This window comes from Cinclus cinclus, chromosome 11, assembly GCF_963662255.1.
Source record: "Cinclus cinclus chromosome 11, bCinCin1.1, whole genome shotgun sequence".
Taxonomy (NCBI): Eukaryota; Metazoa; Chordata; class Aves; order Passeriformes; family Cinclidae; genus Cinclus; species Cinclus cinclus.
The window spans coordinates 7,035,004-7,250,720 of NC_085056.1; the positions used below are offsets into that span (position 1 = coordinate 7,035,004).

A 215,717-nucleotide genomic window follows, 5' to 3' on the forward strand; every position below is an offset into this window, starting at 1 on the left:
CCAAATTCTGTAACTCCTGAAAGAGAGGGCACTGTGTAAGCAGGGAGAGGCTGGAGGGTCTGTGCAGAGGCTCAGCCTTTCCCAGGTAAAGCCTACATTGCTCTGGCTCCATCCCTGCACTACTGTGGACCCCACACTGTGCTCCAGCTGCCCTGAATCCAATGGAAGGGGAGGACTATGACCAAGTACCACAGCTTCCTCCACACATCCCATGCACCGCTGCTCCTGTGTAGTCTCAGCCCAGTGCCCTGTGCCCCAGGTGCCTGACTGAATCTCCAGACACTTGCCAGAGCCCTCCCTGTTCCAATCTCCCTCTGGCACTGAGTCCTCCCATGCCACAGCACAACCACTGCCTCCAAGCCCAGGCTCACCTGTGCCCTCGGTCCTGTCGGGTCCCGGCAGCCTGCAAAGATCCACTGTGGTGGTTTCGGCATCCTCAGGAAATGCTGGACAAGTCCCAGGCCGATGCCTCTGTTGGCCCCAGTCACCAGAACGGAGCGGACACAGAGCTCTGCCATGCTGCTTTGTCCTCCTCTGCTCCAGCTCTCACTGTTTGCTCTGCTCTCCAATATTTCCTTATAGCTTTTCCCATAAACACCCCACCCACTCAGGGTTTACACCAACCCATAGATCCAGGAGGAGCAACTGCTCCAGCCCTTCAAACTCCAGGACAAAGATCCTGGCTGGGAGTAAGTCCTTGTTTCCAAAGTGCAAAAACCCTTGGTGGTTCCAGGCAAATTCTGCTGTCCTTGGGAAACGTGTTGCCATAAGCCAGGAGAGGATGATGTGGGTGAGGAGCAGCATGTGGAAGGGATGTGGGAAGCTCCGTGGCTCACATGGGCTTGACACCTTCACAAAGAAGGGCTTTCTGCATCAGACTCACACACACTGGGAACAGGCTGATCTCATGTCCCTGCCCCAGTCCCCTGAGCCAGGACATTCCTCACATGGCCACAAGCAGACACTTTCTGTCTTGATCTTGCATCCTCCAAGCCATTGCCCATTCCCTGATTGTCAGGTGAAACAAAACTCACGTAGGGGGAAGTGAACCCAGTGGATTCAGTCTCCTGGCAGAAGGATGGGCACCTGCATGGCCAGCACATCACCAGCTGCTGGCCTTGCACTCCAGCAAGACACAAACTGCAGGCTTGCCACATCTTCATGCAGCATCTGTGTCCTTGCAGCAGGAATTTCTGCCACTCATGGAGCAGGCAGCCAAGGGAAGGAGGGTCTGACCTGCAGCAAGGCTGCTGTCATCAGCATCTCCACCAAACTGGGCTTCACTGGGCTGTGCCTCAGGGTGCCAGAGGCTCCCATGTACCCGTACCAGGCCAGCAAGGTGAGGTGTCAGGGGAGGTGCTGGAGATGCAGTCCCAGGCACGGTGCCTGTGGAAGGGAGGGAGCCCATGGATCACCCTCTGCCCCAGCCACCCACCCATGCCTGGTTCTCCCAGACAGAAGCACCACCAATCCCCAGTGGAGGAGTGGGATATCAGGAAAGGGACACCCCATGAACTGGCAATGCACAACAGAGCTGGGGGTCTCAGTAGGAGTTTATTGTGGATGTGGGAAATGTGGGAGCAGTGCCAAAGATGCTTCTTGGCTGCTAGGATCATTAAGTGGTGTCTCACCAGGGCATGACCTTCCCTTCCCAGTCCAGGAAGGTGCCGATCTCCTTCTCGGAGAGGGAGGAGAGGACCTTCAGCATCCCTTGAACGCTGTCATCCACTGTCACAGGGGGCTGTGGGACAGAGGGGGAGATGCAGCCCATGCCTGAGGCCCTGGTCCAGCCAAGGCTGGGGCAGGAGGCACTCCAGGGCAAAGGGGAAAGTTGAAAACCCTGAACACTCAGGACAGAAGGGCCAAGCAGGGAACTGAGGGGATGGAGACACCCAGCACCCAGCACCAGGACAGGGGGAACTGATCCAGCAGTGAGTGGGCAGGCAGGGAAGCCATGGGCTGGGGCTCAGAACAGCAACTCCCACCCATAGAAAATCAGCACAGGAGCTCTGATGGACCTGTCCCAGGGGAATTCCTACCGTGTATCCAGCAGCAGCACTGCCCATGTCAGTTTGCACCCAGCCAGGATGGAGAGCGACGCAGAGGATGCCGTGCTCCTTGTATGCCAAGGACTGGCACTTGCTCAGCATGTTCAGAGCAGCCTGTGGGGAGACAGGGAGGGGATGGTGGTGGGAGGGGAATGGGGGACTGCAAAGGGACCCATGGCTGGGCAGGGCAGGGGAAGCAAAGGTGTGACAGTACCTTGCTGCAGCGATATGAGGTGACTTGCATCATGTCCCAGCCAAAGACGGAAGCGATGGAGCCACCAATGCTGGATATGTTGATTATGGCAGCCTTGCTGCAGCTCAGCCCTGAGCCTGGGCTCCCCTGGGCAGCCTTCTTCAGCAAGGGCAGGAATGCCTATGAAGAGATAGAAGGACAGGAGCACACACAGACACAGCACAGGGCAGGGGAGAAGCTCCTTCCACAGTGACCAACACTGGCACCAACACCGGGGCACCTTCACTCCTCTTCCCAGTGCCCCATCCTGCCAGGCTCCAGCTCCTGAGCTCCAGCCCTTGGCTCTACGAGCTTCTCATCAACTGAGAGCCCATCAGGGCACCAGAGCAGTGATAGGAGCCCCTCCCACTGGCCCTTCTTCACATCCTCTACAATGTCCAGCTTGAGGACATGGGAAGGGATCCTTCTGGAGCTACGCTGTAGTCCTGGGGACTCACCTGGCCCATCAGCAAGGGTCCAGCTGTGTTGGTGGTGTAAGTCTCAGTCATGTCCTCCAATGTTTCATCATCCAGCGTCTTAGACTTGACCATTCCAGCATTGTTGATGAGGAGGTTCAACCCAAAGTCCCCCAGGTGCTTCCCAACCTTGGCTGCAGCCGCCTTGATGCTGGTGGGGTTGGCAACTTCTGCAAGGCCAACACACTGGAGCTCAGTGATCCTCTGGTGGTTTGGAGTCCCCTGTCACTCCCTAAGGACGTGCTCCTCACAGCTGCCTCCAGTGTGGAGCTGCCAGGGCTGTGATGAGCGCCCAAGTATTCTCCAGAGGAACTGGGGCGAGAGGGAACCTACCAAGAGCAGTGATGATCACATTGGGATGTTTGGAGGCCAGCTTCTGTAGCTCCTGCAAGAGAGGTCACGACATTGGTACCGACAGGTGGGAACAGCTGTGCCAAGGCTCACTCAGCAAAGCCAGCTAAAGCCCATATTCCTCCAGCTCCATACCTGCACCACCAAGTGGCCAGCACCCTGCTCCAGCTGCCCTGATTCTGATTCAGGGGGAGCACTCCACAGCTCCTGCACACATCACATATCCCTGTCCCCTCCACACATCCCATGCACAGCTGCTCCCACAGTGTATCAGCCCAGCTGACCTAGGCCACGGGTGCCTAGCTGAAGCTCCAGCCCCTTGCAAACACCACCCCTATTCCAATCTCCCTCTGGCACTGAGTCCTCCCATGCCACAGCACAACCACTGCCTCCCAGCCCAGGCTCACCTGTGCCCTCGGTCCTGTCGGGTCCCGGCAGCCTGCAAAGATCCACTGTGGTGGTTTCGGCATCCTCAGGAAATGCTGGACAAACCCCAGGCCAAGACCCCGGTTGGCCCCAGTCACCAGAACGGAGCAGACACAGAGCTCTTCCATGTTGCTTCTTCTCTCTCAACTTCAGCTTGCACTATTTACCCAGCTCTCTAATATTTCCTTAGAGTGAGTCCCACCTCACTCGCTCACAGCTTGCACCAGTGCTGGCTTCTCTCCAGGAGGAGCAACTGCTCCACCTCTTTGAGCTCCAGGACATAGATTCTGGCTGGGGACCAATCCTTGTTACCTATAGGCAAAAATCACTTGGCTTTTCCAGGAAAATTTTGCATTCCTTGGGTAACATGATGCCATAAGCCAGGTGGGGCTGTTGTGGGTGAAGAGGGAGGGAACAGCATATGGGTTGATGTGGGAAGCTCCATGGCTCAGGTGGGCTTGATACCTTTACAAGCTCCTGTGGGCTTGATGGCTTTTGCACATTGTACCAGGCTGTGCCTCAGGTGGCTCTGAGCAAATGTTCTCTGTCTTGCTCCTGCCTTTTCTCCCTCATTGTGCAGCAAAAGACCTGTGGAGTGGGAGAGCAAACCCATCGTGGTCTCCTGGCAGAAAGGTGGGGACCTGCATGGCTGGCACAGCACCACGCTGCAGGTCATCCCTTGGGATGCAGTCCTAAGTTGAGCTGTCCCTTTGTCCAGAGCCACAGGGGACTCAGGCACCTGGGACATTTACCTGCAAAGGAAATGCCCTGCTCAAAGCCTATTCTCCACCTCGCCTGTTGCCATGAGACACTGACTGTTCTGTGCTACTGCCAGTGGAGCCCAGTGCTGGTCAGTACCTCAGGTGATACATTACAGGTTTGCAAGGCTGGATCAGGTGCGTGTGTACATCATGTGTTACTGCCCCATTGTAAGTGAAGACACATCCCCAGAAACCTCTTGCCAGCCCCTTGTTTTCCTACATTGAATCCCAGAGCCATTGCACAGACTGCTGGGCAGCAATGAAGACAATATTGCTCTCACATCACCTTCTGCCCCAGGATATTTTGGCAGCAGCATTAACCAGAACAGCTTCCTCCCAGCAGCAATGCCAAGTGTGTCTCCATGCTCCGGCAGCAGCAGCTCATTCCCTCCTGCCCACTCCAGCCTGTTTTCTGGGGCTCAGCTGGCAGACACTGTGAGATAAGCAGGTCCTTCCCTGCTCTGACCTGGGACCACCTGCACCAGGTACCATCCTCAAACCCATTTGGGAAGATGCACACTGACAGCTTCTATGGTGACCCAATCCCATATCTTCTCTCTGTAAAGTCTGAGCCTCTCCTTAAATTCCATGCAATTAATTTTTTTCCCACTTTGTTTCCTGTGTTAACTGGACCTCTGTGTACTTTATGAATTTTCCACACTGAGTTGAGACACTTCTTTCCCCTTTCCCTACCACTTACCAGCAGCACAAAGCTTTGGGCCTTTCAGCTTCTGTCTCAGATTGATCTCTCACTGAAGATCTCCCAGATGGCTGGATTGGCATTCAGGCTCCATAGATCATTTCAGTATTTCCTTTTCAATGACCACAGACCTAAACTATACTTGCCAACAGATGCACCAGAGCTCAGATCCTCCAAATAGACATGGTTTTCTCCATGGTTTTCTTCCTCTAGGTGGAGGATGATGCAATCACCTGCAGCCTGTTTGAAACCTCCACAGTGCCTCTGAAGCAGAGAGCATCAGAAAACTAATAATTAACATTTTAAGTCTCCTATTTTTGCTGTGTCACCGTATTTGTGTAGCCTTCCACTGTTTTGGAGTTGTAACTTCAAAATGTTGACTTTGCTCTGGGGCCCCACATTGCTTTATTGATTATTAGAGTTTAAACAAGCACTGCTTCACCAGGAGTTTAAGTCCAGCCTGGCACGAAGAGGCAGAGGGGAAAGAAACCAGCCTCGCTGCCTTGCAGCCCATCCTTGTCACAAAGGCAGCTGCTGTCCCCAGTCTGCTGTTCCCAAGACTCTGGAAAGGATCTTGGAAAGATTCCCTCCTTACAGGGGATTCAGATGCTTCCTTTGCTCTGAAATGCTCTTGCACTGTCTAAATCTTAAGCTGAGCATTAAAGTCCATATCATTTAGGTTGGAAAAGGCCTCTAAGATCATCGATTTCAACAATTAAGCTAACAATGCCAATTCCACCACTAAACTGTGTCTCCAAGTGCCACAACCATGCATTTTTTGAACACTTCTGGAATGGTAACACCACCACTTTCCTGGCTAGCCTGTGTACAAGTGCTTGACAGTCTATTCTGTGAAGAATTTTTCCCTAATATCCAATTGAAACGTCCCTTGGCAGAACCTGAGGCTGCTTCCTCTTATGCTATAACTTGTTACTTGGGAGTAGAGCACTACTTCACCTGGCTACACCCTCCTTGTCAGGGAGTTTTAGAAGGTGATAATGGTCCCCTGATTCTCCTTTTCTTCAGGTTGAGCTCTCCCAGCTCCCTCATCAGCTCTTTATCAGCCTTGTGCTTCAGACCTTCCCCAGCTCCCTTGCTCTTCCCTGGACACACTCCAGCACCTCAGTGTATTTCGTGCTGTGAGTAGCCCAAAACTGAACACGGGATTCAAGGTGCAGCTTCATAAACACCAAGCTCAGGGGCACTGTAGCTCCTCTCCCACGACCCCCCAGGGCTGCTGCACATTTTACCCATGGACTGATTTCACATCATCACACTGGGAAGACTTGGAGCCACTCTTCCAAGAGACAGTCACACCTTTTCCACCCTCAGTTGCTAGAGGCTCAAGCGTGCTCTCAGACACCGAGGTGATTGAACACTGACAGTGCTGCCGACAGAAATATGGAGGAACATGCCCTTCTTTGCCTGCCAGGGGAACAGGGGTGTGGCACAATTAGTTTTAGTACATTTAATCTACTGTAAATAAGAAATAAACTCGCTGCTATTTATCAGGCCAAACTGCTGCACAATGCATTCAGGTCTGTCATCACCTATTAGTCATTTACTAAAGAGTCAATAGATAGTGGTAAGTGAGCCACTCACCCAGAGGTGGGTTGAGACCAACCCAGCATTGTAACTGAAGCTGGGCAGTACCTACCCTCCCTGATTAATTTTCTTTTGGGCTGAAGAGGATTAATGATCTAGTGGGGGTTGGAAACCCATGGCAGGAGGGTTGGAACTACATCATGTGTAAGGTCTCTTCCAACAGAAACCATTCTGTGATTCCATTATATGATTCTGTGAGTAGTGACACCCCACTGTGAAAGGGTGCAGGGACTAGGGGTGAGAGCCTGAGCTTCCTGCAGCTCCCAAGTGAAGTTTCCATGGTTCCTTTGTCATAGCTTTCCTGCTTCCCAAGCAGACTCATCCAAGTTACACCTTCATTGCATCAGAACTGGAGAGGGATTTTGGACAAGGGCATAGAGCAATAGAACAAGGGGGAATGGCTTCACACTGACAAGAGGACAGAGTGAGATTGGGTATTAGGAAAAATTTCTTCCCTGTGAGGGTGGGAAGGCTCTGGCAGAGATTACACAGAGAAACTGCAGCTGCCTCATTCCTGGAAGTGTTCAAGGCCAGGTTGGTTGGGGTCTGAGCAATCTGGTCTAGTGGAAGGTATCCCTGCCCATGGTCTTTAATATGGTCTTTAAGGTTCCATGTCACCCAAGCCATTCAGTGATTCTATGACTCTGAGGATTTAAAATGCTCATGCTGTCCATATAATCCTCCTTGGGCTACAGCGTTTGGACTTTGTGCCAGCCTGGGGCCTCACACTGGGTTCAGAAACACTTTTTGGGGATATTTCCCTCATGACAACAGCCAAGATGCCTCAGCTGCCTGGGTGCAGCAGGGCTGGCAGCACAGGGACAGAAGTGCTTTGCCAGGACCCATGGGGACAGCACAGATCATCACTGATCTGTTCTCCCATCCTCCTAGGGTAAGTGGTTGGGTTATCCTTCATACTTCAGCCATGAAGAGGGACCTCAGAACCACCAAGCAAGATGAACTTGCTTTCCCACTATTTGCTCACAGGGATGGCTGAGAATGGGCTGTCACATGTAGCAGATATGCTCCACCTCAGGAACACTAAGGCACAGACTAAATGATCAGCTTGTGACTGCCTTGGTTTGATACCCACGTGTTGAAGAGAGAAAAGGAGGCACATTTAAGTTTAGGAATAAATACATGATAATGCAGATGTTAATTCAGGAATCCAGTTGAAAAGAATCATTAAAAACTTAAAAAGGAAAAACATTCAAGCAGGAACCCGTGAGTATAACCTTTAAATTAAAAAGCATATAAGGAATTATTGAAAATTTACTCCTTGTAAAGAAGTTAAAAGCTGAACACCATGCTACTCCAAAAATGCCCTGCCAGCCTAGACGATGTGACCCATCAGCAGAAAAAATGCAGCCTGCGAACAGCAAAAACTCGTATTGTTCTGTAAGTAGCTGTGGACACTGCTTGAATAAAATGGGCTGCATTGGTATTTTATCAGCAGAAATTAAAACTTACAATAGTTGTTCATACTGATTTCAAACTGTATTTGTAAAAAGAAAGGGGGAAAAAACCCCATTTACCTTTTTTTTTAAATTGTTTCCCCCTCTTCCTCTAATTGAATTTTTTTCCTAAATCCAGTGACTTAAAGAAGCACTTATGATAGATTAATCAGCTCTGTGCAAAGGACATGTGCTCACATGTATTTTGTTCTTTACAGTGCAGAAACTTTAACCAAATTACAGCATCAATGACCTGATAACAGGAATTACTAGTTTTGATTTTTAGTTAAGTGAACGCAAATACTTCTTTGGATTCTTAGGGAGGTCTAGTGGAAAATGTCCCTGCTTATGGCAGAGGGGATGGAACTAGGTGATCTTTAACGTTCCATTCAACCCAAAACATTCTAGGACTCTGTGATTTATACCCTCAAATGCTCCAGAATTCACTAATATCAAACTCGTGCTTTACCAGACAGAATGAGTTTCCCAATGCTTGTTGTAGTGAAATTAGAGCACCTGGGTAAGCCTTGGGGATCTTTTGTTTTATTATTATTTGTGTTCTTTTTCTTTTTGGTTGCATTTCTCATATTTACCTGCTGGAAGCCTCACAACACTTAACTAACAATGTTTTCAAAGAATGGATAATCCTCTATTTCATTCATGGGGAACAGAGGCAAAAAAGCAGGTCAAGCCATGCCCATGCCTGCCAGAAAGTGCTCAGTCACTGATACTTGGAGCTGCCTTTCTTTCAGGGTTCACATTTGCATTCAGAACAGCTTTCAGCTGTGTCTGCACTTTAACTGTTTCTGCACAGCAGATCGCCAGGGATTCCTGTCTCCAAGGCTTTTTCAAACAAGCACTTTTTGGGAAGAGTTCATCAATGTAATTTGCCTGCAGGATGCAGGATCTGTGTGGCATAGGTGGCCAAACCCTGTGGTTCACCCTGAGTGTTTGTACCCCTCGGTCATTATTTGCTAAACTTTTCCAGACAGAGCAGCATTTCTGGTGAGAAGTCACCAAATTAATGGCCTGAGCACAGGAGGAAGCAAGAAAAGAATGGGATCCTTAATCCAAATACCTGCTAAAAGAAAGTTGTTTTTTTTCCTTAATATTTAGTAGTATAATCATATTCATTAAATTCTAACTTCTGTAAAAGAAAAGAAAGGTCTAAAAGCATTTTAATATCCTGAAGTGAACTGGGGCTCCCATGTACTTGAACCACCGTGGAGCAGGACAGCATCAGGTGATTTGTGCTAGATGTATCTCCAGACTGACATATTTAGTTTCTGATGTATTTATGAGTATCAGAGATGGTTTGTGCAGTGTTTGTCAGACAAGGATGAGAAGAAGCAACATAAATAACCCTTATATATATGCTGAGATCCCAGCTGTGTACTCACCATAATGGGATTTTAATGGGTCTCTGGCTGTCCATATAACAGCTAAAAATAAAACAGTATCACCCACCTCCAGGCTGGAAGCACGGCTGGTGCATGCAGAACCCCTCCAGACACTGTCTTCCAGCTGATGCTGACTACATCTTTTCTGTCTTCCAATCCCTAGATGCCAACAACCCCTTTCCTTGCTTTACTCTACACTACCCCTTTGGGGCAGCTGTTTAACCAGGAACCAGATACTCAACCACAAAAAGAAGAAAACATCCCTCAAAACACCTGCAAGACCAAACTGCTGTCTAAATCACAGAATCATTTGGGTTGTAAGGAACCATAAAGACCATCTCAAACCCTCTGCCAACAGCAGGGACACCTTCAGGCTGCTCCAAGCCCTATCCAACCTGGTCTTGAACACTTCCAGGGATGCAGCAGCTACAGCTTCTCCGGGCAACCTGTGCCAGGGCCTCACCATCCTCACAGGGAAGAATTTATTCCAAATACCCAATCTAACCGTGCCCTCTGTTAGTTTGAAGCCATTCCCCCATGTCCTGTCTCTTTAGACCCTTGTGCAGTCTCTCCCAGCTCCGAGTCCCTTGAGGCTCTGGAAAGGCTCCGAAGGATCCATAGAACCTTCTAATCTCCAGGCTGAAACAACCCCAACTCTCTCAGCCCATCTCCATAAGAGGGGTGCTACAGACTCTGAATCTTCGTGGATCTGTTTAACAGATTTACTGTTTGATGGTCAGGGAAAGAGCCAAATCACGTGCATTTCTGCGCCGGCAATAAAAAGAGTTTGTAAAGAGGTCAGTACTTCCTCATGCAAACTGGTTTAGTTTGGGGTGGGGTTTTCCTTGGTTTGTTTTTTATTTTACTTTTATCAATGATAAAGATTAGTGTGCTAAAGGTGCTGAAGACACCACACCAGATCTGGTGCAAGCTTTGAACCTCACGCAGCACCCTCGGCAAGAGCTCCCTCGGCCCCCCCCGGTTCGCTCCCGCACCCCTCGCTCCTCCCCTCAGGCACGGCGGGGCTGGGACGCGGTTGTTGTGTTTGCACTGGACATGAGGTGTGCGGGCAGACAAACACACAGACACAGACACACACACTTTTTCTCTCTCTCATTCCCCCGCGGGGTTGGGGCAGCCCGGTGCGGCCCGCGGGGTCGGGGTCGGGGTCGGGAGGCGGCGCCAGGCGGGCCGGGCCGCGGGCGGCTATGGCGGCGGCGCGCACGGTGCTGCTGACCGGCTCCAACCGCGGCATCGGCCTGGAGCTGGTGAAGCAGCTGCTGGGCTCGCCGAGACCCCCCGCCTGGATCTTCGCTACCTGCCGGGATCCCGAGGGGCCGCGGGCACAGGTCAGTGCGGGCTGGAGGGGGGGGAGGCGGTCACACGCTCGGCCCCTGTCACCGGCCTGAAACTCCGCTGCTGGCGCGGGGCTCTGGTGTCCGCACCGTGCCCTTCCCCTGGGAAAGTCACCTGAAGTGCAGCCGGCGAAGAATCGGCCGTGCCACCCTTCGGGCCGCACCGCTGGCTGTGCCAGAACCCGCCCTCTCGTGCCGAGGCTTGGCCCTTGGCGCGGCGGGCACGGCCCGAGCTGGGCTGGCCTCGGGGCTGGGGCGGTGCGAGCGGCTGCGGTGCTGCTCGGGCTGGGCCTGCTGAGTCCCGCTGCTCTCCGCAAAATCCAGAGGTTCAGAACGTGAGGTTTCCAAAAGTGTTGGCCAGTGGAGCTGTGGGATCCCCCTGTCCCTGCTTTGTGCTGTTCTAGAATGGGAGAGACTCACACGTGTTGCTTCTGCAGGGAATCACAAAGCTTCCCTGTTCTTCCAGCTTTCTTTACATCCAGCTTGTCTTCCTTTGCTTGCTGTGTCCCGCTGAAATACTAACAGGGAGAAGCTTGCACTCTGATAGATCCTGGCTCCAGTTGATTTGTTTGTGGCATCTTCTTGGAAGTGTGTATTATTCCATGTCAGGAGTGGTCCTGGCACAGTGAGAACCCACCCTACTGCCAACCCAGGGGTGCCCAGCTCATGCTGTGACAAGTGCCCAAGTTGGCTGAATCAAAGATAGGCCAGGTCTTTTATTTTTGCTCCATTCTTCCTCCCCACAACTTGAAGGACTCAAACAGCAATGAGTTCAGGGATGTTTTTCAGGGCTGGACTGGAGCCAGTTTTCCTACAAGGTGGTCCTCATGCAACTCTCCTAAGCCTTGTCCAGCTGTGGTAGGGTGAGGGCAGTGTCGTCAGGGTACCACTGAAATCATGACCACAGGACACAGAGAGCAGAGTATTGCTCCACCAGGCTTGTGCCACATCACTTCTCCTGACCTTTCGTGCCTGGGCCAGGTGTTGGGGAAGTTGCTGCTGGGATGGTATTGAGGCAGGCAGTTGGGTAAAAGAGGAGAGGAGAAATATCTGTTGGCCACCACAAACCAATTAATGGATTTTACATAATTTCCTGTGGCCAGGGTTAATGTGGGATGATGGGGTCTGGTGGGGAGGCCCAGGGATAACTGACAGTGAACCACAGCCAGTGCCAGCAGTTCTCCTGCTCCATGTTCCTCTCACAAGAAACCACCAATTTGTTTTCTCCTGTGGGCATGTTTGGGAGAGGTTCGTAGTTCTAAGCAATCCTTCTGGGCACATTGAATAGGGTAGTTCAGTTTCTGGTGTCTGAAACTTGCCGTAGTTGGAGACTCAGAGCAAAGAGCTGCTAGGAAGTGTGAAGTAGAAAGTTTCCTTTTTGAAAAGAGCTTCTAAATCCTCCACTGTGTGAGTTGGCACAGGCAGGCAGGACAATCGATGGCTAAAACACAAAGAATAAATGTATTTCTATTACCTTGATAACCAGGGGATTCCTGAAGCAACACCAGAGGTGCAGGGAGGTACAGAGATACAGGAGACACAGATACTGTTAAGATCCATGCTAGTGGATTGCTGGCTGCTGTTTACATGGTTTATCAAGTGTTATTCCCAGCTGTAAGGTCACTTGAATGATTTACAGTCCTTCTCCCCAGTCTTCAGTCTTCAGCTTTTAACCCACTCCTCTCAATACCCACATGAGATGAAAACAACCAATAAAAATGTGCAAAGTGGTTAAATTCACTAATCATTAATAAAGTCCAGAGAGAATGGAAATGGGATTGGCCTGCCCTGATGTGATTTCCTCAAAGGTCAAATCTGACTTTGGCACTCATGAGTGTTCCTCTTTCACCTCATTTCCAGCAGCCTCTGGGTATCTGTGTCCCCAGCCAGTTCACATAACTTCCCTGGTAAACTGGTCCTGCACAGTTTGCTCCCAATCTTTGCTGTGGCTCTGGCTGGGCTGTGGATTACCCTTTGGGAAAGTGACCACAGCATCTTGCAGTCATGGCTGTGCCATGCCCTGAGCATGTGCACATTGCTTTGTGGAGCCTGGGAGAAGCCTGAGAACCAAGGCAGGTCCCCAGCCCAGCTGTTCACAAGCACTGAGTAACACCTGGAAGATGTTTCCCTCAGGGTGGGCCATTCCTGGCACCCCAGCACGATGCTTGGCATCACCTTTGCCTCGTGCTGATTGTTTCTGTGTCTCTTTTTGTAGGAGCTGAGAGATCTGGCATCCAAACACCCAAACCTGGTTCTTGTAAAGCTGGGTACGTGTGCTCTGCCTCTGAGCTGGTAAATTTGTGACTGCCAGCCATGCTTGCCCCATATCTCCTTCCCTTCCTCCCTCCCTTCAGGCTGTACATGGGGTTCCATTTCTTCAGAGCTGCTTCAAGTCCTGCTGCCAAAACCTTAGCTTCTCCAGACCTGCCTCAGCCTCAGTACCCCATTCCCTGTAGCCTCCTTGCTCCATGGCCACAGGACCAGAATGTTCTTGTGACCCATCCTGGGCAGCCCCTGGCTCCCCCAGCTGAGTGACCACATCCTTGCTCTGCCTTGATCCCAAGTCCTGTGCAAGACCAAGAGGGTTCTTGGGGAAGGCAGTTCCTGTGGAAATGCTATAAGATCAGCCCAGAGCTTGAGCAGGAGCAGAAGGATTTTGCAGAGCCATCCCACAGCAGGTCCCATCACATTTCCCTTGGGGACTTGTCCCCTCGGAGACTGCCCTGGGGTCTCCAGAAGTTGCTCAGATGTAGACTTTGGAGGCTGTGGCTGCTGGAAACTGACACAGCATGGGAGTCACAGCAGTGGTTTGCCCCCACGGGGGGCTTTTCCTGGTGGGAGCCTTCAGCGGCCGGCGGAGGGGCAGAGGAGGGCGGTGTTGGGATGTGTAGGGATGAGCTGGGATGAGTTGGAGCTGGTTTCACAGCACCATCTGCTGCCCATGGATGGAAGGGCCGCGCGGGTTAGAGTGCGCAGATTTCCTCGGCGTCCTCCCCTCGCTCTTCTGCCCAGCAGACCAGTGACTCTCAGTCTGTTCTCTCCCACTGCAGATGTTGAAAACCCCTCGGCTATCACCGATGCAGCAAAGGTGGTGGAGGGGAAGCTGGACGGAATGGGGCTGAACCTGCTGATAAACAACGCTGGCATCTATAACCCTACAGCCTCGCTGGACACAGTTGATGCTGAGGACATGGTCAGGACGTACAAGACCAATGCAGTGGGGCCAATGCTGATGGCCCAGGTACGGGTGAAACTGGGAATGAAATTTGGCCCAACTTGAAGGTATTCCAGGCTGTCCATGGTCACAACGGAAATCGTGGAGGGCTTTGCCAAATTTCTTGGAGCTGTTCAGGGGAGGGCTAGGGCTGCTCTTCAAGCCTAAGCTGTTTACAGTCTCTCTGAATTGTGCAAGTCTGATTGGGAGCAGTCAGGGCCACTGCAGCAACACCTGGGTTCTTCTGACTTCCTGTGGTTCTTCCTCACCTTCCCTGGGTGGCAGTTGCCATAAGTGGGACTGGCCTGAAGCACAGGTGTCCCACTAGGTTGCTTCTCCCCAGGCCTTCCTGCCTCTGCTGAAGAAGGCTGCCCAGGACAGCAAAGAAAAGGGCCTGAGTTGCAGCAAGGCAGCCATCATCAACATCTCCACCATCTTGGGGTCCATCAAGAAAACACCTGATTCCTTCTTCCACCCTGTCATCTCCTACCGCTGCAGCAAGGTATGGACACTGGTGAACTGACTGGGCTCCTGAGCTCTTTGGGGGGCAGAGCTGCCCTTGCCAGGCCTGATCTCAGGGAAACACCTGGCATCCAGAGATGGAGGGAGTTCCCAAACTCCCAGGGCATCTCCATGCCAACCCAGGGGAAACACACACTGTCTCTTGAAGACCTGGCATTGCTTTTTCTCCCTCACCAAGAGGCAGTGATGGGAAGGGAACCTGATTTGTGGAGCTTTTTGTTGCCCATGGATGATGCTTCCTTCCTCACCCAGGCTGCCCTCAACATGCTGACCATGTGCCAGGCTCTGACCTACAAGGAAGCTGGGATCCTGTGCGTGGCACTGCATCCTGGATGGGTGAAAACAGACATGGGCAGCCAGGAGGTGAGTTCTGGCCAAGCAGGTCAACAGGGAACCCATGGGTGGCACCCAAGGCTACAAACTTGCACAGGAGGTGGCCCCCGTGGCCAAGAAGGCTCTCTGGAGGGAGGATCCATATGAAAATGGGCTGCCTCTCAGGCTCCAGATTACCCATGTCTGTGTTGGGCGCCCGCAGAAGATGTGGATACTGTCTGGGAAGTAACATCAGCACATGTCAGGCTGCTTGTTCAGGGGGGATAAAAGGAGCTTTGGGCAGCCTGGAAGATATGTAGAGAACCTGAATCTAACAGAGCAAGGAGGAGAGGAGCAATACCATCCCATCCTGTGCCCCATTCCTTGAAGAACTGCAGCTCCATGAGGTTTCCACTCATCCTGCAGGATCCATGTTTTGCAGTGGGGTCGTCCCTGCAGCAGTGGAGTTTTGAGAAGGCTGCGCAAAGCATCTCATTTGCAGCAGGGATCTCTTCCTGTTTGGTTAAACCTGTGGCTGGCCTCCCAGCCCAAGCCCACCTCCATCCAGGCCAGCAGTGCAGATACCCAACCATATTGTCACATAGTGGACTTTTCCCAGCTCCCATGGCTCTCTGCTCACTCTGGGTGGAGGGAGCCTTGCTGCTACTGCTGTCTGATTTTGCCCTTTGCAGGCTGACCTGACAGTGGACACAAGTGTGCGGGGGCTGTTGTCTGTGCTGCCAATCCTTTCTGAGAAACACAGTGGGACTCTGCTCAACTGGGAAGGTAAAGCTATCCCCTGGTGACTGCTCTCGGTCCCTGCAAGGGACTCCATGGTACCACAGGACTTCCTGGTGGCATGGGTGCACCAGGGTACTCAGCCCTCTGTGGTCTGCAAGGGACCTACCTGGGACTCCAGTGGGTGGGCAGGATGTGATCCCTGCCTTCACCTTGCTAATAAATAAAGTCAATTAGTACCTGTGCCTTCTCCCAGCTGCAATGTCTTCACTCAGACTGTCTTGCCCCTGGCAAAAATAGCCTGGCATTAATGGTTAAACTTGATGATCTTGGAGGTGTTTTCCCAACCTAAATGACCCTCTGATCCAAGCAGTTTGCCTGCCTTATCTTCATCTGCTCTGAGTTGAAGGGATGTCACAGGGTACACGTAACTCACCCAAAGCTCTGCTGTTCTCCTGCTGTCCTGCCTAGCTGCAGGGTGTACCCAGGTCTGCCTGGTCTCTGCCATGTGTCCACCAAATCATAGTGTATTTGCCATAGATTTCTTGGGATAACTTTGTGCTGGACACGATGTCTTGGTAGTGGAATGGGAAGACTGGGCACTACAGTCCAGTTCTGCAATCCAGGCAGACAGCTCTTTCCACAGTAGTGCCCCAACTGGGCATGATACCCCTGGGTGGGGGGAATCTGGTCCCATGGGCGATCACAGCATGAGAATGGTGCTTCTGTGGGATGGAGAAGCTGAGAACCTTAATAAGGTGGGCTGGGCAGCCCTGGACTGTGTGAATTTGACCAGGAAGTGGTAACAGCCCAAAAGAAGTGGATTTTGGGGGGGTACTGGGATTTCTCAGAAGGTTTTTGCACCTTCTGGAAAGAGCTTCTCTTAAAGTAGCATGGTCAAAAGGAGACAGGACTCCTACAAAACCAAGCCTGGTCTCAGGTGGGCAGAGCAACCGGGCTTGCTGGACAGGTAACCCTCTACTCTTTCCCTCAGAGGCCACCACCTTTTCTTTCCCATCTGGAGGACCAGCTGAAGCATCTGGGTCCCTCTGGGTCTGGGCTTTGCTGGTCTGGGGTTGTACCTTTTCCTGGAGTGGGAGCTTGCCTGCCACTACGAGCTTTCCTGGCAATCTTGGGACCATGCCCTGTCTGCCTGTGTCAGAGGAGCTGTGTTCCCCATGCCCAGGCTGACATGTTCTTTCCCAAGCCTGTGCTGTGATTTCCAAGGCACTCAGGAGCCAGCACCGTCAGCAGAGCTTCAGGGAGCCATACCCACATGAGGCACCCACTGCTGCACAGGTGCCCCCTGGCAGGGACACACTGACCTCAGCCTCATCCTCAGGCGAGCTCTGAACCATCTGGGCTCTTCCACCTGATCCAGCCACCTGGTTTTCCGTGTAAATGCTTGCTCTTTTCTTTCCCAGCTCATATCTGTGGCCGGAGCAGTCAGTGCCCACTTGGGCACCTCCCTATCAGTGCTGCAATGGCAGCAGGAGGAGGGGAATCCCTGGGGAGGAAGGGGTGAGGGGCCTGATCCTGCCAGTGCATTGCCGTGCTCAGCCCAGTGCTGGCTCAGAGACGTGGCCAAGCCTCCCCCGAGTGCCCTCCCTGCCCCTTGGCAGAGGTTCTCCTGCCCCAGTTACTCCACACAAGCCAGCTGGAGCCCGGCCAGTCACCACAGGCTGGTTCCATGCCCATCTCTTGCCATGTTTCTCCCTTCTGTCCCACGCCACGTGCTGGATCCTGGGTGATGAGCAATGCCAGAAATCCCACTATGGATTGCTGACAGTTTACAGTCGTCATCCCCCTTGTGGTCATTGCTGATCCCATGAGATGTGTGTCACTGCTCCCTTGGGAACACGGCAGGAGACAGGACTACTGACAGCTGGGACAAGCTCCATCAGCCTGGGACATCACCTGGAAAGTGGTCAGGTCACCCAGGACGTGGGCAGCCCTGTGTTCTGAAGGTGGTAGGAGGAGGAGCAGGAAGCTCTGCAGCTGGAGTCCAGTCTGGCAGTACTGGACACAGCTCCTGGGGAGAACTAACCCCAGGGCACTGCTGGACATTGAAGCATCTGGAGCACCAGCCTGTAGGAATCCCAGTGCAGTGGTCTTCCCTTTGAGTGCTGGGATAGCAGACTAATTGCTGTGCGGAGCCAAGCGAGAACAGGTCATCTCATTTTTAAAACCAACAGGAGACTGCGGCAGGATGACCCAGCTTGGATCTCTCTGCAACTGGGATTCATCCCTACTGAGTCCTTTGCCTTTACAAATGCAGCCAGGTGCTCTCCAGGAGCCCATCCTTCCACCCTCTGAGACAAGGCTCATCCCAGGGACCACATGCTGGAGCTAAGCCATCAGGAACTCTGCCACCCATGGTAACTCGGAGACGAGGGACCCCTGAGAACCTTAAGGTGCTCCAGGGCACGTGTTCTTCAGGAAACCTCAATAAAAGACCAGATGGGCAGGTCTCCCTGCTCAAATGCTTGCCAAGTGGTGTTGGCTTTTCCTTTGCACAAGTTCCGGGTGTTTGTGCTCATGGAGCTGATTATCTCCCCATTTCCTCCCCTGCCTGATGTTTCCTGCCTCCCTCCCTCCCTTTTGCTGGTTTTGCCCTTTGTGTCAGGCTTATTTCCTGGCTCTGGGAAGTGTCAGACCTCAATGTCCCCCCTGCCTGCTGGGATGGCAGCACATAGCCCTGTGTCCCAGGAGACACTTGAAATCCCAGCTCCACCTGACCAGCTAGCTGCTCCCTGAGAGCACAGGCAGGTTTGGACTGACTAAGTGTGATTTAGGATCCATCTGCTTTTAGCAGCTGATCAGTCTCTATTCTGAAGCTGGGGTACAAGTACCAGTGTTGGTTCCAACAGTGGGGAAAGCTAGACAACCCCCTGAGGACTCTACTCTTCCTTAGGCTGCACAGTGCCATGAAAACCTGTCTGGGGACTTCCAGAGACCATGGGTGGGGAAGTTGTCACCCAGAGTAGCTCAGCCAGCCTCCCCCAGCCTCTTCGGAGCTGTATTAACATCTGGGGGCAAACATCTCTCTGCTCCAGGGAGCCCAGGAGCTCTCCAGGCTCCAGGAATTGACCTCAGTGGTGGGAAAGGTCTGCATTTCTCAGGGTTTTCCAGCAGCTGCCTTATTCCAGACCCATAGCCACTGGAATAAAAGATTTGTTGCACCAGGAGCTGGAGTCAGGCAGGTCTGTCAGTTGGGGTAGGAACAGTGAGGACATCAGGAGTCCTGACCTGACTTGCCAGGATCAGGGCAAGACCCATTTTGAGTGACACCTTCCCACACCCAAGTGGGGCAAACAGCAGCAGGCAGAGCCTCCGTGAAAAGCAAAGGCTGCTACAGGAGGAGAGTGTCAAAAAAAGGAAACGGAACGGAAAAGGGCTGCTCCTGTGACAGCGATGCAGCTGTGGAGGTGGAGCAGCAGGCAGGTCACAAACAGCCATGCACAAGGAAGTGCTGGGACACCAGCCAGCGTGGCCAGGCTGCAGCAGCTCCAGGTGCAGCAGATCTTTGCTGAGAAGGACCACGAGCAGAGGCAACCAGAACTGCAGGGACCTCAGCCAGGACCTGGAGATCCCCTTTGCAGGAGTCGCCAAAACTTCCTTCTGCCAAGGTGTGGGCACTGTCTGTGATGTGGGGGGATGGGGCAGCAGGATGGTCGCTGTGGGGACCACCTGCTGGGTGGCACCATGGTCTTGGGGCTGTGAGGCCTGGGTGACCATTCCCAGGGTCCCCAGCAGTGGGAAACACTGGACCGTCTGGGAGTGCAGGGTTTGGGGGGTGCTGGGGTCCAGGGCTGCCATCAGAGCACAGGGACCCTACTTGGGTCTGTGAGAAATGAAGCTCTGGAGGAGGAACAACCCAGTCCCTGCAGCACCAGGGCTGCTGAGGAAGCCGAATGGGACCAGCAGATAATGTGCTGAGGCTTCCTCTGGCACAACTGCAGCTGCAGGGCTGGGGTTGCTCCATTACTATCAGCCCCTGCAGAGCCCCGTGCATCCCTACTCCCTCCTGTATTATTGTTTGCCCTTCTCCCTCCTGTGTTATTGTTTGCTGGGAGGAAGCAGCTCACCAAGTCCCACCTCAAGTTCTTAACCCACTGGTGCCTGACCTGATGCTCTCTGCTCCCATCAGCCAGAGCCAGGCAGGCTCCACATCTGCCCTGGGAGGATGGTTTGGTACTGAGAGCCTGCTCCAGGCTTTACCTCCCTAGCAATCAGCAGCACCCATTGACTCATCTCCCCCAGCCATGTTGTCTCCCATGGGTATCCCACAACCCCTTTTGCAGAGGACAGATACTGGCATTGTCACCTCTAAGGCCCTGAAAGCTTTAGATGGCAATGATTCCCTCCTTCCTCTCTCTTCCCCTTTTCAGCTGGTTGGATTCTCTCTTGTGCCTCCTCTGGAAGCTCTGTGGTCTGCTAGGGGGGCACCATGGAGGCAGCAGCTTTACCAGCTTCACACAGACTTAACCCAAACCCCTAATAAGGGGTTTGGAGGAAATCCATCTTGGGGAAGAAAACTGCAGCACTTCACCAGCTTCGTTTGACAGGATTTAATCAAACCCTGGGATCTGCAGACGTGCTCCTTGGGGAAGTGGAAATCAGACAGAACATCTCAGCAGGCTTCTCCAGATTGTCACCTTCTCACACAACTGAGCTCTGCCAAATTGTCCCCACTTCTCGACTGGCAGAGAGGGGACATTACTCTCCCATCAGAACAGGCTGGGCTGTGACCTCCCTGGTGATGACCACCGAGGGACACGTTTCCTGAGCGTCAGTGTCCCTGCAGGAGCAGAGGTAGGTCAGCCACTGCCGAGCCTGATGGGATGGAGAGATGCTCCATGGCCCTCTTAATACACCAGATGTTGATCACATGCCCTGGTGCCCCCTGTGCACCCCAAGGATAAATCAGAAGTTTTCCTGCTCTGTGACCTGGGGCACTGACACTGCCACACCCATGGATTTTAAAAAAACCCAAACCTGTTTGGGAGCACAGGAGGGTGCACCCATGGGTCACAGACAGGTGCTCACTCTTCCTCCTACAGCTGGGCTCTGCCCATGCCTTTTCCCCCAGGGATGCCCACAAAAGGGATGATCCCTTGGCCGTAGTATCCAGTCCTGCTCTGCAGGGTCCTGCCAGGGGTTTCGAGCAGGTCAGCCTCTCCCTGCCCATCCCACAGCACCAGCTGGGCCTGAATTTCCAGCTTTTGCAAAACAAGTTCCCAGGTGGCTGCAGGTGGAGCTGGCACTGTGCCGAGATGCCAGTGTGCCTGTCCAGTGCTGTGAGCACGTGGGGGGAGCGGTAGGGATGGGGTTCAGCTGGGCATGCCATGGGCTGTGGCAGGCTTCCTGCTGCTGTCTGTAGGACAGGAGTTGCTAGAGGGGTCATCTCCTCTGTCCCCAGAATGTCAGCACACAAATGTGTCTGTTCCGACTCTCGACTCAGACCTGCTGCCCTGGAGCATCTTCCCCCCCTTTGTCTCAAGGGAGTGGAGTTATGACCCTGTGATGGCAAGAACAAGGATCCAAGCTCATTCTAATGAGTTCTCTCCCCCATGTCCCTCTCCTCGGAGCCAGGGAAGTGACGCTGGGGAGGAACTTGGCTCCTCTTGTTTGTTATTACAGGATAAAGTTACCCTTTAAAGCAGAGCCAGTGCTGTCAGGGCTGCATACCATCCGGGAACATCGCTCCTTCCAGCAGCTCCACACACTTCTGGTTATTGTGCTTGCACGGAGCCAGCCCAGCCCCAGTCACAGCAAGGGGGACGCAGGTGGGGGGGAGGGGGGTCCAAAAAGGAGCCTCCAGGCTCTTTTCCCACCCTGGGAAATTTGAGAGCATAGGGAAAAGGCTTCTCTCTGGAGATGAGAGCTTTTCTGACTCTAGGATATGTGGAAAAGGAGCAGAAAGCAAGGGCTGGGAGCAGTGAAAGGGAAGGGGGAGGTGGATGTGGCTAGGATGTTTTGGGGTTTCTCTTATCTCCTGGGATGTTCACTCTGGCTCAGCTGGGGACCCTCTGGATAGGGCAGCCTGCAGGTTGCCACTGTGCACAGACTGAGCAGTGGTGTGCAGCTGGCACCCATCACCATCCCACAAGTCCAGCGGCAGCTCAGCATCTCCAGGCAATGTGCAGATGGGAAGAGGGCTGGCTTCTCCTTTGAGCTCCAGCCTCTGTCTCTGGGGGTCCCAAATCCAGGGGACCCCTGTCTCCTGTGAGCTGGCAGGAGACACCCCAGCACCCCAAGGCTTTTCAAGACATGGGGTTTTCTTAGCAGCAGCCTGGCCATCCTGCCCACACTATATCCTCTGGGGGTGGCTGGGGGCTTGCTCAGGGTTTGACTGCCCCACGCTGAGCCATGACGTGCCTGCGGGGTGGAGGGGAAGGAAGCTGACCCGGTGGAGCTGAGCCAGGGAGAGCTTCCTGGCAGTGAGCTCCAGCCTCCAGTGCCTTCCGTGTTGTTGCAGATGGCTCCGAGTAGGATGGAAAGTAGGCAGAGGGCTGTGTGAGCCCTTCCCAGCCATTCCCCAGCCTGGCATCCACTGCCTCTGTGCCGTTCAGGAGGCAAATGCCAGCTGGGGCCCTGACACCGCCACCTCAGCAGGGTGTCGAGGGAAGCCTGACTCATCCCCAGCAGGCGAATCTGAGACTTGCACATGTAAACAGAGCTGGCCCTCGAATGCCAGGACATGTGACAGATACAGGAGAGACCAGCTGGACACACAGCCTGGGGCTGGTAGCATTCACACATGTGCTGGAGGCATGAACAAGAGCTGGAATGGGCACTGCTCATAAGCATCTCTTGGGGATGGATGGGGAGGATGTGGCAGGATCCCTGCTATCAGCATGTCCCCACCCTCTGCTATCCCTACCTCACCAGAAGCTTTTAGCAGCTGGTTTTAGTCCTGGTGTTTCTGTTTGACTGCCACTGCTTTCCTCCAGGGACACCCTTCCCAGCACAAACCCATTTGGGCCAACAGCTCAGGAGAGGTAGAATAGCTGCAGGATGACCAGGGCAGTGATGGCCTCACCACCTATGGAAGTATTAAAAAAAATGTATGGATGTGGCATCTGGGGGACATGGTTTAATGGTGGGCTTGACAGTGAGGGGTTAATGGACTCGATGATCTTAGAGGTTTTTTCCAACCTTAATTATTCTATAAGAGCAAAACTCCTGAGATGCCAGCACAGTGCCAGTTCAGGAGCAGACTGCAGCTTGTGGTGTCAGGAGGTCTCCCTGCATGTTAGGCTGGGATGGAGAGAGCATGGAAGTGCCATTCTGGGACCATAGAGGCTCCCCAAGTTCCTGTTCCATCTCAGGAGCAGAGATCACTCAGAAACCTCCCAGTTATTCAACGCGCTCTCCAGCACATGATTTCCTTTGGGTTTAGATGTGCCATGCTGTGGGCTCTGGGCTGGGAGAGCTGCAGGCCATTGGGGAGAGGAGATATCACAGCCACTTCCTATCCTTGCTTACCCTGCACAGCCAGTTTCATTTCCTTAATCCCCATCCCAGCATTTTCTTTGTTGTTTTCTTTGGAGGGGACAGAGTTTTGCTGGAGGCTGGTGCTCACTGCAGTGAAGGAAGCACTTTCACACCCTGGGAGGCACATTCCCAGGTGGATGTAGCAGGTGCTGTTCATGGGGGCACAGGGACCCCACCTCCACAGTGGAGTGGATCAGGGTGTGTGTGGGATACCCTGCTCTGCTTGGAAGGACTATCTTTACATGCATTTGCATGCAGTTCTGCCAAATTTGTAGACTCAGCCCTGCCAAAACATCTCATGCTCTGAATGGCCTTTTGCTCTCACATCCTTGCAGCACCAGCTTTGGGGCAATGCATTTCTACCTCAGCCAACTTGATTGGCCAAGCTTTGCTTCACCTGGTGCAGTGTTGAATCCTCAAGGCTGCTGGCACCTCAGCTGTGGTGCAGCTGTGCCAGTTGCCCTACTATTGGCTACATCTGCTGGGCTGGGTTCTGGGCTTGCCCACAGCCTCAGCCTTCCTGCCCAGTGTTGGACAACAGCAAGGGACTGTAGGAATCTTGTGAATCATGGATACTTTTGGAGTGATCCTGCGGGTGTGTGCGTGAGCTGGTTCCTGCTGTGCTGAGGTGGGGATGACTGCCTGGTTGCAGGAGGTGGAGTGGTCCCAGGGGGTGTTCAGCCCCCCAGACTGAGCTGGGATAGTGGCTGGAGATGCTGCCAGCAACTTTCTGTGGGTGGAGAAGGGAATTAGGAGGGGCAGCAGGTGGCTGGAGAGTCTGAACCAGTGCTGTTCTGCAGCTCCTTACCCCCCTGCCCATGCTGGGGCTGGACCTGATGAAGTCACAGTCTGGATGTCCTGTCTTTGCTGTAAAGCTCTGACTTGGATTCTGGATTGCTGGCCAGAGTCTGGGAGAGCTGAGCAGCACCCAGTGCTGGCCAACACCGAGTAGGTTTGTGGCCACTCCAGGGCTATCCTGCTTTCCCTTTTCCTGGCCCAGTGAGCGTGTGGGATGTGCAATTCTGCCCCAAGGAAAAGGACAGGTTGGGTCAGGGCTGTGCCCCAGCCTGCTGCCACTGTGAGCTGGCCCTAAGAGTGTCGGGAAAGGTTTTCCAGCAGAGCTCAGGGGACCTGCTGGCACAGCCTTTCTATGCTGCTGGCCAGTTCCCAAGCATGGCCAGAGCTCCGGTGAGTCAGCTGGAGCAGCAGCTCACATTGCCCATGCTGCATCAGCACCACCCTGGCACCCTTAGCTTTTTACCAGGTTGTGTTCCCAAAAATGCGCAGCTGGAGGGATGCAGAGCTCAGTGCTAGCATGCTGGATGCTCATCTCTGAGGCTGTGGCAAGGATAGTGGCAGGGATGGTGGCAGGCTCTGTGGAGGCACCTCAGCTGCTCGCAGGGGTGGTGGCCAAGTGGCTGAGTGTGCTCAGCATGCGTGGCTGTTCTGGTGCAAGGCTTGGCGCCCTGATCTGTGTGTATTGCCTTGCTCCAACACAGAGCAGGAATGCTGAGCACGCAGCAGCTCCAGCCTGGAGCCAAGGGCTGGCCTCCAGCCCTCCAGAGAGAGGGGAGAGGAAGACGTGGCTCCAGGCCCAGATTGCAGTGAGAAGAGCAATTTGGGCAGAGATCCGTGGTGCAGGGCTCCACCGACGGCTCAGACCTTTCTCTGCACCGCGGCAGGCGGCTGCAGGCAGCTGGCACAGCGGTTGCTGAAGCTGCCAGGAGGAGGGGAATGTGCTTAGAATGGTCTTGGGTCACCAGACTCTGGAAAGGGGCAATCCTGTGCTGGGAGGGGCTCACTAATGCCAGCAGGTTTTCAGACAAAGTGTCCTTGAGCTCAGGGACTCCTTCCTACACCAATGCCCAGCTTCCCAACCAGACTGCTGGGAAGGCTCCTTCAGTGACAGGAGTCCAGGAGTATCCATATCCATGCTGGGAAGGTTAGCCCAGGAGTATCTGTATCCATAACGAAAGGATTAAACCATGAGTATCCATCCATATCCATGCTGGCAAGATTAGCCCAGGAGTATCCATATCCATAATGAAAGGGTTAAACTAAGATTATGTGCATCCATGCTGGGAAGGTTAACCTAGGAGTATCCAAGTTAATGCTGGGAGGTTTAACTCCTTCCTGCCAGCAGGCACCATACCTCCATAAATCCAGGAGGGAGTTTTGGAGGGCAAGCAGGCCAGGGGTACTGCCAGAACTCGGGCAGGAGCCTGTCCTTGTTTTTGTTTGCCAAGCTGGTCTGTGCTGAGCAAGCTCCCAGAGCAGTCAGTGCAGTGTGCCAGCCCTGGCCTTGGCACAGGGTGTGCTTGGCTCCACAACCCAGCCTGGCAGGGCAGGCAGGCGTGTGTCCGACGGGAGGATGCACTCCCCTCTCCTGCTTGCTGCAGAGATACAGCTGCTACCCAGCAGCAACGAGGAATAGGGTTTTACCTTGGGATGGTGGTGCACAGGTAAGTGGAACGTGGTGGTGTGGGTCAGTCTACCTCCAGGCAATTCATGTTTTTACTGAGAAGGTGGTCAAACCGTGGAACAGACTTCCTGGAGAGATGGTAATTGTCCCAAGCATGTCAGTGCATAAGAGGCATTTCAACAGTGCCCTTAACAACATGCTTTAACTTTGTGCCAGACCTAAAGTGCTCAGGCAGTTGGCCCCACTAATCCTTGGATGTCACTTTCAATTGAAAATTGTCATTGGTGACACCATGTACAGGGTGTGGATGGGATCCAGCCCCCATTTGATCCAGGTGGGAGGCTGGATCCAGTGATGACAGAGTGGCACAGTGGTGCTGACCACGTCAAGCACATGGTGGGTCACCCTGGTGGTACAGGGACAGTGTGGTGTTGGGACCTGCGTTCAGAATGGGTTGAGAGTAGCCCTGAGGAGAAGGACTTGGGGGTGTTGGTTGTACAAGAAGCTCAACGTGACCTAGCCATGTGTGCTGGCAGCCCAGAAAGCCAAACATATTCTGTGGTCCATCCTCAGCAGAGTGGGCAACTGGCTGAGAGAGGGGATTCTTCCTCTCTGCTCTGCTCTGGTGAGGTCCTATCTGCAGCACTGCATCCAGTCTGGGGACCCCAAAATAAGAAGGATGTGGACCTGTTTGAGCAAGTCCAGAGGAGGCCAGGAAGATGCTCAGAGGTCTGGAGCATCTCTGCTGTGGAGACAGGCTGAGAGAGTAGGAGCTGTTCAGCCTGGAGATGAGATCTTGGAGTCCCTTTCAATACCTAAAGGGGCTCCTAAAGACCTTAAGAGGGACTTCAGACAAGAGCACAGAGTATGAGGACAAGGGGGGGGGAGGGGGGGAGTGGCTTCCAAGTAACAGAGGGCAGGATTAGATTGGATATTAGAAAGAAATTCTTCCCTGTGAAGAGGGTGGGGAGGACCGGGCACAGGTTGCCCAGAGAATCTCTGGCTGCCCCATCCCCGGAAGTGTTCAAGGCCAGGTTGGATGAGGCTTAGAGTAATCTGCTGTAGAGAAAGGAGACTCTGCTCATGGCAGGGGGTTGAAACCAGGTGGTCTTTAAGGTCCCTTCCAACACAAACCATTCTGGGATTCATCAACCACGTGGCTTGGTGGATCCATCCTGGCAGCCTCTCCTTGTCAGCCTTTTGGCTTGGCTTTTTCCTGATGGCCTCAGGACCTGCTGTCCCCTCTCCCATCTTTGCATCACTTCTTTTTCCGTGTAACCAGGCCAGCCTGGAGAACTGGGCTGGGAGCTGGGACGCCCTGGTTCTCACAGAGCAACCTTGGCAGCAAATGCTCTGCTCCTTGCTGTGGCCCCTGGAGAGTGAGAGTGGTGCAATGATTTTCTTGTCACTGATACTGCCCTGCTCCACTGGGCTCCAGGACCTGATGATGTTCTAATTACTGTTTCTGCCTCACAGGGCTGGTGGGAGCAATGTGCAGTCTTGTCCTTGCATGAAGGATGTCTCACCAGGGCTGCAAAGGTTTCAGTTCCATTTAAAACTGGGTTGACTCAGTAGGATCTAGGACAGGTAGAAGACGGTCTTGGGAGAAAGGAGGAGCAGGGTGCATCCCCCCAACAGGCTGGCTTCCTCACTCCTCCACCTTCAGGGATGCTCAGAGATGCCAGGGTTTTGGAAGTGGACTGGCAGTTGTGGAAGCAGCACCGTGTGACTGTGGCACCCCTCAGGTGTTTACACTGGGGTTGCCTGTCCCTTAGCTGGGGAAGCTGGGAGCGCTCTTCTGCTTCTTCCCTAGGAAGCTGGTGGGATGGGGAATGTGGGTCAGTGTCAATGCTCTGCTCCCCCAGAGTGGACTTTCTGACTGGCAAAGGTCCGAGCATGGCTCAGTTCGATGCAGGAGCTGAGGGGGGAAAGGCAGGGTGGGGTGCTGGGTGTTACAGAGCTGGGAGTAAGGATGTTTAGGTGTTCCCTCTGCCACCGATGTTTAGGTGTTCCCTCTGCCACCGACTGACTGCACAGCCTTGGTCATGTCACTTCACTGCTGGAACGTGAAACGCGCCCGGGGTCTGTCAGAGATCACTGAACCCTGTGAGGCTGTGGGGGGAGAGAGGAGCGGTAAGGGAGAAGGTGTTGGTCCAGCCATTGCTTTGCTGGCAAGGGGAGGCTGTGGGTGCTATGTGCGGCAGCCCGGGACCATGCAAGCCGGGCTGTCCCCACTCCCCTCGCCTCGGGGGAGGTGGGATCCTGCTTCGGCTCATGGTGGGGCTTGTGGACCCCCAGGGAATGTTGAAGGGCCGGAGGGTCTGGAACCCCCGCAGGGCGGAGGTGGCGGCGGTGGCGGCGGTGGTGGCGGTGGTGGCGGCGGCGGTGGCAGGGGCGGCGGTGGCGATGGCGGTGTCGGCCGCGGTGTCGGTCGCCTCGGGGAGGGAGGTGCTCCCGTCCATGCAGCTGCCATTGGCGCTGGCTGGGCCGTGGTTTCCTGCCGAAATCACATGGCTCCCGCGTTTCCATGGAGAGAGCCGGGGTGGGCGCTGCCAAGAGCCTGCACGAACTCCCCGCTTGCTCCCGTCCATGGGAGTGGAACAAAGGGGATGCACCGAGCCAGGCCCGATTTCGCCCCGCGCCTCGTCCCCCGCCTCTCCTGGGACATGTGAGTGCCACCCGCATCTCCGCACCCCGCGGTCACAGGGGGATCGGGGGGAAGCGGGGTTGGTGGCTTTAGCAGGGCTACACCCTTGGGGGGGCCACGTCGCCGCAAGCCACCGCCCGTCCGCGTCCCCTCTGCCGCCGCCCCGCTGGGTGCCCCACGCCGCTCTGGGGTGTCCGGTCACGGCGGGAGGGCGGCCACGGGGACACGGACACGGGGACACGGGCTCGGGGACACGGGCTCGGGGCTGCGCTCGTCCGCCCCACTGCCGTTCGGAGGGATCCTCCGCACCCCGCGGCCCGGCCGGGACCGTGTCCGGAGACGCCCGGAGAAGGAGCCGACTGACAGTGGGATATCAGGGCGAGCACCCCCAATGTCACCCAATGCCCCCCAGACCCTGTCTGGGATATATCAGCTTCTCCAGTCACTCTTTCGCTCCCGGGTTTGGAATGACGCTGGTGGCATGAACCGTGTCTTGTCCCGGATCCCTTGGGACTCCAGGCAGGGGTACGGGCAGGGGTACGGCGGGCGAAGGACAAGCTGCCCGTGCCCATATAGGGCCGTGCCCGAGCGCCTGCGGGACGGCAGAGCCCTGGATCCCGCGGGAGAAGCTGCAGCCATCTCCCCATCCCTTCCCTGCGGCCAGGCGGGACCCGGCGGGCTCCCGAGGGACCTGGGTGCACCGTGTCAGCTGCGTGCTGCCTCCTCCTCCCCTCCAGGGTGACGGAGGGAGGAATGCTCGGAGGAATTAATGAGACAGATCTCGCTTTGTTGCTGGCCCGATCCTCCTGTCTCCCAGCCCTTCCCAGGCTGCCAAGAAGTGCTCGGGAAGGCCTCGTACCATTAACCCTTCCCCTGCCGCGTCTCCGGCCATCCCAGGGCGTGCAAACAGCCTCAGCGGGTTTTAACCTTGCCACATTCCCAGGGGAGACTCCCGAGGACACTGGGAAGTCCTGGCTGTCCTGTAAACCCCATGTCTCCCATCTCCTGGCTGGTGGCCTCACTGCGTCCCTCTGGCAGGGCTGGGACGTGAGGCTGTGACGCCGTGCAAAATCCGGCAGTGCAGGGCTTGTCACCAGCTTGTCACCAGCGGCGTTGCCTCCTCTCGGCTTGTGGGGGTATCCAGTGCATTGCCACAGTCCCCTGGGTGGAGAGGAGCTGTAGTGGTGTGGTGGTATCCCTGACATGGTGGTGGCTGAGTCCCCAGGGAGGACATGGCATGATGGGGTTGAGCATGGAAATGGGGGCAGCAATGGACATGGCAATGATGGGGGATGTCAGGGGGAACAGCTGAGAGGTGTTGGAGTGCAACGAGGGGATAGCTTGATCTGCAGTGAGGACAGTGCTGAGGACAGGGATATCTCTTCCCAAGCCTTGCTGAAGCTCCTGGTCAGAGCTGCTGCTTTGCCCAGGAATCTACTGGCTGGGTTGCAGCAGGGTGCCTGCGATGGGCATTGTCCAGTGCTGCCTGGATGGGAGGGGTTGGATGGGCATAGGGTGTCCCCCAGGAATGCCATCAGGCTGGGCTCCAGATCGTGCCCGTGGCTGAGGCTCAAGCAGATGCATTGGAGATCCTGCCATGACACTGACCTAAAGGACAGGACCCTGGGAAACCCATGGCGGGCAGGAGCAGCTGGCATTTGAGATCCCCAGGGCACAGTGAAGGCAGACCAAGCCCTGGCTTTGCGTGGGCTGAGGCCAGTGCTGGGCTGGGACGAGCTCCTCGCCGCGTGCTTTGGGTTTATTTATAGGGCTGCCATTTATAATGCTTCTATTTCTGCTGCCGTGTGGGGACGATGTGAGGAAGCGAGGGGGGAGGGCTCGAGTCTGCCACCACCCCATGCCCAGCCCCTCCGGGAAGGGATGCTGCCAACAGCATCAGGGCCAGTCTGGATGGGGGTAGAGCCTGGCTTGGCACAAGGGCTGGTCCTTCTCCAGCCCTCAGGGCATCCACTTGTAGAAAAAAACTCTTCCTTGGACTCCCAGGATTTTTTTGGAGTTGGCTTTTCCTGTTTTAGCAGAAAGTAAAGTCCGGGAAGTCAGCTGTAGCACTCTGGGGGAGACCTCCTGCAGCTCTAGGACCAGCTGTCCCAGCTCAGGACAAGTCACTTGGTCACTTATTGTGCTTCTTCTTCAAGCCATGACTGTGTGCCTTCTTGCCAAAATTGTCATTGCCTGCCTTCTCCCAGATCTCTCCCATGGCAAGGAGCTTTTTGGCCCCTCACCAGGCTGGTGTTGATTCCATCTCCACAAACTTTTTTGGCCAGCCAAGGCTTTTGACACCAACTGAGGCTGGCCTATGCCCTTTCCTCTCAGATTTACAGCTGTGGTGACATTCCCTGCCACTCAAGGATATCTGAGGCTGGGGAGTACTTGTCCAAAACAACCTGAAATAGCTTCTTCATCACCTTGCCTTTGGTGCTGGTGCCACTAAGGCAGCATTGGTTTGGGGCCGGTGGCTTCTCCAGGGGCTGGGTGGGCTCATCCTCAGTGCTGGTGGTCCCTGGCCCAGCAGGGAGAAGCTGGAGAATTTCCCTAGGACTCTGCTGGCAGGATGTGGGATCTGTGGGAAGCTGGTCTTCTATCCCATGTGGGGCAGAGAAGTGGGAATAACCTGCTGGATTTTTCTGCCTGTGTACAAACTGGTTGTGGCTGTACATGTGTGTCCAAGAATGGCTGCCCATGGAGTGTTTTGTTTGCATGTTCAGCTGTTGTGGTTGGGGGGGGGGATGCCCAGGGGCTCCCCAGGCCTGGTAAGAGGAAGGCATAAAGGGACACCACCAAAAAGGGAGCACCTGGGGCACATCTCTTCTGCAGAGGGATTGAGGAAGCCATCCTGGCAGATGGAGCAGAGCCAGAGTGATGAATATGCAGGGATGTCCCCTGAGTTGAAGAGTCACATGGAGATGTCCCCTTCCTTGCACCCATTCCCTATCCCTGGCCAAGCCAGGAACAGGGACTCATTTAACTCAGTTACCACGCTGGCACTGCTGGTGTGACTTGTGCCCTTCCTCTGCTGTCCCTTGACAAGGTGTCCTGAGCTGTCAAGCCCCGCCAAGTGCCGTGCAGGGTGCTGTGAGGTGCTCAGAGGGCATATGGCTGATGTGATGTGTCCTTCTCTGATGCCCTCTGCCACTTTTGCCTGACCCTGTCTCCTCCTGCTCCTGGTGGTCTCCCCAAGGGTGATGCCTGGAATGGTGCCATGCAAGGCACCTCACCCATGTGTCAGCTGCCACACAAATCCCCCTGTGCCTGCAGGCTGCAGGAGAGGTAGAGTGTCTGCAAATGGCACAGCCTGGCTGTCACACCTCTGCAAGGGAAGCCTGGAAGTCCCCTCACTCTTCATGGCACTGGGCACTGGGGAATGCCCCTCCCGCAGCTGGGGAAGCTTTAGCGTGGCTTTCTCATTAACCTTTAATGAGAACAAACAAGCTGGCATGGGCTGGCGCTGCAGGCGCGCTGCCTGGCCGTGTGCCGGGCGCTGGCTCCGCACGGCTTCCAGCGCGGCGCAGGCTTTGCACAAGGATGGTCAGAGCCGGGGCGGTGCCGGCAGTGATGCCATTCCCTGGGGAGAAGCAGCAAGGGGTGAAAAGCCGGGTGGTGGCCGCTGCCCACGGCAGCTGCCAAGATGGGACTCTGCCCATCGGTTGGGAGAGCCGGGGGGATGCATCGTGTCCAGGCGAGGTAGGAGGCATGGTGCTCATGCAGGTTCTGGAAAGCTGGGGTGGAGATGGACTTTGCAGTGTGCTGGGCTGCTAGCTCCCCATGCCCTGTGGCACTGGCATGGAGGCTGCAGGCTGGTGGGCACCTGGGATGGTTTTTCTTTGGATGCTTCTCAGAGCCAGCCCAGCCTCACCAACTCCAGTTGCTCTCCCAGTATGGCTGATGCTGTGCACCCACCTGGGCACTGGAACCTGAGGGTGCCCTGGGTCACAGCACTCTGGTGATGCCGCTGCAACCCCAGCTCTGCAAGCCTGACTGTGGCTGGCTCTAGAGCCACATGTGGGTGCCCACAGCCATGCCACCATACATGGGAGCCCCTGATGCTTCTTGTCCCTTATGTGACCTGCAGGGAGGGGACCTGGTCTGGGATGTGGAAGCAATCCCACAGCAGGCTCACTCTTTGGGGGAGGGGTAAACTTGTCGGGAGGATCTCATATCTGTAAGGACCCCCAAGATTCTGTCCCAGTGCTTTTCCTACTGAACCTGTACTGACCTTGCTCTAAAATCAGCAGCAAACAGGAAAGGAGCCTGAGAGGGAGGTGTTTCTTCCTGCTCCAGTGACGTGGTGAGGGCAGCTGATCCCAGCCAGGACAGAGCTGGCTGCTCCAGCCTTTGTCCAACCTGGAGGGGGGTGCCAGTCTTGGTTATTCCCAGGACCAGCACTGAAGCATGGTGACGTGTGCCTCAGAGTCTCCTGGTTGTTTAGGGCACTAAACAGGGACTTGGAGGTGCTGCTGGCTGCTGGGATTGGCATGAGGGGCAGGTGGGTTTAGCACATTGCACTGTGGGAGCTGGACCCCCATGGAAATCAGGACAGACATTCTCACACGGGAATTGCACCCCAGCATCTTTGGAGAGCCCCGTGGCTGAAGCGAGGTCCTCCAAGGCTTTGGATACTCAGGATATGAAGTAGGGACTTTTGAGCAAGGCAGCCCTTTTCCCAGTGGCTCCTGAGTCCTGGAGGGTGCCCACAGGCATACCACGGGATTGCATGCTGTGGGAAGCCTACAGCAAAGCCACGGTGGTTTTATATAGGCATAAAGATAACAATATATATTTATTATATTTGTATATACTTACATTTAAACCCAAGCAATGCAGAAGCAAGTGACAGTGGTGTGAGTGTCAGCTGCCCACGGCTTTGTGCCTGCCCGCAGTGGAGCCGGCAGGGATGGGGGCCAGGGGCTGTGCATCCCCCCCCAGCCTCGGGTGCAGCTCCGGGACAGCGGTGCGTTCGGCAGGGCGGTGTGTGCTCCCTGCCGTGTGCTCGGCCCTGGCTGCCGCCGGGACTGGGGGTCTCCAAGGGGAGCGATGCAGACAGGCGCTGGAGGGGGGATTTGCAGCGTGTTCCCCTCTCTTCCACCCGTGCCACAGTTTCCCTAAGGGAGGCGGTGGGGAGGGAAGAATAGGGACCGAAGTGTGCTGTGCTCCGAGGGGGTCAGGCATCCTCCCGTGTCCTCCCATCCTCCGTCCCCCTTGAGTCACGCCGGGGCTGCGGCGCTGGGCAGTGATGTCAGCCCGCGGGCAGGGGAAGCGGGGGAGGAGACTGCTGCCCGGGGGGAGCCCTCCGGCCACGGCCCCCGCACCCGGGCGGACAGACGGACGGACGGCATGAGAGAGCAACAACCACCTGGGACGCTGAGCCCAGCCCGAGGGGGATGTGCTGCCGCAGCACGCCATGAACGGCAAACCGAAAGGTACTGAGCGCCGGCAGCACCAGGGCTCCCCAGCAAACCGCGGTAATTTAGGGACCCCCAGCTGATTGAAGTTCCGGGGTGACGTGGCTGGGCTCAGGTGGAGTTTTTTGGGGCGAGGAGTTTGCTTGGGAGGAAAGCTCTCTCTGACAGGGATACCAAGGACGTATGTGACACGGTTGTCACTGCGGGTTGCAGTGACAGGGTGTCAGGACAGGGTGTCCGTGCAGGATGGGACCCCCTGGCTGCCTGGTCTTGTTGTTGCCTACACTGAGATCTGGGCTCTGTGTCTCCAGGAAGGAGAGGGGTCACAGCTGCCAGCTGCTCCAGGGTGATGCACCCCTGATGCCACGACAGCCCCCAGTGCCATGGTAGCACAATTTTCCTCGGCAAACTGTATTTTCCCTGCTCATGCCCATCTCCATGTCGAGCATTCCTGGAATGGTGTCCCCAGGAGACCTGGGCAGAATGGAGGGCTTTAGGATTGCTTTTGTGCACTTGGACCAAGTTGCCTGGGCAGGATTTGTGGGGGCAGCTACTGGTACCCAACAGTGCACCCTGGAGATGAGGAGGTCAGGGGGAAGGTGGCATGTAGGACCTCTACAAGGGTGTGCAAATCCCAGGAGGATCTTTCTGGAGGATCCCAGCACTTGTGAGAGGGATCACAGCCCACTTGAGAGTGTAGTCTGGTGCCCATGACCAGGATGCAGCCCAGTCTCAGGGTATGGAGACGAGCAGTGTCCATGGGGATCCTGACTGGGTGCTCAGTTTGTGCCTTTGGTGGTGGGGGACTCACTTTACCAGGACCACAGTAGTCCTGGGCTGGTTCTCAGGAGCCATCCTAGAGAACACATTGAGCTTGAGCTTTGCTAGCCCCTGGGAAACCCTTTGCCCCAGTGGTGGCCATTTCCCTGCATTACAGTTTAGGTTTGCATCTCCTTCTGGCTGGAGACAAGGGAGCCCATGGCATGAATGGCAGGGTCGGGGGCTGTGAGCCCCCCCCGCCCCCGAGGAACTGGCTGTGAGTGTCTGCCTGTGCCGTGCCCTGCCCTTCCGCAGGGATACTCCTCGGGGTAAATAAGCACTTCCTCCAATTCTTCCCATTTGCAGCTCCTTCCCTTTCCTGCCGCCCTCCCACTTGGCCCAAGGAGCCAGCAGCCTCCCCTGGCCACTGGGGCGGGTATCAGCGCCATGTCCCTACTGCCATGGGGTTAAGAGCACCCAGCAGCCACCCAACCCAAACTGCTGACAGCAGCCAGCACCCAAACAACCCAAACTGCCGAGAGCACCCAAACAACCGAACTGCCATTCCCTGTTCTGGTGGGGGCTGTGGGGCTGTGACCTTATGGCTGGGACTTTCTCTCTGGCTGAGTCACGGGAGCCAGGATGCCATTCACTGACTCATCTGACTCCCAAAAGCCCCCAATCCCTCTCCTTGCCCAGCACGAGGAAGAGCTGGGGGTGTCCTGCCTTCCTGGAGCAGACGCAGAGCGTGGAGAGGTCAGGGAAGAGGCGGCTCTCAGGCTCCTTGTGACCAAGGCAGCATGGCTTTGGTCCCCGGATACTCCCATCCTCTGTGCTGGGGGGGGATGAGGAGTTACGGGAGGGAAGAACTGCTCCAGCCCACGCTGGGAGCCGGCCAAGGGCTGTCCTGGGGCCGGAAGGGGCCAGGGTACGTGCCTGGGTTGGGGCAGCGGGGCCACAGCTGTGCAAACACGGCTGCAGCGGCTGCTCCGGGGGGAGCCGAGCCAGCGGGCTGAGTTCACAGGCTCCCGAGGTCATCCCTGCCCTGCGCCAAAGTTTCACCCAAAGGTGCTGGGACGGGGCGTGGCAAGACCCCCCCGCTTGCCCTGAACACCACGGGCAGGATGGATGGTCCTGTGGCCATCGTGGCCTCCCCTGCTGAGGGACACTGCTGTGTGCCCTGCTGTGCCCCGGCCATGGCCGCAGTTCCATCAGTGCGGGGACCACAGCCCAGCCCCCTCGGGTGCCCTAGGTGCTGCTGGCTGGTCCTGGGTGTCTTCCCCGAGGTGAGGGGTGCTGGAGTCTGCTGGATTTGCCATCCTGGTCATTGGTAGCCTTCAGTGAGTGACGTCCCTAGAAGCGCTGGTCAGAGCACCCCCAGCTTCCAGGGCTGCAGGGCTGGGGACTCAGGGGGAGCCAGTTTGGGGCGTCTCCAGCCCGGGCAGTGTTGATAAACCCGCCGGAGCGACCTGCGGCTGGTGTCTGAGTGTCGGAAACAGAAACCAGCTGGGACCAACCCAGCCGGTCGGACTGCCCCCTCCACTGCTCAGACCAGCATTCTTGGGATCCCAATCATCTCCAGAGCACCGGGCGTCGAGAGAGGAGCCGGCGGCCGGGCTGGAGAGCCCCGGGGTGGGCTCCAGCACCCCGCGCTGTGCTGCCTGTTCAGCTGCTCGCTGTTCTTTTGGCCGCTGCCCACGGGCAGTGCTGGCCGAGGACGGACAGAGGGACACGCTCCCGGGATTGCATTTCCTGCGCTGGGAGATCTGGAGGCAGTCTGTGGCGTGGAAAAGGTGAAAAGCTTGGTCGGGAGGCAGGTTTGTTAGCACTGAGCCCTAAGGGCAGGGGGCGGTGGGGCTTGCTGGGGCTGAACATTTGGGGCAGGAACAGTTCTGCTCAGGAGAGAGAAAGGATGTGCTTGGGGCTGTAACCCATGGCAGGGACATGAGTGTGCTGGTGCTCTGCTGGTGCCAGCTTCATGGTAAGCCTGGTACAGGGCTCACCAGCCTGGGTGAGATATGGTGCCCAGTGGTTCCTTCCAAGTGTGCCCCAGGCTCTGCTCCCTGTGGGGGCTGCTGTGCTGCTGGTACCAGGTACCTCTTATCTCGGTAATGTCAGGAATGCACTATGCTGGGGATTTTTCCTTCTCTATGAGCCAAGCCCAAGAGTGCCAGGAACAGAGACCCCACATCCTGCCTGCCCTGCCTCATGCAGGCAGTGCTGTGGGGCTGGTGCCCTCCAGTGCTGGGCTGGAGCATCCTTGGGGCTCCTGGAGCATCACTCCTTCAGACCAGGGGTATTGTGTCCCCCTCCTCCAAGGAGGCTTGGGGTCCTGGCACAGGATCTTGGTTGCAAGGTGCCACGGTGTGTTGTGGTGGATGTTTGGGGGAGAGCTGGGTCCGGGGCTGGAGCGCAGGGATGTGGTTCTGTCACCAGCCATTGCTCCCTGTGCCAGTAAGGGAGCCTCCAGTGCTTTGGAGCAGGATCCAGCATGGCACAAATGTGTGCTGGGGACTCTGAGGTACCTGGGCAAGTGGCTGCAGATTGCTCTGACTGCTGTAGAGTTGTGCTGGGGCATCAGTCCCCTCCAGCACACCCAGCATCCTTCTCTCCCTCCAGCATCCTCCTCCCATTGATGCTCTCAGCATCCTTCTCTCCTCTGACAGCCTCAGCGTACTTCCCCAGTACGGGCTTCTGCCTGGGAAACCCTCTTTAGAGGTCCTTCTGTGCTCCAAAAGGGAAACATGGGCTGGAGAAGAATGGGTTGGCAGCACTGTCCTCACCCTGAACTGTGACCTGCCCCACACATGAGAGCCTTGTCCTATGGGTGGTGGCTGCTCTTCCTACCACTTTAGCACCCAGTGGGGAGCAGATTAAAGAGCCCTGCAGAGGGTAATCTGCCCAGGCCTGCAGGTCAGCTGGGCTGCCAGGGATTACAGCTCTTCCTAATGAGCTTAATTGGGACAGTGTTGTCCTGGAAAATGGAGGGACCAGCACCCAAATAGCACTGAGTCTGTGGGACCCACTGAGTGGCTCTGTGGTGTAGGTTGGGACACGAGTCCCAAGGGGGAACCAGATGGACCTGCTGCCTCCAGGCTCCACTGGGATAGAGGTGAGTGGTGATGGTGGTTAGCTTTGACTGCCAGATGGCTCCGGCATATCCTGGGTGCTGCAAATCCCTGGCCCCAGCCTGGCGTGCAGGGTGGTGAGGGGCACAGTGCTGGGGGGGATGCCCACCAGTGATTGAGTGGGTATGAGCCATGTGGGACCAGGCTGAGCTGGGGTTCTGGGCATGGGGAAGGAGTGGGGCTGGTGGCAGAAGCTCCAGCAGTGCCTGTATGCCTGTGCTGTTCACTGTAGGCCATGCTGGAGACAGGAGGAAAGGCAAAGCAAGCTCCTTGGGATGGAGGGAGGTGGCTCTGGCTCAGTCTGTCAGACAGGGAAGCTGTGCATCTCTAGGGTCCTGCCTAGCTGTCCCTGGTGGAGTGTGTGACAGCCAGGCACTGTGTGGGCTCATTCCCAGCAGCTGCTCCAGCTGTGCTCGGGGCTGGCTGGGACAGAAGGATTAACCTGCCATCAGTGGTGGCCGGCCAGAATGAAATGGAGCATCCTGCATCCTGCTTCTCCATGGCTGCCCTGTGGGCTGGGCTCCTCCCTGTGCACAGCTGGCACTGCTGGGGGTGGCAGGGCCAGGAGCCCTGTTCTCCCCTGCTCTTGCCTTGTCCTTTGGGCTGCCCTCCCCAAGCCCTGGTCCTGGCCAGGGCTACAGGGATGGTTCCTGTGACACAGAGTGGCAGCCAGGTCCAGGCCCTGAGTTTCAGAAATCTGTTCTGTCCCCGGCTGGCATCAACTGCACTGGCTGTAGTGGGGGCAGGCAAGTCATGGCAGTGGTTTCAAGGCTCCTGACACTGCCACTGCCAGGAGCAGAGGACAGGGTGCAGCAGCCTTGGAGCTGGACACGTGTGGCCTGCACGACTTTCCAGGGTCTGGCAGGGAATGGCTCATCCTTTTCTTCCCCACGCAGAAATCCTTGCAAAGCTGGGAACTTTCCAACGTGCTTTGTTGTCCTTGGGTTTCCCTCCTGGTTGCTGGAGTGAACGGAAGCAAGTGAGGAGACAGCAAAGGGCTGGGCAGTTGGGTCCAGCCCTGTGCCTTTCCTGCCCCTGCAGCAGGGTGGCATGGGTGACAACAGATATGGGATAAGGTGGGGTCAGGGAGAAGGTGTCTAGGCTTGGGCATGGTGTAGAGTTTGCCAGGGACATGTCTGAGAAAGGCCATGGTAGGCACTGGGGACCAGCCCCTTTCTGTGATTCCTGTAGGGCCAACCTGGGACACATCCGTCTGGGTGTGCCCACTGAGAGCATACAGTGCCCAGAGCCCCACTTCACCAGGGCAGTATCTCTGGGAGCAGCATGGGATCCGTTTCCCAGTGCCACCAGGAGTGTTCTTGGACTGAGAGAGTGGGAAGTCTCCCAACCCATGGTCCGTGGGTGCCATTCTAAGCCCTGATGGCAGTCCTGCTTGCATGTATGTCCTCACCGTGCTGCTGGTGACCCTGATGTGTCATTGTCCCCAGGGCGGCCCTCCAGGTCACACTCAACGATGTCACTGTCTGTGCGCCCGCAGCGCAGAGTCCTCGTCACCAAGATCAATAGGAGCCAGTCCTTCGCCGGAGTGAACTCGTCGGCCGACCGGCCCTTCAGGTAAGAGATGGGTGCTCATGCTGCCTGCCACGAGGAATGGGGACAGGCTTGGGCTTTGTGGTGGGACCCGCTGTGCCTCCTGAGGCTGCTTCCCATCCAGCTGTCCCAGCATCTCCCTCAGGGATCTTTTTGGTAGCCAGGGGCTGTTGTGCAGGGGGCTGCAGGGAACACTGAGGCCATGTAGGAGACAGAGCCTGTCATCCCAAACTTCTGCCATGCCATGCCTCAGGTGGGGTGAGGACCCTGCAGCCCTGTGGCTGCTGCCACAAGAGGACAGAGGGGGCAGGTGTAGCTCACCTCATTCTTCAACCAGCTGTTAAGACCTTCCCTGTGACCATCTTACAATGTCTAATGGGTGCAGTAGAGCTGGGGTGGCTTTGAAGTGTCTTGCTGGCCTTGACATCCTGCGGCAGCCAGTTTCAGAGTTGAGTGCTGGTGTGAGTCAGGGTTTCCTCAGGGTCACCTCAAACCTATCGTTTGAAAGGTTCTACCAGCTGCCCGCCAGCTGCAGTGTGACGAGCAGCTGTTCCCTGCTCCATCCTCTCCATCCACTGGTGATGTTATGGTCCCTTCATAGCCTTCCTCCTTCTCTCTGCTGAGCATCCCCACATGCTGCACTTCCCCACCAACCCTCTCTGCACCACCCCTAGTTCCTAGCTACCATCTTGCAGGTAGTTCTTGGGTAGCAGGCAGAGCCTCCCTGTGCTCTGACCTCCCACCCTGTTCCACTTTGTCCCCAAGTCCTGTCCAGCCTCTGGGCCAAGTGACACTTTCCAGGTCACCAGCACATCATTGGATTTGTGGGTACAAAGGGGGCTCTTTAGAGACAGAGAAGGGGGAGGACTTTTAGATTCCTGCAGCCAAGTGGTTGCTGGGGAGATGTTTGTGGGAGATGCCTCCAGGGACCTTCAAGGATGAGAAGGAGAAGGAATGGTGGAAATTAGATGCTTTCCCATTGCTTGGGAGGAGGCCAAGACATTCATTTCCCCACTGATGATTTGGGGAAGTCTTTTGGTCACTTCTGTGACAAGCAGCACAGGATGGGAGGTACAGCCTGAGGCTGGGAAATGAGAAGCCCGTGGTGTCTCCTGGGCACTGGTGGCACGATGTTGCCTTGGAAGGAGGAAGGGAAGAGCCGGTCTGAGCGAGGCGTTGCTTGCTGAGCTGGGGAGCGACTCCATTGCTCAAGGCAGGAAGGGTGGTGTTCGGGTCCCAGCGCTGGGTCGGCATCCCACGGGTTGGCTGGGGGAGGCAGCTCCATCCAGCAGGTTTGGTGGCATCTGGAGAGGCACTGCATCACTGAGCATGTCCCTGCCCCATCTCACAGTGCTGGGTGATGAGGTGACACGGCTGCTGGTCCCCCGGATGCTGCTGTGCTGTATTGGGATCCTTGCCTGACTCTGGAAGAACAAGGTGGCATATTTCACCCTGCCACAGTGCTCAGGGAGCACCTCTATGCCCATGGCAACCTGAGTGCTGTGATGGAGCTGAGCATGGCCCCTTAAGAGGGTGACCAGGTCTGGAGATGTCCCCATGGACCCTCCAGGAATTCAGTTTGATTCCAGGTGGTGCCATCTTCCTTTGTCTTGTCTCCCCCTAGCTGGCACCAGGGACCCCCCACCTCCGCAGAGTCTACACCAAGACCAAACTCTTACACCCTGCTGGAATGGTGTTGCCTTCCTACTCTTCTCCATCTTCACTTTTGTGGGTTTCTCCTTGTCTTTCCCATGGCTTTGGGCCACCTAAATGCATTTCCAGGGGACTGCAGGCATGTGGTGCAGGCAACACTGCCCAGTTTCATGGCTCTGTGTATTCCAACCCTGGTGGACACTTAGAATGGCTGCCAGGGAGTCCTGGGAGGAGCAGGCAGGTGGACCTGGCCCAGGGGACCAGGCCTCCATGCTAGAGAGTGCCATTTTCTAGAGAAGGGTGCCTGGCTCAATGGGGCACCCAGAAGGACCCCAGTCCTGTGTGCTGATCCCAGCCTCTCTCCCCAGGAATCTCTCACCTTTCACCCCCACTGTCTCCCGCAAGACTGGCTCCAGGGTCAGTAGGATGTTCTCAATGTCCCACAAATCTCCACCACCCAAGGTGCCTCAGCCCAACCGCCTGGACGAGGTGTATGAAGCTCTCAAGAAGGGCCTGACGTAAGTTCTGCGTGGCTGGAGGCAGAGAGCTTCTGAGGGGCATGGGGACAGCTTGTGACATGGTTTGAGGTTTGCAGCTCATTGCTCCCACCAGGCAGGAACATGCCAGGTCTCTTGGGCACATTGCCTTGGTGTCCCAGATTGTGTAGGGTCCCACATCCCACACATCCCATGTAGAGGCATATGTGGGTTCACACACCTGTGTGCTGGAACAGGGAGTGGGGATGAGTTACTACGTGTGCTGGGTTGGTGTGGGCTGTAGGGAGCAGGAGCTCTGGGCACAGCATCCCAACCTGACCCCCATGGTGTGGTTGCCCCCAGAGCCTACCTGGAGGTGCACCAGCTGGAGCTGGAGAAGCTCAGCACACAGATCCGTGAGTCCAAGAGGAATTCACGCCTGGTGAGTGCCACTTGGGAAGAGCCTTATGGGGAGGGGTGCTTTGGGTAGACAGCCGGGGTTGTGGGCACAGCTGGGGTGACTTATGGTCCATCTGTGCCTGGGGCAGAGCCTGTTTCTGTGGCATTGTAGGGGCCAGCCCAGGCTCGGGTGTTGGAGCTCCCATCCCTCTGTCATGCACTCTCCAGCCCTGGCTGGGTGCTGCATGTCCCACTGCCGTGCTATGGGTGGTGGGTGCTGTGTGCTGGGTCTTCTTTGGGTGGGCAGAGCTGGCTTTGTGCTACGTCTTATCCCTTTCATCTTTCCTCCAGGGCTTTCTCTACGATCTGGATAAGGTAAGCGGGATCAGTGTCTTGTCCCCCTTGTATTCCCCTTCCTTGTGCCTGGGATGAGCTACTGCCAGCCCCGCTCTGCTAGCACTGCCCTGCTGCCTTGTCCCCTGGGGAGGAGAGGGTCTGGGGCTCTGTAGGCAGAGTGGCCCAGGTGGGCAGGGGATGAAGCAGAGATGATCTTGTAACCCCTTTCAGGCAAACAGAAGCTGTTGATAGTGAGTGCAGGGCATGGGTTAGCTCACAGGCTGGGAAAAAAAAAAAAGCACCCTGGAGCCTGGCTTGGCTCCTGATGTACAGGAGTCTGGAGGAGGCTGCAGCACATGGGCACTTCCCACTGGCTGCCACCCCGCAGCTCCCAGGCAGGACCCACCCCAGCCTCAGCTCAGGGGATGCAGATGCCATGTCCTGACCTGTGGCTCCTCCACGGAGGGGCTGCAATGTTTCTCACACCATCTCCTCTGCTTTTGCAGCAAGTGAAGTCAATCGAGCGCTTCCTGCGTCGCCTGGAGTTCCATGCCAGCAAGGTGAGAGCTGGGGCAGTGCTGGGGTGGCCGTGCTGTCCCCAGCCCTGCTCCTCACCACAGCTTGGGCCTGTCCTTGCAGATAGATGAGCTGTATGAGGCTTACTGCATCCAGAGGCGGCTCCGTGATGGAGCCCACAACATGGTCAAGGCTTACAGCACGGGCTCGCCAGGCAGCCGGGAGGCACGTGAGAGCCTGGCCGAGGCCAGCAAGGGCTACAAGGAGTACACAGAGGTGAGTGTCTTGGTTTGAAAAGACAGATGTCTGCTAAGAAAGGCAGGAGCTGCTCTTGAAATGGAAAAGGTAAACCTCCTCCCTTCAAATTATAATTTTGAAATTAAGGAGCTCTCAGGCAAAGATATGGGAATAGGTATAACAGTTCTTTACTAGGATAATTAAAATAAAAATACAGTAATACAAAAAAAACCCCAAACACTGACAGAATTAGAACATAGCCTGACACCCTGTCAGTCAGGGTGTTGGTGGCAGTCTGATTAAATGGTGGCTGCAGTCCTCCTGGAGTGACAGATGTGGTTCTGCTGAAGCAGTGGTCCTGTAGAAGATCCAGTGATGATGTAGAAGGGTCTGGTTATCCTCCCTGTGGGAATCCAGTGGAAAAAAAACTGTTCTGATGTTCCAAATCTCAGATTTTATCTAGGTTGGAAATGCATCTCACAATGGGATGATGTAATTTTATCAGTTGTGCTGTGGGACTCAATGGCCCAGTAACAGGAAGATACCTTCCCAGAGGAAGGATGGGTTGTGGAAAAGATAAAGAACACTGCCCCACCTGGTTTTAACAGATGGTGATAGAATACATACTTTTGGTTATATCCTGCATTGCAACCCAACACAGTGAGGCAGCTGGCTGGGTGGGCTGGCAGGGTGCTGAGTCCATGGGTGCTCATGGGTCCTGTTCATCCATCTGTCTGTTCCCAGAACATGTGTCTGTTGGAGAATGAGCTGGAGAGCCAGCTGGGCGAGTTCCACATCCGGATGAAAGGTACCGTGTCCTGCTCCATCCCTGTCCCGCTGCCTGCCTGCCTGCCTGCTGCCTGCTGATGCCCCTCTGCCTTCTCTTGCAGGACTGGCAGGCTTTGCCCGGCTTTGTGCTGGTGACCAGTATGAGGTTGGTGGGACCATATGGGTTGGGTTCTGCTCTTCCTCTGCCCTGTTGTCTTTGGGGTGTCTCAGGGGTGTAGGTGGGTGCTGGCGTGGAGGGCGTGTTGCAGGGTGGTGGTGGGTGGCATGGGTCCATGCCATGCCTGGGGCCATACAGAGAGCACCCATCACCCTGGGGTTGTGTCTCCCCCATACCCATACATTTCCATCCCCAGATCTTCATGAAGTATGGACGGCAGCGGTGGAAGCTGCGAGGGCGCATTGAGGTGAACAGCAAGCAGGTGTGGGACAGCGAGGAAATGGTTTTCTTGCCCCTCATCACCGAGTTCCTCTCCATCAAGGTACAGTGCATGAAAGGACAGGGATGGGGTGGGCCAGCTGTCCCCCTGCATCATAATGTCATTTAGGTTGGAAAAGACCTCTGTCATCATCACCACTGTTAACCCAGAACCGCCAATCCCACCATTAAACTGTGTCCCCAAGTGCCACATCCACATGTTTTTTGAACATTTTCAGGGATGGTGATTCCACCACTTCCCAGGGCTTCTTTCCAGCACCTCACCTAAATATCACCTTCACTGGTCCATGGTTTAATTTCCTCCTCTTTCCTCCTTCTTCAGGTGACCGAGTTAAAGAGCCTGGCCAACCACGTTGTGGTGGGCAATGTGTCCTGCGAGACCAAGGACCTCTTTGCGGCTCTGCCCCAGGTAGTGGCTGTGGATATCAATGACCTGGGCACCCTCAAACTCAGCCTGGAGGTGACCTGGAAGTGAGTACCTCAGCAAGCATTGCTGGTGGTGGGAGATGGCAGTGCAGGGGTGGGAGAAGCAGCCTCAGGCTTCTCCCATCCCTAAATTGTGCCGTAATTATAGAAAACCAGAGCTGGAGGTCTGGAGGGGGTCCTGGTGTCTTGAGACCCCCCAGGCTGGTGCATACCCCTCACCTCCCTGTTGTCCTCCCCAGCCCCTTCGACAAGGACGACCAGCCTTCAGCAGCCAGCACCGTCAACAAGGCTTCCACAGTGAACAAGAGGTTTTCCACCTACAACCAGAGCCCACCTGACACGCCATCCCTGCGGGAACAGGCATTCTATGTAAGTGTGCACCAAGCAGGGCTGCTCAGGAGACATGGCCAGTGGAGGGGCCCACACAGGGATGTGCCTAGGCAACGTCTCAGAGGGTGGCACAGCTCAGGGATGGGTAGGCAGCTCCTTCCTCTCCAGCCATCCTACCAGGACTCCCCAGTACCGGCACCTGCTCCTCCTGCCTATGTTCACAGCTCCTCTTCTCTCTGCCCAAGAGCCCAGAGCGGGCGGCTGACAAGCGTGGTTGGTCCTTGCTGGACATCTTTCGGGAGACACTCTTCGAGAAGCTGTCTCAGAGCTGCTCCTGCGGCGATGTCTCCTCGGCCGAGCTCGGGAGATGGCCGCAGCAGGGCCGTGTAAGTGCAGGGCTGGAGCAGGCCAGTAGCTTAGCCCAGCACTGTGGCCATCCCGCAGTAGCTGTAGCCGCTCCTTGTCTCCTATTTGCTCTCCCTCGCTGATGCCCAAAGGCCTGATTCTGCCAAGCTGGGTCTGGCTGGTGCTGAAGAGCTAGTCCCCAAGCTAGGGAAGCCTGGGTTCACCCCCGTGTAAGAGCTGGGCACTAGTGAGTAGACAGCTTCTCCGTGTCCTCGTGCTGGTGGCAGTGGTGTGGTACTGGTGATGGCGCTGGTGAGATGGTGCTGGTGTGACAGTGCTAGTGTGGCACATGGTGCTGGTGTGACTAACATGGAATTGTCTTGGCATCTGTTCAGTGATGGTGAGCCACAAAGTTTGTATGGTGGCCAGTGCTGTCTCACCAGCTGGTGCTGGAGCTGTCGCTGTCCTTGCAGCCATGGTGGTTGGTGTCCTTGGTTCCATGTGTTGCATCCCACTGTGCTGGGGACTGCTGGCACCCCAAGGCTCCAGGACATAGGGGCTGTTCATGGGGAGCTGGATTGCCTGCTGACATTGGGTGGGATCCAGAGCTGGAATCTGCCAGGTGTTTGGTGACCATCCTGCTGCGTCAGCAGAGCCATGGCAGCCTCAGTGCTCTCCAGCTCATATCGATCCTGCCCCTGCTTGACACGCAGACAGCTGGAGGAGATGGGGCAGCAGGAGCAGGGTCTCAGCTGACACCATTCTCCCCCTCTCCAGAACATGCTGCGGCGCCAAGAGGAGCTGGAGAACGGCACAGCCTGGTCCATCTCCTCTGAGTCCTCGGACGACTCCTCCAGCCCCCAGCTGTCCAGCAGCGCCCGCCATGCCACACACAAGCCCATCGTGCAGCCTGAAGTGCAGGCCTCCGCCCCTGCCATCGAGATCTCCTTCTCCCAGCAACCAGAGGAGGCTGACGCCGTGCCTGGGGCCAGTGGCAGCAGTGTCCCCCCTGCCGGGAGCCAGTCGGAGGAGCCAAGCAGCCGTAAGAAGGAGACAGTGGCCAATGGACACGTGCCCTACTCCCGGACTCTGAGCCACATCAGCGAGGCCAGTGTGGATGCCACGATGGAAGTCAAGACTGCAGAGAGCCCTTGGGATCCTGCACCCAGCACGGAGGACATGGGGATGAGCGAGCAAGACGCGCACCCTCTCTCTGGTGCTGCTGTGGCAGCTGCTATGGCAGGGCAGGACAGGGCCACTGAGGCCAAGCCTCGTGCCTCCGTGGCATGGGCTACCTCCTGTGAGGAGGCGGCTGGCAGGGCTGAGCCAGTGCAGAGCCAGGCACCAGCACAGAGTGACTGTGGCACCGAGATCCCCACAGCACTGGCACAAGCCTGTGCAGAAGAGAGGCCCATCCCAACCCCACCACTGCCCACCAGTACCCCTGAGGTGCCACGGGGGAAGATGGTGGATTCAGGTCTGGAGGAGGCAATTGGCCTCCTGGGCTCAGCTCTGGATGACTATCGGGGACAGTTCCCAGAGCTGCAGCCCCTCGAACGGGAGCTCAAACGTCTGGAGGAGATGCTGCTGGTGAGGGGCTCCCAGCGGTGTCATGGGGTGAGGGTGACCCCTGGCTGGAAGTGCCTAGGGGTGATGGGGCCATTCCTGCTGGCAGTGCCCAGGGATGATGGGGATGGGGCCATCCGTGATGTCATAGCCTGGTAATGGGGGTGGCAGGGCTGTCTTGGCTGGTGAGCCAGGATTCAACTCCACCATGCCTTCCTCCACAGCAGAAGCAAGGTGTCTTCCTCAGCCGGGCCTCCAGCATCAGCCTGACAGTGGAGCATGCACTGGAGAGCTTCAGCTTCCTCAACACCTCCGACGTGGAGGACTCAGAGGGCTCTGAGGAGGAGCCTCTCCAAGATGACAGGTGCACAGTGGGGCTCATTGCATGGGGCACAGGGCAGGATATGGCCTTGGGCAGTTGGAATGGGGGATGTTCAAGGGTGCCCAAGCATATTTAGACCTGTTCTTCAAAGCTTAGGGAAGGTCCAGGTCAAGAACAAGCAGTACCTGGTCCACCTGGTGGCACAATGTCACCTGGCAGCTCTCCATGAAGACTGGGCTGGATGCAGCCCCTGTGCCCCTGGGACTTGTCCTCTGCCCTGTGGGGAGAGGGAAGGGCCAGGTCCAGGTATCCTGTGCTGATTCACTGCCTTGATCTCTCCCTGGCTTGCAGGAGGGCTGGCAGACCTCTGCGCAGCACCAGGGCCCCCAGTGCTGGCGAGATAGGGGCAGATGACATCGGAATGTGCAGTGGTTCTGAGGCCAGCACTGACCCCATGAGCACCGGCAGTGAGTTCCTGGATAAGGCTCTGGTACTTCACCTCAACAACTGCAACCGCCTGCTGCTGGTGAGGACCAGGGTGGGAAATAGCAGGGGACACCCTAGGGTGGTCTGAATGTATCCTCTTGAAGGGGGTCTTGCTGGAACCTGGAGGCTGTGATGTGGTCAGTGAGCTCTGCCCCTAAAGTCCCTGGTTTGGCTGTGCCTTGCAGAAGTTGGGCACCTTCGGTCCCCTGCGGTGTCAGGAGATGTATGCCCTGGACAGGCTGCTGCGGGAGTCACAGGTGCTGGAGATCGTGTGCCAGCTGACGGAGGAGCGTGCAGGAGCAGCCAGCTCGGCTGCTGATGGTAAAGAAACACAGCTGAGGGGACCCTCTGTGGGTCTCTCTGTGAAGCCTGTGTCCCCTTGTGGGCATTGCTGGGCAGTGAGGGACCATGCCAGACAGAGGGCAGGAGTCACCTGCCTGCTGCCATGGCCTTGGGGAGGTCTGACAGTGCCTGTCCCCACAGTGGTGCAGTTCTCCACACGGAAGGAGGGTGTGCTGCCCCTTTGGGACCTCTGTGTGGAAGGGCCCAACGTCTACACCTGCCCTGTGGAGCGGTTCCTGCAGGTGCTCAGTGCCCAGTACGCAGCTCCCATCAGCGAGCAGCACCCTGGTTTGGCTGATGCTGGTGAGTGGGTGCCCAGGAGTGTTTGGGGAGTTGCCAGCCTCACCCAGTGACCATAAGTGGGAAGATATGGGTTGCCAGGAGCTCCACAGAGGGGTGACCATGGCTGCTGCAGACTGTGATCCTGATTCTTTCCCACAGTGTGTGTGAAACTGGTGGAGGATGTGCTGAATCGGCGGCTGCCCCGGCGGCCTGGCAGTGCCCAAAGTGAGCAGGTCACCATCTTCCAGTACTGGAGCCACTTTGAGTCACTCGGTGCCCTGGTGCTTGACACCTACATGATGGAGCTGGCAGAGGAAGGTGGGTGTCCTCCCACCCTCCTTAAGTCCTGGGATGGGGTGCCAGAGTATCACCATAGTGATTGATCACCCTGCAGCAGTGCCATGACCATTCTGGGGTACCACCCAGAGGCTTAGCCATCCTTGAGGTGGGCAAGTCAGTCTGATCCAGAGTGCAGCCCAGTCCCATGCTGCCTTCCAATATCCTTCCTGTAGGTCCCCAGTGTCTTGGGGAGCAATCCCATGTAATGCCACCTTGCATGGAGCCCCCTCTGCCCAGCATGGATCCAGGGTGCTCAGGGATGGTGGCAGGGATGTGGGGGCAGTGCCATGTGACTCCCCATACCTTGGCTGAGCTCATGGCTTCCCGCAGCACTGCTGGCACAGAACCTCAACTCAGATGACCAGGACGTGGTGCTGCGTGCCCTGAAGCGCATGCCTGAGGGCCGCCTGAAGAAGGAGGGGCTGAAGGCACTGAGCCTGCTCCTCGTGGAGGGCAACAGCAAGGTGGTGAGTGCTGTGTCAGCCCAGCTCCGCAGCCTGGCAGAAAACCCCCGCTTCCGCCAACGGGTATGTGCTGGGCAAGCCAGGGATGACGTGGGCTGGTGCCCCTGCTCGTAGCAGAGCAGGTGACACTGACAGAGATGGTGACACTGACTCTCCCATCTCCCCCAGGCCCTCGTGTGCTTCCTGGAGCAGCTGGAAGATGAAGAGGTGCAGACACGTGTGGCAGGGTGCGCGGCGCTGGGCTGCTTGAAGGTGAGGGATGTGGGGAGCAGGCAGTAGGGCTGCATGTTCCAGAGGAAGAGGAAACACGTGTGGCCAGTGACTCTGGACACACCTGCACAGCCTCGTGCTCCTGGGAGAGAAGAGTTGGGGATGCCCCAAATGTGCTGTAGCAGCAGGCAGGGGCAGAGAAAGAAGGAAAATGAGGAAAAGAAAGAGAATGAGGGGCTTTTCTGTACCATGGGGCTGCAGCACCCTGTGCTACCTTCCCCATCTGACTGTCTTCATGCTCCAGCCCTGACAGCCAAAACTCATCTCCTTATCCCTTCTCCTGCAGGCCAAAGAGAGCATTGAGCAGCTGGTTTACCTGTGCCAAACCGACAAAGAGCCTGTGCGGGAGGCAGCCAAGCAGAGCCTGATGCTGTGTGGTGAGTGTCCTGCTGCTTCTTTGCTTGCTCCCTACCCACAGCATCCCAAGTGGCATCTCCTGGTGCCAGCAGTGCCCACAGGAGATGGGGCTCCAAGGTTACCCCACGCACTCTGGTTCATCATGCCCTGAGCTCTGCCAGGCAAGAGCAAGCTGGCAGTGAGGGCCAGGCATCCTGTAGCCATAGCACTAAGCCTGGTTGTTATTTATTATTTGCTAGATGGCCCTGAGAGAACCATCTGAGTGTGTTTCTAGGCCTCCAGATCGCGGCAGCTGCTGCCCAGGTTGGGACACGTGAGCTGTCCTCGTACCCCTTGTCCCTGCTCCGGCTGCTTTGCTCACAAATGTCTCTGTCTTAGAGCCTGTCAGCTGTGTCACGTTTTGGAGTCTGTGTCTTGGTTGTTGATAGTGCACATCCCACTGGCACCCTGACACATGTAGTTGCCTTGTGTCCTATGTCCCAGCAGATTGTCCATGTCACCATCTCTTGCTGGGGATGACTGCTGCGGGCAGATTTGTGGGCAAAGAGGTCAGAGTGAGCCTGTAGCATGGATGTGTGCATCCCTGTGTGTGCCTGGGGGAGCCCTTGCAACCCCCATGCCAGTGCATGCAGATGTGCACAGCTGTTGGAGCCACCGGAGCTGGCACAGACCTGAGCGCTGGTACCTCGGCCCCAAGTGAGGCTCTCCACAAACCAACACTCCTGCAGCCCAAACACAGGTTATCCCTGCCCTGCGTGGGCAGCTGAGAACAGGATTTGCAACCTCTGAATCAGGAGCTCTGGGGACTTTCTGATCCAGATCTCAGCTGGGACCTGCCCAGGGGCGTGCTAATAGAGAACAAGAGAGGTTTCCATGCTGTGGCCGTAGCACGCAGGCTCAACTTTACCAGGTGTTAGGCATATTTCCCTGGAAAGGCCAGGGCGGATGGCTAGAGATGGGCTGGGAACAGAACTTCTGCAGTTTGTATCACTGACGTGGCGTGTACTTGCAGGAGAAGATGGTAAATCAGCTCACCGGCGACTGGAGGAGACCCTGGATAGCCTCCCGCGGATCTTTGCACCAGCCAGCATGGCCAGTACAGCTTTCTGAGACCCACGCACACCCACCTGCCATCCTGAGGGCAAAGGCACTGCTGGGCCGCCTGGGCTTGCACGGACTGGGGACCCGGCAGCCCCAGCAGCTCCCGCTCTCGGCAGCACACCACAGTATTACCCCGCCCGCCGGCAGCTCGCCACGGCCGCACACTGCCTTATGGAGCACCGCTTCCCGGTCCCCGCCAGCGGCCCCACGGGTGCCACCTCCGCACCGCTGGGCAGGGGGCTCGCTGCACACCCCACCCTCTGATCGCTATTTAAAGTACCCAGGGAGCCCACCCTTCCTTCCCCCCTCGTCGGCTACAGCTGGCAGGACTGGGGTGGCGGGGAGAGGTACTGGATTTCTCTGCCTCCTCTTGCCTTCCTCTTGCTCGAGGGCATGCACCCTGTCCCGGAAGGACCTGCACTTTGGAAACCTCGCTGTTTCTTTCCAGGAGCTGCCAGGGCCATGGGGACTGCTGCCCTCTGCTACCTGGAGTCCCCAGGACTTAAATAAAATGAAATATGAGATATTAATATATTCTGCTGGCGTTTCTTCTTTCCAGCTCCACGTGCTCCTGTCCCTCCCTGGCTTGTGGCTGTAGGGAGTGTAGTGAGATGTGGCCTCAGCCCAGAGCCTTTCCTGGCCGGTTGGGAAGTGCTGTGGAGGGCAGGGGCAGGAGGAGCGATAGAGGGACGGACAGATGGATGGACAGAAGCTGCCACCTTTTTTTTTTTTTGTTTGTTTGATTTGTTTTATTTTTATTTACAGATTTTTTGCAGAAAAACAAAAGCAAAAAATTCTTTTCTATAATGTCTCTATAAATCTATATATAATGTAATTACAGAGAATGACTAATTTTGATTTTCAAGCAGAAATAAAAGCCTTTAAAGAGTGTTGGTGTTGCTGTAAGGGTGTTTCTTTGGCCCCAGTGCCCTGGGACAGAGCAAGTTGGGTGTCAGCATAGCATCCATGTCACTTGGAGGGTGACAGAGTATGTCATGGGAAATAATTGTGATTTTTGGCCCTGCAACTCAGCCAAATGGTGCCAAAATTTGGCTGCTTCATATGGGATGCATCACCCATGGCAGTAGGAGGTGTCCATACAGGATGGGGGCCACCAAAACCAGGGCTGCCCTGCGAATGGAAACAGCCCTGTGTGTGTGCGTGTGTAAATCCACACATTCCCCATCTCCAGCTGGTGTTGGTTATCGAGGTCCTGACTTCCAGTTTGGACCAGTAAGGACCCACATCCAGCACTGGAAGCAGATTGCAGCAGCTGTGGTGGCCAAGCCATGTTCCCAAATGTCCCCACACCGGATGGGTGTGACAGGTAATGCTAAACCACCCTGTGAGCTGCTCTGCCTCACTGGCTGTGCCTTGTCCCAGGATATCCGCTGTCCCCACCTTACTGTGTGAGGGACACACCACTGGGCTGGGAGGGAGGCTGCTCTCTGTGACCCCTTTTGCAGCTCCCCACTCATCACCTTCGCTGAGGCTGGAGGCTTTTTGGAGGTTTTTGTGCCCCTCTTGTGCAGCTCCTCAGCACTAACGAGGTGTTGGATTGCTGGAAGCTTGCTGGGAAGGAAGCACTGTTTCCTCTGGCTCTCCCAGGAACTTTGCCCTCTTGGTGGCTGTGACAGCATAGTGCAACAGCAGGGTGGGGGCCACCTCCCTGACACTCACAACACAATTGGTTTTCACTGCTTTGATTAAATTTCCGGAGTTCAGCAGCATGTGGCTGGTGACACGGAGCCTTCTGCCCCACCGAGGAGGAGGTGGCACCAGACTACAAAGTTCACGACAGAGTGTTGGGTCTTGTGCCACCTCCCGATTGGGCCAGGTTGAAAGGAGGGATACTGGATATTTCTGCCTGCATCATGGAGTAGGGCTGCTGAGGCCCTTGCTGAGGCCCATGGTGTCACTGTGGGGCTGGGGGCCCCCAGAACTGCTCTCTCTCTCCCTGTGATGTGTCTCTGTGCTTTCACTGGTGACTTTTTTTAAAGCTTCTATCATTTGCCTTCCTCTTCTCAAATCCCGCCCATCACCTGATGGTTTAAATCCATGAACATCCAGCATGATGGTGCACCTGGGGAAGAACTAACACCATGCACCAGTACCTGATGGAGGCCAATCTGCTGGGAAGCAGCTGTGCAGAGAAGGACCAGGGAGTCTTGGTGAACAAGAAGCTTAGCCAGCAGTGTGCCCTGGGGACCAAGAAGCCCACTGGTATCCTGGGATGCAATAGGAAGTGCATTGGCAGTGGGGCAAGGGAGCTGATCCTGCCCCTTCAGCCCTAGTGAGGCTACATCTGGAGTGCTGTGTCCAGTTCTGGGCTCCTCAATACAAGGGAAACATGGAGTTCTTGGAGCAGATCCAACAGAGGGATACACAGATGATTAAAGAATTGGAGCATCTCTCTTACAAGGAAAGACTGTGGGAGCTGGAGCTGTTCAGCCTCAAAAAGTTATGACTGAGAGAGGATCTCATCAATTTTTGTCAGTATCTGCAGGGAGGGTGCCAGAGGATGGCTCAGGCTCTACTCAGTGGTGCCCAGCAACAAGACAAGAGGCAATGGGCAGAAACTAATACACAGGAAGTTTCACATGAAAATGAGGAAGAACTTTGTGTGGGTGGCCACACAAAAGAACAGGTTGCCCAGAGAGGCTGTGGATTCTCCCTCACTGGAGGTATTAAAAAACCATCTGGACACAATCCTGTCCAATGCCCTCTAGAATAACCTCTTGAGCAGAGAGGTTGGACCAGATGACCCATAGTGGTTCCTTCCAACCTTACTATTCTGTGATTCTTTACGCCCCCAACAGGCATGGACAAGAACTCCGCTCCCAAGCCTTCATTTTTCCAGCTCTCATGACAGCTGCTCCAATCCCTTAATCATCTTAGCGGCCTGTATGGTCCTGGGAGTGGTTTAGAGCAGCAAAGATGCCCCCAAAGGCAGCAGAGGCAGGGACATTCCTCCAGTCCTGCCAGCCACCTGTGCCAGAGCAGGGGCACTGCCATACCCAGCAGAGCTGGGGATTTATAGCTCCCAGGCCAAGCAAGGCCCATCCATTGGTGCTTCCCAGGATTTTTAAGCACGTCCCAGGAGGTTATAGCCTTCACTTCCTTCTTCATCACTGTAGCAGAGCTTTTTGGGGCTGGCTCAGGCAGAATGCAGCATGTCATGGTGCATATGGTCCCATCTGGGACACCCCCTCAGTATAACCACTTCTGGATGCAGTTTTATCTGCAGATGGGATTGTGGGGAGGGGTAACCAGGGGACACTGCTGCATCACTCATCCCTTAGCCTTCTTCCACCTGCTTTGGGGGCTGGATGAGCTCCAGCAGGAAAGCACAGTGCCTTTCCCAAAGCACTGCATCACACTGTCAGCTTTAGGCAGCAAGAGACGAGAGATGTAGGTCCCAGCTGGCACATGCAACTGCAGACAAGAGCACCCGAGAGGTGGAAAGTGGCCCAGTCCTCACATATTTGGTTTGGTTTCTTTTCCCCTTTCAATAACTGCTGGAAAACAAACCAGCCCAATGTCCCAGTGGCCAAAGCCATTAATTTAATTCACTCACCTACCTGGGTGTTATCCTTGCCCTGCCAAAACCTCGTCCCCTCCCTGCAGCACAATTCCACTTTCCAAGATAAGCTACACCTTGACTGTAGAGATCAGAGCAGACTTCTGTCAGGGTAGGTAGGGAGCTGCAGGCCAGGACAAAATGACTCTGTTCCTGGAATTGCAAGGAATAATCCCATTATTTATGTGGCTGTTAGAACATGTGGGAAAAAAACCTCAGTCAGATTAATTTAGGAATCTGTTACCCAGCCCCTTGCTGCAAATAGGTCTATGTTGGCATTGCCAACCTGTGCCCTATGGACACCACCAGGTCACCTGGAATTGCAGGAACGCCATTTTCACAGAACCCAACTTCAAACAAAAGGTCTTGATTTTTGGACCTCTCAGCTTCATGGGTGAACTCCCTGGGAGCCACTTTCACAGCACACAGGGACAGACACAGCAGTGCAGAGCACATTTTGCAGCAGCATTTGTTATTTCAAAGGAGACAGTGTGCCAGCACCGTGTTTGTCAGCCAAATCTGTGTCAGCACTTAAAACATCCCCCTCCCGTATGGACGTGCTTGTGCTCAGCAGCTACTTGCTTTTCCTGTAGGAGCTGCAGCCCGTGGGAGGGTGTCTGTGTCACAGTTACATTATCCATGTGCTCTGGCTTGGGGAAGATGTTCCCTTCCCCTGCTTACTGCTGGTTTTGCTTTTTTTTTTTTTTTTAATTGGAAGGATGCATACGGATTCTGAAGCACTCTGCAGTATTGCTTTTTACTTGCCAGTCTCAGAAAATTGTCCTGAGAAACCCCTGAAGACCATCAACACAACGTTCCCTCCTCTTGCACAGCATCCTGGCTGGTGCAGCTGCCTGGGTTTGACACCAAGAGCAGCCACCAGTCAGAATGACCCCAAGGAGACACTACCACTTTGTGGTACCAAAAGCTCCAATTAGCCCTTGTGTTAGAAAACACTTAAATCTTGATGCAAAGTAATTTTTGGGGGTTGTAGTTTGTAACTCTCCGATCTGAATAATCTTAAAGTTGGACCGCCTACCTTTTCCCAGGCTTATGGGAAATCATGTTTCCAAGGCACTCACTGGGGCATTTAGAGATGATTGGAACAACTAAGCAGCCCGAGCTGAACCACAGCAAAGCAACAGCCTCCTCGTGAGCACTGACGTGTTCCTTGCAGAGCTGTCAGGCACATCTGTATGGTCTTGTTCTCCAAGGACCACTCCTGGGACACCAGCTGGGGCCTTGGTTCATTAGAGACACCAAATGGTGCTCCAAACAGCCTTCAAAAATTTAATTCGATGCTCTCAAGCTCGACTACTGTCTTCCTTAGAGCTGACCTTAGAGTGGTGACTCCTGAGGGATTGTGAAGGTGATGGAAGTGCTGAGGAGGGTGAGCCTACCTGGGGCCTCAGCAAGGTGGTTGGGAGCTCCCTGGCTTCAGTTCTTTCCGTTCTGGCTCATGGGCAAGGTGTCTCTGGGAAAGGCCTCGCTCAGGCAACTTTTCTAGAAGGAGCATCTGCCTCTGGGTGTCTAATTTGGACAGGCTCAGAGATTGATATTCAGGAGCACTCACAGGACTGAAGCTGGAGATTTGAATTCCCTGCAAATCAGCTCAAAAGCGCCTCCAAGTGAGGAAACTCAGGATCAGTAGGGCAGACCCCCAGCACTCACTCGTGGATGGATGGTCAGGGACACTTCTGGCAGGAGAAGTCCACCAATACGTGCTTGTCAGGAAAAAAAAATTCTGCTTCTAAGCAGTGACATTCCTACTAGAAAGATGCGACCGTTTGCCATAGCATGGCTCAAACAAAAGGCAGAGGGATCATTAGCAACCATTTACACTCTGCCCTGGGTGAGTATTCAAAGCAGGTAAGAGGCAGTTTTACACACAGCCACTGCTTCTCTCCATTTTGATTCGTGCCTGAGCTAAATTTTGAGCTTAAAGCAGGATTCATGACTACAGATGAAGGATATGCCATTCTCCCAAAAATTACAGCATGAGAATTGATGGCTTGACAGCTTAGAATGTACGTGATTTTTTTAAACACTCACACTACAGAAATGTTCTGAGCAGATTCTTTGTGCTGTGCTGACTTAATTTCCTTCTACACCAACTCATCTAATGGCTAAATGGAAGGCCATGGATGGGGGTTTTTTTTGTTTTTTGTTTTTTTTTTTTTGGTTGGTTGTTTTTTTGTTTTTAATTTTCAAAAAGCTTTTGATTGCCCAACATTGGGCTCAGGGATCCTAGTGAGGTTCCTTCAAATTCAGGATATTCTGTTTCAATAATTCAAATTTCTCATACAGTGAAGACCCTGGAGCTCACGGCTGTGGGCTACACCGTCACCTCTCATAATTAATGGCCACCTTTTAGCATTGCTTTGTAGATAATTTATTTCTTCTTCAGCCAAGGCTACATCCACAAAGCTCATCCCCTCTACCCCCTCGGTAAGCTGCCAATGCCCCACTGAAATGGGCTAATGGACTTGCTGTCATGATCCTGAGAAGGAAACTTGTTCTGGGTTGTCAACAGCCCCCAAAGGAGTATCGGTACTCAGAACACAGCCCATGGCGCTCTGCTGCTTTGCAAGGAGCTGAGAGAGCTTAGGCTTAGGCAGGAGAAACCCGTAAAGCCGGGTCAGGGCCTGATCTTACTCAGCCCAACTCCCCTGGCAGAAGGACCCTTCTCTCCATTCTCTCCACAGCACAGCTCAGCAAGTCATCACTATTATTCATACCAGGATTTAAGGGCATAGCTTACACATGCCAATGTATGCTAATGTTTTCCTGGTGGGTTTGTCACTTGTTAAGCAGGTTGTGGTAAAGCCTAGGCTGTTGAACAGCTTTTACCCCAACCTGCAGTGATATCTCAAGAGGTGCAAATTGGAGGAAAGATTTTCAATGCAGATTTCAACTCTAACAGCCTTAAAACTCTTTAATTCTACCACCATAGATTTTTGAGGTTTCTTTATATTCAGATTTCTCTTTGAATTCCTGGACTTATTGTCCTCCAGCGACTAACACGGGAGTAAAAGGAACAAAAATATGCAGCTTCCTTCCAATGTTTCTGATTTTTGAACTATTAATATTTTAACCCATTACTCTTGCTCCATTTCACATGGATTTATGGCAAGAAAATACCAAGAGGATGCAGCATGAGCTCATAGAATTCTCCTCTCCTCAGCTTGCCTGTCAATCAGCTCTGGGTCTGCTACAACACTGCTGGAGACGAGAAAATATGTTAAACCCAGAAGATTCAGCAACTCAGGGAACTGCAGAAAATGAAAGACAGGCAGGCCCCTGTGTATTTTCACATAAATTCATGCATCTCACCAAGTGTGCCATAGCCCTTTTCATATCTTGAGGATAAGTTGTGGACAGAAAACACCATGTGTCCAACTTCTGATGGAAATCAACCTTGCTGACTTTCCCAGAAGCTCCCTACTAAATACCTGGCAGTGCATCCACCACTCCTGCTGTGCTAGAGCTGACTGGAGCTGGTTTGTCCTACCTGATTATGAGCTTGGCAAGCCCAAGGTCCTTAAAAACACCAGGCAAACACCATCTTAAATCACAGGATTTTAAGAATCCTAGGATCTCCTGAGTTGGAAGGGATCCACAAGGACCATCAAATCCAAATCTTGGTCCTGCACAGGACATCCCCAAGAATCACACCACATGCCTGTTGTTGTCCAAATGCTTCTTGAACTCTGTCAGGCCTGGTGCTGTGACCACATTCCCAGGGAGCTTGTTCCAGTACCTAGCCACCCTGTGGGGGAAGAACCTTTTCCTAATACCCAGCCTAACTCCCCCAGACACAGTTCCATGCTGTTCCCTCAGGTTCTGTCACTGATCATATAGGGCATCCATCAGTGCTGCCCCTCTTGAGGAAGCTGCAGCCCACGATGAGCTCTGCCCTCAGTATCCTCTTTTCCACACTGAAAAGGCAAAGTACCCTCAGCCACCCCTGGCATAGCTTCCCCTCTGGGCCCTAATTCCAGTCACTCGTTGCTGTTAACAAAACTGTCCTATGACTTTCCTGCTGACTAATTCATTATTGTGCTGAGCGCTTTTCCACCTTAAGGAAAGTTTGGGTCTTTCAGCAAGGCCAAATCCCTCCCCAGCACAGAGCATGGACTTTCTCTATGGCCTTATTCTCCTGAGCAACTCCCTCCCACGGAGCTGAGGTACAGCCTCCTGCTTTAAAAATTTTGCAGAGATGAAAGAGTCAGTTTCTGATAAGGTACAGGGAGTTTGGTACAGTTTTGACTCAGATGAAGAGGAAATTTCCACCTGAGCAGCGACGTGAAGAGCTGGACTGACTGCCAGCCGTTGTCCGGATCTCGGGGTAACACCAGCACAGCGCTCCCCTCACACCGCCCCACCGGGCGCGTGCTGCCCTGAGGGAATGGACGGGCTGCCTCCGCCTCCCCCCCGCCCCGCCGCCCAGCCCCTCGGCGGCACGTGACATGCTGACACACGCTGACGCACGCACGCACGCACGCACGCACGCACAGGCGCGCGCAGAGTGACGCCGCGGGCCCCGCGCGTTTGAAGTTGGCGCGCGACTCGCGCCCTCGCTCCCCCCCTCGCCCTCGCCCCGCCCCGCCCCGCCCGCCGCTCCCAGCGTGCCCCGCGCGGCCGCTTCCCCGCGCGCGCCGGCGCCCCCCCCCCGCCCCCCTTTCCCCCCGCTCGGGCCGGCGGCCGCGGCAGAGCCGCGCTGGGTGGCGCGTGCGCACTGTGCCCCGCCCGCCGCCATTTTGTGTCCGAAAGCGACTGTGGAGCGATTAAACCGCGGGGCTGGTGCCGGGGCGCTTAAAGCGGCGGCGGCCGCGGCGGGGCGTGCGGGGCGCGGCGGCTCCTCCGCGGGGCCCGCGGGCGGCGCGGGGCGGCGGCGGGGCCCGGCGGCCGGAGGGAGCTCGGCGGGGCGCGGGGCGCAGGTAAGCGGCGGTGGCGGGGGGTTTGCAGTCGCGTTCTCCGGCCTCTAGGTGTCACGATGGGGCTCCGGCGCGGCTGGGGCCCCGCAGCGGCCGCCGCCGGGGCAGCAAGGGGGGCTTTGTCTCCCTCTACCGTCCCCGCGCCGCCGCCGCCGCCATCGCCGCCATTCCCCACAGCGCGGCGCTGGGCTGCGGCACCGCCCGGGCCGCCCGCCCTCCTTCCCTCCCTGGCCGCCGCCACCCGCCTGCCCCGACTCCATTTTCTTTTCTTTGTCTCCTCCACCGCGCCACCGACGCTGATTAACCGCCCCATTACCGCCCCCTCCCCTCCCCGCCGCGCCTGCCACCCCCCCCTTCCCTTCCCGTCCCGCAATTCCCTTCCTTCCCCCCCCCCCTCCCGCCCCGCCGGGCCCGCTCCCCTCCTGCCCCGCCAGCGCTCCCTCCCCCTTTCTCGCACCTCCGCGGGGCTCGCCCGGCGCCCTCTGCCCGCCGCCCGTGTCCTGCCGCGGTGTCCGGCCGGGCGTTGCCCGCGGGGACGGCTGCGTGTCCCGCTCCCGCCGGCCGCCGCCTCGCTGCGCTGGCGTGTGCGGCGGAGTGAGAGGCGCTGCGAGGCGCAGAGCGGGACTCGAGCTCCCTCTGCAAGGCAGGCTGAGCAGCGCCATGCAGCAGCACCGGGGCGGGCACGGCTGGGGGGCGCCCGCTCTCGCCGCGGTGACCGGCCGGCGGCCCCCCCGCACCCCCCGCGCCGCTCCCGGAGAGCGGCGGCCCCGCCGTTCTGTGTCCTCCCCCTCTCCTCCGTCCCGTCCCCGCCACCCCACTTCGGGCCCGGGGTCTCCACGGGGTTTCAGGCTCCGATCGGGAGCACCTGGGCTGCCACCGAGCCACCGACCAGCCGTGTCACTCGCTGGGACCTGGCCCGGCTGCCCGACTCGAGGGGCGCCTTCCCGGGAGCCTCCCGGGCCTCCGCAGCCGGGCGCTTGGATGGAGCCCGAAATCTCATGGCGAAGGACGGCGTTATTCCCTCCCTTCCATGGGTCTGTGCTGCTTGGGGGGAGAAGCACAAAACCCGATTCTTTTTGTGATGCAGAGGAGGAAACCGCACATGCTTTGTGTCCAAGCGCTTTGCTGTTTGTCCTTACGTTAGCTTTAGATTTCATTACAATATGTATTCATATGGTATCGGATTTGGCCTTGTGTTAACCTTGTGAAATGACTTAGAAGGGTTTTGTCGTGTGGTATGGTTCCTTCTTCGGTCAGTGTAATCCTTAGGACTTGCCTGTTGGTGAGAATGAGCTCGCTTTCCTGTTTGTGACTTCCTATTTTTTTGCCGAGCCTTTCTCTCCTTAAATACGTGCATGGCTGTTCCTCGTCTCTGGCCAGTTACTGAATTCTGGTAATAAACTCCGGAGATGTCATCAGAAGCATCTAAAACACTGTTTACCACTTCCACTGTACATGTTTCTGTTTCAGTGCAGGAAGTGTGTAAATATAATCTCGAATTCTCCAGTTTTTATTCATCTTCTGCAGAGCCTGTTGAATCTGTAGGAGCCCGTTGAGTATTAGAAATAATTCTGTGCTGTATCCAGGCTGTTCTTACTTAAACAATCCCCCTAACATTTTCTTTCAGTGTAGAAGACATCAGCAGAACTGAAGGAAGAAGCAATTTTAGTATAAGGGCAAAGCAATGCTTGCTGCTTTTTTTTTTTTCCCTAGGTTGATGGATTTATACTTCCATTTTGTTTTTCTTCTGGATATGTAGGGCTAGCTCAGTTGTAATGTCATCCACTGTGCATGAATGGTTATTAGGATGCACAGAAAGGCTCAAGAAACTTTGTGGGGTATTTTTGATGAGTAATATCTGAGCAAAAGGTACAAAACTCGAGTTCCTCTAGCTTCCAGTGGCCCTGCAACTGAAATAATAGAGCAAGACTCGTCCATTTCGGACAGAGCTTGGAGAACTGTCACTACAGCGTTAAGTTTGCTGGTGACTCGTGCCTGCAGCATTACTGAGGGAAGGAGCTATTTCAAGAGCTGTTTTCATGTGAGCAGGCTGTATCTTGACTGTGATCCACAGCTAATTTGTGTGCATCCTCACCAGCTCTTGGGGCTGCAGGTTGATACCCGCCTGCTGCACTCCCAGTGCTGTGTCTTGTAATGCCAGAAGCTGACCCGTGTTATTCTTGACTCTTTTTTTCAGCGTTTGCCTGAAAAAATCTTAATTATATGGCATTACTGACTTGTTAAAGAATTTCTGTGCACAGCCTACTCCAAAATTTAATTTCTTCTCCTCCCCTTAGGACTTCATGTCCAAGAACTTCTGCTTTTCTAGATTTTTTTGGAAGATGGATGTTGAGTATTATTAGGCTTGTCTGTTCTTGGAACAAAGCCAGCCTATTCCTTGCACTTATTCTACATACTTAAACAGGTTCCACTGACCTCTGGATAGCTTTCCCTGCTCTGTCCCAATGGTTTTTTATGCATTAGCTTTTTCAGCTATATTATTGATTATATTTACATTAAAATTCCCTAATTCCCCATCCTGGCAACTTTAGTTTCTCTTACCTCTTCACCAGAGAGGGAATGCTCGAGGGAGTAATAAGCATTAAAATCCCAAATGTACTTGTACGTGCTCTAGAAATATGTGTAATAAAGAGCAGCCACTGCTTTACCTGAACACGTGAGGTCACACACTGACAAGAGCTGAAAGAAACCAAAGCTTTGACTGCTTGTTTTGTTTGTGTTAACTTACTGAACTGTACTAATTTATTTGCTTAACTGTAAACCCCTCTTCATCCATTTGGCTTTAGTTCAGATGCCCAGTTCACTCTGTTGTACTAAACCTTGAAATGTCAATACAGTGTCAAGCTCTGCTACTCTATAACCTACATAGTCTTAGAGACACACACAGATCTAGGAAATTCCATTTTTATTGGTTATATTTAGCGTTGATAACAATGGTTCAGATCATACGTGGCCCTTGTTCTTTCAGGTTTTTTATTGAAACTTAGAAAGAACCTGTCCTGACTGTAGCTGAAAATACTGGGTTTGTTTGTTTATTTTTTCTGCTGAAGGACATTTAAATTTTATTTACAACACCCTGTTCTGCTGCTCCTCCCACTTCTCTCCAATAATTCATCAGTCTTTAGGAATTAAGTGAGGTATGTTTATCCCAGACATATTTAATATGAAAACTAAAGAGTTGCTGCTCAGCTGAGTGATCTGTTTATCTCTGACAAACAAAAATTACCTCAAAAAGAAGATCAGAAAAACAGAAGGTGAGTAGGGAGTTTTATGTTTCAGGTCATGTTAACATTCAAGTAACTACCCAGAACAATTTGGTTTGGCTATCTAATGTAAATTGAAGTGAAGTTTTCCTCAGTATTATAAAAACTTGGAAGCTATAAAATCTTAATTTTCTTCCAATGTGGTTCTTAACAGGTGGAAAGAGAAGTAGTGCAGAGACAGCTCTCAAGAATGGCGCAGTTAACGTGCATTGACTTAGGGGGCATCTCTGATAGAATGGACTCCCGAAGCATTATTCTCTAACTATCCCTACAGGTGAAGTTTTGAGTCATAGATAGTTACATTTCTTATGTAAAGGTTTGTTTTTTAGAGCCCCCTCCCAGAGTTTGCTGTCTGCTACCTGAAGATTTCAGTATGCTGTGTGGGGCTTATATTAAGAGGTGAGGCCAGGAAGGTTTGAAAGTATTTAAGAGCACAAGGGCAGTGGTCAGTCAGGCTATGCTGACCAGTTACACCAGCAAGGGCTTCTGTAATGGTAGCAGTACAGCAAGCTGAACTACAGGGCATTTCTTTTTTCTACCTGCAGTGCAAGTAGTCTGCCCAAATATGTATTGTTATGTCAGCCAGTTAGCAGCAGCATCTTATTTTAATGCTATAACTGAAAACTCATGAAATTTCTGAAGCTTCAAGAGCTTCACTGGAAATCTTTGCTCAAATGTAAAGGTAGGGTTAAGTTCATCTTATACTGAAAATCTTGTTTTGCATTTTTTTTCCTATACTGTAAAAAAATTTCTTTTGACATCATTAAATTTGTCACAAATTCTGGCAAAACAGAAGGCAAATCACGGATTGTTTGGTATGTGAATTGCATCCCTGTATTAATAATGCATCATCATTAGAAACCTGTGTATGTCTCAAACATCTGCAGGTAAAGTACATAGCCAAACATGAAAACTACTTAAAACTGCCCCTCACCAGAGTACATTGGGAGGTGAGAGAGACATTTACCTTGGCATATTGGTTTATTTTTCAGCACCAGAATATTTTTAACTGCAGTATTTAGGTCTGTTTTATAGTCAATGCACTTTGGAACAGTAGTGAAATTCCAGGTCAGAGAAGTGCTGATGTATCAGTACTAAAAGGAGATGGAGTGGATGAACAGGGCTGTGCAGGGAGGGTGGCAGGTACCCAGAGCACCTTGGGTGTTCGACTAGCTCTGCATGGTGTTAACACACACGTAGTTCACATTAGTACCTGCTCTCCCATTTATTCTTAGTACAGAATTTAGTTAGAGAAAAGTGTTAATCCCAGTAACTAAGGCTTTAAGATAGCAAGAGGTTGTTAAATTTATTACTTGACTTTGTTAAAGGACTTGGTCTTGATGACCTTACCATATATTAATATTAGTACTGAGTATCAGTAAATACCATTTAGCTCAGGATTAGTCTGGGAGTGTACCAGAATGAATAGTTCCCATGGATATTCAGTAAAAACTAGTAATTGCTTGTCAGTTTGTTTTCTTTAATGATTTTGTCGGTGAAAAATGTCTTTTAAAACTTGTTCATGATAAACTTCTTGTTCATGGAAAATCACTGGGCACTAAGGCAGCCGTTGTGATTGTCAGGTGAAGTAGATCCAGTGTGTGCTAAGGCTGCTACATATAAAGCTGTGCACTGGGAACAAGGTATTCCAGCTGAATTTAAATAAAGGCACATGGTATCCTGGAAAGCAGTGATTGAAGTGTTTTTTTTTTGTTGTTTTTTTTTGTTTTTTTTTTTTTTGTTTGTTTTTTTTTTGTTTTTTTTTTTTTTTTTGTTTTTTTTTTTTTTTTGTTTTTTTTTTTTTTGCAGTCATAGTGAATAAACAGCATAAACACAAGTTTCCAAGGTGATGCTGTGACAAAGAACCTAATGTAGTTCTTAAATGCATTAGTGGAATAAGCAGGGGTATGTTCTTGCCTGCCTTGTGGGATGGGATTAAGTAATTCCCAAAATCATATGTATGGTTTTGGCCTCAGCACTCAAAACCCTCCAAAAATTACTGTGTGAAAAGGAATTCATCTCCAATTTGCTGGAAAACTAAGCTGTATTGCCATGCAGTAAAATGTTAAACATGTACTCTGCCACTTCTCATCAAAACTGAGGTGAATTGATGAGAGTCCTCAGATATGTCCCTGACAAAATGATACTAGATATTAATAAGCTTGCTCTAATCTTGCAGACTAACAATACAAATTTGTAGCCCGGTAAGTTCAAATTAAAAGGCTTAAGTTTTTCTCAGAGAGGGTGATTAACTACTGGATTGATATGAAGAGCAGTCATGTATTTCTTAATTTCTTAAAATCTTTGAATTCAAATTGTGGGGGAAAAAAATCTGAAAATTGCTTCAGCCAGCTGCAAGGTGCTGACTTTTTTTTCATATATATTTAGAGAGCTGTCATTCATAAGAGGTCAGGCTCAGTGATAAACTAGGGGTGCTAAAGGAAAAGGATGGATAGCACCTTCTCTTGAGCCACCTCCCCTCTTTTTGAACAGAGAGAGGTTTAGGATTTTTCCTTTTTAATCAAGAATATGATCAAACCAGTGAAATCTTCTGACTGGGGAAAAACAAGCAGATATTGATACATGCTGGAGATGTGTCAGATAGTGTCCTGTATGCTTGTCCATACTTGTGACTAATACATCCTGGTCTGAGGCTGTGGCATTGGGGAGCTGTTGGAAAGATAAATGTTACTTTTCTGCTGCCAGGACAAGCTGCTGGTTTGTGTCCAGCTCGCTGCCTACCAAGCAGCCCAAAGACCTTGGCACAAGCACTGCTGCCCAGACAGTCCTTGTATTGGCAGAGGAATTCTTCCTTCCTGGTTCTGAGCATGGAAAATGCTCGGAGGGTGAAGCAAGGTGATTTTTATTGAATCCAGTAAAGAAAACGTAGCTCCATAAAATTTTGTGTTACATAAAATTATTTATTGACTCATTTTATATATTGCATTTGTGTATGTTGTGTGGAATTATATTATCTGCAATGATCCTAGCTTTAAACTGGATGCTGAGTAAAATACTGACTTAATCAGGAATTAAACTATGAAGCATTAAGCTGTGGAAGAAGGAGTAAACAACACAATCATTTTAAGCTATATTAATGCCTCATGTGTGGAGACTTGACACAAGTGTTTGACACTTTCTGAGCTCTCCAGGATGTTACAGTGAATAGCTTGATGGTGGCTTGAGCATCTCTAGGTGGAGATTGCTGGAAGCTAAGGGTTTTTTTTCACATTCTGTGCTACAAAGGTGGGAAGGGGATACGTAATCTTGAGAACTCAGAGCTACAGAGCAAACTTGCAAATAATCCACGCGCTTCTCTACGTAGTAATTTCAACAGAAGCACATGATGCTTGAGTTTGGCAATTCTGGTTTCTCCTGGCTGTTTGTGAGACGGTGAATGGTGTCACACTGCTGCTGCCCCTGGAGTTCTTCACAGAACTCAGTCTGTGCCCAGTCTTGTTGTGCTTCCCCGTGCCACAAGGCCAGCTTCTTGGGTAAATGCAGTAAGTTTTGTGGTGACTCTGTAGCTTGTAGGAGTAAAAAAAAAAATTAGGTAAATGCACCACAATTGATGGGAAACCTGTTACGGTCAGCGTGTCTGGAGATACTGTAGGTTCAGAAGAGGATTTTCAGGTCCAGAGGCAAAGATCCCTAATTCCTGACTGGATGTTGGGATAAGTGTGGCAACCCACAGACAGGACTGATTGCTCTCCCTAAACAGTGTTTCCTGCTAGAGTTTTTGGAGACAGACTGCTTGACTAAACAGACAGTGATCTGTCCTTGTAGGGCTTGCTTTATGCTCATGTTGGATAAAGGAAATTTTTTCCTTCTTTCCCAGCCTATCAGCTATACTAGGAAATTTACAATTCTTGCTATTTTGGGAATAAACACCAAAGCATTTAGGGAGGTAGAAAGTCAAGGCTTCCTTTGAAAATCAGGTTGGCTTGCATTGGGATTGTTGTGACCTCGTCTCCTTTCACCTGGGTGCAGGCAATTGCATCCCCAGGTGATGAGCTAGTCAGCAGAATTTGCTTCATGAGGGCAATAGCATGTAGGTGGATGTGGAAAAATGCAGCCTCAAGTTTGATTTCAGCCTTCATGGAACCATGCCCCAGAATATTTTGGGGTAAGTAGAGGCTTTCCTCAAGGGAAGCCAAGAGCCTAAGTATTACTAGCAGCATTTGGCTGTTTGTAAACATTTTTACGCTTTTGAAATGGAGTTGTAAACTTCCCTGTATATTTAAAATTGTTGTCCAGGCAATTGAATTCTCCCATTGTTTAATGTTGAAAGAGACATGGTTTCTCTGGACTGGCTCCTGGAAGAGCCTTTCACTGCAGTAGAGCCAGTAATGATTTTTGGCCAACTAGTTCAGCTACTTGTATAGTTTTTCTGTCTCCTTGTATTTGATTTGCAAAGCTCTTCCCTTGAAACCACTTCTAACATCCAGAAATTTAAAATTAAAGCAGGAAATGCTACTGAATTAAAAATACCCCCTAGTTTTGGTTGTATAATTCTATGACATAAGTTAATAGTATTACATTTTAACCAGTAGCTTTCTCCTGTGTGCTAAACTATTTGCAGTGGAAGTGCAATCTAAACTTTAGTTTTGCTTCCCCAGTATGTACTGCAAGAATACCCCGAAGAGGCACTTCAGGAGTTTCCAGATTAGAGGTTAGGGGGAAAAAAAATGAAATTTTTAAAGGCTAGTAGTTTCAGTCAAAGATTATCAGATGATTAAAACTTTTCTTTCTTTTCTTTTTGGAGGATGGAAGAAGTTAGTGTAATCCAGCATTCCTGCTGAGTATCTAACTTACTGCCACTTCTGATCTTTGAAGAGAGATTTATCGCTTCCTGTGGCAATACTGAATACTCAAAAGGTACTCATTGATTACTTGATCCTTGCCTACCTTCCATATTTATTAATAGTCTTCTCTCCTTCCTGCTGAATAGTGACTGCTGTTGACTCCTGCCTGCTCTGAGCTACCTGGAGCATTATATGATCCCAGACTACTTTATGCTTTGCTCCTGTAGTGTGTGTGGAAATAGTTTTGTCCTGTTAAAGCAGCTGCATCCTCTCCTTGTCCTACCAGTATTTTGACCTACATGAAGAATTTGAGCTTCCATGACAGTATGATGGAGCTGAGTATCAAATATTTAGATGTCTCACTTGCCTGACATCTGTAATATTTTTGGAGACATCTGTTTTGAGTGGCTTGTGCAGACAAATCCTTAGGGATGATTTCTCCATCTCCACCAGACTTAAAGGAGGGAGATAGCATTGAATGTTTGTCCTGCTGTGTTACCAGTCTGGCTCCTCCTGGTTAGAAGTGCTTGATCCAGTGCAGTTGTTGGTCAGTACGATGTGCTGCCTCTTGAAACAGGCTGTCCAGTGCTGGCAGCCAAGGGAGAGTTTTCATCTGCCTTTTGGCACCTTTCCTATTGCCTATCGGACAAGATACAATTTCATGTTAACATCCTGGAGAAGAGAGCATACAGTAGCCCTTACTACTTCAAAGACAGGTTTTTCCTTTTTTATTAGTTTAGATTTACTCACTGTGGTCCTGGGTTTTCTCCTGCAAATTAAAAAAAAACTGTAGCCAGGTCTCTTGTCAGTACTGCTTTCTCCTTTTCTTCCTGTAGAAACTGTGTCTGATGTGGATCTTTGTACTTCATAGCACATGTGATTCTCTGTCTCCTAAACAGTGAAACACAGTATTTGTGCTTTTCTAATGCTGTTCTCTTCAAAACTGGGTGGATTTGGATATCCACCACTTTGAAAATGCAGGTCCCCAGTAGATTGCTGAGAGTTACTGTACATCTGTTCATTTGCTGAAGAACTGATCAGTATGTGAGAGTTTGCAAAAATGTTCCAGGGCCTCTAGATCTTGTGTGGAAGTGAGTGTTGAGACCAGTAAATCTCAGTCCTAAGGGCATCATAGTTATAACTATATAGATGGAAAAAAGTCTCAATGTTTTGTGTTTGAAGTTTAAGTATATCCTTCATTTTATATAGTGCCATAGAATGATAAAATTTTGGTTGGAAGGGACTTCTTGTAGTACCCTGGTTCAACCCCTGACTCAGTGCATTGATGCTAGATGAAATCAGTTGGGGTTGTATTCAGGAAATATTTTTGTTTCCACAGAATCTCTGAGCAACCAGTCCAATGTTTGACCATTCATTCTTGAATCTGGTTTGTTGCACTTGTCCTTTGACTCTGCTTCCAAGAGTGTGTCTCGATGTTCTTTTTGCTTCCCTTTGAAGGTGGCAGTAGGATCTCATGGCCTTTTCACAGGATCTCTCCTGGGTCTTTTCACAGCTAGCTCTATCATTCTGCTGTGTAGGTCTTGTTTTCATTGCAACTTCATTGTTCTGGCATCCTTCTGATGTGTATTTTCCCATGTGTTCTAGACTCAGCAATGGACATGTGAAGCACTTTAAATTTTCAGTTTATGCCTGTTTTCCTTCAAGCTCCTCAAACATTGCCCATATGTCAAAGATCTTATGAAATCTAAATTAATGCAAGGTATTTTATGCCAGAAAGTACACCAGGTATTTAACAGAAGTTCAGTATCATCTTTGCAGTAAAGGAGGGTAGAAGAGACTTGCAGTCCCTTTGGGACATTTTCTTGGAGTGGATCAGAACAAGAATGCCTTGCGTTTTTGTAGCTCCCTGGGTTGTACATTCATAGGTTGATACTCCTTGAGCAGTGTCCAAGCAGCTTCAAAACATCTCTTGAAAACTCCAGTAACTTATTTCCTTAATCAGGGCCAATACTTTGTAAACAGAGAGGGGCAATAGTGTGCCTTGCATTAACTTACCATCAGTGCTAATCTGCAGAGATCCCTGTGAAATGTTCTCTATTTGTGCTGTCTTCAGTGTAGAGAAGAGCTGCAATTACTGTTTTGGTTTCTCTTCCCCCTTGTAAAAGTTTGGGTGCAATCTTTATTTCAAACAGCTTTCTTTACTGTTAAATCATTTGCCAAACAGAAGATTAGGTTTGAAAATTGGAAGAAAATTATTCCTTGATTCAAAATTTCAGGAAACCCAAAATGGATAAAAAGATGCTTCAGTTCAATTCAGTGTGTTCTGTTGTCCTCTTATGTGTGTGACAGAACTTCTGAGATGATAATATTCCACGTGGGAGGTGTTCATTTTGTATCAAGTGTCTTCTGAAGGGAGAAGTCCTTCCCTCTTGAGGCTTTTCTGTGTTAATTGACAAGTTTGTAAAGTTCAGGAGATCATTTCCAGGGTTGCACAGCCAGAACCTGGCAAGGATGCAGCTTGCATCTTCAGTCTTAATATGCCCTGAGCAGTGGAACACACCCCATGTGTCCTCTGAGCATCCTCTTTCCTGGTCAGGGCTTGAATGTAGCATTTGTGATTTTTGCAGAGTGAGTGTTAAATAAAAAGAGGTGAGATAATTTCAAATGTTTTTTTAAAAGCTCACTATCACTGAGCATCCACTGCTCCAACAAACCTCTTATCAGTGATGCTTTTTGAAGATGATAAACAATTGAAAATAGACTTGCCAAGTAAAAAATGAACTCGGGAGCCACACTTGACTGCTTTCTACTAAATAAATGACAGAAGAACCTGGAGGGGAAGCACTTAAATTCAAAGGGTGTGAAATCCAGCTAGTGTGAAATCCAACACTGCTTGACCCTCATTGCTGAGTGCAGCAAGAATACGTGCCTCTCTTGAGAATTACTCCTCTGGACTTCCTTACCATTCCCAGGGTTTTAGCATGTGTGCACACTGCAGACTGACAGTGATTACAGAAAGAAATAATGTGCTGTCTTGTAAATATTGTATTTCTGTAAACATGAGTATTTTAAGCCTTTCATTGGTAATGGTAATGAAGCTTACTTCAGTGAGCAGAGGCTGCTCTTCCTCAGGGTGGCAAGGTTAGAGCTGTGTTTGTTGTGTAGAGCTGATATTGTTATTTGATATAAGCAGTATATCCAGTGCTACATTTGTGTAAGGAGTGATATTTGCTCTCGTTTACATCTCTTCAGTGGTAAAAACTCTTTCAGTGTGCAATGTGCTATTCCACAGTACAGGAGATAAAGGCCATCTGAAGTAGGCAGAGCTGGCTCTAAAATGTGATATTGTAGTTGTAATCTGACATGAGGCATCTGGAGCTTCAGGTTGTCAGAACTGTAAATGCTAAGGAGTTTGAGAACAGGTAGGTAGAGAAGCTTGTAAAATGAGTTCAGTCATCCTAGTGAAGGTATTAAAACTGATTCAGATATTCCTTTGGTTTTGCTTGTGGCTCTTCTGGTAAGGGAAGGGGTCCTCAAGCAGTTACTAGTGGTGGTCTGTTAGGGGTATGGGACTACACCTTTTGTTAAAGAAGTATTAAATATTGAACACTGCTTTTATTTCCCTCTTCCCTCCCCACCCCTTACCTTTTTCTTTTATGTAGTTTCACTAGTTCATCTGTTCTGTTCCAGAGTGGGTTCTGACCTCAGGAGCTGCATGAAGAATAGCCAGCATGAAGAGAACAAATCAGTCCAGGCAGAAGTGCAGAAGCGTCAAGAACATAAATGTAAATTGAGGGGGTTTAAAGTGTGGTATGTGTTCCATGCTGAGGCAGTAGTTTCCTGAACATAAAGCTTAACATTGTTCTAGTAGAAACCCTTTTGCCCTGCTTCTCTCTTGGCTGCCCTTAGTGTTGGGGCTCACCAGAGACCTAGTCTGGATGGAAATAAGTATCCTTGGCTGGGTGAGTTCTGGCTTGGATTGGTTTCCTGACCAGTAGTTGCAGTCTTGAAAGTGCTTGTGCTCACATGAAGAATAGTTGGGCTGATGGAGGGAATGAGTGGGAAGTTTCAAGGCGGGGATGGTTTCTTTGCAGAGTGGGTATGTTTGGAAGTGAGACTTTATTACTTCCTGGGAGAAAGGGTTTTTTTCTTCCAAGGTCGAGTGCCTTTGTGGGATTTTGGGGATTTTTTGCTTTATCTGCTTTGAAGGTTGACTATAGCATTTTTAGGGCATGGTGTATGAGAATATTTGGAATACAAGTCCAGATGAATTAGGGGTGTATGTAAAACAATGAAGCTTCCTAAAATCTCAGCATGAAGGTCACTTTAAAGGACTCACCTGGGTTGGTTTCTATTTGTGTCTGGTCCAACACTTACTTGTTCACACTAACTTTACTGTGATTCAAAAGCAAGGATGTCTTAGTTTAGGCTCTGAGAGTTTGTCTTGCCCACCACCCTTCTGCCGTAGGTGCTTTCAATACTCCTGGAAATTCCTGTCCTTGCTGCCACAGCAGTAAACTGCACCTCTGTGTTTGACAGCCTGACATTAAATTAACTAGCACTGACTGTAGTTTCCTTATGTGCATCAGGGTGTGATTTGTGAGGTGACTAATAGTGCATGGGCAGCTCTTGTTCATGTGGTAGGACCGAAGTTCCCAAAACAGGCCTAAGTACTTTCTGCTCCTCCAATGTGAAGCCTGAGTTCCTGTGTCCTGGTAGAGTATTACTACTTAATGAGTACTTGTGCAAAGATAAAAGAAATAGATGTTCCCCAAAAGTTTATTCTTGGACACTTGTTCATCTAGATGAAGCCTGAGAGGAAAACAAAATCCAGATACTTATTATGAAGTCTCTAGAATGCCATGAAACTTGTTGCACAGGTCTTTTTCAGGTGTGGGAGTGGCTGGTGCCATTTTGGTATCATGCAACACTACATCAGATGGCCAAAGAATCCTGTTCTGCTCAGACTTATTTTGAAGAAATATCTTATTTTACTGTTAGCAGTTTGTCAATAGCCTAAATGAAAGCTTAAATTAATGTGTGATGGCAGAAATGACCACAAATACTTGTTGATAAAACTAAGAATCTTTTCCAGTATCCACCTGCAGTATAAGGCTTCACTTTTTTGTGGCAAAGGATTTTACAAGGTGTTTAACCTGAAATCATTTTTGATTCTCAGTTTAATACCTTCAAATGTTCTGATGGTCTTTCATGAACTCCTTCATCACTTCTACATTGTGAAGACTTGTAAAAGGGAGGGACTGATTAGCTTTGTGATCTAACGAGCTAAAAATAAATTATTTTGTGATTGATTCTTTTAAAATGCAAGTTTTCCTGTATTCTACACTTGATTAGATAGTGTGTTTGTCCTTCTGAAATGGACTGTCAGGTTAGCAAAATATGACTTCCTTATGAAGTTAAAAAGGGAAACTTTAAAAACAAATATTGATAAGGGTATATTTCACTTGTATCTCCCAGCTTTCAGGGCAGAATTCTCTGAATTAATAAAAACCTAGTGTCATCTAGTGAGATACACTAGCAGTTATTGAAAGAAATAGTGAAAAATCAGAACTAAGATTTGAACGAATGTTAGATAGGAACAAAAGGAGAAATTAAGGAAGAATGGAACAAATTTTAAGAACATGAACCAATTTTGTCCCTTTTACCTTCTCAATAGACCTTTAATTCTCCAAATTAAAGGAAAAGCGAGGAAAAAACTATTCTTCCAGAAATAAAGCTGAAATGCTTCATCAGTCTTCTTTCTTCATCAAGGCTTTCCTTGTCAGGTTACAGGATATCCCAAGTGACTTGAAAACTTGTGGGATTTGTTGTCAGTAGCTACAGTGGTTTTTTTTTGGGGGGGGGGGGGGTTATTGTTTTTGTTTTTTATCTTCCATTCCACAGTGTAAGTTTCAAGCAGTTGACATTATTGTATCTGCTTTTCTGTCCATTGTAGGCTGCAGCTTATTACAGCAGAATAAGCAGTATTAGTTCTGGAAGAGCCATGATCTGGGGCTTTGTGCCACTGTCAGGTGCAAGGATTAAGAGGGAGCTTGTTCAGCAAACAGCTGAGGAAAGATGTGGAATTGAGTTTCCTTCTGCCTGGCTGGGGGCCCTGGATGTATACTCTGTTTCCATGTCTTGCATGAGCTCCCTGAGTTTCTGATCCACAGTGAAAGGTCAGCTCTATTCTGAGTAATTGCAGGAGATCACAGGTGTGTGCTACTTGCTGACTGAGAAATCGGGGTCCGTTCTAAATGAAGCTTCCCATTGCTTTGCATCATTTCATGAGACACAATAAAATTGGGAAGAGCTCTGCTGAGATCCCTGGGCAGGAGTAAGCAACCAGGAAGATTGCTTCTGGTTACAGGAGCAGCAGGGAAGAAAGAAAAGGGGAGAAGTAGAGAAGTGGCACAAGATCATTTTGATTCTAACACTGCACTAAGCTCGCTGTGGGTGGGGAATGTCCTGAAGGCAGGGACAGGCTTGGCTGTGCCCTTGGGAGTTGGTAGGGGTCAAAGGTGAAGATCACCCTTGATAACATCTGGGCCAAAGTGTGCTGCCTTTACAGGAGCCTGAGTAAAAGGTAACTTTGGTTCACAGGTAACAACTCAGTGAGTAAAATATGGAGGACAGCCTGATCACAGTAAATGTGATGGAATTCAGACTGTTTACTTGCCCACAGACTTGCTGTAACCCCAAGGATTGCAGTATGCTTGAGAAAAAGCAGTTTCACTTTAGTGTGCCCTGGGTGGATGGCACAGAGTGAGGGGACACAGCTCAGTGTGGCCACCTAGCTCACTGAATACAAGGTTCCTGGTGCTGTGATTTGCTGACAGCTTTATGCTAGTACTGCAGCTTAAGGTGGTCCTGGTGATCCCTTTCCTCTACCCAAGCGTTTGTGTGATGAATTGTGTCAGGAACTGAACATGTTCTAACAGAATTGTTCCTCTCTGCATTAGTTTTCAGCTGGACTTAGTTCTCGATCAAGTTCATTCTGGTGAATTATTCTGTCAGTGTGAAGGAAGAAGCTGGAAGCAGCTCTTTGGACAGTGAGTGCTGTGTTTACCTGTCTTACAGGGACCATTCAACTATTGCACAGGTTAAAAATCTGGTGGTCTGTCTTGTTAGTGACCAAAAAGTGGATTCCTCTAGATGTCAGTTTAGTGTAGGGATCCACTTAAAAGCTTTGAATCACTCCCTAGAACAATGTGCTCTTCTTGCCCTATTTAGACCAACCTCCCAGCACAGACACCTTGGTTAGGTAATCACCACCAACAGTGACTCTTCTCTGATTCCTTCACAGGGTCAGCACTCAAGAAAGCAATCCTTCTGCAACTCTGCACTTTCCAATTGCAGCTCTCATTCCCATAACTGGTTTATGTATTTCTTGGGGCTTAATCTTAATTTTTCATGCAGAGAAAAATCAAAAACATTTATTAATGTTTGGTGAAGTTTTTTTCTTCTTTCTTGCTTCTCCTTGTGCCCTCCAAGACACTTAGATATTTCTCAGAATAATTGCTTAAAAAAAAATAATGAGACTGCCCTTTTTTTCATTTAAAGCTGCAATAAATGTTTGTCCATTTTACTCTTCTTGTTTGCTTCCGGTACCAGTGTTGTAAGTGGCAAGGAGGAAATGAGAAAACAGCTGGAGATGGGTGTAGCAGCCAGAACCAGTGGATATGGAATTGATTACAGCAGCCAAATGAAAGCCTTAAGTTTTTACTCTGAGAAAATTACTTAGTGAAAGAAACTTATCTAATGTTTTAATTTCTTGTAGTAGTAGCAACTGTTTGGTGTTTTACATGTGAAAGGCACAGCTGGCCTGTTTGGATGTATGTCTGTCTGGTTTAGAGTAGGTTATGCTCATGGCATGTTTGTCTCTTTATCAGGGTCGCTCTGCAGGAGGAAATGGAAAGGCTGCCTTGCCTACCTGTTAAACTGCCTTATCTTCGGCTGTGCTTAGCTGGGAGACTTTTCAGGGAAAAGATCCAGCTGTTTCATGGTGGGAAGGAGAATGCCCAAGCATTCCTGCAGTTAATCTGCATCTGCTCATGCCCTTAAATACTTAACCAGACATGTGTGGTCTGCACGCAGGAGAGAAAAAAAGCCTATTGTCTATAAACCCTGTTGAATTTTTTTTCAATGTTTCCCTTGCTTTACGTGGAATATATAGTACATAACTGCAGACTCTTAGTTGAAGTTTTTGTTTATTCCTCTGTTCAGCTTTCAGAGGTTCTCAGGGAATGCAGGAGAAACATAACTCTCCCATGTTTAAACATTAGGTTTTATTTCCACTCCCATATACTTTTTAATAAATGGCTAATTTATAAGTATCAAAGCCATGTCAGTTTTTGAGTGGGATCTGTATGTGGATTGACTTGAATTCAGGGCCCAAATATGGTGCAAGGTGATAGGGTTGTTTGCACTAATGAGCTGCTGATACTTTTCATTATTTTATGAATGTCAAAAATCCACTGGCAGCATTTGGCTTCATTGTTTCTACTGGAGTTTTAATTTTTTTTCCACAAGGTAAGTGCATATTACAGCACTAAATGTACTTTTCAATTGCATTAGTGTCCCAGCAGTTTTTGAGACTGTGCCTTGTTTGGTAAAAATAAATATTTTTGTATAATTTGGTACATGAAACTTGATGCAGTTCAGAGTTCCTTAATTTTAACGTTGCTGACAGGCAGACAAATGCTTCTTTGATAGTAGCTTTATTATAAATAACACCACTAAAAAATATAGGCACTGTCACTAACCATCCCTTCCTCTGGGTTTGTACTTTGTGCATTGACCACTACAGCAAGTTGTTTTTAATGCTCCTGCTTTTTCCTTCAAGTACCTAAAGGGGCTTCAAGAGAGCTGGAGAGAGACTTTGGACAAAGGCATGGAGTGACCAGAGAAGGGGGAATGGCTGCCCACTAACACAGGGCATGGTTAGATTGGGAACAAAGTGAGTGTATCTGGGCTGAGGCTCTCCTGTGCTGTCATCAGTAGGACAGTTGGCACTAAATTACTTTCTCTCAGGCAACCTTTTGATTTGTTTTATTGGAATGAGGTGTCAGTTGTATGAATTGCACAGCACTTATTTCTGCTTGTTGCAGCTTTTTAGATGGGCTGTCCATCAGTTGTCTGAGCAAGCTTAGGTCTGTTGTTTGGATGTCACAGCTCCTTACCTGGCTAATTGGATTGTGACAGTGCACTGAGCTGTTCAGTGTCACAGTATCTCTCGGTAGAGCCTGCTGAGTGAGCCCATGTGGAAGGGCTGGCTTGAGCTATTAGTGGGAATTGTGTTTTCAGATCTTCTTTGGTCTTTTTTTTGGTCATTCTCCTTATTGTGGAATATTTTCTCTTTTGCTTTTTTTTTTTTTTTTTTTTTTTGGTCTTGATTTTCTGCATCTTTTAACCTGCTGCTTTGTTTTCCTTTTTAGATTCAGTCATTGTGGAACCCAGCTGTTGGTTTAAGGTAGCAGTAACTGGTAGGAAGAGAGCTGGAGACAAAAGCCAGAAATAAAAAGTTGAGAGAAACTCCACAGTTTTTATTCCTGGTGTTCTGCTATAATGGTCTTAGTTGTAGCAAATGACATATGTCCTCCAATAAATACAGAACTTGTATTTATGTGAGACTTACTTTATGAAAAAGGAGAATTCAGGTAAAGAAAAAAAATTAGTAAAAAAAGTAGCAAATTGTTCACGACAGAGTGATTGAGAAGTGGCATGGACAGCCAGTGCAAAGCTCTGCTTTGCAGAGATGGAGCTGAGCAGAGATGGAGTCTTTATAGAGAGCTTATTTAATAGGAAAGCACCCATACATTTTCCTCTCAAATTTAGGGTATATCTTGTACCTACAACACTGCAGTTGAAGGTTTTTTAAATTTGTAAATCCACAGTTCTTCAGAGGAAATCTCGGCAGTTTAATGAGATTTTTGAGCTGTCCAAAGCATCAAGTGAGATGACTCCTGTATACTTCTGGAATTTTATATGTTGTTAATATGACATGTAGTACATTGTGACGTTTCCCCTGTGGCAAGAGTTTAGTTTAAAAACGGATATTTTCAGATTAACTAACCTTGATGGAAAGGAACAGACTATATTGGATACTTTGGAATAGGCAGCAGTAAAATTCTGATCCTTTTGACGAGTGTTGGAGGCCAGGGAATCTGGGTCAGGATGCAGCAGCGGGCAGGGGACATTTGGAAGTGGCAGTGTCAGGATGTAATGTGTACTGGGACAGTGGAAGGGGCAGGCAGGGGTAGAGAGGTGACGTGGAGGTGGCAGGATCAGGATGCAGTGTTTGGCAGGGATGGAGGTGACACGGAGCCGGCAGGGATGTGGAGGTGGAGGTGGCCGGCTCGGGGGCGGCGGTCCCAGCCCCGGTGCAGTGCAGCCTCTCGCCGCTCGGGGGCAGCCGTACCCCGCAGTGTGAGCCCCGGTAGCCGCGACAGGAAACGGGGTGAGAGGTGACAGAGGGACAGGGAGCAATAGCGGGGTCTGAGTTCCTTTACCGGACGGCTCTAAGAACCCATCCATTCCTTTCACACAGGTACACCCTTTACTGTGAGTGTCTTTAGTCTGAGTCCTGCTGTAGGCATTTCCTTGGTCTCCCTGTACACCTGCATTCCGAGGCTGGCAAACTTGCTGACAGTGTGAGCTGTATGCCAAAGTCTTCATGGATGCCAGTGACCTGTTCCTTGGTGGACATGGGATTTTCTGCTTTACAAGTTAGAAGTGGTGCCTTCCTACTACTCCAGTTTTGGCCTGTTGGCTTGCTTTCAGGTGACTTAGCAGCGTTGTCACCAGCTGATACTGACAGTGAACGTGAAGGTCTTTGTGAGTGTCCCACCTCTGCTCGGCACCAAAGTTGCATTAGCTTTGCAGATGGACTTTTGCCGTTTTTTCCCTCCATCTTACATATTTTATTGTTCCCTCCTTGCCCATTCACCACATTTTGATATTTTGTTTATCTGTGTCCTTCCTTTTTGTTCAAATGCTTTTGCTCACCTGGGAAGTCTTCCCTCTGCAGATATTTCAGATAATTGTTAAACACTTTTGCAGTTGCTGTAGGCCAAAGACCTTCTCTGTTCTGATTGCCTGCTGTCTGGTGTTAAGTACTTACATCATCTCGTGTACTTCAGCTGTTTGTCCATATGGATTTGCTCCTACTGGAAGAGCTGACGGGTGGTAAAGGAAAGGAGAGGCGGGATCCCTGCAGGGAGTGTGCAGGAAGCCATATGTCGGTATTCCTGGGTATCTGGTGCCCTCTGGAGACTGTGGATGCCCACGACATCATGAGTGTCAAGACACCACGCTAATTTATGTCCCTAGTCTGGGCAGGCTGAAGAACAAGATGGGCTTTATTGTTTTTACAGCAGAAGTGGAGGATACTAGAAAAGACAGTAGATTAAAAGCAAGAACTCTCTAAAAATAATAGCAATTACGTGTCTTGTAATTTTTAAAGCTGATGGAGACTTGATAGCTGTGCTTCATGTTTATGTCTTGTGTAAAATCAAAATTGAGTATGCAAGATTAAGCGTAGATATTTGCAAATAATATGGGCATTTTAAAGTGTTGAGTTAGCAGCAGAGATTAAATATTTATATTAATTCACTTAGCTGGTCTGAGAGGTCAGTCAGTCTAATGGGAAAATACAGAAGTCTCATAGCAAATCTGGAACTGGAATCAGGAATTTTTCACAAGCTTAGTAAGGAAGCTGTCTTTTTTGTTAATTTCTTTGTACCCAAAATTTACCTTGGTACCTTTTTAATGCTTAATGAGGGGTATAAGAAATGGTATCCTGATGCAGAGAAAGTGTTTGGCATGGTTAGGGACCTCCTTTTATTTTTATGAAGCGAACCACCTGGAACAGAGATGGACTTACAAAACGCTCCTTGGCTATGATCTTACTCCTTTCATTTGGGAAAAAGACAGCTGCAAAATGATAATTTCTTTTAGCTCTTATTACTCTTGAAACAACCTTTCTGCATAATGAGAATACACGAGTTTGGTATTTTTCCTCTGCTAAAGAACACCATGTAATCTGAGGAGGCACAAATTCTTATGGTTATGTTTGCAAGCAGCTATTGTCAGAGTTCCAGTTAAGACCCACAAAAATGCTGAGCTTCTGTATTGTTGTTTGTTTGTCACTGTATGGATGGATTGAATACAGGTGTCATGAGATCCTTAGAGTCCACATCACTTACATTGAATTAAGATTTTACCTGAGCTGTGCCTCCTGCTATGGCTCATTCAGATGAGGAACATCTTCAGATCCACTCAGGGTCCAGCAGTTCCAGAGGTGGGAGCGGGAGTTGAGCTCCAGGCTGCTTACAAGAGACATACTTGCCTCACTGCTTTATGTCCCTTTGTTCAGAGGAATTTAGACTTGAATTAATAGTAGTTTGCTATGAAATAAGTGCAATTTATGTTCTTGTGCTTAATTCTTAGTGCCCTTTCTTACTGGAAAAGCTCTGCAGTTCTTAAATGTAATATTTTCTTTAAGGTTGACTTCATTTTAACAGTGTGATAATTTTGTACCTTTAAAATTTATAGCCACAGACTGCCTCTGGTACTGCTAAGCTATGTGAGATGATTAAACAAGCTCAGTAAGGAATAATATTACTGTGCATCTTGCTGGTGGGATTTGAGGTCTCTGAGAAACAGGAATATGTGTATCACTTAATCTCTCTTCCTTGCTTTCCTTCCTTTCCAAGAAGCTGATACAGTTGTCTCACTGCAGGCAGCATTCTGTGATTGCTTTGGTTTGCAGTGGTGATGGGCTTGTGGACACCTACAGCTCTCAGTTCCTGCTTTCTGAATATGATCAGGATGAGTTGGGTGTTTCCAGTTAGGCAACTTGTTCTTCTGTGGGCTTTTTGCAGTTGTTGAATACATTGAATAGTGTGCAGCATTCATTTTCTTGTTTTTACAGCAGGAAGGTGAAATGGAAGGTGAGGCAGTCGACGCTATTGTGGAGGAATCAGAAACTTTCATTAAGGGAAAAGAGAGGAAAACCTATCAAAGACGCCGTGAGGGTGGGCAAGAGGATGATGCTTGTCATATACCAGCAAACCAAGCAGATGGAAGTGAAGTGGTGCAGGATGTCAGCAGTGGGGTGCAGATGGTGATGATGGATCAGCTGGATCCAACTCTTCTTCAAATGAAGACCGAAGTAATGGAAGGGGCAGTGCCTCAGGAAACTGAGGCTACTGTGGATGACACACAGATCATAACACTTCAGGTTGTTAATATGGAAGAGCAGCCTATAAACCTTGGTGAGCTTCAGCTGGTCCAAGTACCTGTACCAGTGACTGTACCTGTTGCCACCACGTCTGTGGAAGAACTGCAGGGAGCTTATGAAAATGAGGTTTCCAAAGGAGGCCTGCAGGAGGGGGAGCCCATGATCTGTCACACCCTCCCTTTACCAGAAGGCTTCCAAGTTGTGAAAGTGGGTGCAAATGGTGAGGTGGAGACACTGGAACAAGGTGAACTTCAGCCACAGGAAGATCCCAATTGGCAAAAAGATCCAGACTATCAGCCACCAGCCAAAAAAACAAAGAAAAACAAAAAGAGTAAGCTTCGCTACACTGAGGAAGGCAAAGATGTGGATGTCTCTGTATATGATTTTGAAGAGGAGCAGCAGGAGGGTTTGTTGTCTGAGGTTAATGCAGAAAAGGTGGTGGGCAATATGAAGCCACCAAAACCAACAAAAATTAAAAAGAAAGGTAAGTTGCCCATCTACAAATGGATGTTGAAAATGCTTTTGCTGTGGTGACTGTAGTGTGATTGAGGTGACCAAATACGTGTAAGTGGGAGGAGAGCAGACATGCCCAGTGCTGCTTGCTCACAATGTGGTAGTTCTTGACTGCAGTGTTTCTTGCTCACACCTCCCTTCTCTGCTCCATAGGTTGACAGGGAGATCATTTTCTGTAATTATGATACTGTGGCATTAATATTCTCATACAGCTATGATTGAAAAGATTGTTCTGTTTGCTATACTACACATGTAACAGTTTGTGTGCGTGGTTTACATCAGGAGCCAATGGTATAATGAATTTTGTGGGCTTTTTCCTAAACAATTGCTGGATAAGGTAGATGGTGCAAAATACAGTAATAAGTATGTTTGTTTTTTGTTAAAACTGTAAGTTAAGGAACCCTTTTTAAGAGTGCAGAAGGAACATTAAGTGCTGGCATACCAGTGAAAATTGAATCCAAACCAGCCACAGGCAATGCAGTTGGATTTAGTGGTGCATGCCTTGCAGTAGTTACACCCCCAAGAATCTTTCCTCTTACATTACACAGTAGACCACAGTACTGTCAAAGACTAAAAACAATTTCTTTCATGACCAGGTGTAAAGAAGACATTCCAGTGTGAGCTGTGCAGTTACACTTGTCCACGTCGTTCCAACTTGGACCGCCACATGAAAAGCCACACCGATGAAAGACCACACAAGTGCCATCTCTGTGGCAGGGCTTTCCGGACAGTCACATTGCTGAGGAACCACCTCAACACTCACACAGGTACTCCCGGTTTTGCATACATTGTTTTTGTAGAATCTGCTCTGCCATCAGAACAGATAAATTGAAGATGGACTCTACTTGTGTTCCTACTTCCTCTTATGGAACAAGCTAAAAAAGAGGAAATGGTGTATTTGTTTTCTACCTGGCCAGGTCAGGTGCAGAGCTTATCCTGTTCACAGGTACGAAATTGATCCTGGGCTTGATCTCAAGTTACCTGAAATTAAAGAAGTGTTCTCTTTGCCTTGGGCATAAGCACTTGTGTTTTCAGCTTGTTGTACCTTACTGCTAAAAAAAGAGTGTAATTCATAATCCCTCATTTTTTCTGCTTACTGAAGTTATGTCTAGCTAGCTGTTTTCTAATGTGTAAATAACAAAGTGGTACAAAAATAAAGTCTGCTTCCTCACTGAAAGGATATGAATTTCTAATATCTTAAAACTATAAGTTATTTTATACAAAACCTCTGACTTATGTGCATTGTGTTTCTCTAATTTAATCTTTCAGAACATGAAAGCAGCGTTGCTAATTTACTTTAAAGGCAAAAAATAAAAAAAAAAAAATCCATAACCACCTCTGTCCCATATTTTCTTGTCACTAAATCTGTGTGTCCCTGTCTTCCCGTTGCTGCACACCTTTAGGTACTCGCCCTCACAAGTGCCCAGACTGCGACATGGCCTTTGTGACCAGTGGAGAGTTGGTTCGGCATCGCCGCTACAAACACACCCACGAGAAACCATTCAAATGTTCCATGTGTGACTATGCCAGTGTGGAGGTATGGGACTTGTTACAGTGCTGAGTGCTTCTTTTTGTGCTTCAAAGCGCCTTCGCCATCTGTTACAAACTCTGTTCTTAGGCATTTCCTCTTTGGCCATTTGGTTGAAAGGCTCTGGGCAAAAGAAGTTATAAATCAGGGCTGCTCTTGGAAGCAAATGGTGGGGTTTCCTCAGTGAGGCAGAAAACAGTTTGAGATCGCTTACGGAAATTCTAGGTGATACCCATTTCCTCTTTGGGGACAACAGTTGTCACAGTTTCTTAAATGATTTGTCTTTTAAACGGATTGCAGGAATTGTAGTGTGCTTAATGTTGAAGGAGACAGACATTTCCTGCTGCAGTGGGATGTCCTTTCAGTCCACAGTGCCCTCCCATTTTAGAAATGTGCATTCTGCACATCGTCTGTTTATGCCATGAAGGTGTCTGTAGCTAAAACTAATGAGCCTTTGTCTCAGTATTGGTGAAAAGCAGCTTTGCTAATGTTAGATAATAGCTTAATTTGCCTGAGCAGATTGGGCATTCTTGAAAGCCTTCTCTCCGTGCAATATTGTTAGATATTTTATAGAACAGCTTTTATATAGTGAAAGCAAATTTGAACCAGATGATGAGCAATGTAATTTAAAAAAAAATGGGATGTCTGCAGTGGAAGAAGGCTACAGTGGGAGAGCTTGAGTAGGGGCTTCAGGGTTTCTTTTCCTGCCCACGCTACGCCTGCAGTGCTGTTACTTCAGGTCCTGTGGTTTGAGTTCTGAATAAGTTATGTTGCAGAGGTTTTCATAGTATAAATTAGGAAAGAATAATCAAGTTGGTCCTTATGAGGTCATGCTGCGTTTTGTAGGCATAAGTTGGTGATTAAGCAGCGTGATCGGCCTGGAATAGAAAATGCCATACCATTGGTGTTCTTGCTTTTAGAAGGTACAAACCCAGCTCAATAAAAGCTGGAGAAGAAAAGAATTAAGCTTCCCCATGCTGCTTCCCTGTACCACTTCCCTGTGTCTCTCCAGGATATTTTAAAATTTTAGGGTGTCTTCAGATGCTGAGATGGTCAGTAACAGTAAGGTGAGCACAGAGTCTAAATCAGGCCTCACCGAGTGTGGGAACAAGCATCAGGCAAGACTGGGAGTGAAGCTGGGAGGTGAGGTAGAGTGGGCAAGAGCAAGTGGCTGTGTGCAATGGGAAAATGGCACTGAAATGTGCTTGTTTGGTTTTGTGCCTAAGTAAATATAAACTACCTTAAACTCTTAAGAGTTTTGGCAGTCTGGCCTGTTCATCTGTGCTAACTTCAGTCTTGCTCTTGGCTTTCAGGTTAGCAAATTGAAACGCCACATCCGTTCGCACACCGGAGAGCGCCCGTTCCAGTGCAGCCTGTGCAGCTATGCCAGCAGAGACACCTACAAACTGAAGAGGCACATGAGGACCCACTCTGGTACTGATGCCATATTCTCTTAATGTCAGAGTGCTGAGGCTGATGTGTCTGCTGTACAGCAAACAAATACTCTTGTGTAGTTTAATATAAAACCTTTATGAAGTGTGTAGCTGAAGAGAGTGCAGCACATTTTGTAAGCACCTGTAAATTTATAACCTGATTAAATTACTGCACTGAGAAATGAGCTTGGAGGATTCTGGTTTCTAGTTTACCTGTGAGGTGATAAAATGCAGGCACCTCTAGTATGAATAGAAGAAACTTCTTCTGTTTACAGTGTCCCAGTTGAAGAGTAGAGCCATTTGCAGTTTCATGCTTCAGTGCATTTTTAAAAGCATCTCATGCATGTTAGTTCATAAAGATGCTAATTTTTTCTTCAATATAAATAGGGATGATTTTAGCACAAAATGTTACTGCAGTGCCAAATTATTCATATTGCTAAAATTGAAGGGTGGGAAAGATACCCTTTTATGTATACATGAACATTCAGAACCTCCACCCCAAAAAAATCTGATGTCACTTGCTCTCTTCTGGCAGCCTGCTTGTAGGTCTTGCTTGCATTTCTCAGAGTAAGAATAGTTTAACTTCCTTAAGGATTGAACTTTAGTTTCTTTGTAGAAAAACACTTATTGGAGCTATAATATGCAGAGAAAGATGTTATTGAATACTTTGTAGGCTTACAATATCTGTTGTCTAGCTGTGCGTTGCAAGTTTCTGGGAGGTTGTTTGAGGCTTCTTGGTGAGATTTCTTTTAATAAAAGTATTTGTTCTATTTTTTCCTTTTGCTTCTGAAGGAGAGAAGCCATATGAATGTTACATCTGCCACGCTCGCTTCACTCAGAGCGGTACCATGAAGATGCACATTTTGCAGAAGCACACCGAGAATGTGGCCAAATTCCACTGCCCTCACTGTGATACTGTTATAGCGAGAAAGAGTGACCTGGGTATGTGTCTCCCAAACGTGGCCATTTGCTGAAGATGGTACAAAACTCCCCAGAATCAGAGTTCACATAACCCAACTGCTGCCTCTTAACCCAACACCCAGTCTGGTAACTGCACAACATGAAGCACAGCTTCACATCTGGGGCTGGTAACACACACCTTTAGCTTACTTTAGCTGCTGCAAGTTTAGAACAATTTTCAGGTTTTTTTCCTCATTATTTAATTTCTTTTTTTTCCAAGCATACAAGGTAAGTTACTGTTTGCCCATAGATGCCAGGCATTTATTGAACTTGGACTGAGATTTCAACAGCATAAGTGTTGGGATCTGAAAAACAAGATCACTTGGCTTAACCTCCTGCACATTGGAGGCCATTAAGTTTCATGCAGAGATATTTTCATCAAGTTAAAAGGTTTGAATTAAACCAAGTATTTAACTTCCCAGGATTTGGAGCTGTGTGCTCAAAAAAATCCCTGAGTCCTTCCAGTAGGACATTCCTGATCTAGTGAGCAGTACCAGTGTAATTCCACCAGGCAAGCTCTTATGTTTCTAGAGAAGGTTACAAACAATATTGTGCCCAGAGCATCTGAGGGGAAGGAAGGAGCCACGATTTGGCAGAACTTTCTGTCTTTAAACAGAATTATCACCAAAGAAATGCGAAGGCAGGCTCCCTTCCAGTAAAGATAAGTGCTACAGTGAGAGGCAGTTTGAGAGGAAGACAGTCAGTTGATGTCAGGAGCAAACAAGCTGATTTGCAACAGAGGAAAACTGATGTTGGCTATGAAGAATTTTTCTTCTAATAATGCTTTAATCTACCCTAAGCTGCCCTGTGCAGCTGTGGTGTGCTCTTAGTTGGAGGATTTTAAAGAAGTGACTAAAACCTCTGTTGGGGATTATCTGCTGGTATCCCTGTTACCTTCTAGTCCTGTCGTTCTGACTTCTAATCCTGCAGAAAATCCTGTTTCCTCCCACTGAATTACCTGGCTTCTGGCTGTATCCAGGCAATTCAAGTTAGTTTTAAATGTAACAGTCCACAAGACGCTTCAGTTTAACAGTCATGTGTCATGAAATTCAAGTATCCTGAATCAGCACAGATTGCAACTAATAACCAAATATAGAATCCTGTGGAAAATCTTAATGGAGTTCTTCTGCAAGCTCTTTCTGTCTAGAAATGGTTCTAGTTAGTTTTACTTGCGAGTCCTTCAGGTTTTTATTTGAATTCTAAATTAACCATTCCACTGTTTTGGCTGAGCTTGGGAGGGAGGATCACTGAAGGACCATAGGCTCATCTTTCATACTTGGAAAGCCATGGTGGTGAAAGCTTTTGATTCTTTTTCCTGTAGGTGTCCACTTGAGGAAGCAGCATTCCTACATTGAGCAGGGCAAGAAGTGTCGCTACTGTGACGCTGTGTTCCATGAGAGGTATGCCCTCATCCAGCATCAAAAGTCCCACAAGAATGAGAAGCGCTTCAAGTGTGACCAGTGTGATTATGCCTGCAGACAGGTAAGCTGGGGGCACTGGCACCCTGAGGAGTGTCCCTGCGGGACAGGAGCTGAAAGTACAGGATGGAAATGTCAAGATCAAATTGGCTGTCGAAGTTTTTTAAGGATGTAAAGGAGAGTACAAGTGGCTTTTTCTTGGTGTGATTCTATCCTGTAGAGAATAACCTTCTAATTGACAACCTTGTTGCTACCCATTGACCAAGAGGTTAGAGTCCATATAGGATGGAAGTAGCTAGGACTAAATAATGCCATCAATCAAGATGTCCTTGCATTGCTGCAGAATCATTCTTTTCCTGATATTAACCATACAATTTTGGCCTCGTTTTAGCTGAAAATTCACTTTTCTGTATCCATTTTTGTGAGTTTCCATTTTTCCTGTCCATGCCAGGAGCGGCACATGGTCATGCACAAACGGACCCATACTGGAGAAAAGCCTTATGCCTGTAGCCATTGTGATAAAACCTTCCGCCAGAAGCAGCTCCTTGACATGCACTTCAAGAGATACCACGATCCCAACTTTGTCCCTGCTGCCTTTGTCTGCTCCAAGTGTGGCAAAACATTCACTCGCAGGGTAAGGGAGTATGCTTTCTAACTGGGGAGGGTTGGGGTGGAATGAGGCTTTTTAACCAAGGGGAGAGGGAAGTGTTTATCCAGAAGGAAAGATGGATGAGACACTAGGTAAGATATGAATCCTTTAATAGAGCCCTTCTCTCTAAGAGGAAAACAGAGCAGCGAGAATTCAGAATCGGTACCAACACATATTCATGTTATCATGAGCAATGTGGAAATGCAACTTTATGCATAAAGTTAATAAATGAAAAAAGAATCTATTTAAAAAAAAAACCAGAAAAATACATAGTTACCAGAAATGTGTTTGAAAATACTGAACCACAATGTCTGATCTTGAATTCAATGCATGTTTTAACTTTTCTTGTGTTTTTAATCTTTCACTGAGTAGAACACAATGGCCAGACATGCTGATAACTGCTCTGGCCTAGATGGTGGGGAAGGAGAGAATGGAGGAGAGACAAAGAAAGGCAAACGTGGCCGAAAGAGAAAGATGCGTTCTAAGAAAGAAGATTCTTCTGATAGTGGTAAGAACAGCTCAGTACCTTCTGAGAATAACAGGTCTGTGATTCACTGTGTGTGTTAGCTGCTGGTTTGCCAGTTCTGCAGGTTTCTTCTGGCACTTGGAAGAGTCTTGTGTGGTTGGCAAACACAAAATATGGTGATACACGGCCAAGTACAGAGGGATGTACTGCCTGTGAGGGATAATATAGATCCTGCTGTCCCAGGCCTGTTCCAAAACTGTCTGACATCCTTTGTGTCAGCTGTGCCATTCCTGTCCTGCCTATGTGGGAAACTCTGGTAATTTTTTTCTAAATCCCAAATGAGGCTGTGTGCTTCTGCAGCATATTGCTATGGAATGTTACTTGATCCTCTTTCACCATTACTGGGTGGCACGTCCAGACAACTCCACCATTGAATAGTTTGGCTGCTTCTGTGGAGGAAGGCTGGCAACATCCAAGGGAATGGTGGAGATTAATATTATATATGAAGGAAAAACTCAGTCCTAGTCCTGTTCCTGGTAGAGGAAAAACTTCATCATGTCTTCAATAGGAAGAGCCAAGTAGAGTCTCAAGACCAACTAGTTCAAAGATGATTTTGCAAAAGGAGTGTTGCTGATTAGCCTTTTATCTGGAGTGCTTTATGTAATTAATCACGGGGTGTAGGTTGGGAGAAACAGGGGTATTTCTGGCTAGACAACATGTATCTGAAAATCTTGCATGGCAAACAAGTTTTAGAATTAGTATGATAAACTGATTTGCAAACCTTGATCCAAAAACTATAGAAATTGATGCTCAAAACTCATGTTTGTATAGCTGTGTGGAAAAATGTATTAGGTGAATTAAGCACATGTAATTAATTGTGTGTTTAAAACATGAAAATATCATGAAGGCAGGGTAAAATAATTGATGGAAGGTAATTGAAAATGTGGCATTCTGGAGTATTGCATTCTTAGTATTTGATATGAAATCTTCCTGGGAGTTCAGCCTGTTCTGAAAAATCACATTTTATTTAGTTGGTTTGGTCTGGGTTTAAAACAGTTTTTTAGGGGGAAGCATGTCAAAAGTCACAGTTGTTAATGAGCTGATGATATGCAGTGAATGATGCTTAGGCTCTGTGCTGATGCAATCCCTTCAGCCTCAGTGGAAATGACAAGTGTGGGTTGACCTCAGGAGTCATTTGATATATACTAAGAATTGACCAGTGAGAGCTCAGTAGCTGTAAGAAGGATGTGCTCATCACCTGGTTAAGGAATTGCATTATTCACTGTGTGTCTTTTTGGAGATCTGCAGTTTCATGAGGTTTGACAGCTTCTAAATACCTAAAAATTTCTAGCAAAGCTGAAATGAAATAGTCTTATTTGTATTAATGGGCGGGGGGAAGACCAAATAGTGAATGATAGTTTTGTCTCCAGGCTGCCCAACATTAGACAGAATGTCAATTGATAAACATTGAGTTAAGGGGAGAATGTAAAGAACCTCTAAGAAGGTGGGACCTGAGAAATTCAGTAAATAAATTCCTCATGGGGGAATATCCCTTGAGTGACTGTAAAACCATGCAACATCTTCATGGCTCAGTGTGGGTTGGGGTTTTTCCCTTTAGTCAGATAAAAGAAGTATCCTTGTGGCCCATGTATTCTTGAGTGAAGCTACTCCTCTAGTGAACAGCCTTACAAATTTAAGGGCAATCATTTTGCTTTCCAAACAATATGACATCTCTTTGACATCTCTCACTGCTTTTTGTCTGCTCTGGTTTTGCCCAGAGCATTCTGAATGTGCTGATGGTCCTCACCTATTAACTTTAAGGAGTGCTCTGAAGAATAAAGTGTAAAGTTTGAGGGGTAGGAGACTGGCTCTTGGATGCCAGTTTGGTTCTTGTGTTTCACAGAGATCCTAGAATGGCTGCTACAGCAATTTACATGGCATGTACCTCTTTTATCCTCTTGCCTCTCTATTTTTCCTATACTTTTCTCACCCTCCACCTCATCCCCTCCCCTAAACGTTCTGTAAATAGTCCTGTGTGATCCAAAATGGCCTTCTTCTTGCATTCCATTGTATCCCAGCCAGGAATTCCCTAACACCCCATAGTATCAAAGGTTATCTCAAGAGCTGCTTCCCGTGACTCATTGGGATGGGTTTCACACTTGGTAGCTCTCCTGGGAGTTGTCCTGAACAAGAAGTTTGTTTCTCAGAAGTTGTGAATCTGGATTCTTACCTTCCACTGTGCAATGCTGTTCTACTCTGTGGTGTGCAGGTGGGACTTGGATGGGCTGTTGGACTCTCTGATGGGCTTGGGGAGTAGGCCAGCCATGTCTTATTTGGTCTCTCTTGTGCTGTTGTCTCTGAGCTCCTTTGTGCATGTGCAGAGTAGCTTTTACAACGTAATCAACATAATTAAATTGCCTTTTGCTTTCTGAAGGACAGCTTGTTCTCTCTAAGTGAGGGTAACAGATTAACAATCTGTGGCAGCAGTTTCTGAACAAAGGCCTTAACTTGCCTTCTTTCTCAGCAGAGTTGACTGCTTCAAATCCATCCCTTTTGGATGGGATTTGATGATGCTTCTCTGTAGATTGATTTGTTTTATTCTTGTTTAAACTGAAGATTTATCTGACATCCTGTCTTACAGAGGAAAATGCTGAACCAGATTTGGATGATAATGAAGATGAGGAGGAGACAGCAGTAGAAATTGAGGCTGAGCCAGAAGTTGAGCAAGAGGCTCCTGCACCACCTCCCAGTAAGAAAAGAAGAGGAAGACCACCAGGCAAAGCTGCCACTCAACCAAAACAATCCCAGCGTAAGTCACTAATTGAAGCTTACCTTAACCTGCTTGCTTGAGCACCTTTTTGCTTGGGTTTGGCTGTTCTTGTAGATGTGATACCTTCAAATGAGAGTATTTTAAAAGTAAGTAACTATATTTGTCTCATTATTGCTAAGAACACACCTTGAAATTTGTTGCAAGGGTTTCCTTGTCGTGAGGGAACATGACCACTTCAGGCCATGCTAAAAAAGAAAAGCTGTGGTTTTTTTGTTTTTTTTGGTTTTTTTTTTTTTTTTGTTTAGTATTGTTTCATTTCATAGTTATGCAAACTGCTCACTTCTTTTTTACCAGTTACGATATCTCTGCTGACATACAGTCCTTGGGAAAACAGCTGTCAGTAAAAACATCATGGTGTTCTTAACAGGCTAGCTTTTGCAGGTGTTGCCACAAACGAACTTGCTTCAGGCCCTTAGTTCTGATCAAGGACCCACTTAGGTGTTGTTTCAACTCCACAGGGATGTGGCTAAGAATAGACATTGTAACTGTACAATGTTGAAGTAAATAAATTTTAGGCTCAAAGTAGGACGGGAAATTAGTTCCTTTAAGGAGGTGGTGGCTTCCTCAGTGGTTTGGCTGTCTGCTTGGTGCTACAAAGTGTGGCCTGTTCTCTCTTTGGAATAATTCTGTGGAAACATTTAATGGTGAATTTGTCATCACTAAATTCTCCTGAAGTTTAAGTTTTGCCTTAGGCCCATGTATTGATATGGGGTTTGGTTTTGTTCACTATTCTACAAAATCCATTGTTTGAAAAATGTTTTAGTATGAAAATGCACACTGGAACTGTTGTACTGGGAGCCCATCTTCATAAAGGGGCAAGAAAGCAGATGCTTGGGGGAGTGAGGTGGGTTGAATTACTCTCCACTGATGTAGCAGTGTTTGCTTTGGGCCTCACCTTCCCTTGCCATGGAATTGTCTTAAGGATCTACCAAAAAGCTGCATGAAGGCATGCAGGGTGGCTATGGACACAGTAGAATAATCTGTTCTCCCCCCCTTCTCCTTTGTTTTTGCCCTTCCAGCTGCAGCAATCATTCAGGTTGAAGACCAGAACACTGGTGAAATTGAAAATATTATAGTTGAAGTGAAGAAAGAACCTGATGCAGAAACAGCAGAGGAAGAGGAGGAAGCTCAGCCTGCTGTAGTGGAAGCTCCCAATGGAGACCTCACCCCTGAGATGATTCTCAGCATGATGGACCGGTGATGGAGGAAGACCACATTGGCTGACTGAACTGGCCTGGGCTGTGTTTAAACGGCTCAAATCTATTTTTTCTTTTAATCTTTTTTCTTGGCTTTGGGAAATGCATCATTTTAGACCATTTTACCAAACATACTGGGAAAGAAAACGATGTTAGAATGTGATTTAACTAGAACTTGCTGTTTTATGTTAGCATTACAGGATCATGGAACATTAGGAAATATTTTGGAGTCCTTGAGGGTTTCCTCTGAAATGCTTGATTTAGTTTTGCTCTTAACAGCATTGTAAAGCTGGTCCAAGGGCCATGTTTACATGCACCAAGTTTTAATATACAGAAGTGGAAGCCTTGACTAGAGTATGTGGAAAACCACTCCGGACTTGCCCTTCCAGTTCCCAGAGTCCTTGAGCCTCTTCTCTCAGTAGTGTTTTTAACTGTAAATGCAGACTTGGGAGGGTTCTAGACTTTTGAAATGTTTTTTTTTGTTTGTTTGTTTGTTTTTTGTTTTTTATTTTTGTTTTTGCTTTTTCCCACTGAGTAGCTCCGGTTCTCCAAGTCGGCTGCACATGGTAGTTTTGGCATGCTCCAACTGGTTTCTGTCCTTAATATGCTTTGCTTTCTGCAAAGCATTTCTGTAATGGTCAAGCTTGTAAATAACTTTTTTTTTACATTTTAATCTTTTTCCATTAATTAAGAGGTATGCAAAAATGCAGTTTAAAGATACCCCAGTATTCTAATTCCTTTCAAACTAAGTGACAAGAGAATTGATAGAGTGTAAATGTTGGAAAAGCTGTTGATAAGGTAGAGAAAAGATGTACCCAGACAATTGCTTGCAGAACAAGAGAAACCCACTTGTGAAATCTGGTTTGAAGCACAAAAAATGGTATTTGATAGAATCTTAGACTGGTTTGGGTTAGAAGGCACTTACAGGCCATTAGTTCTAACCTTCCACTAGACCAGCTTCCTCCAAGCTCTGTTCAACCTGGCCTTGAACACTTCAAGGGATGGAGCAGCAACAGTTTCTCTGGACAACCTGTGCCAGGGCCTCACCACCCTTACAAGGAAGAATTTCTTCCTAATAGCCCATCTAACCCTGCCCTCTGTCAGTTTAAAGCCAGTCCCTGTTGTCCTGTCTCTCCATTCCCTTGCCAAAAGTCCCTCTCCAGCTCTCTTGTAGGCTCCCTGCAAGTTCTGTAAGGCCACAATTAGGTCATCCCAAAACCTCTTCTCCAAGCTGAATAACTCCAGCTCTCTTCAGTCTTTCCTCATAGGAATGGTGCTCCATCCCTCTAGTCGTGTTTGTGGCCTCCTCTGGACTTGCTCCGACGGTTCGATGTCCTTGTCCTAGGGATCTCAGGGCTGGTTGCAGCACTGCAGGTGAGGTCTCACCTGAGTGGAGCAGAGGGGCAGAATTCCCCCTTGCTGCTGCCCCAGGGCTGTGTATGCAGCCCAGCACACACAGCTGGCTGGGGCATGTCCAGTCTCACCCACCAGCTCCCCCAAGTCCTTCTCCACTGGGTTGCTCTGGATCTGTTCATTCCCAGCCTGGATTGATCCCAAGGGTTGCCCCAACCCAGGTGCACCACCTTGCACTGGGTCTTGTTAAACCTCATGAGATTCTCACAGGCCACTTCCTGAGCTTGTCCAGATCCCTCTGGATGGCCCTGTCTTTCAGGTGTGTCACTGCACCCTAAGTTTGGTGTTACCAAACTTGCTGAGGGTGCACTCCATCCTTTCATCTATGCCATGAATGGTGATACTAAATAATACTGGTCCCAGTATGGACCCCTGAGGGGCACCAGTCAATGCTGTCCATCTGGAGTCTGAGCCATTGACCACTGCCCTGTGGATGTGACCATCCAATCAATTTGAAACATACAATTAACCTTTTTGAGTTATAATTTCACAAATACATTTTCTTTGCTCTATCTTGTAGTTGTATTTTGTGTTTATGAATCCTATGTTAAGACAAAAGTGGTGATTTATAAGTGGGTCACTGCAGCCCTCAACCTGGGCCAGGAAATTTTATTAATAGGTCAGTAATTCTACAATTTTTAAATCTCTGATAAAGACAAAAAAAGGAATAATGTGAAATACAAATGATGCCTGTATATGAAAATGTCACATGTTAAAATATGTAAGCTTTTTATAGAGCCTCAGTCTTGCTGATTTCAAACAAATTTTTCTTCTATGTATCGCTTTTAAGAGAGCTATCAGTTTAGCTATCAGACTCTAGGTTGATGCATTTTTGTACTTAGCTGTACTGTGTGATATTTTTCATTATTTTAGGAAGCCAACATGGGGAAAAAAATACTGTTATAAAATATGTAATGGGGTTTGAAAGCTGGGAAGGAGAATATACTGCTGTACAGCTAATAAATAATAACAGATTAACACGTGTGCTCACTGGCTGCTTTCTTTGTGTACATCAACAGTGCGACCTGGCAGCCATCTCCAGATGGAAAAGCTGCTCTTCCCAGAAGGATGGTGTCAACAGGGACCAGCCCCTTTCTTGCTGCAGGTGTTCCCTCTGCCCCATGCCAAATGCAAAGTACCTGTCCATGACCTTAAATCAGGATGTGCTTCCCTGTGTGTAGAGGAGGGAGGATGTAAAATGCAAATGTTGGTGTTCACAGCTTGAGCTTGGTGTAACATGGGAGTAGTTGTTACTTCTGTTTGTTTTGACTGTGATTCTAAGTGGTTATAGCTGATGGTTAACAGGAATGTTGTTTCCATTTAGTTCTGAAAAATGGGACTGGTACTTGGGTGGAGTTTGTGGTGTGGTTTTTTTTTTCAGTTGCCTATGACAGCAGCTTAGGGTGCCAGCTGTGGGCAGTCACTGCAGGTTGAGGATGGAACCTCCTACTGCTGGTACAGGAGTCACTGCCAACGACACTACTTAGGAGACTGTAACCAAGCACAAGAGTTGCTAGTTCTGGTTTTCTCTAGGTGTTTGGTGACTCCTTATCCCTGGTGTTGAGAGATGGGCCTTCTATGACTTGCCAAGGAAAGCCTGTCTGGAGGTGGAAGCTTGGAGTCCTGAGCAGGCTGGAGGCTTGTTGCAGCAGGTGGGAGAGGTTGTGTAAGGGCTGCTTCCATGAGAAGTCAGGTCTGGCTGAGAAATGGGTAAATCCTCAAGTGCTTACCCAGCTCTGGGCAAGGAGTTTTTGTACTCAGAAGCCAAAGATGTCTCAGTCTGAGGCAGTGCTGAGGTCGTTTAACATTATTTTGCACTTTGTGGTGAGTGGAAAAACCAAAGGTGTCCTTGGGATCTGTAAGGAGAACCACCATCATCTCTTAAACCCTGTGGCTCAACCTGGTGCTGATGAGTGGGGTGTGAAGGATGGTGCAGTGGTGTTTGAGGTGGTGGCCCAAGGAGGTACCACACATGCTCCAGCAGACAGACCTCCCTTGGTCTGTGAGAGTGTTCCATGTGCAGCAGCTCATGCTGTTGTACCCAGATCTGAGTGACACCAAACCAGGTGCTGCAGCTCTCTTGGAATTCAGAAGAGCTGGGGGCAGTGGCTGTGTGTGAAAAGCTTAATGGGAGTCTGAAAGGAAGAGAACCTGAGAGGTGTATTTGTCTAAAGACCACAGGTGTGGGTGGCCTCTGTAGTGTTCATCTGAGGAAATACCACTCCATGAAGGGTTAGGGGCTGTGACCGTGTGCTGACCTCATGCTCTGTCCTTCAAACCTTTCATGTGCTTGCCCCTGAGGTGGCTTAGCCATGACAGCTCAGCCAGGGGTGGGTGGCCCTGGGGGTGGAGCAGGGCTCGGCCTCACCTTCAGCTACACCTGGCCGGTCCCTCCCACCAGACAGAGGCACAGGCAATCCAAGAGGTTGTGAGACATGCGACATCCATGTAGCTGACAGGTACCTGCCACAGGTACCATCACTCTGCTGTGCTGTCCCTGCAATTGCCTCTTCCAGTGCCAATGTCCTGGGAGCTGTAGGCTCGACAGCTCTCTGCAACCTTAGCCTAAGGCACGCGGGAGCTTGTCTCTGGGGCTGAGGTGCCTGTTCCTATTGGGGGATTCAGGTCAGAAAGGTGTAGGAGCAGCAATATTGGGGCCTTGCCACAATCACTTTGGCAGGGCTTTTCCAGCACCAGTGTTCCTGGAGCTCTGGGCTCTTTGGCTCTCTCAACCCAAAGCATAACCCTAGCCCTAAACCCAGGTTTGAGGGGTGATTTCTGAGCAACTTTTTTCTTGTGATGTGATTCTAGACTTTCTTCACGGACCCCAGAAGAGGTTTAGTGAGGATGGAAGCTGTCATCCTGTGGCCATCCTCCTTTTTTTCCCCAGCCTGGTGTATTACCTTGCGATCTGCTCAGTTGACCTGGTTTCTCTGTGCTTGCTCAGTCAATGGTCCTGTTACACAGACTGGGTTTTATTTGATTTGAGCTCAGGCTCCTGCCTTGGGCAGGGAGCTGTGCTTGTGCCTCTTGCAGACTTCTGGTTTGCTGTTCTGGAGAGATGCAGAACAGTATCCCAGCCTGTGGCCAAGGACACGCATCTAGGGCAGCATCCAAAGCCTGAATGTGGACAGAACAATTCTGCTCAATCCAAGAGCTGTTATCAGTGCTGGAAAACCTGGGCCTTGGGCTATGAGTGGAAAGCCATGGCCAGGATGGATCCAAGAAGCATCACTGCCCCTGCCAGTGGCTTGGCCTGGCTGCCATCCCTGGTGCTTGGGCTGCTGTTCTCTGCTGAACACAGAGGAGGTGGGCTGCTCCAGACATCCTAATGTGCCTGGGCTTGCACAGAGGCAGGGAGCACTTGTGCACATGGATGTTTTGCCCACTCCTGGAGTACATGCCCTGCTGCACTGGTGCTCAGAGTTCTCCAGCATGTGATAACCAGTATTTTAGGGAATGGGCTTTGAATGCAGCTTGCCTGGAGCTCCTCTGCTTCTAGTTTTCCACAGAAGCCATTCTGATTCATGAAAGGGAACAGCTGTTCCCTCTGTGTCCTGAATATCCTTGCATGACTAAACTGGGAGATGGCGTCTTTTTGAGTTCACATACCAATAGCCTGGGCTTCTCTCATCCTGGAAAAAAGCATGGATCCAGTCAGGACTGCTGCTGGTGGTTGCTGACTCCAGTGGGTGGTGAACACAACCCTGTGCCCTTCATCCTCCTGGTGCCCATCCATCAGGCTTGAGGAGGTGCCTTGACAGAGGTTGGTCCTTGCCCTGAGCCATGTTCTCCCCAGTCACCTCCTCAAAAAGAACTTTGTGCTGTGGTTGAGCTCTGTGAAGACACCATCCCTGCAGGGAGATACTTCCTGCCTTCGCCATCACACAGAAGGTGGTTTCAGAAGCACTGTGGCTCTGAGTGCATATGGAAGGAGGGCAAAGTCACCCATCCCTTCCAGGGACCACCTTCTCCTGAGCCATTCAACCTCTGGGAAAGCTCGATGGGCTCCTGGTTGGCAGATTGCAGCCTGGAGCTTGGAAATTTGTCAGAAAGGGGCAATTTAGGGGAAGAAGGCAGCTGTCACCCTCCACCCCAGTGGATGCTGGTCACAGGGACCCAGACTGCCAGCTGAGAGCAGCTCTTCCCATTCCTCAGCACCTTTCCTGAGTCTCTAGTGGGGTCAAGCTGAGCCAACAGTGGGAAATCCTGAGTCCAGGGAAGTTCTGCAGCATGTCACAGGACACAAGAGCGCTTCCTAGTCCAAAACCTTCCTGGATGAGTGGAGTGGTTGATGTGCTGAGTCCTGTTGCTCCAAGGAGGTCACCTGGCTTCCATCTCTTGCCCTTGCTTTGAGACAGCAGTTTTGTCACTTTGGCAGAATGCCTGGAGCCTTTCCGTTCTGGAAAAGTCCTTTCTTCAGCTTCTTGCCATGGGCACCAGCATCCATTCTCCAGAGAGCAGCCTGCAGCGGGCACTAGCACCCATCTCCATTAGCTCCCCTTGCAGATTCCCAGTGCAAGGTGATGGAGCTGGGCTCACTGCCCAGTGCTGGGAAGGGAAGACTTGCCCTTACCCCACTCACCGGCCCTCTTCAGACAGAGATATAAGTCCATGAAGCACCTTGGGAGATAGGGAGAGGTCATGGATCCTCAACCCTGGAAGGCTGGAGCTGTGGGGGGATGCTGCTGCTTCATGCCCGAGGGGTGTCCCGCTCATCCAGGGAAGCCACGCGGCAGAAGAAGGGTGCTGGGTAGCGACGCCCTCTCCTCCCGGCGGGGCCCGTCGGCCGTGGGCACCGTCGCTTTCATTTCGCTTCTCTTGCTCAGGCGGTAAATCTCGCCTGACGGGGCAGGAAGAGGCACCGGGAGGGGGAGGAGGCAGCGAGGCGGCGGCGCTGCCGGTTTGTAACCTCAGAGCTTCCTCCCGGCAGGGTGCCTTTCCCGCGGAGCCCAAGGATGCTGCTCTGACACCCGCATCCCCAGGCAGGTGACCCCGTGGTCCCAGCCATGGCTGCGTCCCCTGGAGGGATCCCCACGGAGCTGCAAGGTAAGCATCGCCCGCCGCCGCGCTGCCGGAGCATTGCTGCCACATGGAAGCTGCCCGTACGGGGCCTGCCTGGGGTTGGCAAAGTCACTTTTGGGTCTCTCAGCTGTGACAGCTGAGGTTCAGGGGTGCCCTTGCAGTGTCTGGGGGTTTCTCTTGTCTGCAAAACTCATTTGCCTGAAGGTGGACCTTGGATCAAGAGCATCCCCAGATAAGCTGGCTCCTCAAGGATGGGATTCTGCACAGCTCAAGCTGCCAGATTTATGGATGCAGTTTGGTGCTGCTCAGTGCCACGGGCTTGGGTTCTTCTGGCCCGTTGGGGATGCCCGGCAACTCCCCAGGAAGGCACAGCCTGTAGCTCTGCAAGGGGGGTGTGAAGTACCACTGCTCACAGCCTTCTCTTGGCTGCTTGAAAAAGCAAAAGGCCGCAGAGATCTCAGGGTCTGTCAGCCTCATCGGCCCTACCAAGGCTTGCAGTGGGGTGGGAAGGAGCTGGGTCACCGTGTCCCCACAGCCTCAGGTCCCGGCTCTACCAGGGTGGGTCACTGGGGACGTGTGGCTCAAGCCAGTGGACCCATGGGATGTGATGTCATTGTGAAAGCCTGGTTTGCTCTGCACAGTGATGGACAGCCGTGGTTTTTGTCCTGTTTCTCCCAGTGAGTGGCATGAATCAGGAAGGCACAGAGGTGGTATTCAAGGCAGGAGTGATGCCCACAGTGGTTCACTGACTGTGGGAGTGGCTGGGCTATGAACTTGGGGAGGTTGGCACACATGGCCACCCTGGCTGCTCTGTGGAGGAGGGATTCGGATGACTCTTGTGGTAAATTTGGAAAAGAAAGAAGAGAAATCAAGACCCTTGTATCAGTCAGTGCCAGCTCCCAGTGGCTGAGGCAGCAGGGGCAGTGTGAACCAGCAACCCCAAGCACTATGCTTGGTTGAGGCTGCAGAAGAAGATGGGGAGGTGGGTGCATCACCTGCGCAGCAAAGGAGACCCACATGTGGTGAGAGGCTTGTCTGAGAGCTACCAGGGTCTGACTGTCAAGTGTGGAGGGAGAGAAGATGGTTCAGGTGGAGACAGTATCCCCAAGAGCAGCAGGGCACATGGGAGAGGAGCAAGGTGACCTCAGCCACCTAATTTCATGTGGACATTGTTTTTTTCAGAGGGCATCACTGCTTTCCTGGGGACAAAGAAGGTGCTCCTGGTGCTGAGCATCCAGCTGCAGGTGAAATCCAAGTATGATGACTTTATCTTGGTATGTGCAGAGTCCAGCCTGGTTCCTGCTTTCCTGGTTTCCCCAGAAAGGTGTTTTATGGCTGCAGGGAGGGATGGGGTGGCTCCCACGTCACCACAGTCCCTTGTCACACTTTGCCTAGGTCCTGACACCCTGGAGAGCCTATGTGCTGCCTGTGATGCTGCCAGTGAGGGTAAGTGTGGGGACCTGTGCCGTGGTACAGCCCTGGGGCTCCTGGAGGGGGAGCTTGGGGCACTGGGGGGAGTGACCCATGAGCCACCTGGACCACTGGGATGGTCCTAAGAGCAGGATGAGGAGAGAGATGGGGGCAAGGGAAGGGGGTCTTGTTTGAGGGCTGGTGAAGGGTGGGGCCAGGGCCAAACACTGCTTGAGGCGTGGGGAAGTCTGGGATTTGGAGGGAAACCCTTGGGTTTCCTCTCTCCATCAGCATTGGGGTTGATCCTGCTGCTCTCACCCACAGGTTCATAGCAGTTTCAGCTTCCTGGAGGTGAGGGAGATGATGGTCCAAGAGCCCAGTGTGGTAAGTGGCACCAGCAACTGGGACAAACCCAACCTGGGCATTATCCCCCATTCTGGCCACTGCCCCATGGCAAACCCTGTTCCAGAGCCCACCACAGGATCTGGGGGTGTCCTGGTCCCCCCTTGCACACTGGGGGTCACCAGTGTTGTCCTCATCAGGGATGTTGCCCTGAAGCTGGAGGTGCAGGGAAGCACCCAGGGGCACTGGGTGGGCGCCTGCACTTCTTCCCCTCTGGCATCCACAGACAGTGCCTGGCCTGCACCTCCTGCTCAGCAGGGACAAGGTGACAAACGGCTGCAGGCTTACCAAGGTGAAGACAAATTTAGCAGGAGGGTGTTTTAAACCCCGTTAATCCTCTTAGAGAGGGGCGGGCACATAAGGCAGATGTGGCAGTGGGAACCATAGAGGAGAGGAATTGGATATTAAAGCTTGGATATGTTGGCCGAAATAGGGCTGTGGTTCTGGTTTACCTCCTGTCTGGTCCCTTCTAACATCCTGTCTGGCTTTTTCTTGCTCAAACATCATCAGTAACCATGGCCTCAGCCTCCACACGAGGTTTCTGCGGCTCAGCAGGCTGTGTGGTTGAGCTCCAGGAGAGAACTGAAGAAGCTGGGCAAAGACAGAGGGGTGCAGGGGGGCAAGACGTCTGACTGGGCAATGGAAAGCCCAGGGATTGTTAATGTGCAGGCAGTCCCACGCTCTCCTGCCTCCACAGCCCCGGGCACTGGTGGAAGCGCTGTCCCTGTCCCCATGCGATGCCAGCAGATAATTGTCATCCTGCTCCCACGCCTCAATCAGCGTGTAATTAAATCAGGGAGCATGTTGCCATGGGATTTTTTTTTTTTTCTGGTAGGAGCCATAAGCTAAAAATGCCCTAAACATCAATTGAATAAATTCAGGGAGGAAACCTCCATCCTCCAGCTGCAGCAGGCAGAGACAAGGCTGTTCTCACCTCACTGCATCAGGCTGCCTCTGCATCAGCTTAAGCTGAATTTTTCAGGAGGTTTATGCCTTATTCTAATGTATTTTATCCTAAATTCCTGGTGCTCACAGCATTCCCTGTGCTTATGGTGCTCTGGCAGGGTTGGCAGTGAGGAGCTGATGGCTGTCACTGCTGTGTCTGGGGGCTTGGGGACGCTGTGTGCTGCCAGCTTGCTCAGGCATCTCTCATCCTTTGGACCCTGCAGGTTGTCATAGAAACAGATGCAGCGTCTTACGCCTTCCGGTTCATGTCCTTGGATGATTTGGAGCAAGTTGTTGTCCATGTCACCATGTCACTTAAGAAGGTCTTTCCAGACTCATCCCTTGGGTAAGGGTCTTCTGCTCCTGAGGAGTGGTTGTGTAGGAAACAGAACAACCCCTTTGCCCAGAAAAGCCCCAGACTGTAGAATCCTGGAATGGTTTGGGTGGGAAGGAACCTTAAAGATCATCTAGTTCCAGCCCACCTGCCATGAACTGTGACACCTGCAGTAAGAAAACCCCAAATATAGGATGGGTCTACAACAGTGCTTTTAGCTGGAGAAAAACACATGAATGGAGGCAAGACCCTGTTCCCTGACTGAATATTTCTGGCCCCCCTATACACAAGGGTTATAGCTAAGCAAAAGGTGGGGGGGATTCTCTTGTCCTGGCCCACCCTGACACACCCCCCTGCTCCCTCCCCAGGACGCTGCTCAAGAACTCCCCCCCCACCCTGTATGAGAGGATCCAGCAGATCACAGACTCACTGGAGGAAATGCTGCAGAGCAACCCTGGGCCCTGTGGTAAGTCCTGCCATGACCTCCCTCAGGTAGGACCAGGAGGGTTGGAGCACCCTGGGGATCATCCCAGCCCTGCATCCATCAAAAGCAGCTCTGCTGACAGCCCCCACCTCTGCTGGCAGGGCACCTGTGATGGCTTTGGTCAGATGGAGCCCATGTACTGGGGTTTGCTGTCCACCAGCCCACCCCATCCCATGGGGCAGGAGCAGGTTTGAGGGGATGTAGCTCCCCAGGAAGAAGCAGGACAGCAGGCAACATTGCTCAGGATCTACTTGCAAGGACCTGTAGCTGTGCATGCTCTTATGCACCTTATATGGCACCACTGCAGAGCCAGGAGCTTTTCCTGTGGCCTGTCCTGGAGCAGGATACCTCCATTATCACTATAGCAATGTGCCTTGCCTGGTGTCCACATGGATCAAGCAAAACAAGACACAACCCCCATTTGGGGGCTGACAGTGGACATCTCTCCCCTTTGAGGAGGGAATGGAGAGCCCTCAGCATCACTTCTGAGTCCCTGTCATCCCTCTCCTGTTTTTCACTCTCCCCAAAGTTCTCCTGTATGTTCCCATGGGAAGGTGTGTTCCCAGAATTGCCTTCTGTTTGCAGGGGGGTTTTCAGAGACCTATGCTGCTCTGTGTGATTACAACAGCTTTGCCTTCCGTGAGGAGATCCAGTGGGTAAGCTGGTCCATCCCGTGGATGGAGCAGTGGCAGTGGGTCACTTGGTGGGCAGGATGCTTATGGGTGCCTCATGGAGCTGCTGGGGTTGGGACAGCCCAGATTTGGGAACTACAGCTTTGTCTGGCTTGAGTGTCCCCTGGAATCAAAGTGCAGGTGGGAGCAGCGTGCCTTGGACCAGGTTGTTTCCTACTCTGTGACCTAAGGGGAGCCCCTGGAAATCTGGGACCTTACTGGGTGTCCTAGTAGAGGAGAATCCTGCTGGAACCCAGCCATAACAGGACTCACTGTCCCCCCTTCCTCTGGACACTGATCCCAGTTCACCTCTCCCTACACCCTCACCCCCACCAGCATGGGGTGTGTTGCCTTCTGACCATTTCCTGCAAGAGTTGTCCAAGACTTACCAAGCTGGGACATGTACCCTGCCAGCCAGAGCATTAGGGAAGGTTTTAGGTTTTGGGTTTAGACAAGGGACTCCCTAGAAGGGGCTCCCCAAGGGCTCAGCTCCCTCCAGCAGCACCAGGCACCTGAGCCCTTCCCAGGACCTAGTGCTGAGCCTGATCCGTGTGCTCATCCTTCTGGGAAGGATGTGGACAATATTTACCACAGCCAGGACTGCCGGGAATTCAACCTGCTGGACTTCAGCCACCTGGAGAGCAGGTGAGTCCTCTAGCCATGTTGCCTGCAGTGTCCCAAGCACTCATCCTCATTCTCCCTGTCCCTGTTGGGGGGCTCAGCATGCTCTTCTGCCCATGTTAGAAGTTTTTATAGCTTACATGCCCCAGGGATGCCACATCTGCAGCCTGACACTCCCCAGCACCAAACGCTCTGAGCCCAGTCCCATGGGGCAGCAGCTGAGAGTCTGGCCAGCCTCTCTGTTCATTTTTAACTCTTAGATCAGCCTGGGAGCTGTTTATGGGACTGAAAACCTAATGTCAGAGCAGTTTCTTGCAGCTCGTGGCTGTCAGGTGTTTCCCTATGCAAAGCAGCTGTTTCTGCTTGCCACCCTGAAACTTGCCCTGCTCCATACCAGCCCCCTCCAGATATCTGTTATAACCTTGTTATCACCTGATTATAACCTGATAGTGGGGCTGTGAGCTCCAGCTGTGCCTGGAGTTCTCCCTGTGGGGCTCAGCCACAGTCTCCATCCCAAGAAATATGGAACAAGGGCTCAGTCCTCAGGGGAGGCAACTGCCAGGCTGGGCTGCAGCAAGTCAGAGTTCTGGCTTGGGTGTTTTGGGGAACAGAGGATCTGTGTTCAGCTGGTGAAAAAGGAGACCATTTTAGAGATTTCTTTGGATGAGGAAGTGAAAAAGAAACTTATTTGAACTCAACCAAAACCTGTGGTGTTGCTCACATGAGAGCTCAGAGTTAAAAAGAATTTAAAACCCCGAGGTTAAGATAGAAGCATGCAAATATTTCGATTAATTTTATTTTCCCCAAGGGAATAATCTGGGGAAGATGATCTGTACCCATGGGTTGCTTTAAACCCACAGTCCCCAGCCCTGTTCTGTTGAACTTTGTGTTGGGGCACATTGAGGCTGGGGGTCTTGGAGCATCCCAGGGTTGGGGCAGTTGGAGCACCTGAGGTTTGGATGTTGGGGCACCATGGGATGGGTGTGTTCTGGCATCCTGGGTGTCTTGGGGCACCCTGGGGTTGGATGTCTTGGGACACGCCCCAATTGGGTGTTCTGGGTCACCCATTTGGGATTAGCCTTGGCTCATTCTGGCCTTTGACTCTCTTATCCCTGTTGCCCTGCAGGGATGTGGCGCTGAGTGTTGCTGCCTTGTCCTTCAACCTGTGGTTCACCAAGCTCTCCTGCAAGGATTTCAGGCTGGTGAGTGCTGGTGCTCTGGCTCTGGGAGCACCACAGGTGGCCAGGTTCCCAGAAAGGCTTTCTTCTCCCTTGCCAGAATCAGGAGATTTCAGAGCAGCTGCTCTACATGCTCAGCAAATCAGTGACATTGGAAGAGCTGGTCCTGGAGAACAGTGGGTTGAAAGTGTAAGTGAAGTTGTTGCAAGGCACTGATGAGCTGGTTCTTGGCAGCCTGGTGGTTCTTCCCTCAGTGCATGGAGCAGGGAGGGCCATGCATGGACCCTTGTGCCAGGGGTTGCTGACTCCACCCCCTCCACACTGGGAAGCTCACTGGGAGCTAAGACTCCCATAGCCTGGAAGGCCAGTGAATACCACCCACTCCTGGAGATGCTCTGCTTCCTTCTGGCTGCAGATGGAGCCAGGTCTGCCACACAAGCAGCAGCTGGTGGCATGTCCTTGTAAGACTACGGGGCTGATGGCTGCGTTTCCTGGAGGTGTCCAAGCATTGCTCAGATGGATAACCCTTCTCCCCACAGTGACTTTGTGCAGAGGATGGCCCATGCACTCAGCAGCCATCCCAGCTCTGTCCTGCACACCATCAACCTTGCTGGCAACCAGCTGGAAGACAGAGGTACTCAAATTCTGGGCTGGGATGAGTTTACATCCCAAAAAACTGATGTTCAACTCCAGATCCCACCAGCAGGTGCCTCCTGTCCTGGAGGCTGCAGCTCAGGGTGGGATGGACACCCAGCTGTGCTGGCACAGCCATTCAGAGCCCTCTGCTCTCATCAGGGGTCATGGCCTTCAGCCGGCACATGGAGAAGAGTTCCAAGGGTCTGCAGAGCCTCAGCTTGGCCAGGACAATGCTCACAGCCAAAGGTAGAGCACAGATACCTTTGCCCCACTCCACAAAAGGAGTGACAGGAGGGGCTGCAGGGATGCCCTGGAAAGGGCATCTTCATGGATGTGATGTCCTGCTGCCCCAGCTGGAGGGAAGTTCCCTTGCTCTGCTCCAAGGCTCTCCCCAGTGCAGGGAGCCTGTAGCCATCCACCTCTCCCACTCTCTTTGAGCAGGGATGAGCACATTATGCAAGGCCCTCACAGATAACAAAGCCATTGGATTCTCCCTGCGGCACTTGGACCTCTCTGGAAACCCCGGCACCCTGGCTGGGGATGACATCAGTGTGAGTACCAGTGCTGTGATGGGTGGGACCACATGTCCCCAGTGTGGTTTGGATGGCTTTGGTCTCCTCTGGTCTGTGCCCTGCCCTGCAGCACCCATGGATGGGGAGCTCATGGCCACAACACCCTGTGCCTGCCTGGGAGCAGCTGGGGACACCCTGGGGACATCCCCCTGCATCTCCCTGTGGGAGTGTGGGAGATGCCATCTGGAGCAAGGATGTGTCCCATGAGAGAGTAGGTTCCTGTGTGCAGGATTCACCCCTGTGCTCAGCGGGAGGGAGGAGACAGCCTGAAACTGGGATTCCAGGGCTGCAGGGTGGGGGGTGGGATTCAGGAGCGAAACTGCTGAGCCCCCTCTGCTCACAGAACCTGCAGAGCCTCCTCCGCCACTGCCACTCCCTCTCCCACCTCAGCCTGGCTGGCACAGACTGTCCTTTGGATGCTGTGAGTACCATGCAGGGGGTCCTGGCAATGAGCCCTGCCCTCAGTCCCCCTCCATCCCTGGGCTGTGCGAGGGGCTGCAGCACCTCTGGGTCCTCCTCCACATGGCTCACATTCCCACCCTGGCAGCTCTTTGGAGCCTTGGTCCACGGATCCCACACCAGCCTCATCCACCTGGATCTCTCCAAAAACGTGTACTCCCACAAGTAAGCCCTGGGATGGTGCGAGAGGAGTGTGGTACCAGGGGTACCCAGGGGGGTGGCTGGTGCTGGGTTGCAGCAGTTGCCATGTTGTGTCTATCCTTCTCAGGAGGGTGAAAACCACTTCCCCTGACATCAAGGAGTTTTTCAGCCAGGCCTGCTCCCTCAGACATGTCTCCCTGGCAGGTACCAAGCTGCCAGCCGATGTCGTAAGGTGCGGTTGGGCTGTGGGTGATGGATTTGGGCTGAGCATAACCTGGGGAGATGGATGGATGGATGGATGGATGGATGGATGGATGGATGGATGGGGCTGTGAGAGGCAGAGCTCTGGGAAGGATGCCTTCTCCAGTATCCCACTGCCTGCACTGTTGGGGATGCCCATGGCAGGTGCTGGTGCCCCCATTTCTTGCACCAGTGGGGGGTTTTGGTGACTTTTCCAGGGCATTGCTGCAAGGACTGGCAGACAACAGTCACATCAGTGACCTGCACCTGGATCTTAGCAGCTGTGAGGTGAGGGCCCAGCATTCATGGGCACCATCCCTCCAGTCAGAGGTCCCATTGTGTGGGAAGGTCCATGCCCTGTCTGACCTCCCCGACAGTAGGATCTCATTTGCATGGCTTATTGCCTCCCCTGTACTGATGTCTTGCTGTTTTTAACAAGCTGAGGTCAGCAGGGGCCCAGGTCATCCAGGATCTCATCCCTGATGCCAGCTCCATCAGTTACCTGGACTTGTCTGACAATGGTAGGTTGCTTTTTCCCAGCCTTGACAAGATCTCCATCTTTTTTGGCCCTTCATGTCCAGTCACACAGCACAGAGAGTGGGGTGATTTCTTTATGCCCTTCTACATCAAGACTTGCCAGAATTTCTCATTTCACATCTTTCTTTTGGTACAGTCCTCTTCAGTTCACTGAATCTGAAGTGGTCTGGTGCCTCTGGTTCAGGGTTTGAAGCACTGAAAAGGTTTCCCTGGGCAGAAACTCTTCCCACCTCTCTGCAGGTGTTTGTAGCCTCTGCTGCCAGCCTTGTCCTGCTGTGGCCTTGGAAGCCATGGGCAAGTGATCCTAATCATCACAAACATCACCTCTGCCAGCTGTTAATTTCACCTAGAAGGCCCTGAACTCTCAAGCAGCCTTACTAAGATCCCACAGCAGATCGTGCAACTCCTCAGTAGCCACAAGGCTCTGGGAAAGCTGATGTGGTTTGGAGTACTTCAGGACACCAATGCTCCAAAAGCTCATGCTCTCACCCACACCCTCTTGGTCAACCTTTGCCAAAATTTGCTTCTATTTCCGGCTTTCCCAGTAGAGCATCTTTGTGCGGGAGGGACAGTGCATAGGGATGGGTGTTGGTGCCTCGTGCCCTTGGCTGGTTGAGCTGCTGGGTGAGAAGATCCCTGCCCATGTCTCTACCCAATTTCACTGGGGATGGTACAGCCAGGAGGATGGGAGTGCAGGCAGCTGCCTGAAAGCTGAACTCCCTCTATGTTGTCCAGGGTGATGGGGGGCACATCCCTGGGGGATGGCAGAAAGCAAGTGCCATGTCCAGCTCCCTTAGTGCCCCCATGGCTCAGCACAGCCTTGGCATCCCAATATCAGGAGTGCCCACAGTGGCTGCTCCATCCCTGATGTCATTTCTCAGGGACCCCAGCCCTGCACAGGTCTTCAGTCTCCCTGGGGAAGCCAGGAAGGGAGGAAGATGCCCAGGAAGTTCCCAAGCATCTCCATCATCCCACTGTGGCAGCTTGGTGGCTCTGCAGGTCTCCTGTGAAAGGACCACCTTGGTGCCACCTCCATGGACTTGTTGGAGCATCTTCTTGGGTGTCTCCCATGTCCTGCAGGCTTTGACCCTGACATGGTGACACTGGTGCTCTCCATTGGCAGAAGCAAATCCATTAGGCACGTCTCCCTGGGGAAGAACTTCAACATCAAATCCAAGTGAGTGCAAAGCAGCAGCACCCAGGCTTGGAGCCGTCCTGGAATGGTGCACACACCTTGACTCTCACTCCCCATCAAAAGCCCATGGGCTGGTAGGAATTCCCTGCCCATCCTGGCTGCTCCAATACAACAGGGAGGGTCACCATTGCCAGCACCTGGTGCAGTGTCAGAGATGGGTCATAGCCCAGGCAAGGGTGGGAGGGAGGACAGAGCTCTGCCAGCTGCCTCTGTGGCCCCAGGGCACGCACAAGTAACCCTAACACACACACACACACCATCTCTCCTGCAGGGAAGGTCTGTTGGATGTCCTGCATCGCATTGTCCAGCTCACCCAGGAGGAGGATTGTGTAAGTCCAGCTTGCCCTCAGCCACCACAACCACCCCATGCATGCTCCTGGTCACCCTCCGCCACTGCTGTGCAGTCTCCATGCTGGGGGTGCCATGCAGATCCCTCCTGCACAGGCTAGGAGCAGTCCTCCCCCTCTCCCACTGCCATTCAAGTCCTTCTGCTTTTATTTTTCCTCAGTCTGAAGCAGAAGCTCAGACAGGGGAGTGGGAGCTGTTCCCATTCATCTGGGAAGATAGGAGCTTGTGTCTGGCTAAAGGCATGGAGGAGACACTTGGTGTAACCTGGATTCAGCACAGCTTTCCCCCAAAACCTCTCTTTTCTCCCCACTGCCTGCCAGGCATCTGAGCTAAATCCAGCCTGTTGCCTAAGCACTCATTGCCCTTCTGTTTCCTGGGGTTCAGCATCACTTGTACTCTCCAAAGCCAGCACCAGCCCAGAGGCTGCTGGACAGGGATGGAGGCTGTGTCTGAAGGGTGACGTGCACCTTGACATGTCCTGGCCACCTGTTCCCCTCCTTGTCCCTCTTCTAGCCTCTCCAGTCACTGTCTGTGGCTGAATCGCGCCTCAAACTGGGAACCAACGTCCTGCTGAGTGCCCTGGGCAGTAACACCAGCCTCGTCTCCCTGGACATCAGTGGCAATGCCATGGGGGACACGGGGGCCAAGATGCTCGCCAAGGCCCTGCAGATCAACACCAAGCTCAGGTAGCAGCAGCTCTATAACACCCTGTGGGTGACCCTGTGCTGGGTGGCCCTGAAGTGATAGTTGTGATGCTGATGCCATCAGAAGAGGCTTGTCATGGCTTTTGATGACCATGGATGCAGTCCTGGACCACCCCTGGTTCATGGCTGGATGCTATGATTCCATTTTGCACCCATGACAGTCATCTGGCAGTGCTGGCAGGGGACAACTGAAGGACAAGAGCACAATCTCTACCCTGGTGTTTGCCACCTCTTTTCCAGGCTCCTGCACAGCCCAACATGCTGCAGACAGACCTTTGTGGTCACTGCTCTCAACTTATGCTCTGCCATCAGTTCCTAAAAACACCATTTTTGACCACATTGTGTATAAAAAGCCAAAGCAGGGGTGCCTGCAGAGGACAGGGATTTGTGTTCAGCCAGGGCCGTTCTTCTGGGAGACATCTGTTCCTGCCCACAGGATGGTGCCTGAATGTATCCTCCCAGTCCTTCACTCCCTCCAGGAACCCACCTAATTTACAACTCCTTGCAAAGTCCATGTTTAGGTTTTGCATACTGAAAATTGTAATTTTTAACCTCATTTTTAGGTTCTCTGATGCCTGGAGTCAGCCTTGACCTTGCTGGCACCCACCTCAGGGTGGTGTGGGCGTGGGCAGGGCTCACCTAGGTCCTTTTTGCAGGACTGTGGTTTGGGACAGGAACAACACAACTGCCCATGGACTCCTAGAGGTGGCTCAAGCTTTGGAGAGGTAAGAAGGAAGCCTCTAGGTCCTCCTGGCTTGTTACCACCATGCAGAAGAGCCTCTGTCACCAGCATGTCACTGTTCCCAGGGCCTCTATCTATTCCTCTTGAATGGAAAGGCCATCACACAGTTTCATACATGTCCCAAGGGAGTTGGTCTACAGCTCTGGCCTTGCAGCCAGAAAAGCAACCTGACACCCATTTGGTGATGACAGGCCCGTTGCCAACCTCAGGGACTCCCCTGTGCTCTGCATCCCAACCAGCACAGCCTCATGTCACCCAAGGACCCCCAAGTGAGCACGAGGAAATGTGGTGGTGGTGGTGATGATGTGATGCTCCTCCCTGCCCATGACAGGTGGTTAGAGTTTGTTCACCTGCTGAGCACACCCACCACCCTGTCTGCTGTTTGGCTGTGCAGACCTCTGGAGGTCTGAAGGAAGAGGGGTACATGGAGAGCCTGGGCAGTTGGTCACTGCCACACCAGCAGGGTCTGCTGAGGGTCAGAGTTTGGCCATCCCTATCTCCAGGGCTGGACCTCAGGAAAACGTCCAGGCTGCTGTTGGGTGGGCTCTGGGCCTGTGCCATATCTGTGGGGACATGACCAGGAGGGGTGAGCCCTGGGTGCAGCAGCAGCACCTGCTCACCCCACTCTGCCTCACAGGAATTACACGCTCAAGTCGATGCCGCTGCCCATGAGCGACGTGGCGCAGGCTTATCGCAGCAACCCCGAGAGGACGGAGGAGGCCGTGCACAAGGTGGGGGGATGTGGGCTGGGGGATGCAGGGCCAGGTGCCACCATCACTGCTCATGGCCTCTTTCCTTTGCAGCTCCAGTCCTGCCTGACGAGAAACCAGCTGCGGCAAACGCTGCCGGCACAGACCTTCCGGCTGCAGCAGGGCATCCTCACCACCTCCTCTGAACAGGTCTGATGGACAAATTACTGCATGGGGCTGCTCCTCCCCTACCCCAAACGACCCTGGCTTGCTCATGTGAGCTCTTGCAAGCAGCAAAACACTCTTTTAATCTTTCCTGAGTGGAAGGCAGAGGAGAATGAAGGGATGGAACAGGTTGCTCAGAGAAATTCTAGGTGCCAAATCTATGGAAGTGTTCAAGCCCAGGATGGGCTCAGAGCAAGCTGGTCTAGTGGAAGGTGTCCCCGACCATGGTATGGGGTTGGAATGAGAGGACCTTTAAGGTCCCTTCCAACCCAAACCATTTCATGGTTCTAGGGTAGGGGTGGATGGAAAGCAGATCTCCTGAAATGCTGCTGGTTGCATCCATGCATTTCGTGCATATGCACTGCTGAGATAACTTGCTGCTATGCTAACTATACAGTGTGTTCCTGCACCCCGTGCACTCTCGACAACAAATCCCTGCCATGTGGTAACCCTGGTTATTAGGCAGGGATGCTCTCAGAGGATGTAACCTGCATGTGCCCCCTCTGAGCACACTCTTCTCTGGGAAAGTCACAGCAAGGAGGGAAACTGGCAGTGCAGCTCCAGCACTGGCAGATGACACAGCCTCTCTGTGTTCCAGATGGTGAATGAGATCTGCCTGAGTGTGCAGAAGCACGTCGACATCCTCAGCACCTGCATGGGCAGGGAAGTGGAGACAGACATCCTCTGTGCTGAGGAGGCCATCAGGAATGCCAACCTCTCTGTCAGTGTGAGTCCAGTGTGGGAAACCCCCTCAGCTCACCCAGCATCCATTTGGGATCGAAGCAGGGCATTGATCAGTTAATGACATCATTAACTAGCAGTCAGGGAATTCGAGAATGTCGATGCAACAGATGCACACCATCGAGCACATGCAAACATTAAAGAACAGCTGAGAATTTCTGAATTCCCTTTTAGAACAAAGATCAAAATGTTCTTAGTCCCCTTGCCCCCGAGACACACAGCTATGTGCACATTCCCCCCCGAGGTTACACCCCCTCTTCCTCTGGCAATCCCATACTCACATGTCCCTCCTTGGGAGAGATAGGTGCTCCAGATTTGAGAACACCCTGCAACCCACAGATGCCCACATTGGTGACAAACCTCCCTTAATCTCTGAGGGGTCCCTCCCTGGGGCACCTTCATCCCACTCTAGCAATGAGAATGCTCCATCAGCCCATGACAAAATCCATCATGTTGGCTTGTAAGCTCCTGGCTCTGTCAGGCCTGGTCTGATCCTCCTGATCTTAGTTCTCTCTCCCCATTGCACCTTTTCCTCCTCTACTTCTATTTAAACCACCTCCTTTCCCCTTTCCCCCAACTCTCTGGCACCCCCTTGGTTACTTAATCTGGCAGAGACAGTATTTAAGAAGACAGTACTGATGCTAGAAAGGTGATGAAAGTGTTGATTAAGGGTCTCCTGATGCAGGTAGAAGTGTAGTGGGATACAAGAGGGGAAGGAGAGTCAGTGGGTGATGGGGAGAAATTGAGGGGATGCAGGGACTGTGAAGGATGAGGATGTCCAAACCTGGCCTAGCAAAGCCAGAAGATCACTGGGTCTCCCCAGCTGATGCTCTTCCATGGGTCAGCCACAGATGCAGGCTGTGCATGGAAATACGGGAAGATGAGGTGACATGGGAAGATCCACATCATCTCTCTTCCCATGTCAGATCCTGCCCCTCCTGTATGAGGCAGGAAACACCCCCTACCAGAATGGCAAGCTACAGCACAAGCTGGAATGTCTCACGGAGGAAGCATCACAGACCTGCAGCCGGGAAATCCAGGTGGGCACCCATGGGCAGCACAGGATGTTCACCAGCCTTGGCCCAAGGATAAGGGGGATGGTGTCTACTGAAAATCATGTGAATTCTGATAGAAAAGAAATTGAAACCTTCCTTTCCTACCCAAACTTCAGGCAATCATGCAGGCCGTGCTGGACACGGCCCATGGCCTGTGCCCAGCTGTGGTGCAGAAGAGCGGGGTCAGGGATCAGCTGGTCAATGCCATGTCGGAGCGGATCTGCCTCCAGGAGCACCTCAGCCTCAGCTCTGTCCTGGACCAGATGGTCACCGATGTCTTCAGCAAGCTGAAGTGGGTGATGTGCTGTTCTTCCTTCTCACTCAGTCACTGTCACTGACCCATGGGGCTGGAGAAGCATTCTGGGGGCTCTCAACCAACTTCTTTCTCCACATTGTGGTAGAGGTGTGCTGGGACCTGCTGCTGTGTTTTTCCAGCTATTGCTTTGCTTCCTGCTTGGATCCACTTTGGATGAGTCCCTAGGGTGCTGGGGAAACCCATGGGGTGATATTCCTGCAGGCACATCCCCTTGGCTGGCCCTGGCCATCAACAATGTGATACATTTGGCATTCTCCATCCCAACCAGTGCCTGTTCCCATTCCTGCTCAGGCAGCACAGACTCAGCAAGCCGCAGCACATGGGCATGTTCTGGGAGCCCCTCTGTGTGCCACAGCCAAACATCCATCTCCTTAGCAAAGCCCTCCCTGGGGAGGTGGCCTCATGGCTTGCAGGCTTGGTGGGTGCTAGCCCTGAGAGCCCTCTTTCTGCTCCCAGTGAAATCAAGCTGTCCGTCACAGCCGCTGTAGCTGACTGCATCGTGGACACTGTGCTGGGAGACCTGACCGTCGCCCAGTGCAAACTGGTGAGTGCTGGGGGCTGCCAGCACCTGTGGGATGGGGATGTGGGGTTGGGATACAGGATGGGAGTCTAGGTACCCCAGCATTGTCCAGATACCCAGGCACCAATGCTGTGACCATGGATTAGCAGGCTGGGAAGCAGGACAATTCCCACCAAGGCTGTTTTTCCTCCCAGGTAATCTCCCAGTGTGGTCACAGCAATATTAACACCCTGAGCAAAGTCCCAGCGCTGCTGCCATGTGGTGGGGATGCTGGAGTGACACCAGGCACCAGCTACTCCTGCAACAGGGCAGCTGTGCTGGGCTGGACACCGGCTAATCAGGCCTAAATCCGCTCACAAATCCCAGCCGTGGGTAGGGAGCAGAGGAGCACGGAGCACACAGGGCAGCTGAGCACACTTCAGCCTCTGGGATAATTTAAGCGCTTCCTAATGGTTTTAGGCAGAGAGCCTCTCCAAGCAGGGGCTCGACCTCCTGGTGCTGCCGCCGGAGTCGGCTGAGGACGATGCCACGGCGCTGGCGAGGGGCAGGAATCCTCCAGACCTCGCTGCAGAGGAGGTAGGGTCCGGACCCGCTGCTGCCGCGTGATGCCCGCAGTATAACCACCCTTTATCCGCCTTACAGGATGATGCTGGGCTTAACACCAGAGCCTCTCTGGGTGCACGCACCCCCCAGCACCCCTCAGGGCAGTGTTAAGGCAATTAGCCCTGGGAAATGGGACCATTAGCCTGCCAGGCCATGCTGCTGGCACCGGGAATGTGTCCTTGTGGCAGCATGGCTGTTTGTACCTTGTCCTGTTGTTGCTGCTTTGGGACATGGGATCCAGCGTAGTGCATTGTTCTGGATGGGGAAGTATTCAATCCAGCACTGTGGGTAGTTTTGGAGCTGGGACAAGATGAGGGGGTGCAGCCCTGGGAGCCTAGGGGTGATGGAGGGATTGCACCCATCACTGGATGAAGCCTGGCTGGCTCTGGCTGCCTCTTGGCACAGCCAGCTTGTTCATGCCGGAGCTGCCACCATCCCTCTCTCCCTGCAGTACAAGATGGCCCTGCGGAGGAGAAACAAGCATTTCAGGAGCATTCGGCCCACACCAACTGTGAGAAGTAAGGTCACTGCTGAACTGTCCCTCTCCTGTGGCTCAGTGGGTGCCATGCTGCCTCCATGGGGCATGGCAGGGGTGGGGACCTCGCAGAAGCAACCTGGGAGCCTAGAGACCCCCATAGTGATGGGCTGAGGGCAGCAGGATCTGGACCCTTCAGAGGGACTCTCCCAGTGCTGGGGTGGGGGTCTGTGGGGGAAGCTCACCTTGACCTTCCTCTTGTGCTGGTTTTGGGCCACAGCTGGCTCAGTGCCCTTGGGCAGTGGAGTAAATGCCCTGAACTCCCTCCCCAGATAGCCAGCTAGGGGTAGGAGGTTTCTCTGTGACTGTGGGTGCCATGGTATCTCCCACTGCCATCCCACGATCCACCCTGAACATAGACGTCACCCACTCACCCAGCAGCTTGGGGAGAAGACATTGCCCATGGGTTTTCCTTGCTGCTGGTGTTGCCCCCAGAACCCTGCATGCCTGGGAGGGGAGTGAATCTCGGGGGAGGCATAGACAGGCTTTAGCTAAAGCAGAGCTCATGCAGACTCCAGCACTCAGCACCCCTGTGTCCCCAGGGGATCCCTGAGCCCTTAGCCCCCTATCGCCCATCCAGAGGGTACGTGGGGAGGTGAGAAGCTGCCCGCAGAGCAAAACGTGTGTGTTTGTGAGCGCTGCTTGCCGGGCAGAGTTCGTGCCGTACCACTGCTGCCTGCTGCAGGTCTCAGGGCTGGCTGCGGGGCTCGGCTCCTGCCTGAGCATCTCCCCAGAATCCCCCCACAGCACCATCCCCTGCACGCAAACCTCCAGCGGCGGTGGCAGGATCCATCCCGCAAAGCCACCACGCACGCTCCCGGCGGGCACGGCCGCGCTCCCCTCCCCGCGGTGGAGCCAGTGCCCCGCTGACCCTCCACGCGTGGGCGAAGGTGACGGCGTCGGTGATGATGGCGATGATGATGATGATGATGATGATGATGGGGAGGCCTGGCGAGGGCGGGTGTCAACAGGGACCCTCTCGCCTCTCGTAGGTGTCTCGGAGCTGGAGCCAGCAGCGGGTCGAGACGCCAGCGGGCTCCGAGCTCACCGGGCGCCGCCGTCACTCAGCCCCGCCGCGCCGCCGGCACGCCCTGCCTCCACAAAGGATGCTGAGCCTGCGAGCGGCTCGCTCCCCGCCACGCAGCCTGCCACCGCCACCGGATTCCTTATGGACCTGCCGACCGCCGGCGAGAAGCTGGAGCATTGCACCAAAGCCAGGCCCCGGCCCAACCGCCGGCACAAGCAGCCGCCCAGCAAGCCGAATGTAAGGGGGGGCACGGCTGGCAAGGGAGGTGGGGTGTATTCGGTGTGTTTTTCCTTTTTTTTTTTTTTTTTTTTTGCCGCTTGGGTGAGTTTTTGCGGTCACTATTTGTTGCAAGGCAGGAAAATGAGATGCGCAAAGACGCGGTGGGTTTATTATTCTGCATTTCAGCTGCTGCCGGAGCCTCCTCCTCCTTGGGGGGCAGCCTGAAAGGATGGGCAAGGGGCCTGGGGGGGGGCGAGGGGAATCATCCATCCTCTTTCCTGCTCCCCACTGGGAGATGATGAGCCGTGGGAGCCAGAAGAGGAATGAAAAAACCTGCAGAGTTTGGGTGCAGAGGGCTAGCGATGTGTTTGGCAATGGCTCCAGCTGCCTCCCTCCTGAGCTGCATTTGCTCCCCCTTATCCAAAATCCATCATCCCTGAAGCACTGGTGGCCACGACGGCTCCCGGTGATGCTGGTGGGGCTCTGCCAGCCGTGATGAGGTGGGTTGTGCTCCCCCATCCAACAGGCGACTGGGTGGGGATCCTGCCTTTGCACCCCCCTTCCCAAAGGAAAAGTAACTTTTGGGTACAGTCAGTGGTGACTCCAGCTCCATCACTGTCCCTGGGGCTGGCATCACCTCATCCCCATGCCACCGTGATGCAGCTGGATCCTTTCACTTGCTGGAAAGCCCTGGCTTGCAGGGCTGTGGTGATGCTTGCCCTTGGATCATGGTGGGATCAGGGCTGGCACAGGGCTGGAGGGGAGGCAGGAGCCGTGTCCCACGGGCGGGTTGCGTGCTGGAGGTTGGCAGGGCCAGGGGACCATCACCCTGCCGTGGGACAGGCATGCCTGGCAGCCAGGGTGGGCCAAGGCTCGAGCAAGGACGGCCTTTGATGGATATGATGTGACAGGGAGAGCAGATCTCAGATGGCTGGAATGGCTCCTGAGCAGCATCAATCCAGCCGTAATGAAAAGTCATTATGGATTGAAATGCCACCGATGGGGAAGCACCTCCCTCTCATCGATAGGAAGCCACTGATGCAGCGCCACATGCCAGGGAAAGGAAGGTGCCATGGAGGAAGGCTTGGCCATGGCATGGACCACTTTGTTATGGGGATGGAGCAGGTGGCTCCCATGCAGGCTGTGGAGGCACTCCAAGGTTGGACTTGAAACATCTGAAGGATGCAGATTTAGGTCCTTGCAGGTCACCTGCTCCATCACCCACCAGCAGCACAGGGGTCCCTTTCTTGGAGCTCAGATGGAGGAAGCATCCCCGCCAAAGGCTTCTCCCACAGTACAAGTGCCATACCTCAGCCATTGTGCTGGGCAAGGGGCTCGAAGGAGCCTGAGGCTGCCTGGAGCTCCCAGTGCTCAAGGGAGGGAGCAGGATTAGAGCTCAGATGCAGCTGGTAACACCATGGTTTGGCTTTAATGCTGGGTAAGAGATGGAGCAGGACCTGTCCTGCAGGAGCACCCACTTGTTCATGGCCAGTGTGGGTGACACACCTTCATGCTGGGGGGCACCTTTGCCCTGTGCTGGGCTGACAGTGACTGTAACTCACAGGTGCAGCCCGTGGCCTGTGAGAACAGCGAGGACAGGAGCATCACCCGCGTGGACGAGGGGCTGGAGGACTTCTTTGCCAAGAGGCTCATCACAGAAAGACTGCCGTAAGCCTGGGGGGTGCTCAGGGTCCCTCACCTGCCCAGCACACACCCATCCCCAGGTTTCAGCACCCTTCCTGCAAATGCTGCTGGCCGCAGTGCAAAAGGGACGCTGGGAAAAGCAGCACACCCAGGGCAGCAGATAGCACCCAGGACAAGGCTGGGGGAAAAGGAATGGGATGGCAGCCATGGTGTACTGGATGTGGCCGTGGAGTCTGTTCCACAGTGGGGAGCCAATGAGGCAGCACCCATGGGAACCATGCTGGGAATGGGTGCCCTTGCCAGGACATTGCCATCTCAGGTGGAGTGTCCAGGGTCTGTATCCATCCCTTTAGGGTAGGCAGGGAGAAAAAAATGATCCCTTACCTCCTGGCAGCCTGGAGCTCACCTTTTCCAATGCTTTATCTCTTCCCAGCCCCACGACTCTGGAGACCTGCCCAGGATCAGCCCCTCTGGCTCCCTCTGGTTCTCGCACCCTCAAGAAGAAAATTGGGAATTTTTTTGCCTTCAAGAAACCCAAATCCAGCCGGGGCTCACGGTGTGAGAAGGAGCCCGAGGGTGGTTCCACTGCCCCTAGGAGCAGGCGCTCAATGCTCAGTGACATTTTACGAGCCCCCAGCAAGGCGGGCGAGTCAGCGAAGCCCCTGAGTAAATCAGAGGAGGGGGTGCTCTCTGGCGAGCCCCATGCAGAGCCTGAGCACTGCCAGACCCCTGACTCTGCCCGGAGGATCCGGCCCAAGTACTCTCGGGAGGGCAAATCCCAGTCACTCATCTTGCTGTCTGGGGAGGACGAGGATGCACTGGGGGTCAGGCATGACAAGGTAAGCACTGTCACAGTCACTAAGCCACCACCATTGTTCAGTTCACCTAGTGGGTGCTGCTCCCACCCATGGATGCCTGTGGGATTACCAGGGGATGTGGGGACACTGGAGTGATGGCTGGGGATATCCCCACTGGATTGTGTTTATGTTAGCATCTCCTGGCAGCATCCCACCCTGGGTTTGGAATGTGGGTGCCCTGCAGGCAGGACTGTGGGTGCCATAGGTGCTGTGGCGGGTCCATGTTCTTGGCAGGGTTGTGTCTCTCCTGCAGAAGAGGCACCTGGAGAAGAGCGAGGGGGAGTTGTCCAGCTCCTTCGAGCAGCGCGTGCAGGTCATGCTCCATCGCATTGGCGTCACCAAGGGCTCAGCTGCTGAGAGCAAGAAGCTGCAGGTGGGGACTGGTTCTATTTTTGAGATGGACCCTGCCCCTCCAGAGTGGAGGGATATGGTGATCCATAGAGTGGGGGACATCTCCCCACTGGGACTGAGAGCATGCAGCTCAGTGCTGCCACTGCCCATAGCCTCTGCCCTATCACCTTACCCTCTGCAAGGGGTGAATTCCTATACACTGCATGTCTGTCAGTCTGTCCTGCCTTTCCTGGCATGCACCCATCCCCTGCAGCCATGTCAGAGCCTGGCAGCAGCACTCTGCCCTCTGCACCCATTGTCTCTGTGGGCACTGCCTCCCTGACACCTTTCTTACCAGTTTTTTTCCCCCCTTGCAGAGCAAAGACAGCGAGATCAAGAAAGCTGGCTCAGACGGTGAGGGGCTGCACCCTCCCCACCCTGACCCCCACGCAGCTGGGCACCCATGGGTGGCCATGGGCAGGCCCCCTTGGACTCCCAGCTGTGGGTCCCACTCCATCTTCTCCTTGTTGGGTGCTGGTGGCACTGGGCAGATCCTAGTTAACTAATGCTGGCTGGTGGCTTGTGCTTGCAGGGGACATCGTAGACAGTTCTGCAGACTCCCCCCCATCCCTGAAGGCCCGCACACACTCTGTGTCCACAGGTGAGTCAGCAGTGCATGCTGGGGGGTCACACCAGCCCCTGGGGCAGAGGGCTTTATGCCCTCTCCTAGCACCAAGCATGGGGAGTGGAGCCAACAGGGACTGGTGGGCAGAATTCCATCCTCGTGAGGGTGCCCATCCCTGGTGATGGTGGATGGACACCCAGCCCATTGCCCAGTCCCGGGGCTGGCTGCAGGCTGGTTCCCAGCACCAAGAACCATCCCTGGGGTTGTCACTTCCGAACGCCCACAGCTCCATCCTGCCTGCCCCACAGACGCACCCTTCCGCAGCCCAGACACCAGGATGGAGCCCAGCGCCGAACCCCGGCCAGCCTGGAAAGCTCTGGGACGGCAGCTGCCCACTGAGCCACCAGCCAGCAGCTCCAACCAGCCCCGGCGCTCCTTCACCCTAGCAGAGCCCAGTGGGCTGCCAGAGCCCGGGGGCCGGGAGGGCTGGAGCAGCAGCCTGCCACGGCTGGGCAGGAACGTGCCGGCAGCGCTGCCACGGAGGGTCAGCCATGGTGGGGAGGTGGGTGCTGGCACCCTGCCCACACCACCCAATACGGAAGGTAGGGATGCACGAGGTGCCCATGGGTGCCTCGTTCCACTGCTTGTCTGTTCTTGGAGCCCTTGGGAATGGAGGGCAGCAGGGAGCCAAGCACATGGTAGGTGCTGGGTGCTGAATGGGCCTGCCAAAGTGGGGTGCTGTGGGCTGCACTCCAAAGGCATCTCCCCATTGCTTACACAGACAACCGGCTGATGGCACGGCTGGCAGCGCCACGGGGGACCAGCCGCCGAGCATTGTCCATCCATGAGGAGCAGCTCAGGGAGCCAGAGTGCCCAGCGGAGCTGGGAAGTAAGTTGAGTCTGAAGTGGGACTCCAAGCCCTCCTTGCGCCTAACATCAGTGAGGGGGGTAGTGGTGGTGTTCCACATGCATGCTGCTGCTGCCTCTCCCAGCTGGTGGGTGATAGATAATGGCACTGCCACACTGGGAAGTTCCCAAGGGGAAGTCGGCATTAGGATCGGTTCCAGCAGGAGCCAGGCCACTCTGTGCCCTACCCTAACGTGGGGCGGGGTTGTCTTTCCCCCAGTGGGCACTGTTCCCCTGCGCTTGCGGCGTTCGCCCGTGCTCAGGCACAGGACCAAGCACGAGTCCCTCTCAGAGATGGAGGGTGAGCCTGGACCAACCTCAGATGAAGGTGAGATGTTCCCCTCCCAGCTAAAGCAGGTGTTGGGGGTACCAAGGGTCCTTTCATGCTTACACCAGCACCTGTGACCTCTGTAGGTGCCACGTTGCAGGACTGGCCCCATGCCGGGCTGGAGGAGCCACAGGCTGGCACAGGCACTGAGGGTGAGCAGCCGCAAGCCCTGGCACAAACTGTTGGGAATGCACAAGACTCAGCTGCCATAGACCAAAGATGCCCAGTGCCAGGCCGGGAAGAGCCAGCCCTGGGACAGTGAAGCCCCTGCATGTCACCACGCTGTTCCCAATAAAACCCTGCAAGTGCACCGTGCTGGGGTGTTTGGCAGCTGGGGTGCAGAGAGGATAGATGGGCTACCAGGTTGCTGTGGATGTGCCAATGATGGCATCGCCCAATTTTCACCACGGGGACGGCTGGGCCACCAGCATCGTGCAGGATGCCCAGATACTGTCAGAGCCTGCAGGACGCAGCCAGTGGTGGTGCAGTCCCGCGTCCTCTGTTGCTGTGGGCTGCAGCGGGGAAGCCGGTGATTTTAGGCAGCCAGCTATTTTTAAGAAGTTGCCAAGGCACTTTCACCACTCCAGCCCCTGACCCCATGGGGTGGGTCCTGCTCCCTCCAGCCCCTGCCAGACGCAAGCTTCCATCAGCAGGACCACAGCTCACCACCCTTCAGCACGCAGCTCCATCCCCGCAGCTCCCTGACGGTACCAGCGTGATCCTGACACCCCAGTGGCTTTCTCCTGTGTTGCTCTCTGCTCCGGACCAAATGCATTCCTTACACCAATGTTTACGACAAAGCAAGATGCTTGTTTTGTTTTTTTTTTTAATACAAGAGCTGTGTATTTAAAAAATATACAATTTTTAATTTCTACAGCATAACCCTGCAGGATATTTTTTGTAATAAACAGTGCAGAACCCTACCTAAACTTATTAAATAAACCCATCCAAGCTTCTGGGGGACCTTTGGAGCAGGATTAGGTTGTGGGAGCTCTGCCATCACTGCATAGTGGCATTGGGTTACCTCTTGTCCCCACTTGCTGGGACAAGGCATTTGGAAAGAATGAAGAGGTGGGAGAGGGATGATGGGTTACATATAGGCATTCCCGAATGAATACTTTTCTCCCCTCTTGGAACTGAGGGTATTGGCTTTCAACAACTCATGTGCCAGTACCACTGGAACCAGGGTCTGTGCAGCCAGGCCAGCCCACTCAGCAGTCCCCTGGGGCACAGAGCTTCTGTCCCCACATTCCTCCCCCAACCACTCTTCCCAGTGTTTTGACAGACCCATTAAAGAAACAAAGGAATGAAAGGGGCTGGGCTCAGAAATCCTCCTCAGTCAGTATCCAGCATGCCCACTTCAGCATTGCTTTCGAAATCCTGCAAAACCAGACAGGAGAAGCCAGGATCAGAAGAAACATAGATGTGGACACACACTGGGTGTGACAAGGGCTAAGGCAGAAGTTGGGGACTCGCTATAGAGATGTGAGTCCCACTGCAGGAACAAGGGAGAGCCATGAATCTATGGCTGACATGGCACTAACCTGATAGATTGTACCTGCTGGCAGAGTTCAGGGCTTGGAGCCTCATATTGGTATTGGGCTGGTCTCTCCACGAACTGTAAAAGCAAAGAGGATGAGGGTGAGATGGGTCTGCTCTAGCCACAGCACCCAGCGTGCTGCCCCATGCAGCCTGAGAGCCCAATAACCCCAGGAAAACACCTAGGATCAAGGTGTCTCTCCCTCTGTTCTCTTGATCTTCTTTTATCCAAATAGCTTGGAAGATGCTCCAGCAATTGTTTGTTCCCACCCAATTGTTTGGCTCAGGCTAAACCACATCTTCACCATCACTGGAGGGATTTAAAGGCCTGTGGATGTGGCAGTTGGGGCTATGGTTCAGTGGCAGGCTTGGCAGTACAGGGGAACGGCTCAACTTCCATCTCATGAGCTTTTTCCAGCCCAAATGATTACATGATCCCTTCCTAATTCCCTCAGTGCTCCCAGATCCTTCACCATCTACACTGACACCCACATTCAACTTCACATCCCCACCAGGCTGGTGAGGAAAGATCCTGGGGATGGACACCAGGGCTGTGGGCAGAGAGCTTCCCCAGGCACCCCCAGCCCTCAGGGGGCCTCACCAGCTGCTTCATATTTACCGGCTCCAGAGCTCTGCACTGCTCTGGCGTGGAGCTGGGCCCAGCTCTTGTGCGGGATGCTTGCTCTTCCTCCTTCTCCTCCTCTTCCTCCACTTTCTCCTCCTCCTCCTCCTCCTCCTCTTCAAGCTCCCTTCTATGCCGCAGCCTTGTCTCCCTTCTGCTTTTTGCATCCCGTGGGCTCATACGTTCCAATCTCTTGCCTGTGCCTCTCCCCCTGCCCTTTGAGGTGCCTGAGGGATGCTGCTGCCCACTGGAGGCCTGCTCATTTTCCTCCATCAGCTTCCTCTTGGCACCCAGAGCCTTTCCTTCCTTTTCCCTGGTGTGAGCCAGTCCAGGCTTCAATGCATCTGGAGAGGAAGCTGTAGCACTGGAGCAGGCCTGCTCCCTGTGAGGAATCCTGCTGGGCAAGGATTGCAAGCTGCTGCTGGGCAACACTGGAAAAACTGGAGAGAGAGCAGCCACGGTGGCCTGAGAGCTTCTGGATCCCTGTGGGCTTTGATCAGTGCACAGGGCATCCCAGGCTGCCTCTGCAGCTGATACTGCCTCAGTGGTGCTGATCTCCACCAGACTAGGATTGCTGTAGGAGCTGAGGAGGGAAGAAGTCTGCACTGGTTCTCCTTGGGGCAAGTCCTCAGGAGAGCCCTGGCTACACACTTCCAACAGGTCACTGGTGTTGCTGTCAGCAGCCACATCTTTCTGGGTCTTCAGGGAAGGCTCAGGTTGAAAGGTCTTCTCTAGTAAGAGGAAAAGGATCATCAGTTTGAGCAGGGGGCTGGTGGTGGGACCTCTCCTGGCACACAGGAAGTGTCAGGGCTGGGAAGATGCAGGTCCAGGGCTATGGGAACACCACAGCAGCACTTTATGGCCAGGGGAAATCAAGCCAGCATCCAGGGTGACCTACACCCATTGAGAAGAGAGGAGCCGTCTCCTCCCAGGAAGGCAGGCTGGATGCCCTGGGACATGGGGACTTACCATCTGAAGAGCTTGGGGTCAAAGACAGTGAGGGCATCCTGTTCCAGGGATTGTCCAGGGATCCCTCCAAGCTATCTGACAAGGTCGGTGATGCAGCACCTGCAATGAAGAAGGTGGAGGGTTGATTTTGGCAAAAAAAGCAGCCGCCCATTCCCTGTGGGTCCCCTGTGCACAGGGTCTCAAAGAGAGACAGCCCTTGAGGAGAGCTCTGCAGCACCTTCCAGCCCAAAATGTGGTGTACTCCAGCGAGACACTTTCCAAGATCTCACACAGTAGGCAGTGGAGAGGCAGACAGTACCCAGAGAGCAGGCAGGCATGAAGAAGGCCTTCTCCTACATCCTGCACTACCCAGGACAGTTCCTCCCTTCAGGTCCTCCTCTACATAGACCTTCTGCAGGTAATTCTGCAGCAAAGCCTGGTGACACCAAGCCTAGTAAGGTGGCACAAACCCATCCTGGTGCTGAGCCAGAGCCAGTGAGGAAGAGGGCAGGGCAGGAGACTCATGCTCTGTGATGGCATCAAAATGACTTCCTGTGCTCCCAATACAATCAATCAAAGCTGCAGCTTCAAGAAGCTGGAGGATTGGGACCACTCCCTGCCTGTTCAAGGCCTCCCAAAGACCTGGCCACACCAGTACCTCCTCCACTCAATCCAAGGAGATGGGCTGAGTCAACTGTAGAGGAAACTAAAGGCTGGATGGAATCTGGAGCGTTCATAGGAGGCCATGAGGACGATCCAAGGGCTGGAGCACCTCTGCTATGGAGACAGGCTGAGAGAGTTGGAGTTATTCAGCTTGGAGAATAGAAAGCTCCAGGGAGACCTAAGAGAACCTCCCTAAAAAGGCTCCAAGAGGGCTGGAGAAGGACTTTAGACAAGGCCATGGAGTGCCAGGACAAAGGGGAATAGCTTCACACTGACAGAGAGCAGGGTTAAATTAGACATTTGTAAGACATTTTCCCCTGTGAGGACGGGGAGGCCCTGGCACAGGTAGCCGAGTGAAGCTGTGGCTGCCCCAGCCCTGGAAGTGTTCAAGGCTAAGCTGGACAGGGCTTGGAGCAACCTGGTCTAATGGAATGTGTCCATGCTCATGGCAGGGATAGGAGCTAGATAGTTTTTAAGGTCTCTTCCAACACAAATCATTCTAGAATCTGGAGATCCTGCTACTCACAGCTGGTATGGGATACAACACTGGAGTTGCCTGGCACTGTCCTGTCATCACTACTCTTTCCAGGAGCTGCTTGGCTTGTATCTGCAATGAAAGGGACACTGTTGGCCATATCCCCAGCATGAGGCACACCCAGAGCAAAGGAACTCTTCTCCCCACCCTAGGGAGCCTCTCATTCCACACGCCTGGTTGCTGCACTGCCTACCTGTGTACCCTGCAGATGCTGCCTCAGAAGAATCACAAACAACTGCCTCCTCCTCAGGAGGGATCACCAGGGTGCTGACTGGGACCATGAAAACGTCCTCACCCTTCTGAAATGAGACGCATGACAGGGTTTTTGCAGGGCAGTCCCTCTCTAGATGCAGGAGCGCACCTGTACCTGCCAACCCAACACCATCTCACCCCCCAGCAAACCTCCAGCTCTGCCCACTGTTCTTCCCCTTCCTTCTCCCACCCACCAGAGCACCGTGAGCTGTCACAGCCCTGTCTCAGATGGTCCCAGCAGACAGACTGACCTCCTTCTTGCGCTCTGCCTCCCACTGGGTGACAGGAACCTCGTCCTCCACTGTCACTGATTTCTCCTTCGATTTCCATAAATCCAAGCATTCTTCAGCATTTTCCTTCAAAATCTCCAGCTGGTTCTGTCCTATGGCATCAATCAGCTGAGAGACAGAGGGCTCTGGAGCAAAAATACACAGACATCAGTGGAAGAGACAGCTGAACTCAGGCCTCACTTGCAAACACTTTTACCCTGCTGCATGGCTTGGTGACTGTCATGACACTGAAACCTGTGGGAACACCCAAAATTCTGCATTTCCTTTGCTCCTATTATCATTCCTTTCTTCACACATCCTGGACCAGCAGCATGACCAGAGGCATTCAGTGTCCCACTCTGCTTTAGTTGTCAGCATTATCTCTTCCTATTTTGGGCTTAGGAACATAAACTTGTGAGACCTGACCAGGTTCGTGCTACCTCTGCCTAACATGGACGAAGCTGAAGAAACTCAGGGGCTCCCACAGGCAGTCAGAGCATTGCAGGCCCCCCAGAATGCTTTACCTGAGCTGGGAGCGTTCCTCACTGCAAGATTCCTCCTGTAATGACCAAGGATAAGACAAAACGAGGTTAGGGCTGGGACATACACTGCTCTTGGTCACAGATCAAGCACCCTGAATTGGAAGCAGCAGCTTGTGAAAGTAGTGGATCCCCCACTGGGTGCTGATCTGGCCACTGGTCACATGCTCAGTATGCCAGGAATAGCCATCAGGGAACCTCACCCCTGGAGATGGACTGATGGAAGGCCCTGAGGATCTCCAGTATTGGATCTCCAAGGATGAAGAATGAGCTGTGCAGGGCTCACCCACGCAGCTGTGCTGCCCACCACTGGCAGGAACAAGCTCCTCACAGGTGTTTCCTCCTAGCTCAGAGGACGAGGCTGGCAATGTGCCACCACAACTTCATTTTTCATGGTCTACTCAACTCTGTCACATTCCAGGGCAAGGAGTCACACAGGTTAACCAGGAGCTGCCAGCCCTTGCCAGCTTGCTCTAACCCCAGTCTGAGGTTGCACACTCTCAGATACATCCCTCAGCCCCATACTTACAGCCAGAGCTCCTTTATCTTCTTCACCACAGAGGGGTCCTGATTCCTGCAGCAAGAGAGAAGCCAGTTACTGATTCTCTCCAAATCCCCATATCCCTTCTCCCTTGCCTTGGAGACAATCTCTCTTTCAAAAGGGATTGCCACAAGCAGGTCACATCATGACTCCCAGGGACAGTGCTGCTGTGGGGAAGATGAAGTCCCCCTGAGCACAGCCCCCACCCACCCACCCATCCCATTAGCCATACCCATCAGATGATTCCATCCTCTGCCTCTGCATGGGCAGCACGATGAACTGCTGTGCCGTGAGGTAAAATTCACAATCCTCCTGTGGGGAAGACAGAGCTGTAAGGCACCTCTGAGCCCCACCTCTGCTCCTGCCTCCCCTGGGATCAGCCAGCACTCCCACACCCACCCCAGCTCTGCCACCAGCCCTCCAGTCTAAGAGAAGGTCCCCTCAAAAAGGAGTTTGTACCTTCCTGTGTCAGCTGATGGCTCTGCAAGAGCCCTATGCCAGGGTGGGCCAGCCCAGGGGAGTCCCTGCAAGGGGACAGTGGGCTGGTCTGCCACCAGCCCATGCAAGCCTTCTGCAGCTGCCCAACAGGCAGAGGTGTCACCCAGGTGACACTGGGAAAGATGTACCCTATCCCCAGCGAGGGCTCATCCCTGCCCAGGTCAGCTGCTACAGACCCCACAGGAGCTACAGATGGAAATGAAAGGCTACCCACCACCTGCCTTCAGCTCCTGGGAGCAGCTGGAAGCAGGCAAGAGTGCAGGAAGTACGGCACAGTAAACGAACAGGCTGCTTCCACTTCTCAGAGCACTTACCAGCCTGGCCTCGTCCTGAAAACACACCGTGTACTTCTGCAGGACGATAATTCTGCAATTAAGGCTGGAAAGCCTGAGCTGCAGGTGGGCGCTGGAAAAGGAGCAGAGCAGGAATGCCTTGAAGAGTAGAGCTGGAACCCCCCTGAAACACAGTGGGGCTCCCACAAGAGCTCTGCCAACCATACTGGGGCATTCTGGAACATGGCTCAGCACGAGCAGCAGGCACCAAGAGCTCCTTATTCTTTAGTAATTCCTGCCTAAGAGCAGCTTCTTCCTGCTGCTTATCCTTGGCTCTACTACCAGCACCCCACAGTTTAAGGGTGTCCAATGGGGAAATGGAGGAAAACACTGAAGGAGCAGCCCAGGCTACCATGGTTAATGCACTGGCTCCTTCCACAAAACCTAAGGGCTCTACAGTCCCTTAACGGCATCACAGCTCCTGCCATGGATCCCTGCCCATCCCAACCAGCAAACACCAGAGCTATGGCATTCCAGGTTTCTTTCTTTAGCAGCTCTTTCACACCAACTTCCCACCCTGAGGCTGCTTTAGCTTAACACAACCTGAAACAAGACCAGGCAGGAGCCGCAGCTCCTTACAGCAGCTGTGGAGAACTGCTGTCCCAGCCATGCCAAGTCATGGTAGAACCCACTTTTCCTCTGCCTGCAGAGCTTCGGGTGTAATGACCACACGGATGTAGCAGGATCCATCAGAGACCTGCACCACAGCATCTTGGAGGACCCCAGGCTGGCCAGGAGCAGTTGAGTCACTCAAGACCTGTCAAGAGATTGGAGAGGGAGAAAAAAGAACACTTATTCATAGGCCTGGAACAAGTTTCACAGGAAGGCAATCATGACACCAAGCTTTTCCTCCACAAAAAAAAAAAAAAAAAAAAAAAAAAAAAAAAAAAAAAAAAAAAAAAGTTGAGGTCGAAGAGTCACACATCCACAGCCACCAAACTGGGAACCACTGCACACTTCCCAGAATTTAGATTTTGAAGACTGCTGGACCACTTTGGGACAGTCCCTCTGGGTACCTACCCGCACCACCTGCCCAGCCAGGAAATTCTCACGCTCATCCAGTTGCTCATAATTCACCAGGAGATTAGCAATCCATGGCTCCAGGACATAGAGTTTGGGAGAAGCTACGTTCTTGTCCACACACACAAGACTACATGAGAAGAGACAAGACACCAAGCCATTAGCAGTGCTCCATCACCCTGGGAAGGGTTTTGCACCCTAAGCACAGCCACAAACCCAGGAGATTGCTCAAATCCACCCAAATGCACCCACTTCTCTGCAAGGACCCATCCTAAGGGCATTGTTCTGAGGAAGCCACGCTGCTGGGGGCACACAGGTCCTGCTGCATCCTGCTCGGACAGTGGAGGGGGACACTCGAAGCTCTGGAGTGTGTTCGGCCTTCTGCAAATCTCCCACACAGGACAGCACATTTATTTCTACCTCTTTCCGTGTTGTTTATTATCACCCAGTAACTATTTTCCTGCGACCAAGTCTTAACTATAACTGCCTGAACTGTGAAAGGGAGAACTGGAGACAAGCAAGGGCTGGGGACATGCGGGGCTGGGACACACGCGGTTGGGGACAGGGAGGGGTTGGGCACAGGCAGGGGCTGGGCACAGGCAGGGGCAGAGGACAAACAGGAGCTGGGGACAGGCAGGAGCTGGGACACACGCGGCTGGGGACAGGCAGGGTTGGGAACATGCAGGGTTGGGGATAGGTAAGGGCCGGGAAAGACGCGGCTGGGGACAGGTAAGGGACGGGGACAGGCAGCGGCTGGGCCGGGCGGGGGCTGAGGGCAGGCAGGGCTAGTCCCCCTCCCGGCCCCCCTCACCGCTCCCCCGCCGCCAGCCCCGGGCTCGCCCCGCCCGGTGCAGCGGCCGCCGCCACCGCCATGGCCGCGGGGCCCGGAACAGGAAGCAGGATCCGCCACCGTCACTTCCGGGGCGGGGCGGGGCGGACAGAGGGCCCGGCCGGACCCGGAAGCGCCGGCGCGCGGGTCAGGCCCAGCTCCCGACCCTCCCCATCCCCACCCCGGGCCTCCATCCCACCCCAATACCAATCCTTATGCCCCGCCCTATCCCTCTGCCCAGCCCCGACGCTTTCACTGGGCATACACATCCCCTTATAGAAGAGAAGGAGCTGGGGCAATCTTGGACCTGTTTCCAGTATACGAAGAGGTTACAGGCGAGCTAGAGATGGACTTTGGACAACGCCATGGAGTGATAGAATAAGGGGGAATGGCTTCAAACTGAACGAAAAGGCATGTTATATTAGATATGAGGAGGAAATTCTTCCCTGATAGTGGGGTGGGTCACTGGCACAGGTTGACCAGAGCAGCTGAGGCTGCCCCATCCCTGGACATGTTCGAGGCCAGGTTAGATGGGGCTCTGAGCCTAAGGAAAGGTGACGCTGTTCATGGCAGGGTGTTGGAACAACAGGTCCAACCCCAGTCATGCCAGGATTCCCCCTCTTTTGGCCATCTCTTTAGTACAGTTTGCCATTCAGTGGTTCACACATGATGCCAAACCATCCCTGGAACTCTGCCTTGTTTTTATGTTCTTTCCTTTAGTTTTAGCTCCAGCTCCAGGTAATTCCAGGGTTTCCCCGGATGGGTGCCCATGGGAAGAAGCATCCTGCTGCAACAGCCTTGCCCATCCTTTGTCTCATCTTAAAATATTAAAGCTACTTGGTCAAATCTGTCGAGCAACCTGGGAAATGTTCTGGCTGAGGGGATGGCAAATTCCTTTCTTTACCCAGTTCAGCTGTGACTTGGGGCAGTCAGTGGTTTTTCATCCCCGTGCCAGAGGCTGTGGTTCCATCAGTGGACTGATGCTGAGGGCAATGAAATGGCACAACAAGATGGATATAATTGTCACTGTATTTGGTTTGCATGGCCAGGTTTTTTTCTGGTGGGGAGGGGGTAGGAGGGGCCTTCAGGGTTGGCTTCTGTGGGAAGCTACCAGGCATCTCCTCCATGTCCAGCAGAGCTAGTACAGACAGCTACAGGACAGACATGCTGCTCGCCAAGGCCAAACCCTTCAGTCACAGTGGTAACACTTCTGTGATAACATATTTAAGAAGAAAACAAAAAAGCCACTGTGCAGATGTAATTGCAGCCAGAGAAGAGTGGAGTGAGAATATGTGAGGGGAATAGCTCCACAAACACCAAGGTCAGTGCAGAAGGAGGGGGAGGAGGTGCTCTTGCAGCCCATAGTGCAGCCCATGGTGAGGCAGCTGTGCCTCTGAAGCCCATGGAGGACATGGGAATGCAGAGATCCCCTGCAGCCCCTGGAGGAGTCCATGCTGCAGCAGGTGGATACCTGAGAAGATGCTGTGAACTCATGGGGAACCTGTGCTGGAGCAGGCATCTGCAGACCCATGGAGAGAGGAGTCCATGCTGAAGCAGTTTTCCCCATAGGACTTGTCACCCTGTGGAGGACCCATGCTGTGCCTGAAGGACTGCACTCCATGGAAGAGTGATCCATGTTGCAGCAGTTTGTGGAGAATTGTTGCCCATGAGAGGGACTCACGTTGGAGAGCTGTCTCCCATGGGAGGGACTCCATGCTGGAGCAGGGGAAGGACTCCAACTCTTCTCCCTGAGCAGCAGCAGGGAACACACGTGGTGAACTGACCGTAACCCCCATTCCCTGCCTTTCTTCACTGCTGAGCAGGAGGAGGTAGAGGTGAGAAGAAGGGAGTGGTGGAGGGAACATATTTTTAAGATATATCTTACTTCTCATTATCCTGCTCTGATTTTGTTACTAATAAATTCAGTTAATATCCCCTGTTTGAGTCTGATTTGCCTGTGATGGTATTTGGTGAGTGATCTCTCCTGGATGCCCAGACCCTCCATGCAGGGTGGGGACACATGGAAACATGCAGGTCATGGTTCTGCAATGACTTTAGATGCAACAGGAGCTCCTGGGGGATTGTCCTGGTTTAGAGCCAGTTTGAGAGGAAACCTCTGAATGGAGTCCTTCTAGGAAACAGATTTAAGCAGTCCCTCCCCCAACTGGTTCAGGGAAAATACTTCCTTGGAGAGCAGTGAAAAAAAAAATCCTTTTTATTTTACAGGCAAAGCACTTCTAAGCACAAAAATGAACAATACTAAACAGCAAAACCTCTCACTGCTCTGAAGAGATGACAAATTCAGCAGAGTCGCTTCTGTGGGTTGCAGCCCAGCTCACTCAGGCTGTTCTCAGTCCCTTCAGTGCTGGGAAATGCCACGGCCCACGCCAGGCCTGGTGGACCACAGGTGTCAGCTTCTGGTGTTCCTCTGGTTTTTCAGTCCAGAGCAGGTTCTAACAATTCTAAGAAAAAAGGGGGAAAAAAAACAAACAAAAAAAACCATAGTCCAGGGAACTTCTTTGCCTCAGCTAGCCAGAAAACTAACCAAAAGTAAAGGAGAGCTCTCTCCTGCTGTCCACTGCCGACAACACAGTCTGTGTGAAGGATATGGGGAACAAGTGCAGTCTCTGATAACAAACTCTGCAACTCTTCTCTCCCCCTTCACTCCTGGAACCAGACTTAAAGCTGCAGAACTCAATATTCAACACCAACAGAACAAACTATTTGGGGATACAAGCATCACCCTAAGGCAGGGATGATTCTATCTATGATCTGGTGATCCTCAGGCCTGTCCCAAAGCTCCTGAATCCACCAGTCAGAACTTCCCTGAGAGTTTAGTCCATCAATTGGTTCAGTCTCTACTGCAGGAAAGAGCTGGGGAGTCCTTGGACAACCCTAGGGCTGGATGTTCACCTGCCTTGCATGTGGCTGGGCGCAGCCCTGGCTCCCAGCCACACCAAAGTCACATTCAGGGGCAAAACTGAATTTTATCATAGGATCACAGAACCATAGTTTGGGCTGGAAGGGACATTAAAGACCATCTAGTTCCAACCCCCCTGCACAAGAAGGGACACTTTACACTAGACCAGGTTGCTCACAAACCCATGCAGCCTGTCCATGAACACTTCCAGGGATAAAGCAGGAATTATCCTTCTGTCACTCTTAAATATTAGAGCAGACTCTGAAGGAAGGGGTCACTCTGGTCGGTCCTGGAGGGTTTTTGCCAGTGGTCATGGAGGGTTTCTATGTTTCTCAACCTGTTCTTGTGGCCAAGGAACACTTGTCTGTCCTGGCTGCTCTATCCCCAAGTCCTCAAGGGTCATTTGCCTGTCCTGACAGCTCCATCCCCAGCCCTGGCTTTGGCATTGCACAAACTAAGGCCAGCAAAGTGCACTGTGCAGAGTCAGTGAGTCCAGCCTCGCCTGCCTGACCTTGGGCGAGGGGAGGGACAGGCCTGGGATCCCAAGAGGGAGGGAGGTGGTGGGAGAGAGTGTCGCGGGGCAAGGACAGGGATAGTGCTGGCCCTGAAAACCAAAAGGCTCAGGTTTGGTAGAGCAGGGAAGGAACATAATGCAACACTCCAGACACCTAGCCCAGGGCATTCTCTGCCTGGGCAGGACACTTGGCTCCCTTTGTGTCATTCCACAGCCAGCAGGAAAAGTGGATCATGGGTATGGACCAGAGCCAAGAGATTGAGGTGCAGGCAGAGAATTTCTGAGAGCCACGAGCTGATGAGCTGATGCAAGTCCTCATGGGAACATGCGAGATAACCAAGTAGCAAAAGGCACTGGCAGAGTCCAGGCGAGAGCAGTGCAGCCACAGCCAGAGCAGCATGGCAGGGCTCCATGTCCGCTCCCTTCTGGTGACTGGGGCCAACCGAGGCATCGGCCTGGGGCTTGTCCAGCATTTCCTAAGGATGCCAAAACCACCACAGTGGATCTTTGCAGGCTGTCGGGACCCTAAGGGACAGAGAGCACAGGTGAGACTGGGAAGGGGGAGACTGGATCCGGAATGGTGTTTGCAAGGGGCTGGAGTGGCAGTCAGGCACCTGCAGCACAGGTCAGCTGGCTTGGGACACCACAGAACCAATTAGGCATGGGATATGTGGAGGGGAGAATGGCACATGGAATGTATAGAAGGCACAGAACCCCATGTGATGTGGCAGCTGGAGCAGGTGCTGGACACAAAGTGGTGCAGAGACAGAGATGGAGTGGCATGGGCTTTGCCTGGGAAAGGCTTAGCCTCTGCACAGACCCTCCAGCCTCTCCCTGCCTACACAGTGCCCTCTCTTTCAGGAGTTACAGAATTTGGCCTCCAAGCACCCCAACATCATCATCATCCCGCTCGGTATGTGCCCTGAGGTGGGGATCCTTTGCCCCAGCTGCTCTGGCGAGTGCCCAAGCTGGGCACACCCTGGGAGCCCCATGCTGGGAGGGAGCTGTGCCAACGGGCTGGTGCCTGCAGGGCCATTGGGCACTGCAACCTCTGGGGGAACAGAGGGGACTCCACCATGGGGACACAGGCTCTGACCTCCCCTGTGTTGGCTCTGCAGAAGTTGCCAACCCCACCAGCATCAAGGCGGCTGCAGCCAAGGTTGGGGAGCACCTGGGGGGCTCTGGGCTGAACCTCCTCATCAACAACGCTGGAATTCTGAAGTTGAACACACTTGATACTGAGACACCAGAGGACATGAGTGAGACTTACACCACCAACACAATTGGGCCCCTTCTGATGGGCCAGGTGAGACCCAAGTTGGGCTGTCCTGGGGAAGCATGAAGGGATGGTGGGAGGGGGTCCTGCCTCCACTCTAGTTACTAATGGGCTCTCAGTTGATGAGAAGCTTGTAGAAGCACGGGCTGGAGCTCAGCAACTGGAGTCTGACAGGATGGGGCACTGGGAAGAGGAGTGAAGATGCCCCAGTGCTGGTGCCAGTGTTGGTCACTGTGAAAGGAGCTTCTCCCCTGCCCTGTGCTGTGTCTGTGTGTGCTCCTGTCCCTCTGTCTCCTCGTAGGCATTCCTGCCCTTGCTGAAGAAGGCTGCACAGGGGAGCCCAGGCTCAGGGCTGAGCTGCAGTAAGGCTGCCATGGTCAACATATCCAGCATTGGTGGCTCCATCACTTCTTTCTTTGCCTGGGACATAGTTCAAGTCACCTCATATCGCTGCAGCAAGGTACTGTCACACCTTTGCTTCCTCTGCCCTGCCCAGCCATGGGTCCCCTTGCAGTCCCCCATTCCCCTCCCACCACCATCCCCTCCCTGTCTCCCCACAGGCTGCTCTGAACATGCTGAGCAAGTGCCAGTCCTTGGCATACAAGGAGCACGGCATCCTCTGCGTCGCTCTCCACCCTGGCTGGGTGCAAACTGACATGGGCAGCGCTGCTGCTGGATACACGGTAGGAATTCCCCTGGGACAGGTCCATCAGAGCTCCTGTGGCTCCAGAGCTCAGCTCCATGGGTGCTGTCCTGAGCCCCTTCCCTGCCTACCCAATCGCTGCTGGGGTAGTTCCCCCTGTCCTGGTCCTGGGTGCTGGGTATCTCCATCCCCTCAAGTTTCAGTCCCTCCCCCTGTGGTTTCCAGCTTTCCCCTTTGCCCTGGAGCAGCTCTTTCCCCTAGCTACAGCTGCTCCAGTGCCTTCAACCAGGCTTTGGGCATGGGCTGCATCTCCCCCTCTGCCCCACAGCCCCCTGTGACAGTGGATGACAGCGTTCAAGGGATGCTGAAGGTCCTCTCCTCCCTCTCCGAGAAGGAGACCGGCACCTTCCTGGACTGGGAAGGGAAGGTCATACCCTGGTGAGACACCACTTCAGGATCCTGGCAGTGGGACCCTGTGCCACTGCTCCCACATTTCCCACATCCTCAATAAACTCCTGCCAAGAGCCTCCAGCTCTGTTGAGGATTGCCAGCTCATGACATGGCCCCTTCCCAGATATCCCACCTCTCATCCCAGGATGCAGTGGTGCTCACAGCTGCCCACGACCCACGGCTGTCACTGGCATCCTCATGAGTGTCCCATGGCACCGTGACTGCCCTCTGGAGACTCCCCTCCAGGAGGCACTGCAGAAGCTGGAGCAGGGCCCCACTCCTGAGAGGAGAGGGATCTTTGAGTCCCTACGGGACTGGCTTTCCCTTGCCCAGGCTGAGCTGCCTGAGGGGCTGGGGTCACAGGGACCTGCTGCCCTCTTCCCTCAGCTGGGGGATGCCTGGTCACAGCTGGTACAGAGGGACACAGAGTGCTTGGGCAGAGCACAGGGCTCCTGCCCCAGGTCCGGGTTGAGACTGGGTGTGGAGACAGAGCAGAGAGGCATCAGCTGCCAGAGTTTACAGAGATGTGGGGTACAGAGGGACCACAGGGGACACATGGCATGGGGAAGGAGAGAGAAGTTGTCTCCCAAGCTGATTGCCTCCCCCTGGCAGTGTGGAGAGGGCTGAGGGTGAGCAGGGGTGACCATGCAGACTGGTGAGCCAGTGTAGCAGAGGCTGCAGCATGGCAAGAGGTGCCATCCATTTGTCCATCACCAGGGCAGGCTGTTCCCTTCCCAGTCAAGGAAGGTTCCAGAGTCGTCCTGTGAGAGGCTGGCCAGCACGGTCAGGATGCCCCTCACGCTGTGCTCCACTGTCAGCAGTGCCTGCAGAAAAGGACAATGGGCTGTAACAGAGAGTAGCTCTTGGGGAGGGAGCATGCCCAGAAGCAGCATCCATCGTGCTCATGGGGATACTTTTCCTTACTGCAACACCTCTGTTCTCCAGGCTGGGGTGGGGATACAGGGCTGGCTATCCCATGTACTCAGTATGTTGCAGCTTGCTGCCTGCTCCCTGCCTGCTCTGCTCCAGAAGATGGTCCTGGCAGCCCACAGCATCACACAAGATCCCCCAAGTGCCCCTGCTCTCCCCAAGACATGGGGATTCTGTGGGGCTCATGCTGACCCTCCCTTGCACAGCCCAGTACCTGCTCTGTGCCCATGTCTGTCTTCACCCAGCCAGGATGGATGGCCACGCACAAGATCCCCTTGTCCTGGAGTTCTGCAGCCAAGCACCTCGTCACCATGTTCTGGGCAGCCTGGAAGAGGCACAGCCCTGCCAGCAAAACCAGGGGAGTGGATGGGCAGGAGAGGAGACATTTCCCATCCACAAAATGTCTGTGGAGGTGGGAAATGGGACTATGGTCCTTGGACAAAGCATCAGCATGACCTGCTGGAAAGGCTCAGTCCTGGCTGCTGCTGTCCTGGTCTCTGTGCTTCTGTCTGGGAGAGCCAGGCATGGGTGGGTGGCTGGGGCAGGGGGTGATCCATGGGCTCCCTCCCCTCCACAGGCACCATGCCTGGGACAGCATCTCCAGCACCTCCCCTGGCACCTCACCTTGCTGGCCCGGTACGGGTACATGGGGGCCTCTGGCACCCTGAGGCACAGCCCAATGGAGCCCAGTTTGGTGGAGATGTTGATGACAGCAGCCCTGCTGCAGCTCAGACTCTCCTTCCTCGTGCCCTTCGCTGCCTGCTCCAGGAGCGGCAGAAATTCCTAATGCAAATACACCAGTTCTCCATTAACACACAACAGAACCCCAATTTGAGGACTATCCTGGAGGGCTCTGTCACAGACTGTGGACAAGCAGCTGGACAGACACTCCTGGCAGAAGTGCAGGGGATGGGAGATGCCCTAGGGAGGGGCCAGGCTCCAGCCTTTCCCCTCCCTAGGAAATGAGTGAGCTACCACAGTGAGCCTGGTGCAGGCAAGTGCTGCAGGTGGGGAAGAGCTAAGCATGGGGGATGCTGGGCTGGGCTAAGATGCTGAGCTCCTCTGGGTAGGCAGAGAGATCTATGGAGGTAACTTTATTCCCATCAAGGAACATCTTCCCAAGAAAGAGAAACCTGGAAGGTCCAGACATACTTTGACAACCTGGAGTGGCCCAACCACGTTGGTGGCAAATACGTTGAGCATCTCCTGCGAGTCCAGGGAGTGCAGGGTGGCGTGGGAGCTGATGCCTGCATTGTTGATGAGCAGGTTCAAGCCCTGGTCCTTCAGATGATACCCCACAGCCTGCATGGCCCCTTGGATGCTGGGCAAATTTACTGTGTCTGCCAGGGAAAAAGCAAAGTGAAGGATAGCTCTGATGAGTCACACAGCACCCACTGAAAATTGTGCTGTGGCTGGAACCAGCGGTTCTTATCCAGAAAGGATGCAGCAGTTTTAGCAGATTAAGCACATTGGAATGAGCAACAGTTTGTCCTCACCTCTTGGTTTTGCAGCCTCAGCTGAATTAAACCTTAATTCAATTCATTTTGGGTCATGTTGGGGCTACTGGTAGGAAAAAACTTGTCTGTATTTGCTTTCTGTATTCAAGGAATTTATGATCTTACAAGGCATGCTTGGTCCTTGCACATTGAGACTCTGAGGTTTATTTCCACAGGGAGTAATTTTTTGCTTCATGCCATCCCTCACAAGGTTTTGGAGCTGACAGATGAGCTGAGGTGACTACAAATAATAAAAGATTTGGAATGTAGCCTGCAGTATTTGGTTGTAGATTCTGAGTCTGAACCTTCCTATCCCTACTGACCAAGTTGTGGGAACAACCCCTCTCAAGAAACAAGGCACAACTGAAATTGGGCTAACAGGGATAAGCATCCCCAGTGCCTTCCTCTTTGCTTAAATATTGGTATAGCTTTTGAAATTCTGCCATGTTTTAATTGCAGGATTTTTCTGACGTAGCCAATAAAAGTAATGATTTTTCAAGTTTGTGTCCAGCTGTCAGGGTTGCTTGTTGGGATTTACATCCTGACCTGGATACTCACCAGCTGAAGTGACTGTAGTTTGTTTGTTTAAAAGGGTCATCTAAATATCTTTAGAATGCAAAACAGGCTGCTTAGGCCAACATTAAACTTTACATATTGCCTTTTAATACCTCAGGTATACCACAGAGCCCTTGAAACCATGAATATTCACGTGTATGGGCAGGTTGAAGTGTGCCCTTGTTACCAGGCTCATTTCTGTGCCTGTTTTTTGCAGATGCCAATGTGATGAGCCTGCTGGGAGTGGGGGACTGCAGGGCTGGATTCCTTGTTTTTGTTTTTTTTGTTTGTTTTTTTATTTTTCCCAACACTTTGGCCCCTGAGCTGTGTTTCAATTTTCATGCTTAGGAAAGAGTGACTTAACAAAGGTTTCCAAGGTTGAAGATTTTTCTTGGAATATTTTGTACACTGATAGACAACAAAAAAAAAAAATCCTTTTCCCTGACGTTTTTAACTAGCCTGATGTCTTTATGATGGTAAGCAAGTATGTGAGTGGCATGGGACCTGTTGCTACCCTGCATTGTGCAGTGCTGACCTTTGTAGAGGTGTCCTGAACACATTTGAGGGGAATACCATGGGATAATTAGCTGTGGGGCTGCTGTGAGGGAAGGATCTTTGGAATTTGAGAGGATATTGCATGTCTGGTTGTAGGATAAATCACAGAGTGTTTTGGAGTTACTTCTTTGGATGATGATGATGGGATGAAGTTCAAGGTTCTGTCACTCCCCACATGTGAGGGATCTTTTGGCCACCTGGTGAATGATTAACTGCTCTGTTTGGATTAGCTGAGTCATTGCTCCAAGGCAGGTGGGACCAATATATTTTTAGTCCTTTACCTCAAAATTTGCTGAAATAACAAACTCCTGTCTCTCTGGAAGAAATAAGGATGGGAAAGAAAGAGAGAGAATGAAAAGAAGTGACAGATCTTACACATTTTTGAGTCATTTTTTTAAACTTTTCTTTCTGAAAATTCCATGCCTGTTACTGAAGACAACCCTTCCTTATAATGGAGAAAGAGAGCTTGAAGCAGCTTCTCTTTTTAAGAAATATCTTGTTGCTGTTGATATATAAGAACTTTTAAGCTTATTTTTACTTAAGCTTATTTTTTATCTGGGGCTTGGTGTGTATGTTTTTAGTAAAGATTGTTCATGTAGTAGCCAGTCCCTTGAGATGTCCCTTTTATGTTGGCCATGCTCTTCCCATCAGGTACTGCCAGTTGGGGCTCAAAGCTCATGAATTTTTTTTCCCAGAGAACGTGTTTTACTTTAATAATCTATTTAATAGTAAAAGAGAGATTTGCTGCCTCTTTGTAGTAAAGCCTGAAATAAAAAAAATCTTATTTTCAAATAAATATTTAAAAAACTGAAGTTGAACTGAAGTTACTCGAACTTTTCAGGTTCTTTTAAACAAATAAATAGGTAGGTAGATAGGTAGGTACTGATACGGCATAGCCTTGATTCAATTTTCCTATTATTGGTTCCAATGTAATTAAATACAAGTATTTAGAAACTCTGTCTGCTTCTCACCTCACTTGTCACAGCAACGGTAACCCTAGTACAGGCACTTTCCCAACACATTTCTTTTGGATTTGGGTGTTCTTTTAATTCTTCATTAACAAAAGCAGCCCCCACTCCCTAAGACACAGGAGAACACAGGAAATCTCTGCTCCTCGAGACATATCCTCATCCTGGTGCTCCTTATCTCCTCACTCTTCACCCAAACATTGTCCTCCCCAGTGAGACCCCATCCCTGTCCAGCACGCTGGAAAATACTTTCCTGTGAATACCCCAACTTTGCCAACTCCAAATGCCAGCCTGGCTGTTCTCCCTATGCTGTCTAGGTCCATTTGCTGCCTTATGCTTCTCCCAAATGCTGATGAAAAATGTCACTGAGTTTGGCCCACATCCATAGAAGGACGGAATGGCCAAGAGGACATTTCCCCAGTGCAGGCTGTGTACATCCCATACCTCTGGGTCAAAGCAACAGCCTGGGATACCAGGCTGGGCAGATTTCCCTAATGTAATTTTTAGCTATTTTCTTCTCCCTTTTTTACCTGAAAGAAATGCTGACCATGACCGCCTCCAAGCAGATCCCAAAACAACCCTCCTGCTTAGGAACCATCCAGGCAGTTACTGTGCCCCGCCTTGCTTCACTTTGTGAACCCATGTGTCCCAGCCCAAAACCTGGGCACTGTATTTAGCATCTCTGGGAAGAGACGTCATGCCTTTCCCATGAAACTTGCTCAGCTGAGGTGTCCAGACCCACCTCTGCCTCCTCTGAAGCCAGTTTGACTGCTCCAGCCAGAGCACAGCTTAATTTGGGGGGAGAAACTTGCCCAGGTGTGCATGGATCCCTCCCCATGGATCCCTCCCCACTTGGCAGGGCTAGAGCTTCCTGCAAAAGCTGCCCCTGGTCCCACCTCTGAAGTCAGCAAAGAGCTGGAAGCAGTGCTGGGTGCAAGGAGAAAGGTTGCTCCATACCTAGCTGGACCAGTTTGATGCTGGAGTGCTGGGCAGCTAATTCTTGCAGGGCCTGGAAATAAAGTGATGGAGCAAGGGAGTTTAGAAGCCACCGGCTGCATGGTCAGGTGTCCCACCCCTGCTCCTAGGTCACTGAGCCAGGGTGGCTTTGCTTTCTTTGGGGAAAGAGCACAGGGCCATTCCCAGTGGATGGGGTAGGGCAGCAACCCCACAGCCAGGAGAATGGTGCTGCTGGGCTTAGGAACTGCCCCCCATCCTGAGTGATCCCAGCACAGAAAAGGGGTTTGCTGGCCATTGGCACAGCCAAGAGCAAGTGCTGAAGACATGGAGCCTTTTCAGCCTCATCCCACCCGGCCACATTGGGCACTGCCTCATCCAGGGAGCTGGGGGGTTATGAGACCCCCCAGAGCACTTCTGCCCCCACTCCTGGGTTACCCAGCCAGAGCAGCAAGCCAACAGGGCTGGAGGGACTGCAGATCCCCACTGAGCACCTGGCTCAGGCCCATCCCATTCCCTGTGCCTGCACTCACCTTCCCTCTTGGACCCTTGGGGTCACGGCAGGTGGCAAAGATGTGCTGGGGGGGGCGGGGGCTGGCAGCGAGCTGCCGCACAAGCTCCAGTCCGATGCCCCGGTTGGACCCTGTCACCAGGACGCTCCGAGCCAGCGCAGCCATGTCCCCAGCCTCTGTGCCGGGCGGTGACACACGGCAGGGTTGCCGCCTGCTTGGCATAAAAAGGAGCCCGGCACAGCCCAGGGTGTGGCTCTGGGCACCTATGGGGACTGGGACAGTGCCAGCACCCAGCCCCTCACCTGCCCCAAATGGACTCAGGGTCCCAGGAGGACCAAGGGCTCCCTGACATTTGGCACATGGGGCTGTGTCACCTGCATTGTTTAGATTCCCACCATTGTGCTCCTCTAAAGCCCCAGCTCACGGAGTCTCTGTAACAGCAGAAGGGTCCACCTGTTCCACAGGCTTGGAAGAGCACTACCAGGAAAAGGAGAAGAGGTTCAAATCTGGCTGTAGCCAGCAATCTCCTAGTTTGGGGGGTGAGTTTGGAATGGTTGAATTCTGAGATGCTAATCCAAAGCCCAGCCTGGGAAGCACAGGGAATGCAGTTTGTATACTGCAAGTTCCACTCCTACCAACACTTCCCCCCAGAGCATCCAGGAGTCAGCAGAGAAGGACCTCCCACCCCCTGTAGCCTCGACCATCCACTGCTGGGGCTTCAAGCTCACATTCATCACCTTTCTCCTTGCTGGAGGACAATGCTGGATGCTTATAAGCCCAAGAAGTACCTGTAAAAGTAAGGCTCCTGCAACCCAAGCCAGCCTGGGGGGATGGATTTTTAGGATGCAGAAGTGTTAAAAGAAGCAAAGAGCTGCCATGTAAAAAGCCTTAGCTAAAACTGAAGAATAACAGCAACATGAATATGAGATGGGGAAGGAAAAAAGAAGAGGAAAGTAGTGGGGATGGGTCCATCCCATCTGGATGTGCCTTGCAGAACATACCTGTTCCTCAGTGTGGCAAGGGGGACAGAAGTCTCTATTCCCTGAGTAACTGAGTGGTTCCACGTTTTGCAATCACCAAAGAAATACTTGGGAGATTGTGAAGACCCCCCATGTTTGCAAGATGAGCTTTCAGGTGACACAGATCATGAAGGGGAAGAAGCAGTGATGTTTCCTTCCATGGTGGTGGATGGATTATGGACCCCATGAGAGATAAGCATGCTGGGCGTGGATTTGGATGGTGTTGGAGTCGGACCTGCTGTAGCAGGCGTTCTTGCAGGTGTAATCACCTGCACAAATAATTGCATTGCACAGACTTGCCTGCTCTGCCAGCAGCATCCAGAGCAGAGCTTCCATGAGGAACAAATAAAGACTAGAGTTTCCTCTTTTCCTTCCAGGGTCCTCAGGAAGGAAACAACAGAAACAAGCAAAGAGGTCTGCAGCATCAGGAACGGCTAGGGGCCATTGCCAAGAAGGGGAGTGACATTTGGAAAGGACTGACCAATAGTAGCCAAAGACAGCCGCACAGGCACACTCATGGCTCCAGAATCACAGCCCATGGCCAGAAAGTATGTACCAGGGAAGAGATGGGACCAGGCTACAAGATCCCAATGCTACAGAGGCACCTGGAAACCATCCAGGTTAGAGAAGAACTGAGAGAACACTACTCCAAGGCCCATCAGGAGGAGCAGGATCAGCAATGACTTCAGAGCGGGTTGCCCAGGGCTTGAACTTGACCTCAAAACCCTCCAAGGACCCCACAGACTTCCCAGACTCCCTTTCCATGCTTGACTGTCCTTAGTGGTTTTTTTTTTGTTTTGTTTTGTTTCTTTTTCTTGTCAGTGTGGGACCTCCCCTGCATACATGCTGTGCCCCTTGCCCTGGGTCCACAGAGCCCAGGACCTGAGCCATGCAGTGACCCCTACTGCATCTCATAGCCTTGACCATGACCCCGCAGACCCCTGCAAAGACCCTGTAGCCATTACATCCCCCAGCAGGGCTTTGTTCACCACTCCAGCACCCCCAGTTTAGCACCCCCAGCCAGCTCCTGCTCTGCCACAGCCCCTTCCCGGCTGAGCCACACAGCTCCCTGTTGCCTCCTCGGGAGCAGCCAGCATCATTGTTGCAAAATGCGGAATGTGTCAGTCAGTATTATCTTAAGTCAGGCTGTTCTTTGATGTAAGACCTTTGTATACTTTCAAGCCTAATCAGCAGGAAAGGAGACCTAATCACTGGAAGAGGCAGCAGCTAGCATCCCTCACTCAAGGACATTCTGGAACTAACAAGATTTAGGGACTGCTAACTTGGCAAAGTAGTCCAGTATTCTGATAATCCAGTGTATCTTAGAGCTAAACAATTGTTATAAATGAGAAACAAAAAGTCTCAATATTTAGCAAAATTTATATTGCTTTATTTGATATAGAGGAAGCAAGCAGTGCTGGGGAACGTGAGGGGTCAGCGCCCACTCCACGCTCCGTCGAACCTTGGTTCGCAGCCTCTTCTTATAGTATGGTCTCTCCCTGTAAATTTTAACTATGCCAGGTAAGCAGTGGTGGTCGAATAAACATCTGTACAGTCTTTGGGCGATAGTCAGTCTTATAGATAACCATCTGGTCTTGGTAGAGAAAAACTGGTAAGAGTTGGGAAGTCTGGTCTTTGTAGGTAGGCAGCATTGATCAAACAAAGGCAGGAAGTCTGATTCTGCAAAATCTATAGGACTGTTGGAAAGTCTGATTTTGCAAACTGGTAGTAGATACAACTTATTCAGAAAACATAATATTCATAACAGGGGGATTTAAAACAGAATGATTTAATAATATATTTTTCTCTATCTAATGTCCATGCTTCACTTCAGACCTTAGTATTGTGGTTTATACAAATGTGAATACTTTTATGATTAACATGAATATTTTATCACTTATCACACTATCTTCATTGAAACACTAAAAATCACACCTACAGATCAAAAAGACCCTCCTCACGCGTAGACCTTTCCCCTGAGCATGAGTAGAAGTTAGCCGGGGTTACATGATTTGTGTGGAAGGTACGAGTATATCCTAACAGAAGGGCTGTGCTTGGGAAGTTACTAACCCTGAATTTCTGTATATAAATTACAGCATGGAAAGTCCGCTGGGGTGTGCTGGATTTGTGGAATACCACTGAGCACCCAGGCTGGGGCAGCTCTGAAATAAACAATGTCTCACTCGAGTGTCATTATCGGCTCGTCGCACACCATGGAACGAAGTTGATTTTTGGGGCAACATCCTTGCGCCTGCAGGGCGGGCGCCCCTAAAATGGCGGCGCTCAGTGAGGCTTCATCCCGCCCGCGTCACGTGACCGCCGTGTCCCGCCATTGCATCAGCCGGGGCGGGGCGCCGCGCGGATGGGTGGGGCTGGCAGAAGAGTGGCAGCCCCCGCAACCAATGGGAGGTGGCCTCCGGCGGAGGGGCGGGGCGGAGCGGGAGCTGCGGCGCGGCCGGAGCAGCGGATAGTGCGGCGGCGGTGGTCGCGCAGGTACGGCCCGAGGGGCCTGCGGAGCTCCGGGCTGATAGGTTTGGCTTTCGTGACCAGCCCGAGACCCGCGGAGAAAGGGGAGAGGGGCACGGAGAAGGCAGGGCGGGAGGGTGGCGGTGGCGGTGCGCCGGTCGCGCCCCATGCGGGCCCGCGGGGGGATGCCGGGCGGCCGGCGGCGCTTCCGGACACCGCTGTGCCCTCACCCCTCCTCGGGCACTGGAGAGCGGGTGTGTCTGCGCAGAGGCTGTCATAGGTCCTGGGGCCGCTGCTATGCTTGGTTCTCCCCACCTCGGGTCCTTCCCTCCTGCAGCATCGAGGTTGGACTCGATGATCTCAGAGGATTTTTCCTACCTAATTGATTCTGTGCTGTGAATACTCCCAGGCCTTTCTCCTATGGGGAATTCCCGTGTCTCCGCGCCGCAGCAGGCTGCGGGATCTGCTTCCCTCCGTGGATCCGCATTGCGCTGAGCTGTCAGGGACAGCCGTGTGTACCCGCAGGACACGGGCGGTGCTGCCCTCCAGGTTGTCACTTGCCTCTGCTGTGCGTGTGGGGATGTGGGTTCCCTTAAGGAAGGCTTCCAGAAATCCCTGGAGCTGGCTCTGCTTTGAGCAGGGAGGGTGGACAAGGTTATATTCAGGGGTCATTTTCAAACTTGTCTGTTCTATGATTTAGTCACTGAATCACAGAATTCTTTGGATTGGAAGGTACCTGAAAGCCCACCTGGTTCTAACACCCCTGTCATAGGCAGGGACACCTTCCACTACACAGTGATGCTCCAAGCCCCATCCAATCTGGCCTTGAACACTTCCAAGGATGGGGAAGCCACATCTTCTCTTGGCAGTCTGTGCCACGTCTTTACCACCCATGCAGGGAAGAATTTCTTCCTAACATCTAACCTAAATCTCTCCTCTTCCAGTTTAAAACTGTTCCCCCTTGTCATATCATTATCTGCCTGTGTAAAAAGTTGGTATTTGTCATTTTTGTAAAATGAAAAATTTCCTTAAGTACTGGAAGGCCGTAATGATGTCTCCTCGCTGCACTTAATCACCTTGAGTACTTTCGTGACTTGGCAGTCCCTCTGTCCCCATCAAGGCAAACACAACCTACTAAGTTTAGTATCCATGTGAATTTGATATTTTATAACTATGTGTTTTCAAACATCTGGTAACTTGAGGTGGAGCCCCAGAAATGAGGGAGTATGGGGGAGAGGGAATTTTGGGTTGAGCCACCACTACCTGGGGCAGATTGATGGTTGAACTGAAGTGTCAGTGAATACTTAACAGTGTGAGGAGACCCCTTCATGAGTTTGAGACAATGATGCTGATGTTCACTGGAATGTTGTTTATTGTTGTTTGTTCAGACGGCACCAAGGTTTTGCCACTTTCCTGCCACTTGCTTTGGACAGTGGCAACTTCCAGCTTCCAGATGGAGACCCCGCTCACTGCCAGCCAGATCCGGCAACGGTTCATTGACTTCTTCAGGGAAAACAACCACACCTATGTGCACTCATCTTCTACAATCCCCCTGGATGACCCCACACTGCTCTTTGCCAATGCTGGTATGAATCAGGTAGGATTCCCACCCTGGCACTGCAGTCCTACAAATATATCTTGTTGGTATCTGTGAAGCTGTCTGCAGAGCTGTTGAGAAAATTACTATTTTCTACACCTTCCTTCTGGTCACAGAGAGATGATTGGTGTGTCCTCTGGAGCCCTCTGTGCTCTCATAAAATTTGCAAGAGCACTGGAAGAGGATCCTGTGGTGAGAGCTCTGCCAGTCTTGGTTCCTTGGTACCACAGCAGATTGTGCACACTGGTACAAATGACTAATGGTGTCTAAAGAGTGGCTGAGACTAGGATGCTGCAAAGGCTCTGCAGATCAGTAACTGCACCCAGTTTATTTTTTGGTAGCTGTGAATCTGACAGCTTTCAGTCCCTTTGGAAGGCATGGGGTTTAGTGGGCCCTAGGAACACCTGTATGTGTGCAAGTGCTGTCCATGAGCCTCCTCATGGACAGGAGCAGCAGGTTTGTTTCTGAAAGGTGCTTTGGGTATGTTCAAATTAGTGGTATCATGACATAAATGACTCTGCCTTGCTGTTGCTTACAACATTTGAAAACAGGCTCTGAGTGCTCTTCTCATTTTCTCAACGTTTCTAGCAGTTCATTTGCCTTTTATTCTCTCCTCTCAGTTCAAACCCATCTTCCTCAATACCATCGACCCCTCACACCCGCTCGCTAAACTAAGCAGAGCCACCAACACTCAGAAGTGCATCAGAGCAGGGGGCAAGCACAACGACCTGGATGACGTGGGGAAAGATGTTTACCACCACACCTTCTTTGAGATGTTGGGGTCCTGGTCCTTTGGGGATTATTTCAAGGTAAAACAGTGGGTGCAGCTCTGAATCTTTTGCGAGATTTATCCATCTCTGTAAACTCAGCAGAGCAGTTGCCAAGAGGAAGGAGAATATGTTGGCACAGAGGTGCATGTGGTTCCTTTGGAATAAATGAGCTTGGAAGCTGCCCCAACCCTGCAGAATGATTTGAGATTAATTACTTAAGTTTTATAAAGGTGATTAAATTAACTCTGCTAGTTTGGAGTCTTGGGGACTAACATGTGCTATGCTGCCATGACTGACCTTCAAACAGGAGTGATGATACAATTATGATTTCCTTTCCCAAGTTTCTTGCTAGTGTAGTTTTCAAGGTCAGAATTAAAAGGCTTTTTGGAGGCAGTGAACATGCTAGGAGTTAACTTGGCTTCATCAAGACAGTCATATGAGATGTTTCTTGTGCCCTCTTCACTGTATGTATTAATTTTTCTCTTATGTCAAAAGTCAGAAAGTTTTCAGCTGCTGTTACCTATAGTAGCCAGTATTTTGGATGTTGAAGAGAAGCTGTCTTTGCATTCACTTGCCGACCTCATGGTTCCTTCTGCAGGAACTTGCTTGTAAACTGGCACTGGAACTTCTCACCAAGGAGTTTGGCATCCCTGCTGAAAGACTCTATGTTACTTACTTTGGTGGAAATGAGGCTGCAGGACTGCAGCCAGACCTGGAGTGCAAGCAGATCTGGTTGGATTTGGGGTAAGGCCTTTCACTGAGGCAGGTGCATGTTTTGATGAGCAATAGTAATTTATTTGGCTTGGATATTAGGAAAGAATTCTTCATAGAACCAGAACAGAACAGGCTGTCAGAGCAATTGTGGAGTCGCCATTTCTGGAGGGATTTTAAAGCTGTGTAGCTGTGGCACTTTGGGGCATGGTTTAGTAGTGAGTTTGGCAGTATTGGAGTAATGGTTGGACTTGATGATCTGAAAGGTCTTTTCCAACTTAAATGTTTCTATGACTCAGTGATAGCCTGTGTTATGTGTCAGAACACATATAACAGGAGGCTTTAACAAAATTGAAGTTTGTAACATTTGTAGGGTGGTGGAGCTTCCAAACCAAAGGGAAGTACTGATATTAGATACAAGATACTGGGAGCTCTGGTTTCAAAATCTCTTGTGTAAGCTTAAGAGTCCTGCTTGGTCAGGTGGATGGGATGTCCTGCCCAGTGTGCTGCCACTGACAGCATTTGAGAAGATCATGGAATCATAGAACTGTGGAATGATTTGGGTTGGAATGGACCTTACAATTCACCTTGTTCCAAGCCGTGTCCAACCTAGTCTTGAATTCTTCCAGGGGTAGGGCAGACACAGCTTCACTGGGCAGCCTATTCCACTGCCTCACCATGCTTACAGGGAAGAATTGGTTTATAATATATAATATGTATCTGCCCTCTGTCAGTTTAAAGCCCTTTTCCTATCACTCCACGCCCTTCTAAAACAGGTCCTCTCCAGATTTCTTGTTGTCCTCTTTAGGTACTGAAAGGCCACAAGGTAATCCCAGAGCCTCCTCTTCTCCATGCTGAACAGTCCAAATTCTCTCAGCCTTTTCTCATAGGAGAGGATCTTCATCCCATCAGTGTCTTCTTGCTGATGGCTTTACTGAGGTTTTGTGTAAGTCTCTGTCTCCACCTGGGATGACTGCCAGGTGCCAGTGTTCACTTGATCCCCTCAGCAGGGCTCCTGAGCATTAAGTTCTTGGATTGATCTGTCTAAAGACACTAGGAATTCATCAGCACCTCTAGGGAATTAGTGAGCTGTGGTTTCTTTGGCATAGCCTTTAGTTTGGGGAATTCTTTTAGTTAGTCTCTCAATAAATTTCTTCTTGCAGGCTGGCTGAGGGCAGGATTCTGCCTGGCAGTATGAAAGATAATTTCTGGGAAATGGGAGACACCGGGCCCTGTGGCCCTTGCAGCGAGATCCACTATGACCGGATTGGGGACAGAGATGCTTCACACCTGGTCAATCAGGATGACCCCAATGTCCTGGAAATCTGGAACCTGGTGTTCATACAGTTCAATAGGTGAGCCAGACCTGCTTGCAGCTTCCAGGTGAGCCAGGTTGCTCCAGCTCAGTTTGGGAGGCTGCTTGGGCTATGTGTTCTTTCAGCTGCCCATGCTTGCTTGCCATTCCCAGTTATCCAGGAGCTGAGCACTTTGTGATGCTCTGTCCCCTTACCTACTGGTACAGAAGGGGTTGGTCATGTTGCTTTTGGGACAAACTGAGAATATTTTCTCTGTTTATCTGCCAGGAGTTCAGTAGGGAATAAGTTGTTGTCTGGTCTGGGTCTAAGTTTCTGCTGAGGGTCTTGTTAACTATATTTTATCAAAGTTGTCCTTTGTGTGGCTTGTGTATGGGCCTGTGTCACAAATCTGACGGAACTAAATCTTACAGAGATGAAGAAAGAAATGGGATTCCCTCTGCAGAGCCTCCATTCATAACATCTCACCTTTCTTTGGTAGGGAAGCTGATGGGACACTGAAACCCCTTCCTAAGAAAAGTATTGATACTGGGATGGGCCTGGAGAGGCTGGTCTCTGTGCTGCAGAACAAGATGTCTAACTATGACACTGACCTTTTCCTTCCTTACTTTGAAGCCATCCAAAAGGTATGAACTGAAGCCTTGGGGAGATGTGCAGGACTGGTTGGACAGGATGGTCTCTGCTTTCCCAGCTGCTGTGAGCCCCACACATTTGCACTTTGCTGAGGGTAGGAACCCAGGCTGGCAGAGTAATTGCTGCTCTGGGACATGTTTCCAGGGGAAAACTGGACAGTGAGTGGTGCAGCTTTCCCAGTTTCTGTGAACTGTCCTGATGGACACTCCTTGGTCGTCTCCCAGTGGGAGATACTCTGCAGTCCAACATGGCCAAGTGCCATCTTTCTGCCATGTGCTAAACAGCACGTGGTACTGCTAACCCAGAATCAATTTGTCCTTCAGTCTCACACCTGGAACATGCTGATCTGTAGAAAATTCCCTTAGCCAGGAGTGCTTTGCCATAAACCACTACAGTCACTTGCAGAACCTGTGTGCTGTTGCTGTGCTGTCCTCGGTGGGAACCACATTACCCATGCTGGAAGTTCTGTATGCAGATCTGAGGCTTTTTTTTTTCCTCCGTGGAGGAGGCAGAGCTTCCTGGCTATAGATCATACTGGATAAAATGCAGGGAGAAGAGCTTAAGCTCCTGCTACCTCTAAGGAGTGAGGTGCCATGCTCCAGAGTCGGAATTGGAAAGCTGCCTTTTTTCAGTGTTAAGTCTGCTGGTGAAACACAGCTCCTTTGTCCTTGTCTGCCTTCCTGCCACGTGCTGGGAGCCTGGCTGGAGGGACTGTGCCCATTACAGGAGGTTTGCACCATGTGCAAGTAGTACATGGTTACAGCAGTATCTTTCTCTAGGCTATGGAGGAAACCATCCTAAAAGAGGGAAGCTGGGACCATCTCCTGTGGGACAGAATTTGAAAGGTTTCTTGGCTGGGCAGGTTATGCCAGATTGGAGTCCTTGAGCCAGTGTGCAAAACAGATGATTTCCCTGTACCCTCTCCCTCTTCCTCTCTCTTGGGCTCTTAATGATGGGATAAACTGGACTTTCTTCCCTCTGGTTTGGAGAGCTTTTGGCCATTGAAACACGGGCCCTGGCACCATGCAGAGGCCACAGCTCTGTGCTTTACCTAGGCTCACTAAATCGCCTCTTTCCAAGAGGAATATTCTCCTCTCTCTGTGGCTGTGGGGTGGGCTTGGCTTATGAGGCCCTTCCCTGTAATTCTGCCATGGTGCCACCGTCAGTAATTGTACCCTCTGCCCACTGCCTTCTCCTCTGCAAAGGGCACAGGTGCCAGGCCGTACCTGGGGCAGGTCGGGGCCGAGGATGCTGATGGAATTGACATGGCGTACCGTGTGCTGGCTGACCACGCACGCACCATCACCCTGGCCCTCTCGGATGGGGGCAGGCCTGACAACACTGGCAGAGGGTAAGAAGGAGCTGCTGTATTGTCACTACTCCCATTCTGGTTTGTGTGGCTTCCCTTAAGGCTCTGGGATCTCCTGTTTCTCTGGAATCTCATTGGATTCATCATTAAAGCAGTGGATAGCTGAGTGTTTCCTCGGCATATTTGATGCTCGAATTGCTGGAGTAAGATTCACCCAAAAGGCCATGATGCACAAGTCTGAAGGTTCTTGTGAGCACCACTGCTGCTGTGCCAGCCCCCACATAAGATGACTGTGGGCAGAAAGGCACAAAGCCCATCTTGGTGCAGTGTTGCTGTTGAAAAAGCAAGAAGTTTTTGGCTGGGGGGCTGTGCTGCAGGTGCCAGTGGACTCCATAAGTGCACAGTGAATGTGGGTCTTGGAGCTGGGGCCTAGCACCTTACCTGTGCCTTGCTGCTGCCATGAACAGTAGCTTGAGAGAAAACGAGAATAGAAAACCCTGTGCTTTTGGTCCTGGGAGGGGGTGCTGATAGGTGGATGCTAGTGGAGCCCCTGAGAGCAACTCAGATGTGTAACATTTGCATGAGGGGCTCTACTGTTCCCTAGGTATGTGCTGAGGCGGATTCTCCGACGGGCTGTGCGCTATTCCCATGAGAAGCTCAATGCCCCCAAGGGTTTCTTTGCTACTTTGGTTGATGTGGTGGTGCAGTCACTGGTAAGTTCTCCTATTCCGTTGTATCTGCTGAAGATTTCCTCTGCTGAGGTGTGCAGATCTCCATGTTGAAGGGCTCCTCCTCTTGGATCTGCAGGGAGATGCCTTTCCTGAGCTGAAAAAGGACCCAGATATGGTAAAGGACATTATCAATGAAGAAGAGGATCAGTTCCTGAAAACACTGAGCAGAGGCCGTCGCATCCTGGACAGGAAGATCCAGAGCCTTGGGGACAGTAAAGTCATTCCTGGTAAGGCTGTGACTTCTGTCTGGATGCAGCAAAAGGCGTTTATTATCCAGGATCACATAAGGGCTTAGGGAAGTTGGGGGAAGGGAAAGAGTGGGACAGTTAAAGGTGGTGGAAGGTGGTTGAGGGACAAATTTGGAGTCAGAAATCATCTCTCAGAGTTGAAGCACCCGTCTCTCCTCTGGCCTGTGCTCACTTGCTCAGGTTCTTAAGCTGCCCAGACACACATCTCTGCTGTCAGGGAGGAGCCTTTTGGATGTTCATGTTCTCCAGACCTGTTCACTGTCCTGCCAGAGGGGGGCCCCAGAAGGGACCAGTGTCTCATGGAATATGAGAGGTGACTGCTTTGCCCTTTCTCTGCAGGTGACACTGCCTGGCTGCTGTATGACACCTACGGATTCCCTGCAGATCTCACTGGGCTGATTGCAGAGGAGAAGGGCCTTGTTGTAGACATGGAGGGCTTTGAAGAAGAGCGGAAAAATGCTCAGGTGGGTAACAGCTCCAAGGGAAGCTAGTTTATGAGTGGGTAGGTAAAATTCCCTTCCTTGCAGTTTGCAGTCATGAGTTGCTCCTTTCTCACTGAGTCTGCTCACACCCTGTATGCCCCATGGTTTGTCCTGTGGGAAAAAAACCAGGACAACTGCAGTTGCTGTGGGACACATCCTTTCTGTACAGCTGGGGTTGGTTTTGCTCACTAGCAAAGCCTGGAACCTTGAGCTCAGCCTTCGGACAGAGATAGTAGAGTGCTGGGAGCACCTCTGCTGTCCTTTTCTGGTTAGGGAAATGTTTTCTTGTCCACAGATTAGTATTCAGGAAGGCCTGCAGCTTGGGTGCATTTCTCAGTATGTTTGCTGCAGCAGCAAGGAGTGGCATTGACCAGCTGGATACTTGCCTTGTCCTTACTGGGCTCAGGCTCACTTGGTCTGCATGCTGGAACTGGCTGCTCTGAAGCCAGAAAAATTGGCACACTCTAGGTGCTGGCGCACAGCTTCCCAGGGCAGAGCTCTAAATTGGGGAGTGGTGGGGGATGTGAGTGAAATGTTCAACTAGGCTGGCATGCATTGGTGTTTCTTAAACCTTGGTATTTGGCAGGTAGTTTCTCAAACCTTGTTCATTGGCAGCTCAAATCCCAAGGCAAGGGTGCTGGAGGGGAGGATCTCCTCATGCTGGACATCTATGCCATTGAAGAGCTAAGAGCCCAAGGGCTGGAGGTGACAGATGACTCACCAAAGTACAACTATGCTTCAGATCCAAGTGGTACCTATGGTATGGAAAAACCTCACAATCATGTTCTGCTACTAAACCTTCCCTGGCATGTACCTCTGGGCTCCCCATTCCTGGGACATGGGGTTTGAAGTGGAGAGCTATGCAGGTGAATAGCCTGCTTGTTACTAATTGAGCAGAAAAAGAGGACAGACTGTTCAGGGGCTACTGTACTGCTGTTGCCAAATTAAGTGAGTTCCTGTTCCTGCAGTTTTATGTCTCCACACTCCTATGTTGGTGTTTCTCAGCTACTCCTTTGCCAGTGCTGCAGGAGACTGCAGTTTCTGCTTGGCCTGTTGGAGGGTCTTTGGCTTGTTTGCTCTGGCTCTTCCTGCTAGTTTTTTGATTTGGTGGAGATTCAGGAGGCAGCAGGCTCATAGCCATGTGTGCTGCTCACTTTTGCTGCATAGGTGTGAAAGGCAGTGACAGTCCCTGCCTTGGAGGGCACTCATTAAAATTTCCATCTAACTGTTGCCTTACTCCTCTCTCCTTATCCCCTGAAAATGTGTTAGCTGCCATGAGCTCCTGCAGTAACTGGGACATGTTACTATGATTCTGCTCCCATGTGGTGTCTACAAGGTTTTCCTCTTTTACTGACACTGCCTGTCATCCCGGTGGCAGATTTCGGGAGCCTTGTGGCCACAGTGAAAGCCATCCGCAGGGAGAAGAAGTTTGTGGAGGAGGTATCCACTGGCCAGGAATGTGGGGTAGTACTGGACCGGACCTGCTTCTACGCTGAGCAGGGTGGGCAGATCTATGACCAGGGCTACATGGTCAAGGATGACGACAGCAAGGAGGATGTGAGTTGGCCTGAGAGCCTTTTGCTAGACTCAGTATAACTTGGGGCCTGGGCAGAGGGGAGAAGGGGCCAAGCAAGCTCCAGCAATTTCCCATCCATGTTAGGTGCCACACATTGCACAGGGTTCCTTTCTGGGGGTGCAGCATGGCATGGATGTGCTGGAGTTTTGTTCCCCTTGTTCCTTGGGGAGCTCAGTTCTGTGCTGCTGTCACCAGAATGTGGGTGCCTGTGGTGGTGGTGCTGGGATTGCCAAGCCCAAGGGCAGTGCTCTCAAGCCAAGATGGGAAGCTGAGGTGGGGAACTCTTTATGTGCCCCATAACTGTGCCACACCTTCATTCACTTCTCCACTTTGCTGTGTGCTGTGCCTGGTGACACTCAGCTTTCTCCAGCACACACACCACTCTGGCTTACAGCTGGGGCCTTTACAGTTGGAGCTCAGACCTCTGGCTGGATGATGTCTCCCCTTGGCCTCTCACCCTGCTCACATGGGGCATTTCCCTCTTTGTACAGAAAACGGAATTCACTGTGAAGAATGTTCAGGTCAGAGGAGGCTATGTGCTCCACATAGGAACTCTGTATGGGAGCTTGAAAGTAGGAGATCAGGTCCACCTGACTATCGATGAGGTGAGTTAAAACATGGTGTAACACATGGGCTTGTCTCTTTTCTCTGGATTTTGTCTTGTTTCTTTTCATCAGTGCCACTCTGGGGCCCTGATGTTTGGGTCCTGCTTTCTCCATAGCACACGATCAAGGAGTGTGTGGCTGACTCCAAGTCTCTCCTGCTTCACACCTGGCTTTCTTCCTGACACAAGGCAGATAATGCCCAGCTAGATCAGAGCCACTCTTGCTGGGTTTGCTGATCACAGGCAGAAACACATTTTGGGTCATGACTCGCAGGGAGAGCATATGTGGTGCTCCACTGCCTGGGGACAGCAGCAGAAAGCCTGGGCTGTCTGCCCCATTCCAGACATTCCCTATAGAGGCAGCACCTTTAGAGGAAGAGGGAAGGTTTCCATTTTGGAGTACTTTTCCCTGCTGAGGAACAGAGATTAGTTATCTGTGTCCTGGTCTGTCCTTGGCCTCTCTCCACACAGGACCAACAAGGGAACTGCCAGGAAAAGTACCATGCACAGATTTGGAGCAGATGCTCCAAGGCAGCAGGTGTGATAAGTTGTTTCTGGTGTCCTGAGCATGTTTAGGATTCTGTTGGAACAGGGCATTAATCTCCCCTTCAGCTGCTGAGGTGGTTGTGGCTCCAGGGTGTGGGACCCCATCTAACAGTGGTTCCTCCCTCAGGCCAGGCGGAGGCCAGTCATGAGCAACCACACAGCCACCCACATCCTCAACTTCGCCCTGCGCTCGGTGCTGGGGGAGGCTGACCAGAGGGGGTCCCTGGTGGCACCAGACAGGCTGCGCTTCGACTTCACGGCCAAGGGAGCCCTGTCCACCCAGGAAATCAAGAAAGTTGAAGGGATTGCCAACCAGATGATTGAGGAGTCAAAGGTGGGTGTGGATGACATGTATTCCTTGAGTCCAGGTTCTGTGATGCTGGGAGCTTGGCATGCACTGGAGGATTCTGAGGTGCTGGTGCAGTACTGTGCACAGACTGCCATCACCTTAGACAGTTTTGAGTGGTAAAACCCCATATGGATTGTTCTGTTCATTGGTTTCAAGCCCTCTCTAGGGTTGGAGTGTCACATCAGCTACAAGAGCCAGGAAGTTTGGCAGAATAGTTTTACAGGCTTGGCTGGGTTTACAGCATACACCCAGACAACCAGTGATGAGTCCCCAATGGCAGGAGCATTGCTCTGTCTGGTGCCAAGTGTCAGAACTGATCCTGGAGGATCCTGGAATCTGCTTGGAACCATTTGCATGTGCAGTATCACACAGGGAGTCTGAGCAGGTGCTATTGGGAGTTTTGAAAATGAGACATCTTTTAATAACATTGTGATTCTTGCAGCTCAACAAACCCCAGCTCAGGTAAGGCACAAGACTTCAGTTTTAGGATCTTTCAGAGGAAGAAATTTCCTGTGAATGTGGGCCCTCAGTCACAGCTGACAGGACTGCCTCTTACCTTCATCCGTTTGCTGTCCTCTGCAGACTGTGTATGCCAAGGACTGCCCTCTTGCAGCAGCCAAAGCTATCCAAGGACTTAGGGCAGTTTTTGATGAGACCTACCCTGATCCTGTCCGTGTGGTTTCCATTGGCATCCCTGTAGAGGAGCTGCTGGCTGACCCCTCTGGCCCTGGGGGCTCCATCACCTCTATTGAGTTCTGCGGAGGGACGTGAGTACCTGGAGAGGCTGGGGAAGGTGGCAGGGTGGCTGAAAAGGAGTTCCTGTGGAGCTTGAGCTCCTGGGAGTGCCACAAGCATACACCAGACAGAGCCAGGGCAGAGATAGAGGTGGTGGTGATGTGCCTTTGCATTCCTAGTCCTGAGTCAATCTGTCTTTAAATTACCTTTTGCAGACAGGAAGCTGCCTGTGTTGCCCCTGCCCTCACGCAGGGTCTCTGGCAGTGCTAGGAGCACAGATCTTTCCTCACTCATTTGCTTTTAGCACAGGTTGTTTTTTTCTGCCTATCCCCACACTTCTGCATTTCCCTGGCAGGAGCTTGTCTTATTTCTGTGCTGATTCTTGCTGAGATGAGAGGTGGACTTCTAATTCTTTCTTGTGGGTCTGTCTGGGTTCTTTCCAAAGGCACTTGCAGAACTCCAGCCATGCTGGCCCCTTTGTGATTGTTTCAGAAGAAGCAATTGCTAAAGGCATTCGGAGGATAGTTGCTGTCACCGGGGCTGAAGCTCGGAAGGTAAGGGTAGGCAGGAGAGATCCTCTGTGAAATTCCATCTATTAACCCTATGCCAAAGTTCCTTTTGTTCATATTTCCACAATATCGTCCAAGGGACTCCTGGAAAAGGGTGCTGCTGTTGGCAGAGACTGTGCTGGAGACCCTGGCTGTACTACAGTCAGAGCAGGGAAGAGAGGGGGAAGTCTCAGCTGTAGGCATGGCAGAGAAACCTGGGTGGCTGTGTGGAATGGCTCCAGGGTTAGCTCAGGTTGCTTTTCAGAGTGACTGCTGATGTAGAGCTCTTACCAGCTGGTAAGGCCAGCAGCAGAGTGGTGAAGTCTGAGAATCTAGTCTTCTGGTGCAGGAGGCAATGACTTTGAATGGGGGTTGGTGCTCCCTAAAGTGGGAGAAAAAGGTTTCATGGGGGAGATGATTTCTCATTTGGGGGAATCTTGGCAATCCTGGCAAGGAAAAGAGACTGGGCACCCATCACACTTTGGTGCCAGCATCACACCCCCTGGTTCTGTTCAGGTGCTGCCTGCCTTGGCCTTGTGGCTTCCCAAGAGTTACTAAGCTCCATCCTAGGGCATTCCAGCATTCCTCATCTCTTTGCACTCTGGGGTGACCAAAAGCCCAGCCTGCTCAATCTTCCAGCTTGATTTAACTCAGACTGTATTCTCCTAGGCTCTCAGGAAAGTCGACAGCCTCAGGAAACTACTGTCAGCCCTAGAGGCCAAGGTGAAGGTCCAGACAGCTCCCAACAAGGATGTGCAGAAGGAGATCACAGATCTCGGTGAGGTGAGGATGCATCCCCAAAGTGAATGAGACCTTGATTGCCAGAACTGGGTGGTATTAATGAGGCCTCAGTTCACCTTCTTGCTCCTGTCCAAGCGCCCTGCCTCCCATGGGTGCTGCAGCCAGCACCTGTTACCTCAGGTCATTGGCACTGGGACAGGAGTGGAGCTTACTGGGCTCTGCCAGTTGAGGCAGAGTTCATGAGATGCTGCATCTCCTGCCACAACTGCTGGCACCTTTAACCTTCTCTACCTGCTCCTCTTCTGCAGACACTGGCCACTGCTGTTATCCCACAGTGGCAGAAAGATGAATTGAGAGAGGCTGTTAAAGCACTGAAGAAAGTAATGGATGACCTGGACCGAGCAAGCAAAGCTGACATCCAGAAAAGAGTGAGCCCTGGGTGGGAATAAAGGACAGTGTGGGAGGGCTGTGGGCTCCTTTGGGAGCTCTGTTAGTGTCCAGGATGGAAGAGAATTGATGTATGGGAGTGCCCCTCACACTGTTCAGCCTTGCAGCTTCTGCTGCCTCCTGAAGCAGAATTACCCCCATGCCTGTTTGCTGGGTTGAAGCATGGCAGCCTATTCCTGCCCTAGCAATGCCCCTGGGTGCAGGCTTCCTCCTGGATCCCACTGGAGTTTTCTGGAGGAATCATGCATGACATGCTGTCTTTCAGGCCGCATACCTGTCAGAATATATTCTTCCTGGCTTCTCAGTGTGAGGCTGCTCCAGGTTGGGCTGTGGGTGTATGTGGGCAGCTTGGGAGCCTTTGTCCCTGCTCTACCCATGTGGTTCTTGTGCCCATACACAGTGTGGATGGTCTAGTGGCTGACCACTGTTGTCCTCAGGTACTGGAGAAGACCAAGCAAGTTATTGAGAGTCACCCTAACCAGCCATGGGTCATCATGGAAATGGAAAATGGAGCCTCAGCAAAGGTATGGGAAAGTCTGATCTCTCCTCAACAGCCTTCCTTCTGCCTGAGGAGCAGCTGGGTGGTCTCTCATCACTTGGGGAGGCAGTTCAGGGCCACAGAGCTGTCCCTTTTGCCACCTGCTGTCCCTGAGAAGGGGGAAGCACAATTGGGATATTCTCTTGTGTCCTGCCTCCTGGACTAGCACATGGGCTTGGAGGGTTGGTGGGATATGAACCACTTCCTGAGTTTCCAGACGTGGTGGTAGATAGGGAGCCCAGGTTAAATTCCACTGTGTCCCAGATAAGACTCATCCTGCAGCAGTCACAACACTGAAATACACTTAATGGATTGAGAACAGCAGCTCTGCTGAGCCATGAAAGTCATGATGCTTGTGGCCCCTGCAGATCAGCTCAGGGAGTGGTGTCCTGGGCTGAGTGTGTGGACAGGGCCAGGCAGAGAGCTGCCCCCAGCGCTGTCTGCTCAGCTGGGTTCAAGTTCTTCCCTGGCCAGGGCTGAATCTCCTCCTTCCCTCCTCCACACACAAGTTTTTTTCCCAAGTGCTTTCTGTTGGAATAAATGCTCTGTTGTGTGCATTGTGTCACAGTGCTGAGCCCAGTAAGTGCCAGGCAGTGAGGGCTGATTGTGCCTGTGTTTATATTGCTCTGGGCTTAACTTCCTATTAAAATTTCTTCTCTGAGAGTCTTGGAGCTGATCCTGCTCGCTCTCTGTGGCCATCAGCATCACCATGATGCCCATGCTTCTGCTCCCAGTGGGTGCTGTTGCAGCATTTTGCCTGGTAGAAGGGTGCATCCCATGGAATGGTAGTGCTGGCAGTCCAGAGAGCTGCATGTTCCCAGTGTGCCCAGAGCAACACACCTCTGCTTTGCTCACCACAGGACTCACTCCTGGCACTCTATGCTGCATCATGCTCTCCATGTGAGTGAGGGATGATGGTCTCCTTGGGAATAATGGAATGTGTGGCAGTCTCCCTGCTTCTTCCCTGCCTTCTGTGTCTGATAACCCTTGCAGGCTCTTCATGCTGCATTTGAGTCCTGACTCCCTTTGGAACAGCTATTCCCATCTCCTGTGAGGAGCTTTTTGCATTCCAGCCAGTACACTCAGGCAAAGCTTTATTCTGGGGCTGATTTTGCCAATTCCTGTATACCTCAAGGTGGGGAAATAAAAGTATCTTCTCTTTTCTGCTTTGAGGTACACAGGCAGGGTTTATGTCCTCTGCCAAGGCTTCTACATGGCCAGGAATGTGAAGATGGCTCGTGTTTGGGAGGAGGAACGTTGCAGAGTGCTGCTGGCTGGTTTAATGCAGTTCGTAATCCCTGAGGTCTCTGTGGATGCTGTTGTGGCTCGTCATGCAATGATTTTGTTCTCTTCCAGGCCCTGAATGAATCTCTGAAGCTCTTCAAGACTAATTCCCCCCAGACTGCTGCTATGCTCTTTGCTGTGGATAACGAAGCTGGCAGGATCACCTGCCTGTGTCAAGTACCCCAGGTAATGCCAAGACTGCATGTCTGACTCTCCCTGAGCCTCTGGGGAGGAGCTGCAGACTCCAGGCAGGAACTATCTAACATTACACAGCCAGAACTGATTGGGGTTTGGCAAGAGCCACAGCCTTTGTGCTTGGGCTTACTGTCAGGCTGCAGAAGTGAGGGAAGATGGTTTGTGCTTTGCAAGCAGGGAAGGGGAATAGTCAGGACTTAATGGGGTGCTAGGCACGGAGAAGCGTGATTGCTGTTCAGTGCTGACTGCTGGGTTTCTTCTCCTGGCCAGGAGACTGCAAATAAAGGCCTGAAGGCCAGCCAGTGGGTGCAGGAAGTGTCTGGCTTAATGGACGGCAAAGGCGGCGGAAAGGACATCTCTGCACAGGCAACAGGCAAGAACGTGGGCTGCCTGCAGGAAGCCCTGAAACTGGCCACGGACTTTGCCAGGCTCCGCCTGGGGGAGCTGAAGAACTGACTGAGGGGGGAACCCGGGCGCCATTGTCTCCCTATCCGTCCCCGGCGCGGCTTTCCTGTCAATAAAGGTTCCCTCCCCCGCTCTCTGCTCCCCAGCTCTGGAGGCGGGGCGGGAAGGCATGGGGTGGGATCACGCTGCCAGTCACTGCTTGTGCCCTCCTCCTGCTTGGGGCCGCCCCGCCGCCGCCCGCTCTCGGCCTGTCGCCGACCATGCCGCTGGATCACCGCCGCCTGCGCGGCCCGGAGGAGTCGCAGCCGCCGACGCTGTGGGCAGCGACCGCGGCCGAGGATGATGAGGAGGAGGGCGCGGGGGCGGCGCCGCGGGACCCCTGCGCCCTGCGGCCGCTGTTCGCGCGGGCCGGGCTGCTGAGCCAGGCGCAGGGTTCGGCCTACGTGGAGCTGGGCAGCGGCACCAAGGTGCTCTGCGCCGCCTGGGGCCCGCGGGAGGCGGCCGAGCCCGGGCCGGGCCGGCTGCTCTGCGAGTTCCGCCGGGCGCCGTTCGCGGGGCGCGGGGCGCGGGGCCGGCCGGGAGCGGCGGCGGAACGGGAGGCGGAGCGGGAGGCGGCGGCGGCGCTGCGGGAGGCGCTGGAGCCGGCGGTGCGGCTGGGCCGCTACCCGCGGGCTCGGCTGGCCGTCAGCGCGCTGCTGCTGCAGGACGGGGGCTCGGCGCTGGCCGCTGCCGTCAGCGCCGCCGCCCTGGCGCTGGCGGACGCGGGAGTGGAGATGTACGATCTGGCCGTGGGCTGCGCGCTGAGCCGGCCGCCCGCTCCCGCCGCCTCATGGATGCTGCAGCCCGCCGAGCCCGAGGAGCGCCGCGCCGCCGCTCGCCTCACGCTGGCCCTGCTGCCCGCCCTCAACCAGGTGTCGGCCGTGCTGGGCGGCGGCCGGGGCGGCCCGCCCGAGGACTGGGCGCAAGCCCTGCGGCTCGGGCTCGATGGCTGCCACCGGCAGTACCCGGTGCTGCGGCAGAGCCTGCTGCGGGCCGCCCAGCGCCGCGATGCTGCCGCCGCTGCCACCACCGCCGCCTCCGCCACCAGTGCCTGAGTGCCCGTGAGAGCTGCGTTCGCCAGGCTGGGGATGGGGCATCTCCCAGAGCCCGCCCAAGCTGCTTTCAATGCTGCCGGAGACCCCTGGAGCCTGCCTGAACCACACGTCACTGTTGTGGATTAAAATAAGTTTACTTTTAGAATCTTAGAAGTTTATTAAGTTGAAGATTAATTGTAACTGTGGTGAAGCCCCAGACCCAGCCCGATCCGTGCCTCTGCTTCTGGAGACTGGATGAGCCAGCCTTTGCACTCCTCGTGCTGCCCGCACAGCTGGAGGCCCAAGAACTGTGCTCAAGAAATCTGCACGCCCCCCACACAATGCCCAAGCACCCCGGAGTGCATCTGAGAAGTCCTTGTGTTGCAGGACACCATTCCTGACTGGCACCGTGGGATCCAAACAGCCTTGCGCGCTGCTGAAGCCCCTGAAGAGCAACTTCCATACTGCCTCTGCAGCCAGATGCTGCCCGAGACCTCCCTCCCAGCAATTGCTGCTACTCTAGTCCCCCACATCTCACCTCAGGGTGTTCACAGCACCAGGCTGAAACCCTCACTTGAAGTCTCCACCATACCCATGTGTGCAGGCAGCATCTAGTCAGCACCAGGCAGGACCTGTGTCATGGCATGGACTGCACATCCCTTGGACTTCTTGCCCAGGCAGTGTTTCAGGGTGACAGATTTGTGTTTTGTTAGGTTTTTTGTAATAAATTTTTTTTTGGTGAGTCCTCTGCCTGCAATGGCCCTCTTGGGGCATCTGCTACAGTTGGGGCCACCTTCCCTGCCCCCACTGTCCTTGAGGAGTTGAGAGGGAGCTGGGTGCTTCCTTGGAATCTGATTATTCCTGAGGATGGAGTGGAGCAAATCATTTTGTGTACCAAGCTGCACCATGGTGGGCTGGTAGGGAATATTCTGGGGGATATATCATTGGGATACAGGGCAGAGCTGCACTCATGCCTCTGGGTTGAGCTGTAGGAAAGTCAGCATCCAAGAAAGCACTCAGAGCTGGTGGCTGTGTCTGGCAGCACATAAAATGGGGTACAAAACTGCACGTCAGATGGTTAAAAACTGCATTGGAGTCTAATAACCAGAGAAAAGAAATACAAATAATTTTTCTTTTGAACAGAATACACTCTTTTACCAGAGAAAATTAGAAATACAGAAAAAGTTCCTACCAGTGAGAGAAGGACGGCCGAGAAACGAGGGACACAGAACTGAAACTCGACACTGGGGAGCACAGAGGGGACCAGGACTCTTTGGGTGCAGGCCAGGGGCTCTCATAAAGCCGTTACTAGAGTCCTGCTGGCTGCAGATAAAATGTCTGGTTGAGAACAGCCTGTGGAAAACCAGTAAGGAAAATACATTTGGGAGCTGGAGCAAGTGGGAGTGACTGGGTTGGCATTTCTCCACTGCTAGTCTTGCAGTCATATCAGAGCTAGGCTTGGCACCATCCCAAAATCGAAGCCTGCTAAAGCTAGCTTAGTGTGGTTCCTTCTTCCTATGGTGGGATGCTGAGCAGCTCTGAAAGCCATCCTGGGCTGTACCTGTGCCTGCTGCACCAATTCCCAGGGTCTGAAGGTTGGAATGCCACTTGAGCTGTAGGGGTGGGAGCCCTGGGCTGCATTATCTCTCCACAGAATCCTGTGGGTGAGGTGATACTGACAGCAAGGTAGATAGGATTTAAGATGCTACTTTGGGATAGGGTCCTTTCTATTTTTTACTGCTCCCTTCCCTCCCTAGGCCACCTCTGCTTATCCTAAAGTCTGAAATCATGAGGAAAAAGAAAACAAGTGCACTGGAACACAACAACTTCTCTTGCCAGAGCTAGCTGGTAACTCCTGGGGTGGAACACAGGGCTGCCAGTGGCAGGGGATGGCCATGCCAAGGGCAGGCACTGCCGGGTGGGGGGGCCTCGGGCCACACCACCGCTGCACGGCAGGGGACACCGCGCCCCGCACGGGGGTCTGGGGCAGCCCCGCTTCCTGCCCCTGCCTGCACCACTGCTGGCATCGCGGGGACTGGGCTCACCCTCCCGCGGGGATCACCAGCCTCACCGTCATCATCCCTGGGCTCCTTACAGCTCCATCCTCCCCCCTCTTCCCACCTTTCGGACCCCGCCCTAGGGATCTCCTTCCTCATCCTCATCCTTCCAACTCCATCCTCCTGCCTCACTTGCTGGATTCTGCCATTGAGCTCTCCAGCCTCACCCTCATCCTCGTTGTTCCAGCTCCATTCTCCCTCTCCATCTGCTGGACCCTGCCCTCGGGATCTCCATCCTCAGCCTCATCTTCCTCGGGCTCCTTCCAGCTCCATCCTTCTGTCACCTCCCACCTGTTGGACCCTGCCCCTCTGGGCAGGACCCTGCCTCAGTTTCACACTGGGTTTGTCCAGTTTGTCCGGGGTCCCAAGCCCCAGAGATGTGGATGGTGCCTTCCCTTGGCTGAGACAGTGCACAACCAACAGGCCACAACATGCCCTGAATGAAGATATTTTAATTCCCACCCCAGCCCAGCACTGTGGCACGTGTGGCAGTGGCCCATCACCTCCAAAAGCACCCACTGACACCCACCAGTGCTGGGGACACAGGCTTGCACCCAGCACATGGAGGGCTGTGACTTGGGGCCATCCTGGGGCTGGAAGAAGCAGCTCTTGTTTAACACCATCCATCCAAGACAACCTCATGTGCTGAAGACGAGTTTAGCCAAGGCTTGGTTCCTGCAACCCCAAATGCATTCCAGAGGTGAAACTGGAGGTTCCACCTAGTGCAGGCAAGATGTAGGCTGTGGCTAGGGAGAGTCTGGTAGGCTTAGGGGAGGAAAAAGAGATAAACTGCACTTCCCAAGGGAGAGAAGGTCTTTATTAATGACCAGGCAGATGGTGAAGGACCAGGTGATGGTGAGAAACCCACCAGGCTGCGGAATTGTCACCCAGGTCAGGATGATGGCTCAGAGCTGAGCCCAGTCCTAACCCTGAGCTATGACAAGGTCTGCACCCCCAAAGAGCCTCCTTGGCCCCTCGTCACACTGAGACTACAGTCCAGACACAGCCCAGCTGCCAATTTTGGAGGAGGATGCTTTTGTACCTGGCTGTTGCAAGGGACATCTCCTGCCCAGGGTGTTGCAGAGTGGTGTTGACAGAGGAGGGTGAGGGGCGGAAGAAGATGCTGTTTCAGGGATGATGATGTACAGCATACCCCTTCTTGCCAGGTCCCAGTGCCATGGGTCCCCTCAGCCCCTCATTCTCAGCACAAATGAGCTGTGCAGAGATCTTCCTGAGCCATGGTCCAGGCTTGGCACAGCACCAGGGTTCTCCTGAGCCACAGGTTCAGCACAGCAGCCAGTACTGGCCAGTTCCCAGGGCTACCAGCTCAGGGGTCCCGCTGCCACAAGGCAATGTGTTCCTGGGCTACAATGGCATGTGTAGAGTCAGTGCCTCCCACCCCAGGACAGAGGTGTGGGCAGGGACAACATGGGACAGACACAGCAGAGCTGGGGATTGGCACCTCCAGGGCCCAGGAGAGCACAGGAGGGCTCCAGTCACTCACTCACCAAACTGGCAGATGTACCGGTTTCGGGTCTTGCAGCGCTGGTCATTCCAGTTGAAGGCGGCTGACGCTTGCATCTCCACACAGTTCCCAAACCTGTGTCCCACCAGGATGGTGGTGAAGCCAGTCAGCAATGACACCATGCAGAGTTCAGTGTCCTCTAGATCCACTTACCCCTGGTTGTCTGGCTGCCCAAAAGCGAAGCTGGTGAATGAGGATGGCTCACCCACATCCCAGCGGAAGGAAGCCTTGGATGTCTTGTAGGTGAGACCTGGGGGAGCAGGAGGTGGGTTGGCATGTCTGCCAGCACCCCAGGCACCCCGTACCCGGGCTACTGCTGTCTCTCACCGATCCAGAAGTTTCCAGTCTCAAAATCGGTGTCTGTAACCCTGTTACCCATCTCCAGGCGGCTGAGGTAGAAAGCCAGAATGTCCTGAACCTTCTGGTTCCTTATCTGGGCCAGCATCGCTCCTTTCTCCTATGGGGAAGGGAGTGAGTCTGTCCCACCTGCATGGCCCAGCACCGCTCCAGGCAGAGGAGAGATGCCCAGGGGGGCTTCAAGCATGGGTGGCACTTTTCAGCTGCAAAGATGCTCAGAGCACCCCAGAAGTTCACCTGGCATTTAATTTTGGCTCCATAGTAGGTGTCAGCTTCAGGGGACACCATGAAGCAGTCACTGTCTATCTGCACGTCACAGGCATGGAAGGGGAAATGGATCTTTGCTGGAGACACAGGCAGGAGCAGGTGGGTCCTTGTGCCAGCAGAGATGGGTCCACAGAGGACCCTTTGCCCCACTTTGGAGTCCCCTGCCTGTGGATCCCTGATGCCACCCCACAGTAGCGCAGATGGGTACAGACTCACTGCCGCACTCGGCTCCACCGTAGCCCACGTCGCAGAGGCAGGAGCACTCCTCCTTCCTGAACCTTCCGTGGAGGCACTGCCCGCTGCACCTCACTGTGGGCACAGCACTGCATTAGCTGTCAGGGAGTCAGGAGCTCCTGCCCCCCTGTGCTGGCTGTGCTGTCCATGCATGCCCTGCACACACCCTGCACGCACATGCCCTGCAGCGGCCTTGCACAAGCCTCTGAAGGCAGCACGGTGCCCTCTCACCTTGGCAGTACCTGCCCGTGTAGCCCTGGGGACAGGTGCACTGGCAGCTGCTCATGTCGAGGCGCCCACTGTTCCTGCAGCTCATGCGACAGGGGTTCCTGGGCACCTCTGGAAACACCAGAGTGACAGTAAGGGCATCAGGGCTGGAGGCAGCATCACCAGGGTCATGCAGAGGCCGTGGTGACAGCGGGGACTCACCGCAGAGCCCGCCACTGTGGTCCCAGGACTTGAAGCAGCCAGAGAGGCCAGCGGTGCAGAGGGAGCACCACGATCCCTGCTTGTAGGGCAGGATGGGCATCCCGGCCACCTCCCAGTTGCCCCTGGCCCCACAGGCAGCTGGAGGAACATGCCCTACCCACCCGGGCAAGCCACACCCCCTTCTGGGGCAAGCCCACACCCACATTGCAGAGCCCACCCATTTCTAAATCATCGCCCTGCCTTCGAAGGTTCCCCAGCCCCACCCACTACCAGCACTCGGTCCTGTCCACTGCACTCAGCCCCGCCCAGAATATCCAAACCCTCCCTCTTCGAAACCAGACCTATTTGCATCTCCGGGCCCCACCCACATGACTCAGCCCCACCTACTTCATTGCACAGTCCCACCCACCACCGGGACAAACTCTCCGCCTCCTCCCCTGCCACACATCCCATAGGTCAACCCATGCCCCTACCTGGTTGAGATCCCACCCACATGGCTAAGCCCTGCCCATTTGCACCAGGCCCCACCCCTCACAACCACACCCACCACGCCCAGCCCCACCCTGCAGCCCCACCCACCACGCCCAGCCCCACCCCACAGCCCCTTACCCTGGTGAGTAGGCACAGGTGAAGGCCTCGCTGGGGCCGTGGGGGCCAGGGCAGCGGTGCCGGCCACAGCCCAGCTGCCCTGCTGTGGCCCACACCAGCTGTGGGAGAGCATTTGTCACTGGGGTCCCAAACCCCAGCAGCACCCTCATGTCCCTCATGCCCACCTGGGTGTAATGGCGGCAGGTGGCATTGCCAGCGCAGCGCCCCGTCCTGTAGTCATAGCGTTGTCCCTCAGCAAACCAGTGCTCCAGCACAGTCCCGAAGCCTCCTGCACCCACTGGAAGCAGGGTCTCGCTCCAGCCCAGCTGTGGGGCTGGTGGTGGAGCAGGGCCCTCCAGGCAGCTGGCTGCCCGTGCTCCTGCCAGCTGCTCCAGCTCCTCACTCCACTCCTGCGGGGATGAGCATGAGCCACCCAAGGAACAGCCCAAGGGGGTGCGGGGACCACCAAGATGGTCAGTCCAGGAGGTGACTGGGGGACATCAGAGGTTCAACAATGGGCGATGCTGCAAGGGGCCCTTAGGGGAATATCAAGGGCCATCACATGTAATGGGGGACCCTGCAAAGGACTCCAAAGAACTCTGTCTCCTTGGTGTGTGCAGGCATGGGGTGATTAGCAGGCATCAGAGGGACATGGGGGACCCCAAAACACACCTCAAGGGACCAGCCCTGTTTTTTGTGTGCCCTGAATGTAGAAGTGCTGGTGGCATGCTCTTCCCCAGGGGCCCCACACCAGCCAGCTCTTCTGCTTCATTAGAATGTTAGCAAATGACTCCGTATCAGCCACGGGCTGCCCACCTCGCTGGGCATGGAGTGAGAGGTGGATGTGACATCGAAGATGGGGGGCACGGGACCTGTCAGGGGGCTCACCAGCTTCTGCATGTTGGCAGCAGGAGGCTGTACTTTGCTCCTCAACTTGTTGTGCAGTGAGAGCACCAGGAAGGTCTCCTTTGTGCTGAGAGCTGGGGGGGACAGCAGGGGATAGGGATGGGGCCAAGCAGGCTGAGGGGTACAAGTGCCTTCCCCGTATCCCTGGCTGTGGCCGGACCCTTCAGAGGGCCGTGGGAATTCCTCCTGAAGGGTCCGACCGCAGCCGGGGATACCAGGAAAGCACCCGGGTATCCATGGAGACTTGAGGGGAGAGAAGAAAGAGCTTTTGGGCTGGGAGCACAAAAGGGGCAAGGGGCCGGGTGGGGGGCGGGGGGCGCGGGGAAGCCTGCTGGGCCCTCGTCTCGCACGGGTGGGCTGAGACTGCAGGAATGTACCCTCTCTGCACCCCCACCTCTGTCCTGCCAGGACTCAGACCCCACTGGGCGAGACCCATTATTAGCCCCCATCACCAGCTTCAGGACCCCCAGTCCCATTCCATCACTAGCTCCATCCCATTACCAGCCCCAGAGCCCCCTCGGTTCCATTGCAAAACCAGCCCTAAAGCCCCCCAGCTCCATCCTATCACCAAGTCCATGCCCCTTTTCCCACTCCCATTCCATCCTCAGCCCCCCCCCATCACCCACCAAGCCCCCCATTGTCACCCCTGGGTGCCCATCACCCACCCAGTCCCCCACACATCTGGTCTGGCCCAAGAGGACGGTGCTCAGGGTGCACTCACCCCCCAAAACCAGCTGCCTCCCCGCCCTGCTGCCGGAGAGGCAGCCCCTCTACCAGTTACCTCCCGGAGCCAGTGGGGACAACTTTTCTGGAGCATCCAACCTCGTCTCACCCACCCTCCACATCGGGAGGCTGCAAACCAGCAGGACCAAGAGCTTCATGTAGGTCCAGGGAGGGGGGGAGCAGACCCCTAAGCTGCGGAGGGAGGACTGGGGAGAGCCGAGCCGCCCCGCAGCAGCCGGGGTTCTGGGAGAGCTCGGCCGTGCGCTCCTGCGTGCTTGTGTGTGTCTGGTTGCAGGATTTGATCCTATTCAGGACTCCAGACAGGCACCGCTGGGCAGCGGGAACAAAAGCTTGACGGGTGAGTAATAGCTCTGTCAAAACAGTTGCTCGCTGGAGCGAATGTGGCAGACAACTCCCGGGGCTCCGGGCTGCAGCCCCGCTGGATGTCCCGCAGTGGGGTCAGCCCTCCGTGCTCTGCCCCAGCCCCGCTGACGAGCCGCGGTCGGGGTGTGAAGGCAGCAGGAGCAAGGGTCGCAAGCGGCACCCACTTCGGGACGCTGAGAGACTGGAAGGCAAGGGGCTGGGGCAGCAAGGGGGCCCCTGGTGCCAGCCTTCCTCCTACTCCATGAATTAAACATGCTGGGGAGGTAACACACACCGCTGCAGGCATGAAGCCAAATACCCGCTCCGGAGAGCTGGGCAGCGTGGTTATAGGGTGGGAGGATGTGAGAGCCAGGGGGCCGGCAGCAGGAGAGATGCTGTGCCCAAGAGGGTTGTGTCTCAGCAGGCACCTAGGGTCCCAGAGCCCAGGCTGCTCAGGACACTCAACAGCACCATGAGAGCTCTGCCCCAGCACAAGACTCCCAGAACCCATGCCAGGTGCTCCCCTGGTACAGTGCAGAGATGTGGGCTTCAGACATCCCTGATCAGGGAAATGCCACAGGCAGGAAGGGACTGGGAGCATCCTGCACACCAGCTGTCAGGGCTGAGCTGGGTGTTGGTGTAAACCCGGCTCTAAATGCTTCAGTTCCCTCAGCCTGGGTCTAAACCCGACCCTGGCCTGAACTCTGGGCACTAACGCTAATGCCAGCCCCAGCTCTCATGCAAACACTCCTGCTAATATGAATTTGAACCCTTGGCACTGATCCTAACACTAACATTAATCCTAACAAAAAAACCTAACTATAGCCCTAACAATTACTTTAATGCTAATCAAAACATTAAACTTAATGCTAACTCCAAACCTAATACTAATGTTAAATCCAACTCTAATCCTAACCCTAATCCTAACCTCATCCCTAGCCCTAATGCTGACTCTTAACATTAACCCTGACCCTTATGTTAATGCAGACCAAAACACCAACTGCACCCCAGCTCCAGGCTGCAGCAGCACCCTGGGGTTCCCCTCTGAACTCCAGCCAGGGCTGAGCTCACCCCAGCAAAGCTGCACTGAATCCAGTGAGTCCACATTCCTAGGCTACCCTTCCTAGTAGCCCCAGCCCCACCAGTGAGCAGAACGCCTGCACAGACGCCAAAGCCATCTTTTCTCCCAGGAGACTTTCCCAGGCTTAGCTAGTGCACGAGATTAGCCTCATCCTGCATCTCTGCGTGCTGGGGAGCCCCAGAGCCAGGACTGGCCATGTGGTGAGCCCGGCACCGCCAGTACCACCGTAAGTGCCGTGACAGCCGCCACCTGGCCCCGATATCTGCTGGCCCTGGGACATGAAAGGCTCCAAAGCCTCTGATGTGCAGAGAGGGAAAGGAATGGAAGGGAAGGGAGAGGCTAGAGCCAGTGCCAAGGGGAAACTTTCCTACAGATCAGCCTCAGGCAGGGGAAAAACCAACAAACACATGGGCACAGGCTGTGGATAAATCGCAGTGAGTGCAGGAACACTGCTGTGAGCAGAAACGGACTGTCAGCGTCTTGCCCCTGCAGTCAGCCCCGGCGTGATGCTCTTCATCCCACTGCCAGCCTGGCTGGCCCTGGGCATCCTGCAGATGCCCTTTGGCAGCTCCCAGGTAAGGACCCTCATTCCCTCACCTCCAGCCCCACAGCAGATCTCCCTCTCTGGGCTGCTCAGCACCCACCTCTCACACCCCAGCACCCCAACACCAGCCCAGAGTGGGGGGTACAGCACAGCCACAGCACCTGTGGAGCTCCCAGGGCTAGGGGCAGGGTCATGGGGCTTTTTCTCTGCAGCAGTGACATGATGCTAAATGCACTCAGGGCATGCATCTTCTCCACAGCATTCAAGTGCCAGAGCAGGACCGGGAGGTGGGGGCTGAGGCTGGAGCAGATACAGAGCCAGGGTCAGACCCCAGCTCAGATAGGAAGGGGCTCTGTCCAGGGCAGGACATAAAAACCTACCTCAAAGATGCTGCCTGCTTGGAAGGGTCCTCCCAGGCTGTGGCAGGGGAACAGAGTGGGTGATTGGGATGTCCCCATGATCCCCCAGGAATGCCTGAACCGGCAGCAGGCACTCAGCGTGGTGCGGCAGATGCAGAAGCTGCTGGTGGCACAGGAGGCTGCCCACCTGCAGGGCACACGTGGGCTCCGGCACCAGCTTTCCATCCTCCAGAGCCACCTCCAGAGACCGGCCACCAAACGCAATGGTAATCCTGCCTGGTCATCACCATGGGTGACACCCCCACAGGGCCAGCTCTGATCCCTGGACCCTCTGATCCAGGGACCCCCAGCTCCCTGTCAGGCTGGGGTTGGTTCCAGGCTGGCAATATCCATGCCCACCCATGTCTGTCTGTCCACAGAGATCTGTCCACAGCTGGCAGTGCCCCTGAATGGACGGATGCTGGGCCGGAGCCTGCGGGTAGGCCACGAGATTCACTTCATCTGCGACGCCGGCTTCCGGCTGGTGGGCTCGGAGACGCGCGCCTGCCGTCACAACCGCACGTGGAGTGGCACCCAGCCCTTCTGCAGAAGTGAAGTGGAGCAGGGTTGGGGCGCCATCATGGCTCCTCTGTCACCCTGAGCTGTGGGATTCCATTGCTCTGCCCAGAGGCTGCAGCAATGGGCACTGGGGTTGGGCGAGGATGCATTTCACCAGATGATGCTCACGAGCTCCTTCTCCCTAGGTATTGATGACTGCTCCAGCAACCCATGTGCCAACAGTGGGACCTGCGTGGATGGCAACCAGAGCTACACATGCTTCTGCCCCCCAGGCTGGTCAGGCCCCAGCTGCCAGAGTCCCATCTACTCCTGTAGGTGCCTGGGTCTGGGTTGCAGAGGACGGGGATCCTCACGAGGACAATACCTGGCCATGCTGTGGCTGTCTCCCCCTTCCCTGGCAACCCCCTGGAACCTTGGCCCCCACCATCTCCCCATGCCCCAACATGTGACACCTTCTGTCCCTTGCAGACTGGGTGACATTGAGCAACACCTCCTTCAGCCGCCAGCCTCACTGTGCCGAGGGCCGCTCCGGGTCCCGTCGGTGCAGCTGTGACACCGGCTTCCAGCTGCAACCTGGTGGCATGTGCCAAGGTAAAAGGGGGATGAAGATGATGGAAAGGGGAACAAAGGTTTGGTGGCAATGGGACTTCTGGCCATTTCCCACTTTGTTGACCCTAGATGTGGATGAATGCCAGCTCTACCAGTCCAGCCCCCAGACACAGATTTGCCTCCATGACTGCCTCAACCTCCCTGGCTCCTATCGCTGCCTCTGCCCCCCTGGGTATCTGCTCCATGCTGACCGCAATGCCTGTGAGGGTAAGAACCCAGGGTGCAGCACACGGAGCCCCCCATGGGAAGAGGGGTGCAGCTGGGACAGCCCTACTCACCCTGTGTCACTGCCACAGACGTGAATGAGTGCACTGGGAAGCAGCACAACTGCAGCCAGGGTGACCTCTGCATCAACACCTTCGGGGCCCACCGCTGTGTGCGCCCCAAGTGCCCCCCGCCACACCACAACACCAGCTATGTCAAGACCTCTGCCTTGTGAGTACCTACTGTGCATGGTTCAGGCTATGTCATGCCCTGTCCCAGGGTGATGGGTCCTGTGGTGCACTGGGGGCTGTATTGTGTCACCCAGGGGCAGTAGGGACAGTCTCCCAGCCAGCACTGGTAGAAAATTGTCACATGGGGTGCTCAGGTGTGCTTGGCGTGCTCCCTGATGGTCTTGGGATGCTGGGGGTGCAGGTGGGAGCACTCCAATACATGGTGGCTTTATTCAGGGTCCTGGCCCTCTCAGAGCACCAGCCTGGGGGGAATGATGCTGGTTTTCCTCTGCTGCACATCCATGTGGTGTCACCAGCTGCCTTCCAGTAGTCCGAGACATCCCATTCTTGAGATTAAACTGCTTTGTGCCACCCAAATAGAGGGGCATCCCTGATCCTGACAGATTCCTCTTCAGGAGGCACATCTGGCTTCATCCCTGGCCTTCAGCTGGGACTGTGGTACCCATGCAGTCCCAGCCTCAGAGTGTCACCCAGAGCTCTGTAAGCCATGGCATTTGCCTGGCAGAAACAGGGATGAAGCAGAGATCCGATGATGGGCATACTTGGATGTGGCTTTCTTGGGTTGCTCTGCCTCAAGATTGACAGCAGAGCTGGAGATGCTGTCTGTGGCACGGGCTGGGCTTGTGTGCAAGGATGAGGGCAGCTCCCTGAGAGCCACACCACGGCACTGAGCCGTGGCACCCTTCTCTCCTGGCAGCCAGTGCGAGAGGAAGCCCTGCCCCATGGACAGCCGAGCCTGTCACCTGGCTGCCAGCTCCATCTCCTTCCACTACCTGCCGCTCCAGGCCAACCGCACTGTGCCCCGTGTCCTCTTCAAGATGTCCACCACCCGCTTTGTGGGTGACAGCCTGCGCTTTGCCATCACGGGCGGACGGGGCCAGGGCGTCTTCGCTGTGCGGCGCTCGGACCGGCAGACGGGAGAGCTGCTGCTCACCAGCCCCGTGACGGGGCCAGCCACACTGGAGGTGGAGCTGGAGATGAGCGAGTTCTCCCACAAAGTCCTCCTGGGCAAGCACATCTTCAAGGTCACAGCCTTTGTGTCCCCATATGTGTTTTGATTCCCTTTGGAGGTAGGTGTGGGGCCAGGCCAGGGTCTTTCCTGGGGAGCAATGGAGCAGGTTCAGTTTAATGGTCCCAGTTTTTGTCTCACTGGAGATATCCCTCTCCCATAATGCTTTCCCATAGCCATCACAGCAAAAACTGTGTCTCTCTAAGAATAACCCCATGGCCAATGGAAGGACCAGCCTGGGGGTGCCAGCCTCTGCCAGCCCCCTTCCTCTCTGCCCACATGGCACACAGAGGGGAAAAACAGAGTGAGCCAACAGCACTTGGCATGCATATTCACCTTCCTGTATCTTGTAATCTCTAATAAAAGAAAAGTGGCTGTAGGAAGGGTGTCTTCCTTGCTCTGTGTTTTGTCCTCCTGGGGCAAGGCTCCTGGGGACAGCTGGTGGCTGTGCTAATGGCAGGGTCACCTTGAAGAGCTTGGGGTGCCAATAGAGCTACCAAGCCCATGCAGGGTCATGCAGTGCCCATGTCCCTTCCCGCCCCACTGTTCCTGGGGCCATGCTGAAGAGTCCCCCCAGCATAAAAATGAGTGATGCACTGAACAGAGAATCACAGAAGGGTTTGGGTTGGATGGCATCATCTCGTGCCAACTCCACTGCCATGGGCAGTCACAACTTCCAACACACTGCCCTGAACATCCTGCACAGCCAAGACTGTCCTCAGCTGCCTTGGCAGTGCCTGGAATGCACAGCAGGGCTCCCTGGCACCAGTGAGCAGGGGATGGTGACAGGGGCTGTGCTTCCTTGTGTCCAGGAGACTTCCCTCTGCAACAGCTCTGACAGGAGCAGAGCACATGGCTGGTCAAAACTACAGCTCCCCCGCTCGCCAAGCACTTGAGCTGTCCCCCCTGCACCCATCTTGAGGAGGGTGGGCTCTGAGAACAACTGGAGTGCAGTGCCCCACACTCCTTGGGCACCCGCTGTCACCGCCAGCATGGCCAGACCCCTGCACAGGGAGAGCAGCTGGGAGTTGAAAGGTGACGAGGGCTTTTGGGGACAGCGAGCAAAGGACACGCCGCCTCCAGGACGCCCTTCAGTCCACACACAGAACCCTTCTTAGGAGAGTGTCCGGCCAGAGCCCCTTGCACAAAGGAGCCACTGTGTTCCGGCCATGGGCAGCCCATAAAGAGCTCCTTATGCCCCACCACCAGCACGGCCACCAGGGCCGGGCTCTGCATGGCTGAAGCAGGAGGAAAAGCTCCCCAGGGGCAGCAGAGCTGCGGGCTGGGCTGGGGGGGGGGCGACAGGGCTGCGTCACCAAAATCCACAGCTGGCCTGGGCTGGGATGCAAAGTAGGGAATTACTGGGTAAATATTTATCCCCGTGTGTGAGGTGTTGCAGCCAAAACGGACACCACAAATGGGGTTTTGTGCAGGTTTTCCTCTACCCTTGAAACCTTCAGGTACAACTGGACTAGTCACTTACAGCCACATCACTGGCTAATGACAATAAAAGTTTGCAAAGTTCACTATGAGAAAGGTGTTGTAGCGAGTCCACAGAAGGACAGTGGAGCTGGGTCTGAAGCACAAGTCTGGTGAGGAACTAACGAGGGAGCTGTGAAGGTTCAGCCTGGAGAAAGGAAGTTCAGGGGGGATCTTATCATGCAACAACTCCCTCACTTGAGAGGGTGTCAACCTCTTCTCCCAGGTAACAAATGATAGGACAAGAGGAAATGGTCTTAAGTTGTGCCAGTAGAAGTTTAAATTGGCTATTAGGGAAAATTTCTTTCTGGAAAAGGTGACCAGGCACTGAGACAGGCTGCCTGGGCAGTGGTGAAATCACCGTGCCTGGAAGTGTTCATAAGGTGTGTGTGGATGTGGTACCTGGAGACACGGTTTAGTGGTGAACACGGCAGCACTGGGTTAATGGTTGGACTCAATGATCTCAGAGGTATTTTCCAACCTTACTGCTTCTATGATTCTATTTTCCCAGTGTTCTTGCTGTTTGTCTGGTGACGCACTGAAATGAAATGTTTGCAACACCAAACCTGCCAGACTTCAGGAAACATTTGGACAATGCTCTCAGACACACGGTGTGATTTTTGGGGTATTCCTGTGCAGGGCCAGGAGTTGGACATGAATCCCTTTTGTGAATCCCTTCCATCCCTTCAGGATAATCTATGATTCCAAGATCCAGGCATCCCTGGAATCCGTCTTGCTAGAATTACTGATGCCAGATGATGCTAGGAGGGTTTCAAATTCACCAAATGCTATGTCCTCCTGGTTGCCGAGGGATGTCCTTTATCCTTCACTGACAAACCGATCCTTAGTTCTGCGTCCTTTACTTTGTTTTACTTAAGCACAAACCACTGCAAAGCCTCCAGTAAAATTTCAAAGTCCCCAGTAAAATTCTGCAATCTCATTACGTCACAGTGTAAATCTGAATATATATATTAGCAAAAATGCTACATTTTCATGCCGTAAAGACTGGTCGATATAATAGGGAACAGAATTTCTCAGGAGTGGGATGGTTTTAGCTCACAACCAGCCTCCACCGCTGGCTCACTGGGCATCTTCTGCCCCATCTGTATGGAATGTCACCCCTTGGAAGGCTGGGGAGTGTCGTAGGCAGGATTTTCCCGGGTGTGAAAGGACCCCACTCCGGTGCTGATGCAAGGACGAAGCCTCGCTCTTTCCTCCCCCATTCCGCGCGGAATGATCGCGCCCGGCGCGTTTTGCCCCCTGCGCGCCGCCGTAGCCGTTGCCATAGCGACGAGCCCCGCGGCCCGAGGCCTGCGGAGGCGCCGGGAGATGCCGTGGAGGCCTCAGCCGGGGGCCTCGCGCCCTGCCTGGGCATGAGGCGGGGCCGGGGCCGCTGTCAGCCGCTTCTGCGGGGAGAAGGTAAGGGGTGGGAGGTGGTGGAGTGCGGGAGGGGTCTACGCGGCTGTTACCGGAGTGGCTGCTCAGGAAACCGCCCACCCGGCCCGGCTCCTGGCGCTTGCCCTTGCGTCCCGGTGCCTCTCTCTCTTGTCTACCCCGATAGTGACTTCATGCGTTGTTTTTTATATTCAGTGCTTTCTGGAGCTGGGTATAAAGGCGTGCCAGGCATACCCACTGCGGGTTTTGTAACAGGTAGCTTTAAGTGATGCACGAGCAAGTTTTCAACAGCCTAATGAGATAAGGATTACCTGATTGGTAATGATTTCTCATCAGTGATGAGCCAGTTGCCATGTTGCAACTTAAATAATGAATGCAGGCAGATACTGCTAATTACTTCAAAGGGAAAAGCTAGGAGCCTTTTATTCCAGCCTACTTGTTGATGAAACCATGCTGATTAGCAGAAATTATATTCTCTATTCTTACCCACTCTTCTACCAGTTGACCCAAAAAGACATTTCCAGCCCTTTTTTAGGAACTGAAGAGCTGTTGGCATAGCAAGGTTGGAATTGTCCTGCTCACTCTTTTAGCACGTGGTTCCTCTTTTAGCTGTGGTTCCTTTCTTCCAGCCCTTTGGAATTGTTCTGGCACTGGAACCATTACCAAAAATACCACAAGTGATCCAGAGACCTCCTCCTTTCATCACTCTCCCGTGCATGTTAATCAGACTAATTGAAGTTGTTTGTCATGTTAGATGTTAATTTCACATCCTCTTTACTTACTAAGGAAGGCTGAGAGTGGTGCAGAGGTACCTTGAGTCAGCTCAGGTCCAGCAGAGCTCCTTTGTGCTGGTTTTGTGAAGCTGCCCCTGATCTACTGCCTGATTTGCTCTCCCTGGTATCTCGAGTTTTCTGTCAAATAGAGCAGCCCAACTCTCTGCTGTTAGAAACTCTCCCGGTCCTGTGGCAAGTGAAAAGCAGCATCTAATAATCCACCACAAATTGAAAAAAGGAGAAATTGCTTCTGAGCTCAGAGCCGTTTCTCTTCACCAGTGTAACAATTTTAGTCTCTAACTTTGTCAGCCTTGAAGCATCTCTCCAGCACCAGGGCTCAGCCACAGTACTTTTGTATCACATCTTTTTGTTTTCCATTTTTGATTTCTGTAGATGAATATCTGCAATAAGCCTCATAATAAGATAGCTCCAGAGGATTTGGGTGAAGCTGTCCCTGAGGTGAAGGTCCAACGTGCTCGAAGAAATGGCTGGAGTTGGCCCCTGCACCTGTTCCAGATCATTGCCTGGCTGCTGTTCCTCTTCTTTGCACTGGTTGGCTTTGGAATCCTGGTTCCTCTCCTGCCCCGCCACTGGCTGCCCGCTGGTTATATCATATCCTTGGATCCAGAGGAGAACATGGGCTGGTACAAACTGTCACTGGGGGGTTTTAGGTAGCACAGAAAGCATTGGAGAAAAGCACCGGAGCCAGAATGTTTCTCTGAACTGTAACCATCATCTTGATCATCTCCTGATTATAAAAAAACAGTTCCTTTGAGATCCTCACTTTAGGTCACTGATGTTCTGTTTATCTCCTTCATCACTCTGCATTAAGGTTACTACCTTTGCCTCCAATGCTCTTCTGCTGTTTGCTTCTGCCTATGTGTCTCCTTTGCTTTATATTATTCTACAAGTGTGCTGCAGGGTTTGATAGAAGTCATATGACAAAAGCACCCCCTGAAACATCCTTGTTGTGAAGGCAGCCCCACCTCTCTGTGCTGACTGGTGAGTCATGAAAGGCAGCTTGACATGCTCGTGGTTGTATGGTGGGTTGCTTGTGATGGCTCACAGTGGATGTTCTCCCTGGGCCCTCTCCTGTGTTCAGTAGAAAAATCTAGGAGTGACAGACAAGGTGGTGTGATGTGAACCTCAGAGGAGAGGTCGTACCAGACCTGAGCAGCAGTTTAGTGCACATCTAACAAAGACAGTGAAGCGTCTAGAGGAGAAGCAGCTGAGGACACTTGTCTTATTCAGCTTGGAGCAGCTGGGGAGTGCTCCCAGTGCCCCCTGTACTATCACCTGTGCCCAGGGAAGGAACTTCCTCAAGACCAGACCTTGTTCTAAAGAGATGGGGCATGCATTTACATCATTTATACATCTGACACAGGTGCCTCTAAGTCTTTGATATGTTTGGGATGATTTTGCTTATGATTGTTATGGTTTTTGCACCTGCATGATTTAGACATTAATATAATTAGATCAGTGGTCTTACATCTGCTTAGCTTGCTCAAATCCTTGATATCACAGTTCAAACCTTGTGAATTTGTCTACCAAATATCTTAATAATGCAGTCTAAAGTTACTCTTAATTCAACAGATTAATACTTCCTCAAGTTTTACTTCCAGTTAATAAAGCACTAATGTCTATTTTGTGTCAAAGGCAAATCCCTTCCTGATCTACTTCACCAGCCATCAAAGCTCCAGTGAGCTGGACCTCTCAGAGGCCTCCTTTTTTAACTTACTGCACTGATTTATTTTCTGTAGATCTCAGTGTGATCAGTGATGTGTATATCTGGCTATGTAGAAACAACAATAAATCCTGGATCCTTTGTAGGAGCCTGGTTTAAAGGTGTGCTCCTCTTCCTTGGGATTCTAAGGAAAAGGAAAGCAAGGTAATCAATACTGCTTCCTTGATGTGACCTTATTTTTCTTGGAAGTCTGGTCCAGTGAAAAGGCATGTGCACAGCCTTAACCACGCTCCTTTCCAAGGAGTCTGCATGGACTAAGAAACTTGGACCTATGTCAGCAGTCTGTACTTGAGGTCAGATTCTGATAAGTACAGGTAACTTTTAAAGACTTTCTGTGCTAGGAAGGACACTTCTGCAGGGCAAAGTAGTACACAATGAGGAGGGAAGTTCCTATAAATTTAGTTATCTTTTTCCAGAGGATATTTATTACAAGGCAAATGTCTCTATCAGTAAAGCTCAGATTAATGTGCTGCAATCAGTTATGTAGAAATTTCTAATTCTATGCAATGCATTTCTCATCTGTGTGGGATTTGTGTATTAAGGATTAAAAGACATGTGTTAAATCCTTAACTGTGTGCTTTAGTGTCCAGGAGTGTGTTTTATCTACCATTTAGTCGTTCATCTTACTGCAGTTTCCATTGATCCTGCGGATGCAAATGTGCGAGAAAAAAACTATCTGGGGCCTCTGGCCACCTTCAACCGTAACCAACACTCACATGTCATTGAGAACCATCACTGCCATGTCTGTGATGTAGATGTGTAAGTATCTTTTCTTTCTACTGCTCTGTCTTCCATCACCATTGCATTTCACCATTAGTCCTTAACATCAGACTGTAAGGTTTGAAATTGAGCCCCTGAACTGCTACAGTGCAAGTTAAGCTTCATCCTGTGGCAGGGTTCAGGTAGTTGGGTAGGGGCCTTCTGTCAAATGTGCACAGGGTTCTCTGTTTTATTTCATTACTCACATTGTGTGGAGAAGGCTGTATTGTGCCATGTTCCCTGGGTGTTGGTGTTTTACCTAACAGTGTATAACTATGGTGTGTGTGTGTGTGTGTGTGTGTGTGTGTGTGTGTGTGTGTGCTTGTCTCTGGCTGGATGCTGGCCAGTTGCAGGAAATTCTTGGAGGTCAGGCATTAAGATCAAGTTCTGTAGTACTGCTGAAGGGATTCAAATAAGAATTCAGCAATCTCCAAATTAAAAATCATGCAGCACAACGAAAGGTGAATTTTGTAGTGTTTGATATTGTGGTCCAGCAGTGACAGAGAAGTTTGGGAGATTGAGTACTCCTGGTACAGGAGGTTTACTCACTATTACCAGGATCTCTGCTGCTGTATCCCCCTGTGTTTGAGTCACTGAAAAGTCATAGTAATGAGCTGGTGCTGCCATGCTTATGCCACCCTTTCTTTGGCAGGAGTGCCAAGTCAAAGCACTGTGGAACTTGCAACAAGTGTGTGTGTGGCTTTGATCATCACTGCAAATGGCTCAACAACTGTGTGGGAGAGAGGAATTACTGGTAAGAGTAATTCTTACCAGTGTTGAAGCACAACACTGCATCAGTAATGTGGCTCCTTCTCTTTCCAAGGTTTTTCTGTGTCTCAGTCCAGTCTGTACTTAGCCATGCAGAACCTCTTTTCTTTTATCCCCTGGCTGAATAGAACCAGTCTTGAGAAAACTAGATGGAAAATACAAGCATAATCATGACATTCAAATAACCAGGGATAAAATTCCTGAACTTAGAATATTGTAGCTGAACATCTGTAAGTAAAAACAGAGAACACAGAGTTATTATTTGGTATTAGGAAAAGCTTACAGGATATTAATTGGGTGTCCTTAGTGCTTCTGAAAGCTGGAGTAGGAATGGAACCATGATGGTGCTGCTCCAATTTGAAACAGCCTGCATCTAGATCATGTGCTTTCCCTACAAGGCTTGCCAGTTGGCTGGAGTCACAGCAGCATGTAGGGACCTCTAATCCATGCCAGGTTTGAGATGAGAATAAAAAGACTGTCAGTGATGCTTTTCAATTCATTTTTCTCCACTTAAACCCCATGGAAAGCAAAGTGGTGGTGTTGCTGGGTGCCATGTTATACTGCCTTCAGATTTTGTGCAGCGAGCTCTTTGTCTGTCCTAGATATACTTGACTGTTTTGTAACAATGGTTGCACTAAAGGGTCACAGTTTAGTCCCTCAGAGTAACAAATAGTAAGTAAAGCTGTTCACCAGTACCTATCATAAATGTAAGAAAGTGTGGCAGTAATTTGAGATAGCTGTCTGTCTCTCTCTATCTTTATTAGAAGCTGGGATATTGAATTGTATGTGTGATATTATTGAAGCCACTGAGACCTCTCCCTTACCTGGCAGGCTCTTTTTGAACTGTGTGCTGTCTGCCATTCTGGGCCTGGGACTTCTGCTGCTCATCGCTTTCTACGTCTTTGTGGAGTTCTTCATCGACCCCATGGTGCTTCGCTCTGACCAGCACTTTGATGGTACAGCAGTGCTTCACATGAGCATCCTGGGAACCAGCCAGCATATCTTGATGAGGGTTTGGATTCTGTGAGCTCTTCCACTAAGGAGGAACTCCATTCCTTATTGCTTCAATTTTATATTTCTGTTAGAGTATCCCAGCTCAGCTGGATGGAATTTCCTTACAGAGCTAATTGCTCTTCATAAAAGCCTTGCAGGCACCAGATTTCTTAGGCCTCCAGTGCACAATGGGTCTGCAGCTACTTTTGAGTTAACAGGATTTCCAGCTGTAAAGTTTATTTAGAGGTAATTCATACCTGGACATATCTCCAACTCTCTTTGTTTTACAGCTTTGAGAAACCACATGGACCGCTGGTTTGTGTTTCTTCCTGCATCTCCTGTTGAGACTCGGGCACCTGCCATTTTGGTGACAGCTGGGATTTTTATTCTTCTGAGCCTAGTGACCATGATCCTGCTGGGCCACCTCTTGACCTTTCACATCTATCTCTGTAGGTGTTTTGTTTCTGTCATCTACACCCCCACTTCATTTTTGCTTATCTTCTACTCATCCTGCATTCACTGTGTATTCACCTGTGTCACTAATATACCCCCATTGTGCAAGATTGCCATTGAAAATGTGCAAAATTAGGATTTAATGTTATATTTCTGAGTTCCCCCCTGTACCAGGTAGGCTTATTCAGGGCATGTGTAATGTGGGACTTATGTTGGGCCTCTGCAGCCATGCTTAAGCTATTTTATCCTGAAACTGAAAGCAGGTGGGAGGGTATTGGAGGGACCAAGTGGGATGAATTGGTCAGTCCAAGCTTGGTGCCAGCAATGGCAGATTCAGATTGACTCCACATCTGGGCTTTGTGAGTCTTCTCACAGTGCTCCCCAGTACTTCTGTTGTGTGAGAGAGCCTTTTTTTTTTCCCTTACCCCAGAGAAGTGTGGATGTACAGAGCTAAATTTCTGATTGGAGCAATGCCATCCAAGTTAAGGTCCCTTTGTGGAAATTGTACCATATTGATACAAGATTTGTGGAATTCAGAGGAAGAGGCTTTCAGAAAGGCTTCTCTTTTGATCTACTGCCTGTTGCTCTGTCAAGAAAGGATATTTATGTTTGTTTATGTAGAGATGGGCATCAAGAACTTTTTTTCAGCCATCATCTAAAATTAAGCCAATGCTTTTTTGGCTGCTGATGAAAGTCATGATAGGGAAAGATCTTACATTTGCAGTAGTTGGTGGTGCCAGAAGTGGGAAAGCAGGGATGTGGTTGAAGAGAAGTGAGGACAGCAGTGACAGAGGATCCTTGGATGGATTTTCAGGTTCTCAGTTAACAGACCTGCAGATGCCAACATAAACTAGGTCAGCACAAGCCAGCACGACTCCAGAAGCAAAACAGTTTCACTGCTCAAGTGTAGTGTTCGATAGGTGAGTGTTTCCCAGCTGGCGTCCTCAGTGAGGGATTGTTTTCTTCTACTATCTCTGAGCTTGACTGAAATTTGGGCATGCTGCAATTTTACTTCCTTGGCAGAATTCACAGTTGGCTTTTCTGGTTAATGGCAGTGCCTGGAGATTTGAAAGGTTGATCTAGCACTTTTTAAAGACAAAAAGCATAGCAAAGCTCCAGGGATGTTTCTTCTGAACGGAAAAGGATTATTCTGTTTAGCCCCGAGTGATATTTATCCTGTCCTTGTGTGCAGCTTCCACAAGAGGGTGCTCCCTGCCTGAGATAATGACCTGCTTTATCTGTCAGACAAACCTCTGTGTGTGCCGCTAGTTGTGCTCTGAGCTTGGGGGAGATTTTGCTGCTCCTGTCTTGGGGTGATTCTTTTTCCTCTTTCAGAATAACTTTCAAGCCAAATTAACTTCTACTTTTGCCTCAGTTTTAAATCTTACTTTATGAGTATGCATTGCACTTACCACTGCATTTGCACTTAGTATTGGCTTTCAGAGAAACAAAGTATATCTGAATTTAAACTCCTTATTTCATACCTGTAATTGTCAACAGTCTCCTCTGAATGTTTTAAGGTAGACAGTGTTGTAATGAACTGTCTTCCCTCCTTTGGGACTCGAAGTACACTTTACCAATTCAAATGTAATTACTGTTGGTCAGTATTTCTTCATATACCTTTCTTTTTTTCAGTAATTAAATTATAGAAATTAAATAGCACCCATGTGAGTGGTACTGCCCTTAGGCTTCCCATTAAAAAATGGCCTAAATCAGGTATGACTATTAAAATTTAGTATCTAGCTTTGTTACAAGTTAAAATTTGAGAGTTACTCTCCAGATTTTAATTACTCACTATGATCACTCAAAGAAAGTAGGTTATTCTCAAAATATTAGGTCCATGTGTTCAAAATTACTAGTCTTGATTCAGACTCAGTTCTGGAGGCATTTGGTGAAGCATGGCACTTCAGAAGCTTGGAAGGATGATGTTTTTTTTTTTTCTTCAATACCAAGAGGCTGATAGCAGAATAAAAAGAAAAAAGTGGTAGAGAATATAGGAAAGCATATAGGGTTATTAACAGACTGATTATATTTTGTGTGTAATGTGCTTCAGTGTTATCTGGCCAAAAAAATGCAGTATTTTAACTAAATAGGTCTAATAAAATATTCTAAAAGTTACACTGTAAGTATTCAGAAACCAACAAAATCCAAATTAGCAATGGTTAATAGGCCTTTGCTTAGGAGGCAACATTCTGGTTTTTGAAGACAGCGAAGGGTGCCATTCTAAGAGCACTTGCCAGCACCCTGCACTGTCCCTGTTAAGTAATCACTTGGCTGCAGACTCACATTCATCTCTATGTTCTATCTTCTTGGCCAAATGGATCCTGAATTTTTATTTCTTCATAAAGTGATTGCTTTAGCAGAGGGGTATCTCTTCTCTGCTCTCCCTCACTTTTCTGTGAAGTAGTCCTGTGTTCAGGACATGGTTTGGAGAGCTAAGAGATCGGTGACATAAATGTCTTCAGACAGAGGGAGGATTTTAGTCCAGATGATCCTAGGCATCTGCTTTAACTGCTGTGCTTCTGTAAAAAAAGAGGAATAACTACCAGGCTGTGCACTAAAGCCCTTCTACATCCATTTCTGAGATGTATTTTCTAAAAATTCTTAAGGTCATTATGGGAAGAATGTCTGTGTTTTGGTCTCCGTTGGGTCTCATGAAGAAACCAAGCTGCTCAGAAACGTCGCATGCTTTTGGTCATTCATGAAAGCAGATATGTTTGCATGGGGACCTGGAGAGTTGATAAAATGAGTCACATGAACTCTGGGCACATGTGTTTGTCACGAGGCAAGCTGTGCATTTGATGCTTGTTGGTTTGCACATTAAGTGTCTCAATCACTACAGGATACACTAACCTGCTCAATTTCTTCTCTCCATTTAGCACCATGTACCTTCTGATTGCCCACTGAGCTTTTTGTAAAGTACAAATCTTAAACCTGTTGGGCATGAATAATGGATTTGGCCTGAAATGAACTGAACAAATTACTACAGTATAGAAGGCTGTAGCATTCTATGACACTTTAGAACAGCAGGACTATAAGAAAGTGTTGTGATGGTGACAGTAAAGGATATAGTAGGATGTACAGTGCACATGTACTTTTGGCTTAGATTATCAGTTTCTTCATGTTTATAGTTACCATTTGATTGTATAGTTATCCAGCCTGTTTGTATAAGTGCAGTCAGGGTGGGGCCTTTCCTGTGCTGACAGGTCTCTTTCTTCCCTTTCAGTGTGGCACAAGTTGACTACGTATGAGTACATCCTGCAGCAGCGTCCCCAGCAGCAGCCAGACAAGGTAGAGGAGAAACAGGAGTCTTGTTCCTCCCAAGTGAGACCCAGTCAGGTACACATCCTACTTTCAGTCCATTTCTCAAAAACAGCCTTACTTGTTTGCTGTGTGAACTTTGCTTCACTTTCTTGAGCTCCATATTTTAAAGGCAGTTGCTAGACATAAGTCTTCAGAGGTGCTTTGATGGAGTTGAGTAGGATGTGAAAGAGTGCAAGGCCTGTAATTCCATGAACACTTTAGGTGTAAGCATGTACTGCTTTCAAAGGAATCAGTCCCACCCACTCTCTTCCTCCACCACTTGTTTTGGGCCCTGCACTATCTTGTCTCTTCTGCCAGCACAGCTGTTCATTAGGACAGGGTGGGGGAACTCATCTGAGTAACAATAAACTTTATTAAAAAAATAGTTGAGCTGACCCAGCTCCCTCCCATTCGGTTCACTGAGCAGTCACATAAATGCCTGGCTCAGCACAAGTGAGGGTGACTGAAGAGTGGGAAGAATCCTCTCCCTGAAAAGGACAGGACCATCTGTTTGTGTGGCACTGTACATCTTGGGGGCTTGTGTCATGACTTCACATGAGACAGCTTCTAGGGCTAGGGAAACTGGGGCTAATCACTGAGCAGCTATTAATACCAATAATTTAACCACCTTCAAAGTGAAAAGGACACAAGTTTTTCAGAAATGACCCAGGTATCTGCTTTTCTTTGAAATGTCTGTATAATGATAAGGGTCCTTGTTATTACCATGATGTTGATCTATATCTCTGTAAAAAGAGTTCTGCAAGCTTTTAAGTGCTACTAGACTCTGCAGAGGCAGATGTATCAGGCTCTGAATTGTGAGTTTCAGTGTAATTTATTTTGCCTTGTAGCAAAATTAATTATTTGATTAATTCAAATTTTGACTGGACACATTCTGTACTGACTTTGGCAGGGGCTTGAACTAGAAATTTCCTAGTCTAAATTATTCTGTGGTTCTCAGTCATGTGTAACTTTTCATTTTATGCAAGTAAGTTATCTACTATACAAACAGTTCTGTATTTCATAAGAAATTAATTAAATACAAGCTTAATCCAAGTATTCTCTGTATAGATACTGGGATCTCTAGATTCATCCACAGTTCTTCCTTATCAAAGCAAAGGGGAAAGTGAACTCATTCAGTTTTGTATAATATGAAGGCCCTAGGTTTTCATATATGTTTTTTACTGTTTTGGAAAAGCTGAACTTTCAGTTTAAACAGAGGTTTCCATAACAACAAAAATATTTGGCACTTTGTTTCACAGAGCTTTGCTTACTATGAAAATTAAAACATTAATAAAGCATTAGTTCTAATCATGTAGTTACTGAATTTTATTTGATACTGAAAAGGTATTTGAACAGGGGTGGACTTCATGTGTTTGTGCACATTTGGGATGTTGACATTCAGTGATGTTCTCCTGTCTGCACTCATTCTTATCTAGGTATGTGTGAATATGGTTAATTTGAAGCAGCAAGGTGAAAAGGAGTTTGATGTTTCAGGATTGCAGTTAGGACCTTGGGGAACAAGAAAGACTGGATGATGCCCAGTAACATTGTTAAGAAAAATGTTAACCCACCAGATTTTCCTTGTTTCTTGCATAGCAACCAGAGATAAACACAAACAAATAGATTGGAGTAGGAGGACACCAAGTGACTTGCCTTTTGTAAGCTGTGTTGAATACAGCTTTCTTTAGCTTGAACACTGCAACCCTTTGTAATTGATCCAACATGTTGTAAGCATAAAATGGAAATCATCCTCTTCCCACTTTTGTTTGTACTGTTCATTCATTTTAGGGACTAAGAAGAAACATGCCTTTCCCCTTTAATGCTTGTTTTTGAGCCTTATTCAAGCTTGAGTGTTGATTTTGGCTTCAGTTTTCCATGTTGGTCTGTGGTTAAGTCTTCGGCTATGTTCAGGTTAAAGGATTCTTGATCAGCATAAAGGATTCTTATATACTTGTAGGATCCACAAAGTAAGAGCCCTAATTTTGCACGATTCAGTGGTTCAGATGCCACAAAATATGCAAAACAGTTGGACACATTGGGCCTTTGCTTCTATTGCCATACCTAAAGCAGGATGTGCAAGCAACCATTTTTTCTGTAGTCATTTGCAGTCCAAAGAAATATAAACTTAACCAAACCCTATGCTTTAATGCATAATTGCATTCATGCCAGGGAGCTGGCTTTCATATGAGGCCAGCTGGGATGTGATTCTTCTCACATTCCTAAAGCTTTGAACTTGCTTTGGAAACGGATTCAGGTTGGTGGGGTTTGATTTTAAATACTAAACACAGATTTTACTCAGGTTCCCTTACATTTTCAGAGTTGTTTCTTTCTTCCAATGTCAATGTAAGACGAACTTAGTCTTCACTCTCAGCCTCAACACTTGCTACAGACCCACTTTCCTTGAGACAAGAGCTCTTTTTTTCCTTGAGACAAGACATAACTTTTTCAGTTAAGCTTCCCCTCCAGGCAGACAGCACTTCAGGGCACTTCCTGGCACTGAAGTGGCTGATAAGGGCAGCTGCAGTGGGGAAGGGAGCTGAATCCATCCTAGGCTTGTAAACCATGGACCTTGGGGTGGTCACAGCCAGAACTTGGTGAACATGGCCAGGATTTGCACGGGGGCAGAACTTGGGCAGTCTATCAATCCAGCAGTCTGCTTTCAGCAGGAGCAGCAGCTTTATCCTCACAATCCAGTTGCAAAGGGTGGTTTGTCTTGTTGCTGCAGTGGAAGGATTCTGACTCTCCTGCTAAGTGCCTGGGAGCAGAGGGAAACTTGGCTGTGCTGTGGCTGTAGCTTGTGTCACACTGTGAGACAACATTGTATTTTCTACTGATTGAGTCTCATTTGTTTTTGTAGTCAGCTCTAATACTTTATTTTCATCTATGTGGCTGCTTTGGTTCTACATTATTTATAGAAGGCTGAAATGAACAAAAATGGATTTCAAAAGGCTCTTTCATTCCTTGCTTGGAAAGAAATTGTCCATGTTATTCTCAAAATGAATCATTTATTAAGCTCCCTTGAAATGCCAGTCGTGCAGTCCTGTTTGTGAGCTATGGACATTGAGTACTGATTGTTTTCAGTTCTTCTGTGCACTGAGACATCTCCTGCTGCAGCTTATTTCAGCCATGACCTGCTTCCCTCTGAAAAGACCTGCATCTGCTGCCTGTACACTCACAGTGGCACGAGACTGTGTCTGTCTCCTTTCCATGTGTCTCAGGTGCATAAGGCCTGAATGTAAATCTTGATTGATTTGCCAAGGAGCTTTAAGGAGACATCTGCGTACACTGTGTTCAGCTGGTGATGAGTGATGATCTGACTTGAGTTACAAGTTCCAATTTAAATACATGTAGTAAATTTCTGCAGATTATTAATCTTGCACTTGGATAAATTTTTAAATTAGAAAGTCAAGGTTTTGACTGCTAAACCAATTCCCTTCAGATGTTATGTTACCACCTATAAAACAGCTAAAATTATTACTTTTTTCTCTCTTTATTTGCCTTTCCTTTTTATTCCTGACATCTGAAATGATTTCTTGGCTGCCAGTGAATGTGCAGCTCCATGAATTGTTTTCTAGTTCAGAGACTGTTGCTTTGTATATAAAGTTTACACTGCTTTTCCCACATGCTTCACTTTCCATCTTGACCTCTAGCAATATTGATTTTTTTGTCATTTTACCAGCCTGTAATTTAATATTGCAAAGATCTTCCGCAGCTCTTTGCGGTTGGCTTTCATTTTTAATGCCTTACATCAGGGAGTGTCATCACCAGGCTTCTCACTGCTCTTTTCTTTTGTTGATTGTTTATGAATTCGTTGAAGTGCAGAGGCCCTGAATCTCTCAGGAACCCATTTGTGGTGTATCCAACTTTGACTTCATTTTCTCAAATTTGCTGATCAGGCTGTTCAGAAAAATTGATCTTCATGGCCTTGTTTTAACTATTTTTGAAGCTAATACCTATCACATTTTAAATCCTTCCATCTTAACCTAAGAATTACTTTAAAATATCTTTATAGTCACTGAACAGTGAAATACTAATGGAGAAGTTCTCTTGATGATTATGCAAGTTTAAGAGCAGCTGATAAGTGGTATCAAGGTTCTTCTGAGCATGGTTTATCCTTTTTTTATAACAGTGCTTCATACCCTTCATCCCTTGGTACTCTGATCATCCTAACTGGTACTTTTGAGGGAGACCTGGGGTCCTTTCCTGTAATGCAGCACTTGGATTTAGGAGGCTTATTCTTATAATGTTTCTGAAAATACACGATTTTCAAGTTCAGTTGCCATTACTCTGAGCTCATCTATACCTGAGGCAAGTAAGCAGTATATCACACTCTTTTTTAAAAATCAGCAGGTCTTAGCCATACAGGGTCACACAAGAAATAGAAAACACTTTATGTTTTTTCTGTATATTTCATGCTTCCATCTTCCTCACCGCCATTTGCATTTAAAAGACATTTTTTTGCATTCACTGCAGAGCTCCTCAGATTGAACTCTGCAACTAAAGAAAGCTTTAAGTGGTATTTTGAATGTGGTCCTAAGAAATGACTAAGCTGATCTCTGTAAGTGTGATTTGGTTTAGAGTCACATGAAATAGTGACTGGACTAAATTAATTAATCAAAGACTTCTAATTGTGCCAATCTTGGTTTTCCATCTTCTTAAGCAGCAGTTTCCTGCTGTGCTACCTGTAAGGAAAAAATATGTCTGGCATGAGGAGAAAGAGTAAATCTGTAATGAAAATCCCTCTTCTCCCCTGTGATTATATTAGTCTCAAAATGTTTTTTGGTTTTTTTTTTTCTTTTTTTCAGGAAGCAGATTTATTGTCAGGTAATCCTGGCTATACAGACCCTGGAATTCAAGTAGAGGAATTCTCAACAGTAACTTCAGGAAAAAGGTGAGAAAAGTCAAGGATAAGATTCTCCCAGCAGCATGTGTGGTGAAGGGGAAATTGCTATCAAGGTCGCTGATGGGCCCTAAGACAAAAGTACTTAGAAGGATAGGGAGCACCAGTGTTTTGAGCAAGGCATGGTGAAATATTTGAGTTTCACAAGGGTAGATACCTACAGGAATACTTGCTTTCCCTCTCCTGGGAAAATAGCATTCCTAGAATGCTCTCTTTAGGCTGTTTTATATTAAATATTTTATATGAAACTGGTTTCTATTAATTGATTTATATTAAAATTCCTCTAAGGCTGGCTGATTTGTCCTGTAGCTCCTCTGTTGAGCTCATTATAGTTACATGCTTTCAGGTTGTGGAGAAATGCATCACAACAGTTACAAGTTTATAAGACGGGCAAGCACTCATGGGAAAACAGGATCCTTGTCTCTTAATTAGTCCTTTCCTGTTAACTTGTGTGCCTGGGGATTTCCTTCTTATTTTGCACAATTGTGCAGGAAGTTCCCCTGAAGTTTTGCTGGGAATGCTGTGTAAGGCAGGGGAGCCTGTGATCAGCCTGATCTGTACACGCAGGCAAAGAGGGAATGAGACTTTGGTCCTTAAGGAATTAATCACTTTGTGTGTCTGCTGTGTTTTTAGCTTTCCAAAGCTCTATGTCCATAACCAAGAAGGTGACCCCAAGCAGAGTTCATCCTCTGAGTCCCCGTCTCTTCACTCTGTGGCCACTCCTCAGGTAAGGAGGATTTGCCACACACTCACCCAGGTGTTTGGGCATGCTCACTCTAGAGTAGGCTGTGCTTACCCTCTGCTCACACAGGCTCTGCCCCCCCCAGTGTGTGTCTGCAGGTGTGGCTGTGCCTTGTAGTCACCAAATCCAGGTGTTGTTCTCCTGTCTCTTCTTACAGGCATGATCAGAGCTATGCTACAGTCCCCTCATAAGCTCACAGCTGTAACACAGCTGTAAGCCAATGCCTTGCTGCCCCAGTGCAGCTCAGTAACTCTGGCTATACTGCTTTGTTGATGTAAGAAACTCTGCATGTTTCTGTAGAACAAAATCCAACAGTTTAAATGTTCAAATAAAGCACCTGCCCAGGGAAGGATGGTGTGTATGGATATGGAGCTTGAGTGTATGGAACAGCTCCCCAAAGTCTTGGACTGGGCTCCTGATATTCATGTATCTGCATCCAGATGCTCTCTCCTCTTGCTCAAATGGCAGGTGGTGGTGCTTTTCCTCTTTCCTCCAAGCTTATTAATGAGGCTTGCCATCTAGATGGTAAGAAAAAATAATTTTCATCTATACTGTATTTGGGACAAGGACTGTCCCTTTCTTGGGATATCCTGTGCTGTGTGAGTTTTGGTCCCCTCTTCTTGTTTGGCTTTACAAATGCAAGTGACCAGTGTCTTGTAGAACCCCCAGGTCTGTGAGACAACAGCTTAAGGGTACCTACACAGACAGTCACTGTATGCAGATAACGTGGGTGTGTGTTCATTAATGCCTGTTCTCTATTACTGCTTTGTTGTAGCTCAGTCTTAAACAGTAAAATTTTCTTGGACTTTAGTTAAACCTAGTGCTCATTATTCAAAGTAGGAAGAATTAAAGTGGTAACAAGTGAAAAAATAGTCTCCTTACTTTGGGCTGGTGAAGTGACTTCTCTTCTCTTGGGCCACTTGCTTTCACAGCAACAAAAGAAAAGAAGAAAGAAAATGCAGAAAGCTTCTTCTTCAGCAATGGACAGTGGATCTAAAGCACATGCTGCACCTTGGCCCTCATTCCCAGATCCCCCTTCAGGTGAGAATGCACCTGATTCAGCAGCTTCTCTGCTGAATCTTGCATAAATATATATATGATTTGCTTTAACATTAGTGGATCAGCCATACCAGAGTTCCTGGGCTTGTTGATATCTTTGTGAGGCTGAGATCTCTCTCTCTCCTTAAGGTTTCTTCTCCCTTTATTTCCATCTGCAGAGTTCCCAGCCACAGCTGCTGCCACCTCACCTTCCCACAGCCTTCACCTCTTAGTGCCAGCTTTTCCTCTGAGAGCTGTTGTGTCCCCCAGCAGCATGGGCCTCATCCAGGCAGCAGAAACCCCAGCTGACCATCACTCAGAGTCCTCTGAGTCCATGGATGAGATTCCTGTAGCTCAGATTTGCCTTGGGAGCCCAGTCCTTCAAGGGCCTCCTACAAATAACTCAGGCAACTCTCAACATTATCCCTTGTCCACAGACAATCCCAGAGGAGACAGGAAGAAGAATTTTTATTCTGAGCACAAGGTCAAAAGGAGAAGCTGCCAGCAGAATAGACGCATGGAACGAGACCTGGAACTTTTTTCTAAGATTCCTGCTGTGTTTGTAAGTAAGAGCAGTGGAGAACCTCTTGTCCCTCAGCCCCAGCCCAGTGAGAGCACGTCCGAGCCTGACCACAGAAAATGCACCAGCAAGCAGCATGTGGGCACACATGATCCATTCTCAAAGGACATAAGGACAAGCACCACAGCGGCCTAGGGATCGTCCTTCCAAAGCCATGGCCTTTGGGAACAGCATTAGTGCTACCTAGAGGCCTACAGGACTCACCCCTCACTGTGCACGTGCTGTCAGGCTGCAGTGGGACATTTCTCATTCACAACCAAAGGCAAGAAGCAGCAAGGGGGGAAAACCTGAGGTAGACATGTTGCTCAAGAGGCTCAAATGCTTTCCCTGGGAAAGGGACAACCCCTCTTGGCCTTCTGCACGCTGGTACTGCAGTAACTTCCCAGCAGAGTGTATGGGGAAGAACAAGGCTGCACCTCTGCCATTCCCTGCACCCTGAAAGCTGTGTTTCCATTCTACCTACACCCTGTCAGTCTTTGGATCATGCTCAGGGCTTCAGCAGGTGGTCAGGGAGTAACCTCAGGATTGCCCCATCTCTGTACCGCATTCCACTGTGCACCCTCAAGCCAAGTCTGCCACCAGCATGTTTTCTGTAAGGCAGCATAGTTTGACCTGCTCCCTCTTTCCAACAGTCTGGGGTGCCCCATGCTGCAGCATTCTCATCAGAAGTTTTGAGATACAGCAGGCCCTGAAACCTTTCCAATTCCTGGGCTGCCAGATCTATATTAGTCCACAGCCAAGCCAGGGGTGTGTGTAGTGCAGAAAGATCCCACAGCAGACAGTGGGGCACATGGCCAGTGCCTCGAGCCATAGCACCCTGTGCTGGGGATGAGCTGCAGAGAGCTGTCTGGGCTGCCATCCTACAGCACCTGTGCTCTCCCTGCCCTTGTGGCTTCCCCAGGCAACATGCCCCATTCCAGACTCCTGGCCAAGTGCTGAGGCTGGGCTTCCAGCAAGCCCAGATCTGCCAAGCAGCCAGCTAATCTCAGAACCCAGACAGCAGCTACACACACATCTCCATGGGCTTTGCCACCAGCTTGGCCATGTCTTACAGGATTTGGCATGGCCCTGAGCAGCAGCACTGGCATGTCTGGATGCGTATTTGCAGACACATTCCCATCACAGCACACTGCAAGTGGTGCTGTGAACAACAGGTGCACCAGCAATGAAAAGGAAGCCAGAGGAGTCTTCATCGCCCTTGCAAATGTTTTGATGCACAGAAGGTACGACTGACCTTTCTCCAGGCTATGGTGGGTGCAGCTTAGGGAAGGACAGGACAAAGCAGGGTGCTGTGAGAGTCAAGGTCAGCTGTTCTCCCCTTGTCTAGCTCAGTCTGGAAGCATTCCTTGGAACTGGGTCCTACAGGACAGGGGATCTGGAGGCAAAGGCTCTTTGGGCACAGTCAACATGGGACAGCAGGCTGGACTCCCAGTCTTGATGGGAGAGACTAGCCTGGGAGAAAGACCTGGAGGTATTTTAAAGGGCTGTCTTACCACTCTTGTGTGATTTTTGTTTCTTGAAAGAACTGGGATGAGGATCTTCGACTTTTCATCAAATTACACAATCTGTTGATCCGAAAAAGTGAAGTCTCCTGTAGATGTTGAAGTCATTTTGTCTCACTTTGCAGGAAGGGCTGGCCTGTGGTCACACTCCTTGCAGCTTCCCTGCCTGCTGTGGCCAGTGGTGCCTGCTGGCAGTGTGACCCTTGGGAAAAGCAGGTGAGTGTGGACCAGCAGACATGGCACTGGTCTACAGAGACCAGGGCATTGCTCACCAGTGGGTCCCTGTTAGACGTAGTCTTTCCTGTTGTTTCTCCTCATGTCAACTGTCATCCAAGGAAATTATGTCCTGCAGCAATGCTGGGCTCATGGTTTTCCAAGGCCAGCTGTCCCTCCACCAGAAAGCATTGGTAATTCTTCTTCAGCAGGTGCCCCTGAGCAGACCTTATGTGTTTTCATATTCTGTCCTTGCAGAATCAGTCCCAAAATCATGTATGGAGCTCTTCAGTAGCTCTGGCCACAATAAAATTTTCTATATTCTTTGATAAATAGTTTCCTCCTTTCTGTTGCAGCAATTCCTGGCTCTGCCCCATTGATGATCTCCAGGCTGTTTGGTTCACTTCTCCCTGAGTCTCTGGAGTCCCAGAAGGGCTCTGCACTGTAATTGATGTGGGGGTGACAGCAGTCCTCTCTCCACAGGGCCTTTTGGGTGTTAGATGGGAGTGTTTTCCCTGAGGGGTAGGGATCAAACCCTCTTCTCCGTGTGTAACCCAGCCTGATTTTTGTGCTGGAGCAGGGTGAGCACCAGAGGGAGGAGGCCCAGCCAGCTCTGCATTGTGCTGCAGAAAGGCTGCTGTGTTCTTTGGGCTTAGGGGAACTGGGTTTCTTGGGCTATCAGATGTCCAGGGACATCCTTCTGCTGCCTTCAGCTGGAACATTTGCTCCACTCTGCTGAATAACTCAAGGCTACCAAACAAGGCTCCAAGGCTGTGTCCATACATTGGAGCAGCTGGGTGCTGAGCCAAGAGCCAAGCTCCAGCAGGGTGGGCTCCCAGCACTGCCAGTGTTAGACTCTGATCTCCTAAACCTCAAGGGCAGCAGGAGGATTGTGTGTACCACACGGTGGTTGAAATTGGCTGGGGTTTATGTTTTTGCCACAACCACATCCAAGGAGCACTGTTGAAGATGCACATTGAGCACACAGGAGTGCAAATGGTGAAGCTGAAACAGTTTGAGCTCCTGGACTCTCCTTCCCAACCTTGCTTTTGTCCTCTTGGGCCCTTAACTGACCTGCAGATTCATGTGTCAATGGCATTTCTGCTGCTCTGCATGAGGAATGTCCATAGCAGACCTGTGGCATTAAGCAAAAGGAGCAAGTCCCATTTGGGGTGCTGCTGCAGAGTCCAGAGTGCAGGCAGAGCAGTCCTGGGCTCGGCACCAGAGGGTTGCAATGACCACACGCTGCAGCCCAAGACCATAAGAGAGCTGGGTTGAGGTCCTGACAGCAGAAGTTCTGATGTCTTTGTTTCCCCGTCATTGCAGACACATTGAGGTCTGACTTCCTCCAGTATCTTCTCCAGCACTAAATAAGAGGTTTTTGCTAGGGTGTGAACTCTCCCATCAACTGGAGGCAGTGCCCTGGACCAGCTGTTTCCACCACAAGTGACTTTCTATTAGGAAGAAGCAATGATTTGCAGGATCACAGCTTTCCACAATCCTCTGAAATCATGTCATGGCCTCTGGCCACTGTCTGGCAGCTGTGCCAGGCCCCGCAGTGCCTGCTCCAAGCCTCTGCCTTGGCATGGGATGCACATCGTGCTTTCTTTCATCTTTGAGCCTGGCTCGAGTTTCTTTGTTTCCTCTTTGAAGTCAAGTGGACCTTCCTTTGGGAAATGATTTTGTAGGAGTCTGTTCCTGCGCTGCTTTTGACACGTCCTATGAGCATCTCAATGAGCTGCTTTGAGTTGCGGGGTGGGGAAAAGGAAGTTCCTGTCAGAGGATGGAGCTTTCCCCCCGCTCCTGTGAGCACACAAGGCACTGTGCCCGGTGCCGTGCATGGCAAGACGGCAGGTCGTGCTCGGTGGCACACCCGGCACGGACACCGCACGCCCCGGTCCCCGCTCAGCAGCCGCAGCTAAGCCCCGCTAATGCCTTGTGGACGCGCTGTTGCTGGGGTGACCGTGTACATATTGCACAACCTCCGAAACACTTCCCTCTGTTTTGTAGCAACTCGCGCTAGAGGAGCGGCGTTCCCGCCTAACCTCATCCCACCCCAGGCACGGCCGAGCCAGAGACTCATTCCTGAAACGAGATGAGTCCCGGGAGGCTGCGGTGCCCAGCCTCGGGGGAAGCGAGGGGCAAAGAGGATGAGGGTGAGCACAGAGGTTGTGCTTGTGCCCTCGTGCAAGCTCTGAGCTGCACCCTGAGCAATCACAGCACTCCGAACTTTGTGTAAGGGTGGGGAGAGGGACACAGTCTTAAACGGAACCAGCCCAGCAGCCGAAGTTGCATCTCGAGGATGCAGCTGTGTGTAAGCCTCGGTGTGTTTGGGGTGAGCGCTGGAGTATTCAGTTCATGTGTCCCTGGGGTAGAGGACAGCCTGGGAACATCCCGGCCTTGATTAGAAGGGAAAGGCCGCCGGCGAGCCGAGCACTGAGCTGTGTGCATGCTCTTCGACCACATCACAGGACCTGTGCAAGCTCCCTCTCAATTCCTGCACGTCCCGTGGGCTGCTGACCAAGTCACAGCCTCCTCCCGGGCTTCCTTTTCCGGGCTGCATGAGGAACAGCGGGAGCGGGCCAAGGACCATGCTCCATCCCAACAGGGCTGTCATGGTGACAACAAACGCACAACAAACTGCAGCCCTTAGGAACCGAAACCTGACCTGCTCAACCCCACAGCTCGCCAGCCGTGGCTCAGCGCCCCCCTTTCCCGGCTCTCCCCATGTGCCATTGCTTGGCTCCTTGGCTCTGCAGCCCCAGGACCAGCTGGTGCTCCTACAGAGGAGCTTCAGACATGTCCAACTCCTCCTCCACCTGCTGCTGGCTTGGAGGATCCAGGCTCCCACACATTGCCCATTGCTGCCAAGTCCTGCTGGATGCTCCAGCCGACATTACCTGGCTCCTGTCTGGAGCTGTCAGCTGGAAGCAGAGACAGATACTTGCTTTGGTGGGGAGCTGCAGGGCAAGCTAAGGATAAGGCTGTACCTTCATCAAGACTTAACCCTCCTCTCTGTGGCAATAATTATTCCTCTGCCCTTAAACCAGTGTATTTACAGGTCATCCCCAACTTCTGCAGGTGGGATGGCACCCCTGGGTCCTTACTGGCCTGCACAGAGGCTGGTATAAATTCCCACTTCACAGCCAGGCACTGACACTTCTGACCCTCTGCACTATGGAACCTTTCATATTGTATGAGGAGCAGAAAGAATATGTGATTAGGAGAGTTGTCCTGGTGCCACCTCCTCCATGTAGCTCCCAGGCTCTCTGGCCATGTCTGAGCTCTACCAGGACAAACCAGAGGGAGGAAGAACACTTCTTGGAGAGATCTGCCTGGGCTCTGGCATCAGATGAGCCTCCACACTTACCCTTCCCACTCTGGACTGTCCCGTCCAGAATGTCCTTGCCACCCTGCCTCTGACTGGGCTGGAAAGAGCAGCTCTTGTAGAGCCCCCAGTGGAGGGGCCACAGGGTTGGCTGGGGGGCATAATAAAGTGGGGTCCTTCATGTGTCTGACCAGTTGGGCCTACCCAAAGTTCCCAGGTGCTGTGACTCACCTGAGGCATCTGGCACCAGCCCTGACACTCACCTCTGAAGTGATAGGTGAACTTAGTGATCTCAGACTCTGGAGAGTCTGGAGGTCTCCAGACCCTAATCCAGGAGAGAATCAGTGTGAGTTGGTTGCTCATGGCTTTGTCCAGTCAAGAACTGTCAACAGTGTCCCAGGAGAGAACAGATACTCCTCAGCCAAGAGGGGGAGGTTGTCATTGGGGCTGTGCCCCCCAGCAAAATGCTCTGGGTGCACAAGCAGAACTGAAACCCTGGGACAGCTCAGCCACAGGGACACCTGTGGCTGTCCTTAACCTGCAGCTTCTCTGCTCAGGGACCAGGGCAGACAGACCACAATGTACCAAAGACTGTTGTTTGAGCCACTTCCAGATTCCCAAAGCTGCTGATTTGTCCCTCAAAGGCAGAGCAAATCACACGCTCTGTGTCCTGGCTGTGCACAGCTCCTGCTAGTGCTGCAGCTGATCATCCATGTGCCCTGAGCCCACCAGAGTGATGCCAGCAGAGCAGTGGGATCAAAGCAGGCTGTGGGCAAACAGCTGAGGTGGGGCAGTGAGTAAGAGATGTGGGTTGTGCTGAGGCTCCATGACAACCACAATATTTGGGTACTGCCTCAGCTTGCAGCACCCACTGGGAGCTCTGCGTGTGGTCATGCTCCAGGCTGCCAGGATGGGCAGTGTTGGCACGTGGCTGCTCCAAGGGTGTCTCACTGGGCCACAGGTGCTCACCACAGCCCCTGACACACCAGAATGTCTGGCATCCTCTCCTCAGCCTGGGCAGTGGCCTTGGTCCATAGTGTCACCCACCAAGAGAACAGTTCCTCTATGGGGGGGCGTGGTGACTGTGTGGGGCAGGGGAAAGGGCTGTAGGGTAAAGGGCTGTAGGATCAAGCACAGCAGGGGTGCCAGGGGGAGCTTGTGCTGAGGGGTTGGTGGAGAGACCTTGGGGGTTTATGGTGGGGCCTCGGGGGTTGCTAAAGGGACCTTGTGGGACAACACTGGGGCTTTGTAGGGTGATGGAGAGACCTTGTGGGGTGTAGGAAAGACCTGGTCAGGTGCCGGTAGGCTTTCGTGGGGGAGCAGAGACGCTTCATGGGGTGGTGGAGGGTCCCAGAGGTGGTTCGGGTCCGCTGCCCGGGCTCCGTCTCCCCGCCCCGAGGGCGCTCCCGCCGTGCCGCGGCCCGGGGGAGGCGGGCGGGGGCGGCCCGGCCCCTCCCGTCTCCATGGCGGCTCCTTAAACAGGCGGCGGTGGCCGCCCCCGCCCGCCTCAGAGCGCGGCGCCGGGAGGTGAGCGAGTGACCGGGAGGTGACTGAGTGGTCTAGAGGTGAGTGACCGAGCGACCCCCCGCACCCTCGACCCCTCCAATGCCCGTCCCGGGGCACGCCTCGCCGCACGGGGAGGGAGGAAACCGGAGGAGAGGGTGGGCGGGGGTCGTCGCTGCCCCGGCATCCCGCAGCCGCCGGCAGTGACCTCCCGGCCGGGCGGGGAGAGCCCCGGCTGGGGCTGCGGGGCCGTGCGGGTCCGGGGCGGCGGAGCCCGCGGGAGCGCGAGGCCGGGAGGCGACCGGCGGCATCCCCGCCCCGCCGCGCCTCCTTAGCGACGGTCGCCAGGCAACGCCCATCTTCCCTAGCGACGGTCTTAGGGACCACTCCCCGGCCCTCGCCGAGGCCCAGGGGGTCCATCCCGGCCTCTCTCGCCCGGGCACCCAACGAGCGATGTATCCGCTCTGCACCTGGCGCTGCTGGAGACCCCCCTGGGTATTGGAGCTCCCCCGAGTATGGCCGCGCCCAGTCTGGCCGAGGTGCTGTGGGTGCTCGGTGCGTGGTGAGGGATGCTGAGCCGCCAGGGCGAGGCTGGCGAGGCGATGGCAGGTGGGGAACGGGGATAGGGCAGCAGCAACAGTGCCACCACGGAGTGCAGAGACTTGTCGGCAGCTTGGCACCCTGCACGGCATCACTCTTGGCCCAGCCATAGGGGCAGGTCACAGGGCTGGGGTGCTGCCAGCTCTGCACGGGGGGATGCGGGGATGCGGGGATGCAGGCAGGGAAGAGGAGGTGCTGGAGGCAGGCGGCGGTGTTGGTTCTCCTGATCTGCGAGCGGGAGGAAGGCGGACTCATTGCGTCATTCCCGGAGAGTACTCCCGAGGGGACAGGCTGATGCACTCACTCCCCGCCAGCCCCGGAGCTGACAGCCTCGCTGCTGACAGCTCTCGACCAGGAGCCTCCATTCCCCAAGACCTGTTCTTGGCTTCCGGCCTCGGGGCTCATCCGAGGCTGCTGTCAGCCCTCACCCCACGCCCGCAGGTGCTGCCAACACCCCTATCCTGCTGCAGAACCTCCGCCCTTGCCAGCCTTCCTTTTCCTCCTGCTGTCCTCGAGGGCCTGCGAGCAGCCAGCTGAGCTCTGCCGTGCAGCCAGCGGGAGCCGGGGTGGTGACAGGCCCATCTGTCCCCTGTCCTGCAGCCCCATGGCTGGGAACACTGAGATGGCATCCCTGGAAGAAAGCTTCCGCAAATTCGCCATCTACGGTGACACCAAGGCAACGGGGCAGGAGATGAATGGGAAGAACTGGGCTAAGCTGTGCAAAGACTGCAAAGTCACCGACGGCAAAAGCGTCACCAGCACTGACGTGGACATTGTCTTCTCCAAGGTGAAGTAAGTGACTGGGATGCCTTTGCTGTATGGGCAGGGTATGGTGTCTGGGTGTGGGGGTCCCCACAGCGCTGTGCTACCCCTGCTGTGTGCCCAGGCTGTTCATCCCGCTAGTCACGGAGCTGTGGGCTCTGTCCTGCAGTGTCCCACCTGAAGGTGGGACATGTGGCTGCTTCTGCAGGACCTAATAATGAATCAACCCAAATTTGGGGGTGGGAGGCTCAGATTTGGTGCAGAGATTGTGCCCCTGCTCCCACTCCAAGCATTGGTGTGGACCTGGTTGGCTCTGCCAGGTTCCCATCTCTCAAGAAGGTGCCACAGGGAGCAGAGGACGGTGCTCAGGGTTGTCCCATGCAATGTGGCCCTTCCCTGGATCTGGCCAGCCATGTCCAAGCTTGGGGAGGACTCTGGTCCATGGAGGTCACAGGGGCAGCTTGAAAGGCTGAAAGGCACCTGGAACTGCTTTTAGGGTCCCTGGGGACACAGTGACACTTCATGTTCCACACCAGGGTGCAGGAACAAGGACGGGTGGAGAACTTGCTTTCTCCATGTGCTCTGTCAAGGCATTCCATGTTCCTAGGCTGGGTCAGGCAGAGCTGAGCACTGGCAAGTTTTTGGGATGCAGGAGAGCAAATTGCTGTGCCACCCCAGAGATGAGGACAAGGAGCTTGGGGGAGAGATGCTCTGTGCACGTCCTCCCAAATTTGACTGGAGGACGGATGTCTGCCAGGGAAGAGAGGGTGCTGGGCAATCCAGGCAGGCTGGGAGCAGTGGGAATGGATGTACTCCTCTCCTGATACCAGCACCAAGTCTTGGAGCACTTCCATGCACCCTGGTTTTTGGTAACAGGAACTTCAACAACATGTGGCTGAAAAGCTCCTGGAGCTCAGCACCAGCTGTACCCTGCCCAACACATTCAGCTGTAGCTGAATTTCATAAGTGGGTTGAGGGACCTGAGGGAGGTGCAGGACAAAGTCAGGGTCTCTCTGATGCATCTCATCCCATTTGGAGGCATGACCCAAAGACATGCTGGTGTCAGCCTGAATTTTGTTCTTACAGAGGGAAGACAGCCCGTGTCATCAACTATGAGGAGTTCAAGAAGGCTCTGGAGGAGCTGGCCCCCAAGAGGTTTAAGGACAAGAGCAAAGAGGAGGCGTATGAAGCCATCTGCCAGCTGGTGGCAGGGAAGGAGCCCATTAACGTGGGTGTCACGGTGAGTGAGGAGCCCCTGGCTGCTGGGAGCAGGAGCGATCATCAGGAGGGGAGGAAGGAGCTCTGCCTGCAGTGCAGATGCTTTCTAGAGGACCCCATGGCCTTGGGTGAGGGAGGGCCTGAGGGTTGAATAGGGCACCGGGGCACAGCAGGGTCCTTGGTGGGTGTCAGGATCTTGTGCGGGGCAAGGGATGGAACCTGTGTGGGAAGGGGACGGAGCACGTTCTTGACTCCTGCATCCCGTCCCCCCACTGCAGAAAGCCAAGACAGTGGGAGCCGTGGAGAGGCTGACAGACACATCCAAGTACACGGGCTCCCACAAGGAGCGCTTCGACGAGAGCGGCAAGGGCAAGGGCAAGAGCGGGCGGGAGAACATCGTGGACACCAGCGGCTACGTCAGTGCCTACAAGAACGCGGGCACCTACGACGCCAAAGTCAAAAAGTAGGGACGGGTGCCCGTGGCGCCACCGGCCCGGTCCCTGCGCGCCGGCCGTGGGGTCGGTGCTCAGCCCTGGGACGTGCCCGTGAGGTGCGGCTCGGGAGGCTGCGCTGGGGCCAGCCCCAGGCTGGCGGGATGTCGGCCGCCCAGCGCTGGGGGGATTGGGGAGGTCGCCGTGCTCTGCCCCAGCTCTGCGTCCGTCCCACCCTGTGCTGTGATCCCCCCGCCCCTCCTGCGTCCCCCGTGCTGTCACCCCCAGCCCCGCACCGAACCAACAGCACTGCTCCTCAGGGCTCTCCTGCCCCGCCGGCACCCACACCTTCCCTACCTCAGCCCCGGCTTTCGGGGCACCCTCCCTTGTCCCACCGGGGCCCGCAGCCTGTCCTCTCCTCCCGGGGGACACCTGCCTTAACCCCTCACCAGTTACACCGCGGCCGCCTCCTTCCTTCCCCACCGGGCTGCCTGCCTGGCTTTGCCGCTTGCTCAGCACCGCGGGAGGCTCCCACCCCGCGGTGCCGTTTGTGCCGAGCTGCCGGGATGCTCCTGTCCCAGCCCCAGGATGCACCCCGGGTGAGTTTGGTGTTGCCTGGCCATCGGCAAAGGTCTCCGACCTGAGTCCCCGTGGCCTCCCGCTGCCTTCGTGAAGCCCAAACCAAAGGATGCTGCAGACCCACGCTGTAACCCGGCTCTGCAATAAACCCCGTCCGCACTGACGCTCCGGTCTGGTTGTGTTCATGGAGCGAGCAGCCGGAGCCCCTCTGGCCGCTCGCCCGGCCGGACAGAGGGGGCTCGGCCGGCCACGCCGCCCCAGGGCAGCTGCGCCGGGGGCTTGGCCCTGGCCACCGAGGATTTTGGCAGCTCCTGGCTGGCCCCGAGTTGCCTGAGCAACCGCAGGCACACAAACACGAGCGCCTGGCTCCCACTCCCGCTCTGTTTGCAACCAAACACACGAGCTCCTGGTAACGATCCCTGGGAACAGGCTGGGCTCCAGGATGGGACGGCGGCTCCGGGATGGGATGGTCACTCCGGCGAGTGCATGGAACTGGGTGTAGGCGCTGTGAGCCCGATCCCAGGCATGGGCTGAGCCTGCTGCTCTGCCGCTGGGGTGGCGGTGCCGGGATTTGCAGCTGCGTATCCACCTCCGTCCAGGGTCATCCATTCAGAGCCAGGCTCCCTAACCAACCCGCAGGGGTTATTTCCAGGTGCCTCAGCTGTGGCCCGGGCACTGCTTAGGCCGTGAAGGATGTGCCAGGGGCACACACGTGGCTGGGACAGGCTCACTCACCGCCAAGGCACAGCACTGCACCTCTGCATCCCAGACACCTGCTCTGGAAAACGCAGGAGTAGGAAGAGGAGGGTGGATTCAGCCCCATCCTCAGTGAGGGTGTACCAGTGCCAGGCTGGAGTGAGGGCTGGGGGATATTAGCTCTCCTTTGAGCAGGTTGGAGGGAGTTTGTGGCTGTCTATCCCTAAAGGCTCTTATGAGCATCCAAAGTACCTTGAAAGAATTGTTGCTTATGAAAGGAGAGGCAGAGGGACTTTAACCCTTTGCTGTCTCCACTGCCCAGCTGCAAATATGGGCTGCAGAATTTCCAGGGCCAGGCTGCCCTGCATGCCTTGAGGTCTGTGGAGGTGACACAGCCCTGTCCTTGGAGGCTTGGCAAAGGAAGATTATTTTGGGAAGCTGTCAGGCCCCACAGGACTCCTCCCCTGCCCGTGTGAGTTCCTGGTTGTGGAGCACAGGAGCTCCCATGTGGGGACAGCTCCGAAGGGGACTTGCAGGTGTTGATGTGGTTTTGATATGGGGAAATCAAGACTGGGAATCATGGAATCCTGGAATTATTTGGGTAAAGGCCATCTCGTTCCAGTCCTCGTGCCATGAGCAGAGATACCAGGATGTTCCAAGCCCTGTCCAACCTGGCTGTGAATGTTTCCAAGGAATGGGACATCCACACTATCTCTGGCCAGCCTGTGCCAGGGCCTCCCCACCCTGCTGCTGAGGTGATGGCTCATCCAAGGCAGGCACTGCAGGATCTCCCAGGACAGCAACTCCATCAGCCAGCCTCTCCCTGCTCTGAATCCTGAACAGAAGCAGCTTCTTCACAACCTGTGAAGCCCTGCAGAGATCAGGTAACCTCTCATAGCTCTAACGTGCTGCAACCCCTGCATAAAGATGCTCCTCACCCATTATAGCACCTCTGAAGTCCTCCACTGTTTTCTCCACAGTTTACACAGAATTTCTCCCCTCCAGCCTTCTTGGTTTTCTAGGAGGCAGCTCCAGTGCACATTGTTCCCAGCATGGAAAAGCATCTCAGGAGAATTTGTGCCAGTAAAGACTGACAGGATCTGTTGGCTGCAAAGTGCCCCAGATCAGCCTGAAAAAAATCATGTCCTCTCAGGTGATGGGAACAGCTTTCTGGGAAGAGCAAGATACTGATCTGGGTTTTCATCAAAAAGGGGAATCTTACTAAATACTAGTGTAATAATCTGCTGAGAGTTGCCGACTCTGTATGCACGTCCCAGGCTCCCCTGTTCATCCTTGCAGGAGGGTCTGAATGCCCTTTAGAAACAGCATCTGCAGTACTGTGGCTGTGACCTGCGTTACAGATACATCACAAAGCTCCTCAAAGTGCTCGAATCCAGGTGGTTATACAGGTAAGGGCAAGGAATATGACCTTTAAACAACAGCCTTCCTGAGCAGTGTGGGCAGGAAAGCCGAGGTTCCTGGAGGGGTTAGCACAGGATTGACAAGGAGAGGCAGCACTGGAGCATTCAGCACTTGACCAAAATTTGAATAAACTTCCACAGGACCAGCAGCTCCAGATCTTCTCCCAGTGAAGCTTGAAGTGGTGCCCAGGCTGCTGGGACAGCAGAGACCTTGACTCGTTAGTAGCAGATCTATTCTGTGTGATGAAAAGTGACACTGCCCAAACCAAAGAGCCTGCAGCCATCTCCTCATGGTAATGACCTTCCTCTGGCCAAGAATCTGCTCTGAGCTTGGCTCCACACCAGGCCAAGACAGACACTTTGCAGCCAGCCTGTGATTCCCTGGCAGCAGGGGAGCCAGCAGGAGGAAGGTGTCCCAGCCAGTGTTTGTGTTCTGCGCATTGATCCAAGCTCCAGACATGAAGACATTTTCTTCCCATTTTTCTCTTCCCTTTGGCCACTCTCTGGCCACGCTCCCACAGTGGAGGGACATGCCAGACCTTGTCCCCTGTAGTGCCATGCCACCAGAAACTGCCACCTCCTCTGGGTTTTAGACAAACCCAGACTCTCTTACAAGGTGATGTCCCACCTTGCCACTGAGATGCACAGCCCAGAAGGATCAGTTAATTTAGCTGTAAAATATATTTTCTGCCCTCAAGGTCCCTTCCCTAGAGTTTCTAAAATCATCTGGGGTCATAACTAATGTTCTTCATGCTTTGACACAAGTTGTGGGCTGGGGATGAGGGAACTGGTCCCTCTGAGAGGTCATTTTTCTCTAGGATGAGCAATTTAATCAGAAATACTGATGAGGATGGATCACTCTGGTCCTCAAGGATATAGATGTGTTCCTAGAAAAGGGAGATAGTGGATACCAGTATGCCCAGGGAGGTTTTACCCTTTCTGTCCCTGTGCAGGATCACCAAGAAGAGCTCATATATTGTCCAAACGTTTGCTCCCCAGGGAACATCCCTCCTTGGAGGGCACTGTGCTGGTACAGAGCACGTCCTTGGTCTTGGGCCAGGCAAAACACCTTCCCTGTGGAGCTGTACTTGCCCTGCTTCCTCAGTACTTTTCCATTTCACTGCTAGCCTGATGGACAATGTTTTCCAAAATACACAGACAAGGTTGTAAATCGTGTTCAGACGAGATTCAGAGTGCAGCTTCTATCACCTAAACCCAGGATTCAAACTCAAACTCCTCCTGTCAGTGCCCTGAGATTGGTTTGACCACGTGTGTTCCAGGCAATACTTCACCGCCAGCCATGTGCTCCAGCACTGTGCTGGAATATTGATTCAGTACCCTTCTAGATGGAATTCAATTAACTAAATTACCATCTTCCCAGCATGGCATGGTTCCAGATAAAATGTTATTATCCAGGACTCATCTCTGCATTTTGTTAATGTAATAACTGCGGCAGAGTTGTAAGAACAGGGGGAGGTGGAAGCAGGAAGATGCAGAGAAAGAAAACAAAAAAAACCAAGGTTTGGATTCACCAGATTTAAATCCAACATGAAATACAATGCAAGGTAAAACTGAACATGGTCTATATTTCAGATCTCTTTTGTTCCCTGTACAATTGTATAATTGCTCTGAACTGCAGAACTACCAGAGCTGTGTGCACAGCTTCACAGATGTGTGATGCACCACTTCCTAGTGGGGATGATGGTGCATTTCTCATGACTGGTGCATTTCTCAGCTGGAAGAGGTGTTTTGGGAACAGTGTGGCTGCTCTCTTTAGTCAGCTGCTGCAGCAGGACAGTTAGTGGATAGTAAAGACATGGGTAAGATTGCGTCAGAAAAAAGATTAAATTATAAGCAGGCATTTGGGAGAGGGAATCTGCTGCAAAGATATTTTTCCAAAACTGATACACTGATTTCATCATGGAACCATAAAATGTTTGGGACTAGAAGGGATCTTAAAGATCCTTTAGTCCAACCCCCTACCATGGGCAGGGACACCTTCCACTATCCCAGGCTGCTCCAAGCCCTGTCCAGCCTGGCCTTGAACACTTCCAGGGATGGGGCAGCCACAGCTTCTCTGGGCAACCTGTGCCAGGGCCTCTCCACCCTCACAGGGAAGAGTTTCTTACAAATAGCCAATCTAACCCTGCCCTCTGTCAGTGTGAAGCCATTCCCCCTTGTCCTGTCACTCCATGCCTTTGTTCAAAGTCTCCCTCCAGCTCTCTTGAAGCCCCTTTAAGGACTAGGAGGTCCTCTAAGATCTCCTCTCTTCTCCAAGCTGATTTCCATTTATTCAAAATCACATTTTAAAGCATTTGTACTTGGAGTCTAAGCTTGTAGCCCAGAGCTCTTTGTTTCAAGACCTGAATCCACAGCCAAGATTCATTCTAAGATTTCATGCAGAGCTTGCTGACAATCTTTAATAACTGATAGAAACTGTTCCAAGAGATCAATAGCATGTGCTAAGACAGTTGGAGGCACATCAGTGGAGCTCTGTGATTGCAAAAGGCAAGTAAGTCTCCTAAGATATCGACCCAAGATATTTTTCTTAAAAAAAGAAGTTTAATCAGACAGAGAATATTCTTGATGTGCCGCTCACTGAACTGGCATTTTCATGATTTGGGTTAGAAGTCTGTGACCCACCTATTTGCCAGCAGTGGGGAGCATTAATTGAAACAGACCCGACTGGAGGAATTCCTCTGGGACACAGGTCCTGCCATGACAGCTGAGCTGTCCCCTGCCTGTGACCAGCCCACAGCTCTGCCTGCCCTGCAGAACAGCCCCGGGCTCCTGTACTTTAGTCAACGGTTTCACTTCCAGTCTTGGAAATAACACCTGGCAACTCAGACATTTTTCTTAAACAACTCACCAGAAGGCAACACAGGGAGAAGGGTGGGTGACCTTACAGGTGCTGTAGTTCTGAGGTTACACACAGCAGAAAATCTCCAGAGCTGCCTGTGAGAGGCTGGACATTCTGTTTGTAGAAAAGCTTGTTTGGGCCCTTCAGCAACCCATCCAGAGATGGAGGCTCTGGCTTCCTTAGAGTAGCTCCATTCTTGCTGGACCATGACTCCAAGCTCCTGGAAAATGCCAATAGGGCACAGCTGTCCCTGGCACCACATGTGTGATTGCTCTGTGTAAGTTCTCATGAGCCCTATAAACCACATCATCCCCCATTTACTTGGTGCCCAGGAGGCTCTGAAGAATCCTTCCAGTTTTCTTCACTCTGTGTGGGTGTTTGATTCCTGGAAGATGAAGTGGCTGGAAGCAGCAGCCTGATCCATCTCTTGTAGGGTGGAAGCTGCTACATGGTTCCCCTAAAGCCTTTCATCCAGCTACTGAACCAGATAATCCCTTTGGGATGAGACAAGACATAAGAAAACAAACTCCAAGTCCCCAGAATCACAAAGGGTCATAAATGTTACAAGAAACAAATCACTTTTGTACAGCTTTCCCCATGTCTGGTAAGTCCCTCAGAGCCTTTCCAGTGGTGCTGCTGAGCCCTCGGAAGCAATGAATATCCATGAGTGTAACATGGTGTCAGTTTAAACAAACCCTTATGTCACTGCTTTGAAGTATTTATCTCAAACACACTTCTAAAAGAAAAAAAAAAAAAAAAAAAAAAAAAAAAAAAAAAAGGGAGACATTTTCCAAGCATTCCTGCATAGGTTTGTGAAAAAAAATCGCCTAAACAAGAAGTAAAATCTGAAACACACCAAGATAATCTGGAATTTTGGCAGGAAGCTCAGGTGGTGTCAGGAAACCATTCTAAACAGAAAAGTTTCTATGGATTTTTTTTTAAACCTAATTGGAAGCAGATTTTGCTTTGGATTTAAACACATCCCTGCAGCATCTGCAATGTTATCCCTGCCTTATGTATGTCAGGAACATGAGGGTATGGAGCAGAGGAGGGAAAAGCTCAGCATCCTCCTGTTCACATTATTGCTACAGGTTTAGCCTGTCTTGGGACAGTCTTGCAACATCATTTTCTTGGGATTATTGCCCAGTAGATTTCAAGGTCATTTACAAAATCCAGGGAAGCTCCTGTCTATTGAAGTCCATCCTTCTGCCCTCCTACATCCAGCAAGGATTTCTTGTTCCACTGAGACGGAGCTTTGAGAAGAACGAGGAGCCCAGGGCGGGATGCCTTGGTTTTCCCGGGAATCTGGAGAGGCTGCAGGCAGCGAGCAGCTCCTCTGTGCGGCGGCTGCTGGGGCAGCACGGCCGGGACACAGCGAGTGTCACACACCAACACGAGTGGGAAAAGCTTGGAAATGTCAGTGGGTTCACACTGCACAGGCTGGAGAGCACAACGGGGAGCAGCCATTTGTTCGTGCAGTGCTTATTTATCATGGGATAATAAAAATATCTTTATTTTAGGTTTTAATTTTTTTTTTTTTCTGAAAACATTTCCTCCTTATCCCAAAACACCATCTGGCTGCCCTTCTTCCATCATCCCTGTCACGTCTGCTGTCTAAAAGCATCCAACAGGTTTTCTATTTAATGTTTTTTTTGCAGTCAAGTCGACCAGCAGGAGAGTGTCAGAGACACCAGTGACTCCAAAACCATAAACCTGAGACAAAAACCAGCCTGTGAAACGCTGTCTGCAAAGCTGATTAATAAGGAAATTAAATAAATTATCTTTATGTTAGCTGAGATTTCCAGTAGTAACACGCAGAGATGATAATGGGTAAAACTAAGAGAATGTTCAAGACATGTAAACCCATCACTGAGGTGTGACACAGCCCCAGAATTGCAATTGTTATTGTACCGATTTATTTAGATATTAATATTTAAAGAATAAATTCGTAACAAATATAAAATATAGATATTAACATGAGGAGTTAGCCTGTATTCATACTGCAGCTTTTTTTAATGTTGACCTTATCTCCAGAGGAATCTTAAAAATATTATTTTGAAAAATAGTTTAAAATATTTTAATAATAAAATATTAATGTATATTAATAAAATATTAATAAAGTATTGATGAGGACTCCCATATCTTTATCTAAAACCCTCTTTAGTTTTTTTTAACTAAAAATCCCACATGATCAAATTTATTAGTTAATGTATTAGCTGTCACATTCCAGGTTTTCTTGGCTTTTTTTAGTCTTTGGGTCTTGCTTCTCACCTGTTTTCTGCTCTAAGAGAAATGACACAAAGAGCATCTAATTAAAGAGACCTGTCACATCAACATTGTGTTAATTGGCTTTTAGGTAAATTGCAGCCCTGCCCCTTCCTTGGGAGGGGATGGGATGGGATGGGATGGGATGGGATGGGATGGGATGGGATGGGATGGGATGGGATGGGATGGGATGGGATGGGATGGGATGGGATGGAGGCACAAGCTGTGGCTGGGATCGGGGTGAGACCCCTTTGTGCAGGGGGAGCTGCTGGCTGGGCACTGATCCCTTCAAACAGCAGCCTGAGCTGCCTGAATTCCCTCAGGAATGTGTGGGAATACTTTCACTGGTGCAATGGTGCCATGGGGGTGTTTTGGTGGTGTTGTCTTTCTTCCACTGTCCCCTAAAATTAGATTGAGCCTCAGAAGTACCAAGACTTTACTATCCAGTTGTTTTTCTTAAAATTTTTATCTTTCTTTCTTGAACACCAGCAGCAGTAAGACGTTGATGAGATTATCTATGAAAATAAAGTCTTGTTCTCTACATCATGTTTGATTATCAGTGCATCCTGGGGCTACAAAATGTCTCTGGAAGCTACTGATTTTAATTCTTGCATCTATTTACAGAGGGTTTTCCCCCACCCCATCCTTTTCCAGACATGATTTTGACTCCCATTTCTGTGGCCATTTGTATGAGAAATAGCCTAAAAACATTCCAGATATCAGGTTGTTCTAGAATTCACAGGTTTGTTCTTGCCCTCAATGTTTTCTCTGTGGAGGAAGAAGAGTGTTGTGGGATCTGCAGAAGAGTTAATTCATTTTAATGTCAGTGACTGGTATTTCTCTACTCCCAAAAGTAAAGTCACTCTGTTTCCTGAATCTCTGTTGTGGAATGCAGCCCCTGCACAGAGTAAGTCTGATAATCATAAATTATTAATTGACCAACACAGTTTTGTGTTTAATTCATTTTTACCTTCATTTTTACACACAGACCTGAGAGTTACCTTTTCTGAGCTCTGTTGAATTTTTTTGTATGAGCACTAATTTTGGAGCTGAAGCCTTTCTTGCTGGCAGAGTGGGATTTTCTATGTTCTTTTTACATTCTCAGATAATATCGTTAGCAGAATGGTGTCACAGAGTTTGTGTTAACTTCATCAATGCTGCTGATAGGTATCCAAACAAATAATTGTCACATTCAACTCATCTGCCTGGGTTGCGAGCACAGAAACTGTTCCAAATTTCACGCTTGACCTTTCTGTAAGAGCTCATTTAATGGTTTTGGTTTTAATTAACTACAGTTAAAGAAAGTAGCTGTTGTGTTTGAGGACAATTTTATGCTACCCCATCTTATTGAATACAAACGTTTTAATCTGGAAAAAGTGGTATTGCCCTTTCTACTGCTCCATGACGAGGTTCAGTTGGCCTGAAAATAAATTCATTGTTATGGGACACCACTGAATTTACTGTCATATGCAACAGGAAAGTGACAATTCTTCCTCTTCCCCTACTCTGTATCTGCATAAATGAAAATATTAAATGGGTAACTCTAACAAAGATTTAATTTTCTATACAGCTACAAGTATTTTTAACTTTAATTACAGTGTAATTTTGTCCTGTGCCAGTGAAGGGTGAGTCTGTACATCCTGGCTGGACAAAATGTTTATTTTCAAACATTAATACCTATATTTCCTCCAAGTTTTATCTAAACTCTGAATTTCTCCTGATTTCCAATTTCTTTTTTCTTTAATGGAATTGTCTCAAAAATGTTACACTGCTTGCTATTTCTAACATCAAATATTAACATTTTGCATTTAACTTTTATTTTTCTTTTTAGGCAGTGTTTAAAGATGTTCTCTCTCCAAAGGCTGGGAGAGAAGGACCAGCAAAACTCAGTAGTGCAGTACTGTATCAACAAAGGGTGCACATTTACCATGGACCCATTGAGGTCTGGCTAGGAACACACCCCACTGAACTAGAATTCTTGCATTCCCCATCCCTGGAGTGTTCAAAGCCAGGCTGGCCTGGGCTTGGAGCAACCTGATCTATTGCAAGGTGCCCATGTCCATGGCAGGGGGTTGGAACAAGGCAATTTTAAAAGCCCTTTCCAACCCAAACCAGTCTGTGAAAACAGATTTTGTGCAATGTCTGCACATCTTAAAACAAAAAGGAAAATTGCACCTCTTTTCAGATTTTTGTGTGCTTTTTTTAGGCAAGGATCAGCAAAGACAGAATAGTCCAGCTGAAAAATATTCCATCTGCCCCCTCTGCTGGTGTCCCTGCTCTAAGGCTGAAAAATGTTTTCCAAATTGCAGTGGTCAGGAGAACTCAGGGAGCTTAGAGGAGAGGGCACTCTTCCTTCACAGGCACAGCAATCTATTAAGGCTATAAAATTTATCAATCATAAAAAATTGAGATGGCTTAAAACACCAGTGTCCTGTGAATATTCTACATTCCAGCAAATTAGAATTCTTGCATTCCTCACTCCTGCAAGTGTCCAAGGCCAGGCTGGACAGCACTTGGAGTGACCTGGGCTAGTGGAAGGTGTCACTGCCCACAGCAGTGAGGTTGAATGAGATGGACTTCAAGGTTTCTTCCAACCCATTCCAGGATTTTATAACTCTAACACCTGAATGGCCAAGCTATGCCTGGGAATTGTGGGGAGTACAAACTGGGTAGGACCAAGGACAATGCTCATTATTAGCAGAGACAATGGTGTTGCTCCTGGGAAGGGTGGATTTCCTAACAGTCCACTAAACCCATCTACCCTCTTCAGGGGATTCCCTGTGGAAAATGTCATGATCGATTTTCCATGTGAGGTGTGGCATCAGTGTCACAGAGCAGAGTGGGATTTCAGTATCAGACTATCTACCCCCATTAGTTAAAGGGGGAGAAAAAAAGAAGTAAGGGACAAAGACTGTCACTTAGCTGGAAAAAGTATTGAAAACTCCAATTCTGACTAAGATTTCAGGGAAACACCTCTGTTTAGGAGCTCATTTATTTTGGTTGCACCCTCCCAAGAATGTATTGTCTAATCTGGCATTCCTGACATGCAGCTCAGACACTGTTGAAGTCAAGGTTGGCAATGGAAACATTTCCACTTATGCCAATAAAACCATTTATTCTCATTGCTTGGGTGCCAGAAATGGGGGGGTGGGAAATGGTGTGCTTTTCAGTGTTTAAAATGACAGGCACCATCAGCCTCACCCCAACAATCTGCTGTATTAGATTTGGTCAGAGAAATGTTACTTCAACCTGTTCCCAGTACTCTGAGGGGGTATGCAGACACCCCAGGGACAATTCTCCTCTCAGCACTGTCTCCTTTTGCAGCCCAGGTTCCCATGCTGAAATCATGACACAATGCAAGCAAGATTCATATAAAGAAAATATCCTTTATTAGACAAATCAATCAAACCCTGAAAAAATGAGTGTCAGGTAAACAATACTAAAGGTTTTTCCAGCAATTTAGAAACCTTTGAAACTGAGAAATTCCAGAAGTTTCATGTTCCTCTTGTTGCATTAGTAAGTTCTCTCTTGTGACTTGAGCTACTGCTGTCATGACAGCCCAAAAACCTTGCATTAACCCAGCAGTTATCTCAAAATAGTAACTTGTAAAATATTCCCTGTATAACTGTTTCCCACACAACTTTGTACAAAGGTGTCAAACTGTATTTTCTTTGCTGTCTGAAAGAAAGAACAAGGTTTAAAAACATCCAGCTTATTAAAAATAAACAAGTGTTTTATGTACAGTACAGAAATTTCCAAACTTGAAGGAACACTGTCTCCAGGGTGGCTGTGGGGTGTAGCACCCCAGTCTGCCAAGGGGAGAAAACTGCAGTTAAATAAATTACTACTCCATCTTCTTCCTCAGGCCAAATGTGGCACTTCTCTCACACCTACAGGAGCCTGACTTACAGCCCTGCATAAACCACAAGTAAACAGGAGCTTGGCAGCCAAGTAACTACTGTTTCAAAAATGCTAATTTTCACTTTGTCAATGCACAGAGCTCCCTCATGTCACAGCCACACAGTGACCTTGGATGTTACTCATGAAAAAGCCACCTTGGAACACAGGGCTCGTTTGTCCTCCAGTTACACTGTGAAACTTCAAACAACGTGCACTTAAGGTTCAGCATTATAATCAACCCGTTATACTCAAAACCTGTTGGTCTCATATGCCAGCACCATCCAAAGCTCCTCAAACAAGCCACAACAATGGGACTGAAGTACCAGAAGAGGGGCTGAGTCAGAGGTGAAGCAATGAGCCAGTCCCTGTCACTCCAAAACCAGGGGCACAGCTAGGACAAAGCACAATGGATCCACCAGAACCTGAGCCAGCAGGGCAAGAGAGAGACTTGCACCAGGACAGCAGCTACAGGGGGCAAGTGGCTAAAATGAGAGACAGGAATGTTGGTGCCTCCTGAGCTCCACCCAGAGAGCTCCCTCTTTCTCACTCCTACTGACACCTCTGCTGGCTGGTCCAAAATCTCTCTGTCAGCCTCCCTGCTAGCATCAGGGGAGTCTCTGCCTGGGCATCTCCCCCTTCTCTGGTGAACGCACTGAGGATTTACAGGTGGAGCTGGCAGACACTTAGACCAGAGGTGGCACAGGCAGAGTGGCAGAGCTGACAGATGGCTATGAGAGAGATTAGCTCAGCACCAAGGCACTGGAAGAACCATCTGAAGAAACAATTCATAACAATGAAATTGCTTTTATTAGAATTAAAGTGTTAAGCCAAGGAAATAAATTATTGCTATGATAGACATATTTAGAACATAAGGAAGGACGTTAAACCTTGAGCTTCAGGTCAATATAACCATGAAACAGAAAGTTATACTACTTTTTTTAAATACCTCAATTTCTCTTCATGCCCTTCCAAAATCTTTATAAAATGTGCAGCTTACACAACAAATAGTAACAGAGTCACTTGTAATAAAAATCTGTACAACTCATAGCTTTAAAAATAATACTTTTTTTTTTCTCCAAACTGCTATGTTACTTATTACTTATAAATATAGGGCTAACAAGTTTTAAATGCCCAAGGTCCCATCCAACACCAAAGCTATTACATTTAGTTGACAGAAGCCTTCCTGAGACTTCGCCTCAGGCAGAGGTCAGGTTTTGGGCTGTTTGAAAGAGCCAGATAATGGGCAAAAAATATCTTCATGGATGAAGACTGTCTCCTTCTGCTGGTCAGAAGCCTGGGGTCTTCAGTGAGTTTGAAATGGCAATCAAACCTGGAACACAGCACCGTGCAATGGGTTAGACCAGCTGCACTCCTAGGATGTGGCAGGATCCCACAGGTCCCTCTGTCCTGGCCAGCAGTGACTCCGCAAAACACTTGAAATCCACTGTTTGTCAGAGGCAAATTTTGGTGGGGAGAAGAATGTTGTAGTGGAAGAGCCTTGCAGGAGAAGCACAGCTCTTCCTCCATGTGGAGATCTGGCTCTGTGCCTCAGGACTCACCCAAAGGCTATGTGCTGATGTCCCTACTGCTTCTGTGGCCAATTCAAAAGTCTCATCTGTAACCCTTCAGAAGGGACTCGGGATCTTAAATCTGAACCTTGGCTGGTTCTGTACAGCTGGTTCTGAACTCCTGCACCTGCGTGGTGTGATACCCCACAGTGCCAAACCTACAAGCCGTTCACCACCCTGTGCCTTGGCCATTCAAGCCCTAATCCTGCCTCTGTCATGCTTGTACCCCTCCCTGTGAAAAGGGAGGTTCAGCCCCAAGGACAGAGAAGAAAAGGCTGAGCCAGGAGCAGGGTGGTTTGAGTGGGTCCTGACATTACACATTGAGGGTGGCCAGCCATGAGCAGGAGCCCTGCTTGGCTGCAAGTCCTGTCAGGGATCACCCTTCTTGGATCAACAGCGACTTCCTCGCAGACAAGGCATCCTCCCAAAATCACTAAGTACAGAAGCAACATCTGGCAGCTCCCTCAGGACATCATGACCATAGCCTAGCAGGTTCCTCTGCCTGGTGAAGTACCGATTCCTTTGGAGGTTCAAAGGAAACTGTGGTATAAATCCACCCTGGGGAGAATACTGGGATTCCCCAAGGCAGTTCAGAGAAAGACTAAGAGCAGGATTTTGGCAAACAGCCACAAGAAATAGATTAGTGGTTAGACAGGTGGGCAGCATTCAGAGGAAAGCAGCTCATCTGAACACTCAGGAGGTGGTCAAGCCTCTACTACCTGAACTTGATTTTGCTTGTTTTGCTTCTGCAAGGCAGAAAGCATCAAAGTGCTTTCTGAACCAGCTGTTCAGAGTGTGGCTCCATGGGAGCTGCTCCTCTGTAACCAGATGAATCAGAGCCTCAGACACCGGTCAGGAACGCACGGGGAAAACTCACAGAGGAGCTGAGGGTGAGGTTCCCCTGACTCAAAGCTACTGACAAACCTGACCAGCACTCAGAACTGCTGGAAAATCCCCTGCAGGGGCTACTTACAACAACTCCACTTCCTGAGGCAGGGCCGAGGGGCTCACACTATTCTTGAGGGACTTATGGTGACCTGGCCTGCTTTCTGCAGAAGAGAGAAGCCAGCGTTAGTACAGGGTTAGAGGACAACAGCATCAGGACAGGATCTAGTGGGAAGGGAAGCAGCTGAGAACTCTCAGGAACACACTGACATCTCAGAACAACAGGCTCCCACTCCTCCATCTAATCATTCCCCAAAAAAGGCCCAAACCTCCCAGGAAAAG

General features: G+C 51.6%; 15 protein-coding genes across 24 annotated transcripts in view; 10 read left to right on the forward strand and 5 right to left on the reverse strand.

Annotated features, from left to right (window-relative positions):
* The window catches only part of LOC134048360 (C-signal-like), a 2,207-nt gene extending 1,689 nt beyond the window's left edge, over positions 1 to 518 (reverse strand). For both annotated transcript variants that reach the window (XM_062500089.1, XM_062500088.1), the window contains exons 1-2: positions 372 to 518; positions 1 to 16 (exon numbers count right to left, since the gene is read on the reverse strand). The exon at positions 1 to 16 is cut by the window's left edge and continues 36 nt beyond it. In XM_062500089.1, the coding sequence (XP_062356073.1) occupies positions 1 to 16; positions 372 to 518 (163 nt within the window). The remainder of the gene's footprint in view (positions 17 to 371) is intronic.
* Positions 519 to 1,627: 1,109 nt separating this feature from the next.
* LOC134048363 (C-signal-like) lies at positions 1,628 to 3,661 on the reverse strand. 2 transcript variants are annotated; one of them, XM_062500094.1, is made up of 6 exons: positions 3,515 to 3,661; positions 3,090 to 3,141; positions 2,739 to 2,926; positions 2,263 to 2,421; positions 2,052 to 2,162; positions 1,628 to 1,741 (listed from the first exon to the last, which is right to left on the reverse strand). In XM_062500094.1, exons 1-6 carry the CDS (start codon positions 3,659 to 3,661, stop codon positions 1,628 to 1,630), a joined length of 771 nt encoding a protein of 256 aa, XP_062356078.1. The 2 variants fall into 2 exon arrangements, with proteins under 2 accessions (XP_062356078.1, XP_062356077.1); XM_062500093.1 differs by having other exon boundaries at positions 2,040 to 2,162.
* A 7,000-nt stretch (positions 3,662 to 10,661) lies between these two features.
* Positions 10,662 to 15,678, forward strand: LOC134048346 (C-signal-like). Its single transcript, XM_062500070.1, has 6 exons — positions 10,662 to 10,802; positions 13,024 to 13,075; positions 13,859 to 14,049; positions 14,366 to 14,524; positions 14,797 to 14,907; positions 15,549 to 15,678. The coding sequence occupies exons 1-6, from the start codon at positions 10,662 to 10,664 to the stop codon at positions 15,660 to 15,662; spliced, it is 768 nt and encodes a 255-aa protein (XP_062356054.1). The 3' UTR covers positions 15,663 to 15,678.
* A 3,368-nt stretch (positions 15,679 to 19,046) lies between these two features.
* Positions 19,047 to 51,384, forward strand: RIPOR1 (RHO family interacting cell polarization regulator 1). 3 transcript variants are annotated; one of them, XM_062499705.1, is made up of 23 exons: positions 19,047 to 19,223; positions 19,986 to 20,409; positions 38,919 to 39,045; positions 41,043 to 41,192; positions 41,514 to 41,592; positions 41,901 to 41,924; positions 42,392 to 42,445; positions 42,525 to 42,677; positions 43,383 to 43,446; positions 43,529 to 43,572; positions 43,781 to 43,906; positions 44,186 to 44,334; positions 44,529 to 44,658; positions 45,742 to 46,554; positions 46,755 to 46,894; positions 47,204 to 47,378; positions 47,524 to 47,659; positions 47,822 to 47,983; positions 48,122 to 48,280; positions 48,632 to 48,828; positions 48,934 to 49,017; positions 49,322 to 49,412; positions 50,405 to 51,384. In XM_062499705.1, the coding sequence occupies exons 3-23, from the start codon at positions 38,945 to 38,947 to the stop codon at positions 50,500 to 50,502; spliced, it is 3,129 nt and encodes a 1,042-aa protein (XP_062355689.1). In that variant the 5' UTR covers positions 19,047 to 19,223; positions 19,986 to 20,409; positions 38,919 to 38,944; the 3' UTR covers positions 50,503 to 51,384. The 3 variants fall into 3 exon arrangements, with proteins under 3 accessions (XP_062355689.1, XP_062355688.1, XP_062355687.1); XM_062499704.1 differs by lacking the exons at positions 19,047 to 19,223; positions 19,986 to 20,409 and adding exons at positions 28,060 to 28,184; positions 49,632 to 49,695; XM_062499703.1 differs by lacking the exons at positions 19,047 to 19,223; positions 19,986 to 20,409 and adding an exon at positions 28,060 to 28,184.
* A 7,608-nt stretch (positions 51,385 to 58,992) lies between these two features.
* On the forward strand, positions 58,993 to 93,687 carry CTCF (CCCTC-binding factor). 5 transcript variants are annotated; one of them, XM_062499694.1, is made up of 14 exons: positions 62,259 to 62,285; positions 62,449 to 62,568; positions 67,060 to 67,172; positions 70,751 to 70,845; positions 79,995 to 80,787; positions 81,413 to 81,583; positions 82,220 to 82,353; positions 83,658 to 83,778; positions 84,570 to 84,719; positions 86,059 to 86,219; positions 86,607 to 86,789; positions 87,177 to 87,312; positions 89,912 to 90,079; positions 91,120 to 93,687. In XM_062499694.1, the coding sequence occupies exons 4-14, from the start codon at positions 70,792 to 70,794 to the stop codon at positions 91,299 to 91,301; spliced, it is 2,253 nt and encodes a 750-aa protein (XP_062355678.1). In that variant the 5' UTR covers positions 62,259 to 62,285; positions 62,449 to 62,568; positions 67,060 to 67,172; positions 70,751 to 70,791; the 3' UTR covers positions 91,302 to 93,687. The 5 variants fall into 5 exon arrangements, with proteins under 5 accessions (XP_062355681.1, XP_062355678.1, XP_062355682.1 ...); XM_062499697.1 differs by lacking the exons at positions 62,259 to 62,285; positions 62,449 to 62,568 and adding an exon at positions 58,993 to 59,013; XM_062499698.1 differs by lacking the exon at positions 70,751 to 70,845.
* A 4,031-nt stretch (positions 93,688 to 97,718) lies between these two features.
* On the forward strand, positions 97,719 to 120,235 carry CARMIL2 (capping protein regulator and myosin 1 linker 2). Its single transcript, XM_062500127.1, is given in 41 exon segments — positions 97,719 to 97,758; positions 98,917 to 99,008; positions 99,130 to 99,180; positions 99,469 to 99,528; positions 100,716 to 100,837; positions 101,194 to 101,291; positions 101,895 to 101,965; positions 102,552 to 102,625; positions 103,728 to 103,803; positions 103,880 to 103,968; positions 104,319 to 104,413; positions 104,575 to 104,661; positions 104,857 to 104,966; positions 105,331 to 105,408; positions 105,535 to 105,611; positions 105,715 to 105,819; positions 106,046 to 106,115; positions 106,267 to 106,348; positions 107,445 to 107,541; positions 107,831 to 107,888; positions 108,421 to 108,593; positions 109,268 to 109,336; positions 109,991 to 110,084; positions 110,157 to 110,252; positions 110,866 to 110,994; positions 111,935 to 112,048; positions 112,180 to 112,355; positions 112,836 to 112,923; positions 113,359 to 113,475; positions 113,954 to 114,020; positions 114,785 to 114,832; positions 114,835 to 115,301; positions 116,848 to 116,951; positions 117,361 to 117,766; positions 118,038 to 118,157; positions 118,492 to 118,528; positions 118,707 to 118,775; positions 119,048 to 119,341; positions 119,521 to 119,628; positions 119,866 to 119,973; positions 120,060 to 120,235. Coding segments are annotated over 41 exon segments (4,692 nt in total).
* Positions 120,236 to 120,799: 564 nt separating this feature from the next.
* Positions 120,800 to 128,604, reverse strand: LOC134048496 (uncharacterized). Its single transcript, XM_062500273.1, has 15 exons — positions 128,543 to 128,604; positions 127,732 to 127,861; positions 127,344 to 127,468; positions 126,694 to 126,784; positions 126,114 to 126,193; positions 125,870 to 125,914; positions 125,326 to 125,360; positions 124,784 to 124,947; positions 124,474 to 124,579; positions 124,272 to 124,352; positions 123,741 to 123,872; positions 123,104 to 123,202; positions 122,132 to 122,865; positions 121,518 to 121,591; positions 120,800 to 121,353 (listed from the first exon to the last, which is right to left on the reverse strand). Exons 1-15 carry the CDS (start codon positions 128,602 to 128,604, stop codon positions 121,296 to 121,298), a joined length of 2,016 nt encoding a protein of 671 aa, XP_062356257.1. The 3' UTR covers positions 120,800 to 121,295.
* A 3,788-nt stretch (positions 128,605 to 132,392) lies between these two features.
* On the forward strand, positions 132,393 to 134,355 carry LOC134048334 (C-signal-like). Of its 2 annotated transcripts, none has more exons than XM_062500049.1 (6): positions 132,393 to 132,539; positions 132,856 to 132,907; positions 133,113 to 133,300; positions 133,572 to 133,730; positions 133,831 to 133,953; positions 134,242 to 134,355. In XM_062500049.1, the coding sequence occupies exons 1-6, from the start codon at positions 132,393 to 132,395 to the stop codon at positions 134,353 to 134,355; spliced, it is 783 nt and encodes a 260-aa protein (XP_062356033.1). The 2 variants fall into 2 exon arrangements, with proteins under 2 accessions (XP_062356033.1, XP_062356034.1); XM_062500050.1 differs by having other exon boundaries at positions 133,831 to 133,941.
* Positions 134,356 to 135,073: 718 nt separating this feature from the next.
* On the reverse strand, positions 135,074 to 140,498 carry LOC134048335 (C-signal-like). The gene is made up of 6 exons (XM_062500052.1): positions 140,355 to 140,498; positions 139,825 to 139,876; positions 136,446 to 136,633; positions 135,918 to 136,076; positions 135,508 to 135,618; positions 135,074 to 135,187 (listed from the first exon to the last, which is right to left on the reverse strand). The coding sequence occupies exons 1-6, from the start codon at positions 140,496 to 140,498 to the stop codon at positions 135,074 to 135,076; spliced, it is 768 nt and encodes a 255-aa protein (XP_062356036.1).
* Positions 140,499 to 143,788: 3,290 nt separating this feature from the next.
* Positions 143,789 to 159,712, forward strand: AARS1 (alanyl-tRNA synthetase 1). The gene is made up of 21 exons (XM_062499724.1): positions 143,789 to 143,845; positions 145,207 to 145,415; positions 146,036 to 146,224; positions 146,784 to 146,929; positions 148,060 to 148,251; positions 148,691 to 148,835; positions 150,048 to 150,193; positions 150,756 to 150,864; positions 150,959 to 151,109; positions 151,470 to 151,594; positions 152,228 to 152,372; positions 152,991 to 153,169; positions 153,680 to 153,793; positions 154,466 to 154,672; positions 155,270 to 155,454; positions 155,868 to 155,976; positions 156,640 to 156,753; positions 157,020 to 157,139; positions 157,596 to 157,682; positions 159,053 to 159,166; positions 159,446 to 159,712. Exons 2-21 carry the CDS (start codon positions 145,272 to 145,274, stop codon positions 159,629 to 159,631), a joined length of 2,907 nt encoding a protein of 968 aa, XP_062355708.1. The 5' UTR covers positions 143,789 to 143,845; positions 145,207 to 145,271; the 3' UTR covers positions 159,632 to 159,712.
* A 113-nt stretch (positions 159,713 to 159,825) lies between these two features.
* EXOSC6 (exosome component 6) lies at positions 159,826 to 161,336 on the forward strand. The gene has a single exon (XM_062499726.1). The coding sequence runs from the start codon at positions 159,841 to 159,843 to the stop codon at positions 160,672 to 160,674; it is 834 nt and encodes a 277-aa protein (XP_062355710.1). The 5' UTR covers positions 159,826 to 159,840; the 3' UTR covers positions 160,675 to 161,336.
* Positions 161,337 to 164,037: 2,701 nt separating this feature from the next.
* On the reverse strand, positions 164,038 to 167,897 carry LOC134048128 (C-type lectin domain family 18 member A-like). The gene is made up of 12 exons (XM_062499725.1): positions 167,798 to 167,897; positions 166,999 to 167,090; positions 166,296 to 166,520; positions 166,132 to 166,229; positions 165,523 to 165,644; positions 165,325 to 165,432; positions 165,076 to 165,168; positions 164,830 to 164,936; positions 164,563 to 164,692; positions 164,389 to 164,485; positions 164,219 to 164,310; positions 164,038 to 164,075 (listed from the first exon to the last, which is right to left on the reverse strand). Exons 1-12 carry the CDS (start codon positions 167,895 to 167,897, stop codon positions 164,038 to 164,040), a joined length of 1,302 nt encoding a protein of 433 aa, XP_062355709.1.
* Positions 167,898 to 169,689: 1,792 nt separating this feature from the next.
* On the forward strand, positions 169,690 to 172,766 carry LOC134048472 (fibulin-7-like). Its single transcript, XM_062500238.1, has 8 exons — positions 169,690 to 169,758; positions 170,196 to 170,352; positions 170,506 to 170,676; positions 170,830 to 170,955; positions 171,113 to 171,235; positions 171,323 to 171,460; positions 171,550 to 171,688; positions 172,406 to 172,766. Exons 1-8 carry the CDS (start codon positions 169,690 to 169,692, stop codon positions 172,764 to 172,766), a joined length of 1,284 nt encoding a protein of 427 aa, XP_062356222.1.
* A 3,991-nt stretch (positions 172,767 to 176,757) lies between these two features.
* Positions 176,758 to 191,779, forward strand: ZDHHC1 (zinc finger DHHC-type containing 1). Its single transcript, XM_062500201.1, has 10 exons — positions 176,758 to 176,976; positions 178,692 to 178,867; positions 179,520 to 179,621; positions 180,467 to 180,591; positions 180,919 to 181,077; positions 184,308 to 184,420; positions 189,190 to 189,275; positions 189,918 to 190,011; positions 190,959 to 191,067; positions 191,244 to 191,779. Exons 1-10 carry the CDS (start codon positions 176,758 to 176,760, stop codon positions 191,777 to 191,779), a joined length of 1,719 nt encoding a protein of 572 aa, XP_062356185.1.
* A 7,615-nt stretch (positions 191,780 to 199,394) lies between these two features.
* On the forward strand, positions 199,395 to 201,237 carry TPPP3 (tubulin polymerization promoting protein family member 3). The gene is made up of 3 exons (XM_062500137.1): positions 199,395 to 199,582; positions 200,639 to 200,792; positions 201,049 to 201,237. Exons 1-3 carry the CDS (start codon positions 199,395 to 199,397, stop codon positions 201,235 to 201,237), a joined length of 531 nt encoding a protein of 176 aa, XP_062356121.1.
* Positions 201,238 to 215,717: the final 14,480 nt, after the last annotated feature.

What these genes read in the sequence shown, in the direction of transcription:
- LOC134048363 (XM_062500093.1), bottom strand. Translation starts at nt 3,661, where the DNA reads ATGGAAGAGCTCTGTGTCTGCTCCGTTCTGGTGACTGGGGCCAACCGG. An exon ending in TGTGATCATCACTGCTCTTG is followed by an intron (nt 2,927 to 3,089) that starts GTAGGTTCCCTC and finishes TTGGCCTTGCAG; the next exon opens with AAGTTGCCAACCCCACCAGC. An exon ending in GTGCTGCTGCTGGATACACG is followed by an intron (nt 1,742 to 2,039) that starts GTAGGAATTCCC and finishes TCTGTCCCACAG; the next exon opens with CCCCCTGTGACAGTGGATGA.
- LOC134048472 (XM_062500238.1), top strand. Translation starts at nt 169,690, where the DNA reads ATGCTCTTCATCCCACTGCCAGCCTGGCTGGCCCTGGGCATCCTGCAG. An exon ending in ACCGGCCACCAAACGCAATG is followed by an intron (nt 170,353 to 170,505) that starts GTAATCCTGCCT and finishes GTCTGTCCACAG; the next exon opens with AGATCTGTCCACAGCTGGCA. An exon ending in CACCCAGCCCTTCTGCAGAA is followed by an intron (nt 170,677 to 170,829) that starts GTGAAGTGGAGC and finishes CCTTCTCCCTAG; the next exon opens with GTATTGATGACTGCTCCAGC.
- LOC134048335 (XM_062500052.1), bottom strand. Translation starts at nt 140,498, where the DNA reads ATGGCTGCGCTGGCTCGGAGCGTCCTGGTGACAGGGTCCAACCGGGGC. An exon ending in CCAAGGGTCCAAGAGGGAAG is followed by an intron (nt 139,877 to 140,354) that starts GTGAGTGCAGGC and finishes CTTTATTTCCAG; the next exon opens with GCCCTGCAAGAATTAGCTGC. An exon ending in CATCAAACTGGTCCAGCTAG is followed by an intron (nt 136,634 to 139,824) that starts GTATGGAGCAAC and finishes TTTCCCTGGCAG; the next exon opens with ACACAGTAAATTTGCCCAGC.
- TPPP3 (XM_062500137.1), top strand. Translation starts at nt 199,395, where the DNA reads ATGGCTGGGAACACTGAGATGGCATCCCTGGAAGAAAGCTTCCGCAAA. An exon ending in ATTGTCTTCTCCAAGGTGAA is followed by an intron (nt 199,583 to 200,638) that starts GTAAGTGACTGG and finishes TTGTTCTTACAG; the next exon opens with AGGGAAGACAGCCCGTGTCA. An exon ending in CCATTAACGTGGGTGTCACG is followed by an intron (nt 200,793 to 201,048) that starts GTGAGTGAGGAG and finishes CCCCCACTGCAG; the next exon opens with AAAGCCAAGACAGTGGGAGC.
- CTCF (XM_062499697.1), top strand. Translation starts at nt 70,792, where the DNA reads ATGAAGAGAACAAATCAGTCCAGGCAGAAGTGCAGAAGCGTCAAGAAC. An exon ending in AACAAAAATTAAAAAGAAAG is followed by an intron (nt 80,788 to 81,412) that starts GTAAGTTGCCCA and finishes TTTCATGACCAG; the next exon opens with GTGTAAAGAAGACATTCCAG. An exon ending in GCACATGAGGACCCACTCTG is followed by an intron (nt 83,779 to 84,569) that starts GTACTGATGCCA and finishes TTGCTTCTGAAG; the next exon opens with GAGAGAAGCCATATGAATGT.
- LOC134048346 (XM_062500070.1), top strand. Translation starts at nt 10,662, where the DNA reads ATGGCGGCGGCGCGCACGGTGCTGCTGACCGGCTCCAACCGCGGCATC. An exon ending in CCGAGGGGCCGCGGGCACAG is followed by an intron (nt 10,803 to 13,023) that starts GTCAGTGCGGGC and finishes CTCTTTTTGTAG; the next exon opens with GAGCTGAGAGATCTGGCATC. An exon ending in GGCCAATGCTGATGGCCCAG is followed by an intron (nt 14,050 to 14,365) that starts GTACGGGTGAAA and finishes GCTTCTCCCCAG; the next exon opens with GCCTTCCTGCCTCTGCTGAA.
- LOC134048496 (XM_062500273.1), bottom strand. Translation starts at nt 128,604, where the DNA reads ATGGCGGTGGCGGCGGCCGCTGCACCGGGCGGGGCGAGCCCGGGGCTG. An exon ending in AGGCAGAGCGCAAGAAGGAG is followed by an intron (nt 124,580 to 124,783) that starts GTCAGTCTGTCT and finishes GTCTCATTTCAG; the next exon opens with AAGGGTGAGGACGTTTTCAT. An exon ending in TGTTGTATCCCATACCAGCT is followed by an intron (nt 123,873 to 124,271) that starts GTGAGTAGCAGG and finishes CAACTCTCTCAG; the next exon opens with CCTGTCTCCATAGCAGAGGT.
- LOC134048334 (XM_062500049.1), top strand. Translation starts at nt 132,393, where the DNA reads ATGGCAGGGCTCCATGTCCGCTCCCTTCTGGTGACTGGGGCCAACCGA. An exon ending in CATCATCATCATCCCGCTCG is followed by an intron (nt 132,908 to 133,112) that starts GTATGTGCCCTG and finishes TTGGCTCTGCAG; the next exon opens with AAGTTGCCAACCCCACCAGC. An exon ending in GGCCCCTTCTGATGGGCCAG is followed by an intron (nt 133,301 to 133,571) that starts GTGAGACCCAAG and finishes GTCTCCTCGTAG; the next exon opens with GCATTCCTGCCCTTGCTGAA.
- ZDHHC1 (XM_062500201.1), top strand. Translation starts at nt 176,758, where the DNA reads ATGAATATCTGCAATAAGCCTCATAATAAGATAGCTCCAGAGGATTTG. An exon ending in GACCTTTCACATCTATCTCT is followed by an intron (nt 181,078 to 184,307) that starts GTAGGTGTTTTG and finishes CTTCCCTTTCAG; the next exon opens with TGTGGCACAAGTTGACTACG. An exon ending in ATTCCCAGATCCCCCTTCAG is followed by an intron (nt 191,068 to 191,243) that starts GTGAGAATGCAC and finishes TTCCATCTGCAG; the next exon opens with AGTTCCCAGCCACAGCTGCT.
- EXOSC6 (XM_062499726.1), top strand. Translation starts at nt 159,841, where the DNA reads ATGCCGCTGGATCACCGCCGCCTGCGCGGCCCGGAGGAGTCGCAGCCG.
- AARS1 (XM_062499724.1), top strand. Translation starts at nt 145,272, where the DNA reads ATGGAGACCCCGCTCACTGCCAGCCAGATCCGGCAACGGTTCATTGAC. An exon ending in CCTTTGGGGATTATTTCAAG is followed by an intron (nt 146,225 to 146,783) that starts GTAAAACAGTGG and finishes TTCCTTCTGCAG; the next exon opens with GAACTTGCTTGTAAACTGGC. An exon ending in ATGTGGTGGTGCAGTCACTG is followed by an intron (nt 150,865 to 150,958) that starts GTAAGTTCTCCT and finishes TTGGATCTGCAG; the next exon opens with GGAGATGCCTTTCCTGAGCT.
- RIPOR1 (XM_062499703.1), top strand. Translation starts at nt 28,106, where the DNA reads ATGGGAGTGGAACAAAGGGGATGCACCGAGCCAGGCCCGATTTCGCCC. An exon ending in GTTCCACATCCGGATGAAAG is followed by an intron (nt 43,447 to 43,528) that starts GTACCGTGTCCT and finishes CTTCTCTTGCAG; the next exon opens with GACTGGCAGGCTTTGCCCGG. An exon ending in CCCTGGTTTGGCTGATGCTG is followed by an intron (nt 47,984 to 48,121) that starts GTGAGTGGGTGC and finishes TCTTTCCCACAG; the next exon opens with TGTGTGTGAAACTGGTGGAG.
- LOC134048128 (XM_062499725.1), bottom strand. Translation starts at nt 167,897, where the DNA reads ATGAAGCTCTTGGTCCTGCTGGTTTGCAGCCTCCCGATGTGGAGGGTG. An exon ending in GTCCCCACTGGCTCCGGGAG is followed by an intron (nt 167,091 to 167,797) that starts GTAACTGGTAGA and finishes TGTCCCCCCCAG; the next exon opens with CTCTCAGCACAAAGGAGACC. An exon ending in CCGGTACATCTGCCAGTTTG is followed by an intron (nt 164,076 to 164,218) that starts GTGAGTGAGTGA and finishes ATGCCATTGTAG; the next exon opens with CCCAGGAACACATTGCCTTG.